Source organism: Triturus cristatus, chromosome 4_2, assembly GCF_964204655.1.
Source record: "Triturus cristatus chromosome 4_2, aTriCri1.1, whole genome shotgun sequence".
In the NCBI taxonomy this organism is placed as follows: Eukaryota; Metazoa; Chordata; class Amphibia; order Caudata; family Salamandridae; genus Triturus; species Triturus cristatus.
This window is the reverse complement of record NC_140586.1, coordinates 496050588-496338945: the sequence shown is the minus strand read 5'-3', so window position 1 is coordinate 496338945 and position 288358 is coordinate 496050588. Positions and strand designations below refer to the sequence as shown.

The 288358-nt window shown below is 45.2% G+C and overlaps 1 protein-coding gene across 2 annotated transcripts; it reads right to left on the bottom strand.

The window, feature by feature from the left end:
- Positions 1 to 54399: 54399 nt before the first annotated feature.
- ZNHIT6 (zinc finger HIT-type containing 6) lies at positions 54400 to 279784 on the bottom strand. 2 transcript variants are annotated; one of them, XM_085602069.1, is made up of 10 exons: positions 279540 to 279784; positions 263708 to 263773; positions 237903 to 238009; positions 237735 to 237820; positions 187520 to 187623; positions 152640 to 152708; positions 150877 to 150957; positions 138259 to 138336; positions 84858 to 84982; positions 54400 to 55551 (listed from the first exon to the last, which is right to left on the bottom strand). In XM_085602069.1, the coding sequence occupies exons 1-10, from the start codon at positions 279635 to 279637 to the stop codon at positions 55463 to 55465; spliced, it is 903 nt and encodes a 300-aa protein (XP_085458195.1). In that variant the 5' UTR covers positions 279638 to 279784; the 3' UTR covers positions 54400 to 55462. The 2 variants fall into 2 exon arrangements, with proteins under 2 accessions (XP_085458195.1, XP_085458196.1); XM_085602070.1 differs by lacking the exon at positions 138259 to 138336 and having other exon boundaries at positions 279540 to 279747.
- Between the last annotated feature and the right edge of the window lie 8574 nt (positions 279785 to 288358).

Here is a 288358-nt window from a genome sequence, read left to right as displayed (position 1 = left end):
ACCAGCTTAGTGACAGAGGGCTCTGGTTCCGGGCTCCGGCTCAGAACCAGCAGGCATGAGAGGAACAAGGCGGAGAAACCCACCCCCCAGTGCAAGCTGCCACTGCCACACGCCAGGCGGGCAGCCCACTAGCGTCAGGCGTACCAGGCTGTAGCCAATCCAGACGCCAATCCAGACGCTGCTCCTGCTGTTACAGCAGAGCCTGGATTGGCTGGGGTAGTGGGCCGCAATGCTCATTACTGAGCCTGGGGGCTGTGGCTACAAGTAACCCCGGGCTCCAGTATACACAGGGGGAAAATTATGAGTCAGCCTTTTGTGCGCATGTCGGGCTGGCCAGAGAGAGAGTCCGCTGTCCAACCCGACATGGGCACTTCTCAATGGTCCTGCCTCCTCATGCTTGAGACTGCAACCGGACTATGGCAAAAATGCCTAAAAAGTCCTAAAATGTTTAGGACTTTACTTGCATTTAATTGGGGGTGCAGGGGGTCAATGCCCCAATGCCCTTAGGGACCCTGCACCCAGAGTAGATTGTGGGCCTGTTCCATAATCTGTCCACCCCAGTGGGCAAAACTCCCACTACTAAGCCCACTAGACCTCAAGGCTGTGTTTGTTATTAATAAAATGGGTAGAGGGAGAGCCTGTTATGGAGTCAGGGCATACCCCCAACTCCTAAATGGCAAACAGCCTTTCATATCCCTGGGTCCAGATTGGAAGATTTTCCCCGAATCTATCCCTACTGTGATGGGGCAGAAAGCACATACCTTCAGGGATGTATATTTTTTTCATAAAAAAGAATGGAGTGAGGAAAGAACTGTCATGGTTATTGGGCCCCACTTTCCTACTCCTAAAGCCCCAAACTAGGAATTTAACTCCAAACTGTATTGGAGTTAAGTTAAGTTAAATTGTATTTATATTGTCCACTATTAGACCTGGCATCCTTGATGTGGTTTCCCCTGTCTTTTTTTGTCTTCTGCCACCTGTATTTTTGACTGTATACTGGACTTCGTTTTTGCTGGTTTTTTAACTCTGGGCACTTTACCACTGATGATCAGTGCTAAAGTGCAAGTGCTCCCTGTGCAAATTGTGCAAATTGTGATTATGATTGGTTATCCATGATCGGAATATCCGATTTACTGTAAAGTGCACTGTGTGTGCCAATGGCCAGTAAATCGAATGCTACTAGCGGGCCTGCAGCACTAATTGTGCCACCCCCATGAGTAGCCCTGCAAACATGTCTCAGGACAGCCACGGCAGTGTCTGCAAGTGCAGTTTTTATTAAACTTCCATGTAGACCTGGCAAGTGCACCCAATTGCCAGGCCCAAAATGTCCCTTTTATTACATGTAAGTAAGGCTCCCTGTTTTACGTTATTACTGATTTTTATAGATAAATACGGACAGAAAACGTTAATTTTCTTGTCTGTGTTTATTTTTAAATGTTGATAAAAACGGAAATAGGGTTGCTTTTTGAGTAATTCTAAATACTGTCTGCTATGACTGCCAAGCCAATAGATGTGTGGATTGATAGATAAGGGTGTTAAAAAAGAAAGGAATTTTAGTAAAGAGGCTTTAAAAGCAGTAGATATGCACAAGGTGGATCCTGAAATTTGCATATTTTTATATAAGGACACTGATTTATCTTCTGCGGGTGTTCACAGCACTGAAACCCGGCAGACATTCAAGCATGAGTGCATATTTATAGGTTAAATAAATGTGGAAATATACTAATTTCAGCTCAATTTTTTCACAAAACCCAAAATAAATATGGATAAATACAGATAAAATTAGCAAAAAATAAATATGGATAAATATAGATGGAAAAGGCGAAAATATAAATACTATACAATCAGGAGCCCTACATGTAAGGCACCCCTAAGGTAGGCCCAAGGTAGCCCCATGGACTGTGTGCAGTGTATGTGAAAGGTAGGACATGTACTGGTGTGTTTTACATGTCCTGATATTGAAATTCTGCTAATTTAATTGTTCACTGTTGCAAGGGCTGTCTTTTACATAGGTTATCATTGGAGCTGCTTGTTAACACTTTACAAGTGTAACTTCCAGTTCGGAAGAGCTAGAGATTTGGAGTTTGGGTTCCCTGACGAACAAGTTACTGACCTTCGGTAACGACATATCTGTAAGAGACATATATTAGTTATGGATTCCTCACCTTGGAATTACCTCCAGGCATCAGACTGGATCCAGAGAATTTTTTCCTAAGCAGTACCCCTGAACGTCAGTAAGAGGCGTCGGTCGACTCCGCGTTTGTCGTTGACGTCGTGGGTGCCAGAATGACGTTGCGGTATATACTTAGATGCTGCCCCTGCACACTGAAGTCAGTTCTTTACACGACATTCCAGGCCAGAAGCGCAGAGCCATGCACAACACTGACCACTGGTGCACAAAACTAGGGCCCTGAAAGGGAGTCCCTTACGCTAGAAGTCAGTTTGCAGAATGGGGAGTATGGGTCGGGTAGTGAGGAATCCATTAATAACTAATATATGTCTCTTACAGATATATCGTTACCAAAGGTAAGTAACTTGTTCATCTGAAAAAGACTATTAGTTATGGATTCCTCACCTTAGAATAGATACCCCAGCAATACCAACCCCGGAGGTGGGTCTTCGAACTAAGTACACACTAGAAAGTCCTAGAGAACTGAACGGCTAAAGAACCCGTCTCTCCGGACTTGGCTGTCCAGGCAGTAGTGTTTAGTAAACATGTGCAATGAAGCCCACATAGCTGCCTGGCATATGTCATGAAGCGGGACTCAAAGTCTCAAAGCAGTAGTGGCTGCCATCGCCCTGGTGGAATGGGCACGCAACCCCACTGGAGGTTCCTTTTTTGTGAAAGAATAGCAGATTTTGATGCAAAGGACGACCTATGGAGAGATGGGCCGTTTTTGCACGCCCAACCTTTCTTGGCGCCCATATAGCCAACAAAGAGCTGGTCATCCATTGCTTTGTGTGATCCAGATAGAATGAAAGTGCACGTTTTGGATCAGATGATGGAGCCTCTCTTCCTCTTTAGAAGGATGCAGAGACGGGAAGAAGGTGGGCAAAGTGATGGTCTGTCCTATGTGGAAAGAGGTAACCACTTTGGGAAGGAAAGAAGGCCTAGTGCTAAGGACATCTTTGTCGGGATGAACAGCCAGGAAAGGAGGTTTGGAAAAAAGAGCCTGAAGCTCAAAAAGGCAGTTTTAAGAGTCAGAAGTCTGAGAGGACAGTTATGTAGCGGCTCAAAAGGAGCGCACATAAGATACATCAGAACCAGCTTGAAGTCCCACTGGGGCATTACGAAAGGCATTGGAGGATACAAGTGAGTAATGCCCTTAAGGAAACGATTTACAATAGGGGACTTGAAAAGAGAAGGCTGGTCAGGAAGCCAAAGAAAGGCCTAAATGGCAAAAAGATAACCTTTTAAAGTGCCCAGAGCAGAGCCCTGCTGGGCCAAAGAAAGATTGAAGAGGAGAACCTCTGAAAGGGGAGCAGAAAGGGGATCCACAGCCTTTGCTGTGCACAATGCCACAAACTTGTTCCATCTACAGGCCCATACCATTTTGGTGGAGGGATGCCTGGCTGCCAAGATTACATTACAGACTTCGGGAGGAAGATCGAAAGCTGTCAACTGTCGCAACTCAATCTCCATGCAAGGAGGTGGAGACTGGACAGGTTCGGGTGGAGAACCATCCGCTGCTGCTGTGACAGAAGATCCTCCAGACGAGGCAGTCTGATTGGAGGATCGATGGCCATGTTCAAGAGCTCGGGATAAAAGACTCTTCGTGCCCAGTCCGGGGCCACAAGAATGACTGAGGCCCGGTCGCGCTTGATCTTCCTCAGCACTCTGGGTAGAAGTGGTATAGGCGGAAAGGCGTATAGAAGACCGCAACTCCACTTGCGACGGAAAGCATCGCCTAGCGAGTGCCGCCTTGGAAATTCCAACTCACAGAACTAGTGACATTGCGCGTTCTCTTCGGTGACAAATAGACCTAACCAAGGCTCTCCCCACTGCTGAAAGAGCCCATGCACCACCTCCAAGTGAAGACGCCATTTATGATCCATCATGCACCAGCTGCTGAGTTTCTCCGCCCTGGCGTTCAGAGAACCAGCCAGGTGTTGAACCACCAATGACATGCACGGATGTTCCAGCCACTTCCAGAGACTAAGTGCCGCCTGACATAGGGTCCACAACCCCACCCCGCCCTGTTTGTCGCAGTACCACATGGCGCTGGTGTTGTCTGTAAACACCTGCACTACTCTCCCTTTGACAGAAGGAAGGAATGCCTTCAGTGCAAGACTGATCGCCCGAAGCTCCAGAAGGTTGATGTGGAGCCCGGCTCTGCCGGAGACCAGAGGCCTCTGATCTCCACCTCTCCCATGTGGCCGTCCCACCTCAGAAGTGATGCATCTGTCACCACTGTGAACTCTTGCTGGGGAAGGGAGAGGGACCTGCCGTTGACCAAATCCTGGTTCGTTAGCCACCTCTGCAACTGATGTGCAGTGCCCTCCGAGATCTGGACGCAATCGGAAAGATTCCCCTGATGCTGTGCCCACTGGAACTTCAGGTCCCACTGCAGAGCCCGCATATGCCACCTGGCATAGTCCACAAGCACGATGCAGGAGGCCATGAGGCCCAGTAGCATCAGGGTCATTCTGACCGAAACCCAGGATAGAGGCTGTAAGATCGGAATCATAGCCCGAATATCCCGGACTCGCTGCACAGGAGGATAAGCCCGAAACTGCGCTGTGTCCAGAACTGCTCCGATGAAAAGGAGTTTCTGAGAGGGAATCAGGTATAACTTTGGCACGTTGATGGTGAACCCCGGTGAATTCAGGAGGTTGGCTGTAGTCTGGAGGTGGGAGACAACAGCCTGGGGCGGGCCCGCCTTTAACAGCCAGTCGTTCGAGATAGGGGAAGACTGGAGCCCCTGATCTGCGCAGATAAGCTGCGACCACCGCCATCACTTTCGTGAACACCTGAGGGGTGCGGTTAAGGCCAAATGGGATCATGGTTAAGTGAAAGTGCTTATGGCCTACCGTGAACCGTAGGTAATGCCTGTGAGCCGTCAGGACGGGGATGTGAAAAAAAGTGTCCTGCAAGTCCAACGCTACCATCCAGTCTCCAGGGTCGAGGACAGACAGGACCTGAGCCAGTGTCAACATTTTTAACTTCTCCTTCCAGAGGAAGCGGTTGACGTTCCTGAGATCCAAGATAAGACACAGGCCCTTGTCCTTCTTGGGCACCAGAAAGTAGAGGGAATAACAACCATGACCTACTTCTGGGGCAGGAACTCGCTCGATGGCTCCCTTGACTAAGAGAGCCGTAATTTCCTGTTGGAGAAGGGCCATGTGATCCTCCGACACGTGGTGGAATTGAGGTGGCATGGATGGAGACGTCATCTCGAAGGGGAGGGAGTAGCCCCTTCACACCCTCTGCAAAACCCACCTGTCCGACGTGATGTTGAGCCAGTGGGGTATGTGATTGCAGATCCTGCTGCCCACTGGTGAATGGTGGCCCTGAAGGGTCAGGCTTGAAGGACTTGGAGGCTGCTGCAGAAGGGGCGCTGGTGCACTGGCCCGCCCGCTGGCCTTCAGACCCACGACGGTGGGTCCCACGTCTCCGGCCGTGCAGAAGCTGGACAGCTTGCGCAGGCCTGTGGCTCTGTGCAGAACGTACCGGGGCCCCCCTTCCGTAGCCATGAAAGGAAGGAAAAGCAGACTGCACGGGGCGAGAGGTAGAAGCGAGGCCCAAGGACCTAGCCGTAGCCCTGTTGTCCTAAAAGCGCTCGAGGGCGTTGTCTGCTTTGTCCCCAAACAAGCCATGGCCATCAAAGAGCATGTCAAATGCGTAGCTTGGACATCACCCGAAAAGCCAGTGGACCTCAGCCAGGCGTAGCGTCTCAGGGCTACTGACGTTGAAATCATCCTGCCCAGCACGTCGGTGGTGTGCAGCCCACAACGGATGGCGAACTTTGCTGCATCTCTCGCTTCGGCAACTGCATGAGAGAGCACGGCCCAGGCCTCCTCCAGGCACTGTGGCAGCACCTGCACGACTGTGTCCCACACAGAATGTGAGTAAAGGCCCAAGAGACATGCGGTGTTCACCGGCCGCAGTCCTAAGCTGGAGGAAGAAAACATTTTCTTCCCAAAGGTGGTCCAGCTTCTTGGATTCCCTATTAGGTGGCGCGGTAGGGAATGCGCCCTTGGAAGTCAAGGCTTGGACCACCAAGCTCTTAGGGGTGGGGTGTTAGGAGAGGAAAATGGGGTCACCCGGGGACGGATGGTGGCATTGGGCAATCATCCTATCCACAGGAGCCCCTGTGTTGGGCTTGGACCAAGTGCCCAAAAGGATGTCTGTGAGGACCTCATTGAACGGCAGCAGGGGCTCCGAAGAGGCAGCTGCCGGTTAAAGCACCTCGGTCAGGAGGTTAGTCCTGACCGCCACTGTATAAAGCTCAAGATCTAAGACCTCAGCTGCCCTACGCAACACCACTACGTATGATGCACCATCCTCCGTAGCCATGGTATGAGGAGATAAAATGACAAGGTCTGGGGTGGTGTCCAGACCACTGGCCCCACCCAACTCCTCTCTCCAGTCAGGTTCTTCTAACTGGTCTACCAGAGGGTCCACAGACCCCTCCCAGTCCTCCTCACCCTCCTCTGGTAGCCACTCAGGGTGATAGGGAACACCAGGGGAGAACAGTGGTACAAAAGTACTAGTGGGTGCTGGTCCCGATGTCAGTTGACGCCGGGCCAGCTCCCTGTCCACATTGAGGGGGAGGCTGGGGTTAAAGTCGGCTGGGGACACAACCGGCGTCGGAGGGGGCAGAGGTGGCAGCACTGGATTTTGCGCCGGAAGAGGTGTCACAAGGTCGACCGGCGCCTATCCGGATCAAGGCCTGGAGGAAAGCTAACCCCAGAATTGGTTTTGAGTGACCACAGTGTACGGGGCTACCCATTTTCCTGGTCAAACATAGGGGTGGGTACACAGACTCTGCACAAGGGCCACAAGGTTTCCCCATTTCGGGTGTAAGATGCCCTGAGGGATTGTTTACAGTAGGGTAAGCAGGAACTGCTGCAAAAGTAGTTGCCCCAGGGAACTCTTACCCAATTGCTAAGAGAGGAGGAAAGAGTCACCCCAACCCACTGGCTAGGGCCAACCATAAATGTGGCACACAGGGCATCCTTCTCAGAACACCTTCTGGACCTGTGAAAGAACAGAAGGATTGTACCTGCTGTTTGAAACCTGTAAGGAGACCTGAAGTGCTGAATCTGCTCCCATGTGAACCCAGGATAAAGAAGTGGACTCCAAGGGTCATTTTTCTGACCTTCTGTGTGGCTAGAGTGGCACAACAAGTTTTAAGATGCTCTTTTCCTGAACTGCCAGGGTGACCAGTAGTAACTTGACCTGGACTGGACCCTGCTGGTGGCCTCTGGTGTAGTGAGTCCAGAACTCCCAGGTGCAGTTCCTGAGGTTTTGGGAGACTTGGCTATGTAGAACTGGACTTATCCTAACAACTCTGAAAAGTTAGGGCTTAAAACATTTTTGGACTTCCAGACCTGCGGAGGACCGGGGCCATCCACCTAAGCTGATCAACCCAAGGCACAACTTTGCTGGACTGAAGACACAGGTTTCTTACTCTTGGAGCTCCTCCGCCACAGCTAATCCATTTTAGCTGGCCCTCGGCGATAAGGTATCCAGCCTTGTGAAACTCGTTGCCAGATATAGCCTTGATAAATCTTGACTGGCTGAAGACAGCAAAAGTAGGTGGCCAATGCAAAGACTTTTCTGGCCCAAAACTTACATTTTCCACTCTGAGCTGTTTCTTACAAAACCAATGTCTTCAGTTGGACCTCGTCTAATGGCTATCTGACTTTGAGAGGACTTCCTCGGCTACACCCTGCAACCTTACACTGCTGGAGGATTTTACATTTCAGAAACTTAGTCCCAAGTAAAATCTCTGACCTACACAAAACTGTCTAATGTACCTGACTCGCACTCCACCTTGGTTGGCCTGAAATCATGCCTAGGTACCAGTCTACTGCAACTATCATTTACCCTTAGGACTTTTTGACACAATTTCTCCTGAAATCTTCTTAAATTTAGATTTCAAGTTACCTCTTAATTACATTTTTTGTTGTTTTCTGTCATTTTGTTTACTAAATTTTACTCCATTTTCTTAATTGGAATAGGATTTCTATTGTGTTGTGTTTTTGATTTTTTAACAGTTTTTGTACCTCTAAATGCTTTACACTTTTTAATTAAGTTAAGCCTGTCTGCTTTGTGGTACCAGGTGTTGAGCTCAGGTTTGTATTGCTGCAACCTTTGACTAGAAGTAACAGGTTAGTAACTTTATTACTTGCGGTGGACTTTCTTTCACCCCAGTTAATAATTCGCGTTCCTACATATTTAATGTATGGTCCGGATGTAGAAAACAACAATTATTATGAAGAACTGGCTTTATAGCTATCCACCTGGGAGGGGTCCATAATAATATATGGGGACTTCAATTGCAATCAGGATATTAAGTGGAAACACCCAATAGAAGACACAAGGTATTGATCTATTTCTTGTATCTCAAATTTGCGCCAAGAAGCGTGAATTGAATATGGCAACAAAATGCAATTGTACCACTCTATCCCGACACTCTCTCTCTGTTAGTGTATGCCACTTACAGATCCTTTCCAGCTGATGTACATTAGAATGCCCTTACAGGGTGATAATTGCTAATTGGCATGTTCAGTGGCCCATGCTTATCTGTTTATGCTGTGCAGGGTTGAAGATGTGCTTAAGTCTTCCACAGCAGAAGAGTGGAGCGGTGCGTGTAGAGTGTGGTACTGCTTGGTGTGAGGCTTTGTGTCTGCAATGTTGACAATATGTGTAACATAGAAGTTGTGTCAAGACATACCACAGGTCCCACAACACCACATGACTCTTACAATATCTGCAGTGGTGGTGGGCATCAGCGATTTATGCATAAGTAGTTCCTCATGTCTATGTGCATTACTTGCTACACAATCTAGAGAGTAGTAGGGGCAGACTTACTAACAATTTGCATGATGTTTGTGTCACAAACGTGACACAATCCGGAGTAGACTGCTATTCAGGGAATTACTTTCCAGCACAAAACTTAATTTGTGCTGAAAAGTAGCCCTACAGTAGCAAAGTAGAACAACTCTGCTTTCAGCTGCTGCCCCTAAAGAGGGCGTACAATGGGTGGTGCATATTCATTCCCACGCAACCACCCATGGGCCTTGACGTAAAGCCCTATCTACTTAGAAATGATAAGCAGGGCTTTCCGCAAAATAATGACTCTTCAAGGCAGGCATTAAAATGGCGAAATGTTCTAATCTCTTCCACCTTTTCCAACATAGAATGTCTGTTGTACTGTATAGCACACAATTAATGTGAGAAAAGGTGTAAATGATGGCTAAGCATAGCATTTTGTACCAGATGTTTTCCCTTCCAGTACAAACCTATGCTAGGCATCATGCACACATGTGCATAGTGGAAAGCAGGCTCAAAGAAAGCCCAGTACAGGGGCAGAGAATAACAGACGCACATCTTAGTAGATATGGCACTGTCCTGCTCTCTCTCTTTAATACAACACAACAACTTTGGTTGCTGCGCTGTTTTGTGTGAAATGTTAGTAAATGTACACCTTAGTTGCCGCAGCCAAACCTTTGTTTGCCAGAGTCTGGAACTTTACATGTTATCAACCGGAGTTAACAAAAACCGTCTGGACACAAAGAAGCATTCTAGGGCGAAACTTGAGATTAAGGATTCAGACTTTGATATTTGCACACTGTTTCTGGTATTATCTTTCTAAAGATTATGAACTCTAAACTCACACTTGCTATTCCACAAGTGGAATGAAAAGTATCCTGTTCAAGCACAGGGGTTGTTTCCCTCTCCTTTGAATCGTGTATGCTCTTAGGATATTGATGGATGTGGGAAAGAGTTTGCTTATTGCCAGGGGCAAACTCATAAATCCTAAAGTGTATTTATTATGTTGCAGCGTATGAACTTGTTACATCGAGAATGATTCAGCGCACACACTATTTACAGAATACTGAAGGTAGTTATATAAAGTGAAATGTGTATTACGGTTCAGGTTATTTCTTGTACATATTTAAGAAGTACGCATCATACTGCAGCTCTAGGACGTCACTGTGTTTCATAGAACTATAAAGATTCAGAAATATAGAGGTTGACCCAGGGTATATCATATGTCGAATTAGAAATAGTAAACTCAAAATGATGAAACTCTTTATTGTCGGTGCAGACTGAGCCCCGCTGTAAGAACAGACAGTGAGGCTGCTCAGTGTTTCTATTTCTCTCTCATTCCATCCCCCTTTCCCCAGCTCTACAGATAACCAACATATTATGCTTTGTATGGTACATGTCAAGGCTGGTTGCATTCACCCTTATGATATGCTATACATCTGGAGCTCTCATTGCAGTGGCTATTAACTACATCCCAAATACCACCATTAACTATTGAGGTAGCACAGTTTAAAGTAACCGCACGCTGTTTTGTTTGCAATTGGTTTTTATAAATATATATATCCCTCATGAAGCATTGAAGCACTACTTTGGAATCCAAATTTAGTGGATAATGCAGTGGGTATTGTTGGTTACTGGGATTAATCTTTTTCTGTCAAGGAATTCATTCCTGATATTTACTTTTGTTTCTTTACAGTAGGTTAAATTAGTAGGAGTTAGGTGGGTTCATTAGTGGGAGTTGCCTGAGTTCATACAAATGGATGTTGGGATGAATACATAGGCTAAATGAGCTTAGGTACTGTTAGGTTGCAGCGGTATGGATTAAAAGAAGGTGAGGCTGTGATCTATGTAATGAGTTCTGGGCAATTTGCAGAAATACAATAAAAGGGAATAAGGCAGGCTGGTGTGCAACTTAGAGTAGGCTATAATCACACAGAGGAGGCATAAAGAGAAAAGAATGTAAGGAGAGTGTCATTTTAAAGAAAGAAATGAGAGGGAGCAATCAAAAGTTTATAATCTAAGTCAAATGTTCATGCAGGGTATAAGAAATATAGAGCAAGAGGGCTTTTCGAGATAGATGGCAATTTTGAGGATGCAAAATTATAGAAACCAGCAACATTGTTTGCATATTTTGCCTGTGCTTGAATCAGGAGAATTGTCTATCCACCTTTAAGATTGATTGCATACTTTCATAGATCTTCATAGCTAGAGGGAGCTTCTTTCAAGTGTGCAAAGCAGCTGGACTTCTTGTTGCAGATCCCATCTTTATGATGATGGCACAACACGGTAAAGTTGAGAATAACTAGTTCATAACAATTCCTCTGACTTCCAGATGGTTTTCAGTGACTCTTATTTTTGCTGAGAGGGAGTTCTATAATTTGGGAGCCTTTACAGAGAAAGTAGTGACACCTACTGATTTCTTAGTGTAAGGTGATTTGATTAGTCGCAAAATTAGCCAGGAAAGCAAATTCTGAGGTTTGAAATATTGGTTGAGTTTCATCTGGAGATTTCAACCTTTATGTTTTATTGTATTGTGGGTGATAAACAGTAGATCTTAGAGTTAAATTCTTTAGAAGCAGCAAGAAGCTATACCCCTACACATCAGCTGTAATGTATGTCAATGCACCAGATTATGGACAACTGAAAGCCACTGAACAAGTAACAGTGAGGGATCCCTTAACCTAGCTACAATCTTTAACACAGTGTAATGACAATTTACCCTTAAAACCTTATTGACTTTTAACATATTCTCTTCACAGTACAGGTCACAATACTACTGCCTTTCATACATTTTCATAATAAAGGGAGCAGGTCTATTGCCTTGCTCAATGGCATGTCACCATAACCAACTCAGTGCTGTTATGTTTTACACAAGCTTTCTCACAAGGTGAAAAGTGTTATACATGCACTCTTTTTTAGAGGGAGCACACACCTTCTGCCCAATCAGATGTGTATGCAAACAATCAACATATCTGGGCTTTGGTCCAGAGAACAAGGACGTTGCCTCTGGCCTATACTTAGCCCACCCTCACTCTCTCAACATGTGTTGGAGTCTTGGTCTATGCTGGTCTGCGGTGTCCGGATTTGAGGATAATAGTGTTACTCCCCCAAAAAAACATAGCCAAGAATGCTAGTCATCTGCCTGCTCCTGCTAATGTCCTGAAAAATAAGATGTCAGTTAGGAACCTGGGGGAAAATGGAAGAAAGGAAAAGACACCGGAGACACTGGTTCACAATGGCGACAAAAGAAACCTAGGATTGTCTCAGAACCACTACTCTGATATCTTTGGTAGAGGGCGAGTGACAAAGAAGCAGTATGTGACTTCATAAAATCAACACCCAATTAATGTATCATACTAAGGATCTTATAGCTAATCTTGCCCATTGAGGACATACTGATACTGGCCGCTGACATACTGGCGATGAATGACTATGGAGAAGATCCGGGGACTACTAGAAAAGACGGAGGCAGCACCCGAGTTCAGCAGAATGATTGCAGAGAATATCTCAGGCGCAGACACAAACAACACAGAGGTGCAGGAGAGCTGGAGAGCAGCAGCTCCCCATGGGATACGGAGCATAGAGTGTTAAGGGAGAAAAATACCATAATAGGCACACAGAGTAAAGAGAAAACACAGGATAATGACCAAGAGATTCAGAGGACAAGAAGAGGTGCTGAAGCAAGAAAAAAAAATATTACACATTGAGGTACTGTGAAAGCCAAGTGATGAACTGACAGAAGGAAAGTAAGCCAAAACAACTGGGAGATGTTGTCAGGCATCAGATGGGTGCCTTGTAGCCACTGACCCATAACACATCGTACGTCCTGCCAATAACATAGAAGTGAGAACTAGCCTAGTTTCTATGTTTCCATCCTTGATTCTTGCAAGCATGACATCTTCTAAATATAAAGGAGGGTATAAAACCTGCAAGTGAAAGCTTACTAAACAAGGAACACAAAAGGGTTCAATCCCACATTTCTTCACCAAGCAATAGTTATCAGTAGCATGGTCCAAAACAATGGAAAAGGATAGTTCTCCAGCCCCACCATTGGACCACTAGATGACTGTCACAAAGGCACATCTTCTGTAGAGCCGCCAAAGCCCCAAACAAGAATTTAGAGATGCTCTCAAGAAAGAAATTGACAAGTGCATTTAGGATCTGAAAATTACTTTTGCATCCAAACTGGATGGTCTCTGCAAGGATGTCAATGTGGCAAGAACTAGGATAACTGAAGTGAGGGGAAGAACAGAGCCAGGCTCTCAAAGTACTTAAAACAGGACTAAGCAAAGACTGGAATCGGCAGCCAGTCCCCTTGACATGACTCTTCTAAAAGCAGAGTAGGCTAAAAACAGACACAGAAGAGAAAATCTCCACATTGGGGGCATGAAGGAAAGGGATGTGAGAACGAACAAACGGACCTCTATGACAGGCTTATTCAACAGAATGCTGGCGCATGAACACCCGGAAATATGCCTGAACAGGTCACACCAGGTGGACTCAAAGTAAACAGAACAAAACATGCAATACAAGAATATCTTGTCTTTTCCAAGAAGCTTAACCCTGCATGGAATGACATAGGCCTGTGAAATGTTTGGTAGGAGCAATCCAAATGATAATGATTACACTTACTTTTCTCATGTTTACCGCATTTACTCTTGTATTGAACCCATGCTGGTCAATCGAGGATGCTGACATTGGTCCGACCTCAGTCTTGGGCCATGGGCTCTTCAGGGACCCAAATCTTAGACCTGAAGTAGCTAAACAGATTGTGGAATATTTCTCTCTAAATGACAATGCAGAAGTCACCCCTCCTGGAGTCTGGGATGATTGACAGTGACATGAGGGAACCGCATTTACCTTATGACACACCTCCGTTAGCTCTAGGCCTCATAAATCCAGAAACTTGAACAAGAATTTAAAAAACAGGAAGAAGGTGTAAAGAGACAAACCTTTTGTCACCAACGTGCATAAACTGTTGAATGTTAAGAGACAGCTAAGAACCATTCAAACTAACAAGGCAGAACTGGCCCTTTTATTCTTGAAAAAAAAAACACATGGTTGAGAATAAAGTGGGCATCCATCTGGTGAGGTAATACCAAGGGAAAACAGAGAGTGAACACATTAAAGAAATCAACGCCCCATCAGGGAACATTCCCGCAAAGCATAACTAAAATTGAGGAGTATCGAAAATGTGAGTGACTCTTGCCCCTATGACATGGAAAAACGCTACAACAAAAAAATGCCTCTGTCAACACTACCAAAAGAATAGAAAGAAATTCTCTAAGCTCCGATAACTGGCAACAAAATACAGTGGTTAATATCCTTAAAAAAGGAACAAAGCTTCAGGGTCAGAAGGATTCCCAAGCAACTTCAATAGGACCTATCAGGCCTTAGTGGTGCCAAAGCTTGACAACATCTTTAATTATATAGCAAAGCACGGTAGGCATACCCTCTCTGTTGGAGAGACAGCCATATCAGTTATTCGACTAAGATCTTCAGCTTTGCTCCCTGCACAGTCAAATAGCCCTCTATAACAGACACCAGAAGATACTTCAAGATCCTGGCCAATAGACTCCACAAGATGCTGCTTAGCAAATTGATTTCACTGCCTTTAGGCAAACTCATGATATCGATAGGCATACACACCACCTGTTTGAAAACGTGCATAAAAAAGTTTCTTTCTGCAAGATTGGTGTCGCTAGATGCTGAGAAAGCTTTCTAATCTGTGGATTGGACCGTCTGGGTTTTGGAACACGTTTCATAACTATGCTTATGGCAATCGACCACCGGTCAATGGCTAAAATGTCACTAAATGGAAAGATGTCCAGATCATTCTCATTGACAAGAGGAACTGGCCAGGGACGTCCTCTGTCTCCAATACGGTTTGATCTTGACACAGATACAGAGCTTTGAAGGCATTCGAGAAATACACTCGAGGTTGGTAGAAAATAAAATTGTTTTCTATGCAGATGACGTGCTTCTGACCCCCCCCCCCCCAAGTCATCCCTGCCAGAACTACTAGAGCACCCGCAAATTAAGAAAGCATTAGCCAGATACACCAAAAACAGCTACTTAACCGTACGCTTATGCATCAAGTTGCACACGTTTTAAAAGCTAAATTTCCCTTCCAATGAGCACCTACATTTATTAAATGTATTTCGAAATTAAGGCATTGTATGATGTTCCAAATGAAAGGTGCAAACATTCACCCCATACAAGAACATATCAAAATAGACCGCCAGCCCAGGTCAATGATATGCCTATCCTGGACAGGCTGCACTAAAATTAATATTCTGCCAGGGGTCCTTCATCTATTCATGATTCTTGTAGATGCTGACTCATCAACCAAATATAGAAAACAAAAGGGGTAGGGAGCACACTAAATGACATACCAGGCCCCAGTTCGCTCAGATTCACCTGGAAATTGCGGTGCATGATAATACAATATAATTAAAAGTCTTTTGTTTTCACCATGGTTGGTGCAGTGTATCTCTAGACACGTTTTTCAGGATAACTGTCCTTCTTCAGCAAGGAGTTGCACTTCATTTTAAGGGTGCTGGCCATGCTGCGCACAGTCTTCGCAGGTCTCTGTACCACTCACTGAGCACAGGTGCATCAACCAGAACTCGTCAGCTCGCCAGCTCAACAGAGCCCAATCAACCAAAGGGGGTAGGGAGCACACTGCCTGACATCCCAGTGGTGCATGATAACACTTACTTCAATTAAAAGTCTCTCTACTGAAGAATGACAGCAATCTTGAAACATGTGTCTAGAGACACACAGCACTTACTGCACCAACAATGGTGAATTCGAAAGACTTGTAACTAAAGTGAGTGTTATCATGCACTGCATTTAACACAATTCATCTGGGCTAACTAGTGCTGGTATGCCAGGCAGTGTGCTCCCTATCCCATTCTCATAAAAACCCCTCCCAGACTTTCAAAAGTACTAAGTATTGGTGGAGATGAGAATTATAGGTGAATGCTAAAAACTAGAGACCATACAACTATAAGCATCCTTGTACTATGCAATAGTGGAGCCATATTTATGGGATATTATCCAGCTTCAACAATATTAGAGGATCCAGAATAAATAATTCAGCACACCCGTCAGCATAATCTTAACCAAATGGAAGACGGTTTCAGAGAAATTCAGCCTTCCCATACAAAGCTATTCACTTCAATAGCAGCTTCACCCCAGTGCTCCTGCCAGACCGGGTGGGTCTGGCAGGAGCTAATCTCTTTCAAGGCACTACTGTAAAATCCATTCAAAAAAGCAAAAAGGAATTCCACCTTGAAGAATCAGGAAGGCTTCACTATCACCCAAAGTCGCCACTGGGTCGTACACCACTGTATGAATCACACGGCTACGAGGAACAAAACAACTTTTGAGAAACAAATTGGTAAATTGAGAGAAACAAAGGGGGGAATATCCAAACTTGGGCTGCTACTTGTAGAGGCTCTCTTTGACAATGACCGGTCTTATTAGAAAAAAATATATTCATATTTGTTCATACAGTTGAAAAATCAAGAAATTCAATTCAAAGCGATCTATGATGGGTAGTACATCCCAGTCAAAATCCATTGTAATTTTCGCTGCTGCTTCCCATGCTTGCTGGAGCGGTTGTGAAGTGAATGGAGACATCCTGGATATCATTTTGAGCAGAAGTGGCTAAACGCTCCAGGAGGGGCTGGGTTTCTCTCTGCCCTTTGACCTGTGGGTGTTGACTGTAGGTCATGGGCCAAATATATGCAAACTCATCATGAAGACTTACAACGTATGGGGTCAGCGAAGCTCGTTATCACAATTCAGTGGAAGGAAGTAAAGCCAGCCCCAGCTTCCACATGGTTCCACAGGTTGTGAGGCAGTGGAAACCGTTGCTGGAGTATCGCTCGAAGGGTGTACCCACACTAACTCCAAAACCAAGCTGAAGGATCTTGGTCATATTCTCCTGGGAAGTGGGGAGATGGAGAACTGTGATGGTACACTGTTAAGTACAATTGAAAAGCTATGGACGCTTGTCAGATGAAACCTGCAAACTAGGGTGTTGGAACTGGCCCTTTTCATCTCCAAACTTTTTGTCTTCCTCCTGTATTTATTCTGACCATTTTTTGGGGGTTTTATGACTATGGGCACTTTACCACTGCTGATCAGTGCTAAAGTGCATCTGCTCTCTCTTGTAAACTTGATACGATTGGTCTACACCTGTTTGGCATATTTAATTTACCTATAAGTCCCTTGTACAGTGGTGTACCATATATCCAGGGCCTGTAAATTAAAGGCTACTAGTGGGCCTGCAGCGCTGCTTGCGCCACCCACAGAAGTTGCCTTTCAAACCTGTCACAGGACTCTGAAGGGCCTGCGTGCACAGTTTACTGCCACAGTGACGTGACATTTTTACTGCCACAGTGACGTGACATTTAAAGTGTTTGTCAAGTCTGAAACTCCCCTTTTACTACATATAGGTCACCCTTAAGGTAGGCCCTAGGTAGCCCTATGGGCAGGGTGCTGTGTAAGTTAAAGGTAGGACATGTGCCTTTGTTGTGTGGCATGTCCTAGTAGTGACAAACAGCCTGTTTGGTTTCAAACTCCTGTGGGACTGATCCTCTCATAGGATTGCATTGGGTATTTCCCTGATATGTGTTTCAGTGGTAATTTCTGATATGAAAGGAGTAGCGTGGCCATGTTTGGTTTGTTTGGAAAATTGGTGATAAAACCTGCTTATTGGGGAAAGCGGATTTATTATTACTATTTCAGAAACGCCACTTTTAGAAGTGTGCATTTCTGTGTGCTTATGAGTCTTTTTGCCCTATCTGGTTGTGTATTCACTGTCTGGTTTTAGACTGACAGGAGCAGGGGATGTGCATTCACTGTAGACAGTCACAAGGGGGGGGGGGGAATTGAGGTGTGTCCTGCCTTTCCTGGGTGACGCATAGTTGGGATGAATAAGCCTGGTCTGCATTTAGAGTAGTGGGAGGAGTTGTCACCTGCACCTGAATAGGGCTGTGTATGCCGTTCACAATGCTGTCACTGCCCCCCGCCCCCCACAATGTAGTGGGTCTGGAGCCAGGGCTGGAGATTGAATGGGGGTGTTGTCCACTTCTAAAGGTTGTTTGAAGCGCACCCATAAGAAAGACTTTATGGGTATAAGTACAGGGGCTGTGACCCCATGATTTTAGACACTGCGTAGACCTGTAACCAGACGCTGCTGGATCTACAAACTGCACATTTCCAGGAGAAGCTGTTGTGCTGTCAGGAGAAACCCCCAGGGGGTTTATTTGTTGTGCTGACCTGGCCACTAGAACCCTGTGTGCTGGACTACTGTCTGCACTCCTGCTTTGGTTCCCACAGTGCTCTTCAATGAGTGCTGTTATGCAGTGGATGGTGAAATGCTTCATCTTTGGTTGCTAAAAAGCCTCCCTGTGTTCTACTATTGGAAAGCTCCCTTGCACTGTCTGGAGCGAGTATTGCTGGGCGCTTTTCATCTTTGAATGAGAGTCTCCCTGTGTGTCGGCCCCTGAGATCCAAGGGAGCGTTCATTCTGCTTGAAGTTCTGGGCTGAGCCACACCCCTTTGTGTGCAGAGCCCGAGGAAGATCGGCCCCTTGCAGCACGGCCGCTCATCAGCTAGACCAGCATGACAGGAGTGAGCATTTCTAGGTTCCTGGTGCCACCCAGCAACACTCCCAGAGGCCAAAGAGGATGCGGGCCATCCACTGACCCCCAGTCCGCCAGCACTGCCGAAGATGAGTCTCTGGGCAAGGCAGAACAGGACACCTGCCTGCCAGAGACCCGAGGATGAGCCCCACCCATCACCAAATGGAGCCTCCCAGGCTACGGGGGGTCCAGGAAGGGAAGAGCCCAGGAATCGTCCTACCAACGTGGGCCCCTTCTTCGAGAAATCCAGGCCAGTTAGCCGAGCGGTGAAGGGTACACTCGACAGATGTCCCGCTCAGCCCCCTTTGCCCAGCGCAGTTGTGCCAACCACAGTATGCAGGCCAGTGGCCCAAAAGCCTCCCACCACAGCTGGGCACAGGAGCTCTGTGCTCAGAGCCCTCTCATGGTGCAGGGCCCCCATCAAGCAGAATCCAGCCTGAGCGGTCTCAGCATGGGCGTGTTGTGCTCCTCGCTGCCTGAGGCATATCTTTCACAGCTGCTGCACCGTGCGATCGCGGGCAGCTGCCTTTTTTACATATCTTGGGGCATTTTGCCTGATTGCTGCAAGACAGGGTAGACCTCGAGGAGGGCCCCAAATGGAGTAGGAATTTCCCTGGAATTAACATAGTCACCAAAGCAGGCATGTAGCTGCTTCTTTTCCCTGTGTGGCAACCAGACAGTACAGCCTCAGAATTGATAGGGGTGCATATGGACTGCGTCCCATACTCTTGGGAGGTGATGGCATGACCCCGGTGGGTATTACTACCTGTGGATTTCTTTTCAGTACAGGCTGTCTGTCATGTGCTACCGTGATTGGTTATTGCTATGTTTTGGGTGCTTTACCCAATTGCTTCCTTTTTATGCCCTGATGCTGTGATGCATGGTGTGTTCCCTCACATTTCCAGGACTGGCATAGTATGCTCAGCAGCCACGATTGATGTATAACCTAACTCCTGCATTTTAGGCCCTGATGTGTTCTAATGTAGTTCTTTTTTTATTTTTTACCTTGCATTTGTCAGGATAATGAGCATTATTCTAGGATCCGCCTTATATGTGCAGTGATGGTGGTTTTATAACGTGTGTTATCTATGAGTATTTACCCTATTTCACTACGTAGGCAGTTATGACCATTGCCTAGTGGCAAAGTGATTTATGTGATTGTGATCTAAAGTGTTTTCTGTGCAATACAAAGGATATTTTTATATAACCTTGTGTGGAGTCTCTTTTTGTGGTGTACCTACTCGGTCACTGGTGTGTGTGTGCGTCTGTTGCCCAAACGCTTTACACATTGCCTCTGGGATAAGCCGGACTGCTCTGCCAAGCTACCAAGGGGGTGAGCAGGGGTTATCTTGGGTGTGTAACTCCCTTACCAGGACTAGAGTGGTGGGCTCTGCCTGGCTTAGGTCCATGCCCTAGCCAGCCAGAAACCCCATTTCTAACATGGGGGCATTAGTAACTGGTGTAAGGGATGAGGAGGGGATGAAATCAAGAGAGTGGATGTGGCACTAATTATCAACAGCTGTGACTGCTATTGGATTACCTATATGTTAAAGTGCTCTTGCTTCTGTTTGGGTTGAAATTCAATAAAATGTGTTTGAAATAAAAAAAAAGATATGCAGTGGGTGAATTCGTTCATTCTAACAAACGCTATGTAAAAACTTTTGTTTTCGAGGCACACCTGATAAGATGCCTAAAATACACTTAAAATCAATAGCCATTTTTCTATTCAGACCCCAGTTTTGAGTTCCATTTGATATGATGTGGCTCAATAGCTGTTTAAAAATACATCATTGTACAGATATTAAACATCAAAATATGAATGGAACAGATCAGACCTTAAGTTTGCCCTTATCCCAATGCAAACAATATCAGATTTTCTAGAAAGTAAAGATCTGGGATCATATTTAACTCAATTGTTGAACATCTGTGTAATATTAGGGTTGAATAATGGGATTGCGAAAAAGATTTATTTTATGGATATAAAATCACAAAGTGCTTTTATTTTCCTCAGTCACTGTGAAATGTTTAATGACACGGGCGTAGCAACCATTGGTGCAGCAGGTGAAGTGCAGGGCCCAGGAGGGGCCCATTGAACCCTGATAATTGCTCTATTTTTCTACCCCAACAGAAGCCAGAGGGACCATTTTCCTTTCTTTCACAAGGGCCTATTGTATCCGTGCAATGCTACTGCTTAATGGTGGTATCAGCTGAGGCCAACATGGCAAGCTCAAAGCAGTAGTCATCAGTGACTTCATCCTCATGGTGAGATTGAATTTTATGGGACAAGAGTCCATGCAAGTGGAGAATTCTATATAATCAATTGTTTACTATGATTGTTCAAAATAATTTCCAACAGCCGATTCAAGATGGCCAAATAATCTGAGATAGAGCAAAATAAGCCCAGATCCACAGTAAATGCAATAGTATCAACAGGAATTAACTAGGATTACCAAAATGTAAAATAAAGTGATGCAACGTGATGAGGTCAATTCCACATATTTTCACCAAAACATATTGCAAGGGACACTCTGCACCAGATCCTGGTTTAGCAACAGCCCTCAAATATCCATCACAAGTGAAGCTTGGGCAGTGTAGACAGAAGCTGGCAGAATATTATGATGTGTACCCTGTTGGATTATTTTCTTTATATTTATAAATCAACTGGTAAATACTTTAATATTTGAGTAATTAAAATATTTACAATAGTAAACATTGAAACATTGAAACATTAAAAATGAGTAAACAAACTCATTAATTCCTGAATCTCTGCTGCGTGTTTTTGTCACATTCTGTGGAAATCCTAAGTAAAGCCTGTAATCCATTAATAACATCAGTTTTAAATAGCAAATGATTCACAAAAAATGTTTTTTTAGGTATTTGACAATAAATGATTACATAAAACCAAAATGGCACTTGTTAAAAATTCTTAATTTTCTAATGATAGTGATAAATCACTTGATGCGAAGGGAAAGGGTCACTGACTGGATTTACACCGTAGTGCCCCACCCCTCCAGTGTGAAGAAACATCTTGCAACATAATTGAATTAGGTAAGCATCACACACACCATCTGTCTGTTCCATATTTGTTTCTTTATTAGAACATTAGCATGCTGAGCACTCAATTCTAGTCAATGGAGGGCCAATAATGGTCAGTATTGGCTGCTACAGACCTTTGTGTACACACGCGTGTTCATATGAAAGTGTTTTAATCCTCACAATCCAATATTTTGTTATTTGTCTACATTTTTAATTTAGAATATTCTACCCAGGGGTAAGGGAAGAATGTTCTAATAGCATAATAGCCCTTCTACCTCAGACTATTCTGATTGTTAAAGGCCCTCAACAGTGGTGAGGGCAAATATCTCAAGTTAAGGGCCTTTACTAACCCTCAGAGCAATAACCAGCAGTCTACATTAAAAAGGCCTATAGACCTGTAATGCCGGTCAGCACTTGTGAGCTTCAGCAGGATTGAAGATTGATTTGGACATTAATCCAATATATGACTATCTAGGTATTCTATATGTACTACTCACCATGACTCATACCCCTTTTTGCTACGTGGAAATTTGGAAGAGTATGTTTTTTTTCCGGTGACATAACTCTGCAAAAAAAGTAGTTTTTTTTTCTTTTCTGCAATTTTCTCTAATGCCCAGACCTCTTTGATTTCATTATAATAGATATTATTCTAAAAGCATTATTCTTCCTGACTCCTATTGTTTCACATGTGCACTATGTGCTTTTCCACAAAATAATAGCATTTTTATATTAGTTGTTCAGTTTGCGTAAAATAAGCACAGATCTTTCCATTCTGCGCCCCATATTTTCCAAATATTATTATTATGGTCAATAGTTCATTTTCTCGATCAGCATTGTAATTTCTTTTGTGCTATCTCTATTTGATTGTATATTAGCTCCTGCTTACCTAGGCGCAGAGTTTGGTGTTGCAATGCCATTGAAAGTGCATTACTTTGCTTTTGGTGGTGTCTCCCATTTGAGGCAGCGCGGCTTTGCATGATGTATGTCCAGGGTGAGTCAGCGTCCTGGCGGCAGCGTTTCAGTAGAATCACAGCCATGAGGTCGTTTTTGCCTGCAACATCTCTGTAACACTGCAGGCATGGACGCTTAGGGCTTAATACTTTAGTAGTCCATACAAGGTTTTCTTCCTCTGTTAAGGTCGCCTCTTAAAATTATTTAGTCTTTGAATTGCCGATAGTAAGATGGCAGCTTATTTCCAATTTCTTTCCACAGGTTTACTTCCTGTTTTGGGCTAAAAAAAGGAGACTAGACCAGTGTCAACTTGCGTTGCAATCATGCTTGTTTGCCATTTGCTCGCTTGTTGGATTTACTGGTTTTCCTCCGTATCCTGCCTCTTTCCTTAAGCTTTGTTATGCTAATTGGCCTGGTTTAGTGGCAGAATGTTTTTACTACGTTCAACTTTTCCCTTCCATCGTGCTTCACATTCAGTGACAATCCTGGAGTCTGAGGTGGTTTCTGGAATCTAAAGTCTGAGAATGTTTCAGAAAGTGGTCGGCTATTTCTTCAGCTCGAGAAGAGGTTTTTAGCCGTCGCCTAAGAGACCTGCATGTAACATTATTTTGGATATGAAACAGATGCAATATTCCTTTAATAGATTCTAACCGCCATATTGCATGAACACCAACTTTTTCCAGAAATGACCACTAGATTCTAGAGAGGCCCATCAAATGCATCATGGAAGGACCATCGGATACAAGAGTTCACCATCAAATGCAGGTCATACGCCAGCGATGCCCACCATATTCCAGGGTTTGCCATCATATGCCATGGATTTCTTTCTGATCACAGGGATGGCCATTACATTCAAGGAATGACTATCAGGTGCTAATCCTAGCTAATGAGGATGTGGCTCAGTAAAGGACAGGGCTTACCAACATTTGACAGTAAGGGCCACCATAAACCATAGACGCTCACCAAATTCTTCGCATGGTCTCCAAATGCCAGGGATGACAATTAAATAGGGATAACACGTATCACATGACAGGGGTTGCCCTCGCACACTGGACAGCATATTCATAGGGACCTTCTTCATCTCAAGAGCATTGCTGGTCCTTGTCGCATTTGAGCTGGAGTCAGGCTGGGTACTCAGTCACATGGCACAGAGAAGCATGTGGTGCTTCTGTGCTGGGGACAAAGAGGCATATGTTGCGACCCTCAGGTGGTTTACAATGGAGTGTAGAGCAACACCTAGACCTGGTCAGGAACAGTATGGTGAGAAACAGGCCCAAAAAAATGGACAAGGACGACAGCAGTAATCAACAGGCAGAGCTGAAATGGATGCCGCATGTTCTTCACAAACCAATCATGTCCAAGATTCTTCCACTGATTAGGTAAGCTTTTGAAATGCTAAGTCATTGGTGATGAGCAAGCGGACTGGAAGCTGTGTATGGGCTTTGCCAAGGTTCAAGATGAGAGACAGCATTGTCTAGAGCACTGACGAAACGGCCAGCTCTAGCAGTGGTTTCTGTCTTGAAAGAGACACCGCACACAAGCCTTTAGGATTAGGACCAGTGTGAGCATTAAAACACTTTCATATGAACACACGTGTGTACACAAAGTTCATTTCATAGCTTAGTTTCGCGTACCAAGGTGCAGGAATTCCGTGGATCACAATCATCGATTCTGGACCGTATCCCTGCACTAAAATAGTAAGATTATGAGTTATTGTTCCCGGAATGGGGATTCACATGCAGACTCATTCCTTGTTTCCGTCCCAATTCTGGAAAATTTATTTTGGCCTCAAATTTGCATGCATCCATTTACCACCTGCTCGTAACAGATGGTCATTACATACGTGACCTCTTTAATGGTCCATGGGCTGAGTAGTAGGGGGCGCGGAGGCCTAGGAGTAGAGAAGAAAGCTATGGAGAGTTTGCTGCCCCCTACATGCTGCTGCAGGAGATCAGGCTCCGCAGCTGCCCGCTGCCTCAGTAGCGCCTCTGTCAGGCCCGGCCCGGAGATACCACAAAACCTGTATCTGTGCTCAAAATGCTAAAACATTATCTAAACAGTGACTCTGTATGTAATTCAGTGGTGGCTCGCATAGGTAACGCTGTTGGGAAGTGGGGCGGGGGCTGGGTGGAGGGGGGTAGTGGAGACTGACATACAACAGCAAAGGTGAACGTAAATAAATAAATATCTGCCGTCGTATGTCGGATTCCACTACCCCCCCACTCAGCCCCGCCCCACAGCATTACCTCTGCAAGCTGCCACTGATGTAATTTAAGATGTTTTCAAAGACGTGGCCTTCCTGACGGAGACCTGGCTGAACCTCTACTCGGCACCGGACATCGCCATAGCCATCCCAGAAGGCTACAAATCACCCGCAAGGACCGCACCAACGGAGTAGGAAGAGGAATCACCATTGTCCACAGGAACACGCTCAAAATCTCGACATACACCGATGACACCCTCAGCACCGCCGAATACCTGCACTTCCAGATCCACACCGACCCCAATACCACCCTCAGAGGAACCCTCGTCTACAGACCTCCCGGACCCCAAACACAGTTCAGCAACTCCATCGCTGACTTTGTCAGCAAACACGCCCTCGCCTCCACGGACTACATCCTCCTCGGAGACCTGAACTTCAAACTCGAGAACAACAACGACTCCAACTCTTTCGCCCTGATCGACGACCTCGCCAACCTTGGACTCAGACAACTCGTCACAACACCCACCCACTCCGCCGGCTACACGCTGGACCCCATCTTCTAAGCAAGCTCCCACGTCTCCTTCAACCACACCACCAAACTCCACTGGACCGACCACCGTTGCATCCACTTCACCTTCCGGAAACCGACCACACACCACCGCACCCAGCAGATGCCTCACCGCTGCTGGAGCAAAGTCACCGAAGAACAGCTAACCACCACCCTCGCCCGAAGCCCTCCCACAGACCCTACCGACCCCGACGCCGCAGCCTGCAACCTCAGACAGTGGATGGATGACTGCCCCAACACCCTTGCCCCGCTCAAGAAGCCCTACAACAGCCACACCAGAAAGAAAGCTAGCTGTATCTCCGAAAACCTCCAGGCCTCCAAGCAAACCTGTCGAAAGCTAGAGAAGAACTGGATCCGTGAACGAACACCGGAAAACTACGCAGCCCACAAGAACGCCACCCGCAGACACCACCACCTCATCAGATCTGCCAAAAGGACCTCCTTCAAAGACCGCCTAGACAACAACGCACACAACAGCAAAGAGCTCTTTAACATCGTGAAGGAACTCTCCAACCCCAGCTCCAACACCAATGACATCCCACCCTCACAAGACCTGTGCGATTCGCTGGCCACTTTCTTCCACCGCAAGATCGCAGACATCCACGACAGCTAGAACGCCACGACCGGCCCGGCAACCACCGAGACCTCCACCCCCACGACCACCACCTGCACCAACCGCCTGATCTCCTGGACCCACATCAACGACGAGGACACCATCAGGATTATGAACTCCGTCCACTCGGACCCCCATCAGACCCTTGCCCACACCACATCTTCAACAAAGCCAGCACCACCATCGCACCCCATCTCCGGAAAGCCATCAACATCTCCTTCGAGACAGCTACCTTCTCGGAAAGCTGGAAGCACGCGGAGATCAACGCCTTAATCAAGAAACCCAAGGCAGACCCCAAGGACCTCAAGAACTTCCGACCCATCTCCCTGCTTCCGTTCCCGGCAAAGGTCATCGAGAAGGCCGTCAACAAACAACTGACCGGATTCCTCGAAGAGAACAGCATCCTGGACCCATCCTAGTCCGGGTTCCGCAGCAACCACAGCACCGAAACTGCCCTCATCGCCGCCACCGACGACATCAGGACCCAGCTAGACAACGGAGAAACCGCGGCCCTCATCCTGCTGGACCTGTCAGCCGCCTTCGACATGGTCTGCCACTGCACACTACGAACACGCCTCCACGACGCCGGGATCCAAGAGAAGGCCTTGGACTAGACCACCTTCTTCCTCTCCGGCAAAACACAGGGCGTCCGCCTCCCGCTTTCCACTCCGAAGCCACCGAGATCAGCTGCGGCGTACACCAGGGCACATCCCTCAGCCCAACGCTGTTCAACATCTACATAGCACGGCTTGCCCACATCGCCCGACTGCACAACCTCAACATCATCTCTTACGTCGATGACACCCAGCTGATCCCCTCCCTCACCAAAGACCCCCACACCACCAAATCCAACCTCCATGAGGCAATGAGGGCTGTCGCCGACTGGATGAGGTACAGCCGACTGAAGCTGAACTCTGACAAGACGGAGGCCCTCATCCTCGGATCCAACCCCTCGGCCTGGGACGACTCCTGGTGGCCGACAGCACTAGGGACAGCTCCAATGCCCACCGACCACGCACGCAACCTAGGGGTCATCCTCGACTCCACCCTCTCCATGACAAAGCAGGTCAACGCCGTCTCCTCCTCCTGCTTCAACACCCTCTGCATGCTCCGCAGGATCTACAAGTGGATCCCCACCGAAACAAGGACGGTCACCCAGGCCCTCGTCAGCAGCAGACTGGACTACGGAAACGCCCTCTACGCAGGAGCCTCGTCCAAACTCCTGAAATGGCTCCAACGCATCCAGAACGCCTCAGCACGCCTCATCCTCGACATCCCTTGCCGCAGCCACATCACACCCCACCTGAGAGACCTGCACTGGCTCCCCGGCAACAAGAGGATAACCTTCAAGCTCCTCACCCACGCACACAAAGCACTCCACAACACCGGACCAGCATACCTCAACAGCCGACTCAGCTTCGACACCCTGCCCGCCACCTCCACTTTGCCGACCACGCCATCGCCGCTGTCCCCCACATCCGAAGAGTGACTGCCGGCGGCAGATCATTCTCCCACCTCGCCGCCAAGAGATGGAACACCCTCCCCATCCGCCTACGGCAGACCCAAGACCTACTGACCTTCTGAAGACTCCTCAAGACCTGGCTCTTCAAACAGTAGCAGCATTTCCCCCACCCCTTAGCACCTTGAGACCCTCACGGGTAAGTAGTGCGCTTTACAAATGCTTGCTTGATTGATTGAAAGAGGACATGCACAACAAATAGTTGTGGAGTTCTCTTTCCTCCTACTTAATCATGTTTCAGAACTTTTGCACAGCCAGGCACTGCTAGGTGTGTAACGTGAACAAGCCTTACAATAGACGATAACCTAGCCACTGACATATCTCGGGGCTCAGTGAGTGAATGAACAAGCATGTGAGAGAGCTGGTGTCAATCAGTGAATTTGTGAGTCTTAGAACGTTATTCAGTGAGACATTTTGACACCAAAACTCTTGCTTGTTTTTGTGTTTCTATATTTGTTTTATACATGGTTCCATCACTTTCTTCAAAAAATAGGAAAACGTGTAAGATATATTACAATAAATTTATATTTTATAAAGGCTGGTTAAAATCCAAATTCAATTTAAAAGTGCAATGTGCCTCTCAGCTAACATCTTTAACACCCACTACAACATTTAGGTCCAGATGTACCAATATTTAACGAACAGGAGTGAAGAAACGAAAGTTGTTGTATTGTGTTAAAGGGAAAGAGAAAAAAAAGCATCATATCTATTATGAGGAGGTAATTTCTTTAATCTTTCCCGGCACTGGCACACTTTTGGCTGCCATGTGCCACCGTGCATACCCCTGCACCATAGTGCAATGGAATGTGCATTCTCCAGAGCATTGGTTTTGTACTGTAGGGGACCTTTCAGGTGCAAAAACCATCCTTTACTATTTTCCCACTTTTGAATGCGTGCTGTACAATGCAGCACACATGGAAATATGGAGAAATTAAATTATCTACTCATTACGCCTTCCTTGAAGAGGCATAATGTTTTGAGGAAAATCCTAGTCTTCGACTTTAATAGATAGGATCTTTGCCAATACTCATGGGTGGTTGCATGGGAGCACCCATTTACCACTGATGGAACGCGCCCTTGACGCTAAGCAATGCATAGCACAGCTTTCAGTTACTTTGATATAGTAATTTCCAATGCAAACTCTGGTTTGCGTTAGATAGTAAATCCCGTAATGTCTTATTAGGCAAATATGTTTTAAAGGTGTGTCTATTTTATTTTTATACCTAAACTTCTCACAAACTCCTTGATGGTAAAGATACCTACTTTCAGTTGCATAACTCTTTGCATGTTGGATACAAAGGCTGATTCACCACAGTGATTGGTCGTGGGTACAGTCAGGGCTTCTATGATATTTTTTTGATGTACTACTTAAGGCAAAGGGAGGGTGTTTGAAGAAAAGGTACCCTTTGTGCTCTTCTGAAAGGAACCCAAATGACCCTTTCTGAGGTCATAATTCGGTAGAGAAAGCTCCAATGAATGTGAATACATGGAAACAGTTTAGAAAATTGCAGAGGACCAAAATTGGCCAATTTATTTTATCTTATGATTTTCGAATATGTTTCGTATGTTGCCAATAAAAAGCATTACATATCCGAGTTATATTTAGGAAAAACTCTCAACAATCTCCGGTTTTATAGCAAATAACCTTTTTATGGCAGAATTACCATGGAGCTTCTCAATTGCAGCCCTTGTTCTCTTTCTTTTGCGGCCCATTATGTGCTGACCAAGGGGAAGGATTGTTAAGCAACACAAAAGATGAAAGGCGCGCGCTATGAAAAGGCACCACAGAGGGTTCCTAACACATGGTTTCAGAATTCACACTGAAGCTTCAAAGAACGACTAAGTAAAGGTCGGAAGAAGAGCAACTACAGGTTTTTTGGGAAATAGAAAGATAACCTGTGAAGAGAACATTTGTTTGAACAGTAACCGAGAAGTTAGCATTTAATGTTTGAACGAGTTTATGGGGATTTTCAAATAAAACAACCAGGCAAAGGAGATGAGAATTCTATAGTTCTGTATTTACAGGATAAAGTTTTGTATTACATGAGGCTGAACTGGGGAGGCTCGGAAAATTCATCCTGACAGAAGGCAGCTCAATGCCCCTAATACCATCAGTGAAGGAGAGCTTGAGATGAAATTGTATATATATATTTTTTTTTTAAATAATCCTTTATTGATTTTTCCAAACTGTATATTAGCAAAGCCACAACAGTACAATCATAAAATATTTTCTTCATTTTCAAACAAGTGAAGAAATGAGGAAACACAAAGACACTAGATCAACTATGACTTCAGCAATTTGTCCTATCGACAGAAAGCAAAATGTAGACAGAAGCACTGAGGAATGGAGTCAGACGAGGACAACTGTCAAGTAAATCATTTCATACCACAAGAGGCTCAAACATTTGGTCACTGGGTTTGGATATGTTGTGTTGATGCCCTGCAGTCTCCACCATTGCCTGAACCACTCTGAGTGATGCAGTGTATGTATCCACCGCCTCAGAGTGTTTTGCTACTACTAGGCCTGTAGCGTCCACCCACAAAGTCAGTCATATTGTGTAGGATTACGAATGAAGCGCTAACTGGAGATTGTGACCCATTCAATCTTCCCATTGTGGTCCAAATCTGCCACGAGTAATGTAACAAAGTAGGACATGACCAAATGACACAGTCCATCTGTCGACACCACCAACAACAAAAGTGCAGTCTGAGCATAGCTAACTTATGTCCACTGCCGCTCATGTAAGTAGATGTACTTTAGCCATGCCAACCAGAGTCACATATCATAAAACGCCAGAACATCAGACCAGTCATTGTCGGTCAACAGTACAGCTTTCCCTGCCAGCGTGAGAAGACAATTTAAGTCACCAAGTCAATCCAAGAAGTAGTTTTAATAGTAGAAAAAAGGGCCCACGTCCAGCAGGCCGCCTCCTGTGACTTCCAGCTGCAACGTACTCTCAAGCAGCTGGATGGAATCCACAGTGAGCAGCCCTGGAACATGGAACACATAGTAAAAGAAAACAAGTTTACAGCAGGTGAGTATAATGAACTATGTATGGAAAGCAACAAAGGAAAAAACTATAACAACTACAATACACTACAGAGGGCGACTGCTGTAATGGATTAAAAGAGGGCATCAGTAAGTATTCAATACAATCTAGAAACCATACCACGGAATTGGCCCCACACACTGACATAGGTGCGGATCGGAGATGGGTGGAAAGAAATTGGTGTGGGCCCGGCCTTGGGTCTACACATTGCAAGATCTAGCCATATTTCCACCACATAGTGTAAACCATACTCAAGCGAGGGTTTACAGAACAACTTCTACCTGTTGTCCGATAGCAGGTCCCCTACAGTAACAATTTTTACCCTTCACTATTCACTAAAAAAAACTGTATTGCCCCAATTCATCTTAATTTAAATGACTAATAATCTTAGCTCTGTGGGTCACTTGCACTTCCCATAAAATTTGTTCCAGTCTTCATTAACAAACAACTGTTGTTCCTCTGTGCCCACCCAGGTCGGTTTATAGATGCAAGCTAGATAAATTGCAGTAGGAAAGCCACTTACTAGGCTAAATTGACTGCACTCAGTAGAGAACCCTCCCCCCCCCCCAAAACCAAAGAGACAGGGCACCAAACACGACTTGTAAAGTCAAAAAGATCTCCCTTTGGGGCTCAATTCAAATTACGCCCATTCAAACAGGCATATACTACACTCCTCGACAATCTACACTCAGGTGTCACCCAAATGTAATAAAAAATCAGAGACACATATAGTAACGTTTACCAAACGTTTAATATTGCATATATCAGTTGCACATCATGACTGAGTATCAAACGTCAGTAAGAAATTATCACAACACAATGCCTATCTCTTATAAAGCCTCACAGTTTAAAATCCATGTCAGATACAGTTAAAAAGATCACAAAATAAAACAAAAATCACATTAATGTCAATACACTTATTAAAAAAAGATAAAATAGAAATACGGGAGAACAGACCGAAACACATCAGCATTAGCCTTTACACAATACTAATCCATTAAAACCAATATGCTGGATGCCTGATACTTGATATGATTACCACTTGCTGCATCCAGATGTTTATTGGAATTAGTATCAAATTGTACGTCGACGCGTTTCGGTGTTAAGTGTAAAATTGGACCACATTCCTCAAGACCCAACAATATCTCCGACAGTGATACATATACACATGCAACACCTATATATAAACACAATAGACCGTCTGCAATCTACTCATACTATGTTTGAAGTAACTATTCTATATTTTGATAGCTGAAACATTATACAATTGTGGGTCTATTGTGCTTTTGACATCGGGGATTTTAAACTGTGAGGCTTTATGTCAGATAGGCATTGTGTTGTGACATTTTCTTACTGTCATTTGATCTTCAATCATGATGGCACTATCTGGCACTGATTTCCGGTTAAATTTGAGGGACAATTGTGATGTTTTTAACTGTATCTGACATCGTGAATTTTAAATCGTGAGGCTTTATATGAGATAGGCATTGTGTTGTGATAATTTCTTACTGTTGTTTGATCTTCATTCATGATGGCAATATGTGGCAATGATTTCTGGTTAAATTTGCGGGACAATTGAGCGTGGATTGCTGAGGATTGTAATGTATGCCTGTTTGAATGGGCACAGTTAGAATTGAGCCCCAAATGGAGATCTATTTGACTTTCTACATAGTAAGACCCCGTGTGGAGCAATGAAAACCCCCCAGGTGCTATCACAGCATGCAGCTTTGAGAGTTTGATCCTGGGATTTGATGGACCTCATATGATTTTTTTTATCATCATTTTAATTTCAATTAGGAAGGCCCCGTAGATTACTGAAAGGGACACTGAAAACATAATTAAATCTTGGCACTATATTCATTTTCGCTATTTATACTCTGCCTTAAATTTATTTGTGGGCAGGACCACCTAAGGAAATAAGTAGACGTCTTTTGTATTCAAGTTAACGGACAACATATGCGACAGCCGTGAATAAGTAAAATGCCAAATTATTTCATAAGTTAGGCACCCACTTAAAAAAAAAAACTTTCATAGCTGAGCTCTTTTCAATTTCGTCATAGGCAGCACCTCCCACTCTGACCAATTTATATGGTACCCAGTACACCGACAATTCTTATACTAAAGACAAAAAGATTAGATACGAGGTTTTAGGCTGGGCAAGGTTACATAGGATCTTATCTGCATACACAAATAACTTTTGTACACATTTGGGGATATCAATTCCCATCACAACCATTGACTGTTGGATTTTGGTCACCAATGCTTCCTAGGCCAGGAGAGAGACAGCCCTGTCTGTCTCCCCTCTTATTTTCTAAGGGTTTTGAAAAAGCCCAACAGCCATTCATTTGTGCCATTAAATTCATGCATAGCCTCGGACTCAGGTCCCAACCCAGGCAGTCTATGGTCCTTAAAAGATAGCTCGATGCAACTTAATCAAAAGCTTGCTCCGCATCTGTAGCAGACAAGAGTTTGTCATTGTGATCATTTCTAACCTGCTGTATCAGGTGCAAGAAGGTCTGACTTTTGTCCCCCAAAGATCTCCCAGATACAAAACCAACCCTGTTCATTCAGACTCCCTGAACAACTTACATAGCATCTGGTCAAACTGGGGTTTGTTAATCTTGTAGAACTCAACAGGATACCCATCATCTCTAGGGCCCTATGTGCAGTCATGTCATCAATAGCTTAGGCAAATTCCCCCTTAGAAAACCACGCAATTGTACTTTATTTATTGGTTTCTGAAAAGCATTCCTTGTTCTTTTTCAGCTGTTCTAAGGTACATAATGGCAGGTCAAGAGAAAGGTTCAGGCCAGGAAACTGTTTTGGATTAATGACATGATAGTTGAGTGTAGAAAGAGCAACCAGACTTGCAGGGAGTCCTATTTGTGTGTATAGGAAGTTTGTGATGAAAACTGCCTTGGAGAAAAGCAAGGAACCCTCAGCCTGCCAATACATAAACTAGAATGAGAATTTGCCACATTGAGACCAAGCAGATATGGGCGGTTTTAGGCACAGGGCAGGCCTGTGCCTAGTAGGCCAAACACCAAGTTTGTCAGAAGATGAACATAGGCTATAAGTAAACTGTGGGCAATGCTGAAAAGGTGAATCGTTATTGAAATCTATTGTGAGTCATGGCTGTTGTCTTAAGTTTATTTGTAGATGTGCGTAGAAACAGAAGTTTGCTTGCAGGGGAAAGGCAAGTTGGAAGAATTAGAATACCTCGAAGAGGTAGAAAATGGAGTTGCTACGCAGAGCTTGGTAAAAACATTTACCGAAATTTAACTTTGATATTTCATTGATCAGCAGCAATTGAAGATTCTTCCGTGAGGCTCTTATGGATCACGAAGAGAAAGAGAAAATGCGAACCCTGCTGTATGGTTCTGCGCACTGTGGAGACCCATCGGGACATTACCACAGAAAGGATCATGGCAATTTTGTGAGGCAGCGATAGAACAAGGAGGCAGGCAAAGATGGTGAGTGAGTGTGTTTACTATTGGTGAAAAGAGGTCCTATTAAAAAATATGTATATATTTCGTTAACACAGGACGTCATACCACAGTTTTTAAGTTGTGTTCTAAATGCACAAGTTACTTACTTGTGTAACGATATATCTGTAAGAGACATTAGTTAGTGATAGATTCCTTACCTTAGAATATCCCCAGGCGTCAGACTGGATCCGGAAAGTTTTCGTCAGCAGTACCCTTGCGCGTCAGTAGGCGTCGTCATGCGGCTCCGCATACGTCGCTGGTGTCGTAGTCACCGAGATGATATCATGGGAGCTACTTAGATGCGCCCACACGCGCTGACGTCAGTACTGTACACGACTTTTCCGCGCCAGGAACGCAGAGCCATGCCAGAGACTGACTACTGGTGCAATAGAACTAGGGCCCTGAAAGGGATGACCTAAACCCTAGAGAACAGTTCGCAGAATGGGGAGGATGGGCGGGCGGTAAGGAATCTATCACTAACTAATGTCTCTTACAGATATATCGTTACACAAGTAAGTAACTTGTGCATCTGAAAGAGACACGTTAGTGATAGATTCCTTACCTTAGAATACATACCCAAGCAATACCAACCCCGGTGGTGGGTCTGCAAAGTGAAATCACACCAGAAAGTCACGGAGAACCGACCGGCCAAGGAAGCCGTCTCTCCGGACCTGACTGTCAAGGCAATAGTGCTTAGTGAAAGTATGCAGCGAGGCCCACGTAGCTGCCTGACAGATATCCTGCAGGGGGACACCGCGTCCTAATGCTGTAGTAGCTGCTGTCGCCCTGGTAGACTGGGCGCGCAACCCCAACTGCAGGTTCCTTTGTAGCCAGAGAGTAACGGGCTGTAATGCACAAGACAACCCATCGGGAGATAGTCCGCTTGTGCATAGCCTGGCCTTTCTTGGCCCCCACGTAGCCAACAAAGAGCTGGTCATCCACCCGGAACGGTTGTGTGCGGTTGAGGTAGAATGAATGCGCACGTTTTGGGTCCAGACGGTGGAGCCTCTCTTCCTCCCTGGAAGGGTGCGGAGGCAGAAAGAAAGTGGCATAGTGACAGTTTGCCCCAGATGAAAGGCAGTGACTAATTTTGGTAGAAAGGAGGGACGTGGTCGAAGCACAACTTTGTCCGGATGAACCGCCAGGAAAGGAGGTGTGCATGAAAGAGCCTGGAGTTCACTCACACGCCTAGCGGAGGTGATAGCCACCAGGAAGACAGTTTTCAAAGTTAAGAACCGTAAAGTTATGACGAGGCTCACAGGGAGCGCACATTAAGTATGTGAGAACCAGATTCAAGTCCCACTGAGGCATCACAAAAGGAATAGGAGGGAAAAGGTGAGTAATGCGCCTTTGAGAAATCTTTTGACAACCGGGTACTTGAAAAGAGAGGGCTGATGAGGCAGCCTGAGAAAGTCTGAAAGAGCAGAAAGGTAGCTCTCAATAGTGCCCAGAGCAGATCCCTGCAGGGCTAAGAGAGAAGGAACAAGAGGGCCTCAGAAAGAGGGGCAGAAAGGGGATCTACAGCTTTAGCCATGCCCCATGCCACAAATTTGTTCCACCGGCAGGCGTATGCAATCTTAGTTGAGGGGCACCTGGCTGCCGGTATCATAATACAGACTTCAGGAGGCAAGTGAAATGGAATCAACTGTCGCCGCTCAATATCCACGCAAGGAGGTGGAGGCCGGACAGGCTTGGGTGGAGGACCGTCCCCTGTTGCTGCGACAGAAGATCCTCCCAAAGAGGCAGTCGGATCGGGGGATCCACGCTCATACTGAGTAGCTCGGGATACCAAACACTTCGAGCCCAGTCCGGGGCCACAAAAGTAACTTGGCCCCGGTCGCGCCTGATCTTCTTCAGCACTCTGGGCAGAAGTGGTATAGGCGGAAAGGCGTACAATAGATCGCAACTCCACTCGTGACGAAAAGCGTCGCCGAGCGTGTGCCGCCTTGGAAATTCCAACGCGCAAAACTGCCGACATTGCGCATTCTCTTTGGTGGTGAATAGATCTAACCAAGGCTCTCCCCACTGTTGAAAGAGACCTTGCGCCACCTCCGAGTGAAGACGCCATTCGTGATCTATCATGCACCTGAGGCTCAGTTTGTCCGCCCTGGCGTTCAAAGAACCTGCCAAATGTTAAACCACCAAGGAAATGCCTTGACGTTCCAGCCATGTCCAGAGATGCAGAGCCTCCTGACATAGGGTCTACGACCCCACCCCGCCTTGCTTGTTGTTGTCTGTGAACACCTGCACTACTACTTGAGAGAGGGAAGGAATGCTCTCAGTGCAAGTAGGATTGTCCTGAGCTCCAAAAGGTTGATATGGAGCTGGGACTCCGCTGGAGACCAGATGCCTCTGATCTCCGCCTCGCCCATGTGGCCGCCCCAACCCAGGAGAGACGCATCCGTAACCACTGTGTGCTCCGGCTGGGGAAGGGAGAGATCTGCCGGTGACGCAACGCCGGTCCATGAGCCACCACCGCTTTGTGCAGTGCCCTCCGCGATCCGGACGTAGTCGGACAGGTTACCCTGATGCTGCGTCCATTGGAACTGCAGGTCCCACTGCAGAGCCCGCATATGCCATCCAGCATGAGTGAGCAGCAGAATGCAGGAGACCACGAGGCCCAGCAGCCTCAGTGTCGTCCTGACCGGAACCTAGGACAAGGGCAGAAAGATCAGAATCAAAGCCTGCATGTACTGGACTCACTGTTCGGGAGTATGAAAACCCTAAATTGCGCCGTGTCCAGTTTTAGAGGGAATCACATGTGACTTTGGCACATTGATGGAGATCCCCAGCAAGTGCAGGAGGTCGGCCGTCGTCTGGAGGTGGGAGACGACTGGCTGGGGTGAGCCCGTCTTCTACAGCCAGTCGTCGAGATAGGGGAAGACTGAAACCGCCGATCTACGCAGATGAGCTGCGACCACCGCCATCTCTTTCGTGAACACCCAAGGGGCACTGGTAAGGTCGAAAGGGAGCACGGTGAACCAGAAGTGCTCGTGGCCTACCGTGAACCGCAGGTAACGCTGGTGGGCTGGCAGGATGGGGATATGAAAATAAGCATCCTGCAAGTTTAACGCCACCAACCAGTCTTGCGGGTCTAGGGCAGACAAGACCTGAGCAAGCGAGAGCAGCTCGAACTTTTCCTTACGGAGGAAGCGAGTGACATTCCGGAGTCCTAAGATAGGACGCATACCCGTGTCCTTCTTTGGAATCAAGAAGTAGTGGGAATAACAACCACGACCTACTGCTGGCCAAGAGGGCCGCAACTTCCTGCAGGAGAAGTTTTAAGTGATAGCCCGACATGCGGTGGGCCTGAGGTGGCATGGTTGGAGGGGTAGGTGCGAAGGGGAGGGAGTAGCCCCTGCAGAGTAACTGCAAAACCCACCTGTCCGGAGCGATGGTGTGCCAGTGGGGGAGGTGAATCCTGTTGCCCACTGGCATATGGTGGCCTGAAACACCGGACTAGGAAGGTTTGAAGGCCGTGGCGACAGGGGCGGTGGCGGACTGACCCGCCTGCTGGCACCGTAACCCTCCTCTGTGGGTCCCCCAACCACGGCTGTGCTGAGTGCCCACGGAAGGAGCGAAAGGCAGACCCCCAAGGAAGTGCGCGTGGCGGAAAGGCCCAAGGACTGGGCTGTCACCCGGGAGTTTTCAAAGCGATCCAGCGTGCTATCCACTTTGTCACCAAAGAGGCGCGTGCCATCAAAGGGTATGTCCAACCTGAGAAGTTAATTGGTCTGAGCCGGGCGTAACGGCGGAGCGCCACTGTGTGGAAATTGCCCTGCCGAGGGAGTTGGCGGTGTAAAGACCACAACGTATAGTGAAGTGTGCTTCATCTCTCCCCTCGGTAATGGCTTGGGAGAGCGCCGTCCGAGCCACCGCCGGACACTGAGGCAGCATCTACGCCACCTTGTCCCACCCAGAGTGGGAATAGGGGCCCAAAAGGCGCGCAGCAGTCACCGACCGCAGTCCCAAACTGGCAGAGGTGTAGATCTTTTACCCCAACTACTCACGTTTCTTGGGCACATGAAAGTACGCATCGGAGGTGCGGAAGGGAATGCGCTTGGAGAGGCAGGCCTGTACAACCAGGCTCTCCGGCGTGGGGTGGTGAGGAAACAGGGGCCACTCGGGCCAGGCGCTGGCGTTGTGCCACACCACCATCCACAGGAGCCCCTGAGTAAGGTTTGGCATCTGTAAGTGCGACATGAAAGGGCAGTAGCGGCTCCGCTAAGGAGGCCGCTGGCTGCAGCACTTTATTCAGCAGATCGGTCCTGAAAGGCACCGTAGGGAGCTCGAGGTGAAGAGCCTCAGCAGCCCCACGTGACACTCCTTGAAAATGTACCAGCTCCTTCCGAAGTCATGGAAGAAGGGGATAGTGTACCAGGGTGTGGCGAGAAATCCATATCGTCTGGATCCTCCACATTGTTAACCCAGGCTTGATGTAGTCCAGCCCTGGAGGCAACTGCGCCTCGCCCGGCACCAGGGGCGGTCCCGAGGCTGGCCACTAGGTCGAATGCGAAGCCTAGGCCGGCGTCAGCACCGGAGGTGGAGCCGGCGCCGTAGCCAAAGGCTGCGGCACGGGGGCAGAACCACCCAACGGGTCTGCAGGGCCCAAAGGCGCTCCGGAGGGACCCGATGGGGCAAATAAACGGCCCATGGCCGACAGGAATACCTGTATCTCTTTCGGAGTCGCGTACTGGACCGGAAAGGGTGGGCAGTCCGCAGGCAACAACAGAGGCCCCACAGGAGCGGCGGGGGTCCCCGCACCCCCTCCACCGTGTCCCACGACCGGTGAGGGGTAGACGAAGAGCGACGCCGCTTCTTCGACTTTGTATGGCACTTTGACTTACCTGTCCCCGATGCCGACGAACGATGGCGTCGGCTCCGCGTCTGGTTCCACGACCTACCACGGGAGCGGAATCGATTGCCGGGCCTCCAACGAGAAAGAACTGACGTCAGTACGCGTGGGCGCATCCAAGTAGCTTCGAAGAAGTCATCTCGGCGACTACGACGCCAGCGACGTACGCGGAGCCGCACGACGACACCTACCGACGTGCAAGGGTACTGCTGACGAAAACTTTCCGGATCCAGTCTGACGCCTGGGGATATTCTAAGGTAAGGAATCTATCACTAACGTGTCTCTTTCAGATAATACATGTTACTACTGCTCACTTAATGTATCCAACTTTTGAAGTACAAAAATATGCAGGTCATACTTGATGTCAAAAAAGGACAATTTAACTCACTGAATTATCTTGTGGTCTAGAATGCACACAGGGGCAAGGGAGGATGAGCCAGAATACCCAGCAAGTTGAATGAAAAAAAGGTGCTGGCCTGTGAGTAAGACTTTTGCATCTTTTTAAGCAGAACCAATTTTACTTCATCCGTTGCAGTGTGTGCTGCATGTGTTTCACAAACTACCACTTGGTGAAGGTCTTTAGAAATCACATGAAAGTTGACGTAGAATAGGCTGCCTACCTGTACATGCGATATCTGATGGTGTAACCATTAATGACACAGGCCAATCTTGTAATCTGGCTGTTGAAAAGTATTGTCAACAAAGCCAATTTCTGTAGAAATCCTGATAGCATGAGAGTACCACTGGTTTCAAATGTGCCTGTTTTGACGTGAATATGGCTGTCAGGTCCGCTGTCTGGAGCCTGAGGAACTAAAGGGCATCCAGGCAGTAGTTGTCGCAAATATTGCGATTTTCTGTGAACCACAGAAACTAGATACTGCTGATAGCTCGCAAAATTGCTAACTATCCACTTCCAGGCTTTGACCTTCAAGGAGTAGTGAGGTCGAACAGTCAAGGCGCACTTTTGAAGGTGGTATAGGCTGGAAAATCTAGTTTCAGTTAGCACTCGAACATGCCTTTCTCACCTAGGGAACTAAACTCGAGGCTTCTCTGGATGCTGCGACCACCTCATTTCTCTTTCCCCGATACTGGCTCGGATGCCTGACTGAACTCTCAGTGTGCTCATGTGAACGATGTCTGGACACTCTGGTTTTTGGTTACTGTTTATTCCGTTTCTGATTACTAATATTTTCCTTTAGTTGTTACTAAAGGACAATTTTCATTTTCTAAACACAAAAGGATAAGCTGCTTAAGTGGCCCTGGCTTTGGCTGTTTACACTGGAGGCCAATACTGTAATATACCTATTTCCTGAAACATTTTGAAACACGTAAATTTGCTCCCCCTTTCTTGGGATCACAGTTGCATGCTGAATTATATGGCGTGTGCCCTTTGTAAAATATACCGACCTGCAGCTGTGATGAGCGCCTATAGTATTGTTCACACTTTAAATATAAAATGATCAATACAAATATATTTATTTTAATGAAAATGCATTCTTCACTTTAAATATGTGGTTTAAACAGTGATTCTATTTTTTTTTAAAGATAAGACATTATTACCATTGAATTAACTTGCTAATATTGACTTCAATAGTATATGACAATTTATGTGGAGTCCTTCAGATTCTTTGTGAATATGTATGTATACACTGTGGAACCCTACACACACGTAATGAGAAGTAATACACCTTTGTAACATAATACAGCTAAGCATGGCTATGTCCTCCTCCTCCACCTCCGCCTCCAGCTACTCCTCCGCCTCCTTCGCTTCCACCAGCAATTCCTCCATCACCACCGCCTCCTCCTCCACCTCAGCCTCAACCTGGGCCCATGGCTCCACAGCCCACACGCCCTGTGGAACCTTGACGGCCAAGAACGCGGTCTCGTTAAAGACATCGGTCACAGATGCCACCGGTCTTCCACATGATCACGTCATCGCCATTATGAGAGGTATCGGTCCCGGCATACAAGGGATACATCTTCCACGAGTACAGGGAGGTACTCTCCTACTCTCACAGACTCTCCCCCGCAAAGGGTGTCACCGGTTGATGACATTTCTACCTTCCAGGAGGTTCTGGTCAGAGGGGCTACGAAACTCAGCATTCCCCTGTCTACCCCTGTGCAGCCGACCTCTGTGATATTTGAGACCCTGCAGAAGAGACAGACATTGCGTCCGCTGCTGCCGGGTCTGGAGGAACCGGCTATGGAACTGTTCCTAAAGCCGTCTTCTATAAAGTCTGCACCCTCGAGGTTGCAAAAGAAGTATCGTCCGCCTGATTCGGATCCTGCCTTCCTCCGGCTGGACCCCAATCTGGACTCTGTGATAGTGGTGGCTGCACGGAAACAGCGTACTACAGCTCTGACTTCCACGGTGCCACCGGATAAAGAGAGCCGTAAGCTGGATTCAGTGGGCAGAAAGGCTTGTAACACCGCAGCGACTTCCATCAAGGCGGCGAGCTCTACGGCCTTGCTGGGCCGTTACGATAGATCATTGTGGGAGTCCCTTCAGCAATTTGTGAATCTCATACCCAGGGACAAGAGGGAAGACTTCCAGGAGATTGTGAATGAGGGCCTGATGGTCTCTAACCAAGTCATCAGCGCTGCAGCAGATACTTCACTTCTGGCAGCCCACGGGTTTTGCCATGGTATAGCTCTACGACGTCATGCTTGGCTTCATCTCACATCACTGAAGCCTGAGGCGCAGCAACGAATCTCCAATCTTCCGTTCTCTGGCACAACGCTCTTTGGTTCCCACGCGGACGACGAGATGGCCCGCATGAACACCGAAATGGAGACGTTGAAGGTTGTAGGTTTGGAGAAACCTAAAGAACGACGTAAGACCTTCCGTCCTTTCCAGAGGCATTATTCCTCTCAGAGGTTCCAACGGTCTCAGGATCGTCAGTCCAACCAACAGCAGCAGTTCTAGCACTCCTTTCAGCCGTTTCAAAAACGACAACAGCGAGGAAGCTCTAACCAGCAGTCTGGACAGGGGAACAAGGCTCCTGCTGGTCCGAAGTCCTGAAGGGTTTCTTCCCCCTCGTCCGTTGTCCACTCCGGTGGGGGGGGGAAGTATTCAAGATCATCTGGCAGAGTGGCACAAAATAACTCGGGGCAATTGGGTGCTGAATTTTGTTCGCAGTGGATACTCGATACGTTTTATAAGCCCTCCTCCATCAATCCCTCCAACTCGATCAAGATACATGCTGCGCGAATTGCAGGAGGAGGCAAACACCCTCCTAGAGAAAAGGGCGGTAGAACCTGTCCCTCTAAATCAGAAAGGAACAGGGCTGTATTCACAGTTCTTTCTAGTCCGCAAGAAAGACAAGAACGAGTTCAGACCCATTCTCGACTTACGACAAGCCAACAAATGGGTTCGAAGAGAAAAATTTTGGATGTTGTCCTTGCATCAGATCTACCCTCAACTTCATCAGGGAGACTGGCTATGCGCAATAGATCTGCAGGATGCGTACTTTCATGTGCCCATAGCGAGGAAACATCGCAAGTTCCTGCGTTTCACAGTGGGCAACAACCATTATCAATACTCCGTGCTGCCCTTCGGCCTGAAGTCAGCAGCCCCACTTTTTCCAAATGCATGGCAGTGGTGGCTGCACATCTGAGGGGGAACAAAATATTTATCTATCCATATCTGGACGATTGGTTGATCAAGGCAGCTATGTTTTAGGAAGTGCGACAGCATTTCAATATGACTTTCAATCTCTTACTTCGTTTGGGACTTCACATCAACCTCACGAAGTCTGTCTCAACTCCTGTTCAGTGTCTTCAGTACCTCGGAGCTACTATAGACACACGCACAGCAAGCGTGTGTCCTTCGGAGGAGAGACGATTATCGATCCTTCGGAAGGCTCAAGCTCTTATGATCATGCCCGGACCAACGGTGAGAAAAGTATCGTCTCTCCTGGTTTCGATGGAGTCATGCATCTTTCTCACTCCGAATGCACACCTCCATATGAGACCCCTGCAGGAATGTCTGGAGGATCAGTGGGACCAGACACGGGGGGACAGGGAAGACAGGATTCAACTGTCGCAACAGGCTCGTCAGTCCATCCGATGGTGGTATTCTCCACGCAAACTCCTCCGGGAGATTCCCTTCCACAAGGAGATCCACTCAGAAACAATAGTAACAGATGCTTCTCTCCACGGACGGGGTGTGCATTTCGACCACCTACAGATACAGGGTGCATGGACTCTGAAAGAAACCAAGTACCATATCAACTTCCTGGAACTTCGAGCAGTCCATTTGGCACTGAAAGCATTCTAGCCGTCTTTTCACTCCAGCTCCCTGCTTGTTCAGACGGACAATACGACAACAATGTTCTATCTCAACAAGCAGGGGGGCTCCAGATCTCGAGTGCTGTCTCGGGAAGCCCAGGCCATCTGGCAATCTGGCACTGGCTGTTAGCCAGGAACCTGACCATCACGGCAACTCACCTTCCAGGTGTTCAGAATGTTCAGGCAGATGCGCTCAGCAGACTCATTCATGAAAACCACGAATGGGTCGTAAACGACAAAGTGGTGCAAGACATTTCGATGGGGTACTCAGAAGTCGATCTGTTCGCTACCGCAGAAAACAGCAAATGCAGCGACTTCGCCTCCAGGTTTTACCAACCATGGACTCTGGGGAATGCCCTATGGATCAATTGGTTAGGCGGCTTTCTCTACGCTTTTCCGCCAATTCCCCCGATTCCGACAGTGCTAATCAAGCTCTCCCAATCACGGGCCAAGATGATCCTCATTGCTCCGGAGTGGCCCCGGCAGTGGTGGTTCACAGACCTACTCCACCGGTCTCTCCTGCTACATCTCCGGCTGCCGTGCAGGCATGACCTTCTGACGAAGTTCAGCGGACAGATGGTCCACTCCAACCTCTCGTCGTTGAATTTGGTGGCATGGCTCCTGAGCTACTACAGTACGGACATTTGAATCTCCGTCAGGACTGTATGGAGATACTGAAAGAGGCCAAGAGACCATCTACACGCACGTCCTATGCGTATAAATAGAAGAGATTTTGCAGCTGGTGTGCTTTTAAGGACTTCGATCCTACCTCCTGTAAGGAAGATGTCATCCTTCCTTACTTGTTACACATGGCGCAATCTGGCCTTCAGTTCCATTCGATCAAAGTTCATCTGGCAGCTTTGACTGCGTATAGGAAATGTCCTTCACAAACTTCCTTTTTTAAAATCCCAGTCATCAGAGATTTTCTTGAAGGATTGAAGAAAGTGTTTCCTCCCATCAGGCGTCCTTCGCCTCCCTGGGAGTTGAATGTAGTCCTTTCACGACTGATGAAGGAACCATTTGAACCCGTTCATAAGGCTTCTCTTCAGCATCTGTCCTGGCAGACGGCTTTTCGTGTGGCCATTACGTCTGCCCACAGGGTTAGCGAACTTCAAGCTTTATGTTGTAAAGAACCTGATACAGTCTTTCATTCCTCTAAGGTAGTTATGAGGACGCAACCTAAGTTCCTTCCTAAAGTTGTGTCTGAGTTTCATGTAAACCATACTATTACATTACCTACATATTTTCAACATCTATCTTCTCCTGCAGAGAGGTCACTGCATTCTCTTGACGTTAGGAGAGTCTTGAAATTCTATTTAGGCAAGACTAAGGATCTCCGTAGAACAGACTAGCTATTTGTAAACTATGGCTCAGTTCAAAACTGGTCTAGCTACCTCTAAACAATCCATTTCTAGGTGGATTGTTTCATGTATTCAGCTGTGTTATCAAAACGCAAACAAACCTTTGATTGCTAAGCCTAGGGCTCACTCTACTAGAGGTAAAGCAGCTGCTGCGCCTTTACTTCGTAATGTACCTATTTCAGAAATCTATAAGGCTGCCACTTGGAAGTCAGTCCACACATTTACAAAGCACTACTGCCTTGATACTGATGCTAGGGCAGATGCTCAGGTTGGACAGGCTTCACTTCGAAATCTATTTGCACAATACTGCGGTTGTCCTCTGTTCTGCCACCGCTGGCGAGTTGTTTTGGGGATGGGCTTGCTAGTCTATACACATGATTATGACTATACACAGAAATCCCCTACAAGAGAAGGAGTAGTTTCTTACCTGTAACTCCAGTTCTCTTGTAGGGGCATTTCCGTGATAGTCATAAGCAACCCGAGTTTTGTGAAGGAGAGATTTCTATGTGTAAAACTCAATAAATTACTAAACTTAAAGTTAAACTGGCTATCTTTTTCACTTCAAGATGAAGTAATGGCCAGTGTAGCCTAGTTTCTTGGGCTGCATTATTGTATTTTTATCTCTTAAGTGTCCATACAGGCCTTCCTGAAGAAGGTCAGAAGATGACAACTTAAGAAGATATATCTTATCAAGTGCTCCGGGGTCCACGCACATGGGCGGGACTATTCACATGATTATGACTATCACGGTAATCCCCTACAAGAGAATTGTTGATTACTAGAAAGCTGAATGGATCACAGCTCCTTCTACCTCCCCTCTCTTTGATTTCAATACATAGATGGCATACACCATTGCGGGGATTCTGATTGAAATCGAACTGGGATGTGTCCAAGTGGCTGAAATTCTTCTGTTTATACACCCACCCTGAAGAAGTCCAGTTTATGGATGAAACGTGTTGGCTGTCTTCACTGCACATATGTGAAACTTTATTTAAAAAAAAGAAAATAAAGACAAAAATCACAACCTCCTTTTCCTTTGGTCATTGTTATGAGGCATATCTCTGCTTTACATTGTCATTGGTATCCAATGCATTGAAGAGGTCTACTGAGGGGCTGGTGCCTTGAAAGATTAGATCAAATAATGATATATTATATTGTGTTTAAAATCAGTTTGTAGCAGGTTGTGTGTAGTGCAAGTAACAGATGTACGTACGTTTTGGTGTAAACCTAGATACAAATAAAAAGATGCGTTTTACAAGAGGAGGGATTTCCAACAAATAGGTGCACAATAACGGGGCTAAAGGGGAGAAGAGACAACAGAAGACATATGGGGCAAGATGGACAATAGAAAATTGTCTGGAAAAGAGACAGGGGTCCCATATTATTATATGATCCATGCATCATGATCTTTAGGAAGAAGGTGGGCCACTAATATTTCTAGCTTTAATAGTAGCTGATCTGTATAGTAGATGGTGGTGTGTGACTACTTGAGTTTTGCAAGGTTTTCAGTTTCATTTGGCTTGTAGGTGTTCCCTTACCATTTGGTTAAATGTAACTTCTGCAGTAACATTTCACTAGCAGGAAGTAGCGATATGACGGCCATCTCATTTAAAAGAAGCACTGCATCTCATGTGGTTTCTCTATTGTGCCATATCGACCACATGCTTTGCTGGCACTACATTTGCACAACCAACTCTTTGGAATGTATCACAGTGTATTGCCTTCAACTTTGTACGGGCTGATCCGGAGTTATAGGATTTTCACGTCAACATATTTGGCACATTTTCCCTGGGTCCCGATTAGTGGAATTACAGGCTGTGGACCCTAGACTGAAGGCTCTAATGGTCACTTTGCTCACATCACTATAGATTAAATGTGCCTGATGCCTTGCAATGAAAAATGTCCTGTGTTTCAATGAGAACTAATCCACACTGAAGCATTAATTCTACATTGCGTTAACAAACGTCATATCCTGTATTTGTGCCGAGGCCTCTACTGGTACTCGTTGGACTCCTTGCAAGTATTACGTAATCTGTTGGGTGTGGTTAATAAAGTTAGTGACACAATGCGTTCAGTTAACGGCTGCATGCTAAGGAATACGTTCAAACCAGAGCTCCATGTGTGGCGTAGTCCGTTACAAACTCCTGGGCTGGGGAGTACACTACAACTGGCAGTGAGATAAGGGATACGTGATCCCCAAGACTGCTCTCCCCGAGAGTTTGACGTGGTCCAGCAATCTGCTCATGGGTGCCACATGTGCCCGAGAAGCGATCTACAGTTGGTGTATGTGGAGTCAATGCCCAACTCCAACTTTTTAGAGGCCCTCGAAGAAGGTGGATGCGATACAGGGGAGCACAGCCAGTAAGTCTGTTAATACATTTACTGGTAAGGTCGAAAGAAGAGATACTGAGTCACAGCATAACACAGAGCCAGCGTTGACACAAAGCCGAAGTGCTAAAGGCAGCAACAGCCAGGTGCAAGAAAACGTTAAAGGCAGTGACACCCAGGTACAGAAAGTACAACTGCACTCACCTAAATGAACAGGAAAGGCGCCACTCAACCTCCAATCAAGACTTGGCTGGGGGCCAGGGTGCTGAAAGTAGCACATGGCATCTACAATATCCCAATCACAAGAGCGGGGGTTGTGCTTATGAAGCCCTTGGTTCCAGAAGAAGCAACCAGAGAGGCGGCTGGTGGCGACCAGCACAACTCAAAAGGTTTTCAATCTTTGAGCTCTCTAACGGCTGCTGAAAAGAACGTCAAATATGGTGGCTCTGCCGCTTTCCTGAAACCTCAACCTCCATTCTATACCGCCAGAAAGCAGAATATTGGCGCTAGATGGACTGCCTGGATTGAAGCATTCAATGACTTCATAGATGCTAAAGAAGAAGTAGATGACAAAAAGATCATCAAATACTTAAATAACCTTGCAAAAAGTGATAAAGATATCCCAAGCTGATGAAGTATCAAACGGTCAAATCAAGAAGAAGCTGGAAACCAAGTTCAATCCTATGTTGGATGTCGACTATGAAAGGTACACCTTTAACCAAGAAAGACACCAACCTGGTGAGACGATGGATGATTTTGTTGAGAGACTTGATGCGCTCATAAAACACAGCAAGTTCAGTGAATTCAATGATGAAGAAGCCATGAGTCTTAGATTTATCAATGGTTTCCACTCAGATTCATTCCAATGACGCGTGCTGCGAGAAATGCTCAGTTTGGAGAAAGTGCTCATAGCTGTAAGAGCGGAGGAACGGGCTGATCGACAGGGGGCTGATATGACACAAAATGAATCAGTACTGAGTATGAAAAGAAAGCAGAAACACAAGACAAGAGCCCCACAGAGTGAAGTCTCAGAAGAAAATGAAATTGTTTTTTCGCTGTGGATTCTCCTTTCCACATAAAAGTGAATGTCCCACCATCAGGCAGATATACAAAGGCTGTGGGAAAGAAAACACTTTCATTACGGTTTATAAGCGAAAGAAAAACCAAGTGTGTCAGGGTTAGACGAGAAGATGAATGCCAGGAAGATCCAGAAGCACTCGAGCCACTCAAACAAGGCCAAACAACAACATTGACTAAAGCAAGTGGAAACGAAATGAAGTAGATTGTTATCAAATTAATCTTTCAAAGGTTCATTAACGTCATCATTGGTGACAGTGAGGAAGATGGATGTGCGATGACGGCTAAAGTGGGAAACGACAATCTGACAGTTTAAAAAAAAAAGTTTTTTTTTTTTTTAAAGAAATCAAGAATTGACTAGACATCATTCAAGGTTTGCCAAGTGAGATCTGCTTAGCTTGTCCACCCTGGCTAGGGCAAACGCTGACAGGTGTGCCATCTTTAAAGGTACAATGCACAAGATCCCACACTACCCTGCTTGTTGCAGTACCACATGGCAGTCGTACTGTGTAAGTCAGGACCAGCACCGACCTTCCCCTGATGGACAGGAGAAAGGTTTTGAGAGCCATATGGATGCCATGAAGCTCTAGAAGACCAATGTGAAGATTTTGTTTCATTGGGGCCATAGGGCCCTGATCTCCACTCAACCCAGAGACAATGCATATGTTACTATTTAGCTCTGATTGGGGTATGGTGAACAGCCTGTCACATGACAAGCTGAAGCCCACCTGTAACCACTGATGCTCCTGGGCTGTCTCCTTCAAAATGCTGTCCAACAGACAGCAGTAGTGCTTCACCCATTGCAAGGCCCACGTTTTTGACAGGGTGATGACTTCAAAATTCAAAGAGGCCTCAGGACCGTCCTGAATAAGACTCAAGATTGTGCGCAAAACATCATCTCTTGAACGCACTGGACTTGTTGCAGGGGTGGAAAAGGTTCACATGGCCCACTGAAGAGAATACTCTTCACATGAGTCAGAAGGGACTTTGGTTCACCGATGGAAAACCCCAGGGACGAAAGAGGAATGATCATCCTCCGGAGCCGGTCTACGACTGACAGTGACAAGCCAGTTGTGAACCGCCATTCAAGCTATAAGAAAACATCTCTGACCTGCAAACGTTGGCTATGACCACCGTCATGACGTTTGTAAATACCGTAATGGATGAGGTGAGGCTGAAGTGTATAACAGCAAATTAGAAATGTTCCAACATTACTATGAATCTAAGGTAACGCCTGTGGAACTGCAATGGGCACACAAACATATGCGTCCTGCCAGGCCAAGGAGATCACTGAATCCCCAAAGAAAGAACCCGGGAAAAAGAAAGCATTCTGGATTTGTTCCTCCATAGGAAGGCATTCGGGGAAGGGGGTGGTGCATTGAAATCTGGTGCAGCAGGTGAGGAGGAAGTTGAAGACTGCTGTCCCTGGTGGCATCTGTGATCTCAACTACCACTACACACTCTGTAGCTGCAAAAAGTCTGAGATGGCTGCTGCCTGGGCTGTGAGTAAGTACAAAACAATATTCACAAGGAACTCATTTGTAAATAATAATTAATAATTTGTGACTTAATTATGTCACTCTGAATCAATCACAACCTAATTTATGAAATATGACTTTTCTTCACAAAAAACCATACCAAATCAATTGTACATCAACATTCATGATAAGCCCACACAAGAACCTGTTTCCTTTTAATTATACCTAACCTCAGCCGAGGTAGGTATTGTTTAATCTAAGGTTCGTTTATATCACAGACTTTTTATCAAAAATACAAATATACACAATTTAATATTTACAGTGATGTGTGACCCCAAGTGAAAAACCATAACCTATTACAATGCTTGTGTGTAACAAAAGTGAAAACAAGGAATTAAAAGGTTATTGGAAAATTATATAAGGACAGACTTGTTGCAATTATGAATGATTTAGTCAAAACTGTCTCTTTCATATGTTGTCGACGACGTTTCGACCCACTCTAGGTACCGGGTCTCTTCAGGACTGTATTTCTGGGGACAATAAAAGGCACACTTATGTCCATGTAGGATCCAGTATGTGGTGGTAAGTGGAAGAGATGAATATCTCTCAACTCCAATTCACTGTCTCAGATAGTGTTTGCCGAGTAATAAATCGTGAAATTCCAGTATTGGTTCACTGAGAATAGTTAATCTCTTAACGCGGTGATTTTCAGTATCGTTCGCCTGTCCTCTCAAGAATGGGAGGAGATATTTTATGTATATTCGGTTACTCCCGTGATAAGTAACTCGAGACGTCACTCATTTAATGAAGACGCCCGTCTTGCAGTCGAGATATCCCTGTGAGGGCAGTCATTGGTGATACAGTAATCCGCAGGAGTGCCCTCCCAATTTCCTACGTTGTTGGTGCAACTGAAAGGCTACGACAAGTAAGGCTTAAGAGACAGCTAGGAGGTGGTGGTTTATAAAATGCTGAGGCAAAGTAAGCTTTTTCTCCAAAGATTATGGAGCTATCAAAGGACCTGTTCATGCGTGATGCCTGTAAATCACTGGAAAAACCGTCAGGCATACAGCCCGATTCCAACACTGGTGCCCGTGGACTGGCCACAGTCTGTCATGTCAAAGCCAGCCCTTAAAACATACTTTGCAGCATCTTGTCCGTCGTGAATTGTTTGGGCAAGGGCATTCCTAAATATGTCAGGATGGAAGGCAGGATCTCACTGGTTATGTCCCAAAGGGCATGTGTACAACAGTCCAGGAGAGAGACATCGTTTAGGGACCAAAGGGCCAACCTGCGAAAGAAAATACTCTTTTACCAAATGGGTCAATGTGCTATAACTCCATATCTGATGGCACTGAAAAGAACACATTTGGGTGGATCTTGTTCGCAGACGTTGAATCACTAGAATTCCAGGTGTTGGATATTGAGTAAGAAAGGCAGGGTCTCCCAGTTGCTGACTTATGCCGTCTTGCTACTGGGCGACTAACTGAAGAAGCTAAACATGGCTTCATCCATGATGCTATCAAATTGACTATTAGGGCTTCATTAAATGTCGGCAAGGTCTCTGACGTTGCAGGCCGTAGCAACAAGATTTCTGCTAACAAGTTGTCTTTTTTTCTCAATAGTTGGAAGGAAGTTGCATGTCTAATTCTTCTGCCGATCTGCAGACAGTAACTGTAAACTAGGCAGTTTCCTCCATGGATATTTCAGGTGGAGAACTTAATCAGTATCAGGAGACGAGTCTAGACCACTCATTTTTTTTGCAAGTCCTTGCACAATCGACCATCAGTATAGTGAGAGGAGAGTAAGTTGACCACCTCCTTGTTGTCATCATCATTATCATGAGACACATTTTGAAGGCCATGGACGGATTGTGAATCTGAGTAGAACAGGGCCTCCAGACTACTCTAGTGTTGGCCTTGAGGAAGATACTGGGGATCATCCTATAATGGTTTCATAGTGTGACATGGGCCCCGTATGGGCCCAAGGACCAGAGCAAGAATGGGCACTGCTGCAGTCAGGCTTAGCGCCGGTGTGATTGGAACTGGTATGTCCTCTGGGACCAAAGGGGAAGCATGGATCAGTGCCAGCAAGGAGCTTGGAGTATACGCAACTGAGCTGAGTTAATTGGTACCGAGGAAAACCCAGAGGAATCCAGCATCACCTTGAAAATATGCAGCAGCCCTCTACTGCGGGGTCAACGTGGGCCTGGGAAACTCAAGCGGTCCAGGAACACCTTTAGAATGATCTTGAACTTGGATGAAGCCTTCAGTGAGAAGGTGTCAATCGTGCTGCTTCTCACGTGCCGGAGTGGCAGGAGGGAGATTAATCGAGCTTGACCTTTTTTGTGCGTATGGTGCAACTTGGATTTCATATTACCCGACAACTGGAGAGTAGAGGATGTAGCCTTACGGCTAGAGCGGTCGACCTCGAAGCTGGGGAACCGGGTTCGAGTCTCGACAAGGGCGCTCAACATCCTGCGATCCTGGACAAATCACGTAATCTTCCTGTGCCTAACAAAAATGAATGTGTTCATCTGTAAGGAAACTGGTGGCATGTAAAGCGCTCTGATACCCGATTTCTCAGGTCTAGTTCCTGCTATATAAAATTCAAAAAAAAAAAAAACTTGGAGCAACACTCGTAACTGGCACAAGAGCAGCCACACGACTTGGAGTGGGATCATGCTTTCACATACAACTGTTTCTTTTGTTCTGCTATGGAGAGTTTTGCTTCCTCAGACCTGCCAACTCACAATGCGCCACAGTGTGTCACACAATATCCGCTACCTTCACACTGTACCCTGGTAAGTAGCTGATATCACATGGTGGCAGAGAAGATGCTCTGGAAACCACTGCACACTGACTTTCCAGCGTACTCTTTGGAGGCTGCAAATAACAGATGTCCATTAAGTGGTGTGAATACATCCCAGAAAATCAGCCACCTTGTTTCTCCCCCTCTTTTGGAGAAGGTGTGGGTGGATTGGTGGGGATCAGAGTGTCTCTTAAGTATTTCTTGGAACGATGTCCGGCCCCCTCCAAGGCCCCATCCCTCTACACATGGTGAAATACATTTTTAAATTGGCAGATCTGATTCCTGATCACCTCCTCTGAATTAGGTGAGTATTTGTCATGCAACATTGAGTCATGATTGGAACCTAGGCATTACAGGTAAAAGTTGTGCAGATCCATGACTGAAATCTGATTTTTGCAGTTGTGGCACAGTTTAGAGCCTGCGGTCTTTGGTGGAGACATTTTCCCTGGCAGTAACTGAGTAAGTCTGAAATTTGGAGTCAGCACAACTAACAAAAGTTGGGATCAGAGCTCCAGAGCCTCATTGAAGGGCACCAAAAGAACAGAGAGACGCACATATATAGAACCACAATGTCCCATTTGGGGTGGTACAAGGCCGTTACAGAGTCAGACGGTGCCACCTATGGGCATGCAGGAGCAATTGCTGTTAAAAATCTAGAAGCAGCATGGTCCATGGGGATATTCAAAAAGTGAGGTCTTTGTGGCTAGAATTATTCATTAGAAGGCAGGAAAACCACCCATACACTCTCCAAGACAAAAAGGAGACCTACTTTAATGATGTATCTTAGAGGCTTGTTGTGCGTAATCTAGAGACCAGCGTGAAATGGTTGACTTCGAGAAAGCTACATGTCGCCTTAAAATAGTACATTTGACATCCACCACACCACTCTCCCACTGCCACTGAGGTCGGAGACCTGAAGGGATACAGGGCCTGAGGCCTAGCAGAAACCCACCTGGACAAAGATACACATACACTTATGTTAAACATAAGAAATCTGTTTTGCAAAAAAGTTTTCCCAAAGAACTTGAAAGGTAACTAGATTGATAGTTAAAAGTGAATAAATCAAAATAAGGCTTATTTAGCAGAGGAGAACCTAAGACCCACTTAAAGAACAACGTCACTCTCAAGATAGCACTTCAGATGACATAAAATGTGCAAAGCAAAATACTTTTTATATTGCTTTCCCTTCAGGAGCCAATAGCCAAGCCAGGTAAGGTGAAGGTGGTATATGCCATATAAGCTCCAGAAAGAGGAACAATGTTCCATATAAACTCCAGAAAGAGGAACAATGTTAGAAACACGATTCTAAGTACTTTCATTTTGTGTGTGATAAACCCTGGCCACCAAATTAGACAAATTTGGATTACTCATCGAAGAGAAGTGGCAGAGGAAATTATTATTACACTTTTGTAGCATTATGTAGGGGGTTTATCAGTAGATGGTAATGTCCCCTTCAAGTGCACTCTACTCTCAGTCAGAAGGATTTGTCTATCACCAACTCATGAAACAGCAAAAGGATTAAATGCCAGGAGAATTTGGGCAGTTGTAATGTAGGATAGTGGACAAGTGATGTTTAGATGTGCTATTAAAGTAAAATGAATGGTAGAGCTTGGGGGAAACAGAGTTATGATAAAAATATCACTAATCGGATATAAACCACTCAAGTTAAGTTGGAACCTTTTAGAACATTGGTCTGAATTTGCTTGTCAGGCCACGGGAGCAAACACATTTTAATAAGACAAAATGGTATTGCATGATGGGACTCAATGATTCTATGACACATTATATGATGTTAAATGATAGTGTGGCACTCTGGCTTCAGGAAATAAGATGAAGGTTTCTGAAATGAATTCTTATTTCAATGATGGGTAACTGATTGAGCAACTTCAGATGCTTTACTCAAGATTGTTGCATGGGCAATATCAGTGTTAGAAGAAATAACTGCTAGATTTACTAAAACTTAGCACCAACATTTAGCAATATATTTTAGATCATCAGGCTCATCATCGGTTCACGTTCATTGACCTAGAAATAAAAGGAAACCAGCTTGTCAGAGCAGTTGGAGTGTCCAAAGCTTTAAGTTCTTCGAGAGACAAATGAAACACTGTCATCACTTATTTTTTAATTTGGTTTTAATTGTAAATTACTCAACATTGCTTTCAGTTAAAATATGGACTATTAACTAATAATGCATGAAGCCACACACTGCATATTAATATAAGTGATTAATAACAATAGATGTATATTTTGTACACAAAATTGTAAACTCTTTACAAATGGATAAAAGATTGTCTGAAAGTCATGTTTAACAGTGAAACTATATATTAATTTGTCGTTTAATAAGAATCCGAAGATGTGATGCTACCTAGATCTCGCGATGGAAAATGTTGCATGCTTGTGGTAGGTTATTAATCTCTTTGCCTGACCTAACACATTATGATCAACCTATATCTCAGGTTGATTTCACATCAAAAACGTTTTGAAATCCATTTATATCAAAGATGTCCAACTCAAGACATTTCTAGCCAGTGCAAAACTCGACACATTCATGTTAAAAAAATGTTTTACAATTATTCAAAATCCATGTAGGTAATATGAATGGCGTAAAAAAAGCTTTCCAGCCGCTGTGGCTGAAACGAAGATGCCAGAAAATAGTACCTTTAGCGTCCCTTCCACAGTTGGAGTCACACACGATACTCACGACCTTATGCATTTCTCATGCAAGAGGGTAGTATGGGTTGGAATAGTATACATTACAAGCTGGTTTTGGTAGAACAACTAATGCATTTTCGTAGCAAATTACTCACTAGAAATATTCTGCATATGTAATAAAGTGCATTGGTGCACAAGTCCTGAAGGACATGTACATTACTCTGCTCACACAGACGTGTAACATGAACTTAAACGTGGGGCCTACTGTAAGAGCTGCATTACAGTCAACAACTACACTGCCTGAGAAAATATAACATTTTAAAACTCGCACATACAATGATATGATTCCTAGCCTCTGAAGTGGGAAACAACGTTTACAGTGTACACGTTAATAGAACCTTGTTACACAGACTTAATGTGCATCTAGTGAACGATATAAAAAAGTTAACTGAATATTTCAAATCATATACAAAACAAATTCGCTTTGACAGTTCTTTGCTTCTCTGCTTTTTCGTGTTGTAGTTTTCAGGAGCTGTCTCGGATCTCTCCCTCTTCCTCTTCACTTCGAGAAGCAACAGTTGAGGGCAAACTCTGCTCATTTGGGGCGATTGTCTCTACAATCACAATATTCTGTGTTATTAGGATTTAATGTGTTTTCCTTTTATTGACTAGAAAAGCAAACCTTTACACATGGCACAGCACAGATTCTCAACGATAACGAAATGTGAAAAGAGTAAAACAAATGTCCTAATTCTGTAAACTATTAAACTCCTTCAGTACAACACAAAGGATAAAGAATAAAAGGTTACTTACCAGCTAAGTTGGTTCTCAGCTTCATATACTTTTAAAATCCTTCCCAGCAGATTACTTGCTCATTTTAGACCAGCACTCCATGAGTTTTCCAGCTCTCTCCAGTGTTCGCTTCTCTTTCTTTCCGTGTTGCAATCTTCCTTGTATGCTGCTTTCCACCCTCATGCACACTCCCTGTTGCCCCCCCACCCGCTCTTACGTGGAGCATAAATTAGAAAAGAAAATATATATATATATATATATATATATATATATATATATTTAGTTTAGGAGGACTTCACATCTGCCATTATGCTTCCGCACCACTTCACAGTTGTAAAAGTATTTTAAGAACACTTAAATCACTTTTTTTTTTACATTTACTGATCTAAGAGGTATTACTCTTCAATTGGTAAATAAAAAAATGCATGATGATGTGGCTGTGTCATTCCCTGGATACGCATGTATGATCGTGCATGTGAGCCCCAAGCGAATGACGCAGCCCTGGTGGACACATTATTATGCATTTCTTTTTTTGCTGATGCTACATAGCATTGGCAAAAAGCATTTTGCTTTTTAGCGATGCTGCATAGTATCGGTGAAAAGCACTAGCAAACCCAAGTACGTCAAGTAAGGCGCAACCTGCGGGGTTTGCTAATGCTTGTTGAATAATGAAACATTAAATTAAGAATCCTAACTAATAGCTGCACCATCGAGATGGACAAGATGAGACCCCCAAAACAAGTCTGAAATGACAATGGCACTAGGAGAGTCTTGTAGCTAGGGCTCTTCTAGATCTAATGTACCCACATTGTCACCCTTTAAAACAAAGAGTATGCACTGGACTCAGTACCGATTCAGGTGTAGGTAGCTTTGAACACCTAAAGATCAACATTGTCCAGCGCTTCTCCGCTGAAATTGGATTTGTGGGAAGGCCTATCTGAGACAGGATTCTCTTTTACAAACCGTAGGAGTAATCTTTCAGAGCTTTGGTTTGTGAAGAAGAACTGGGATCCTTCCGGAAGCAGGCGGGGATGAAGAGGATACACTGTAAGACCTTCTGACAGAATTGTCTACAGCCTAAACTACGCCCACACAGGTCCAAGCGGTATGGACTGAACTGAAGTGTTAGAAACCTACTGCAGCAAAACAGTAGTATAGTCTTAAGCAGAGCGCGTTCTTCTATTGATGTCTGGATCACAGGTTAGCTCAGGATGGGCACACCATGAACAGTCCTGTTGAGCACCGTGAGGAAGGGGTTAGTAATATGCACATTAGTACCTAAAGCCAGAAGTCATAGTTACACAGGGCTTGGGACCATCCTCTTTGTCCTTGTAGCTGAGCCACATGTGTAGAGAAGGAAGTTAACTGTGGCCTGAGGTAAGTATCCTTTGCCCTTTGATTGTATACAATTAAAACTACTGCTGAGAGAGTCGTCAATTCAGTTATTTAACAGAAAGAACAGATAACAAGAGTGAGAATTCTAAGACAGACGAAGCAGGGTCTTTGAGGGTGGGCTTCATACAACCAATGGGTATGAAATGCACACACTGAATTCTTTAACAATAGCAAGTGCTCACTTTTGACAGAGGTACGACGGAAATAAATACAATGTGACAAAAAAGGTTATCACCTCTATGAAAAAACATGAAAATGCATTTCAAATTACAGCATGAAAGAAGCCGCTCGCATTAAATAGCATTTTTTTAAATGTGGGTGAGGTTTTTTTTCATAAGGAAGAATGAAAAACAGTACAGAAAGACATTAAAGCAGAGGAAGTGCAAATGCAAAAACTTTCTCAATGACTAGGTGGAAAAGCGGGGCAGGCCCTGTGTTCTAGTAGCACCACTATTCAAAGGCTAAACAGGAGAACCTTTTTTAAAAAAAAAAAAGTTTAGTGACCTGCCCTGCTAATGAAAGCATGGATGGCAACAAGTTATCTTAGCCTAGAAAAAGTTTTGTTTATCAATCCTATACCTGGGTTAGAAACCCATCAATGTAAGCGGGACTCTTGTTCGCAGGCAAAACGCAGCATATTCGTCCACAGAAATGTTACTTTGCATTTTGGATAATGTAAGTTTGTGTGTCAACGGTGCCTAAAAGTTAGGTGCTGTAAATGAAAAGATGAAGGTGTTCAAACGTCTACATATTGGGGAGGCGAACTTTACTACACCTGCCTCTCCAAGGGGAAATTTGTCTTGAGAGGTCCTTAAGATCACTCTTGTGGTTAGCTGTAACAGCAGTCATCGCATCTTCACATCTTTTTAAGTTTGTAGTACTGGACCAGATAGCGTTTGTATCTGCATCAGAATGATGGCTGTTTAGTCTTCAAACTAATTCTGGCTAGGGCGAGGTTTTCGATGGAGATCCTGCACAACTTCACTAAATTGCACAGGTGATGGTAGGTCTAATTCACAGGTTAGTTCAGCACTAAACTCTAACTGGAGGAAGGGAAACTCTGTTATCCTATCTTACTTATTTGGAGACGAATAGGTGGGCACGGCACTAAAGCATCTGTCTGCCAACTTGACTCTTAAAAAAAACAAAAACAAATGATGCTGCTGTTAATGGTGGTTTGGGAGATTCCGAAGGGAGAGGGGCACAGTAGTATAGTAGCTGTGTCTGGTTGTGTAGGAATATGTTCACCTGGACCCAATGAACAAGGACAAGGAGGAGTAGATAATCATCTTATCCACCACTATCAAACTGGTCATAATAAGAAACCAGTTGCTTGTCTGAAACAATAGTTTTGTGCTTCAAACACTTTTGTTTCACATGCTTTGCAATATTCTACTAACTAGTGCTTGGGTCTATAATCATTCTCTATTTTTCAATTTATTTTTCTCTTCTTGGATGTTAGGCAGAGGAGGAGTCAGGACCCGCACAGAGGCACATCAGCTGGGATCGTGGCTGGGCTCTGCAGGTTTTTCCACGCCCATATTGCTGCGCTGCTCAAGGAGGTTGGGCAGGGGCCTATTAATTGACTGCAAACAGCCCGCAGCACTTGACGTGCACAATGGCACATCGGCTGGGATTGTGGCTGGGCTCTACAGGACTTCCAAGCCCATACTGCTGTGCTGGTCAGGGAGGAGGGGCCGGGGCCCATTAACTGACTGCAAACAGCCCGCAGCGTAGCATGCACACAGAGCCACATCTGCTGGAATCTTGTCTGGGTTCTGCAGGACTTCCAAGTCCATACTGTCACGCTGCTCAAGGAAGTGGGGCTGGGGCCTACTAATTGTTTACAAACAGCCCGCTGCAGGGGTCTCGCACGGGTGAAGAGTGGGCCCGTCTGCGCCCGTCCAAGGCCAAACAGGGCTGGACTGGGCCACTTCTCTTGGATTTTGGCTCTAAGGTTTCAAGAACTCTAACCTTATAGGTGAGCAACATTTTATTTACCACCTACCATTGTCTAGGAATCGGATGGAACTGCATCTGTGCAACTGTTTTAGTCACCATCTCCTTGACTGAATGTGCACAAAACCTAGCAGTGGGGCCCCAAACTATTAACCACTTATTAACCATCTATCCCCTGACTGTCATGGGGGAAAAATGGGGACAGATACAATTATAAACCAAGAAGTGTGCTTCAAAGTACCACATTTGAGTCTTTCTTGGCTGGAGCAATTGGGGTCATCTCAAAGGAAATTGACCTAGCTGAAAGAACAAGTTACTTACCTTCGGTAATGATATATTTGTAAGAGACATTAGTTAGTGACAGATTCCTTACCTTAGAATTACCCCCAGGCATCAGACTGGATCCGGAAAGTTTTTGTCAGCAGTACACCTGCGCCTCGGTAGGCGTCGTCGTGCAGCTCCACGTATGTCGGTGGCATTGTAGTCACCGAGATGACGTCGCTGGAGCTACTTAGACGTGCTCACACGCGCTGACGTCAGTTCTGTACACGACTTTCCGTGCCAGGAACGCAGAGCCATGCACGATACTGACCACTGGTGCACTGAAACTAGGGCCCTGAAAGGGATCACTTTAACCCTAGAAATCAGTTCGCAGAACGGGGAGGATGGGTGGGGCGGTAAGGACTCTATCACTAATGTCTCTTACAGATATATCGTTCCCGAAGGGAAGTAACTTGTTCATCTGAAAGAGACACATTAGTGATAGATTCCTTACCTTAGAATAGATACCCCAGCAATACCAACCCCGGTGGAGGGTCTGCGAAACAAGATCACACCAGAAAGTCACGGAGAACAGAACGGCCAAAGAAGCCGTCTCTCCGGACTTGGTTGTCCAGGCAGTAATGCTTTGTAAAAGTGTGTAGCGAGGCCCACGTGGCTGCCTGACAGATGTCTTGCAGGGGGACACCACGTCCCAAAGCAGTAGTAGCTGCTGTCGCCCTGGTAGAATGGGCGCGCAACCCCACCGGAGGTTCCTTTTACGCCAGAGAATAACAGCCTTTGATACACAAGATCACCCAGCGGGAGATAGTACTCTTGTGTACTGCCCGGCCTTTCTTGGCGCCTACGTAGCAAACAAAGAGCTGGTCATCCACCCGGAACTGTTGTGTGCGATTCAGGTAAAAGGAGAGTGCACGTTTTGAGTCCAGACGGTGGAGCCTCTCTTCCTCTCTAGAAGGGTGCGGAGGCAGAAAGGAAGTAGGCAAGTTGATAGTTTGCCCTATGTGGAAGGCAGTAACGACCTTTGGCAAGAAGGAAGGACGATAGCGGAGCACAACCTTATCCGGATGAACAGACAGAAAAGGAGGTTTACAGGAAAGAGCCTGGAGCTCACTCACGCGCCTAGCGGAGGTGATGGCAACCAGGAAAGCAGTCTTCAAAGTTAGTAAACGAAGAGGACAGTTGTGAAGTGGCTCAAAAGGAGCACGCATCAAACAAGTAAGAACCAGAGTCAAGTCCCACTGCCGGCATCACAACCGGAATAGGAGGGAAAAGGTGAGTAACGCCTTTGAGAAATCCATTTACGACAGGGGTCTTGAAAAGAGAGGGCTGATCAGGAAGCCTGAGAAAGGCCGAAATTGCATAAACATAGCCATTAATTGTGCCGGGAGCAGAGCCCTGCCTGGCCAAAGAAAGAAGGAACAAAAGGACATCTGAAAGAGGGGCAGAAAGGGGGTCCACAACCTTTGCTGTGCACCATGCCACAAATTTGTTCCACCTGCAGGCGTATACCGATTTAGTGGAGGGACGCCTGGCTGCCAGAATTATGTATTTATTTAAGAAGTTTTATATAGCGCTGGCCTGACCCGAGGGTATCGGAGCGCTTTACAACAGATACATTGCAGAGATTCACAACAAACAGAACAAAAAAGAAAAACACATTAACAGAACAGGACGATGGTTGGGAGATCTGCTTCGCAGTCTTGGGGACAAGGAGTCGCAGCAGTGCGAGGTGTCTGCTTCCCCGCTCCTATTGATCCTATTGGTTCCCTAGGGAGTGGTCGAGGAACAGGATTTTGAGTTGGCTTTTGAATTTTACAAAAGAGGGAATGGTTCTGATGTGAGGGGGAATAGCGTTCCAGATTTTAGGCGCGCTTCCGGCGAAGGATCGAGGTGCAGTTTTTTGTTTTTGAGTTTTTAGCAGGATGAGTAGGAGGGAGTTTGAGCTTCTGAGGTTACTGGACTGGCCGGCTTTTTTGAGTTTGGCTGCCAAATATTCAGGTTTGCCGGTGTGTAGGGCTTTATGTGTGAGGCAGGCTGTTCTGAAGCTAACCCGCATTTCGACTGGGAGCCACTTAAGTCCACTGAGTGCAGGAGAAATATGGTTGAATTTCTGGATTCCGGTGACCATTCTGGCTGCCGCATTCAGAGTTGTTTTGATGGGACCAAGATGTGATTTTGCTATTCCTGAGAGGACTGCGTTCCCTTAGTCCAGTCTTGACAGAACCAGTGCTTGAGTGGCCTGTTTAAGATCACTGGGCAGAATGAAAAGTTTTATTTTGTTCAATACTTTTAGGTTAAGGAAAGCGCTCTTGGCCGAATTCTTGATGTGTCTGGTCATGTCCAGTTTCGGGTCTAGCGTGATGCCTAGTGATTTGACAGAGTCGGCTGGGGTGATATTCCCGCTGAGTGCATCGACGGCTTTTAGCCATCCAGCAATTTGGGGGTTCTCCTCTTTGTTCGAGATGAGGAGTATCTCTGTTTCATCGGGGTTTAGTTTAAGGTGATTACTTGACAGCCAGTGTTCATCTCTCAGTACGTCATTGAGTCTTTGAATGTCTCTGATGGAGGCGGTTTCCAAGTATATCTGAGTATCGTCAGTGTAAAGATGGAAGCGGATGTTGGGTTTTTTGAGTAGTTTGGTGAGAGGTTCCATGTAGATGTTAAAGAGTTGCGGAGAGAGCACTGAGCCTTGAGGGACTCCCTTGTTGACTGGGTGAAGGTTGGATGCAAAGTTTTTTTATTTTATTTTGTGAGTGTGATTTGAGGACCACCTTGTCAAGCCCGACTCTTTCTTGGAAAGCCCTAATGAGGAGTTTGTGGTCTACCGTATCGAATGCTGCCGATTTGGAAGAGGGACAAGGAGCGATATCATATGCCCCGGACGTGCTGCTCTTTTTGGGGCGAGTATTGTTAGTGTCCAGTGAGAGTTCGATTTTAGTAATCTTGTCATTAAAGAAGTTGGAGAAGTTGTTGCAGAGTTCTTTGGACGCCTGTATTGAGGAAGTAGCGGGCTTGGAGGTTTGTTGCCTGATGATGTTATAGAACTCTTTGGGTCTATTTTTGTGCTGTCCAGCACTGAGCGGAAAAAGTGGATTTCTTGTTCTTGATGTGATTGTTGTACTTCCTACGAGCTGTTTTAAGTTGTTCGTGGAGGGTGGCAGTGGGGTTATTCCTCCAGCTTTTTTCTTTGGCTCTAAATTGTCTCCTTTCGGAATTGATGTCTGTGTTGAACCATGACCTGGACTGAATGGCTCGGCTTTTTTTTTAGCTTTAGAGGAGCTAGTTGGTCAAGCATAGCCACCAAATTTGAGTTGTAAAGCGAGGTGAGTTCGGTTGTGGAGAGGTGGTCGTTGGCGCAGGGAAGGAGCGAGCTTATCCTTTCTTCTAGGGCTACCATGGGAATCTGGGTGAGGTTTCTGCCCATTTGGGGGGGGGTCTTGCATAGGTGGTTGGGAGAGTATTTTTTAGTTGATATGAAATAGGATCATGTGATGGTCCGACCAGTCCACGGGGAGTATGTAATCGATCGTAATTGCGTCTCGATAATCGATAATGGCATCCAAGGTAGCTCCTTTGTAGTGCGTTTCCTTTGAGCAGTGTTGGGCTAAATTGTTGTCATAGAGAAGATTGGATAACGTTTGAATTAGCGGGTTGTTTGTTTCATTCCACCGAAGATTTAGATCAACAAGAATTAGGTTGTCGGTGTCTCCGAGTGCACAGTGAGCAATCAGGTCGGATAATGATATCACAGACTTCAGGAGGCAAGTCAAATGGAATCAACTGTCGACGCTCAATCTCCACGCATGGAGGTGGAGGCAGGGCCGGACTGGCCGTAGCGGGCACCGGGCATTCCCCTGGTGCGCCGCACGGGTGGGGGCCGGTTTTGGGCCCCTGGGGGCCCTTTTTGTTACAGGGCCGTCACCCCTGTAACAAAATTGGCCGAAAACCGGCCCTGGCAAAGTGCTCGGCCGGCTCCGTGGGGGCCGGCCGAGCACTTTGTCAGGGCCGTTTTGGTTCCCAGTCTGGCCCTGGGTGGAGACTTGACAGGTTCGGGACGAGGACCATCCCCTGCTGCTGCGACAGAGGTTCCCCCCGAAGGGGCAGTCGGATCGGGGGACCCACGCTCATACTGATTAGCTCGGGATACCAAACTCTTCGAGCCCAGGCCCGGTCGCGCCTGATCTTCTTCAGCACTCTGGGCAGAAGTGGTAAAGGCGGAAAGGCATACGTAGACCGCAACTCCATTCATGACGAAAAGCGTCGCCAAGCGAGTGCCGCCTTGGAAATTCCAACGCGCAGAACCACTGACACTCCGCGTTCTCTTTGGTGGCGAATAGATCTAACCAAGGCTCTACCCATTGTTGAAAGAGACCTTGAGCCACCTCAGAGTGAAGACGCCATTCGTGATCCATCATGCACCTGCGGCTGAGTTTGTCTGCCCTGGCGTTCAAAGAATCTGCCAAGTGTTGAACCACCAAGGAAATGCCTTGGCATTCCAGCCATGTCCAGAGACACAGAGCCTCCTGACATAGGGTCCACGACCCCACCCCGCCTTCCTTGTTGCAGTACCATATGGTGGTGGTGTTGTCTGTGAACACCTGCACTACTCTCCCCTTGACAGAGGGAAAGGAATGCCTTCAGTGCAAGTAGGATCGGCCGGAGCTCCAGAAGGTTGATTTGGAGCCTGGACTCCGCCGGAGACCAGAGGCCTCTGATCTCCGCCTTTCCCATGTGGTCTCCCCACCCCAGGAGGGAGGCATCTGTCACCACTATGTGCACCGGTTGGGGAAGGGAGAGTGATCTGCCGCTGACCCAATGCTGGTTCGTCAGCTACCACTGCAACTGCTGTGCAGTGCCCTCCGAGATCTGGACGTACTCAGACGGGTTTCCCTGATGCTGCGCCCACTGGAACATCAGGTCCCACTGCAGAGCCCGCATATGCCACCTGGCATGATTGGTCAGCAGGATGCAGGAGGCCATGAGGCCCAGCAGCCTCAAGGTCATCCTGACCGAAACCCAGGACAATGGCTGAAAGATTCTGAATCATAGACCGAATGTCCCGGACTCGCTGTTTGGGAGGAGAAACCCGAAACTGTGCTGTGTCCAGATCTGCTCCGATAAAGAGGAGCTTCTGAGAGGGAATCGGGTGTGACTTCGGCACAGTGATGGAGAACCCCAGCAAGTGCAGGAGGTCGGCCGTCGTCTGGAGGTGGGAGACGACTGCCTGGGGCGAGCCAGCCTTCAACAGCCAGTCGTTGAGATAGGGGAAGACTAAAACCACTGATCTGCACAGATGAGCTGCGACCACCGCCATCACTTTCGTGAACACCCGAGGGGCGCTGGTACGGCCTAAAGGGAGCACGGTGAACCTGGTGGGCCGGCAGGATGGGGATATGAAAATAAGCAAGTCCAACGCTATCATCCAGTCTTGCGGGTCTAGGACAGACAAGACCTGAGCAAGCGTGAGCATCTTGAACTTCTCCTTCCGGAGTAAGCGATTGACGTTCCGAAGGTCTAAGATAGGACGCAGGTCCTTGTCCTTCTTTGGAACCAAGAAGTAGTGGGAGTAACAACCACGACCTACTTCTGGCGTCGGGAACGTGCTCGAGGGCTGCAACTTCCTACTGGAGAAGTACCAAGTGATCCCCCGACATGCGGTGGTACTGCGGTGGCATGGCTGGAGGGGTAGTCTCGAAAGGGAGGGAGTAGCCTTTTCGGACTATCTGTAAAACCCACCTGTCCGAAGTGATGGTGCGCCAGTGGGGGAGGTGATGGCGAATCCTGCCACCCACTGGCGTTTGGTGGGCCTGAAACACTGGACTAGGAAAGTTTGGAGGCAGTGGCGGCAGGAGTGGTGGTGGACTGACCCGCCGGCTGGCCCCGTGACCACGTCCACGCTGAGACGGTTGCTGAGCAGGCCTGTGTCTCGTAAACGAACGTGCTGGTGTGCCCCTTCCTTGGTCACGAAAGGAGCGAAAAGCAGAAGTCGAAGGAGTGCGCGTAGCTGAAAGTCCCAAGGACTTGGCCGTAGCCCGCGAGTCCTTAAAACGCTCCAACGCGCTATCTGATTTATTGCCAAAAAGGTGAGTGCCATCAAAGGGCATGTCCATCAGAGTGTTCTGGACATCCCCTGAAAAGCCAGTCATCCTCAGCCAGGCGTGACGGCGTAGCACCACTGTCGTGGAAATCCCTCTGCCCAGCCAGTCGGCGGTGTCAAGGCCACAACGAATCGTGAACTTGGCTGCGTCTCTACCTTCTGCAATAGCTTGAGTGAGCACCGTCCGGGCCTCCTCCGGACACTGAGGGAGCACCTGTGCCACCGTATCCCATACAGAGAGGGAATAACGGCCCAAGAGGCATGCGGTGTTCACAGACCGCAACCCTGAACTGGCGGAAGAGAATATCTTCTTCCCAAAGTTCTCCAGTTTCTTGGGTTCCCTGTCTGGAGGTACGGAAGGGAATGCGCTGGGGGACGCAGAGGCTTGGACAACCAAGCTCTCAGGGGTAGGGTGTTGGGAGAGGAAAATGGGGTCACCTGGGGACGGACAGTGGCGTCGGGCCATGTTCCTATGCACAGGAGCCCCTGTGTTGGGCCTGGACCAGGGGCCAAAAGAACGTCCGAAAGTGCGTCATTGAAGGGCAGCAGCGGCTCTGCAGAGGAAGACACTGGCCGAAGCACTTCTGTCAGGAGGTTAGTCCTGATGGTCACTGTAGGGAGCTCGAGGTGGAGAGCCTCGGGCGCCCTACGCAACACCTCCGAATAAGTTCGACCCTCCTCCATAGCCACGGTAGAAGGAGACAGTGCGCCAGGTTCTGGAGAAAAATCCAGTCCACCTGTGTCCTCCAAATCCTCTTCCAAGTCCGGCTCTAACTCGCATTGAGCTGCGAGAGGGTCCTCAGACCCCTCCCAGTCCTCGCCATCCTCCGCAACCTGCAGAGCAGGTGGGAAAGGAGGTGGGTGGAAAAAGGGATAGAAATTCTCCATCGGCATTGGAATCGGCATCGGTCGACACCCTTCCGGCACCGCGTCGGGAAGGAAGCCGGGTACGGCGTCGGCCGGCGCCGCCGATGCCAGTGGAGGTCTTATGAGGCCAACCAGCATCGGCTGTGATCCAGGCATGGATCCACGGGGGTCTTGCGGCGCCGAGGCCAGCGCCATCGATGATGTCGGGGCCGGAGCCAGCGACAAAGGAAGGCCGGGGCCCCTGGTCTGGCTGGCGGGGCCCGAAATGCCAAATAGGCGGGCCATAGCAGACAGGAATTCCTGCAGCTGGGCCGGAGTCGCCAACGCACCCAGGAAAGGCGGGTAGGCCGTCGGCAACTGTCTAGGCTCCTCCGGAGCCGCGGGGGTGGCACCACCCGCACCCTCAGTCGTGTTGCCCGACAGGCTAGGGGAAGGCGAAGAGCAACGCCGCTTCTTCAACTTCTTGTGATTCGTCTTACCTGACCCCAAGTGCGAAGACTTCGTCGAACGATGGTGGCGGCTCCGCAACCGGTCCCTCGACCTCCCACGGGACCGGGACCTTGAACGGCGCGGAGCAGACTCCCGTGCCTCAAGCAACTTTCGGGACCGCTCCCGCAAAGTTTTCGGAGCCATGGCCCGGCCGTCGGGGCACGACGAGGGGCCGTGGTCGCGCCCCAGGCAATAGACACTCACTGTGCAGGTCCATCACCGACATCATGCGGGAACAAGCCTCGCAGGACTTAAAACTTAAAACCCGGCATCCCTATACACCAGGAGTCGGAGACTCAAAAGAACAGAGACAAGAGTCTCAAAAAGCTCAGTCAAAAATTGACTGGGGGTACCGCTTTCTCCGAATCTGCGCTTGCTGGCACGGAAAAAGATAGAACTGACATCAGAGCGCATGGGTACGTCTAAGTATCTCCAGCAACGTCATCTCAGTGACTACGATGCCACCGGCGTACGCGGAGCCGCACGACGACGCCTACCGACGCGCAGGGCTACCGCTGACGAAAACATTCCGGATCCAGTCGAACGCCTGGGGGTAATTCTAAGGTAAGAAATCTATCACTAACGTGTCTCTTTCAGATAGCGCCTTTCTTTGGATTTATGTGAGCATTTTAGTATTTCCCCTTCAGCTAATTTGCTACCACTTGATGTGGACTGAGGATGCTGTGGCACAAGGCTATCTGCTGTTTGGAGTGGATTTAAACGATTCAATTACTTTGCATATTAGCGAAGAAAAACCCTTATTAAAAAAGGAAAAGACAGTTTAAGCGTGCTTGCAATGCAAAACAAATTTGTAACCAGGTAATAATCACCCTGCCACTGAGCTACATGAACTTCCTGAGAGATCCTCTGATGGAAATATCAGTTCCAATTGGGTCAGCTACTTGAGCAAATTAATGGTCATTGTTGAGGTCTGTGTTACTCCTTGATTGAGAAGGTGAAGAACCTACAAACTGCTGTCCAAGAACTTAACAGTACACTAAATGAGGGGAAAACGACTAACACTAGTTACCTTGGACGGCTCTACATTGATACCATCTGCAAGGTCCATCTTTGATAAATCTCCTGTACGCCGTAATGACAGGTCTTCTAAACTTTCGAAGATCCTGAATTCGGGAGGGGGGGGCGGCCTCTGTGGAGAACCTAGGATAAGCGTGCTCTCCTTGAACATGGACTAACAGCTGGCGGATCAGCCGCGCACAAATCTCCCACCTCATTACTGTCCATATGTGGCTGTTCTGACTAATGTATCACCCTTGTCTCCAACCGCTGTGGAATCGACCCTCCAACTTAAAAACAAGGTCTGCCATTTCTTATCCCAAAACTCACATTTCCATATTGCAGAATTTAATGATATTTTGATTGTTAGGAGGGTAGGGTGGATTGGCTCCTCAACCAAGGAACTGGAGGGGGACTGTTTGGCTACCAACTGCAGGCATGAGAGTGTAGCTGATCGACTGATTTTTTGTTATAATCGAGAAAGCCATATGCCCAGTTATATTAACAATGTACAGTTGGTGTTTTTTATTTTCTGCTATTTTTTTTTTTACAAATCCAGATTGGAGTTTGAGTCGCAGCAGAACCTGCCATTCACTGGGACAACTGGCGTCCGACAACCTCTTTGCCAACAGATTTTCCCCCTTATCGGATTATGAGGCCACTGACTGACAGTTAATTGTCACTACTCTGCCTAGGGGTGAAATAAAAACTTCTAAGGCTTATATGGATCCTTCAGAATTATCATCACTGGGTCTGGCCTGCCGTAGAGACCCTTTGATTCATCTAGTCTGCTGGAATATTGCTGGCTACCATACTAAGCTGCAGGACCAGATTTGGATTAATTACATATCCAATTTTCATATAATAATAATGCAAGAAACCTGGTCCTTGGAGGATATTGCATGGGGTGGTTTTAAAACAAAATTCTGTTTAGCTATTGCATCGCCTGCTGCGGGAGGGGGATAGCTGGGAGCAGGGGTGCTGCTGGTAGCTAGGATTTGTATTGCAAAGTTTAAGCCTGTTCTAATTGTGTGTACCCATAAAAGGATTCAATTTTATGGGTTATTGTTGCAAGTAACTTTAATTTCTTTCTTATTAATTTTTACAACCCAGTCTATGACCTAGGATGCCAGATTGATACTTTATTTTTATTGTATTAGTGTTAAAATCCAGATCAGTTAGTTTGTCTAATGAATTTCATGTCATCACAGGGTATGATTTTCATGCCAAGCTGTGTACTAGCATAACTTTGCATGATCGCTTTGTTATCAGGGATAATGTATTGCATTCCCAGGTTACCGACCATAGGGGCTTGAAATTACTACATGCCCTATCTAACTTGGTGTTACACAAAACAGCTGAAATTGTGGGGATCTGTCTAAACAGACCCCTATCTTTAGTGGACGAGGCCAAGACACAACTATTGATTATGTTGTCATCTCTAAGGACCTGAACCAGTACGTTCACTCGGGGGGTGGCGACTAACTCTTTTGAGTTGGTGCTTAGCCTACCGATTAGTACCCGACCATCTAAGCCATTGGGAGTGACAGACCTTGGACTAAAGGAGAACGTGCTTAGGATAATTTGGAGGGTAGCCCATATTGCCACAATGTTGTCTACACTGGTTGTATCAAATCTTGGTATAATTGTTGAACGCCCACTAGTAGTTAACCCATTGTCATCCGATATTCTACTAGCTTTTGAGGAACTGAACAATTCTGTTGGTAATTGTATTACAGGCCGCTATAGGTCTGCAAGAAGTTCCCATTCAGGGTGGTTTGATAATTTGAGTAGAGCTGCAAATGGAAGATTGTGTATTGCTCTTAATAGTAGCCTAGGAATCAGCAGCTGATTGCAGAGGCAACGCTAGATTATAGACAAGCTATTAAAAACAAGAAACCGCCAATTAAGGAAGAAATGTGGGGGAGTTCAATTAAAACATGCAAAGATAAGGATACAGGGTTTCTAGAGCATTGTGAAGGGAAGGAACACCACCCCCATTGTGACAGAGAGACTAGGGTCTAATATTAGTCCAGATAGATGGCTTGACCACTTCGGGCGGATTTACTTTTGTGGGGAAAACCGTCTGGAAATTGATATGGATGATGCCTGCAATTTCCCTTGGAAATTAAGTCTGATCTTGAAGATGTCATTGCTGCTATCAATGCCATCTAAAAAGGCGTCGGGTCTCGGTGGGGTTCCCATGGACTTCCACAAGGTGTGCATCCTGTTATGGCCCCCTAGAATTACTCACACTTTAAATGCAGCATTGTTCCATAAAATCCCTGCCTCGTAGCAAACTGCCAACATTGTTCCCCATTTTAAACAAGCATTTGCAATGCAATAGGTCTCGCGTTTACACGAGTTTGAGCTTTTGGGATTGTAAATGACAATGCCGGTGATTTATGTTTTGGTCTTTAAAACATAAATAAAAGGCAATGTCATTTACAATGCCAACAGCTTGAACTCACGTAAATGCGAGACCTATTGCATTGCAAAGGCTTGTTCTAGCTTTGGAGGCCTGGAATTGCCACACGTTCAACGGAGTGATGATCAGTCGTGTATTGATGCCGTCATTGTCAGCTCTGGCAGAGGCAACCAGTGGTGCATGCTGCAGGGGTCTCCTGATGAGGGGCGTGTCACTTCTATTTTTTTTTTTCTCAAATTAAGCGCTGGTTGGGACTGCAATTAAATCCATCAAACCTCAAATGAATGGTTCCTGCCTCAGTCCTCTCTAGAATGGGCTACTACATATCCAAAATTCAAGTTGTCCCTTTAAACACAGCCCTCAACACTTACTCTCGTCTGATATCTCATGCTAGGAGATCAGACAACACCACTCCAATTTTGGTCTTTTGGCTTTCTGTCGAGTTGATTAAAAAAGGCTGCATTGCTCATAAGTCTGTATGCGAGAACCCTCCCATCTATCTGGCTGATAAAATGGACACCTTAGGTGGATCACACACACTCTGGTACAAGGAATGGATTGTAAATTGTAATACGATTACAGCACCAAGAAGCACTGCTGCAACACAAAGATGTGTCATCATGGCTGGAATTCATGCAACATGTAGAAGAAAGATCACAACACAAAGACAAAAGATCGTGACACCCACTGGGGGAATCAGGACACCTTCCTAGAAGAACGCTCCTGTCAGTGGCTTCCCTTCCGTCTCTCGTGTGGAAACACTTACTTTGAAAGAACACAGCATGAGAGCAGGCCATCATTTGCAGTTATAAAGCATCGTTTGGGTTCTACAGGTGTGGTGTTAAATGCCGCTGGAATCACTGTACAGCAAGCCTGCCGTGGATTTCTCTTGTGCAAGTGCCTAAGAGTCAGCGACTCGTCTCTGCTGCTGAAAAACAGTCTCGAGTCAACCCCTGTTCTGCTTTCCTCTTCTTTCTCTTGATTTGTTTTTACTAGCAATTTAATGCTTGATCATTCGAGGCAATGAGGTTGATGGTAATTTACGTTATCTGCAAAGTATGAGGGGTGCTCGGAGCCCAAGCGCGAGGCACATTCCACTGCTAAAGCGCCATAGTAATGTAATGAGACTCCAGTCAAGTGCGACTACTAATGGAGAGGAACATTTTACATTCATCTACCTACCTGAGCCTGCATGGACTCCGGCAATAACTTTTAGAAGGGGTGGCGGAAGGGGGAGGAGCAGAGCGGAAACTAGAAGGATCCACAGCTTGGAACATGCTATGTCCCCACCCCCGACCTGCTGACACCACATTCTTCCGGCTGTGAGGGGCGAAAAAAATTAAACACAAGAATGCAAGGAAAACAAGTTATTCAAAGCACGTACCCCTTTGTAATGCCATGACAGCAGCGCGTCCTCCCTCGCTCTCTTTAACCACAGACAAACATGCACGCACGCGACCGGGATTTAATGAATTGAAGTCGAGGAAGCCCCCTTTCATCTGTCTCTGGCACCACTAGGAATGTCAACAAGCAAAAGAGAAAGCAGCTTCACATCCGGGCCGGGGAGAAGACCTGCGAGGGCTGCCCGCGCATGCGCGGTACATGTAATTTTTGCGTGTTCTGCAGCTCGTGCCCAGTAGCGGCGTGTGAGGACTTCAACACCGCCGGACTTTTAATGAGTGCTGCGCGGCCCAGGGAGGGGGCCGCAAAACAATACAGGAAGTCCGGCGGGAGCCCACCCCGCCTTCGTGAATGGTGCATGGTGTGGACAAAGCACGATTTCAGGCGGGGCTCCTGTGAGCAAAACGGAGCCCCGCGTGTTGCTGCAGTGACCGGCAGGAAAAGCAGAGGAGCAGCGCAGAGTCCCAACAAGAGCCGGTAAGTGCTTGGAGCGCGCGTGCGCATTTTAAAAAAAATATTAAATAGCATGAGGCTGCCTAGGACGTGCGTGTTGACGAAAGTGAAACTGCATGCTGGCTTGCGAGGGAAGCGGGACAGGAGATGTGCACGCCGCGTGGCTGTAGGCGCGTACACCAACTCAAATCCGCCAAAAGCCTGCGCGTCCACATCTCCTGTCCCACTTCCGAGGCAAGTCAGCAACAATAGATCTCGCTTGTGAGCAGCGCTTTGCGCTGCGTTCGCAGGCGAGACCTAAAAACGGCAATAGACAGGACCCCCAATGCTAGAAACCCATCACATTACTGGATTCTTTGGTCAAGATCGTGGGGTGTATCATTCAGCATAAGACTGAGGATTGGATACAGCGAAATGATATACCTAGCCCTGTGCAACTGGGGTTTAGAGAGGGTCTAAGGACCCAGGAACAGTAATTCAATCTACATCTTATAGAGGGAAGTAAACATTTGCTAAAAAAAGGTTCACTTTATTAATCCTTTAAGGACCTCAATAGTGCCTTTGAACGTGTTAATCGCTCCAAACTTTGAAGCATTTTAATTGAGATGGGCTTGCCCAATTCATTGGCAGAATATCTTCCTGCCTTGCATCAGGGGGTTAATTCTTCAGTCTGATAAGGATTAGAGGGCGAGACTGAAATGTTTTACCTGCCCTGAGGTGTAGGTGAGGGTTGTGTTCTTGTCCCTATTTTATTGATCTTATTTATAAATGATCTGCATTCCTTTTTAGTCACACTGGGGAAGGATTTACTAAAAGTGAAATCTAGCTATTTCCTGCCCTGCTTTATGACGATGATGCGATCTTGCTTTCTCTTTGTGACCATTTGTAATGTTCATGGATAATTTAGATCTTAATGTCAACACCACAAAGACCATTATATGGTACGTGGGAAGAAGCATTGTAGAACCATACCTATCTCAATTAAGGGCCAAAATATTATATGGGTCAGTGAGTTTTCCTATCTAGGGATAACCTCCGAATCTTATGGCAGTTGGCTACCCAGTACCTCTAACCGATGTTTCAGTTTCAAATCACTCGGTTGGGGCCCTGTTTGGGTTAGCACCAAAAGTTGGCAGGAAGCTGGATTTGCCTCTGCTAAATGTTTAAAAACTTAAACGTTTACCAGTCTTGACTTATGGGGCTGCAATATGGGGATATTGGGACTATACGAGACTAGAACAAGAACCGTTTTTGCAGGAGACTGTTAGGCAAATGACCAGTTTTTCCCCTGTGATGACACCTCTCCTCAGAAGTTGATGCACTTTACTCTCCTGTGTAAAAAAATATGCACCCTTTAGACAAAGATATCTATCAAACGTTTTTTAAAAAGTCAGGGATTTTGACAATATAGACCCACACTTTATTTTCTGCCTTTGTTGCTTGACCCTCTAGTAAGTTATTCTGTGGTGGGCTTTTTTAAAGAATGCACTGCAATGGCGTAAAAGAATGAACTTTTAGCTTATTTAACAATTTTATATTTACTGTAATGTATTTTTTTCTTTTTAATGTTCTTTTATGATCATTTTTAAATAATCGAATAAAGATTGAGGAGTCATCCTGAATCCTTCTGATGTTGAACGTAAACCGGGGTACATCATTTCCATCTTCAGATTCTTTTTTTCATCTTCTGATTTTTTACAATCTTTTTTCTATCTTATCTTGAGACCCCCTTCTTTACCGAGGAGGTGGGAGGATCACATCTGAATCTATAAGAGTTTCAAGTTGCAAAACTATATTTGTAAATACGGAACTAGTATTACTTGCAGAGGGATCCTATTCTAGATTCCCATGATGTGCTTGGGTAGCAGCATTAGCCACCTCTTGAGGCATGAGTGAAGTGGGAGTGGTTGCAAATATATTTTTTGGCATCTTGATTTGATATTAATTTATAAAGCGCAACATATGCCCAAGGGTGTCTTGGTGCTGTACATCTGCTACCAATCCTCTGAATCGGGCCTAGTCAGAATTTAAAGTGAGAGACTAAAAAGCCAAGTTTTCAGCTGTTTCCGAAACGTCTGCAAATTGGATTGTCCTCTCAGCATCTCTGGCATAGAATATCAAGGCTTCGGGGTATGATACACAAAACCGCTGCCACTCAAAGAGGCTCTATAAGTCCTTGGTACTACTACTTACTTTGAGGCTGCAGAACGCAGGTCCTTCTTTGGTAAATACCAAGAAAGTCTTTTCTTAAGAAATTCAGGAACTGTCAAATAAACAGCTCTGTGAACTGTACAAATAGTCTTAAAGGCAACCCTTTTCTTAACAGGGACCCAGTGAAGTTCAGCCAAAGTGGTCGAGATGGAATCAAACTTCTTAATATTCTGAAGAAGCCAAGCTGCTGCATTCAGAATCATCTGCAACTTTTGCAGCAGCCCTTGCTGCATGCCCAGATAGAGAGCATTACAATAATCCAGTTGGTAAAAACTAAAGCGTGGATTACAGTCTTCCTGAGATCGTATGTTATAAAGGGATGAACCTTCTTTAAGATTTTTAACACAAAGAAGCATGATGACATAAGTTGGTTGGTTTGATCCACAAAAGAAAATTTGGAATCAAATATAATACCCAGATTTCTTACTGATGAAAAAGGAGTAGGCACAACGCCCAGGTCTAGAGGTCACCATTTGTTGCCCTAAAAGGAGATATCCTTTTCAAAGATCTTCTGCTCCAACTGTGCTTCCCTATTTGAGTGCCCATCCAAGCAAAAATGTTTAGTCAATGTGTGTACTGATGACAATATAGCTGCCATACGTATATCACTGATGAAGACATTTACCAAATATTTTAATGTTCTCCCTTTTTTCTTTGCAGTGTGTGCCCATGGATTTTTATTTAAGATCTTTCTGCCCAGTGTATTACGCATCAGAATAGTTTGCACTATTTTGCTAGAGTCCTTTTGACACTGGAAGGCTTTGAGTTGTGCAACTTGTGTAACAAACAATGGTTTGGTCTTTCTCAATGATTTAGACTCCTATATGTAGTACATAATGGCCCTTCTTGTGTCTAGTATATGTAGGGCACTTTCAGCTTGTGTTTTGGATGTTGGAAAGGTGGGTATCTGAACAGATTAATTAACATAGAAGTGCGATACTATCATCCGGATGGAACGGTGGGTCTGTTCTCTTAAACAACCTGTCCGTGTGTAGCTGTAAGTAGAGTACCTGGATTATCAAGGCCTGTCTTTAGCATTAGAACTTTCAGACCTGCTGTTAGTCCTTCAATGAACCATTATATCACTGGTGTTGCAAATACATTTTTACTCCAAGGCCCTCTTCTATATCCTATTATTGCAAACATGAGTACCTTTACAGAACGTATAACATTCTGCAATCCATTAGGTGCATGATGCATCTGATGATTGCTTTGTCATTTGATAATTTGAATTTTTAAGTGTGCACCAGTATACAAATGTTCCTTTTTTGCTACATACCATCTGCACATGGTTGGCCTCATTTCCTTCCTTATCACTTCCATACAGATCCTGAGTAAGCGCAGATGATAAAACTTTACCTCTTCAGGAGTCTTGCTGCCAGGCTGAAATTGGCTGATCTAAATGTCATGATTGCTTGGATTTGTTGATCGGTACTGGACTCAGTGGAAATTGTGGGAAAAGTAGTGAAATGCTCAGAAACAATTCATGAACTGGGGGAGAAGGTGAATCTTTTAGTGTTTGCCACTGTCATGAAGAGATTTATGTCCAGTTTCCGCCTAGTTTGAAAAATCATATCTACTACCCCTTGATCTAGGTTCAACTCATGGAATATACCTTTTATTCTATCTGCTTCTACATTTTGTTCCCTTGGTGGGTAAATTGCCACTATTAGTGTTCCTCTCTTTCGGAATGGCCCCCCTCCAAAAGTCCTGTGCTAGTTTCGAGCAACACATAAGCTCTTGAGCTTCCAAGTTTGCTTAGGAAGAACATTGATGTTGTGTTGTTGGTCTGCTCCGGTACTACCTTGCATACCACTGACATGTGAAATACCTTTGATGCTAGAAATACCGTCCTCTGCTCTAGTGCATTTAGGTGCTTGGCTGCTTCCTTCTGTGTTCACTTATCTTGACTAGTCAACCTCCCCATAATAGCAATCCAAACTGTGTTTGCTACCTCTGTGGTAATGGGCACTGATGTGTTTGGTATGTCTGCCATTCCTCTCATTTTCTATTGTATGTGATTTCTGTTATTTCTGCAGTTTGTAACAACTATTAGGTTATCCCAATACGCTGAGGAGCTACATAATGCCACCATTATGAACACCTTCATAGTGATATTTGGTAGAGGTGGCATTTGTTCAAAGCTAGAACTCTCCCTTATGTGAGGACATTTGTGGCTTTCGTAGAGTTTAATTCCATCCCCAGGAACCATTTAGGTTGTGATGATTTTTCGATGTTCACAGTGATACACAATCTGAACATTGTCGGCATCACCTCTTCTACACTGGCAGAACGGGTTTGCATTAACTATCAAGTCATCTAGGTAATGATAGACATATATTATTTGTCAGCTCAAAGGCTCTCCACCCACTGTTAAGCAATTGGTAAACTTTATTGATGATGATGTTATTCCAAAATAGCAGAACTCTGAATTGAATATAAATGCCCCTGTCACAAGGCTACTGATTCCATGTAGCCATTGGGAGCACTTATTGTAGTGTCGTTATTTTAACTTTTACAAACTTGTTCAAGAATGTTAAGTCCATAATGAGGCAGATGGGCTTTGGAGTTAGAAAACACATAGAGTAGGCCCATTGGTTTCAATCCTTTCAAACTCTCTCTATAGCTCCTTAGAAGTTCCCTTACTTCTTGTAGCAGAACCAGAATGGGATTTGGTTTTGTAAGATAATATTTTGGTGGCATATTGGGAGGGGTCTATTCTACTTGTATATGGTATCTGTGTTTTATGAGATTTAGTTTCCATTTATCAGAGGGTCTTTTTGTTAATTTTTCCAGGAAACCTCTTTGTCTGCCCCCAAAAGTTGTGGGGCATTGTCCTGGTGCAGGTCACATATGTTATAATATTAGTAAAGTGCATGGCTGCCCCAGCAACGGGGCAAACCAGCGATGACTTGTCAAATATAGTGGAGGGTCAAAGAGACTTTTAATTATTGGAGAAAAGCCAGGTCTTCACCATCCTTCTAAATGTCCAGTGATCAGGGGTGCTGCGGATAGAAAGAGGTAAGGAGTTCCACAGGGGGGTGCCAGTGCCTTGAACAAGCGGCCACACGCACTAGCCCTCCGTATCCGCAGTACTTTGGATTTAGGCCCTGCAGCAGTCCAAAACATGAGCTTGCCACAGATTTGGCATGAGCCTCAAAGGAGAGATCATTATCCACCTGTACTCCCAAGTTCTTAATCACAGGTGTGGGCAGGGGGGTACACCAAGAGCAGGAGGCCACCACTAGTTACCCCAAAGATGAACTCTGTCTACCAGGAGGATTTCGGATTTAGTAGAGTTCAGCTGCAGATAGTTGACAGCTATCCACTCAGAGATGGCAGTTAGATCTTCTTTAAATTTTGCAGAATCCTGGCAGGGGTTATTAGAAAAGGTGATCACCAGCTGAATGTCATCTGCGTACGACACCAGAGAAATGCCCTTGGCTTTAGCCATCAGAGCCAATGGTCTGATGTAGATGTTGAATAAATTAGGGCTCAATTCTGAACCCTGGGGCACACCGCAACCGAATGGGTGTGCAGGAGAAAAAAGGAGGGGAAATAACTTGGAAAGTCCAATCGGCCAGAAAGATCGAGAACCAGGGGAGGGCCTCGTCATCGACACCGATCTCCATCAGGCGCTGGAGCAAGATCTTGTGGGAGACCGTATTGAAGGCCGCGCTCAGGTCATGCAAAATTAGTGCTGTGGTTCTGCCCTCATCTAAAGAGGTCCATAGCTGTTTTGTAACTGCCAGCAAAGCAGACTCGGTGCTGTGCCATGGCCGAAACCCATTTTGAGATGTGTCCAGTATCAAGTTCACATCCAGATATTGGATCGTGTTAACATACGATTTCATGATTTTGGGTAGGAACAGGAGCAAAGAAATCGGTCGAACATTTTCAGGTTTGGATACGTCCAATCTTGGCTTTTTCAACAGAGGGACAACTTTAGCGTATTTCCATGACTGAGGGACCGACGCCACAGATAGAGACAGATTAATCAGCTCCAAGCACTCAGGTAGCAGACACTGTTGGAATTTTATGAAAGAACCAGGTTTCAGGGGGTCATCTGGAGACCCTGACTTTATCTTAACAAACAGAGCTTCCATAACTTTAGGGGGAATAGGAGGAAACTAGGAAAGAGAATGGGTCTCGAAACCCAAGGGCACGTTCCGTCCCATGCCGGGAGAGGTGTCCCCAGGGCAAAACTTATCAATAAACAATTTAGCCAGTACTTCGCATTGTAGACTGAAGGATATGGTGCTGTCAGAAGCAGAGTGGGATTTTACCATTTCCTTCAAAAGTGTAAATATAGTTTTGGTCGGATTGCTACTATTGCTTGGCCTCCTTTGCTGCATGATCTTTTCCTATGGATCAAGCCCAAAAGGACAGTCTCCTATTTTCTGGATGCTGCCACTGGCATGACTTCTGCTCCTGACTTTTGGTCCGTCTCAAATTGCTCTTGCTGGTACAGCGGTCTTTCATGATGTCTTCTAATGTTTAGTGAACTGCTTCTGAAGAATCCCCTTGCTTGAAGGACTCCAACTGCCTCTGAAACGTCATTGAACACCTTAATTGTTTTCATTGACTGATTCACTGCTGCACCAAACTGGTTGTCGCCTGTATTAGGGTTCAGGCTGTTAACCACATTTGCCTGTACCTTCAGCTTATAACTAAAAATCGTGAGCTAAGAGTGCCTTCTTATTATTGTCCCAGTACACTATTGTGTAGTGGATGTGCCTGTTGAATCAAAGGATAAGTTAAGGCATATGTTTGATATAGTCTTTCTCTCTTGGATGACATTATAGGCCCTCTTTTTATATTTGTCAGTAAGATGCCGCATACGTTCTTCAATATCTTTCCACTTTTGATGGGCATTTCTACTGAGTAGCTCAGTTCAGTTCAAAAGCTTTATTTTGGCAATACATGCCTCAAAACCAATATAAATACATAAAAACATAAAAAGTCACACAAACAGTATACCTAAAACCATAAGCAACACAATTTGCATAAAATATTTACCCTAAAATGTAATTGTCGTCATAGCAATATTAAACTACTTTCTACTGAGCAGTTAACTGGAGTTGGCTAGCCTTCCTTGTGTTGCCGAAGCTCACTCAATTTTTTTCACCAACACATCTAGCCTTCTGCTGTCCTTATGCGGTTGTGGACTTATGGAGTGTTGGCCCTCCTGCCAGTAGTTGTCACTATTAAGGAATATGCAGGTACATTCCATTTAGGGCATGCTGGATCCTGGGCATATGCTTCTCTTTTCTCTTCAGTGACTGCTTTTAAAAAGGTGGGTTCTCTTAATGCCATCATGCACCAATGGACTATGCTGGTTGGCATGGGAAGAAATTGGTTAATCGTATGTATTGTATGCAGCATTTAGAAGGTAGCTGCTCTTATTACAGTTGAACTCCATTAGTGTCAGCGTCTCTTTTCCTTAGAGACTGGTAAAGGAAGTGTCGAATGGTGTAGAGGGTATTGAGGAAGAAGAATCTACCTTCCTCAGAGGAGCCTTCACTTCCATATCCTGCCCTTTGTCTTTCTCATCGCTTTTGTTTTCATCTATACAAATGTGTGTTTAATTCTTAAAGTTGTCAAACTCACTGTAAGGTTCATAATCCTTTGCCTCCTCTGGTGGTCCACTGGTTCCTGGTAAGAGTTCCCCATCTCCTCTTTCTGGTTCTTCTCTACGCCTTTTATTATGATCTGCTTCTTGCTCTAGATCGCGCCTTTACCTTTTTTTTTAAAATATATATTTCACTATTAAGAGTTTTGCCATCAGAATTCTTTTGTCGTCAAGTCTATTTGTTATGGCTCTGAATAACTGTGACTTAATTATTTCAGGTTCACTTTTTTGGGCATCAAATTGACCTTTACAGGAAACTCTTAGGTTAAGTGGATGCCCACTGATTCCAACTCCTTGGCATCAGTTCCTTGATCTTCCTCCTGTGCCTCTTTCGTTTCCTCACCAACATCCCAGATAAAAAAGGAAACTTACTATGCCTGCACACTGGCATATAGTGCCAGCCCTGCTTGTCCTATACTTGTAAAGTCCTCATATTCTTCAGAATTAACCTCTTTTGGTTTTCAATATTTATTTCAAGGCATCACTGTTCGGCATCTTTACTTTGCTCTTGACTCATGTTCGAATACCATGCTTGAAATAGTCTTGCTCTTCTCCTCAATAGAATCTTTAAACAATGTGGAATGTGTAAATTCTTGAAAGTATGAATTTTCATAATGTACACACAATGTAGATCAAACATAATTACAATAGGCTGTTTAATTTTAAGTAATACCGTTAACTTCATTTTTATTATTTCTGTAGATTTTACCTGATGATTTTGTTGTAAACAAACACCTGAAGAAGTTTGTGCTTCGAAAGAAATAGAGTAAAATAATGTTTCCAGAATAAAATAATTGTTGAATCATGGATATGTGTACGTTACCTTCCTTGCGGAAAACATTCTCTTAGGAAATTTTTGGGAAAATGCTATGTTCCATAAACTTTAGAAAGAAATATCCAAACATCACATAGAGTAACCATAATCAAATACATATGAACAATTCTTTAGGGTATATACTCAAGTGCACTGTCCGGTGGAATAAACTTAATTCCACCTACTACATGGGCTTACAGGAAAATATCAATTTCCCAGCCTGTTTCCCTGAGAGCTATGAAGGGAATTTATAACGGATGCAGGGCTTACTGTACATGGATGGCACATAAGGCTTTGGCCGTAGAAGTCTTAGCATTTGCACATTTATATTATGAAGCAATGTTCAAAAGTGGATCTTTACCTTTTGACTGATTGTTTGATATAAAACTGCCAAGTAGATTATTGTAATGCAGCATTAGCAGTATTGAAAAGGCAAACTGTGAACTGCTTCTGGGATTTGTGAGGTATTGAAGGAAGAATGGACAATTGTATCCCATAAGATTATAACTCTATACTGAATATATTTGTGTGATAGCAGAATATATTAATTAAACTTAATATAGTAGAAAACTTCGGTATTTAGATCTGCAAATTAAGAATTTCTATGATAAAATATTGATGGTCAAACAAATGACATGGATTTTAGGCTGCCATTTGCACAAAAGGTAGTTGCAAAAGTTAAATTTAAGGCAGCCGTTTGAAGAGGAAGTGAAGTTAAAAATTAGCTAGCCGGGAGGTTATATTTGGTACAAAGTATAAAAGCTGACAGACACTACTGCCATGACTGCACCGTGACTCAAATTGGGTTTCAAGCTCTGGAATTAACTGCTGAGTCAATTTCTTTTATGTTTTTATTGTGCTGATGCATCCATGCTGGTATTTCATTGAGCTCATTAATTCATTCATGCAGGTATTTCATAGTGCTCACTGATGGTGCGCTTGTCAATGTGCAGGGATGCAAGGAAAATACGATTACAGAGTTCTAGGAGACAGATATTAGACATCTGATCTAGTGGTATGGGAGTAGCATTTTGGAAAAGTGATCAGGAGCAATGCCTTGCAAGGCCTTATGTGCAAGGCAGAGAGATTTGAAATAGATCCTTCTGCATGAACGTAAGCCAGTGGAGGAACATCAGAGCAGGTGCGATGTGAGAAGCTCATTTTTATGCAGAAAATCAATTGGGGAGCACATTTTTACACTCTCCGGATCTTATTAGTTGATTTGGCAAGAACATCGTAATGGATTCCACAGAAACAATAGGTGTGAGAAGATGCCAATTCAAGGACTAGAAGACTACGGTCTGTTGACAGCAGCAGAAGGATACCACAGACACAAAGAAGATGGTGAAACATGCTTTTTCAAATTTTTTGTGAGATGAATGGCTGTTCAGATGCAAACAAAAACACTGGGTAAAGAACTGAATTATTCACTGTGGAAAATGAATCAAACAGGATTGGGGTAGGAATCTGTGGCCTACTAGTAAGATTGTATTTTGTTTCATAGAGGCCACTGACAATTGTTTATCCATTCATCTTTGCACTGGTAAGAGGGAGTCAAAGATAGCTTGTCTGTTTTCCCAATCCTTCAGTATCTTGGCTTGGGTATAGGGTTTGTTTGGGTACAGGTGGTAGCCAATGTTGCAAATACAGAGGAGAATTGTGAGATTGCCACGTAGACGCTGGAGAGATTGAAAATCGAGAAGAATCCTGAGACACCTTTTGTGATATTGTAGAAGAGAACTATTTTCACTTAGAATAACTATTACTGCAGAGTGTCGATATCATGGTCTACTGCAATAAATGCGACAGAATAGTCAATCCAATTAATTCACACTCCTGGTTCTGGTCTAGTGTAGTTACTATCTCATCTCCAAAGTTCTTTAAGAAGGATGTGGTTCCTCTGCAAACCCTGAAATCTGACTGGGAAGCACTAAGGAGGTTGATGGGTTTTAAGCAGGTAGGAACCTGAGAATTGACCACTGTTGCAAGGATCTTCTCAAGGGAAGGTAGGCTAGTGACTTGCGTGTAGTATGCCAGTCATTTTGCCTTAACTCATCCCTAGCTTAATCATCTGGGATTAATGTATCGCCATAAATGCTTCACACAGTTTTCTCCCTCCCCTCCCCAAAGTAAACGCTCTCAAACATTTTGCCTCACCACCAGGAAGTACTGAGAACTACTCTTGCCAACCACACTAATTTCCTATGCCTTCCCCCTACATACATTTTGTGGAATGTTTTATGTACCTGCCCTGTGTATTTGAATACAAGAAACTCTAGTTGCTCATTGTCCCACTGTACTATAAAATAATTTAAATAAGATAATAATTAAATAGTCTGAACATTTCAGCATTGCAAATATACGATATTGTGAGGCCTAAGACTAGTGAATATCCTGGTACCTTCCTCCTCAGTGACTGGAAACAAACTTGCTTGATGATTCAGATGAAACATTAATCACTAGAGATCTGTTACAGAGTGATGGCAAGAGTGAGGTTAAACTGTAGTGTGGTAATTGTGATAGTGGAGAAAGAGGTCAATCTAGTTGTCACAACGGTGCGGAAACTATCACTTGAGGTGCTGCAGAGGAATCTAAATCATTTCTAGGATTAGAAAAATAACCAAATAGTACTGAAGGATTGGCTATTCCAGTCACTGGCAATTTTTTTATTTAAATGGATAGGGCGTTGCTGCTCAATGTCTTTCAGAGAAGAAGAATCTTTGCACACTCAAACTGGAAATGTAACTTTACTTAATTCCAGAAAGAGGTATCTTGAACAAAGGTGACCTGATAAGAATCTTTATACTTTTTTTTATTTATTTTTTTAGTTTTATTAAACCATAACACAGTACAATACTCTTTATACACAGGCTTTCAGGATTAACACATTAGCAAAGAAAGTGAACCAAACCTTTAAAAAAAAGCACCATTATTTTTATTCTGTGAACAATTAAAATCCAACCTATGATGTGAACATGAATAGACTAGGCAAAGACATCTGCTGGCAAGTTTTCAAATTTTTATATAGGCAAGTGCCACAGGGGCATCATAGAACTGCCACTTTAAGTGCCTTAAGCATACAATACATATGTTAGTTTGTCAACTAGGGCAAACTAAAAGGATTAAGTGACTTTAGAAAATCTGCATTAGACACAACAGAGCAGGTCTGGCCTACAAATGTTTAATGGATCGATCGAGAACTACCTGGAATTACTGGCTCATCATTGCGGTTAATAATGAAGTCGAAAGGGAAATAATCACTTCTCATTCTCACGGGTTAGACCATCAAACTCCATGTAAAAACAATAATGGAGATTAAGGGGAAGTATGTGGACTAAGTACAAATATTAGTATTTACTACCAAATGCGATGGGCTCCAAATGGAAGGGTCACTTCACTGTGTAATCATCACAGCTTCAGACAATAATTTGCAAACTATGGATTTAAAGATGAAACAGCTGTTTCTTGATAAATAGATTTGTCAAAGGAATAACGAATCCAACTTAATTCTGGATGTTTGTTACTGCTGTACCATTTAAAATGAGAACCAAACAAACCTTTTAAAGTCAAAGTTAAATGATTAAGTTTGTCCTGTACAGTGCCCCTTTCAACAGGTACTGTTGTGGGAGTATATAAACGAGGAAACCAGCATGTGTGTGGAGTTTTTCTAATTAGGGACCAGAGAATTCAATGAAATTACTTAAAATGTTTTATGGTGCAAGCTAAATATCAGATTACATCATCCTTAAGAATACCAATTTCCCTTAAGCGTTTTCACGGTTGAGAACAGCTGAAACCCTGGGATACATTATCCTTTACGTTACCAGAAGCTTTATGTTTATAAGGCAAAATCAGATTAGTAAACAGTTTTCGCATAAACCGCAAGGCTCGACAAAAGTATGAATAAACAGGCTAATCCTATTTAGAAATGTAACCTACAAAGAGGAAGAACTGGCTCGATATTTTACAAAATGTAGAGGAAAATGCACAAACAAAGCAGATTCTCATCAACAATACTCACTGTGTACCTAGATTATGTTTATGTATCAAAAGACAACATTCTGTTAAACTAAATATGCTTACCTTGGCCAAGGACCACAAAATCTTTCTTGAATTCCGTTAATGTCACATGCAAAGTTGGATACTCAATTATGGTCTTATTTTTCAGGTTTTCAAGTAGGCTTTTTCCGGAATCCAGTTCATAATATCTTCATTATATTTGTGGGAAAAACACATGTTTAGGTCACAAATAATTGCATTTCAGTTTTTTTTTTTTAAAGTAAACAGGGTATTTTTGAAAATGGTAAGAAATTGCAGGAAAAAATAGGGCATCGTCCAGACGTACTTTTGCTAACCATTTCCTGACACTCATGTGTAACCACATCCATCTGCTGCACGTTTCAGAACTCGCATACACATTTCTTGTATAGAAATGTTTGAAAAATGTGATGAATGTCCGAGAGTACAAGATTAGAATAAAACAGTTTCATCTATTACTGAAAACAGAAACAATGAAGTCAATGAATTAGAAATGATTTTATGTTAGTTAATCCAGGTTTTTCCTGGTGTCACAGGTCAGAGGCATTTTGTTTGTACTACAAACAGGATAACAGACATCAAGGACTATGTGCAAGGCTCGAGTAATAAAACGGGCCTGACCCTTCATTAGGCACCTGGAGTTCTCATTTCTTATATGAGTAGATTTTATTTCGGCCTGGGAGAAGTTTTAATTACTCCAGAAAAATCAAAGTAACATTAGTAATTTAGCATTTTTGTTATGCCACAAAATTACCGAAAATTACACAACTATGCCCATTCACAAAATTATGAGTAATTTGGAACAAACATTCTACAGCAGGCACACAGGAACAGAAAACTTAGCGACCGCAAGGGGCTATTGCTGTTCGTGTTCTGTTGCATATAGCGCTATTTCCATAGCACAAGCTGCAACTTCGGGTCCATTCTGGACTTGAGGGTGCATTTTAGGCTAAAGAAATAGCACCAAATACTGGGATCTGCTGCTCGCATAATCTTGCTACAGATTTGCGTAATTACGGTACAGAAAATTACGCGAGTAACCCCCACTCAGCCACAGGAGAAATAGAAACAAGACACCTAAAAGTCTAAGCGGGGAAGCAGCACCCCGATGATAACAGAAAATGTTAACCAACACTAACAGTGTGTAAATGGCGTTTCTTTCCTTCATTTGTCCGCTCAGAGGAGCTGAGAGGTTTATGAATGCTGCAAGAGTATTTTACTATTCTAACTCCAGTTCTAGGATATTTGGATAAAGGGCAAATTTCACCAAAATAATCCAGGAGGTGTCCTTTTTAGGTCTCGCCTAGCTATTGCGTTTACGCAATCGCAATGCGAGACTCTAGTAAGAGGGGCATTTCAAAGTGCTCCCAAAAGTGGATTGCATGGCGAGCACGCGCACAATCACGTGCATCGTGCCGCCATGCAATCCGTTTGGGGAAGCACTTCAGCCCACTGGCACCCTCTGCATCATACTTCAAAGGGTCCGCTCCCCCGCCTGGAATGCGCTCACCCGCCAAGCGCGCGCGCCATGCTCCGCCGCGTCTCGCCGTGACAAATTTGCTTTCACTTTGGCGCGGCGGGCGCTCGCTCGCGTCCGGAGCACTTTAGAAGCCTGGCTTGTTCTAAACAGCATCAGATTGTGGTAAGGTTTGCTTTAAATGTGGTTTATTTTCCTCACGGTGAGAACTTGGACAACCATCCTGAATTACTTGGGAACATACGAACATAGCAGCAATAACCCTGGTGATCGTTAGCATCATGATGAACCGTCACTGCTGGTCTGCAATGCTCATTTCCCACGGTCCAGTCCATGCTTTCATGACATTGCCATGGAGAGTTTCTGGAGCGTACACTGCAGGGACACGGATCAATCACGATGATAAAGATCACTTCTGCTCTGGTGCTATAAGGCTTAAATAACCCAGCCTTACAACTTGGTTTGTGTGCTGCAAAGTAATGTGCCTCAGGCATCAGGCGACCTGGACAGCGGTTGGTCGGATTTAAATGGCACAATCTTTGTCAAAATTGTAAACTAGTGGTAGGTTTCCGATACACAGAAGGAGCTTAGCTAAGGGCTCACTCTTGTTTTTTTTCACTAATACTCCTATCCACATAGTTGCAGCTATGCGCTGCACTTACTGCTGAATTTTATAGCTGTAGTTAGGCAATTTATTAAAAACGATGTGCCTTGGTATGATCAGCACATCGTTTATGTGAATATTCTGTTGGAAACAGGAGCACTGTGATACTGGCTGGCTTCTCTTATTGTACGGCCCATGTACATGGAAGGTGTAGCTTAACGTCTATTGCGACCGACTCGGACGCTGGGGAAACAGGCTTGAGTCTGGCGGGAGGCCAGGCATCCTGGCATGAAGGACATGTGTGAGATCACTTTTACTTATAAAACTATATTTGCAGAAGGTATATTCTGGCATTGTTTTACTATTCGGAAACACTTCCGGAGTGATAAAAGTAAAAAGGAAAACTTGCAAGTGACTATGCTACGTTTCCGGTGCCAATGTGAAAATATTCCGACCCTTCCTGGAGTCACAGTGTAAGAAATTGACTTCCGGTCGGACAGGGGGCGAAAGAAGACAGAAAGTGAAGTGCTCCTTATTCTAGGAGGGTTTTATTAAGCTATGTTTTAAGTTATTGTTTTTATTTACTTTAACTTTTAAAATATGAAGTGTCCCATTCACCCAACAGCCATGACAATGCACGCTTTCTTCCCGTTGTAGTATGTTACTTGTTGTTTAATGTAAAGTGATCTGAAAAACCTCAGGTATAGAGTTCGCTATATAAAACTATATAAATAAGTAAACATTAAAAGAATACAAGATTACAATAGAAATTTTACATCGAAATTGTCAGATAACTTTTTTTTTTGTCGCATAGCAGCTTATCTGCTGTACATCCGATTGACAATAGCTATATTCAGATCTGCACTGGTGCCCGGTGCAATGCCAGTAGCAGGGCTGTGTTTTCTGTTTTTTTGCTCGGGAAATTGGATAATAACTGGGTTATAGTTTACTATACTACCTCTAGACGAACCACAGGAGGCCATCATTGCAACCTGTAGCATTAGATATTAGCGCCTGTATCAAAGCCACTGCAAAATGAGGCGTCAATGAGAGATTTAACCCAGAGGTCTCTCTGCGATGTGTCAATTTGGGTGCCCTGAATTTAAACAGGCATTTTGCAATAGGTCTCGCATTTACGTGAGTTTTAGCTATTGGCATTGTAAATGACAATTACTTTCATTTATGTTTAGTTATTAAAATGGAAATAAAAGGCATTGTCATTTACAATGCCAATACCTTAAACTCGGGTAAATGCGAGACCTATTGCATTGCAAATGCTTGTGCTTATAGCCTCATTGAACTGTCCTGATTTATTCGCAGTCACCCTGTGGCATGGACGTGGAGCCACCACGGTGGCTACCATGCTCCACATTGCCCCGAGATGGGATCCTGATGGCGCGTTAGACTGGGCTTTAAGTGGGATGAAAAAACTGGGGGGTCTCTAAAAGGGGCGTGGCTAGTGTATTTAAGGGTGTGGCTTTAAAACACATAAGCTAAAAAAGTGTGTTTAGCATAGTGTGCCACGCGACTTGAATTTTGCTGTTTCTGTCATTGCATCCATATGTACAATACAACAAGTAACATCATACCTACAACAAGTCAGGACTATTGGCTTTGTCAATAGTTGTTTGTTGCATAAGATATATAAGCAGCAACAATGGCGTGCATACTCATGGGTGATGGCCCTTCCTACCACCAACATGCTGTGGCCTGGCTTTATACTGTCTGATGAGTGAGGATCAGTCCTCCAAAACACCTTGCTATGTGATTGCCTTCATTCTATCTCCTAGGTGATGTTTCTTTCTCCTAACACCATGCTGTAGCATAGACTCGATGCTGTTTGGGGATGGGGGATTTTCCTAGCACCATGCAGTTGCATTGGTTGATGCTGCTTGATGGGGGCGGAGGTGCTCCCAACACCATGCTGTGTGATTGCCTTAGTGCTATCCCATGGGTGATGTTCCTTCCTCCTAACACTAGGTTGCAGCATAGACTTTATGCTGTGTGGTGGTGGGTGATGGTCGATTCTGCTAGCACCATGCAGTAGCATTGGTTGATGCTGTTTGAAGGTGGTGTCGGACTCCTAAAACCATGCTGTGTGATTGCCTTAATGCTATCCCATGGGTGATGTTTCTTTCTCCTAACACCGTGCTGTAGCATAGACTCGATGCTGTCTGGTGGGTGATGATCGATTCTCCTAGCACTGTGCAATGGCATTGGTTCATGCTGTTTGAAGGTGGTGTGGGACTCCTAAAACCATGCTGTGTGATTGCCTTAGTGCGTTCCCACGGGTGATGTTCCTTCCTCCTAACACCATGCTGTACCATAGACTTGAAGCTGTCTGGTGGTCGATTCTCCTGGCACCATTGGCTTGATGAAGTCTGATGGGTGGTGTGGGGCTCCAAACACCATGCTTTTGATTATGTTTGCTGGTAGATGATGGTTGGTGGGATATAAATACTCAGCAGTCTTCGTAATCTTAGACAGCAAAGGGTTGATTAAGAGTTTGGTGGACAAGAAACTCTGCCATAAACGTGGTTGAGTACCCATCCATCAAGTCCTTGGCTCGCGCTCTATTATGAGCCTGACAAAGCATAATATTTCTAATTGCAGTCCCCTCAGTGGCTCGGCCGTTAGAAAGCTTACTCCGACAGAGTAGGGCCCTATTTAAGGAGATGGTCTGATGTGTTTTTTCTGTCAGTCACTATCAGGAAAAGCCTGTCTGAACCAGACTGAACCAAAAAGAACACCCCCTCCTCCACACCTTGAGAGAACAAGCATTGGCATAGCCAATAGGTCTCGCATTTGGGACCTTATAAGTATTTAGTTATGCAGCACAATATCCTCGGTGGAACAGCATTAACTGTTGCATGGCTAAACAGTTATAAGGTCCCAAAGGCGAGACCTATTGGCTATGCCAATGCTTGTTAATCATGCTTACGGTAAAATTGAAAATTCCCAGTATAAAGAAAAAATTGGGAAGTTGAAAAGTGGCAACTTTACATTGCTAAAGTGTTCCCCTGAGGTTGCCAGTGAAAGCAAAAAAATAGAAAATGCCACCGAATATAAACAATATGGATGCATAAGGGTGCAGGCACAGCACTATGCACGAGATATGAATCGCCGCCACGGTTTCCTCTTTTGAGAAGGCAGGTCTCTCGCCAATGCCGCATCCCTAACCCTCGCCATCTGCTAGACCACACAGGAGGCTTGATTCACATAACTCACATCCAGAGATGCCTGACCTCTCCCCGAATAAGCAGCATCACATACATAGAGACTGACCTCCTTCCAAGGTGCAACAGCAGTCTGGCATATCACCCACCAGGTGGGGAATAATGCTCTATGAACAACTGCAACAATCGGCCTGGTGCCGGGGAGTGTTTGACTTTCAAAGGGCCCAAAATGTTCCTGTGACACAAGGTCACACTTATTCTCCAGGAACACCAAGGAGATGCTGGGAGCCCTTGTCCTGGTGATAGTTCACAGAGTGCAAGCATACACAGACTTGTTACTACCCAAACAAAAGAAGCAGTAGTTATGCTGGGCAGCTTCTATGAACAGCTGGTGACAGACAACAGGTGGATTAAAACAGAAAAACACTGCTGCATAAGCAACCTGGATTGTAAAGAGAGCAACACAGAAAGAAGAACAGCAAAAATCCTTACGTGCAAATAGAGCTGGTGTAATCAACTGCTCACCAGGAGAAAGATTCTGTTTCACATGCTGGGAGGAAAAATGGAAAATAGTGACCATGGAATTTAATACCTCAGGATCTGGCACAGTCGAGGGGGAGCATTAGTTACCTGCATAAGCAAATGCTATAGGTTTCCATGAAGAAAATAGGCTACGAGTCCAGAGCTCATTTAGCACTGAAAGGAGCTACGTGCCCCCAGCCCATGAGGACTGTCCCTACACATATGGCCAGTAAAGCCCATAACTCAAGATTTTTTACTCCTGCGAGGTCTGCAAAACCAGTAGGCACTTATTTTGATTAAGCAAAATGAGGTAGGATCATGCAATCCTCATTTCCCTTGCCCTAAATGTACCCAGTTGTTTTTCTGAGCAGAACAATAATGCAATTACATTCTATGTTTGAGGACATTACTGTTCGACATAAGCAGGCCCTGGATGGATATTTTAGGACGAGAAAAAAACCTGCACAAAGACTGTAGAGATATGCCGGCACTCCATTATCAGTACAAACTATTCTCAAGTATCCATGGGGTAACCTACGCCTCTAACAAAGAACAATGAAATGCATCTGGACACGCACAATAACTGAACAAAAGATGGAGGGATAAAGACTGGAAGATCTCTGCCCCATCATCAGCCTTACCTTTGAAGCTATACATAAAAGTCCAAATCAAAAAGGTTTTCTTTCCACCACCACAACAAGCCGACAAGAGCCTTGCATGGGTGGAGCTAAAGGACTGCGATCTATTACATTAACCCCTTCAGTGCCCGCCCCTTTCCCCGCCCTGTGCCGGCGCTTTCATTAGCGGGCGGGGTTTATGACGAGCTGGTCTCGTCATGGGCACAGCGCAACCGCGGCCCATGACGAGACCAGCTCGTCATAGGCATTGAAGAGGTTAAATGGGAGCTAGGCCAACCAAATCTGCATTTAAGAATCCAAATTCCTCAGGTGATTAAAAATATAAAAGTGTACATAAGCACTGAGTAACGGTTAGAAAAACAGACTTTTAAGAAGACTCGTAGCCTTTACACACAAAAACAAAACAAGAATATACATCTATAACACATAGGAGTCATCAATCCTTGTGTAAAGCCAGCCTCAAATTTCTATATTACAGTCGGATTGCAATGTCTCTGGATCACCCGTAAGAATGAAATGTTGCAATTTATCAACGGAAATAAGGTATAAACAGTGGAGTCATGACGTCATAAGGCCTGCTGCCAGCAGCCAAGGCAAAAGGCAGGTCACACAGCATAATGACTTGCAATTAAAACAAGTAAAAAAGGTACAGGTATTTATAGCAACATGTTTATTTGCACACTATATCCAATTCTAGGAAAAATATGCTGTTACTACGTATTCTGAGCAGCAGCATTTTAGTCTGACATTAAACTGATAGAAATATATTTTTGCAATAAATTACTTGCTGCTTTTTGTTGCGTTTGATTTTGCGCTATACATTGTGCTTTTATTCATGTTTGCAACCATGCTATCTCTTTCATATGGTAAAGCATGACACCTAAGATTAAAGCAGCCGGTGGAAGGGTAATAATGCGATCATGTATTATAAGGAATAAATAACATCTGCTGTACGTCAAAAGGATATTACACGCCATCTCGGAGTTCCAGGATCTCATATAGTAACTCGTCCTTCGGCTTCGTGGTCACAAAACACCTTGTGACTTGCAATTTCCTTATAATGTGCCCGGGGGCTACCTTATTCCATACATTATGTTCTTAAATGTTCACTTGAAGGACACTTTTTTTTTTTATATATTCGGTTTATTGCAAGTTTATATCATCTTCAATTGTCTGCACCAGATTTCTATGGCTTTTTAAGATAATGCGCTTAACCAAGGTGATGGGGGAGGGGGACAAGACTGCATAGTTTAAAAATACTTTGGGCGGGCTGGGACAGCTGGTTCGTGAGAGCAAAACCACAACACCAGTGGATACCCTGAGGAGCTAAGCTAATCAATAGCTGAAACTACATTGCTATGCTGCACTGCATTGTTTCAATTACAGTACTTAAGTGATTAGAAAACATTTTTTGCTCCAATTGGTATTAATAATTATCCTGTCTACAATACCTATTTTTTTAAGTAGAAATTACATTTCTAAGCTTGTATTGAAATAATAGATGTTTTAATATTAAATGTTCTCGATAATGACTTCAACCTGACACTGTTAACACGTTTTTACCAGGGAGGCTAAACAAATCAAAAGCAAGCATCTTTTCTGTAGATTATCAACATCAAAAATTGAGTTGGCTGCGCACAGGGGCGACTTTTGAGAGTAAAACACGATTATCTCCATTAAAGGTCAAAAGCTTTGTGCAAACATTCAAAAACACATGCAAGTACAAGAATCAAAGTATTCACATTTATTTTCCATGCTTAAAAAGATTTAATGTACCAACTGAAGTAGAATTTTGAAAAGCAGAAATGGGGATAGTACTGTTGAGTGAAGTGCAAAAGGCAATAAGTTCTGGTTTAAAGTATGAACTCCATAGTGTTTTCTACAATAGAGGAACACATTTCACATTCATTAGCTATTAAATAACTGAATTACTGAGTGGCCCAGCCTTCTCTGCATCCGATATTATCAAGGCCATTCTTAGATTGGGGTATGGGCGATAAAACATGAATACCACCGAGAAAATAATAAAAACAGCAGGGGTTAAAAAAAACAAAAGACATAAGTACATGAGGGAGAATGGTTGAAAACGCAATAAAAAACAATATGGGTCGCAGTCCGCCTCTATTTACAAGGCCATGCTGCTCATTACACCGCTCTAGCCCAAAAGAAAGAAAAGCAGAGCCGCCAAAGAAAATAAAATACACACATATCAACATTAGGCAGGGAAATCACAACACTACAAACACTGGCACAAACCATGCAATGGTGATTGCTGTGTAGTGAAATATCCGAGACGCTGTTTTTAGTGTGATAACTAAAGCCTACAGCACATCTGAGAGACAAACAATAGGAGGGGCGAGCAGAAAGGATGGAGAGGGCTATATTTGTAAAGTAGTTCTTAGTGCAGTTCAAAGCAAGGACTGTAGTACAGAAGGATACATCCAAACAGCCAATAGCTGAAAGAGACAGCCAAGGGTTAAAAGTGGATCCAAAGCCTGTCTATTTGACAACTGTGCTGTCAAGACCAATAAAGATCTAGGGAAACAAGCATTGGCATAGCCAACAGGTCTTGCTTTTGGGACCTTATTAAGTATTTAATTATGCAGCACAATATCCTTGGTGCAACAACATCAACTGTTGCGTGGCTAAACACTTATAAGGTCCCAAAGGCGAGGCCTATTGGCTATGCCAATGCTTATTGTGATTGCAATCACAACAGTCCTGGGCCTCTAGTTGAAGATTCGTTTTATGTAGGCCCACTGATATATCTAGCATGATGTAGATGATACCTCGGATAATCACCAAAAGCTTTATCTTAACGTTTTCAATGCTGCTGTTTATTATTTCTTCTTCACAATTACTTTTGTCCCCCATTCAACCCCAATTCAGTCTATGTCTGATGGTGGCTGAAGCAACTAAAGGCCCACTGGCTCCACCAACAGATGAAAGTCCAAAACTTAGCACCTTGGGTAAGTTATGTCTTTTTGGTCGAGTACTATTGTTTTTAAATGAAAAGCTATTGGTTTGAAATAAAACCTTAGTTTGGGCATTGTGATTTTAATGCATATTGTACTGTAACCAAATGACTGTCTCTTACTGCACTCCAACCACCTTCTGTAATCTTGGTCTTGTCCTTCAACAACCACTATCAAACGTTGAACCAGGAGGCTCAGGGTGTGTACAACCTCGGGCCCCAGGAGGCGCCAGTGAAGTCCAGAGCCATGGCAGGAACTCTTATGATTTCATGGCTAGGATCTTGCAGGGTCTCAGGGGGAAGTACTTTAAAGGCACCGTAGTAAGAAGTGGAGGGTTGTCGGCATGGCAGAGATCGCTTGGGTGCTATGGTTGGGACCTTCCCGGGTGTCACAGGAGGTTTCTTGTAGGGTGTCATGGCTAGATTCATGGCTATGACCATGCAAATTGTAATGGTAGGGACCTCCTACAGTGTTGCTGCTGTTAACAGATAGCAGCGCCCTTGCAAGGTGTCATTGCTATGATTGTTTAGGACTGCGGGCGACCACTGTGTTACAGCAAGACCTTTGTGAGGCACCATGGTAGAGACCTCGAGTCGCTATGGGTCACTGCAGGGACCACATGATAACTATGGCTGGGACCTCACAATCTGTCATGGATGGTAGCGCGCAGGCCCACGACTAGCTTCCGCACTGGGTGTCACAGCAGATCTCGCAGTGTGGCGCGTCTCTGTTAGCACCTCGCCGGGTGTCTTGGCAGGGAGATCATGAGCGCTCAGGCTGTGACGCTGTAGAGCATTGTTGCTGCAAGCAACCGCCACACAGTGTAACAGTGGGGACCGCGTAGGAGATCATGGTAGAGATTTCACGGAGGGTCACAGCAGAGCCCTCGTCTTCGCTAGGACCTTGCAAGCTGCCATGACAAGGACCCTGCAGGCCCAGCTCCCGCACAGGCTCGCAGTGTGGTGTTTCTGGTAGCACCACGCGGGGCATCAGAGCTGTGATGCAGCAGTGTGTTGTGAATGCCAGCGACCACGTGTGGAAGGGGGGGCTCACAGCAGAGGTCGTTAAGGTTGTTAATGGCAGAGACACGCAACGATGCCACAATAGCGACTTGCAGGTGTCACGGATGCCAGGGACCCCTAGCGGGCAGCACTGCCCTGTTTCCCCAATGCAGGCGCCGAGCTCAATGAAGCAATTACTGCTCAATGACAACAATCTGTCCTCGTTAGCTGCATCCTCTGCGGGCCCCGCAGGCGGTGGTAATACCTCACTGCCAGGAGGGGAGGGCAAGAGCGAGCGGGGGCGGCGGAGGAGAGAGCGTGGAGGAGGTGAGGGAAGGGGAAAAGGAGGGGAGGGAGAAAGCAAAGGGGAGGCGGGGAATAGGGAAGAGGGTGAAGGTTCGCGAGCTGTGGCACGGCGAGGAGGGATGCTGAGAGGGCAATGAGAGAAGTGAAAGAATGGGGGCAGAGAGAGAGATAATGAGGACAGCGCGAAAACAGGGAGGAAATATAAGGACAAAAAGAGAGTGAGGGAGGAGAGTAACGGGGTGTGAGGGGAGAGTGAGGACTGGAAGGGGGGGAGAGAAGAGAATGAGGACAAGGAGAGATTGGGTGCTGAAAACAATAAAGAAGCCTGAAAGCAAGATGAAGAGAGTGGGAGTAAGGTGCTAGATAATGCATGGAGAATCAGATATTGGTGGGAGGGGGGAGACGGGGTGAGGATTATTATGCAAAGCAATGGGGAGAGTGAAAAAAAAATAAGCATTGGCGGCGCGGCCGTGAAAGTGACGCGGCCGCGAATGTGAAAGTGATCGCGAGCGATGCACTTAATGACCATGACGGAGGAAAGCCAGATGGCGGCTGGGCGTGTAACCGCAAGCTTGAGGCCAGCAAAAGCGTGTGGTAACACTTTGAAAACCCACTTACTAAATGTCTCGCAGTCAGCGCATGCGCAGGCTCAGGCGAGACCTAAAAAGGGCAGCTCTTGCGGTGCAATTTTCATTGAAAGAGGGAAAGTGCCATTTGACCAAGTATTAGTGCGTGACTTGTCAACCTGCTGATCTTTGATGAAGACGCTAATAATCTTATTAGTGCTTTTTCTCCAAACCAACATCCTTATTTGTTTGACATCATTAAGCAGCTCTTCAACACCCCTCTGCCTGATTCTCACTTTTTCCCTTTCATGGTCACCTTTTTCACTCCTAAAAGAAACCTCTCACAATCTGCTGAGGCGTCTGGCAATCCCACTTCATCAACTGCAGTCACTATTTCCAATCTTTCTCCCAGTTCAACAACTGTATCTGGATACCATTCTTAAAGTTACCGTCCTTAGTAGAGAAAAATTGGTTGTCTTTACCAGTCCTGTGTCACTAACAATCACCAACAACAGGCAATCTAGAAAGTTTTTATGTTTCATGTTGTCTGCTTAGGAAGAGGTAACATATTGCTACTGTGCATCATTCAACAGATGCTCCCTTAAGACTTGCAAGTCCTGGTTTCTTCTTTTCCCCCCAAATGTCTTCCCTACTCGATCAGAAGGTCTATGTGTTTTTCATCAGTCTGTATCTCGCGGCATTGAGCCATCTTTCTCTATCTCCCTATGAAATCATTCCTGAAAGAAAACGGCTGTTAACAGTGCATGCTCTAACTCCATAAAATGTCCAGCTTATGCATACATGCTAACATTTCAGATTAGGAAAGTGGAAGGTTTTAAAAAAGTATTGAGGGAATGTCTTTTCCCCCATTGACTTCTATTGAAGCAGAGGCAATTTCAGGCAGGAGACCGCTAAAATAGAGCCATTTTTGGCTTAAAAAATAGGGAGCCTCCCACATCAATCGGGTCTGGTTGGCATGTATGGTCACTTTCTAGCTCGCAATGTTCCCAAGTCCGAACAGAGGATTTCTTTGAAAACAAGCATTGGCAAAACCAATGTTTCAGCTATGTGAGAGATATTGGCTGTGCCAATGTCTTTTAGCCATGTTGTACAGCCAAGTAGAGTAGAGAAGAGTGGCATGGCATAGAGTGGTGTGGTGTGAATTGTTGGGGAGTGAAGCAAAGTGGAGTGGACTAGAGTTGCGTAGAGTGCAGTAATATAGAGCGGAGTAGAGTGACATACAGTGGAGTGGCATAGATTAGAGTGGAATGGCCCAGAGTGGAGTACAGGGGACTGGCATAGAGTGGAGTGGCATGGCGTACAGTGGAGTAGATTGGCAAAGAGCGTAGTAGTATAGAGTAGCTTGGAGTGGTGAACAGTGGAGGGGCATAGAGTAGAGTGACACGGTGTGCAGTGGGTTAAAACTGTTTGGAGTGGAGTAGAGAAGGGTGTCACGGAGTGGCGTACAGTGGAGTGCAGTTGCGTAGAGTTAAGTGGTGTAGAGTAGGGTGGCACTGAGTGTAGTTTCATAGAATGAAGTGGTGTAGAGTAGAGTGGCGTGGAGTGACATGGATTGGGGTACAGTGACACAGAGTAGAGTGGAAGAGTGTAGTGGCATAGAGTACAGCAGCACAGAGTAGAGTGACAGAGTCCAGTGGAATGCAGTGGTACAGAGTAGAGTGCAGTTGTGTACAGTGGTGCTGAGCAGAGTGGTGCAGAATAGAGTGGAGTAGAGTGCAGTGGTGCAGAGTAAAGAAAAGTGGCGTAGAGTGCAGTTCCGCATAGTAGAGTGGCATTGAGTGCACTTGCATAGAGTGCCCTGGCGTAGAGTGGTGAAGAGCAGAGTGGTGTAGAATGCAATGGAGCAGAATGCAGTAGTGTAAAGTGAAGTGGTACAGAGTAGAGTGGCATAGAGAGGCACAGAGTAGAGTGGCATAGAGAGGCACACAGTAGAGTGGGGTAGAATGCAGTGGCAGAGTTGAGTGGTGCAGATTAGAGTGGCGTATAGAAGAGTGGTCTAGTGTAGTGTGGTGTAGAGGAGAGAAGAGTTCAGTAGCACAGAGCAGAGTGCCATAGGGAGCAGCTGTGCAGAGTGCAGTGGAGTAGAGTGGCGTGGCATAGAGTGGCGTGGCGTAGAGTGGAGTGGCGTAGAGTGGAGTGGCGTAGAGTGGAGTGGCGTAGAGTGGAGTGGCGTAGAGTGGAGTGGCGTAGAGTGGAGTGGAGTAGGGTGCAGTGGCCTAGAGTAGAGGGGTGCAGAGTAGAGTGCAGTGGTGTACAGTGCAGTAGTGGGGTGGAATGAAACAAAGCAAAGTATTTTGGTGCAGAGTGCAGTGGTGTAGAGTGGCGTGGAGAGGAGGGGAATAGACTGCAGTGGTGCCGAGTGGAGTGGCACAAAGTATAAGAGAGTGCCGTGGGACGGTGCAGAGTAGAGTGGTGCAGAGTACAGTGGTGTACAGTAGAGTGGGGTAAAGTAAGCAAGGTATGGGGAGAGGATGCAGGTTGATATGAGTTGATAACCGCCCATGCATGCTTGCATTTGGCTAGGTGTGCTCTGTCTGAATGATAGGACCAGAGACAAACCCGTAAATACTCAGTTTAAATGCAGATTGACTCGGATTTAAGTCCCAAAGTTCGTCTGCAGTTAAACCCTGCTTACAGTCCTTTAAGAATTGGCAGTGCAATCCACTAGGCGCGCTGGTGCTGATGTTGGTCCATAAAAGGGCCTCTAAAGAACCAGCTCTGCCCCACCGACAACTTGTGGCACAGATTAAGAATGGCTCCCGACGCCCACACCTTGTTGGTCAAGAAGGCAAAGTTCCAGCCTGATCTAAGCAGCAGATAAAAACTTCAGCAACAGCAAAACACATTTATAAATCCTAATGATGAGCTTGTTCAGTAAACTTCTGTTCTTGCCCAAAAGGATTTCGGTACTGTAAGTTAATGTAGAAGAGACCTTTGCTCACATGACATCCAGCAGGGGGAAAGGCTTGGCCCTAAAAAATGATTTTGAAGTGGAAGGGCCACGGCCTTAACTGTGGGTTCTTTCCGGTGCCTTGTGAAGGGACCCTTGACGTCGTTGTGTAACCCTAGATACTTATGATTGATCCGCCACAATCTTTTTTCTATTGTATGTCCAGCCGTCCCCCTCGCACCTTTTGATACCAAATGTGACTACCTTTGTCTTCTACAGATTAACCTCCAAGTTATTGTGTAGGCGTGCAACTGATTAAGCAGGCAGTGCAAACCTACGCTTGTGAGGCTGAACAGAGGAAGGTCGTAAGCATACAGGAGGATGGCAATTGACTGAATCAAGAGATTGTGGAAGATCCACAATAAACAGATTAAAAAGTAAGGGGGCTAGCACACATCCCTGTTTGACGACCTGTGATGTTGGGATTTTCCTGGACAAAGCAGAGCCATTCCCTAGCTTGCTTCGGATCAAGGTGTTGGTGTGCAACTGAATTATAGGGCCCAAGATATTTGAGGGGATTCCTTACTGTTTAAGTTTGGCCCAGAGCGCCCCTCTTGGTACACATACAAATGCTGCCTTGAAGTCCACAAAACAGCAAAGTAGCAGTGAGCATGAGGAATTTGCATTGTCCCTCAGAATTGATAAAGCTGACTGAATATTTAGTGCACCAAACTTAGCTGTGATACTGATATGCGCTACTTAAGTACAAGGCACTTGCGCATTGCTACCCGATACCCCATATTCAGCTACATTGACTTTAAGCTTAATGTCCATAAACACTACGGTTTGAACACAATACTTTGACTAATGGCACTATGACAGGGCTGCCATGTATGCCAGTGAGAGACTTTGGGGATGTATGAACATGTGTGTGTATGAATTAGATATATGTGCATGGGTGAATGAGATCCTGTTTCGTATGTACATGTGGCACAGGACATACCTTTCATCACATGTGGCATCGTTACACGTGTAGCACAAACATACAACAATTTTGCTTAAACAGGGAGAAGTTCAAAGAACAGAAAAATGTTCAACAAAAATGTTCATAATATGGAACATTTTCTGCACTTTAAATTTCTCCCACTTATAAAACTGGCTGTATTTTTTCAGTTATGACTATGGCACCATGTCTCCCTACCACTGAAAGCAAGATTCTTGCTGGTGTAAACGTGACACTTTGAAATGGGAGAAAATTAAACTAAAGAGTTATCCTTATGTTTACTTCCATAAAGCTCATCATTTACATATTCTCTCATTTCAAAGTGTTGCATGTACAAATAGCAGGCATCTTGCACTCAGTGGCCTGTAGACAAGTTGCCATATTTATAACATAAAAACACAACCATTCCTTTAAATGGGTGGAATTTAAAGTGAAGAAACATGCTTCATAAAATATGAAGACATAATTGGCTTAATTGAAGGTTGAGTGAAACATTGACTCAATGTTTCATAGAATTATCTCTTCACTTTAAATTTCTCTCATTTAAAATATATACTGTATTTGTCAGTTTTAAATAAGGCACAGGGTCTACTGGCCACTGGGTGCAAGAGGCCTGCTGTTTCTAAACATGACTCTTTAAGTGAAAGAAAATGAAAATGAAGTGTTAACTTAATAATCATGGTAACTCTTCATTTTATTATTATGCCATTTAAAAGCATCCAGAAGCATCATTTTGTTCACACCCAATATTGAGTTAACAAGGACATCTATTTTAAACTTAAATAACCCAGTGCTTCAGTTCTTTCACCTCTGTGCCCTGGGTCATAAACCTGACTCCACTACTGCTCATTATCAGGCCCTGCTATCTGCAGCTGGAAGATAATAATCTAAAATAAACCGTCTTCCCTTAACTTTAAAATCAAAATGTGACTGTGCTCATTTATAATTGTGAGATATATATATAATATATATATATATATATATATTCACTGAAAAAAACATAGGTTTCAGGGGCGTTATAGTTAGCTGGACATTTCGGTCGGACAAAACCGTAGAAATTCCCCCGTTATAGTCAGTTCAGCTAACTATAACTCGCGTCCCCGCAATGCACTGCTGATGACGTCACATATTACATCACTCATGACATGGTCAGTGACATCACTGATGACATCACTGATGACATCTGAAATGACATCACTGATGACATCACTGATGACGTCATCCATGTGATAAATTAGTGCATCTTCTCACACCCTTTGATATACTCAATCAAAATTTCAGACGTCCATTCTCAAAACCAAAGATACTCTAATACCAATAACTACACACACATCCACTCACTCACCTGTACAGTCACCCATACTTACAGTCACTCAGTACAGGACTATCATATGCATTTAAACACCTACATAGACACACACACACCACCAATCATCCATAGAGGTACTCTCACACCTAGTCAGTCATGCAAATACTTAATCACACTCCCATTTACTCACCCATGCAGTTATACACACACAAGTTCACTTACTCATAAAAATAGTACCACATTCATACGCTCTTATACAATCACTGATACAAGCACACACTCATCCACACAGCCACTCTCACAATCACACTCACATATACCCACTTATATACTCTTACACACATATATACTGCCTTTCACATATGTAGTTACTCACACATGTACCACTGAGATATACATTCAATCACTAACACACCCATACATACACTCAACCAACCATACAGTCCATGACAGATGCACTCTTAAAACCATGCACCCATAGAATCACCCACTTACACATGTATGCACAGTCACACACACCCCACCCACACAAACACTCAGGCACCCATACAGATACACAGAAAACCAATCAACCTATAGACACTCATATAGCTATTCACAAAATCATGCAGCCGCTTATACACCAACAGACACAGACAGACAGATACAGACATTCACACAGTTTAGTCACTAGTCTGCAGTAAGATACATTTAATGACTCACTATTAGAGTCAGTCACGCACCTACTAAATCATCCATTCACACACTTATACACCCACTCATTATTCCATAGGTTTTTCCCTATACATATATATTAAACATATTTAAAATTTACAGAAACACACACTCACGGGGTGACGTCATCAGTGATGTCATCAGTGATGTCATATCAGTGATGTCACTGAACATGTAATGAGTGATGTAATATGTGACGTCATCAGCAGTGCATTGCGGGGGCGCGAGTTATAGTTAGCTGAACTAATTATAACGGGGGAATTTCTAGGGTTTTGTACGAGGGAAATGTCCAGCTAACTATAACGCCCCTGAAACCTATGTTTTTTTCAGTGAATTTCTAAGGTTTTTAAATGCCAATTCCTAACTATAACGCCCCTGAAACCTTTGGTTTTTTCAGTGAATTTCAAAGTTTTTTTAAATGCTAATTCCTAACTATATCAGGCCTGAAACCTATGTTTTTTTCAGTGAATTTCAAAGGTTTTGTAAATGACAATTTTTAATGTATTAATTGTTATACTGATTTTTTTGATACTGATTTACTACATTTTTAAAACTATTTTTGGATATTTTTTTTATTACATTATAATTACATTATACATTACAATACAAAATATACTTTCTCAGAATGAATTACTTTAGTTTAAATACTTGGCAAATAGGCAACAGACTTTTAAGTACAGTAGTTACAGTTGTTGCAATGGCCAACCCAATTTCAAACACAAAGCAACATTGAGCTCAATGTGAATTTCTAGTTAAATGCAATTAGTTACTTTATGGATTACTTTTCTAACCACAGGACTGTATCCTAGATTCAGTCCCTGGACATCTCCTGTAAACAGTTGAGTAAAAGCGTTTTGGTTACGGTAGTTATTTTTAAGGAATATCATTGTATTTTAAAAGTTGACACAGAAATGTTTTCCTATAGAATCACCAATGTTATTCTATGGCAGAAAATTCACTTAGCAGGTAAGTAGTGTTATTGTTACTTTTTCTTACTCAGTGGTGGACCCTGGATCCAGCACTGGCCAACCTCCTGTAAACAGTTGAAAGAATGTGGTTAAGTCATACAGACGATTTTTTAGGAATATTTTTTTTTGTGAAAATAGACACTTGGAAACTTTTCTGCTGAAAACCACACAATGGATTCCTATGGAAGGAAATACAAGTTACTGGTAAGTACGCTTAGAATTACTTTTCAGAGTCAGTGCTGGGCTAAAAGATGCAGCCCAGGGTTCTCTCCTGATAACAGGTGAGTAAATCGGAATTTGTAGTTCGGCTGATTTTAGAGGAATATTTTTAGTTTGTGAAAATAGACACTTAGAAACTTTTCTGCTGAAAACCACACAATGGATTCCTATGGACGGAAATACAAGTTACTGGTAAATACGCTTAGATTTACTTTTCAGGGTCAGTGCTGGGCTAAAAGATGCAGCACTCGGTTCTCTCCTGATAACAGGTGAGTAAATTGGAATTCGTGGTTCGGCTGATTTTAGAGGTATATTTGTACATTTCAAAAATGGACACTTCGAAAATTTTCTGGGGAAAACCACACAATGGATTCCTATGGAAGGAAATACCAGTTACTGGTAAGTACACTTAGAATAACTTTTCAGGGTCAGTGCTGGGCTAAAAGATGCAGACCAGGGTTCTCTCCTGATTACAGGTGAGTAAATCGGAATTCGTAGTTCGGCTGATTTTAGAGGAATATTTGTACAATGGTGAAGGAAGGGGGCGGTGCCTGAGGTGATATGTGAGCAAACACGCCCTGTGGCGCATTTTAAGAAGGGGACTTAATTCCTCTTCAATCCTGAGGTCCCCTGGGGGCCAACTAGCCCACCAGGTACCTCCAGTATGCGCCAGGGAGCTGCGTTGCAGAGAGGTGTTCAGGGGCCACACCCCTTTTTACAACACTCTGCAACGCAGCTCCGTGGCGCTTAGTGGAGGTACCTGGTGGGCTAGTTGTCCCCTAGGGGACCTCTGGATTGAAGAGGAATGAATTCCCCGACTTAAAACGTGCCACAGGGCGTGTTTGCACAGTATCACCTCAGGCCCCGCCCCCTACCTTCACCACTGTGCAAACATTCCCCGTGGCGCATTTTAAGTTGGGAGATTAAGTCCCCTTAAATCCTGAGGTCCCCTGGCGGCCAACTAGCCCACCAGGTACCTCCAGTAAGTGCCACGGAGCTGCGTTGCAGAGAGGTGTAAAAAGGGGCATGGCCTCATTACACCTCTCTGCAACGCAGCCCCCTGGTGCAAACTGGAGGTTCCTGGTGGGCTAGTTGGCCCCCAGGGACCCCCAGTATTGAAGGGGAATTCGATCCCCCTCTGCAAACGGGGACTGTGTAGCTCTCCTTTTTCTTATTTTTTGGCCCTGGGGACCCCATCCCCCAGGGCCTGCCCCCAATTTTGTTTGTTGTTTAAACTGTGGAGGGGGCCGCGTGGCCCCCCTCCCGAGGCCTTAATTAGCCCTTTTTTGTATTTTTTTTTTTTAATTTGGAAGGGGGCTGCCTTGTCGCCCTCCTGTGGCCTCTTTTGGCCCCGGGGACCCCATCCCTCAGGGCCGTTTCTTTTTGGGGTTTTTTTGGAGAGGGGGGCCGTGTGGCCCCGGGAACCCCATCCCCGGGGCCTGGCCTCCGTTGGGGACCGTGGGGGGGGTCTCAATCCCCTCAAGGTCCCAGCTGGCTCCACGCTTCCTGCGGGCGCCGGCATTGCTTTTCCACATGGGGAGCAGCTAACATGCTGAACATGCTGCTCCCCATGTGGAAAAGCAATCTGCTTTGCAATTTGGAAGAGAGAGCAGGTTTCCCTGCTCTCTCTTCCAAATAGCAAAGCAGTTTGCAATCGCAGGGTGGGAGCCGCGAGGCTCAGGCCCTGCCATTACAAACAGCAGTGTCCCGGGGGTGAGCACCCCGGGACACTGCAGGAGCCGGCCCTGGGGGGTGGCGGTCCCCAGGGCCATGACAAGGCTCCAGGAGGGGGACCGCGCGACCCCCCTCCCACATGTTCAAGTTGCCCCGGGGCTGGTGGTCCCCGGGGCTGGGGGGGCCTGAGAGCCCCCCACATCAAATTGTTTTAAGCCCCGGGGTGGTGGTCCCCGGGGCTTTGGGGGCCTGTATCGGACCCCCTACTTTAAATATGTAGTGCCCTGGGGAGGTGGTGGTCCCCGGGTCGTGTGGGGGGGCTCGAGCCCCCCCACACAGGTTTTGTTTAAAAAGTTTTTAAAAAAACAAGTACCGGGGGGTGGCGGTCCCCGGGGCTGGGGGGCCCCTCTGGGCCCCCCATGACTATGAAAAATTGCCCTCTGGACTTGGCCCGCCCCGGGAGCTAATTGTAAACGAAGCGCAGGAGCCCGCGCTTCGTGTTTTTTTTCCTCAGCGGGATGCGCATCCCGTGATTTTTTTATTTTTTTGGGGCCTTGGGGGTCCTTGTGGGACCCCCTGAGCAGGCCTAGGGGGTCAGGGTGTTTCTTGTGCCTTGGTTCTACCGAGGCACAAGATGGCTGCCAACACTTCCTGATCTGGAGTGTTGACAGCCAATTAGCATTCAGCTTGTGCACGGCAGGGTGCGCGCTGGGTGCGGGAGGGTGCGTGGATCCTACTCGGCCATAGATATCACTAACTTTCAACTCTAATTTTCTCAGGAACTACTGAACGGATTTACACCATTTAAGCAAAAGGCACGAGTCTGAACTGAGGACTACCTCTTTGCCAAATTTGGTGTAATTCCGTTCAGCAATTCGGGCTGTAGCTGCGACAACAGGTCCTATGGGAAATTGCATGGGGAAAACGTGTTTTGGGACCCCCCCTCTTTTCTCAGCCCCCGCTTGACGAATCACCGCGAAACTTTCAGGGTCGGAGCGGAGCTGGCCAAAAGTTTGGAAAATTTCGCGAAGATTCGTCAATCAGCGCCAGACTTATTGGGAATAGAATGTTGCGGATTTCCTATGGAAAATAGGTCCTAACTATAACTATCTACTGGCGACCGCCAGTAGAATATATATATATATATATATTCACTTAAAAAACCATAGGTTTCACACAAGTTATAGTTAGCTGTACATTTCACTCGTAAAAAACCAATGAAATTCCACGTTATAGTTAGATCAGGTAACTATAACTTGCGCGCCCACAATAAACTGCTGATGACGTCACATATTACATCACTTATGACATGGTCAGTGACATCACTCATGACATCAATGATGACATCTGAAATGACACATTGTGCATTGCGGTCGCGCAAGTCATTGGTTTTTTACGAGTGAAATGTACAGCTAGCTAGAACTTGAGTGAAACCTATGGTTTTTTAAGTGAATTTGCAAGGTTTTTTAAATGCTAATTCCTAACTATAACGTGTGTGAAACCTATGGTTTTTTCAGTGAATTTGTACGGTTTTTTAAATGCTAAGTTATGTATTTATTTTTACTTTGCGCTGTGGGCACTCGGTGCGCTTCGCGCACCGAGCACCCACCTGGCGCATTTCGTACCGTGCACGCCTCGCCATTTTTTACAAAATATCAATTGTTTTTTTCTCCCTTGGGGGTCCATAGATTTATATATTAAATGTGATTGTTAATTCTTTTTTTTTTTTTTTATTTTTTTTACCGTACGCGTACAGTAAGCTTACCGTACGCGCACTACGCGATTTTTTTGTAAAATTATTAAATTTATTTTTCATACTTTTTGGTCCTTCGTGAACCCCCTGACGAACGCTAGGGGGTCTGCAACTCTCTTCGTTGCCCCCTTTTCATGTTATCAACCTTTGTTTTTCAGTGCGAGAGACAGAAAACGGCGGCCGATACTTTCTGATTTCGACCGATTCGAATGTTTACAGTCATGTAACCACCAATCAGAATTGAGCTCGCGCACGGCACCGTACCCGTACGGTAAGCTTACCGTAAGCGCACGGAGCGCGCTTACAGATAATATATATTGATTTAAATGCTATTTTCTCAGGACCTACTGAACAGATTTACACCAGCCCTGCAAAAGGCACATCCCTGACCTGAGGACTACCTCTCTGCCCAATTTCAAGTAATTCTGTTCAGCCGTTCGGGCTGTAGCTCGGACTAAAGGTCCTATGGGAAAATGCATGGGGAAAACGCGTTTTAAGACCCCCCTTTTTTCTCAGCCCCCGCTTGACGAATCCCCCCCGAGACTTTCAGGGTAGGAGCGGAGCGTAGCGCCCCATTAGTTTTGAAAATTTCGCGAGGATTCGTCAACCGGCGCCAAAGTTATTCCAAATAGAATGTTGCGGATTTCCTATGGAAACACGGTCCTAACTATAACTATCTACTGGCGACCGCCAGTAGATTATATATATATATATATTTTTTTTTCACATATTCACTGCCCTCGTACCAAACCCTAGAAATTCCCCTGTTATAGTTAGTTCAGCTAACTATAACTCGCGCCCCCCGCAATGCACTGCTGATGACGTCACATATTACATCACTCATGATATGGTCAGTGACATCACTGATGACATCACGGACATCTCAAATGACATCACTGATGACATCACTGATGACGTCATCCATTGAGTGTGTGTTTCTGAACAGTTTTAATATGTTTAATATATATATAGGGAAAGGCCTGTTGAAAAATAAGTGGGTGTACAAGTGTGTGAATGGATGATTTTCTAGGTGCGTAACTGACTCTATAAGTGAGTCATTAAATGTATCTTACTGAAGACTAGTGACTAAACTGTGTGAATGTCTGTATGTGTCTGTGTGTTGGTGTATAAGTGGCTGCATGGTTTTGTGAATAGCTATATGAGTGTCTATATGGGTTATTGATTGGTTGTCTGAGTATCTGTATGGGTGCCTAAGTGTTTGTGTGGGTAGGGTGTGTGTGACTCTGTGACTAGATGTGTGAGTGGGTGATTCAGTGGGTGCATGGTTTTAAGAGTGCATCTGTGATGCACTGTATGGTTGGGTGAGTGTATGTATGGGTGTGTTAGTGATTGAATTTATCTCTCAATTGTACATGTGTCAGTAACTACATATGTGAAACGCAGTGTATATGTGTGTAAGAGTATATAACTATCTATATGTGGGAGTGTGTGATTTTGGGAGTGGCTGTATGCGCCATAGTGCAAGGATGTCTGTGTCATGTGCTGTTTGCTTTTTCTGCAGGAAGACACAGAATTTGTTAGTATTTTTATGAGTAAGTGAACTTGAGTGTTTTAACTGTATAGGTGAGTAAATTTTACTGTGATTAATTATTTGCATGACTGACTAGATGTGTCAGTACCTCAATGGATGATTGGCGGTGTGTGAGTGTCTATATAGGTGTATAAATGCACAGAGTGACTGTAAGTATGAGTGACTGTAGAGGTGAGTGAGTGGACATGTATGTAGACCTAAAAGTCAATGAGTGGGTGAGTAGTTATTGGTATTGGAGTATCTATGGTTGTCAAAATGGCCGTCTGAAATTTTGAGTCGGTGTGTCAAAGGTTATATTAGGGTGTGAGAAGATGCACTAATTTATCACATGGATGACGTCATCAGTGATGTCATTTGAGATGTCATCAGTGATGTCACTGACCATGTCATGAGTGATGTAATATGTGACGTCATCAGCAGTGCATTGCGGGGGCGCGAGTTATAGTTAGCTGAACTAACTATAACAGGGGAATTTCTAGGGTTTTGTACTAGGGAAATGTCCAGCTAACTATAATGCGCCTGAAACCTATGGTTTTTTCAGTGAATTTTTAAGGTTTTTTAAATGCCAATTCCTAACTATAACGTGCATGAAACCTATGTTTTTTTTCAGTGAATTTCAAAGGTTTTTTAAATGCTAATTCCTATCTTTAACTTATCTCTGAAGATGTCATGTTTAATGATTTTTATTGGATTTGTATATTTTTCAAATTCAGTGTGTCAAATTCATTAATTTTGTTTTTTTATAGACTTTTTAATCCCCGTTTTTTAAACTTATTTTTTCAATTAATTCTTTTAAAAATTAAAAAATATTATTTGAAGTTAATTGCTTTTTCAAACATATTTTTTTATATTTTTCAAAATATTATTTGAACTATATGTGCAAAACTTTATTTTATATATATTTTTTTAATGTTTTTGGATCTGCGCACCGTTCACGATTCCTACGCGATAGCGTACGCGCATGGTATGCGTCGGGTACGTGGTTAGTGCGCAATCGCTATGCGACCGGTACACGGCTCCCAGCCTATATGCGACACGTTCGATGTACGTAACGCGACGTTTACGCGCTTCCGCGATGCGTCATCTGCCTCTATGACGCGGTAGGTACGCGGATCCCGCGAAGTATTTAACATTTAAAAAAGCATATATATGTATTTCATGTGAATATTAATTGAAGACAAACTCTAAACTAGTCTTAAAACTAATATATTTTTACATCTAATCCTATAATTTTTTTTTATTCAATTTCGCGGATGCGCGCTGGGTGCGTGCTGCTTTCATATGCAAGAGATGTATAGGAGAGATGGAGTACACTTTACTGATGAAGGAAACAGAGTCTTCCTCAACAACTTTAGACTCTGTATAGGTACTTACTTATAAGTACCAAAAACTCTGAATGAACACAACGGCTCTTTTTAGAGCCACTCAAGAAAAAAACACTTAAGGTTAATCTTTATCTCCCAACAATTTCATTTTTTTTCCCTTGGATCCGCTAACCCACAGCGAGAGGATACGTGCATCCAACTCGATAGGATGCGCGCACCGTGCGCGCATTTCGCCGTATTTTTTTTTTTTAAAAGGGGCCCCAGGGAGTCCTTCTGGGACCCCCTAAGCACCTCTAGAGGGTTAGAGTACTTCCACTCTGCCCCCTTTGTATGTTTTACACACTTTTTCCCCTTGCTTCTTCAGCCTCGCTTCTACCGAGACCGCCAACAGTTCCTGATTTCGAATGTAGAGAAACACTCGACAGCCAATTAGCATTCAGCACGCGATCGGGAGGGTGCGCGCTTGGTTCGGGGAGGCTGCGCTTACGGTGCGGGTAGGGTGCGCGGATCCTCCGAGGCCATAGATATATATGTACTTTTAACTCTAATTTTCTCAGGAACTACTGAACGGATTCACACCATATATGCAAAAAGCACGAGTCCGAACTGGTGACTACCTCTTTGCCAAATTTGGTGTCATTCCGTTCAGCGGTTCTGGCTGTAGCTGCGACAACAGATCCTATGGGAAATTGCATGGGGAAAACGCGTTTTGGGACCCCCCTTTTTTCTCGGCCCCCGCTTGACGGATCACCGCAAAACTTTCAGGGTCGGAGCGGAGCTGGCCAAAAGTTTGGAAAATTTCGCGAGGATTCGTCAACCGTCGCAAGACTTATTGGGAATAGAATGTTGCGGATTTCCTATGGAAAATAGGTCCTTACTATAACTATCTACTGCCGACCGCCAGTAGGTAATATTATATATATATATATCACAAGACACGCACCCAAACGTTGAAAATGCAAAACACCCACAGATGCAACGGACTCCGGTATCTTGCTGGTGCTTAGATATATAGTTTATATAATGCTCGTGCTGCCCATGATGCGTTTCGGACATGTCCTGTGGCCTTGATCACATGATCACGCTACGTCGTTGGAAACCTTTTAAAGGAAACCAGTTCATCCCACATGTTTGCTGACATCATCATGAAAAGAAAGGACATACTATAAAATCAACAAGTTCTGGGAAACAACATCTTTCTTCTGTATCAGTTAGTTAAGATTAACCTACAAGATTAATGAAGTTATATTAATAACGTGTTAATCTCTGTGTGACATTTCTTGGCTCGATTAAAAAGATGTTTGAAGCAGAAGGATAATCTTAACAAAGTGCACGTGCATGAATAATGCAATGCTAAATGGAACCAAATAGCACAGAACCCAGTAGTCATAAATCAACCTTAACTTTCTAATCTGCTGATGCATACAGTACTAAGGGTATTTCTTATGTGCAAATACGCTCAAACGACCGTCTTGCCTGTGCAAGAAGTGCTGTAATAAATATTACTGTGCAAATACGCAGTTATTACAATACTGATACGTTGTACAATCCTTTGCCATGTCTGTACAATGAATAAATGTTGCTGTGCAAATATGCAAATATGACAAGTTTAATACTTTACATAGTACAAATACAGAGATTGAAAATCAGATACTGTGCAAACTACTCTGATAGGCTAATAGCGGTACAATGGTACTAAATTGAGTGCTGTAATTGATATTACTGTGCAAATACACAGTTATTACGGTACAAATACGTTGTACTAACTTGTGCCATGTCTGTACAATAAATAAATATTGCGCAGCAAATATGCAAATATTACAAGTCTGATTCTTTACATAATGCAAATACAAAGATTGAAAATTAGATACTGTGCAAACAACTCTGATAGGCCAATAGCGGTACAATAGTACTAAATGTGCAAACTGCAATAAATTCAAATGCTGAAGTTAGACCATAAGGCTAATCTAAAATCTGCATCCCAGGAAATAATACATCTATTTGTGGGTCCATTTAATAAGTTTAAATCAGTTAACATGTGCAAATACGCTAGCCAATGCCACATCATAAAATGATACTTTGTGGGGAGTCATAAATTGACACCTGCCCAAATATCTGAAAGACAAGTACGCTGTAAGGAAACATTTAAAGAACGGAACCCAGTACATACGTCCAATTTGAACAAATCCTAAATTCATGATATTAAAACTTACGCCCTATAAATTAGTGTGTGATACGTAAAAGTGAAAAAATCCGATAACCCATACCCGAATGTGATAAAAGTTCAAAAAGATTGGCTAGTAGGCTCGAGGAAAGGTTAAAAAGCTCTGTCTGTACCTAGATGGAAAAAATATCAGCTAAAGTTTCACAGTGTTGCTTAGAACAGAAGCATGGCGACTACAGATAGTGAGTAAAAAAGGGTAGCCTAGGCCACAAGAAGAAGTCAGTTGCCGGTAATGAGTATTTGGAAAAAAGTTCTACAACATAAGTCCCTCCTGACGCGTTTCGTGCTTGAACAGCACTTCTTCAAAGGATTACGGACTGGCGAGAAATGAAACCGGCAATTTTTTCAACACCACTTTTGAACGATTGTTCTCCCGCCTCAGTGGGCCTGGCCACCCCTGTGGCCGATGGTAGCTGTAGTGTTAGAGTCCTACTGCAGTGAGTCGCCAGGTTTCAACCTCAGTGCTGATATAAATCCCAAGTGGGTGTGCAGACCGGCATGTAGGTTTCTGGATTACCGCTCACTTCGCACAATAGCACTTCCTGGCCACAAAGCCGAAATTAAGGTTGGCACTTCAGCAGGACTGCGCAAAGCACAGCTAGATCACTCTTGCGACTCAGGCAGGGCCGCTAAACATCCAACCAACGAGTTGCCTGTTGAAAGAGGACCACACACAGGTAAGTATTTCTTCTGCCATTATTTTATTGTGCGAAGGCAGTCACAGACATCGTTGCACAACATAAGTCCCTCCTGACGCGTTTCGTGCTTGAACAGCACGAAACGCGTCAGGAGAGACTTATGTTGTGCAACGATGTCTGTGACTGCATTCGCGCAATAAAATGATGGCAGAAGAAATACTTACCTGTGTGTGGTCCTCTCTTAACAGGCAACTCGTTATATATATAAATATCCGCTGCCAGGGACCCGGCAACCAGAAGGATGCAGACTATGCAAGTCTGAGACACCTGACCATATGAGGGATCTTGCAGCTGGCGAGGGAGACGTACACAGGCATGGAAATAAACAGAATCCGTGGACAAGCGGCATAACAGAACATGAATAAACAAGGATTCAAATTTTACCTTGATTTAATTGAGTACCCTGAGGAATTGTGGGACTTTGAGGTTTTCATGTCTGCCTTGTATTTTCCAGAAGACGGAGATGCCACTTAGGAATTGGTCCACAGTCCCGCCAATGAATACAAATAAAAGAAATCATGCAAACCTGTGCACATTTGTTCAGTTAGGTACACTGAGGAAGGCCAATGCCGAAAATGCATTTTGCACTTACAAATTGAGAATTACCCTGAGAGTGCTCCCGTATCTGAAGTTGTTGTGTAACAAGTGGGAACATCCCCCCCACTTTGGAGGCACCCACCGAGTGTTCCGCTGCCAGGGGTGAACTGTGGAAGCAATTTGTGTTGGCGAGTGTGAACCGCTGCTGCCAGGGACCCGGCAACCAGAAGGATGCAGACTATGCAAGTCTGAGACGCCCGACCATATGAGGGACATCTACGGGATTCCTGGAAAAGGCATCTTGCAGCTGGCAAGTGAGACGTGCACAGGCATGGATATAAATGGTATCCGTGAACAAGCGGCATAACAGAAAGTAACAGAACATGAATAAACAAGGATTCAAATTTTACCTTGAATTAATTGAGTACCCTGAGGAATTGTGGGACTTTGAGGTTTTCATGTCTGCCTTGTATTTCCTGGAAGACGGAGATGCCGCTTAGGGATTGGTCCACGGTCCCGCCAAGGAATACAAATAAAAGAAATCACGCAAACCTGTGCACGTTTGTTCAATTTGGTGCACTGAGGAAGGCCGATGCCGAAAATGCATTTTGCACTTACAAATTGAGAATTACCCCGTGAGTGCTCCCGTATCTGAAGTTGTTGTGTAACAAGTGGGAACACCCCCCACTTTAGAGGCACCCGCCGAGTGTTCCGCTGCCAGGGGTGAATCGTGGAATATAGATATATATATTGTCTACTGGCAGTCGCCAGTAGATAGTTATAGTTAGGACCGTGTTTCCATAGGAAATCTCAAAATTCTATTTTGAATAACTTTGGCGCCGGTTGACGAATCCTCGCGAAATTTTCAAAACTAATGGGGCGCTCCGTTCAGCTCCTACCCTGAAAGTCTCGGGGTGATTCGTCAAGCGGGGGCTGAGAAAAAAGGGGGGTCCCAAAACGCGTTTTCCCCATGCATTTTTCCATAGGACCTTTAGACACAGCTACAGCCCGAACGGCTGAACAGAATTACTTGAAATTTGGCAGAGAGGTAGCCATAAGGTCAAGGAAGTGCCTTTTGCAGGTCTGGTGTAAATCTGTTCAGTATTTCCTGAGAAAATAGCATTGAAAAGCATATCAATATCTATACGCGCGCAGGGTGCGCGCACCGTGCGAGCACCCTAACGTGCGCGAGCGTAATTCTGATTGGTGGTTACATGTTAGTCAACGTTCGAATCGGTCGAAATCAGGAAGTGTCAGCCGCCATTTTGTTTGTTTTCAGTGCGAGAGTGAAAAAGGAAGGTGGCGAACGTGAAAAGGGGGCAGGGTAGAGAGTTCCTGACCCCCTAGCCTTTGTCAGGGGGTCCCTGAAGGACCCCGAAGGCAGAATATTTTTATTTTTTTTTAAATTGCGGGGGTGCGCGCACCGTGCGCGCACGGTGATAAACCAAAAAAATTTTTCTTTTTAAAAAATGTTTTTAACAGGGCGTGGCCAAGATGGCGGGGTGAGCGGACGCTTCCTCCCGTAGCTCCTCCGGCCCGGCCAAGCTAAAGCCTTTTTGTTATGCTTTTCTCCCCCCGCTGAGGCTCGGCGCGGGAGAGGAGCGTGGCGGAACATCAGGGGCACACATCGGTGCTGTTTTGGTCCGGATCGCCCCGGGGGAACCCCCCCAAAAGTTCGTCTGAGATCAGGGGACGACGGCGGTGAGCCCGAGGGGCGGAGCGTATTGGAGAGCTGTCCGGGCGCCTCGGTTGGGCCTGGTGCTGAAAGCTGCGGTCTGGAGGGGATCTGGCCCGCCGCTCGACGGTGACTGAAGGAGCCTGGCGGGAAGGGGCCCGACGGTGTGGAGGGCTTGGGACGGGTGCCCCGGCGCTCGGACTGGTGACGGCGACACCTGGCACTGCGGAGGCCCTGACCCCTAGCCGAGGTACGGCGGACTCCTTGTTGGGGCCGGATCATCTGGCCCCCTGTGCGTGACTAACGGGGGCCGGTGGTGGAACTTATTTCACGGCGGGGCACCTCGGAGGCCCCGGGGGTGTCGCCGGGCCTAGTCGGTGTGGCTTGCTCCGCCCGGCCGCCATTTTGTCCCCGAAGGAGCAGTGGTGGCGACCTCCGCTGAGCCCTGGATGCTGGCTGCACACGACCTCCCGATATTGCTGTCTTGACTACCGGAGGGATGAGCTGTTGGGACCCCCTCGCTGCGGCCCCCTTGGTTGTCTCACGCTAGCTCTTGCGGCTGACGGTGACCGGGCTCGGCCGCCATTTTGTCACCTGTGACGCAGCGACCTCACTTGTGGGGGATCCCCCGGCCCGAGTGCTTGCCGGCGGCTGAGCATCTCTGGGGCGCCTGGATCGGGGCCCGACTGCGGAGCTGACGATGGCTGGGAAAGGAGGCCCGAAGAAAGGGGACCGTACTCTGCCGGACATGCTTGGCAGGGCCCAGCACTTGCGGGACAGGACACAGCCCTCGCCGGGGCCCTCCCGGGCTCCGGCGGATGTGACTGGAGGGGAGCCACCCGTCACGAGGGCCTTCATGGAGGAACTGTTTAGCTCCCTCAGGGAGGACTTCCAGACACTGAAGCGGGAGGTGGCCAGCGAGGTCCGAGAAGTGCGCAGAGAGGTGGAGGGCCTAGGTGAGCGTGTGGAGGCGGTGGAGACGGAGGGCCAACAGCGAGCGGAGGAGATAGTCCACCTCCAGCAGGACGTTCTTCGCCTCCGGGAACAGTGTGTGGAGCTCCAGGCCCACTCTGAGGACCTCGAGAACAGATCTCGGAGGAACAACATCCGAGTGCGTGGCGTGCCGACTGCGGATGAGGGGTCCGATCTGGGGGGCTATCTGCGGGCCCTGTTCCGAGAAATCCTGGGGGAGGCCGCGGACTTTCCCATCAGCATCGACAGGGCGCATAGGGTTGGCCGCCAGCGCCAGCCATCGGCACCCCCACCGGACATTCTGGCCTTCCTGCCCGACTTTCCACTAAAGGAGCGTATCATGGCTGAAGCCCGCAGGAAACAGCCCCTGACCTTTCGGGATCGGCCGGTGGCGCTGTACCAGGACCTCTCTGCCATCACTCTACAGAAACGCAGGTCCTTTAGGATTGCCACTGACTTTTTGCGCGAGCATGAGACGCCGTACTCTTGGGGTCGCCCCTTCCGCTTGATTTTTCGGTGGAACGGGGTATTGCATCAGCTACGCTCCTTGCAAGACATTTGTGGTGTCCTGGGGCTCACGGCAGCGGAGGAAGAGGGAGCTACGCCGTCGTGGAGGTCCTCGGAGGGACGGAATCGGCGGAGGTCATCGAGGCGGCGCTCAGCGACCAGTGCAGGGCGCCCGGACTCCCCTACCATTAGGGCGGACATGGCAGACGCCCTGAGGGCGGCGGCCGGGGACTCGATCGGCTCCTCTAGCGTGGCCTTGACGGCCTAACATACACTCCGGGGGGAGATGTCTTTAGCTTCTTAACATGCTTGGCACGGGGCGGGGGGGTTGGGGGGGAGCGGGCGGAGGTGAGTGGCTGGACGTCCACTTTGCTATTTTCTACGGACTTGCCCGTTTTGGGGCTTGACTGAGACTATGGGGTGTTTGAGTTTGGGGATGGCTAGTTGCCAAGGTTGTGTTTTGGGTGGGGGAGGGGGTTGTTTTGGGGTTGGGAAGGTCCCGTCCGATGTTGTCTTTGCCCGCTTTGTCTTGGCTTGTCCCGCGCTGCGGCCCCGCGCGCCCCACCCGCTGATTCCCTACCCATTGCATGGCGCTCCCGATCCCTGCGAGGAATGCCGGGCCTAAAGGTAGTGACCCTTAATGTTCAGGGTCTGAATAACCCGGTGAAGCGCAGGGCGATCCTGTCGTTGCTGGAGGGGACGCAGGCGGACATTTGCCTTTTGCAGGAGACACACTTATTGCCCCGAGACTGCCACAGGATGCGCTCTGCTAAGTTCCCCACCCAGTTCTTTTCCTCGGCAGCGAACAAGACGGCAGGGGTAGCCATTCTCCTAGCGAGCTCCTTTCGGGGGGAGGTGTTGCATAAGTGTGCTGAACAGAAGGGGAGGCTCCTTGCGTATCGCATGAGCCTGGGAGGCATAGCATTTACGGTTGGCTCCGTTTATAGCCCAAACGAGCACCAGGAGCGCTTCCTAGACTCCGCGCTGGTGGATGTCACTGCTTCCCCGGACCGACACGTTATCTTGGGCGGAGACCTCAACATTGTCTTTGACTCTGGGATGGACAGATCGGCGCAGCGCTTCCCGCAGACGGGGGAACTGTCCCAGGCTGGGAAGGCCCGAATTGCGGACATGGACTTGCATGATCTCTGGCGCTCCCTGCACCCCACGGATAGGGACTACTCTTTCTTCTCGCACGCACACCGCACTTACTCACGGCTGGACTACCTCCTGGTGAGTGGACCGATGCGTGCCGCTGCCACGGCGGCGGACATCGGGGTCCTGACCCTGTCTGACCACTCTCCAGTTATCGGCGTTTTCCAGTGGCCGGCGGCCTCCCCCTCTCGGGGGGTGTGGCGCCTCCGGGACACACTTCTACACAAAAAATCGGTGGTGCAACGCATCGGGGAGGTCATACAGGACTATCTCACTCACAATAGCAACACTGACACCTCGCAGGCGACACAGTGGGCGGCATTGAAGGCCGTCCTACGGGGGGAATTCATCTCTATCTCTGCAGCCGAGAATAAGGAGCGACAACTGAAGAGGGATGAGTTGACGGCTCAAGTTCGGGAGCTTGAGCAGGTCCACCGCCGTACGGGAGCGCCGAGGGTCTGGAGGCAGTTGAAGGCAGCGAGGAAGCTCCTCTCGGCTCTGGATCTTGATAGGGCGGAGTACGCCGCCTTACGTTTGAAACATGCCTACTACACTGGGGGGGACAGATGTGGCAAGCTCCTAGCACACCGGCTCCGGGTCGCGCAACAGCGCAGCGTCGTGAAAGAATTGGTGGGCGCGGACGGGGGGGTTGTCTCCGGGGACGCGGAAGTAGCGGAGTCTTTCCGCGGCTTCTACGAGGCGCTGTATGCTGAGGAGCCCTCCCCGCCACGGGAGACCGATAGCTATTTGGAGTCGGTGACCCTCCCGGTACTGGACCCGGCTCAGGCTGACCACCTGGAGCGGGACATCCATGTGGAGGAAGTGATTTCAGCTATTGCGCGGCTGAAACATGGCAAGGCCCCGGGCCCGGACGGGTTCACGTCGCTATTCTACAAGACTTTTTGCACGGCCGTGGCCCCTGTCCTTACGCGGCTGTTTAACTCTTTCTCCGCACCGGGAGCCATCCCTCCGGATCTCCTGAGGGCGACGGTCGCGGTAATCCCGAAGCCTGGGAAGGACCGGGCCCTTTGCGGCTCATACCGGCCCATCTCTCTCCTAAATGTCGACCTCAAGTTGTACACGGGGATTCTCGCAGCCAGGCTGGGTCCACACCTCCCCGACCTGGTGGAGGCGGACCAGGCTGGTTTTGTGCCCGGTAGACAGACGGTTGACAACACCAAGAGGGTGACACATGTTCTGGAGAAGGCCTCAAGGATCTCGGGGGAGCGGATGTTGTTGTCCGTTGATGCAGAGAAGGCCTTCGACAGAGTTCACTGGCCGTATCTTGAGCGGGTCCTTAAGAAACTGGGAATCGGCGATAAGTTCCGCACCATGGTATTTAATTGCTATAAGCATCCTTCAGCGTCGGTGCGGGTAAACGGGTGTAGCTCTGGTAGCTTTGCCATCGAGCGCGGCACGCGGCAGGGCTGCCCTCTCTCGCCGCTCCTGTTTGCCCTCTACATGGAGCCGTTTGCTCAGAGGATTCGTGACAATCCGGATGCTGTCGGGGTCCGGATGGGCCAGTACGTCCACACCGTCAGTCTCTATGCGGACGATGTCCTGCTGACTTTGGACGACCCTAGGAGGTCGCTGCCTACTTGCCTCCGAGAGTTGGACGCCTTCGCGGGGGTGGCCGGCTTCAAAATGAATATGAGCAAGTCGATGGCACTGGACGTGTCCCTGGCTGCGGAAACCAGGAGGGATCTTCAACGGCTCTTCCCCATGCAGTGGTCCTCGTCCACGGTGCCGTATCTGGGGATTCTGCTGGCGCCTACACTGTCGGAGATGGTTACGGCCAATTATGCCTCCCTCAGCAGGAAGATCAAGGACGAGCTTGGCCGCTGGAACAAGGGCCTGCTGTCCTGGCTGGGGCGAATCGCGGCGGTCAAAATGACGGTGCTGCCCCAGATACTATATCTTTTCCGGGCCCTTCCACTCCAACCCCCGGTGGGCTGGATACGACAAATGCAGGCTGACATCTCCCGCTTTGTCTGGCAGGGCCGCAGGCCACGCATGAAGAGGGTCCTCTCCACGCTTGCTCCGGAAGCGGGGGGTCTCGGCATTCCGGACCTCCGTAAGTACTTTCAGGCGGCACAGCTCCGCTATCTGGTGGAGTGGAGCAGGTGGGAGTCCGACAAACATTGGCTCTTCCAAGACCAGGCAGTGGCGGGCCGCACCTTACAAGAGGTTCCATTCCTGCGCCGCACGCACCGCCCCGCTAATCTTTACGCTTCCTTTGTTACGCGGGTCCCCCTGCGTGTGTGGGACGCGGTCTGTGAGGCCCGGGGCCTTACCACCTTCCCTTCGCCGCTCACGCCCATTGCGGGCAACCCGGACTTCTCCCCTGGGATGGAGCCGGGGGTTTTCTCCCACTGGGTGCAGGCGGGCTGCAGGGCACTCTTCCAGATCTATGGCCCGGAAGGAGTGGTTCCTTTTCAGCAACTCCGCCAGGAGTTCGGCCTGACGGAGCTGGACAGATTGCGCTACATGCAAGTTCGGCATTGGGCCCTCCAGCCTCAGGTGCGTGCCGCCGCTGCCCGTCCAATTACACCGTATGAGCGGTGGTTGGCTACTCGGACCTCCGACGCTAAACTGATCACTGATCTGTACAAACACCTACAACCCCCGCCGTTTCACTACTACAATCCGGGGAGGGAGCGTTGGCACAGGGAATTGGGTAGGACACTCAGCCACAAGGAATGGGACAAAATTGCGTATCGGGCGCGGCACTCTGCATACCACACGGGCCTTACGGAAACCTTCACTAAAGTGTCCACATACTGGTACTACACCCCGGAGAGACTGTATGAAATGCATAGACACACTGACAAGGGGTGCTGGCGGAGCTGCGGGCAGGAAGGTACCCTTACACACATCCTATGGGATTGCCCAGTGCTGACCGCCTACTGGAAGGAAGTTCTGGACGAGGTGGATGAGCACTTTGGCATAGAGCTGCCGCGCCTCCCGGCGTATGTCCTGCTGGGCCTCCCCAATGACCTAATGTACCCACTGAAGTCCCGCAGGGGTAGGCAGATTGCGATAGCGCTGGGGTCTGCGGTTCAGAACATTCTGATCCACTGGCGCACATCCACCGCCCCCTCCATCACCGGTTGGTTGCACAGACTCTGGCATGTGCTGGGGATGGAGAAGCTGTCGCTTACGGTTGCGGGGGAGATAGACCAATTTGAGGAGCTATGGCAACCCTTTCTAGCGCTGCTGTCCACTGAATTCCGGGAGCTCACCTGCCCGAGGTATCTTAGGCTTCTCAGGCTGCGGCCGCCGGTGACCCCGGCGGACTAGCTTACATGTGAGATGGGGACCCCCGGCGGGGGGGGGGGGGGCTGTGCGGGGCTTCCTGGTTAGGGCTACTTTGCTGCGGGACCATAGGACGGGGGGAGGGGGGAGTGTTGTTGTTTTTGTACTGGGAGGATGGGGGATGGGAGGGGGGGGACTGTGTTCTGTTGAGGGGTTGATTGGGGGGGTTTTATTGCTCTGCTTTTGGGTGTCGGATACGCGCGTGGGATTCCACAGCTTGTAATTCTAGCGTTCATTTACTGTGTTCTTCCCTCTGAGCCAACGCTTCACCTATTGCCAACCCTCTGGAGATGCATCCCTTCTTCTTTGACTGTATTCCACGTATCCTGCCTCCTGTCCCCCTCCCCCATGGTTTGTTTTGTCTCAATAAAAACGTTTTAAACATAAAAAAATGTTTTTAAAAAAAATCGCGGGGGTGCGCGCACGGTGGAAAAAAAAAAATTTAATACATAGTTGATTGTAAAATAAATATATAAAAAAATTAATAATACATAAATAAATTAGCATTTAAAAAACCGTACAAATTCACTGAAAAAACCATAGGTTTCACACACGTTATAGTTAGGAATTAGCATTTAAAAAACCCTGCAAATTCACTTAAAAAACCATAGGTTTCACACATGTTATAGTTAGATGGATATTTCACTCGTGAAAAACCAATGAAATTCCCCCGTTATAGTTAGTTCAGATAACTATAACTTGCGCGACCGCCACTCTATCACAAGGATGATGTCATCAGTGATGTCATGAGTGATGCCACTGACCATGTCATGAGTGATGTAATATGTGACGTCATCAGCAGTGGATTGCGGGCGCGCGAGTTATAGTTATCTGAACTAACTATAACGGGGGAATTTCATTGGTTTTTTACGAGTGAAATATCCACCTAACTATAACATGTGTGAAACCTATGGTTTTTTAAGTGAATTTGCAGGGTTTTTTAAATGCTAATTCCTAACTATAACGTGTGTGAAACCTATGGTTTTTTCAGTGAATATATATATGAATATATATATATATATATATATATATATATATATATATATATTACCTACTGGCGGTCGCCAGTAGGTAGTTATAGTTAGGACCCCTTTTCCATAGGAAATCCGCAACATTCTATTTTGAATAACTTTGGCGCCGGTCGATGAATCCTCGTGAATTTCTCAAAATAGGTGGGGCGCTACGCTCCGCTCCTACCCTGAAAGTCTCGGGGGGATACATCAAGCGGGGGCTGAGATAAAAGGGGGGTCCCAAAACGCGTTTTTCCCATGCATTTTTCCATAGGACCTTTAGAACGAGCTACAGCCCGAACGGCTGAACAGAATTACTAGAAATTTGGCAGAGAGGTAGTCCCTATGTCAAGGAAGTGCCTTTTGTAGGTTTGGTGTAAATCTGTTCAGTAGATTCCGAGAAAATAGCCTTTAAATCAATATATATATCTGAGCCCGCTTACGGTACGCTTACCGTACGCTTACGGTAAGCTTACGGTACGCGTACGGTGGCGTGCGCGAGCGCGATTCTGATTGGCTGTTAGATCTTAGTAAACATTCGAATCGGCCGAAACCAGGAAGCGGCGGCCGCCATTTTGTGTGTTTCACTCAGAAAAAAAAGAGTGAAAACAAGAAAAGGGGGCAATGAGGAGAGTTACAGACCCCCTTACATTTGTGAGGGGGTCAAAGAAGGACTGTAAAGTACAAAGAAAACATTTATTGATTTTTAAAAAAATCACGGGGTACGCGTACGGTAAGCTTACGGTAAGCGTACGGTAGAAAAAAAAATAAAAAAATAAATGAAATTCAGATTTAAGTGTTTACATATTAGGGGGCTCTAAAAAGAGCCGTTGTGTTTATGAAATGATTTTTTAGTGGTACCTACAAGTAAGTACCGATGCAGAGTCTAATGTTCAAGAGGAAGACTCTGTTCCCTTTATCATTGAAGTGCACACCATCTCCTCTATAAATGTCTTGCATGTCAAAACGCAAGTTGTTGTGGTAAATGGCACCCATACCATAGTCACGGAGGAAAGCAGAAACAGATTTGTTGACGTGCTTTCTTGCTTTGTCAATCTGCGGACAGAAATGATTGGACCAGTTCCATTTTTGCCTTTGGCATATGTTGGAAAACACAAAGGCAGTTTTAGGGAAAAGTGAAAACAGTTGTGCAAAGGTGTCCTTCATAAGCATTTCCAGACCTACCCCAGTCAAAGTGCCTAGGTCATTGCCACCACAGTGCACTATTATGAGGTCAGGGTGTTGGATTTGCATGAAGGATTTCACCAATGGCATCAATTGGTGCCACTTTAACCCTCTCTGACCAATCCATTTAATGTCTACATTTGGCAAAGCAAGGTCTCTCACCATATCTGTTTTCTCTGCAAACTTTTCACTCCAGAAGACATAGCTGTGCCCTACAATCCACACTGTGAACATCTTCAAAGGAGAACTGGATGCACTCAGGAGGTGTCTTTCAGTAGAATGGCAATATGAAAAGAAAGACAGTTTGGAAATGGAGGCATACATATTTTTTTCAAAACAAAAAGAACTGATTGGCTGTTTCATACCATTCTAGAATAAAAACTAGGCTGTATGTGTAAACTAATAGAAGCATGTTTTGTATTGGTACAAAAAAATGTGTTACCAAAGAACAGTACTATGGATTTGCTGTTAGGTTTGAAAAGTCAAGCACTCTTGCTCTGTGGAATTGAAACATTGTGTGGCGAACTTCTGACCTAACTCCACACAGCAGTGTTCCATGAGCTGTTGCTATGGTAGCAGGCAGAAGTCAAGTTGGGGGAAGGGTACTAGGCAGAAGTCAAGTTGGGGGCAGGGTACTTTTGGAAAAGGGTTGGTTTTCAACCAATAGAAATGTGTGATTACATTTGAAAAAAGGGGGAAGCACTGAGATTTGAAACTTACATGTATATGTGTGGAAAAATAGAGGGAAAGTTTGCCATTATCTGGTTCTGCTGAGAGGAGAGAGGTGAACACAACAGAGATCCTGGCTCTGATAATCTGCTGTTTGAGTGTCACATTTCTTTCACAACTAACTAATTTTAAAGGTGAGTTTAGAGTTTGAGAGGGGATGTATGTGGTAACTTAAGAAATGAATAATAGAAATGGAAATTCTTTTTGTTGTAGTTGCGTTTATCATTTTCTGTTTTGGGAGAAATTTAAATGTGAGGAACATGTAAAATAATATGGAGTATGTTTTCACAATAAATTAAGGTGTACTGGAAAAAAAAAGAATAGTTTAAGGGTTTGAGGTTGGACTCAGTAATGCAAATACATTCAGCATCACTAAGGCTGGTTGCCCTTGCTGGAGTGTAGGCAGCCACCCAGGTTACACATGGAGGTGGTCTGAAAAAGAAGTTTGGACATGTGCATTTAAGAAAATCGAAAAAAGTGGTTTCATAATGTGTCAGTCTGTAAAAGTGATTTTCACTTGCCCAAAAAAAAAAAGAGCAGTAAGTGTGCTTTCAAATTGGCAAAGAAATTTCGTTTTGGGACTAATGTGAAAACATGACTCTGTGTGCAGAGAGGAATTATAGGCAGAGATTTATTGCGTATTGCTCTGGTGAGTTCACAGTTGCATTAGATGGAAAGGGGGAGCGATTTTTTGGGGGAAGAAGCAGACTCTTAGCACACACCCATGTGCTTGCCATGTATAATCATGCACAGTATTTACAAGCGAGTGGGGTTTTCAGGTTTCAGTCTGTAATGCAAATACATTCAGCATCACTAAGGCTGGTTGCCCGTGCTGGAGTGTAGGCAGCCACCCAGGTTACACATGGAGGTGGTCTGAAAAAGAAGTTTGGACATGTGCATTTAAGAAAATCGAAAAAAGTGGTTTCATAATGTGACAGTCTGTAAAAGTGATTTTCACTTGCCCAAAAAAAAAAGAGCAGTAAGTGTGCTTTCAAATTGGCAAAGAAATTTCGTTTTGGGACTAATGTGAAAACATGACTCTGTGTGCAGAGAGGAATTATAGGCAGAGATTTATTGCGTATTGCTCTGGTGATTTCACAGTTGCATTAGATGGAAAGGGGGAGCGATTTTTTGGGGGAAGAAGCAGACTCTTAGCACACACCCATGTGCTTGCCATGTATAATCATGCACAGTATTTACAAGCGAGTGGGGTTTTCAGGTTTCAGTCTGTAATGCAAATACATTCAGCATCACTAAGGCTGGTTGCCCTTGCTGGAGTGTAGGCAGCCACCCAGGTTACACATGGAGGTGGTCTGAAAAAGCAGTTTGGACATGTGCTTTTTTAAGAATCTGTAATGTGATAATTGATTTTTAGTGTTTTAAAAAAAAAGTACGCGCACCGTACGCGTACGGTAAAAAAAAAAAAAAAAGTTTTTAAAAACACATGTAAAAAAAAGATGAGAGATAAGGTTGGCTCTTAAAAGAACCGTTGTGTTCATGCAGGGACAGAGGAAAGAAAGCATGGAAAAATTAGTCTCTGTGACAAGTGTGCTGATCTATTTTGTTGTTCACTAGGGAAACACTGGTCTCCCTATGACAAATTAGATCATGACAAGAGGCACATCGAATATCAACCCTCAGAAAACGAGGGTTAATTTCCAGAGGGCCAGCAGAAGGAGATGCTCCCCCCACAGATGAAGGGCTCACCTGACCTGCAGAAGAAGGAGTCAGCCCTGCAGATGATGGTCCAGGCTGAGCTGCTGTGGATGTACTTGCTTGTCTTTCTGAAGAGTTACCTCCAAAAAGATGACCATGTGTCCTTCTGTGTACATCCTGGAGGTGTCTCTTCATGGTGTGATTCCCAAAGGAATACTTCCTGTCAGGATTACCTCTAGAAAGTACACGCTGACACAGCCTGCAAGTTACTAAGGGTGCATTCACCTTTTGCTGGCCTTCAGGAAAAGTAAAATAATCCCATACATAAGAGGGCTTTTGTTTCCTCGATCTCTGCCTCAAGACAGTGCTGCTAGTGCTAGCCTCACTCTCAGAAGAGCTCTGCTGTTCTGCCATCGTATCCCAAAGACAAACCAGCTCCTTCTCCCAAGGGATCACAAGCAGAAATGAGGGGAATGGGTGTGGTGTAGGAGAGTTCTAGAACTGAAAGTAGTTTCAACCAATCAAAAGCTGTGTTTCATGATCACATGACCTACGGTACGCTTACGGTACGCTTACGGCAAAAGTGCGCATGCGCGTAAAAAAGACACGCGCTTGCGCGCATGCGCATAACAGTCACTACCCGACACTTCCGCGTAACGTGCGCGTGTAGCGTACACGCGTACGCGTCCCACGCGGAGGACGCGCGGCTACGCAAATTGCGTAACTATACGCAAACAGCGTAGATAAATTACGGACGCTGCGTAAACCGTACGCTTACCGTAAGCTTACGGTACGCGTACTAAAAAAAAATTAAAAAAAAGGAAAAAATGTATTGCTAATAAATTTTACATGTTTATTTTATAAAATATATTAAAAAAAACATATTATAGAATTTTAAAAATTTAACCATAGTCTTTAAAAAAGGATAGAAAATTAAAATAAAAATATGTTTAAAAAAATAGAAGAAAAAAAACAAAATTAGCATTTAAAAAACCTTGCAAATTCACTGAAAAAACCATGGGTTTCACATACGTTATAGTTAGGACTTAGCATTTAAAAAACCTTAGAAATTCAGTGAAAAAAACCATAGGTTTCACACATGTTATAGTTAACTGGACATTTTACTCGTAAAAAACCATTGAAATTGCCCCGTTATAGTTAGTTCAGCTAACTATAACTCGCGCGCCCGCAATGCACTGCTGATGACGTCACATATTACATCACTCATGACATGGTCAGTGACATCACTCATGACATCACTGATGACATCTCAAATGACATCACTGATGACATCACTGATGACATCATCCTTGTGATAGAGTGGCAGACCTCCTCTTCCCCTAATATAACCTTAGATACACACAATCAAAAATAGAAATTAAAATTTTAAAAACAATGGACATACCAATACCAGTTACAACAACCTATACAGTAATTCTAAGATCCAAATACACATCCACTCATTCACCAACAGTCCTATACAGTCACTCATACATGTACTCACTCATCATATGTACTCATACACGTATACATCCTGTTACACAATGCCACTCATCCATAGAGGTACTCACACACATAGTTAGTCATGCTAATAAAGAATCAAACATACATTTACTTGCATATACAGTTATACACACACCACCACACTTACTTCTACGGAAACTTACACATACTTAGTCTTTTAAACAATCACTTATAGAAACACATACTTATTCATACAGGAACTCTTTCAATCTCTCACTCTCACATATACTCACATATATACACCAATAGTCACATATACTAGTTTAAAACATATGTAGTTACACATAAAGACACTATTGAGACAGTCATTCACTCACTAACACACCCATACATACACTCATCCACCCATACAGTCCTGCACACATGCTGTCTTCAACACATACAAACAATGAGTCACTCATTCATGCACCCATGCACTACGTAATACCCCTCACCGAACCAGACACTCACACTCATACTGATACTCAAAAAACCAACTAATAACCTATTTAGACACTCATGTAGCTACACACCAACCCATGCAGCCACTTATACACAAAGTGAGAGACTGATACAGATATTTACATATTTAAACATTACTCACTAAGCCATGTATTCACTAAGATACACTTAATCAGTCAGTAATACAATCAATTTTTCAAAAACAATTCATCCATTTAGACACTTATATACCCATTTATTCTTCCATCGACCTTGAGATATACATATATAAAACATATTTAATTTTCAGAAAAACACACATTCACTGGATGATGTCATCAGTGATGTCATCAGTGATGTCATTTGAGATGTCATCAGTGATGTCATGAGTGATGTCACTGACCATGTCATGAGTGATGTAATATGTGGCGTCATCAGCAGTGCATTGCGGGCGCGCGAGTTATAGTTAGCTGAACTTACTATAACGGGGCAATTTCAATGGTTTTTTACGAGTAAAATGTCCAGTTAACTAGAACATGTGTGAAACCTATGGTTTTTTTCACTGAATTTCTAAGGTTTTTTAAATGCTAATTCCTAACTATAACGTGTGTGAAACCTATACCTATACCTTCAACACATACAAACAATGAGTCACTCATTCATGCACCCATGCACTACGTAATACCCCTCACCGAACCAGACACTCACACTCATACTGATACTCAAAAAACCAACTAATAACCTATTTAGACACTCATGTAGCTACACACCAACCCATGCAGCCACTTATACACAAAGTGAGAGACTGATACAGATATTTACATATTTAAACATTACTCACTAAGCCATGTATTCACTAAGATACACTTAATCAGTCAGTAATACAATCAATTTTTCAAAAACAATTCATCCATTTAGACACTTATATACCCATTTATTCTTCCATCGACCTTGAGATATACATATATAAAACATATTTAATTTTCAGAAAAACACACATTCACTGGATGATGTCATCAGTGATGTCATCAGTGATGTCATTTGAGATGTCATCAGTGATGTCATGAGTGATGTCACTGACCATGTCATGAGTGATGTAATATGTGGCGTCATCAGCAGTGCATTGCGGGCGCGCGAGTTATAGTTAGCTGAACTAACTATAACGGGGCAATTTCAATGGTTTTTTACGAGTAAAATGTCCAGTTAACTAGAACATGTGTGAAACCTATGGTTTTTTTCACTGAATTTCTAAGGTTTTTTAAATGCTAATTCCTAACTATAACGTGTGTGAAACCTATAGTTTTTTCACTGAATTTCTAAGGTTTTTTAAATGCTAAGTCCTAACTATAACGTGTGTGAAACCCATGGTTTTTTCAGTGAATATATATATATATATACACACACACACACACACACACACACACGGGTGATGCACCCCCCTTCTCCTGTTAAATAGCAATAAGTTTAATGTGTAGATATGTTGCGACTGTCGTCAGTAGTGGTGACTCACATTTTAGTGAATGACTGGTAATGACTTGCTTTGTCTGCGTGGTAGTGATCAACAATTAAAGGGGGAAAAAATAATCCTATGATCCAGGAAATCCGACAAAACGTCGCCAGGTTGTCACAGTTTGCAGCTAGAGTCAGGACAGATGTACTGTGTAAGGATCACATTCCAAGGTTTCTTTAATACTTTCTCACATAATTGATCTTTATATGAGATCACTTGAGTGTATATAACCTATAATAGTATCTGTTAAACAGCCGCATCAGAGTTATGCAAAGAAACCCTGCATGCCCAAGACAAGGTCGCTCTTGGCATAGGGTGACCAGATCTTGAGAACCAAAAACCAGGACATTTTAGGAAAATAGGAAGACTACAATATTTCATCAAAAGAATTGTGCAGAATGACAGTTCTCATCAACATAAGATCACAGAAAAGGCATTAAGAAAATAAATAAAATGTAATTTCTACAACTAACATCATACATATTAATTAAACTGCTTACTTATAACAGCTGCTCACTAGCACAGCTTTATAACACCCAAAAAAGTGCCACTCAATGTTTTCAGTCGATCCCCTCTAAAAACCGGGACATGAGCCAAAATTACCGAAATCTGTCGGGACAGCAGGTTAAAAAACTGGACTGTCCAGGCAAATCCGGGACTTCAGGTCACCCAAACTTGGCATGATCGTCAGGTGCAGGTGTGGCTTGAAGAGTTTATGACTTCTGGAACATGGGACCCAGGCCCGGCCAAGGAATTTTTATTTGGGTGGGCCAAGGGTACATCCGGGTGGGCCACTGCTGGCCCGATTTATCGCTTATATATCTAGCCAGGCCTGCTTCAGGGCCCTCCTTTATCTCTTCTTAGTCTTACAAGGCCCAGTAAAACGCACTCTTTTCCAAGTCTCTTTCTCAATGTTATCACTCTCAAAAAGTGTTTTTCTTCCATGTAATGTCCCTTTGATGGGAAGAGGAGATTTCTAAGGTGGGAGTATCAAGCAAGTGACACTACTTGGGCTCCCTCTGTGCGAGCCTTCAGGACAAACCCTTTTCATTGCTACCTCCACCTGACCCCTGACTCTGCAGCGCACTACGTTACAGGCTTGATTATCCACTTTTCGACCGCCCCTCTCCATAACACCTTATCTCACAGCTGACATTGGGCCCCAGGGCCATATCAGCCACCGTCCAGTTCCACTTTCATTATTCCCAGTAAAAAAACAATAGTAAAATCACCTTCAAACTTGAAACATTTAATATAGCAGTAAATGTAATTAGCATGCATGTTAAAGTATGCTCCACAGTTATCCTAATCACCTGACTGTTAATTAAATAAACGGAAACAGAAAGGCCATGACAGGGCCGGCTTTAGTGCTGGTGCAAAAGTCTTTTTGACCTCTTTTACGACCTCTTTCTCTGTAGATAACTTAACTACCACCCTCCAACAGTGCACTGCATCTCTCCATAGCCACTCCCCCTCATGGCCTCCTCCTCAGACTCCCTAACTAACACCCTTCACCAGTGCCCCTTATCTCTCCGTAGTTCCCTCCACCCCATGACCTCCTCCTCGGATTCCCTAACTGCCACCCTCCACCAGTGCCCCTAATTTCTCCATAGCCCCCCCACCCCACGACATCTTCCTTGGATTTCCTCACTGCCGTCCTCCACCAGTGCCCCTCATCTTTCTGTAGTTCCCCCCCACCCCATGACCTCCTCCTCAGATTCCCTCACTGCCACCCTCCACCAGCGCCCCTCATCTCTCCGTAGTTCCCCCACCCTGTGACCTACTCCTCAGAGTCCCTCACTGCCACACTCCACTAGTGCCCCTCATCTCTCTGTAGTTCCTCCCACCCCATAACCTCCTCCTTGGCTTCCCTCACTGCCACCCTCCACTAGTGCCCCTCATTTCTCTATAGCTCCCACACCCATGACATCCTCCTCGGATTTCCTCACTGCCACCCTCCACCAGTGCCCCTCATCTCTCTGTAGTTTCCCTCCACGCCGTGACCTCCTCCTCGGAATCCCTCACTGCCACCCTCCACTAGTGCCCCTCATCTCTCCGTAGCTCCCCCCTACCCCATGACCTCTTCCTCGGATTCCCTCACTGACACCCTCCACTAGTGCCCCTCATCTCTCCGTTGCCCCTCTCTCATATCCATTACATTCGTTGTATAGCGCTACTCATATGAGTGTAGGGTGCAGTAGCGGCCCGTGGAGGGAGTGCGATGAGGCGGGGCAGGATGGGGGGTAGTAAACTCCGGCTCATGGCTGACCAGAGTAATGTAAACAAATGAATAAATAAAACGAATTCAGTTGCGTGCGCTGAAACACCAAATGCGTTTCAGCGTGCGCAATGAAATTTGTTTTATTTGTTTACATTACTCCGGTTGGCCGTGAGCCGGAGTTTACTACCCGCCACAATGCCCCTCCACCGCCCCCGCCCCGCCCCACGGAACTCCCTTCACTGGCCACTTGTAGTAGGGTGTCACAGTACTTTACATAACAGCACACATTATACAGAGACAATAAATCAGTCTACGGGGAATGTCACCTAAGCCAATGAGGATTATAAGGTGTAGAAATCACACCATTCATACTGGTGGGCAATATATTTTACGGGGCTTTGGTCTGGAGAAGCACAAACTCATGATTTAAAGAGTACTCAAGTGGTTGGGGGTTGGCTTTACTGATAAAAATGTATAACTGCCCAAACAAACTCTTTTTAGTAACATTAGAATAGTGGAAGAATGGAGAAGTTCTAACTGTATCACAACACAAAAAGCGAAGTTTGTATGCAGCTCTTTGATGGCAGTTCATAGGTCACTGTCCTATGTTAGATAGTAACTTCTGAACTGCAGGTAACAAACACAAGGATATCTGTGACAGAGGCAGTAACCCACTGAGCTATTCCCATAAAATTCAGTTTATCTGCATTTAAAAACTACCAACAGACAAATGGTTGCTCTGCAACAGGATCGTAAATCATCAGTTATCTGAACAGTTTTTGTTGTTGTACATCGGTGGCAGGTTTATTGCGAGGGCCAAGGCTCATGTTTGGGTGGGCCTGGCCCACCGATCCACCCTCTAGAACCGGGCCTGATGGGGCCTATGCACTTGTGGAGTTTTATGACGTATTAAAGAAGCACCACAGCACGCGAAGGGCCGGGGATCTCTCACAGAGTCCCCACTGTGACTACACCTTCCTCACACGCGCACGCGCTCACGCTGCTCGTGTAAAAGGTGTTCAGTTTGGGTCATCCTTTGACCCTTTCAAAATCGGCAATGTACTGCAAAAAAGGGTGCTCTTATTGGTAAAGTTTCACAACCGTTGTATTTATTATTTTTACATTGACCTATTAGAAATGTCAAGGGAGCGAATTTCGTGAAGTGTTTTAATAGACTCCTGGCAGAAATAAGGGAACATGTCTCTATTTTGAGGCCGGATGAGCAATGCATTGGCCGGTTCCTTCCGTCCTTGGGCCTGCTCTCCTTGCAGGGTGGCCATCTCATGATGCGTGAGAAGGTATGACCGACCCTCATGTCCGGGGGCTGCCATGTGTGTGTTAACAGCCGCTTACAGACGCTGCCAGATCCCTTCCTTCCGAGGTGTAATTGCGCCAAAACTGAAACTTTACCTTATACGCTGTATGTTCGAGCCGCACAGCAGATGATTAATAAAATGCTTTCAGGAAGAGCGATGCCGAAGGGGCTGTCGGCATTCCTACAGCCGTATCCCCTTGCACTTTCTTTCAGATCACCACAACACAAGCAGAGACAGAACATGCATGTCCCGAGGCACTGCTGGCTGGAAGCAAGACGCATGCGCACTTCAGAACTAGAGATGGTGTAAACAAAGCAATGTCTCGCTGGTGAAAATCCCGTTTCGTGCCGATGCACGGAAGAGGAAAAAAATATCCTTGCAGGGCTGACTGAGCTAATTGCACCTATATCCTATGTTCCAAGAACACAAGATGGACGGGGGATGGAAAAGATGAGACAATATCAACCCAAGAATAGAGGATTCTAAACAAGTATCGCTCAGTGAGCTAAACGTCTGACGTAGAGATCTGTGTCTAACAGCAGCTCACAAGATTCTGTGGGGGGGGGGGGGTGACCACCCGGGCTTATTCTGGGCAATGATAGTAATAATTCAGGACGAAGGGCCAACGTTCTGTAGCAAATTTCAGAACAAAAGGGAAACGCAAAGAACACACCTGACTGAGAAGGTCATGCATAAATATAAAGGTGAATAAAAAGACGGCAGGCACGACAACAAATCGAAATTGGTTTAGTTCTCCGGTTTATGCAATAGATGGCAGGGCTGTGCCACTCTGGCATTTCCGCGGGCTCAGTAGACAACGGGACGGCTTTTGGCGTTGGGGTGCCATAAACCAGCTATGCCACAATGGCCCCATTCCAGTCACGGCCTCCCGCCCGGGCTGACTCTGGTGTACAATCCAGCAAGTACGAGTGTCACTACTGCTTGAGAAACATACTGGCCACGCTTGATGCCACCAAGCTGTTCCACATTCTAACAATACTTACAAAAATCATAAGGCAACCAACGCCTTCCCGAATACGTTTAGCGTGAAACACTTGTGGTTTTCTTGCACTCTTACATTCGCGTCCTTTCTCTTTAATGTCTGAGGCAGGGTAGCAGATGAGCAGACCATCCTTTCCATGCTCACTCGCCTGATCTCGGTTCATTATAGCGCCTTTGTGATAGGCGCATTAATGCGTGCATTCTACTTTTATAACATGGTGATGCAATATGTTATCGATAGGGTTCGAGGACAAAAAAGAAAGGTGAACTGTGCAACGTCTCACGAAAATACCTTTAATCTGTGAACAGAGCACAATCCATTCCATTAATCAAACTATAGAAATTGCACGCCTCCTTCATGACGTGCAATGCACATGCAGATCCAGAAGAAACGGTGGATTCGTGGCAGCGATTCACACCCGCGCACTGCACTGCTGCACACAAAATGAATCTTGGCTCAGTTTGCCAGCACCACTGCCCCGTGCTCCGCATCTACTTGATGGAGGCTCTCTGTGCAAGGAAATGCAGGCTGCTATTATGCGCCTCACCTGGCTACGTTTGTGAGGAGCTGTACACAACCTGCAGCCGCGTGCCATCTGTACTGATGCTCAGTGACAACAGCCGACCGTGTAGGTGTGTCTGCAAGGTAACCAGCCAGACCCAATAAGGGGCTCCCGGCTCAAAACACCAGTGCCAAACGGGGATGGGCATCTAGGCCTTCAATATGGACCTTCACAGGTCTGTGCACATGCACTCGTGTGTCTCTGTTCCGCTTGGTGCCAGTGCGAATACTTACACTGAAGGGCATCGTTTAGAGGTCGAAATTAGTGCAAACACAGGAGCAAGGACTTTTGCATCTTTTTTTTCACCAGGGCAAAATAGAAGTTGATATGTAATGGTGCCAACTCAGTTGATATAAATACTGTGCTAAGTCCCACAATTACTGAGAAATTGTGTAACAACTAGCGCCATTTGCACAATGAAACAGGTTGCCCTTGCTAAGGGCCGCTCTGTCTGAAAAAAGGTAAAAGTAGTATAAAAACATGGTAATCGCCCAATAAAATTTTAGTTGCGCCACAGAATTATTGTGCCTGAATAAACCAACACGTTATAAATGACTTCGCGCATGGGTTTTGTGTTTGGGTCCCAACATCTACGAGCTGTGCCCATGCGTCGCCTTCTCTGCATCTGCTCCGGTTCAGGAACCTTTGCCACGTCATCCTTTTCGCTGGATCTTTCTCAGAGTAACTTTGCACTCGCCCCTTGCATTTAATTGTTCAGGGTCTCTGCCCAGCGACCACGTACCAGTTTACTTAGACATGAAAACTAGAGTGAGTGTGAGTGAGTCTGTGTGTGTGAGTGTGTCTGTGTGTGTAGCCTCTCAGCAGGCAGGCGTCACTGGCATTCTAGGTGAATTCAAAATGCAAATTACAAGCACTTTTAAGTATATATACTAACTGAAACTTTCCTTCCTGGACCTTAAATGTAAAGGAAAGAAGGGTTTCGATGGATATCCATCTTTCCAATTCAGGCAGCCGCTTGGAAAACAGATGACATCAGTTGTTTCTCCAAATAAAATGGCACAAGGGCTCCAGTGAACACATGCAAGGGCCGACACACGGCACATGATGACATACGGGACACTTAGGAGCATTTATGGTTAAACAGGGGAACAACTGTGACTGCAAAGGCCGAAGCTAAAGGGAAACACGGATGTTCGTCTGCTGGACCAAGTTTCCAAATAAGCTGAAAAGGTCATCTCTAGAACTGACGCATTTAGGCGCCAACAGACACTCCTGTGTGATGAACTGATGAATAAACAATAAGTTACAGGGGCGTTTTGGCATCACATTTGTACTAACAAAAAATGCATCAGGGTGAGGAAAATGCCTGCAGTTCATATTGACAGAACTGGACTGGTTTTAATGGGATCGGCGAGCAGCCCGAGACTGGGCCAGGAGAGGAGGGGGTAGAGTCCAGAGTTTGAGTGTTTCTTAAACAAGGTTATGCTCCCCAGGGCTCATCGAATCCTTTTCTTTGCTCCTTTCTTGACTTAGCTACACTTACGACAGACGAACTGAAACAGATTCGCATTCGAGACTTCAATATCAGAATACATTACACCTTTCAGTCCCTAACGCACAGGAGGACATAGTGGGACTGGTCCTAGCGCCTCGTGCATTTCACAGAAGCATCACAGTACGCCCAGACACCAGAGGAGGTGTCTCCCTCATCTTTGTTCAGCTAATGCTTATTTGTTGATAGTTGCTAATATTGGAAAGCCTCAACAGGGCGGTCAAGACTTTTGCTTTTGAACTTGTAAAACGTGGAATGCTTTGTACAGACACATTCGCCCTGTCACTGAAAAGCTTCAATTCCGAAAGGCTCTCAAAACCTGGCAGTTTCCTGTGTCACTGGCTAGGACTGAGATTTCATCTCCCTCAGTACCAGGACTATTGATAATCTCATGCTTTAGAAAATCGAATCAAATCTGCATTGTGCAAACCTAATAGAATAAATGCCCATCACATGTGCAAAGTGTGTTCCACACAACATCTAATGGTGTGCATTGGCACACCTGCTCCTTCTTAGCACTCTCACTGTCCGAAACATGGAGCGAAAGATGCGATGCATATGGTGGGTCCAAAATGATGTACTGTCAGGATTCTCATCTCGGAGTCGAACGAAACTACCTTTAATTCACAAAACTAGTAAAACAGATTTTTAAAAGAAATTCTTATCTTAAGACTTGTTCCAGGGCTGCGACTGAAACATGTGTGAGGTGAGCCCCAAACTACCGACTGGACTAACAGGCTGACTTATTTTTATTAAATGTAGTATTAGTTCTCAGCATGAAGATCTCCAAAGTAATTGTGAGTGACAAAAGGGGCTTTATAAAAACATACTATATCATACATGAACACTAACACAATCATGGAGCTCCTTCCCTGGGCTCATGTACTGTTGAGTCCATCTGCAGAAAACACAGTACTGTGGTCCAGTTTCCAGTCATGCGAGGGTTATGGTCAATGCTCAATTTCAAACTAGTGAACTGTGGGTCCTGAGCAATCCTTTTGAGACCGTTCAGAGAGGCAAACGAGGGCCCGGTATCATGGTCATGCATTCTAACATTTGCTTTTCAATCCCTCTTGGCAGAATAAAGATAAAATAATACAGCACAAACATTTTCTTTGAGTGTAGGCCAGGAGATCAATGGTTTTCCCATTGAGAATAGTTTCTTAGCAAGACAGTAAATAAAGCATGCAAAAGTTGCTGAAAAAGTAGTGTACCAGTACAGCATGCCGATACATGTACCATTAGCCTGTCTTGCAGTAGTAACTTAATAAGTAAACTGTTGGGACATATTTTCAGAAAGGTTATTTTACCTTGGCTACAGGGATTCGGAAAACCAAGCAGAAGCATATTGGGTGCCTTCTAGTACCTAGACTTAAACTTAAATGGGGCGGTGGGTGCATTAGATTCCAATTAGCCTTTCTTGGATTATGTAAACCCTGTTAAAATCTTAAAATAGAATTCTTTACAGAGAAAGGTACTTTTTAATTTCTTCACGACTCTGCACAGAGTGGTATTTGTGAGTGCCTAAAAGTGCATCATAACATTTGGATATTTACAGGCAATTAGGTCCATAGTAAATCTATCAGCATTCTTATAGCGCAGCACTGTCACCCCTAGGGGTATCTGGGATCTGAGGGTGCCAGGTCTCCATAGAAAAGCCAGGTCTTGAGTTTCTTTCTGAAGCCCGCCAGGAAGGTGTCTGTTTGGAGGTGGAGGGGCAGGCCGTTCCAGGTCTTGGCGACAAAGTAGGAGAAGGAGCAGCCCCAGCAGCGGCTGTGACAGATGCGGTGGGCGGAGGCGAGCGCGGAGGAGAGCAGGTGTCTTGCGGGCAGATGGAAGTTGAGTAGATGGTTGATGAGGGCGGTCCTTGATCATGTACAGCTTTGTAGGCGTGCATGAGGTTCTTGAACTGCCATCTCTTCTGGACGTGGAGCCAGTAGAGGTTTCTGAAGTGGGGGGTGATGTGGGTCCGTTTGGGGAGGTCCAGCATGAGTCTGGCAACAGTGTTATGTATGGCTTGCAGTCGTCGAAGCAGCTGGAAGGAAACTGTGGCGTCAAGAGCGTTGCCGTAATAGAGGTTAGTGGTGACGAAGGCCTGCGTGACGGTCTTTCTGGTGTTGATCGGGATCCACCTGAAGATTCTGCGGATCTAATCTATAGCCAATTTTGAATAGATGACGGACGAAGACAAACACGAGGCCGTCAACTTACACCAGATATTTAAAAGGTGGAACTGTGCAGACAATTTTTGTACTACAGTTTCACTAACCACGTGCAAAAGCAGCAGGAACTTGTGCAGAGAAATACACAGGCATTTACAGATATTTAAGTAAAGAGTTCGATGTAAGATGGGAATTTGATTACATAGTTACACTCTTGCAACCCCAGAGTTTACCATCGGAGTCCATTAAAGAATAGACAAATCGTTATTCAATTGTATAGGAGAGCAGATAGGTTACGTTTCAGAATATTTATTTCCTAATAAAATGCTGCCAACTTGATACCAATTTTTAGATTTAGCTGTCGCAGCACTGTTACTTTCCAGTTAACTCTGAGACGGATTCGAATTGTGGAAGTATGGCTCTAGCTGGGATTGGAGGCACTCCGTTTGACCTTGGGCTAACAGTACCTCCAGCCGTCTGCCCGTGGCTCGTCGATGGGTACAGAGGAGGGTTGTTCAGTAGACACACACACGCAGGCAGACTTCAGAGAGGGCAACCCAAGCCATTGAAAACAGCAGCTTACTCAAAAGGTGATAACTAAGCTCTCATGAAAGTGTGCAGAGATTCATTAAAAGTGTAAGGAAGAAATTATTTCATCCAGTAATGGAGCTAAATTTAGCAACATTTTAGGAGAGTGAAGGGTAGAGAAGTGTGGGATGTCTAGGAGCTCATACGGTCTGGCAGCACTACTAAGGGGATTTCCAGCAGACAGGCATGAAATAAAACGACAAACAGTCACTGACGGAAACATGATTTAGGCCCTCAGGACGTTCACATAAGTGAGGCAGACGCCTGTTACCTGGCTGAATCGCGCTTTCTTTTCTCGACCCTCATGAGCACGGCCACAGCAGACGGATCCCGGACATAAACCTTCAGCCTGAAAAGAATGATGGGCATCGCTTTAAGCGTAAATAGAACACATGGGAGGCACCGCTGCTGCGAAAAGGGCATGTTTACAAAACGTTCATAAACTGTCATCAACGAGCCAAGCGCGCCCGCGAGGGCGTCTCACTGCAGCGCCATTCTGATCACACACACCCTCCGACCCGTAACACAAGCTCTCTTTTGGAGCAATTAGAAGGTTTACTGTAATCAAGGAAGGAGAGTCTGCCCGGAGGCGGCCTTTAGATCACCAATCACAGCAACCCCATTTACTAAAGTACTGTCACTTACATCGACCCCACGGGTCCCCACCACAAATCCTACTTCGGCTGGGGCTTCGAGGTTAAAATGCAAACACGTACTGATCACATTACTGACATTGTATTACCGTGTCAAGCGAATATAACACCACCACACCTGACACACCATCAGATCTGCCAACTCTCATTGTGCCACCGAGTGTCACGTATCGGCTCCCTTCACAGGGTCACTGATATATACAATGGTGGATGGGAAGGCGAGCTGGAAACCCCTGCACAGAGGGGGGTTACAGATCGTTTTCTGGTGGTTCTAAGCAGTCGTTGTCCCATTAGTGGGTGTAAAAACACGCAAGGAAATCGGCGGCAACTTCGGCAAGCCTTTTATTTGGGACGTTGGGACTGTTGGCATGGGGAGGGGCAGAAGTGCCACTCAGGCAGTCATTGGCATGAAAACCCACCCCTCTTCCACAGTGAATTTTATTTTAAAGTTGACAAGTCGGCAACATTTGTAACAAGTTCGCTCAAAATTTGAAAGCCTGGTCTTTGAAACGTGAATGTTGAATATTAACACAACTAACTGGCAGGGATGCAAGCCTCATGTCTCTGAGAAATCTGTATTTTTCTTGAAGGAGGAAAGACCTCTGGCCTTGCAATGCAAAGGGTCACGGGGTAGCATGCAGGTTTTGCTACACCCAGGCCTCGCCAGTCCTTTTTGCTTTTCGTGTATCTACATATCCAGTGCCTCAGGCAACTTAAAGTTAACAGGTTTGTGCTATATAACATACCTAACTAAATGCAGTGTAAACATACTTCCATAGTTAACTAGAACACATTTCTGTGGAAAACAGCCCTCTCACTAAAATCTTTGTCACTCTCCGACATTGCCTCAGACATCATAAACATCTGTAATGCACTTGTATAATCTGTTGCTGTCACTGGTGTGCTTTTGAGGCAGTGTGCTCTCCTGGCCCCATTACCTGGCAGTCATGGGGTGAGTGCATGGTTTGAAGAGTGTATGGCTGTTGTGGGAAACCTATGTGGGAAGAGTTTGAGGTTGTCCCTGAGGTCCAGAGTGAGGCTCCAGTCTTGTTGCAGGGTGCGGGTGTACTTCTATAACACAGAGGAGTGCATGGTCGTTACAGCTTTACTTTATTAATACGCACTTCGAGACAGTCCACGGTGATTAGAACTTTCTCATACATAGACTTTGTGCTCATCATGTTGGTGTTTCACGAGGCTGTGATTATTCTTAAAACCTTCTGCTGAAAAGGGAGTGAATGTGGTTCACATGGAAGAGGGAGCACGTTCAGACTTAGAGTGAGAGGGGTGCTTGCGGAAGGGAATTTATGCAGGAGCTCGTGTGTGACTTACGAACCAATGTCCGGGATCGGAGAATGATCACAACATTTTATTCTGGGTAGTATACAATAACAGCAGGAGCTCCCGCTCAGGTGTGGCTCATCCTAAAATAAGCCAATATGAACTGGGTCTACAGGTTCTTTGGAAAGGTGTTGGTTTAAAGACGGGAAAATTGAGGTTTCTCACTCCAGTTAAGCAGAGATACCTAAATGTGATTAGGTCGGTGTTATCTATTTCAAGTGTTAGGGCACAAGTTTATCATGGAAATTACTTGTCTAGCCCAACAGCACTTCCACATCCAAACTACTGGAAAGTCCTCTCCTCACTGAAGGGAGCAGGCAAATTATTGCACATCAAAAAGTAAAAGTTTAAATTTCCAAGTCCCGGTTAATAAATATGTGGTCTAGCTTCTGTTCACAAGACACTTACTGATTCCACCAGACCGGTTCTTTGTTCTATATGAAGCAGTTGCATATGTAATAACATCTGTGTACCCATTCCTACAGACCTGAGAAGTCCAGTTTAGGCCAAACCGGACCATACCCAGGCCAGAAGTTTTCAATATTCACACCAGGTACAGATAAATGCCATTCATCTAAATGGATCTTATTTACATTGTCAATATTTAGCATTAAAATCTGGAAATAACAGTCTCGCCTGGCTCTTCGATAGGCACGGGTGCTCCAGAACAATGAGAAGACTGTTAACTATTCCAAAAAGAACAAGGGAGGAGGCGCTTACAGACGAGCCTTAAGCTCCTTCGTTAATCGAGACAGGAGCACACAGAATACTATGCCAGAGTCTCACGGTTGTTGTCCTAGAAACCCTTGTCAAACCCTACTTGCCTCCAACAGTACATACCATCTCCACTGGGACGATTATTGTTGGTGGCATCATCATTGGGTTCCGCACCTGGGTACTCGCTTCCCCAGGTGAGTGATGCTTACAACTGGTCAGACAGTATCTGGTAAGTAATACTTGTGGGATCTGTGCAATTAATAAAATCACCTCCAATGCCTAAATCAGAGTTTAATAAGGGCACCAGGGAATGGGGGCAAGGTTGAAAACAGTGTGTGACACTGTGAGACAAATTACTTATCCTTGGTGTCAAGCAGGGTGGTAAAACTGGCTGTATACTAGTTCCTCATGAACTAGTTAGCCATATTCAGGGACTGAGTGCAAGAACTGAGTACAAAGGACCCCTCGGTGAGAAAGAAGATTCTCTCTTACCTTCCCAAATACCTCATTAATGTAGAAGGGGGATCATTTTGCTGATTCCTAGAGGTTTAACAACCAAAAACCTGTTGGAACACCCAGAAGTCACCATAATTATCAGGAACATGGGTGGAGATGCCATTGATTCTCTAAAGGACCGATGGAAGAATCCAAGCAGGTGAGATCAAGGTCTAAGGTGGGTGTGAAACTCCCCATCCCTTTTGCCAAGCTGGGGTGCAACTAGATGGCATTATTCTCCGAGACAGATTCGAATGCTTCTTCAGAAATCAGAGTTTGACCGGACTTGCAACTTTCTGGATGGCATCCACCTACAATCAAGAAACTCTTTGGTGGTGAAAGTGTATGAATGACAAAACACACATCATCTTTTCATACATTATACACCACACAAGGCGTTTTGTTGTTCCACGGACACAAGAGAACGCGTGTAGGATTCCATTACTCGGCAGCAAGCCTTAAGTCAAATAGCCGCCTGAGGCAAGAAACAAAGGAGGCAAGCAGTGCACAGCCCCGTGTTACTCAGTGGGACGGCATTCTGGGGATTATTAATAAACTGTTACCACGGCCAAATCATTAAGGCACACCAGAGTTAACAAGTATAAAAGTGGGAGGACTGCCTAATACATTTCAAATCAAGAATCTCCGTATAAACCAGTCTACATTTGGGATTGTCCCAAAAGGTTGCTTTTAGCAGAAATAACATTAATGTCAATACTAACAAGAATTAAAAGCTACAAATAACAAACAATACGCAGGACATCTGTAGTGGCTAATCAAGGGTGAACGACAGAGAGACTTGAATTGCTAGTCTTGAAAAAGATGGAACAACAAGAAATAACCATCGAAACGCGTCAATGCCTTTTTTTGTGGTAGAATCTATGGAAAACACTTTATCCTGTATATGGCAAAATAGAGTACATCCAGGCCCAGTTTAGAAATTGTTCCTTGTTATCTGCCGAATTAATGACAAATTGTAGAGTCTAATCATACATTTTTTCTCTCTTTGTTAATATTGTTTTGTATAATAATTTTGCATTGTATAATGTTTTTATGTATTTTTTTATTGGAAACTTTTTATAAAAGATTGTGTTACATATTGGATGTGACTTTTTATATATGAGAAAGTGTAATAAAATGAATATGACCTAATTGTGGGCTGTGTAAGAAAGAACTTCTTCCAATAATTAAGTAGGGTGTATACATAAATTGTTATGTGTTGACAAGATTGATTTATATACTGTTTTTTAATTAATAGCTAAGGGATAACTTGCTTCAAACTACTGAATAGTACTCCAGTCCCTTCGTTTGTCTAGAAGGGGTCTCTCTCTAAATTTTTTATTTGTTCCTCAAAAAGATCCAGTATTACTCCTGAAAGAACACACGAGTAAACAACTACAGATGAGAAAGGTCCACAAACATTTATCTCCATAAAAGGTTAAAAAAACAAAGCAGATTCTAAAAGGTGTCTAACAAAGCCAAAAACGGCCTCAAGATCTTTATTTCAGACGGAAAAACCGCACAAGGCAAAGCCCAGTGTTTAGGAAGTGATGTAGTTCATTTTGGGCCTCTAGAGCACTCCGACTACTTTTGAGCAATTTATCTTAAACCATAAGCTCACTGGTTGACAGGGAGTGCTCTAAAGAGACTGTAACATGCTCCTGTTACACACGTTGGTGCCCATATTACTTTGGCCACAACAGAAAGGTCCAGAACACTTCGGTCCTTGATGTGAAAATGACAATTTGGGCTGTATTGCATAGGAAGCTTTTGCAGAAAAATTCACAAGCCCACCAGTCAACGAAAGTGGCGGTGATAGTTGGAATAAACCAGATAGTTTGTCCCACAGCTCCAAAATCTCGGTGGCCATCTTGTGTATAAAACAAATCACACCCACAGCCCTGTCCCAGCTGTTGAGCAGTGCTGCTGAGGTAAGAACGGATCAAGGAGTCTCTCAAGCGAAATGGCAGCTCGGCGGGGAGCCTATAAGTAACCAGCAAATTCGAAGGCAAAGAATGTTCACCTTCTTGGTTGTTTTAAAGATGAAGTAAAGGGCGAATATTATGAAAAGAACTTTAAGAGGTCCAGAAAGAAAACAATGAGAGTGTAAGAGAAGGTGATAAAGTATTTTTTTTAATTTAAACTGGCATAAACCTGGGCAGGGAATAAATGCGATTTTCCTTGTCAGTACGTATAGTTTGGAGAATATTTTTGATGGGTGTTTTGTGGATAAAAGAATTGCTTGACACTTGAAAACTTTCAAAGCACCTCAAAATCACCTGAAGATAATTGTTATTATGGAATAATCTGAGGCCCTTGCGTATCCTGGAGGTAATTTCTCAACCGCTCGTTATTTATTTACTAAAGCAAGATGCTGCTATAAGGCTTTGGTCTTTTTGCAAAGAAATTGAATAAAAGGACTAACAAGTCTGCAACGTCTGTTGGTTCGATTAAAGGATTCCATCAGGCAATTCTGATTTTAATTTTAGGTAAACCAACGTTGAAAATCTAATAAGCCAATGCATAAATGAAAGTGATCGTTTGTTGCTCACCCCTTTATGGCAGTACCCTCCCTAATTCCCTTATCCTCACCTGTCCACTCGGATGCTCAGCTGAAAAAAGTCCGAGTCGGTGCTGCCGGAAGGTAGGATTTAGGAGGTACTGTTCCAGAGGATTCTCATATCCTGGAAGTCTTGGCAGCTCCTAGCAAAGGAGGTTTGGGAGTTCAACTTTCCAGTGCACTTCCTGGGCCGGGTTCACAAAGGTAAACTTACACTTCTGAGTAAGATAACATTTTTTGGGAATTCACAAAGCAATTTTATGAGTAGTATCTTTAAAACTGGCTATCTTTTTATGCGTGGAGACTCAGCAGTCGAATAGATAGTACTTGTAAAATTGTTTTTGAATCGCAAAAAATCGTAAACTTAGACAAAAGTTTATTTACCTTTATGAATTAGGCCCTTGGTGCCCTGGTTATCCCCTTGCATGCTGAGGACGGAACCGTTCCGTCATCAACCAAGGTGGTTGTATGCTGAGGATGGAACCGTTATGTCCTCTGCACACAACCCAGAAATCCTTCTGCTGTTTACAGCAGAGAGGTTTCCTAATTTATTTTTCGGCCTCAGGAGCTAGGGAAGAGCCTTTGCTCCCCCCATTTTTTGCAGCCATAGTCAGTCTTTCTGCTCCCCCTGGGAAGAGGGGGCAACAGCCACCTATCTGCAACCGAAAGGGGGGGGGGGTGAGGGGGAAGGAGAGAGAGAGAACAATGGGCACCAGGGATTATTTATTTTTGAAAACATGGCGTGGGGGCTGCCCACAACAGCATGGCTATGTCCCCACGCCACTGAAATGACGGACCAAAGTCTTTCTGCCTCCCAAAGGGGGCAGGTGTGGCACTATCGTTGCTGACTCGGCTTTGGGCCCCCACACCAGTGGGGTGGTATATTATTCGGGAGACCGAGGGGAACGCTGGGTGGTAGGAAAGTTGTGTTCTGATCCCACACAGAAATGTGAGAAAATTAATGTTTTAGCAAAAATTTGAGGTTTGCAGGGGATTCTGGGTAAAAAAAAAAAAACCCTGGGGATCCACGCAAGCCACACATCCCTGCACCCCTGCCCCCAGTGTGTCTAGTTTTCAGAAATGCCTCGGTTTGGTTGTATTCCCTAGATGACCGCCGAGCCTGGGACCAAAAACGCAGGTGCCCCCCTTGCAAAACCAGGTCATTTTGTGACTTTTTGGGCCCTTCCCTGTCGCAGGTACCTGGCCCACCCACAAGCGAGGTACCATTTTTATCAGGAGACCGGGGGGGAACACTGGGTGGTAGGAAATTTGTGTCGGCCCAGATATTCCACAACACTTCTACACAGAAATATGAAGACCATGTGAATTCTTTAGCTACATTTTAGGTTTTCAGGGGATTCTTGGTAGGAAAACGCTGGGGGTTCCACGCAAGCCACACCTCCCTGGACTTCCCCATTTGTCTAGTTTTCAGAACTGTCTGGGCTTGGTAGGTTTCCCTAGATGGCCGCTGAGGCTGGGAACCAAAATGCAGGACTCCCTTGGGAAACCAGGTCATTTTGTGATAGATAACTCTGATGTCTCCACAATACGTTTTCAGCCCTTCCCTGTCACAGGCACTTGGCTCACCCACTAGTGGCACCTCGCAGAGGTAACGCTATGGGGTGGTGAGGCGGGGCAGTGGTAGGGCTGGGTGTGGGGGTAGTGGAGTCCGACATAGGACGGCAGGTATTTATTTTCTATCACTTTTGATGTCGGACACCACTACCACCACACCCAGCCCCGTGTCCGCCCCACAGCGTTACCTCTGCGAGCCGCCACTGCCACCCACACAAGTGAGGTACCATTGGGGGAACGCTGGGTGGTAGGAAATTAGTGTCAGCCCGGTGATTCCACAACATTGCCACACAGAATTGTGAGAAGAATGTGATTTGTTTTATAGCTAAATGTGCAGTTTACAGGGGATTCTGGGTAAGAAAATGTTAGGGATACATGCAAGCCACATGTCCCTGGACTCCCCGAATGTCTAGTGTTCAGAAACTTCTGGGGTTGGTAGGTTTCCGTAGATGGATGCCGAGCCCGGTATCAAAAACGTAGGTTAATGACTGTTATGTATGACGAAATATGCCAACTATCTCTTGATCATATATGTGATTTGTTATTGTTAAAAAGCAGGTCATTTTGTGATCAATAATTTGATGTCGCCATAGTGTGTTTTGGGCCATTTCCTGTCATGGGCACTAGGTTTACCCACACAAGTGAGGTACCATTTTTATCAGGAGACTTGGGGGGGATGATGGGTGGAAGGAAGCTTGTGGCCCCACTCAGATTCCAGAGTTTTCCATCACAGAAAAATGAGAAAAAATTGTTTTTTTAAACAACTTTTGAGGTTTGAAAGGGATTCTGGGTAACAGAACCTGGTGTGAGCCACACAGGTCACCCCATCCTGGATTTCTCTGGTTGTCTAGTTTAAAAAAATGTACAGGTTATCTAGGTTTCCATAGGTGCTGGAAAAGCTACAACCTAAAATCCACATCTAGGAGCATTGCAAAAGAAGGGTCAGTTACCACCTCCCCAAAAACTATTTTTGAGTATTTTGGTTAATTTCTCGGTACCCTCCAGGGGAATCCACAAACCCTGGGTACCTTCAGAATCCTCAGGATGTTGGAAAAATGGACACCAATTTGGTGTGGATTTCTTATGTGGATTAACAGTTTTGGGAGCCTAAGTGCGAACTACCCCGAATAGCCAAAAAAATGCTTAGCACAGGGGGGTGGGAGGCCTAGCAGCTAAGGGGTCGAAGGGGTTAATAGGGAACACCAACACTCTGATATTTGATATTGCAAGACTGTCCCTGATACTGAAGGATTTTGGAAAAAGGTTGGCATGGTATGTTTATCATATGCCAATAAGTTCCAGCTGGAAGCCTGCCTGAAGAGTATAGCAAGGCTGTGTCACAAAACCACTGAGGCATTGCCATATTCTGGACTTTATGGTCAGGGCACCTTACTGCAGTGGGTGTACAATAACTAACTAAGCCAGTCTGTTAAGACTGGAGCGGATGAGTGGACGTGTCAGGCCAACATGATATTGCTTTTTAGGTTTCCTGCTTGTAATAAGAACATAACTCAAATTATAACTAAAATGATATTCTAGGAAAGCTGACAGCTCTTTGGTATACACCTCCAATCAAGTGAATATTGCAACTGTTCCCAAAACATCACTACCCATAAGACTTAATAATGCCAGCAGTGAAGGCTTGCTGGCAGCCTCCACAAAAAATGACACACAGTAAGTCGAAAAGTCTCAACAGGAGCTTGCCTACAGGCACAGGTAGCCCCTCAGCTTCATACAAGTAGGAGGTAGAACCCAAGAGACAAGCAAGTTTGATGCAGGTATCCTTTGTTCAGTGTGAGTAAACCCCTCTTTTTGCGTGATCATCCCCATCTTTTGCTGAAAGTATTGCTGGCTTGTTGAACTCTGCACACTATGCCACTGCTGTCCAATCCCCAGCGTATATGCTCCGACCGCTAAAACATGGTAACACTGATTAATCCTCAATTGGAATAGTTAACATTCTAGTAATGTCAACGTATAGGGTGCATAAAAACACACAAATGGCATAGGAAATTTAAATATTAAATGAGGACTGCAGCACATGCTGTACCACCCACTAGGCTGAAAAGAAAACATAGTTTCAGGTATATTTGTGTAGCAAGGCTGCTGCAGCTTTTAAACTTGTACGGGAACCTACCAAAATAATCATATTTTACGGAAAACCCCCTGCTTTTAAACATGAGATGAGTTAGACCTAAGTAGGCAGTGTAACTCACAAGGTAAGGTGCCTAGAATTTAACAAGGGGTACATGTAAGAATTCAGTGTTGGCATGTACTTACAGGGACTAGCCTCGAAAAGTTATTTTCATTGTAAAGGGCTGTAGCTGTTCGTATGACAAAAACTAAAGCTCAGATACAATACTACTTCAGCTAACTCAGATATGGAATAAGCTACAGAAAGGATTCAAAGTTTTAAATATTTATTAAAATCCAATTCACTGGTAAAGTTTGATTTTTGGTAACTTTAAAAATGTAGACTGCTTGAAACTTTATTCTGCAAATTGTCATTAGCCGGCCAGCAGTTGCCCCATCACTTCTTCCCCTTCATGAGGTGTGAAACCTGCTCCCAGGACAGAAAGAAGGGCTCAGGCATTTTGGCAGGAAGACCTAGATATAAGATCTGTGACTTCTTTTTGCTCAGAAAGGGCAGCTGGGGAGGGTTTAGGACCGTTATTAGCTTAAAAGGACCTGAATGAGGCCTGACCATTCACAGGTAAGTGTAAAGGGAGACTTGGAGAAGAGGAGCTTTTGTTCCCTGGGCCAACCGCAGCCTGCTTGGCACCAGACTAGTAGGAGTGCTGGTCCCAGAATCAGTTTGGCGTGGCTATAGAAATGAGCAGTCCTCTCCTTCTCAAACACACACCTGGCTGACACACCAGTAACCTCCAAGGGCAGTATGGTACATTCATGTTGACTTTTAGTCAGAATATTGTTTGCAGAAAGACTAAGAGGATGTGCTGCAGAAAGTAGAAAGGGTTGCCCATGGAAATGTTTTCTCATTGGTTAGGGATTGTCCAGGTGTCGCTACCACCCACTAGCTAATGAATTCTACAAACGTGGCACCTCATCCGCAGCTTATCAGAACGCATCTGGACCTGAGGAAATACAGAGGGGGCTGTGTGAAGACCTGAGGGGCTGGATCTGGTCCCACTTATTTCCAAGACTGAGAAGTAGACTCCAAGGGACTATTTGTTGACCCTCTGTGTGGGTACTGGGATACAAGTTGCTAGAAGGCTTTTCCTGGAGTGCCCAGCTGACCAGAAGAAACTGTATCTGGTCCTGGACTAGTGGTTTAAGCCATAGTGAGTTCTGACCCCTAAGTACTGTCCCTGAAGTCCTTGGAGCTTTAGAAGAGACAAAGAGCAACTGCTCTAGAAATTATGAGAAGTGGGGACTTGGAAGAAAATTATTGGATTTCCAGGACCATCCAGTCAGTGGGACTTTGTGGCAAAGGTGTCCAATTTTGAGAGGACTTTGCCAGATACACCTTTAGGCTTGCCCCTCAGCAGGAGGATTTTGAGCTCCATTAAAAAGACCAAGACTGAAGGCAGAAATATTGACCAAGCAAATGTGCGAAAAGTATTAGACCAATGAAAGCACTTCAGCTGATACCTAATTAGAATTTTCACACACTGATTTTTCCAGCCCAAACCAACTGCTTTAGTGGGACCTCATCCAACAGTTATCGGACTGTGAGAGAACTTCCCTGAATACATCCTGCAGCCTTGCCCCTGCAATGGATATTTTATCTTCACTTCAGAGACAAAGTCGAAAATAAAATCTTTGATTGTGAAGGCCCGCTTGTGGTATCAGACCTCCACTTCATTCCGTTGAGCCCAGTCTGATTTATTGAACTAGTGTGTTGGAACAGACAAGGTTTTGGACGTATTACATGGGACGGACTCCCATCCTTCTTAACAAATAACCCATTTTCTTACACTTAGCCTAGGTTTGTTGAGTTAGTTGCAATGGCACCCTAAAAGGAGATAGCTAAGAAATTGCATATGACCTTGATGTGGCTTTGACCAGTTCACTCTGCAGAGGTAAGAACACGAACGCCAAATGCCCATAGGGACCAACATTCTCCCAAATACTTTTCACATTGAAATGCTCTGTTCCTCAAAGGGAAGAAAACCCCAAGAATAACCGACCATTTGGCATTTGGCATGTGTCCACATAATTTACTCATGGCATGGAAGTCATCAAATTAGAGGGGGCCGAAAAGGCCGACTGACATGCCTATAAGCAGGGTACAGACGAAGTACCAAAACTGGTCAAGTCACACCTTGCCAACGCCCAGTACGCTTAGTAACATGGGAGGGCAGAAAGATTCAAGACACAAGGTACTCATCATTATAAAGCTCATAAGAGAGTGATACTCGGACAGAGTCATCCCCGTTCTTTGAAGACCTTCCAGAGCTGTCAGTATCTCTTTCACAAACAGTGGCTTGCCCATGTTTTTTTAAGGCCTAATCGGAACCGCTAAAATCCAAAGAAGACATAACTGGGACTGTGGAATTCCCTTGAAAGCATTTAATTAATTTATAAAGACAGTCTTGTATTTTGGTAATAAACAGTGTCCAAGTGAGGATCTGTGTTTATGTTGTTGATCACTACTAAAACAAATAACAAAAAACTGGTGTTGAGCTCAGACTTGGAAAATACAATATGTAAGTGCTCAGTCAGGCCAGTGTTTAGTAGTGTGGGCTCTTCAAGTGACCACCCAAGGTTAAGTCTGATCTGTACCCGAGGAATTCTTTTAGTGATTGTCGAGCCTTCTGATGACAAGAAACCACTCATGAAAAAGCAGAGATTACAGGGATTAGTGTCTTATCCGAATAAAAAAGGCTAACAGCCTACAACGCAGGAGTGGATGAGGTGGCCACACGGTCTCAGTATAATCAGTCGCGGTCACATTTTGAGAGCTGGAATCTGAAAGACACATATTTCTGACGAGTGGCATACACAAAATCCCAAAATCAAATCAAGGACTAAGGCAGGCAGCTGTGAGAGAAAAGATATTTAACTCCAAGTCATAAGACGTTCTCATCTGAAAGAAATGCAATACAAGAGGAATTTGTAAATTGACCGAAATTGTGTCCAATCTCAAGTGGAGAGAAAGCAGGACCAGAGAGCGTATGTTGACTTGGGAAGTGCAGAGCCATGAACATGCACATTTTTTGAAATCGGAAAGTTTACTTTCTGCTGTGAAAAACTACTGTCCAATCCTTTAATGGGAGAATGCACCCCATGTCAATGAAATAGAGGCAGTGGGCATAGATGCAGCAAACAAATATAAATCAGAGTAACAGATTTAGCATGCTAAATGAAAGCAGAAATTATAGCTACGTTTCCTGGGCATTTTCCATGTATCGGTGAATATGCCGTTTTAAGTCAGTGTTCCATGACGGTAAGCTCTCTGAAAAGACATATGGACTAACACCACTGCGAACACTAATTTTATCAATAGGTACATTACGGCGTTTAATGTCCCTTTCTTTAAACCGGAATGATCAATTTCTGATAGATTAAACATTTTGAAAAGTACCTCTGACGAATTACTGGATCAGATTCTTGAGGGTCGATGTAAGTTTTCAATAGTTGGTGCAGCGTTTGATCATCTGGCACTCTTTTCACAAAAAAGAAGCAACAAAATGAGACACGTTACAATAAACGACACAAAGTTTCATGCATTAAACTACCATTCCAAATACAAAGGTTAGGGCCCTTGTCTCAAAGGATGCCTATTACTTTAGTATATGTAATATGTTATTTGCAATCATTAATGCTTTCAAACAGGATTAAGTATCCCGCTCAGCTATCAAGGCTCTTAATGCATAGACAACTAGTAAAGTCCAGGTGTACAAAAAAAATATAATAAGCTGCTCTATTACAGTATTTTGGGTGCAGTAAGAGGGATGTTCAACAACAAAAAGCCAGCTAACCATAGAAATTGGAGGTTTGGGGTTTTGTATGCATTTTTCCTTTGTTAAGGTCTTAATCCGTAAATAAATGAGAGACTAGCTGCTCCTTTGAAAACTTCTGAACATCCAATTTCAAACAAGAGTCGCGTGAACGACACACATGTAGATGTATAGCTGACCATAAACTGGTTTTAATATGATCAGGGCAAAACCAACATTGAGAGGTAGGCGGTGGGGGCAGCACCTTTTTTAAGTCCATGGTGGCAATCTTTTTCTTAATGGAGTCTTTCAACCATGATTAACTGCAGCAATACCAAGGTTATGGATGGAATACATGACTTAATTACCAGCAACCCAAAGTAAATATCAGTGGCTGTGATTAATTCAAGCATTCCGCCCATCAATTATTTTGATAACTTTAGTTACTTGGTGCTACAAATTTGCCTAGACAGGAGTCCCATGCTCCTGATGCCACTGAAGCAAAGCTGCACCCGACTTAAGAGCCCCAACTAGGGCGAAACCAGTCTTGGGTTGCAGTTCAGAGAGGGGGTGGCTTGGCAGTTCGGGCTGGACTGTTTGCACTACAGTAGGATCAAGACTGATTTGCTTATGGCTGGGTCTAATCTGAGGCACGGTGGACAAAACAAAAAAAGATGGATTTGGATGCAGCCCAGAGTTACTTCTAGTGACTGAGACTAATTTAAGCATCCCACCCATCACTTTTTTGTTTACTTCTAAGGTTGATTAGAGCAAGGCAAAGAATGTCTAAGCCCAGCGCAAGACAAACAGCCGACTGTGCCTTTTGTGTAGGTAGAGCAAGAGCCAAGCCAGGCTTTTCGTGAAGGAGTGATTTGAGTGGCCCATCGCACCCCCTATAATCTATTAAGAGATTACACAGTTTGCGTCTATTTAACATTACTCTAGTACGTTACACTGTGAAATAATCACTGGACCAGGTCATGCTTTGGCACTTGATGTCAAGTCACACCTCTGGGATGACATTGGCTCAAACATTTTCAAAAATGCCTACCTTTAAGTTGAAGGCTATTCTTTTCATGCCGCTTTCTTTTTACCTGGATTTCAGAGAGGTAATGCTGAGCTACTTTTCAACTAGCACACAAGTTTTCATTTCAGCATGAGAAGCACCAAATATAAATGGATCTTCATCACACCTCCTCATTACTTAAAACAATCAAGTACTCTATAAGCATTTGAAACAAAAACACATTCTATAGTCATGGGTCTAAACACCGCAAGCACACCAAGGTTTCATTGAGCTACCGATATTTTTTAGGAAATTTACAGAACAATCATTTTAATCTAACATAGTTTTTTATAACTATATACATATTTACTCTAATTTCTACAAGAATTAAACAATGGATACCTTTTCTCAAAATATTCAGCATGACTCTGGGGAAAAACGAGCTTCAAACACCAGTAGAACTTCTGCTGCCTAGAAAATTGATTGGAATAAGTTAATTAAGATTTGTAATCAGTTTCTCTTTACAGTAAATCCCTTTTAGGGGATTGACTCAGGGCAATGCTATTAAACTGTGAACACAGTTGTTTGCTTACTCATCTCCTATTTCAGCAGAAAAATAACCTGGGTATTTATACTCAGACTACTACGCTCCCCTTAATTGCATTTCACAAAATAAAAACATTAGACAAAGATTTAGTATGGTACAGTTGAATATTGAGACTATACATCTGATATCAGCTTTAACTTATTACTTTGAAGATTCTTTACAAACTTCATTATACATACTTAAACTGTATAAATGTACATATTGCATAAAAGGAATGGTGGTTATATTTTTTGTGCCACAAAAAATGAACAAGAACATACACGCTAAATTAACCAAATCAAGCAGTATTCGGATGAGGGTCTTCTTTCATGTACAGCTTTGCTACTTTTTATTTTTGCATTTATTGATGCAAAGTTAACCAATGTGGTTGTGTACAAAGCAGAATATCTAAAATCACTACTAATGCATATCTCATTAAATTTACCAGAGTAGACAGGGTGCCTAAGGAAAATTACTTATATGTTAATACTTCATGAGCCAGTATTATTCTTAATAACCTTGCCTCCCAGTAGAAAATATATTTTTTGTGACTGTGGTATTTTCATTAAATTTGTTTCTACGTAGAAATGAACTCTTGTGCTCTGGAATGCGAAGGTATTCCTTTTCTAAATTAAGAGGAAAGACACAATCTAGACAATTTATTTGTCCTTAGTTTAATTCACAAAGTAATACATTTTGTTTTAATTTCTAGCACAACTAAATTTAAATTGTTCAATGAGGGATGTCTACAAATATTTTAAATTGCATATTATTTGATAATTATGTTAACCACCTTAAGATTTACATCCTCAAACAAGTTTTATGCTATTGGAGTGCTTCTGTTGTGGTACAGATTTCCTTCAATCCTGACATTTTGAAGAATAATCTCTGCAAACATGAACAAATTATCTTAAAATTCTAGGGAATGCATCAAAATGTATAATACATTGTCGGGTTCCTGGTGTCAGTGTCATACCTTTCACCACTGTGTTTTAAGGTGATGCTGAATCTACCAGGGTAATAAAGAGGGTAGGTGTGCAAACCAGTCCTGCTCCATATTCTAATGCAAATTCCCCAAACATGATAGGATTAGATAACACCGATGTCCTCACAGGGTACATAGCTTAATGCAGATTAAGTTAATACCATGTTATTAATACAAGAAATGTCTTTCAGCACACCTTGAAGAGATCTATGTGTAGCTTTAAGATCCTGATGCAAAATGCATGCCAAACTGCTTATATATTTACCAGTTAGTGGGGAAACATATTCCTAAAACTGCCGACAACTTTTTGTGCTGAATTAAATAAAAAAAAGTGACAGAAGGGAGAGGGAACAGTTACTTATTTCTAATCCCAATATTCTATCAGCATATATATTAAATATATATAACTGACTATGTCCACAAAATGCAAGATTTGGAAACACTACTTTAAAAGAGATACACTTCTAGAAATTTTTTTTTTTAAAGGGGCTATTATGAATACTAAATTGAATATTTAGTTTAAAACTGCAATTGGATTTAACAATACTTCAGGCAGGGCAAAGGTAACTTTCTAAAAGTTACTTTTCCGTAATGTCTAGGAAAAAAAATAACTATAAAAATAGTTGCTTAATTATTTTATAGCTTGTCACATTCATGAGAAAATAGCTTTGAGGGGCTAGTCACTATAGGGACATATAGAATATTTTTTTTTTTTGCATGTCCTACTATTAAATACCATGCACCTTGTCTTTCTAGGTACTAAGGCCTACCTTAAGGGTAACTGCTAAGTATTTAAAAGGAATGTGTTAGGCCTGTCAACAGAGTGTATTTTGACAGAGGGAACTGGCACTTTAAAAACTACTCTGCCATCCTACAATAGACCCTGGGTCGGGTCTGTTGTGCCCTTCACTTGCACAACATGTGTTGCAGCTCACTGGTGGCATTCAACTTAAAAGCCCTAGGTATACTTTTATTATGTACCATACACTAGCGATTCTAGGTAGGTTAAATGCACCAATCAGTTTTATACCAATTTCATTATGTTTAAGAGTGGGAGCACAAGCACTTTAACACTGGTTAGCAGCGTAAAGTGTACAGACTTCTAAGGTCAAGAAAAATTTAAGGCAAAAATATGGGGGAACACCACGCAAAAGATGGTCATTTCCAACATTTACGTTTATTCAAATGTGTCACACTGGGGATCACCTAACACAAGAATGAGGCCAACTTTTACCATTTATTATTCCTTGTACCATATAACAGTTAAGACGTTAGGTAGCATAATGAACCTATAGTAAAGTCAAACAATAAATATAATTAAGTGCAAGCACCACTGGAGAAAGACTTGCGTTCAGAAGAGTACAAGTAAAGGAACACACCTACAGGACTCTCTAGTCAAACAATCATTGGCAAAGCCAACGGTCTCATCATTATGACCTACTAGCTGTCTTAATGTTACAATGGTTCAGCAAGATGCTGTACAGTGTGGCCAAAACAAATACAATGCAAGAAAAAGAAAAGGCGCAAACCCACAGCTGCTCTGTCATTTTGTAGGTGCATGCATGTGTGATGAGTGTGTGCATGTGCCATTACAGATTCGAAAAAAATTAAGGTAGTAGTGCAAAAGTGCTTTTTTAAGGCAGAGGATTTGGCCCCAATGTATTGCCTGGTCCATCCCCACCCCTCAAATATTAAATAAATCAAAATAAAACGAAGAAGAAAAAAAAGGCAGGATGTGGGGGCAACGGAGGATCGGGTGGGGGAGTGAGTGAGGGAGGGGGGAGTGTGGCACATGAGGGACAGCAACAAAGGGGAAGGGAGAAGCACACGAGGAAGAAAGCAGCACGGGAGCATGGTGGAGGGAGTTTTGCAAGAGAGAAGCACATATGAGAGAGCTTGCAACACTAGGGAGACAGAACATGGAATGCGGGGCAGGCATTTGGTGAGGGGTGAAGCACATAAGGGAGCGAGCTTAAAGTGAGCAGTGGGAAAACAGAAACCAGCCAATCACAAAGATGGTAATGAGGCTGTGCTCCAGGTGAGGTATAAACACAAGATGGAGAAACTGGGGTGAGGAAAGCCATTGAATAAGAAGAAAGTAAATGAGAGTAACAAAGTCAATCAATGGCAACCAATGGGAGGGCTGTAAGTCCCAGAATGTTCTTTGTAAGCCCACAATATGTCTTTTGCAATTAGACAGCCTGCACGGTCTGGCAGGCTCATCCTACAACATAGCATGTTAAAAGGAATTTCCAGCGTTTGATGAAGAACTAGGGAGCTGGATTGGACAGGCCAAATTATGTAGCAGAGTAGCATTTCTAAATTCATAAGTGCAATACATTTTCTGAAAGAAAACCTAGGCTTTCACAACTCTACATCAGACGTTCTGTCAAAACATCAAGAAGTCAACTATTAAAAATGAATCAAAAATATATGCATACAACCTTGAGTAATCCATGAAACAAATTCAATGGCAAATCTTTTTAAGCATTTCCCTCGATGAAGGGCTACCAAATTAGGCTAATCTGGCTTTTAATGAGACATGCATTTAACAGATAGAAAACCATACCAGATAAATTAAAAATGGTATAGACTCCACGCCCTTTCGGCACCGTGTGGATGAATTTCCACAAGATTACAAGATTTTCATTGCAGGTAATGTCTTCTTCAGTGGGATCTGGAGAGGGAAATGTGAGTGGGCCACCTCGCTGTGACGACTGTTGTTCAGAACTGTGATCTCAACCTATATGGCATATTTGGGCTGTTTTGGACGTTTGAAGGCGCCCTGTCCATTGTGTTCAGTTGAATGTCTGTGTGTGGTATTTATGGTGTGGTCTGTTGGAATCTGTGTGATAGCAGAGTACAATGTGCTCTACTGGATGTTGGTGTACCCTATTTCAGTACTTACCTTTCAGAGTACAAACTCTAAAAAGCACAACTGTCACGAAACACTAAGGAAATCAGCAGTATCACGCTTTAAAATATGTGCTGCTGTCTTAACATATTTGATTTGCTCACCAGGCAAAATAAATCTTGTTTGGAGGACTCCAGCTGGCGAAAAGCTTCCCAAAAATGCGTATGTGCACCTAGCAGCTAAACAAAACACAACTTGGTTGCTAAGTAAAACCGATTTCATGGGTGAGTTATGGGTTTTTCTTGAGTTTGACATATGCAGTATATTTTCTGCAATCTTGTGGTCGTTTCAAGGTATTTAAGAACACGTGCTAGAGCTTAAGTCCCATGCCAGAGTTACACAGGCGATTACTTTATTAATTGAACAGATACACGCACTACATTATTTACGAACACGAAACTGTGAATTTATGTTTGTTTTGACATTCGGTCTCCTTTTTGAACGGGCACACCTGCACCAGCATTCACTAGTGTGCCTTTCACACTTAGAGGAAACGGGCTTACAGAATCCTGCAATTTGTTTTAAAACATTACCACTTTTCACTCCCAGTTTGCAACTTTAAATTTACTTCCAGTTATAACAGGCCCTGAGTCAGTCAATGTCAATGATCAATTATTTTCAGAGAGATCTGTGGCCGGTGTTGCACTCTTGAATTGGTTTCATTTTTATCGTGTTTAACCAAACACAACTCTGCTGGCCGAAGTCCGGATCTTATTTACCTCATACAGAATCCTTTCGGGGATGACCACAAATAGCACACTGAAAGTATTGATCCAGCCAGCAAAGTGCTAACATTTTCATTTACTTGTGTTTGTAGCTTAAAAAGCACTTTCAAGCAGTAATTGCAATCACAAGAAACTGTATTTACGTATCTGTTGCACCATAGTTAGAGTGAATAGAGCGGTGTGCTCTTCAATCTGAAATGGTTTGTATTCCTGAAAATGGCTATTTTGTCTTAACCTAATCACTATCAATTATGTTCTAATAGCATTTAAAGTCAACCAATTTTCGCACACAGGCTCTTCATTTAGGATTTGTGTGTCCTATCTATAGTTTCCAGATAATTCAAAATAAAGCTCTAGAATAAATTAAAAACAGTAAGAAACCTTGTGGTACACCTCAGTGCATAAGGGTTTTAAATTAATAGATGCACCTTTTAGTAGCACCCACATCTATTATTAGATCAAAAAGGAGAAGCAGTCAAGTGCTCTTTTTGAAATTATACTTATTAATTCCATCTCTACAATAGAATATAGTGATTTATTGTTGGACATGATTGAATCTGTAGAGCTTTTTCATTTTCTGGTGCCCGCAGCGAAGGTTTGAGGGAATCTATCTAATGGCGTCCTTATGTAACCCCTTGTCTATTTTTGACAACTATTGCTTGAAAAGGTCCTGAATTTTTATGAGGCTTCCGTTGATCCTGGGAATTAAGTTACTAAGTTTTACCTAGCCCTCAAATACAAAATGGAATTCTAGAAGAGGAGTCACTGTTGCTTACCATTTATAAACCCAATTCTTAAGGGTTTTGCTCATTTCTGCTAATGACCTTTTTTTGGCAAAAGGCCTTTCTCGTCCTGCCATTATTTAGCCAGAGAGCTGACCTCCTTCTTTACATGAGTGGAATTCTGGGGGTAAAGCTCTTTTGGGAACGCCTCATCACTTTTGTTTTCCTTTTTCGAAGCTATCGAAATACACATTGGAGTATTTTTAAAGAAGAAAACTGACTAGCTATGTCAGGTGGCTGTTAAATTATTCTAAAATTTGTTTTTACATTTTCTGCAGTAGGATAAATTTGTCACAAAATGCATGTTTCAGCACCCTAAATGTTTTGGGAGATTAGGGGCAGGGGAAAGTGTGGTGGCCACCTTATTCACAGGACCTTTTTAGGCATAGGCTCACACCACTCCAATTTGCCTTGTCAATACCAGTGTCAGCACAGTTTTCCAGCTCGATGTATCATTCCATTTTTGCATTTCTCATCACATAACATGTCGTCGGTGCTTTTCCATAGCTCTGACATCAATTCACTTCTTGCTAATGCAGTCACTGGTAATATTCCTGCCAATTACATGGACGGCAAAAACCTCACAGCGTCTACATTTATAGACGGCAACCGCTACGTCATTTAGTTTTCTTTGGAAGTTAGGTTTCTAAATCAAAGTTTCTCTGGCGTCACAATTCCAAAGTGAGCCAACTGAGCGGAGGTCGGGGTGAGGGGTAAGTACAGGGTGGTCAACGTAAGCTCTCAGTCCAAAGTTGCCGATTTTTATCTTACGTAAAACCTAGCAGCCATCTTGCCACAGTATACTTGACTAGTCTTAATCATATTTTTTTCAGGAGTATTGGTGCAAAGCAAACACAGGCGTAATCTCCAGACTATGGTTTTACCATCAAATCAAAAAGACTGGACTACTTTCTAACAAGGCAGAACAATAAATAACCTCTTTCACATCATATTTCAGATTTTGAGAATGACATGCTAACTGAAGGTGGTAATATAACACGACATACTATTGACCTTATTAGTAAAGGTAAACTTAACTTTCAGTCCTTCTGAACAATCTAACAAAGTAACCCATTCCTTCTTTCTACATAAGTATATTTAAAAAACTAAAATCAATGTGAAATTATTGAGCCCAGAGAATGTTTATAAATTAATCAAATCTGGAGAGTACGCAGTCATGTTGCACACAGTTTTCGCCATGAAATACTTGCACCAATATTTCTAATCTGTGAAGCCAATATGTATAATTGTTAGCTTTCTAGATCACATACTCAAATTTAAATTCAATCACTGTAGATGCTGAAATGGTAACTCTGCCTCATACTTTGCTACAATGCATCTCCTATATATATTTCACTCTGGAGTTCTTTAGGAGCGTGTGCACCGAACGCCAGTCTGAAAGGAGGTGCTCACAAGGTAAGTGGAAGTATAGTTTCATTCCCAGTCAGGAAGGAGAACGACCGCCAGCTTCATCACACCACTGCCCAACCGCTTAAAAAAACACAAAAACTCACCATGCGTCTCATGAAATCCAGAGTCTGGGATTCCATGGAACAAGGTGACACAAAGTATTCCATCCCTTTATACTGAACAACATTTAAACAAGTCCTGCAGAATAGTAACAGCATAAATGGTTAACAGACTACAGAAAATTAAAAAATCACTAACCTAGTAGTATGTGATAAACAAAATAGAGAGAAATGTAGAAACCTTAAAATAACATGCGCATATATCATAGACATAGGTCACTTCATATACAGTCTGATCACTAACTAGTGACAAAGTCATCGATTCAATCGGGCAAGTGTGGGAGCTGAACCCCAATACTCTTCCGAACCCCAATTTTGTTGAACCCAAAATTGTACCCTAGGCAGTTCAGCTCCGTGAGTATTCTCATTTATCTAGTGGTAACACAAACTTAGCAGAGTAAAATCATAATTAGAAACTGGGACAACTCAAGAACTAGATCCAAATTAAGTAGGTTTAATACAAAATGGTTAATAAAAACATTACAGAGAAAATGCATAATTTGCCAAGAAGGCTCAAATACAGAAAACAGAATCATAACAGAAACCCTGGTTAATCAATAAAATCTCTCTAAATTCTAAGTGTCAAGCTCATAAAGAGTACTGACAGGATTGTAAGTGAGAAAGAAAATCTCAAAGCAGTTGGACCGAGTTTCGGGAGTAAAATGGAAAGTCACCCCCAACCTATCAAAATCAAGAGTTCTTATACACATTTTATGCATAATAATATAAAAAAAACGGCAAACTCAGCATAGCACAATCATAGTTAAGTCGCATTGGGAAATAAAAAACAGTTTTGTAAACTGAAAGGTTCTTAAGACTAACCCATTTCTTGAAGTAGGAGAAATCTTCTGCTTACTTCCTTAGCAACTGCACTCCGTATGTACAACACAATATGAAACATTTTCTTAACAATAGAATTAGGTTCTTCTGCATGCCTGCATCAGAACTAGCAGCGGAAATCCTTCAAAATTATACATCAGGTACATAATGGAAATGTACATTCACAATATATGCTTTCTAACACTACAGTGTATTTACGTCATAGAGTTCAGTTTCCATGGAAACTATAGGGAGATCAGACTCTCAGCGGGTAGATAATTGGGAAGGGGAATGGGAAGGATGAACACAACACCAGAAAATGTATCTATTTTAAAATAATGGTGTCTCATACGAAAATGTGGCATAACTATATTGCATTATTAATCACAATTCTAAATGAGCTAATTTTATCGTTTTAAGTGCAAAATCATTACTGTATCGGTTACGGTCATATGCATTATTAAAATTACGAATTTGCACAAATAATCTGCCAACCAGAATTGCACATCAGAGAAAGCTTTAACAATCTTCTCCTCTGATTATTTTTTACCCCCATTAATAAACTTTACTAATCAGCCATTAGTTAGTTGAAACCTTTATCTTCTTAGATAATAGTACATTCTCCTCCAATTGCTCCAATTGTTGATACATGCAGTCCTTGTAGTCTTCCATTTCCACATCCATTGCTCTTTTTCTCTTTTGTGCAATGGCCCGGCCCTATGGAATGCCGCCTCTCTTGTTGCTCGGAGCACACAAGATCATTGGGCATTTAGGAAATTGGTTAAAACATGGCTTTTCTCTTCCACTAAGCTCATCCTCCCTGGTCCGCTTGTCTGCTAGCGCTGGGAAACCCCGATGTTGGGGCTGCCATTCGCTTCATAAATCTGCCTAACATAACATTTAAATTCTTTAACATTCTCATTAATTAATAAAACCTCCAAGGGCCCATTGAAAGCAGTTAGGTAAAGAGAAAGAAATTCCTTCTGTTTAAATATAGACAGAAAAATGTTACAGGACAGTGAATATGACATCGATAAAAATGTACTTATGTTGAGCCTTTTCCAGCTGATGTGGGAAGGTAAGTGTTGCACGTAGCACTTGCTAATCTTCCTTATGTTAAAGTATTCTCTAATCATTTTATAAAACACATTATCTTTAACACCACTAGCTAAATGCTCGTCACGTACTGTATTATTTGTTTAAATTCTTCAAGATTAATATCAGCTTCAACAATACTATTCATATAACTTGAAACATTTCCCACAGGAATCAGTACCAAGCACACCAGCAGGCCAAATAGTAAGGTTTTAATAAGCAGTATCATCCCTACAATTTTACAGTATCAGCTGTTTTCCATCTTCTCGTTTGAGACCAAAAACCCTTTAATGACAAAAAAATTAACACTGAACCAAAATTTTCTTTAAAAAAATATTTTCTTCTTATTTCTTTAAAACAATAATAAACAAGAAAAATGGAAAAACATTTAATCATCTTTTCAGTCTTTGTAAAAATTTGCATTTCAAAAATTCAAAACAAAATCTGTCAAAGTCTCTAGCCCAGTTCTTTAGACAGAAATGTGTTTAGATTCTTTCATGGATCTTCCTCATTAGTACTGGATGATTACAGTCTCTACTTCTCCTTTTCAGGGTGGCTCTTCTTTAGTTTCTGTTTCAAAATTACATTGACTTTTGTTCATTCGGTAATAATCCTCCTAAATTTCATCTGCTGCTTCTTCTTCCGATACTGGGGTCAAATACACCCACTCAGATGAGATGTACTTTTGGTTCGGAACTCTCCTTCTGGGTGCTCTTTTAGCAACTGGTGATTCACTCTGACTAGATTCTGGAATCTACTTTCTCTCAAAGTCTCTTTAGTCTCTTTCTGGCTCAAACTGCTTTTGTTTATTGGTTCTCTTTCTTGAAATGTCTTCAACCCTCTCTTTAGGTTGAGCCTGTGCAGCACAGGCACTGCTCTACGAGGCATGCTGTTTATTTACTTTTGTCACAATCGCTACACCGGCGCTTTACACATCTTAAAATATAGCGCGGTCTTCGCAATTGTGACATAAGTAAAGAACACCTTAGCTGTTATATTGCAGCAAGGCGCCTGCTCCACTGTGATCATGGTTGTGTCTGATTGCAGGACCCCAGGCAGTCATCATCATCATCAACAAACTTTATTCGGTTTTATGAGTAAAACCATAAAAGTCAAACAAACAGGATTAAAAACGTGTTCCACAATACAGGTTAACAACTGTTAATACATCAAATTACACTGGGTTTATAACTAAAATACATAGATTACAGTGCAGAAATTAATCACAACTTGACCTGAATCTTAGGGCTGCCCTTAAGAAGTTAAGAATGTGCAAAACAGTATCTGCAGAACGAAGTTGTAAAAAGATAAAAGCTGGTTTAACCCTCCTGAAACCAGCCTTTTTAAGGATAGGGATGATAAATAATTTTCTGGGAAGATCATAAAAACTGCAGAACATTAAAAAGTGCATCATGTCCTGAGGAGACTCTCCGTCGCAGCCAAAGGACATGAGACACTCACCTCTGTGGGAGCCACGCGGTTGAACCAGGAGATAGTGGAAAAGATCGAGCCGAAACCTCGTCAATAAAAAACAATCATAAATGCTTTTGAGCCCTAAAAGATATGGTTCTGTGGTTGGCACCGTTTTTAACATAATGTGCCTACGCACACTGGACTTGCAAAGCTCTATTTCTTCTCATTCGCAATGGCTCCTTCTTAAAAAACATTCTTTGGCCCATGCATAGTCCTTCTTACATATACTCTCTGGATTAGTGAATAGTTCTGCTCTGCCTAGCCTTAAAAAGCCTACTCTTATGTACTGAAGCCATCGAATACGCGAAAGATGGTCAAGCCAAAGACAGTCATTTAAGATGTGTTCGCTAAGTGTATTTTCCTGCTTGGCCCAAATCCTGAGCCATAATGCCAGGCGACGAAAAGCCAATTCATCTGAGAGGAAAGGCATCTCAAGTTCTTCATGCACAACGTACGAAGAAATACTTTGCGGCACAGAAAGTGCCCGTCGCAGGAAAGAGTTTTCGGCGATTTGCAGGGTCCCGACCCAAATACGGCCCCAGATCTCGCTCCCGTAACTGGCCTTTGAAATACATTTTGCTTGGTAAATTTTCAAGAGTGCCCCTTATTGGTTTCCCTCACACTCTGGTAGCAAAGTTAAAAACAGCTGCAGAAGATTTCACTAGTTCCCCTTTCTTCCGAGGAAGCAAGGGGGACCAGTTCAAGGAGTCATCGAATAAAAGTACAAGTTACTTACCTTCGGTAACGATGTATCTGGTAGAGACGATTCTAGCCGCAGATTCCTTAACGTAGAATTATCCCCCAGGTGTGAGGATGGACCCGGAAAACTTTCTTTGCCCCAGCATCTCTGCGTGCCGGGGGGCGGTACCACGCGAATCCGCCCTGACGTCGTCCGCGGGCGTGACGTCAGCAAGGTCACATAAGCCTCACCTCATCAGTTTTTTTTCGGAGAACTTTTCCGCGCCACAATGTGGAGCCATCACAAACAAAACTGTGGAGAGTATGGGAACAGTGTGCGATAATTCAGTGAAACAGAAAAGAGAGAAACGAAAGGTGAGGAACAGCACCAGTTGGAAAAGTGCCAAGCATTAAGGTACAAAAAGCCATAGCGGCGAAATCCATAGCAGTGAGAGAGTAGAGCACCGCTCTGAGGAACACCCTTGCAAGCTAAGGCTTCTTTCATGGAGGCAGAAGAATGAGAAAGAGAGAGAGAGAGAGAGAACAAGAGAAAGAGAGAGAGAGAGAGACACTGCAATCACAATCCACAACAATGAAGGGCAACAAGCACAGAACAGAGGAGTAACAGCAATTCACCCCCAGACGACACCATCAAGGGGGGCCGTATCCCCTGAAAGGAGCGAAAAGGCCGACGTACAGGCAAAAAAAAACAACGCAGAAGACTGCAAGGGAATCAGAAACACCAAGCAAGTAAAAGGGAGAAGGGTAAAAGCAGGCCCCTACACTGGAGAAAAAACCAAGGGTGGAGGGATGCAGAAGCACACATGAACCAACCGACCATGTATCATAAGGGAAGGGGTGTAAAAATCAAGCAGAACTAAGCATCCCGTCCGGGTGAAGCGAAGCAGACAACCACAGAAGACAAGCCACCCGAAGGGAGGAAAGTGTAGAAAACCAAACTGAAGGTCCTCGCAGAACGGGGAGGAAGGGCGGGCCGTGAAGGAATCTGCGGCTAGAATCGTCTCTACCAGATACATCGTTACCGAAGGTAAGTAACTACTAGCCGCAGATTCCTTAACGTAAAATAGATACCCTAGCCATACCCAGAGGGGAGGAGGGCCTGCTAGAGAACCTCCCCAGTAGGAAGAAACACAGGGCCCCAGCAGGGCACGTGTTACGGGGACAAGAAGGGCGGACCAGCCCCTGCTAAGCAGAAGTAAACAAGAACAAGGCGTAGGGAAGACTAGGAGACCCCAAGCCCATCCAAGGTACAACTGCCACCACCCTCGTAGGGAAAGACAGCCACAGAGGAGCACCCAGGAGGAAAAGAACCACCCCAACTCCAGGGAGAAGAGGAAGAACCGGAGGCTGAGCCCACCGTGGGAAAACACACAGCGATAGAGGATAGCCGAACAGGCATCGGCCACAAAGCAGCAGTCAAGGCAGGAACGGCTCCACAGCCAAGAAGCGCAGGCGCAAGAAGAAAGGCACAGGTGAGCAAAACCTCAGCAGAACAAGAGACAGGGGCACAAGGGAACACACTAAGGGCCACGGCGGTGGACCAGAACGAGCAGGCATGTGCAGCCGGCAATACCATGGAGCAGTGCACCCAGAACAAGCCAGGCGTGAGCCGAGGGCAGAGGCTAGGGAAATTCAGAACAAGCCCCAAAGGAGGATCGTTCGATAGACACATACCGACCCACGAAGAGAAGTGGGACCAGCTAGAAGAGAAGAAACATGGAGGACGGACCCAAGCCGTCAACCAGAACACAGGAAAGCCAGGAGAAACCGAGCCCCCCTGGTACACCAGACAGAGGACCAGGCCGAAATGCCAGACAGGAAAGCGGAAACGCCGCAACATGATACCGTAGACAGCATACCAGACTGGTCGAGCGATGTAGCGAACACAGAGAATGACAGAACCTGGAGCAGCGCAAGCTGCGCCCGGACAAGACAAAAGAGACAGCACCAACGGTATACAGCGATACCTTCCGAGCACAAGACAGTGCTATGCAATAGCTACAAGTACCCCACATAGGGTATGATACGTCCCAAGAAAACATGGGAACACCTCTTAGGGAAAAATCCTGCAGCAGAGGACAAGAACATAAAGGTAAGGTATGAAACGTCCCAAGGAAACATGGGAACACCTCTTAGGGAAAAAATCCCGCAGCAGAGGACAAGAACATAAAGGACCTGCAGATAGAACCACAGACGGCTTGCCAACCAGCCAAACAAAAAACACACAGAAGGCTCAATCCGTGGACACATACGGGCACCAAAGAACCACAAAAGCCAAAGGGGCTGTACCAGCAGCCAACAGCACACAAAGGGGTCAACCTAAGGACCCCGAAGGTACGCCAACCCACACAGAAGACACAGACGTTCCAACCGAACCACTAGACCCCGGAAAAAAGGGTGGGATAACGTCGCCCATAAAGCAGCAGAGGACCGACAAGCTAGACTACGGAGGGGGAGGAGGACGGAGCCACGCAAGGAGCCATTAAATGGCGGCATCCGCATGAGTGTTAAACAAACGCACCCCATCAAAGGGCAGATCAACTAGACGCTCCCTAACGTTCTCAGGGAAAAAGCTATCCCTCAGCCAAGCATGGCGATGGAGAGCTACTGAACTTGCTATAGTGTGGCTGAGAGCATCAGAAACGTCCAGGGCCGAACCAAGAATAAACGCGGCCAACCATCACATGGCGCCGCAGATCAGCGCAGACACCTTCCTGAGAGGCAGAAGACAGAAGGGACTCCACAGAATCCCACAAGCTGGAAGTAGCCCAGGCCAACACACAAAGCGTGTTGAGCGCTCGCAAAGCAGCACAAGAGGAAGCGAAGAGGTTACGCCCCCATGAATCCAACCACCGGGCCTCCCGTGACCGAGGAAACAACACCAAAGGTAAGAAAGGGAAAACAGTCTGCAGAAGAGGGCCCTGGGTAGAAGGGTGGAAAGAAAGGCAGACTGGATCATGCGGAGCAGGGCGGTGGAGGAGCGACTGGGGCACCGGATGCCCCGTGGCAGGACGCCCCCAGAAGAGAATTATGGAGCGAAGCTTCGAAGAGAAGAAGCAGCTCCCATCCACCAGAGCCCTGATGGAGAACCTCAAGCAAATGGTCCGTAGGGTATGGGGTGTGCAAAATGCCAGCGGCCGTGGAAATGGCTCGGGCAAAGTCTGCACTCCCCTCCGTAGGGCGTTGTGGGGGGGATAGCAATTCCTCCGCGGGGGATGGCTGTAAACTAAGCCGGCCATCACAGAGTCCAGCTGGAGGAAGAAACGTCCAGCCCCGAAACAGTGGAAGATTCACGGACGAGTGGGGGACCTGAGGTGCTTCAGGGAAAGGCTGTGGCCGCGGGGACGTCGAAGAGCCCTCCTTGAAAGACGGAGGGGAAAAAGCCACGACCCGGCGACCCGTCTCTGAAGAAGAAGAGATAGAAAGTTGACAAACTTACAGAAAGGAGGGGGCCTCTGGAGATGAGTCGACGACCCGGCGCCGTGGAGTCCGCCACAGGCGCCGGCGTGACGTCATCCGGCACCGGAGGGGACACCGAGACGACCTCCTTCACCAATTGCACCCCAGGAGAATGGAGCGGGCCGGCTCTATGTCGGCGAAAGCATGGCGCCGAAAAGGCGCCAACTCGACCTCCGACGAAGCAGCTGCCTGCGTGGAGAGACGAGAGGGACCCGGGGACGCGCCCTGGACCTTAGCCAGCACCTGCAGTGCCGCCAGGGCCAACAGCCGTCGGCGCCTGAGCGGCGTCAGCTCAGCTTCAGGCAAGGCCGCCACCTGCCCAGGACGAGCCCAGAGTCCCAGCGACCTCCTGAGACACCACCGGGACCCCCTCAGGGGTTTGCGGCAAGGCAGAGGCACCGTGAGCCAAAGAGGGGAACCCCATAAGGCCGCACCCCGACGACACCACACCTCCAACACCTGAAGCCAAACCCGTCGGCGCCGGAGCCGCCGGTGATGCCGTGGAAGTCCCCGCACGTGGCAAGGAATCTGTGGACGTCCCAGGAAGATGAGGAGGAGGAGGGGCCAAGGAAGCCTGCAGACCCGCAGCATAGGCCTCCATTTGGGCCCTGGTCGCCCCGACGCCAGGAAACGGCGGGTAGGGTGGCGACGAATGAGGCCGCATGTCCCACGGAGAACCCGCGCCCTCTGCAGAGCGGGGTCCAGGCCTCAGGGACAAGCTGTAAGACTTACCGACTGGCGAGCAACGCGTGACGGGCGATGTCGGAATCAAAAGTGGCGATTCTTGGACCCTTCCGCGGGGGACGGACGCGGAGATGACACCGATCTGGACAACCGGGCTGAAAGGAGCTTCATCCGGCGCTCCCGCCGGGACTTAGGCTTCAGATGCTGGCAAGCGTTGCAGTCCGTGGAATAGGTGCGCAGAGATGCTGGGGCAAAGAAAGTTTTCCGGGTCCAGTCTCACGCCTGGGGATAATTCTATGTTAAGGAATCTGCGGCTAGTAGTCTCTATCAGATCCTCCAAATAGGAGTATTGGTGCGGATCCTAACTTAAAGGTAAACTGCTTTGCTGTTCGAGGTCCCACCTGCATAATAAATGATTTTGAGTGATTGACCTTCAGGTCCAGGTCCTCCATAAAATGAGTAAAAGAACTCAATAAAAGTTGTAGGTCCCTCGCTGTCCTCGTCTGCATATAGTAGGACTGGCAGACTGAGCTTGCCTACCTGAGGACAATCTGCTTTTGTGGCTAAAAGGGCCTTCTCTAGAGAGTTAACATACAAGTTAAAAAAGAAGCGTGCTAGTATGCACCCCTGATGCACCCCTCTCTTAATGTTTACTTGCCGGGTCACTTTCATGTCCAGGCAGTCAATGAGACGGCAGCTTTTTTTCCCCTTAGTGCCGCCTGGTGCACTAGCTCACGCTCTCGTGTACAGTGGCACCACGAGGATGACTCATCTTTTAACCCTCGCCTAAGCAGCCCCATCTCCCAACATAGGTACATTTTGCTGCCGTCCGGGGGCTGGGCCCATGGGATGGAGGAAGTAAACATCACTGAACTTTTCTCCTGCCCTTTGTGTGTGTGTGTTTTGAGAGGGCCAGAGGGTGGGGCTGCAGTGTCAGTTGACTGTCCCAGACAAACAGAGCAGCCTTTAAAATTGTTTTACTTTATTCTTACCAATCGTGAGACTGCAAGAAGATGCAATAGCCTATTCTAAAGCGGTGTTTGTCATCTTGTTTTGCTGCACCTCTGTTTAGTTTACTTATATACATTCATCTTTATACACGAGTGGCATGCAAGCTCCGTGCTTCTCTATTACGGTTCGTTGAGCTGATGCTTTTTTGTGCTTTTTAGAACAATGAAGCTGCTAAAATGTTTTTCAAGCAGCATCTGCCATTTTTGAACACTACTTATCCTGTATTTGCACTTTCAACCCACCCTGCCAGTGTGACTTAAAGAATGCTCCTCACTGTATGAAAATGCATAAGCAGTGTATTTTATAAAAGGCCATACAATCTCATTTGATCTATTGCCTGCTACTTTCAGCATCCATTTTTTCCACATCAGCATCCCTCCTAACAAATTTCCCTCTTTCTCAGAGGAAAATTCAAAATCTTTGCAAGCCACAATTTATAATTTTTAGCATGTTCCTTAACTACAGGCCAAATTTCCCAAAAGCAGTTTTCCCCTTTCAGTAGCTTCTCTTTAATAAAGAAATTATCATGTGATGCAACACATACGTTTTGCTTATGACGTTTACAAAACTTACTAATAGCTGATAGTTTCCTAATGAGGGATAGAATATTCTTTAACACTGTGCACTTGAGAGTCCTGTCAGAAGAAAAACTCCTGAACAGCTGATTTAAGTTAGCCTTTTGTAAAATGGGTGGGACTGTAAGGAAAGCATTGAATGTGCAGCTTGGCACAGTGACAGAAAATGTCAGCCGCAGCAGCGGAATAATGAGGACGTACATAGCTTAATTAAAGTTTCATGACTTTACATACTGTTAGCACACATCATAAGAGTATAAAGTAAAAAAATAAAATGAAGTGTTAATGTTTAAAAAATACATATTGCTTGATAATATTTTTTTGTAGGTGTACCAGGAGCAAACCATAAGCACACTCAATGATAGCACTTGTAAAAGAGGAAGTAATGAGGATAAATAAAGATATTTCTCCTTGTTAAGCCTTCTCTGAGAAGACGTATCTTTTGGGCGCATTCAAAGTCTACCACTTTTGGTAAATCTGTGAATGAGGCAAAATCCATGGGAGTTGTCTGGGAACACTGCCAAAACACCCATGGAACCCCTTCTCAGGACAGAGTAATGCAACGCAGCGATTTGCACTGTGTTGCCTTACTCCAAATTTAAGAAAGCCACTCAGGGCCACGCAAGGTGGCCTTGCTGGCTTAATAAATTGCATTTTGTGCTTGTGTCGCAATTGCATCATATTGCGTGGTGCAAGTGCAATGCAAATCCTCTAATAAATATGCCCCTAAATGAGTTTCTGTACCTGTTCTTTTTGTTAAAATTTTTAAATGCAAGCATATTCCTACATTTAGGCTGCATGTTTTCTTTTTTCATGCATTTTTGTGGCACGTCTTTACAATAAATATTTTAAAAAACTACACAATGCATTAGCTGGCAAAGGCAAGACCCATTTCCTTTGCCAATGCTGGTTTACTGTGGCTTTCAGGAGAGCCGATTTCACCTGCTAGGTCCCGGATTTTTTTGAAACATGCAAATGACCATCTGTTGAACTGCATACCCATGTTCTATATAGATGAAATAATGTTGTTTCTGCATCCCAGTTAAATATGAGGTCAATGCATGCTTAAACTCTGACACACACATTGCACAATGCACAATGTTATGTTTTATGTTGCTGTAGATGTTTAAGTGAGAACCAGTAGTCAACTCTGGTATCAAGTCGGATATCTGTGTTATTTTGGTTTCGCCTGCAGAAACAGCTTATTAACTCCTTCAGTGCCCATGACGAGATGGTCTCGTCATGGAGCGCGGTTGCGCTGTGCCCATGACGAGACTATCTCGTCATGAACCCCGCCCGCTAATGAAAGGGCCGGCACAGGGCGGGGAAAGGGCGGGGCACTGAAGGGGTTAATAATCACATAGGCGAAACCTAATGCCTTTACCAATGCTTGTTTTCTACTGTAGTTTTTTCGATCCTGAGCTCTGACTTGAACCAGAGTTTGCACTTTGATCAAATTTGTCTCTGCCTTTTGTTTCACACAGCGAATCCTTTTCTTTTGAAAGAGGTCGTTTTCACTTTTATTTTCAACTGCAGCTGGTCACTGCTTTAATAAGAGACTACTACTTATTTCTGCCACTCATGCTTTACTATTTTTGCACGGCAGTAGCTCTTAGCTCTGATCAATCTGTTAGCTGACTTCAGGAATTTCAGGTTTTTAATCTGAACTTTCGCTCGCCTGAAATATTTGCTCATATCTTTTCACTTTATCTTCACCAGTTCCACAAAATCTTCAAACCAGCCCCCCCCCCCCCCCCCCCCCCCCGGGTGGATTCAAACTGCAAACCTGGATTTAGCTTTTAGCTTGATCAGCAGACTGCGCACTTTGTTCATTCATCTCATCCACTGCTTCAGCTACTTTACCTCTCTTCGAATAAGGAGTGTGGATCAATTGAAGCATGCCTGCACATTCGACAGCTCTATTTGTTGTCAATATGATCTGGAAAGAGCCTTTCCATCTTTTGTCAAGACAGCATTTACGAATGTGCTTTCGGATAACCACCCAATCCCCCGCATTTAGATCATGTCAGGGCATATCCTTGCAGTCTTCAGTTGACACGTTAACCTGATGAGAGACAGATTTCAATAGATCATCCAGCACTTTGCAGTAATCCAGAACAATGTCATCAGTTAGAGTCTAGCACTGCAGAAGATACAACTGAAAGTCTCATTGCCCTGTCCGTCAGGATATCATGGGGAGTTAAGTCTGTTTTCGTGTCTAAAGTACTTCTCATATTCATCAAAGAGAGAGTAAAAGCATCCGGCCAGTTCAGACAGGTTGAGGCACAGAGCTTTGCCCAATTATTCTTGATTGAGCCACTGGTACATTTCACTAAACCTGAGGATTGTGGTTGATAACTACAATGAGAGTTAAGCCTCTCTTCCTGTCTGAAGTACTTCTCATATTCATCAAAACAAGAGGAAAAGCATCAAACCACTTCAGACCAATTGAGGTATAGACCTTTGCCTGTTTATTATTGAGTGAGCCATTGGTACGTTTCACTAAACTGGAGGATTATGGTTGATAACTACAATGAAATCTCTGCTTGATCTCAAAAGCTGTGCAGATTAATTGAAAACACTTCATTCTTAAACTGTGCACCCCAGTCAGCCTCAATTGAAGTTGGAAGTCCGAATCTTGGAATCAACTCCCTCAACAACAATTCGGCAACTGTAAGGTTATCTGCTCTTCTTGTGTAAAATGCTTTCACCCATTTCGAGAACAGGAACACTATTATCAAGACACACGTCACGCCATGACATTATGGCATCTCAATAAAGCCTACCTGCAATCTAGTAAATGGGCATTCTGATTTGCCAATGTGATTTATTACTGTAAGTTTTACTTGCCCTGATTATTTCAGTGACAAGTTAAACAACGACTACACACATCTTCAGCAATATGTCGAAATTCTGCAATGTCCCAATATTCCAGAAAAATGTTAACCAGACTATCTGTTCCCGCCCGAGTCTGATTTGAAAATGTTTACACATGGGCTGTAACACGGAGTCTGGCAGGACATATTCTGTTCTGAATTTACACACAAATCATGGTAATTCGTTTTATAGCCTAACGTTTCTCATTTTCTGTTCTCATTTCCAGGAGCATCCTCCTGCAAGTCTCTTAGTTCACTCAGACATCTGTAGAAAATCCATAAAGAAACATTTTCCTTATTTGAACTCTGTAGAGCATGGGTACTCACAAACTTTCTCTAAGGACAAATTTACAGTCTGGTTTGTGGGTGAGGGCTGCACCGGTGGGGGCGGGGTCAGTGGGGGGTGGGGCTTTATTAAACTAAATAACTGTGACCATGAGGTCGAACACAGGCGCCTGCAGCGGAAGCATTAGTCGACTGAGGCACCAGACCCGGCATACACACATCTATCTATCTATCTATCTATCTATCTATCTATCTATCTATCTATCTATCTATCTATCTATCTATCTCTCTCTGTCTCTCTCGGTATCTCAAGGTCTCTATCGCTGTCTCTGTCTCTATCTCTATCTATTTCTGTCTCTATCTATTTCTGTCTCTCTCTCTATTTGTCTCGGTCTGTCTTTCTCTCTCGGTCTGTCTGTGTCTGTCTGTGTCTGTCTGTCTGTCTGTGTCTGTCTGTGTCTGTCTGTGTCTGTCTGTGTCTGTCTGTCTCTGTCTGTCTGTGTCTGTCTGTCTCTGTCTGTCTGTGTCTGTCTGTCTCTGTCTGTGTCTGTCTGTCTGTGTCTGTCTGTCTCTGTCTGTGTCTGTCTGTCTGTGTCTGTCTGTCTCTGTCTGTGTCTGTCTGTCTCTGTCTGTCTGTCTGTCTGTGTCTGTCTGTCTCTGTCTCTGTCTGTGTCTGTCTGTCTGTCTCTGTCTCTGTCTGTGTCTGTCTGTCTCTGTCTCTGTCTCTGTCTGTGTCTGTCTGTGTCTGTCTCTGTCTGTCTCTGTCTGTCTCTGTCTGTCTCTGTCTGTCTCTGTCTGTCTCTGTCTGTCTCTGTCTCTCTCTCTGTCTCTCTCTGTCTCTCTCTGTCTCTCTCTCTCTGTTGGTCTGTCTCTCTCTGTTGGTCTGTCTCTCTCTGTTGGTCTGTCTCTCTCTGTTGGTCTGTCTCTCACGGTCTGTCTCTCTCTCTCTTTCTGTCCGTCTGTCCCTCTCTGTCTCTGTGTCTGTCTCCCTCTCCAGGTGCAATTGTACAAATTCTGAATCTGCTTACATCTACTTCAGGGATAGTAATTCAAAGATGAAGCTGCTGCGGGAGAAGAGGACACAAAACAGGAAGCTTCCCAAAAGGCCCTTTGAAAGTCAGCTGTGAAAGCGCTTACAGCTGACTTTTAAAGGACCTTTTGGGAAGCTTTCCGAAGGTGCCGTGTTGACGTCACAGAGGCCGGCAGTAAACACAGAAGATGGCTGCAGGAGCATATGTAGTGAATACGTATCCTCCTGCGGTCATCTTCTGTGTTTACTGCCGGCCTCACTTGAAACGTAGAAACTGCAAGCCAGGGTTCAAAGGCCGCCAATGAAGGGCTGCCGGGCTGCCGGGCCGCTGGTGGCCCGCGGGTCGTACTAGGAGTACCACGGCTGTAGAGTATAATTTGCTAAATCACCATTTTTATTTATTTGAACAACAGACTTTTCTTGCAGGGCCCAATATCTGGCCATCTGGTCTGCTTATTGATTTCCAAAGGTGGCCATGTCCTTCCCAACCTTATGGACTTTGCACTTGACCACGGCCATTTCTTTTGGCTTCTGAATCTCATCCCAAAAAAATCAAAAATATACATACTATTTTTTATTGGAGCTCCTTTCAATGCCATAAATCTCCTTTGTGACCACATCTGACCATGATCATGAACAACATCAAACCATACTGGCCATCTGTATAAATTGTCACACTCAAATGTTCTGACAAACAGAATGCTCTCATTAGGGCAATCAATTCTGGCACTTACACTTTTCTCATAATTGGTAAGGAGGAAGCTTCAAGTAAGTGTCTCTGTGATAGAGCATACTGCATAAGCAGCTTTCAAACCTCCATATTGGTCTCTTAAACAATAACCAACAAGAAATAATGTCATAATGCCATATTTACCCATAATGTCATACACTCTGCCAGTTCCAATGAAACTTCCTTTATGTCTTGTCTTGGTTTTGTTCATAATTCGGTCACCTCTATGCGGTTGTTCTACAATTCAATATCTTTCCTGTCTTCACAAACCTTGTCTGAAACTGGTAGCAGTGTTGCTGGATTTAGGCTATTACATCTTTGAATGGGTATGTTCTCTGCTACAAAAATAGTTTGATCATAATGCATCAATCTACTATTCATTTTGTGCTGTGTTCTTGTCCTTGTCAAAAAGATCTCGACTAAACAAGGGACATAGACAATTAAAAAAGTATGACCCATCACAATTCCTTCACTTTACTCAATTGCCAAAGTGCTGCAACTGATTTCAAAAACCTGGAAAACGTATAGCTACTGGACTCAAAACAGCTGAAAGATATGCCATTGGGCTCTTAAGTACTCCATGTTTCTGGGTGAGAATTGGAAGTCCACATCCATCTTTCCATGTCAAAATAGCACAAAACATCATATTGTAATCAGGCATCCCGAGTGTAGGTGCACAACACATATTTTCTTTCAATTCCTTAAATGTATCAGGACACTCATCATCAAATGGTACTGGATCCTGCATATCAATACATGTCAACCATTCTAAAGGTTTTGCAATCAAGGAAAAGTTTGGAAACCACTCACAACAGTATACAACAATTCCAAGACATAGCTGAGCCTCCCTCTAGATGGTTGGCGGGCTCAATTTCAGAATTGCAGAAACAAGTTCTTTAGAGACTTTCCTCACACCCTTTTCAATATCGAGCCTGAGATAAATGACTTCTTTTTCACAATACTGTATTTTAGTCGGAGACACTTTATGCCCATTCTCAGCTGGGTTTTTTAACAGGGCAATGGTATCCAGTTTACAGTGCTCTTTCAGCTGATATGCTATTTAACAAGGCACCTATATATTGAACTAGAACAGAGTTACATGGCAATTTTAGACTTTCTTGGTCTATCTTTAGTATTTGGGAGAGAAGTGAAAAACTCTCAGGATACCTCTTGTAGGATTCTACAAAGCATGAGAGCTTTATTCAAAACTTTAAATGCACAGAGAACCATGAATTCTAATGTAATGGAATTGAGAAGAACGCTTAGCATAGGTCAATGACTGCATACCATTCTCCTTCTGATGGAATTTGAAATAATATTGCCACTGGATTCGGCACCACCAGACAAGGTTCAACAATTATTATTTGATCTTACACAACCCTCAATTTGCCATTCGGATTTTTAATTTCCATCACTGGAAAACTGCAATAACTAACAACCACTTCTGAGAGAATTCCCTGTTCAATCATTTTTCTGATTACTGCTTTCATTCTTTCCTCAGGCTCTTTTGGAATTCTGTACTGTCTAGTTCTAGGAAATATTGCATCTGGCTTAACCTTTATATTCTACTGGTTCTGCTTTTTTTAATCAGTTTAATACCTTTGCCAGTATAATCTCATACCTCTTAATTGACAGCATGTATTAAATCCAGAGGCAGGTCATCTTTTGGCAAAACTAGGTACAACTCAACTTTTGTGTCTTCTAAGTTAATTTTATAAACAAAATCCTCATATTGCATTTCAATTGCTGCTCCATCCAGTGTGCAATATATCATGCAATTCATTTTAAAAAGAAGGTCCCTTTTGAGTAAATTCACAGGACTTGAATCACATTTATAAACTGAAGCTTATTCTTTCAATGCCCTATTTTAACTAGATCATCTGCTATAACTTGATTCACAATTTGTTTATTGCTGATCCCTACAACTTGAACTTCTCTCCCCAAGAGGGGTAGGTTTGCAACTTTCACAAATGGGTAGCCCCTGTATCAAACAGAAATGAAATGGGGTGGCAACGCAATAACTGGGTCACTCTGGTCTACCTCCAGGACTGTACAAAGCAAGCAATCCTCCTCCCTCCTCAGGCGCCCTCACAGATCAGGGTAACACTCCTGATCTGGTCCACCTAGGTAGGTGTAATGCTGATGGTAGGTATAGGCCACAGCAGGGCACATCTTGTGCGAGGAATTTAGGTTCTCCACTCTGTTTATTTTTCTGCCTCCGGACAAAAAAATGACCTTTGGTGGTCAGGGAGAAATTCAAGTCTCTGATGTTAGCAGATACTAGGGGTAATCCCCTCCACCCCACTTTGCACCGCCTTCCTGTGATACTACTTACGAAAGGATTCATGTTCAGGGGCAGTAGGAGGATAACAATTCCGAGAAAACATCTTTTCGGGATGGGCACCAATGATGCTAGGATTTCTGCATAGGATTCACATTTCTGCTGCAGTCCCACGGCTTGTTTATTTTTTGGGCATTGTTATAAAGGGAAAGCAGACAGGGATATTATCCACCCACCGCAAACTTAGGGGACTCTACATGACCCTGGATACCACTGACCCTTTTTGGCCATGCAATAAAACTGTGTGGACAGCAGAGGTTCCTGCCATAATGCATGCTTCTCTCAGGTCTCCACCCACTCCCCTTGGGGAGCAAGTAGGGGGTGCAACCACCCAACTAGGGCAAGTGAGCCCCACTAAGCACAAGAGACATACGTTGTCCATAAGTGAAGGATTCACAGGACTTGTGTACTGTGGTTTAGTGTCTGCTCCATTTGTGACAACCAGTATAGCTATCCCACATAACTGAAAATAAGACCACATGAGAGGGTGATCAGACCACAGTGGCGAAGAATACTGAAGACTGAATCCATGCACAGAGGGGTTTGAATTCCCAGCTTGTCAGCGAGATTTGAAAAGAGGCATATCTACAGTGTTGGTCTTCTGGTTGGCACAGCACACGGGCACATCTAGCAACCCTACACATTTATGAGGAGCAGAGGCCTGGGTCAATACAAGAAGGTGTTACTTACATAGATACCTTTACCCAGAATGCTATATTTGCCCATGAGGTCAAACTCAACATTTATTGATAAAAGCAGGTCACATTTACGCAGTCATGAACACTGGATTTCACTGCCAGTAGCACAACTCTACCATCCAGCACTGTCACACTGATAGAAATACTATCTCATGTGTGGGCAGGCCTATCATACAATACAGTAAAAAGCTAAAAAAAAGGGCACTATATAAAGTCAATTTGGACTGCACATGGGTTGATTGCTACATTATATGAGCAAGGGTTATTCTGTAAACAGAGGTCCCCAACAAACCCATCACTTATGAAAATGAAACCCATGGGATTCCAGGGTAGTGTGCATATTTTCCAACTGGGAATGCCCTGCAAACCTCAAAACTAAGCGTAAAATTAAATACTTCTCAGTTTCCATGGGTGGATGTCAAAACCAAGTGGATGAACCCTGTCCCAAATACCACAGATACCCACATTCAAAATGTTATTCAGATTCCAAACAGCTTTGATGACATTTACAAAGTTGAGTTTTTCATCTTTTCCTGTCACAGCTGATAAGGCCCATACACACAAAAAGAGGGGCACTGGTGCTATTTGAAAAACTGTGGTAATGCTAAGTTGTCGGACTTTTCTGCATATTTTGGAGCGCTCCCTTATAGGAAATGATGTCATTTTTCTGAAACCTTTCAAATGCATGGCATGCTGGGTAAGCAAAAGCAAAGGGACCCACCATGAATGCTTCCCCAACTTGGACATTCCCTGGCGTCTAGATTTCAGAAATGTCTGGGGTTGGTAGTTTCCCCTGGGTGATAGCACACTACGGGGCCATAGCACCCCAGTTACCCACATCATACATTTAAAGCTGCTTTTAAGAGCGTTCTACTGAGCTTTCCCTCTCAGAGAAACTGAGAAAATGCAGTTTTGTGAAGCAGCGTAAAATATGTATTGGGATTCAAGGTAAGACACATCAGTCTGGACTCCCCCGTGTCTGTTTTATAGAAATACTTGGGGTCTGTAGGTGTCGCTGACTGCTGGTTGACCTTAAGCCACATGCACCAGTTAACCACATTGCAAATTATGCCTTTTGCAAAGTACTATTGAAGCAATTTTTGGGCCTTTCCTGTCTCAAGCGATAGTCCCACCCACACTTGTATGGGGTACTGTTTGTAAGGGGAGAAGTGTGGGAACAGAAGGTGCTAGTTCAGTTGCCATACCCTCAATTATAGGAACTTTCTTGAACAGAAATTTGCGGTAATGTTTTTTGGAATATAGCTTAATATGTTTGCAGGGCATTCTGGGTGAGATTTATGCAAACAACATACTACCCTGGACTCCACCCGTTCTCTACTTTTCAAAAGTGTCTGACAGATGGTAGGTATCTTTGGCGGATGGCCAACCCAGGGCCAAATAAGACAGGCAAAAGCCACTCGAAAGGTCTCCCTTTCCTTTAAGTTTAAAATAAACTTTATTGGAATATAAACGAAATAAGTTAAATATTGAAAACATTTTACAATAGGATGAAGTAACCATAGGCTGGAATACATTGAGTTCAGTACAGTATTGTATAATAAAATACTAAACGTATGTCGCAAAGAAAAGAATAAATAATAAAGAGAAACAGAAGGGGAGGGGATAGAGATAGGTCTCCCTTTTCTAAGCATAATTTCATCTATTCACGTGGTTGCATTTTAAGCCTTTGTTGTCCTATACAACAGGGCCAGCCATACATGTGAGGTACTGTTTTTAATGCAATAATTGTGCATAAGGAGGATAGTAGGACTGTAGAATGCTGGCTTTTTATGTAGTGTACCAAAATGAGGTACACTATGTACGAAGCTCAGACGATCCTTACTGGCTTAAAGGGCATAAGTTATTAATCCCAAATGCTCTCTTTTGTGGCAGTGTGTGTCAGCCGTTTATTATTATTATTATCATTATTATTAAGGCGCACAGCTACCCAAGGGTTTCCTGGCGCTGCCTGAAGGTACCAAAGGAGAGGTAATAAGACCTATTGATTGAATAGCCAGGTTTTCTAAGTTCTGCGAAAATGAACAAGGCTGGTCTCATTCCTTAATAACAGAGGAAGGGAATTCCACAGAGTGGGGCCCAAGTAGGAGAAAGATCGGCCGCACATCCTGGCCAGTCGGTGCCTCGGGACCGAGAATTTTGCATGGTTGGCTGAACGGAGAGGACGAGAGGGGACATAAGGTGTAACAATGGAATTCAAGTATTGGGGGGCCTTGCCTGTTTTGATCTTAAACATATAAGTCAGAGTTTTGAATTTGATGCGGTTTTCCACTTTCAGCCAATTGAGTTCGCACAAAGAGCTCGAAGCGGAGGTTGTTTTAGGGATCTGGCAGAACAGGCGAGCAGCAGCGTTTTGCACAACTTGTAATTTGCGAATAACATCCTTGTTTGCTCCTAAAAAGAGGATGTTGCCGTAGTCCAGGCGAGAGGTGACCAAGGCCTGGACTACGGTTCTTTTTGTGGAGTCCGGCAGCATCCACACGATTTCCCTAAGCCTTTTAAGGATGACAAAGCAGGTCGCAGCCACCTTTGTTGCTTGAGGTCTCATCGAGAGGTGGCCATCGATAATAAAACCCAGATTGTGGACTTGTTTGGTAGGCAGGGGGAGAGCACGCAATTCAGGGGGCCAGTGTTGGGGACCCCAAAGCTCTTTGTTCTTCCCTAAGATTAACACCTCAGTCTTCTCCCCATTGAGCTTCAGTGAATTGGCTTGCATCCAGTGATTTTACAAAGCCCCACTTCAAGAGACGAAGGCTTAGAAGCTTCTTTGGCAGAGAGGGAGAAGACTATTTGGGTGTCATCAGCGTAGGAAAAAAATCCGACAGTCCTACCTCCTCGGCGATGTCGGCCAAGGGTTTAACATAAATGTTAAATAATAAGGGGCTAAGAATCGAGCCCTGTAGTACTCCACAAGGAGAGGCATGGATCTTAGAAGCTGCCTCTGAGGAGAAGATCTGAAACTTACGGTCTAACAAAAAGTTCGCCAACCATTTCAGGGCAGGTCCAGTCCCACCAGCAGATTTGTAAAGTCTGCAAGAGCACGGAATGGGATACCGTGTCAAATGCGGCGCTCAGATCTAACAATATGAGCGCTACAGTGTCACCAGCATCCAAACGGCAATGCATCATTTCACTAGCTCCCAGAAGTGTAGTTTCTGTGGAATTTCCTTCCCTGAAACCTGATTGTGACAGACGAAGAAGCTTGTGAGTTTCCACGTGGTGAGTCAATTGCGAATTTACATGTTTTTCCAGAATTTTGGACAAAACAGGGAGCAGGGAAATAGGGCGGAAGTTGGACATCTGGTCTGGATTGGCATTAGCCTTCTTTAATAGTGGGCGGACCACCGCATGCTTCCACTCAGGTGGAATCACAGCTTCTCGAAGGGAGGCATTAATTAGCTCCCTGATCAGCTGCAAATTAGGCGGCTCCATTTTTTTCAGTGTGGTAATGGGAAGCGGGTCCCGGGGGAACCTGATTTAATGCCTTTTAAAATGTGACTAAAGGAGGTAGTATCGAGTGGTATCCATTGTACGAGTTCATGCAAGCCGTACTTTGCTACAGAGTGGAGGTCTTAGAGGCATTTAGTGTTAAATAAATCTGCTCCACTTTGTTAATAAAGATCACAACATCTTCGCATTGTGGTTCAGAAAGAGTTGGTGGTGGAGCTTGATTGGCTGCGCCGGAAAGTTCCTTAATCACTTTGAATAGAACTTTAGGGCATTTTTGGGCATTGACAACAGTAGAGCTTACATAATCAGCCCGAGCGGCGGGACAAAAAAAAGTGATATATTCTGATCGATGGTTTATAAAAAAATTTAGATTCAGGAGCATAATCCTTCCTCCAGCATCTCTCCAACGCTTTACACTTGCTCTTCTCTTTTTTTAAGCTGGATGAGAACCAGGGAGCAGGGGGGCGGTGATCTTTTACTTTCTGCGTGGAGGGAGGGAGGCAGTTTAGGCTTATCAGATAGTAGTGTTAAGCATTTGTTGCAGACACAGTCAATAAATGAGACACACAAGAAAAAAACTTGACCAATTTACAAAAATAAAAATGTTATGTCATTTTAGCCACTGTCGGAATCAGATTTGAGGCATGCGTCCCGAAAGCGGTAACGTTATCCTATGGGGGAAACATTCACTCCATAGGTAGACTTACAGACGACTTACAGGGCAGTTCTTCTGAACTTAAGGTAAGTAGGGGCCAAGGTTCAAGAAAGCACCAACAGTTCAAGTGTACCTGCTCTGGGGTGTCCGGGTGCAGAGGTGCTTTAAGCGGTAGTAGCCTCGAACGAAACATGCAAAAGTAAATAGAGAAAAGTATCTGTAAGAAAAGGGAGCTGGTGGACCAGTCCGGCAGAACCCAAAGGGGAAATCGACTCTTGAAGATCTCAGGACCACAGAAACACCATAGGTTTACTTGAGCCCTGTGAGAAGCTATCCTGGTATATGATGTCCACTAATGTAAGTGGGCACCCTGCCCCAGTCCAGACAACCCTTATGGTGATTTAAGAGGTCTTAGACAACCATAGAATGCTCTCTGCGTGGTAGCTGTGGAGAGCAGCCTCGAGGCTTAGTCCAGAAGTGTAAAGCAGTTTGGTTTACCAGAATGCAATCTTATAGTATAGAATCAGATTAAGTGAAAAAGAACCACAAGGTATTTATAAAAACATGTATTTATTATATAATACTCTCTAACACATTTAGATATCTCCTACATGGAGATAAAATACAATGCACACAATGCATAGAAATACAGTAAATAGCACAGAATACACAGTGGGTCCCAGGGGAGGTCCAAATCATATACTAAGAAAGTGGTATAAGAACCACGACTCGGGTCAAGACAACATCAAGAGGACGTAGAAGTGCTGGGGACCCAAGGAACCACCAAAGGCGAGTAACTAGGATCCCCACAGAGAGCGTGTGCAGTGTGGGAGCATGACCGCCTGCTCAGTACAAATCAACGGGTAAGTCGCGGTTAGAATTTTATGGATTAAGGACCCTTCCCTGTGGACCCTGAAGAAACCCCGTAGACGACAGAAGGTTGGAGAGCCACCCCATCCGTGGATACCATAGTACCCAAGTTACCTACACCAGGGAAGCCAGGTGCATAGGTGTGAAGTGGTGTCGGAAACCGCTGTCGAACCCAATGGAGGACTTCAGGAAAATGCTGCTTCTGAAGAAGGAGAAAGTGTCCGGTAGAATCCAAAGGTGGATTCTAGTTGAGAGGTACGTGCAAACAGAGGGGCCGGAGTCTATGTCACTCAGGAGTGACCAGAAGATCTGGAAGACGAATGCCCACCAATGTCGGGAGTTGCAGGAGAGTTGACGAGGACCTTGACTCTGCAGCTGTGAGGACCAGGCGACGCTGAAGAAGATCAGGAGCCGTCAACGAGCTGTCCCACGTCGGATATCGAGTGCTGAGGAGTCAGTGTCCGGCGGGAGCACCAACAAGCCTCGGCAAAGGCAACCAATGCATAAGTCGAAGAAGGTGCAATGTCAGGACCAACAAGGTCCAGGGAACTCACCACAAGCAGGGAAGTCAGGGCAGGCCTGAGCAACCAGGGGATCCCAAAAGAAACAAAGGTGACCCTCAAATGGACCCACGGGCCAGAGACCCTGGTTTTGCGAGAGGACCTCAAGCAGCTCACCAAAAGATGCAGGCCACGGTGCAAAACGATGCAGTGTGGCTGAAGATTCTGGTCACTGGAGATGCTCGAGGTTGGGGCTACTTGGAGCCCGAAGATCTTCTTGGAAGGAAGCCAACAAGCATTTTCAACTGCAAGTTGACGCGGTGCATTGCAGGCCCCACGAGGGATACTGGTCTCAAACTTGGTGAGAGGGCAGGGCAGACTTCGAGAGCTGTGGAGAACCACCACCTGTGCTGCAGAACCTTTCGGAGTCCGGAGGAGCTTAGCATCAGCAGACCGGTTGACTTAGTTGCAGTGCCTGCGAATGCAGGGAATTGACTCCTTCACTTCAAGGGAGATTTCTTCAGGTGTCTTTGATGCCCACAGGCCTCGGAAGGTTCCTGTAGGGTGCACAGACAATGCAGCAGACTGGAAGGGAGATGAAGTCGAGCCCAAACGAAGTCCAGCGAAGTCCAGAGTGCCCAGACGGTAGAGGAAGAAGTGGGGTCTGATCTGAATCTTATCCCACGACGAATATAGGGACCTACACCCAGGTAAGCCCTTAAGTATCCTGAGGAAAGGGTTGGGACGATTCAGGGGACCCTCTCAGGGGAGGGTCTGGACAGGGGGTGGTTACTCCAATGTTCTTTGACCAGTTTCACGTCAGAGCATGAGCCAAAGGCTCCCAGAGCTGGTTTGAACTGGACTATGCATGGCAACACCAAATGTGTCCCTCATGCAGACTGAGTGGCGCTGGCAAGCGCACCCACCTGGCTCCAATACACTAAATCCTGTCTGGAAAGTGGCCACACCTCCCTGTGACAGGATGCCTATTCTTCTGGCTTCACCTGTTCGAGCTTCAGCAGCAGGAGGGCAGAATCGTGTCGCTGGTCGGCAGCAACCATTATGTGCTGTCCGGGTCTAGAAGACTGGTACCGGGAGCACTGAGAGCGGAGGGCTCTTCCAGTGCTTGGAATCATACCTTCCACAACGTTTACGGTGGAAGGTATGATTCCAACATGCTTGATACCAAACATGATAGGATTCATTGCAGCCAGTTTCGAGATGGTCATCGCGTAACTATGCGGACCCCCTCTATATAGTATATGGCTACTTCACTTACAACCTGGGAGAATGGACTCTCTAGACTGTAGGGGTGTCCTGCTTATGCAGGGGCACCCTCACACTTAGAACCAACCACCCTTCCTTCAGGATTAATAAGGCATGCTATAAGTGTGACTTATAGGCTTTAAGTACGGTGACCCAAGGTATAGGAAACCTATATCTTTAGAAGTGGTGCTAGCACCAGCTTACACAGGCTGCAATGGCAAGTCAGTAGTTCCATTTTGTATGGTCTCCAATGGGTGGCATAAAGCATGCTTCAGCCCATGGGGGACCTCTGGGGAACCTATGCCCTGGGTACCTTAGTACCATATACTAGGGACTGATCAGGCTACTCCAGTATCCAATCTAGGATGTACCCAAGTACCGAACATAACAATTTAAGTGAGAAAGCAGATAGACAGGGGTCCTGATTATCAGGGTCTCAGTCAGCCAAGTCAATAACAGCTTAGTACTAGGCAAAAAGTGGGGGCAAGCATAAAGGCAGATCCTACTTTCCTACACGCCCGGGCTGAGGAGCTCTGGTGCAGAGGCGTTTTGTATGATAGTTCAGTGATTTAGAGGTCCTCACGGTCTCAATGTACCTGTAGGAGATGGAAAAGAAACACAACAGTGCCACTCTCTGAGTGGGGTTGGCCTCTCGATGTCCCTCGACATGGAGGTAAGTTTTGGCGGTAGTGGTGTTCCGACTGAACACAAACAAGCCTTGATGTTTGCAACTAGCTATGGTACTAGGGTACTGGTGTAGGGCAGCTCCTCAGTGTCCTGGAATCTCCAATCGTGGCAGCGAGTCGGATTTGACCTCCTGGAGCACAAACACCATTTGCTAGGGTGCTACTCCGTCAGTTGGCCCGAGGATTGACAGAATGCTGCACCTGGCAGTTGCAGGCGGTGCCTGCTGGTGCAGGGAAGTGTCTTCTCCACTCCAAGGGGGATGCTGCTGGGTCGAGGAAGTGATGAGCACACCACCAAGGGTCTGGGGAGGCTGTTCTGCTTCTGGAGGAATCGGTGTCAGTGGTTGTCAGGAGAGCAGCAGTCAGGCAGGATTTTCTGCCAAAGTAGATGCAGGTCCACAGTTCTCATGTCTTCGGGCTCGTCTTTGTTTTTCTTCTTTAGGCAGACATAACAGAGTTCCTGGTGTCAGGCGGCCACCGAAATTGTGAATTTAGGGGTGAGAAGGTTAGGAGCCCACAGGCTTCTTACCCCTGGGGTCACTACACCCTCTATATGACCCCTTCCTGTAGGGAGTGCGCATAACTCTGTCCCAGAGTTCCCAATTCCACCAAAAACAAGATGGTGGAACCCTTCTCACATGGAACACATTCGGTAGCCCACCTTAAAGTGGTAGCCTTGTGGTGCAACACGCCTACTGCATAGCTAATTTCTTACCTGTTCTGGTGCCAAATGGGCCTCAGAGCACGGGGTTGCACCTCCCAGGTCTGGGGGAAGCCAGGGTCGCAAATCAAAGGTGGCAGGATCTTTGAAGCCCCTGGCCTTGATATGCTAAATCACTAGCCTCCTGCTGGAGGAGGTGTGAACACCTTCCTCCGGAACAGGCATTGCTCCTGACCTTTGAGACCTGCAGGGGGTCAGAAACTCATCTGTGGTGGCAGGCTGGAAGATACCAGTCAGCCAGCACACTAGATAGTGGTAGGCTTTTCCATGGGCACCTCTAGGGTGCCCTCTGGGTGCATGTCATAATAAATCTAGCACTGGCAACAGTACAGATTTATTAGGACAAGGTGTTTGATACCAAACTCTATAAGTTTCAGTAACACCACTAAGTATCTTGGGAACTCTTAATTACCCGTGCCCAGTACTTATATTTAAGATAGCTTCCCTGTTCACTTGTACCATCAAGTAACTGAACTAGGCCGCACAGGGGGATATCTGCTCATGCAGTTATATCCTCTCTTGTAATGTAAGGCATCCTGACTTAGGGCTATAAGGCATGCTGTAGGAGTGACTTACATATATTATATTCAGTGACTTTGGCATGGCACACAGTGAGTATGCCATGGCGTGCTGTCACACATGATTTGCACCATGTCATGCAGCCTGCAATGGAAGTCAGCATGCAATTTGTATGGGGGTTCCTTAGGCTGGCATAATACATGCAGCAGTCCTTAGGGGTCAGCTTCAGCACCCATGGCTTAGGTACCAGGGGTACCATTTAATAGGGACTTACAGTGGCGCTAAAGTGAGTACCAATTATAACACGATTAGATCATTTTGCCTTGTTTTTAGGGAAAGAGCACTAGCACTAGGGCCTGGTTAGCAGGGACCGAGCGCACATCAGTCGAAAAACATCAGTATCAGTGACAAAAAGTGGGGGCGACCACGACAAAAAAGGGGCACTTTCCTACAAGGACATGTTATTGTTTATTGAATTGTCTATAATGTTAGCTTTCGATTGTACATCACTATGCATTAAAATCAAATTTTGATTAAAAAAAAGTCCTCAGAATCCTCCACATTGTGGGTAATTCTAAGTGGTACAAAAAAAACCCTATAGCGAAACAGATTTTTGGGCACATTTGAAAAATCTACAGCTTTCCTTCAGACCCATTTTTATTCATTTGATTTTTCATTATGAAGTGTTGATGATAAGTGTACAAACAAAATCACTGTAAGGCGCAGCTCAGTTGCTGGCTCTGTAGATTGCTGTTTTTGGGCAACCTACATACAATATATATCTCAGCAACCTATATAATCTGACAAAAGTATTGGTATATAACTTTCATACATCAGCCATCACTTGAAAACCCACAAATGGAAATCCCGGGTGCCCATTTCTTTTTTTCCCTACTTCCCCTATTTTTTTGGTTTAATCAATTAGCCTCTCTGAGAAATCCTTGAGCAATCTCTTTGAGAATGACCTCTCACGGAATTCTGCACAGGATTCAGAAATGTGTAGATTTCTGGGTGCACCAATCTGTTCCACCCCCAAGTAAAGTTGTAAATAGGAAGAAAATGCAAAAATAGAAAATATGTGCAACAAGCACTACACAACTCATTTATTTCAAGAAAATACTGAGAACAGCAGCACTGATTATATAACTGAAATACAAATATTGATAACGAGCATCCTTCAAATAAAATATTGCCAAACAAGATTCATCCACTTGTTTGTACAACAAATTCTATACCACAGCAATTTTGAAAATGCACATGTATACTTTTACAGGTGAGAAATAAACAAACAGAAAACAAACCTTTTATGGAAGAATGTAGAATTCTCTTTTCTCTTTCGGAATCCGTTGGGTAAGGTGTGTAGGTCTATATTGCGCTTTCTGGCTTGTTTTTTCAGAAAAAAAAGCTTGGGAAAAAAAATTGTACACTTAAAATTGCTGTTTCACAAGTAGGTAGTAGATTCTTCAATATTAGTAGTAAAAGGACAAAATGATAACCAGAACCAAAATTAATGGAAACCACATTTGTAAATAGACCACTAACTTTATTAGTATGATTGACAAACACGATATTAACATCAGTAATGCCCTTTCTAGTGGATAATCTTTTTAACCTGAAATTTCTCACCAAACTGGATCCAGAAACTTGCATTAGCTGCCGCACACTAACAGTTGATACCATTGAACTCTGCCTCAACTCTGCGCTGCCTCCAGTTGTGACAACATGGTGCCACTCCTGTGCATTGATGCCAGTTTAACACCTTTGTTTCCTGCGCTCACGAGTGCCCCTTGGACTGAGCTGAAGGTGGCAGCTCAGCAGCAACAGGTACGGGGTGAAAGCAGTGGACAAAATTAGCAATCTGTCAGTGGTGTATGAATGCTCCCAGCTGCACACTCGCCATCCCCTCCCCCATGACCATACCCGTACTGGCAGCGAGGCACGAGCCCCCCAATGGAGAGGCTAGCAGAGGGAGGTGCGCTGGGACCCACCCAGGCCTGCGTATGGGAGTTGAGTGGGGGTTCTCCATCATATCGCTATAGGTCGAGATAAACCCCAAGCAAGTCCCAGACTTGAGAAATAGGACTTCGGACATACGCCACAAGAGGAAACTGGGCAATCTCTAGAGGCCGGACCAGATCAACATCATGATCAGGATCCCACTCAGAGAGCTACTTGCGGAAGTCAAGGAATTGCGGGCTACTCTCAAAACTGAAACCGACACGGTTGCCTTGGACATTAATCTACTGAGAGACGATGGTCACACAATGACAGCTAAGGAGAGTGCTGCTGGGACCGCAGAAGAGGTGTGGTAGCGGTTGGAGGGATGGCAGACCATTGAGCAGAAGAAACACGTGGACGTGCACTCAAGGGAACGTGATGAAACCTGGAGATCCATCTCTCCAATGGCAGTAGGAAGCAACAAAACAGAAGCAGGTTGGGGTTCCAATGACCATCACATGCTGGACCAGTAAGCCAACAGACCTTGTGGACTAAGTGACTAAAGGTCAAAGGAGCAGCAGGACGGCTCGAGCCGTGACCACTAACACACCCCCAAATCCCCAGTTGGGAAGGAACAGAAACCATTTTTTGTTATTTTACATTTTAATTAATGTTTTGATGCTGTTTAAGGGGCGACAAAACCTCAATCATTGTGGATGTGGTCAGTTCTCAATCCACAGCATTGGGCCGTTCTCAACCCACAACATTAGGTAGTAGGGTGGGGGGATTGTTACAGTTGGAAGGGGGTTGGGGTGTTGGCAGCTTGAGATACAGCAACTAGGTTTCAAAGGTGGTGGCAGGTGGTGCATGCCCAGAGACAAGAAGTGTGGTTGTGGCAATGCAAAGGTCTACAGAATTACAGGTTCTGGTAGACTGGACCTCAGAGTCCTAACCTGGAATGTCAATAGATTGGAGAGAAAAGTAAATTTGGAGGGGGTCACGAAGTTTTGTGCTCGACAAGTGCATGATCGGATATTACTTTGGAAAATGCACCTCATGGGTAATAAATGTGGGTTACAGGGCAAGAGACTATATAGGGTCCTAGCTCATTAACATCAGGCTCATAAGGGATGGGGATATTAGCTTTAAATGCCTCCCCTTACAATTAAAAAAACTTGGCTTGACCCTGAGCGCTGCTAGGCTGCCATACTAGGAGAATAGAACGGGTAAAAGAAATTCTGGCTGTGTCAATTTATTTTCTTCCGGCCCTCCAGTCACTGATGCTGGAGAAAATGGGTCGGTGGATCTGTTAGACCTGTCAGCCCTAGGGTGGTCTTACCCCGTTTTTTTTGCCCTTGTCACCTCATTTTTGCCACCGTCTTTTGTTGGACCTAGGTCTCTGGGCGCCTTACCACTGCCAAACAGTGCTGAGGTGCAGGTGCTCTCTCCTAATAACATGGCTGCCACAGGCCCCTGCTTCTGCGGACTGGCCATTGAATACACGCACTAGTAGTTAGGAGCAGACTGGGACATATTGATACTGTATCTTTGCCGTCCCGCCTTTTTGTCCCACAGACCAACATGTGGAAGCTCCTGGAACCTTCCAGCCCTGGGAAGGGTTATGCTTTGCCGCCTTTACTAGAGGGTCACCTGACCTAGGGGTATAAGAAGAAAGAAGGGACACCTGACTAGTTAGTTGGGGCACCACTGGACCTGGGGGAACCTCTGCCGGAGCGTAGGCGGTTGGGCCTAGGGGATAAACCTACACTCCTGGGACTGACTGAGCTTAGGCCCTGCTGTACCCAAGTTAGATGAGGGACTCTGCCAGCCTGCTGATCTTGCACAGTGAGGGGGAGCCCAAGGGACCAACTCCAGTGAGCTGCAGGGAACCATCCTGCCCTCTGATGCCTACCAACTCATCCCCTTCCTTCCGCCCCAAGAACCTGCACTGAGACCTGCTGGGTAACCTTCCCCCTGGGACAAGCGCTGAGCTGGAGTAGAGGACTGCCTGCAGTGAGCACTACTGGGGGGGGATCAACCAGGTAATCAGCGTTGTGTCACCCTGAAGCGCTATTTTGCCTAGGACTGTTAGTGACTGCTGCTGCACGAACTGCGCCCTCCGTGCTGAACTAATGAAGCGCTGTGTTTGTAAAGCGCTACCTGCCCATCTCTGCCGCCACCTGGTACCTGTAGGATCGCGCTGATCCCGTGAGGCGCTTCTCGGCCAACACCGCTGATGCCCGGTGCCGCAGGACCCGAGGCACTGCCTGCGCCCCCCCACGTGGGTGCGGGAGTCGGGCACTGCTGGGAAGTGCGCCGTGAGGCCCAGAAGTCACCGCCGCGGGCCTGGCGCCCACTGCCAACAAGGATCACCCGCTGCGGAAGACAACGCCGCGGCCCCCAAAGCCTGGAGAGGGCCGCCGCGTTGAGGCCTACACTGAGCCGGAGAAGCCAGCGTGTCCGTCGTCACGTGACGGGGGCACTGACCGATTCATCAGCCGCGCCCCCGTTAGCGCCGCGCAGCCATTGGTGGAGACTGCCGCACCCCAAGCGAGCCGCGCTGGGGTTGGTTGTTGCTGGCGCGCTTTGCGAGGACCGTGCCCGGATTGGTCCTAGGGCGAGAAAGAAGCCGGCGAGCCGAGGCCGGTTCTGACACCCCCGTGGGGGCTCCGAGAGGTGCGGGAGCCCCCCTGCCTCGCCCCGACCGAGCGTGAGGAGAGCACGAGGAGGGGCTGCCGGGAGCCCGCTTTGCCTATGCGGGTTCCCGCTCGAGCTGGAACTCCTGAATGAGAGCGGAGGCCCATAACATCAGGTAATCCCCCTGGGGGAGGGCGGAGAGACTGCGGGGATAGCGGGGGCTGCCCAGGAGCCTCCCACGATTAGAGAGGCAGCCCCGTGACCACCCCTCCCCTCAGGAGACTGCTACTGGGCCCCAAAGGCCCCAATTAACCTCCCCTCGCCTCCTGGAACTGCTATGAGCTGGGGCCTGAGTTAGATAGGGGACTGCCTTTCCAATGCTGAGTGCTGGGATGCACCATAAGCCCCCAGAGATAGGTGGTTGACTTACATGCATGCCCTGGGAGCGTCACCTTGAGGACCATGCCTACCAGAAGTCCTACCCTTGTGAGTCGAGAACCATCTGAATGTGCTGCATGTTACCTTGATGTCCCCCTATCCAGGAGCCGTTTTGATGTTATCCCTAAATGAATTTGCGTCTGTTTTGGAGCTAGACTGAATTAATTGTTGCCCTGAGATTACCTGCGATATTCACTCGAAGGAATTTACGCTTGTTTTGTGCTGAAATGAATTACCTGTTGTCTTGAGATTCACTGATCCATTGACTTGAATGAATTGACTGTTGTCCTGAGATTATCTACTCCATTGACTTGAATGAATTTATTGTTGCCCTGAAATTATTTGCGTTATTACTGAAATTAATTTATTCGCCATGACTTGAATTAGATAAAGGATCTTGTTTTTACCAATCAACTTGGCGTGGCGTCCTTCATTGTGTACGCATTACTGAGTCCGGGTGAGTGAGTGCTGCACAACTACTTTACACATTGCCTTCGGGTGCCTTCCTACCTCGCGCCAAGCTACCATGTCGGAATTGGTGACCCCAGTTCTAACAGGATCATACAAGCCCCATATGCTATAATGGTCCTGGGGGTGATCTGACGCTCACTATGCAAGCGGAACTCAATAGGACTTTGATGACTGCACAGTCAATTAGAGTAGACAATTGACTATACAACTTCACAAAGGAGCTGGGACTTGTAGACCCCTGGCAGGCAGTCCACCCAAGGGAACAGCAGCCCTTTAGAGTCTCAGGATGCGGGTGGAGCTGTGCAGTTCTGTTCTAGACTATTTGATGGTGCCCGCAATGCATGAAACGAGATGCACAGACACCCAGTTTTTGCCGAGTGGTATCTCGGACCATTCTTTCCCTATCCACTTGGTTATAAACAATTATACAATGACATAGGATAGATTGGAGGCTAGTCCTCTGGGAACTCTACACCTGGGAGGCCAAAACGCAATTGATTATCACCACAGAATGCTATTTTAAGGAAAATAAATGACATAAGGACCAAATGAAGGACTAAAAAGCAATTGTAAATCCATTTACATAGCGCTTACGACCCCGACAAAGCGCTTTTTGCAGTGAGTAGCATGCTACTCTAGAACCCCACATAAGTAATTAGTAGGTTAGTATAATTTTTGTTTTGGTTTCTCTTGTGTGTTAATTGTGTTAGGATTCTGCTATTGATTTCTTGAGTGGTTAGTATGGTTTGGGGGTAGGGATAGAATGGTAGGAGTGGATGTAAAAAGGGGGAAGTAGTGAGTTGGTTTGCAAATTCTGGTTGTGTGTGCTTGTTAGTTGGGTGGTATGAATTAAAAAGGAGGGGTGCAAGATTGAGAAGGATGTTTGGGAGGTCACAGTAGTCAGAATGGGATGAGTCAGAGGGAGAAGGGATGGGAAGATATGAGGGAGAAGGTTTTCCGTAATAGAAAAACACACACAATGCTGGGTATTGGTATGTTTGCTTGATTAACACCCTCTATACAAATACCCGTATGTACATTGCAGAAGCAATATTTACATGGGCTGCTGTGCACATTTGTCATGTGGTATATTTTTATGGTTTCAGAGAACTGTAATTAAGTTATATATGCTTAAATATGGCACTTATTGCAGATATTAGTGATAGGCGTAACCCTCTATATATGCACCTATATTTACACAAAAGCGGACATTTTGACATGGTCTGATATGCACATGTATCCTGTGGTGCAAAATATATGTTCCCTAATTTAAAAGTATCCGGGAACACTCCTTCTCATCTCGCTTTCTCCTCCACGCGAAAGAAAGAGCACGGACCACAATAGTTCGTTCTGCTGCTATTTTATTGTTGCTCCCAACAGACGCGTTTCGTCCCTCACAGGGGACTTGATCACATGACGCGCTTTCAGAAGGATGAGTTATTTAAATACCGTTTTCTTGAACTTTTGCCTCGTGATTTTCTTAAAGTGACAGGTGCATTATGAAAACAGGGTTGACCATAGACATAGAAATAGTAATGTCGAGGTGGTTTCTTGTTAAATGGTTTCATTTTAAGCAATGGATTATAAAGGTTTCAAATATGCCGTGCGTATCAATGTATAAATAAATAAATACATAAATAACTTGGTTGTGAAATACATAAATATATATAAATAAATACGATATTCACACATTGATCAGATTGTTGTAAAATAACAGTACAAATACCTAAAGTCACCCTTTAAAAAATCTATTTTTTTTATTTAAAACCATGAAACACCAAAAAAAGCATTACTGCATACCGTTATTCATTGGGTTTACTAGATATTTTGGTTTGGAAACCTTGACACCCAACTTGAAGATACTAATAGATACTTACAGGTTGGGAATCCTACTTGTTATACTCTGTCTAGGTGCAAATACCTTTTGCGTTGCTCTAGAAAGTTCTATGGAGTATAATAGTATATGATGGACCTCCCTGTTAGTAATAAAGTGCTCTTATGTGCAAATAACGTGAAAAAAGTGTCTTGTGCAGATTTATTTAAAACTACATGTGAAAACCTATCTTGCTCGGTGTGTTAAAATAGGGGTGGGGTTGGCGGTTGTCTTGAAACTGTATGTTTTTTAATAAAATTGTTCAAGGATGAATGAGTCATTGTTTCAACTCTCACAAAGTGCCCTAATTAATTTTTGATTGATCATTATTTTTTCATTATTTATTCAGTTGAGCAAGCTCGCATGTAATTCCTCTGTGGCATTTAGACCTCTCGGATGCTTGGTATCGAGATTTAGAATATATAGCATTTCAAGTTTACAAAGTGCTTTTTCTCGATCACCGCCCCTTTTGTTCGGTGGGACTGAATCTATGAGGAAGTATTTTAAATCCTTGGAACTACCCCCATGAGTTTCATTGAAATGTCGTGCCACTGGGTATGACTGATCGTTGTTCTTGATAGCCCTTATGTGCTGGAGCACCCTTTTATGTCCCTGCAAGATGGTACTTCCTACATATTTTAGGTTGCAAGGGCACTCCAGCACATAGACTACATGATCAGGTTTGCAATTCAGCGCTTTCTAAATATTTTTCTCTTTCCCACCAAATGGAGTCTTGTAAGCTGTTGTAGTTACTCTATGTTGGCAGGCTTTGCAAGTTTTGCACTTGAGGAACCCTAATCTCTGCCTCAGCCACGTGACTTTTACTTGTGGGCCACTGGGATAATTTTTTACTAGAACATCTTTCATCGATGGACCCCTACTGTATGTTATAGTGGGTTTCTTGGGTACTGAACCTCTAATTACAGGGTCTCTCCAGATCAGATGCCAATTTCTTTTAAATATGTTTTTAACTGCTCTTTCCCGTTTGTTTTATTTTAAAATAAATCAAAAATTTCCAGGGTCATTTACTGTCTCACTCACTGCAGGTTTCTTAGATTTTAATTTAATTTAAAAGTATCTGCTTTTAACAGGAGGCATAGTTCAGAATACAATGGCATGTATCTGTATGACGACAGCTGTTTTCCATATCGTGAGAAGTATCGTTTGTCATGTTTGAGTATAATGTTGTGGTACATTCTTGAGCTGCGAGTACAGGCGTCATGTGGGGAAGAGACAGCTTTTGACTAATTTTCTGAAATGGATATTAGTTTAAGGAGGGAGATCTTGGAAAACACTATGAAGCAAAGTCAATTTTTTAAAATAGACAACTGAGTAATGGAGGCACTGGACTGTATAGAGAGAACAATATACTCAATGTGTATGAATGCCAGAGTCAAAATGGAATGCCCCCCAAGGCAACCTCTCTGCACCAAGTGCCTGAAAAGAGAGCGCAGGAGGAAAAGCTTATCTTACGAGTCACAAACCTATGAGATGAACACTGGATATTCATGGCATCTAGAACTAAAGGGGGATTCTAGTAAGAATGGCACAGGATAATTTTCAAGGAAATAGCTTCAAAGAAAAAGAAGAGAAGATAGGAGCACTTATTCAAACGATAATATGTTTTAGTTCAGGGCATTAAAGCAGAACATTTGGAACCAGCAAAACATTACATCCCTCACTGCAGAAAACATTAATTCTGAGAACCCAAGAGGATAGAGGTTCCCTGCAAATCTATAAGGCTGACAAGTTGGGGAAAGGTGACAGTAAATGTAGCATAAAATTGTTTTCCCAAACACCCCAGAATCTTTTTAACTGTGCTCTTATAAAAGGTCCATACAATTTAAATACTTGATAGCCTTTACGGAGTTGGCTGGGGCAATATTATGTCGTTTTTACAGGGTTGGGATAGACTTGATCTTGGTGAAATTCTTGGTCTGCATAATTAAAATATTAAATGTATTACACTAAAAACAATATTTCTCGAGGGGAGGGGAAAAATACAATAACCCTTTCAGATTAAACCTCATCTCTGAACAAGTTGAAGTTTACCTAGATGATAAGATCTAAACTCACTAACTCACAAACTAAAAGTCTGTGCATGATGCAAGTGACAACAAACTAAGGGCCAGATGTACTACTGTTTTGTGCAGTCGCAAATGGGAAATTGGCCCGTTTGCGACCGCAAAATTGGTCTGCCCCATGTACAAAGCCTATTTTGCGAATCCTGAACCTATTACCGACTCGCAAAATAGGGTTTGCAACTCGTTATTAGTAAGGGGCGTGCCAAGGGAGTCCCTTCCTAATAACGACTCGCACTTTAATGTACAATTGTTTTGGGACCTCAATTGTGGTCGCAAAACACTCGCAGTTTACCACCTACTTCAAGTAGGTGGTAAGACACTCGGAAATGTGAAGGCGTCACCAGTGGACCCTTTCCTCTTTGTGAATGGATGCAAAAATATTTTTCAAGAGCAGGTAGTAGTCGACCACTGCCTACTCTTAAAAAATGAAGCGGAAAGATTACATTTTTCATTTTTAAATGCATTCCCTTTTCTTTTAAGGAAAACGGGCTGCATTAAAAAAAACCTGCTTTATTTAAAAAGCAGTCACAGACATGGTGGTCTGCTGACCCCAGTAGGCCACCATCCCTGAGAGCGCTAGCCATTACCAGTGGGGTCGCAAATTGCACCTGCCTCATGAATATTAATGATGCCTGCAATTTACGACCCCATTAGGAACCGCAAACAGTGTCTTAGACACGGTTGTGAATTACAATTTGCGAGTAGCAAAAAGACGCAATTTGCGACTCGCAAATTGTAAGGGTCAGATCCTGATGAGGCATGTCCTTTCTAATGGATGGTTGAGTCATCTCACTCAGAACATAAACAAACAATTGACCTTCTGTTTTAAACATCTTTATAAAAATGTTTGAGACTGGAGAGTTATCACGAATTTACACATAAAAACGAGTATTGTTATGTTATGTATATTTGTACAGCACTATCATCTTCAAAGGTGTTCAGGCAGTGTTCGGGTGACCTCAGCTAGAGGGGTGGGATGGTTATTGGGTAATTGACTCATTGTAGGAACTGCAGGGGAGAAAGACGCATCACTGCCCTCCTCCCACCCGACCAGCTGACATCTGCGGCCGCCTCCGACAGGGCATACCTGCCTAATCGGGTCTGAATGAGATGACGACTGCCCATGCAAATTTTTCGTATCTACGACTAAGGTGGAATTTCCCTGTATGGAGAGTATTTGACATAGTGGAGAGTAATCTACCCCATACTATGATTAGAGGAACATTCACTAACTATCGAACAGGACTGTCACTCCCCCCTCACTGTTACCACTTACCACTTATCCACACTCCCTCCCCTTTGTAAGGTTCTATTTCACCTGGGACACCACACACTTATTATTTTTTGTGAAAATATAATCACTTAGCAACAGTGTTCGTTCTGATAACCTCATCCAGTATATGACTCTGATTCTCCTTCTGACATTCACTGCCCACACAAATATTTGCCATTGGGCGTCCGACATATCAAGTACCCAAATACATGAACCATTCATTGTTCTTTATTACAATACTGATGCCCTGGTTTCTTGTGAGAAGGGTAACCCTTGTTTCAGATACATGCTTTCTATTTGATGGCTTTCCTTGTTTCAGCCTGTCCATTTTGTATTTGTATCACCAATGCGGCATAGCCTAACAGTTCTTTGATTGGTTGGCCTCTATCATTCCATATGTTGCTTTAAGGGAACTACTACTTTTCTTTTTGCATAAGCACTTGATGGTTTATATGTATTTTCCAGCTGTGTCCTTTATGTGCTTTTCGCCCCCTCTCGTCAATATGCTTTCTCTAAGCCTACACTACACTTTTGTTGCTCTCTTGCACCCACTTGCTTGTCTCCTGCTACACTTTGTTCTTTATCATCCGTTTGTTTCTTAATTTGCCCCTTGATCTCTTCCTCTTCCCCATGTTCTCTCACTTGTGTGTTTCTCCCACTGACCGGCATGTTGTTTCACCTGCCACCCCCTACCCAACTTGCTCATCGTTATTGCTTTTTATTTTTAAAAAACAGAAGCGCTTTCGCACTACGCTTTTTTATTTTTATTTACGGATCTATCTCGGATCAGTGAATAAAAAGGCAAAGATCCTGTGTCCTTTTGCAGGCATAAGCCTGATGTCACAATGTAATTTTCCAAGCGTTTTCCCTAATGTTACACAGGCAGCAACTTTCTACAATATGGCATCATCTGAAATTCTCCTTCCCAGTGTTGAATCAAACTACCAAGTGGATCCTGAATTCAGTTAGATTGTATAAGAGTTGTCCCAGCCCCAAGATGATAGTCTAGACTTTGGAGAACCCTGACTAACTCGAATCTTTCATTTGACGCACAAATAACCTAACTTTGACACCACCTTCCTATATTAGCAATCCCCCACTTAAAAAAAAAAAAAGGTAGCATTCAGCAATGGTCAAAACACACTTAAAACTGAATCACGTAATCGCAGCCGATAAAAGACCAAGATGGTGCTCCATATGAAGCTCTGTCGATAAGACCGGGTAATCAGAGGCAATCGCCAACATAATTGGAAAATTCGTGATTTTGATTGCAACACTGTCTTAGACCCCCGGACACGAAGGAATCTGAGTAACTCCATGGCAAAACCTGTACATGACACAATGAGCAACAGGAACAGGCAGAGGATCCTGCAACATTGCAGCACTCAAACCTTCTTCCAGCTTGTGGAGCGTCTACAGCGACAGAATATGGTGAAAGGGAGCAAATAAATCACCAAGACCTGGAGGACTGAGCCAGGCCACTCAGAAGAAGACACTGAATCCGATTGTGATGAAGCAGCAGCGGACAGGAGGGTGAAGGTGGAAACCCAACTCTGAATGGAGGTATCAGGAGCACGCAAACATAAGCCAATGGGTCTCTCGGAGTTGGAGGGCCCAGATCAATAGGAAGAGGTGACGTTTTGTCTTTAATGTTCTCAGTGGTTCTCATCAACATTATCAATCATCTTTAAACCTAATGAGTCCAAGATTTTGAATTTTTGAGTGCACTATTTCGACTCAGAAGACAAGGCTCAGCACTACTGCTGTGGTAGAACAGGACTGGTAGTCGGACTAGATACTGGCCTACAGATTGTAGAGTGCCAGTGGGCTGATTTTCTTGTTATCACACAGTCTCATTCAGCACTACTACAGGCCCGGGCTCACTACAGACGCCATCAAAGGGCCTTCATAAAAATGGACAAACTATGTCCCCTGAGAAGCAAACTACAGGCCTGCTGATCCCAGGGAGACAGAGGTACAGATCTACATGACAGACACATGGGGAGTGTAACTGTTTAACTGTCCAGTGGAAGGTCTCTAAATCTGAACTTTGTGCACACATTTTGGTGCATACCTAAATTTTGGGAAACTACATACCCCTGCTCCTCTCGGGTGAACAGATTTGATCATTTGAATCCGAACACTTTTAACACTTCATAATTTAGTGATGGCCTATACACACATGACCTTCTCTAAACGTGCTCAATAGTTGCCTTACTCAGAAGCATTAGCCAGGGCTGAATCCACAACCCAACAACAATCTGCAACAAGCATTTGCAATTTAATAGGTCTCGCATTTACGAGAGTACGAGCTATTGGCATTTACAATGGCAATAGCTAAAACTCTCGCAAATGCAAGACCTATTGCATTTGTGCTGGTGGAATACATTTGTTTACTTTAGGGGGTGTACCTAGGAATTAGTAAGTGCTACACTAAGTAGAGACGAGTTAGTGTTTCTTTGAACTTCTGCAATGTTTTCCATATGATAGAGGGAGAAATAGGTAATACTCTGCATGGCAGGAGAACAGCTCGAGATAATATAGCTGTTGCCTGGGAAGCCATTGCCCTCAATTTCAGAAAGAGGTTTGAGGCTAAAATGTGAGCAAAGCAGGAGTTGCATTTCCGTGGAGTGGATAGTAAACTGTGATGGACTGACTGACTGTATCATGGTTATAAAGCACACACTTCTCTATATGCAGACCCCAAAAAATGTAATAAACACTGAACAGAGTGCAAGCAAAAAGCAACTTGGGGTATAACTATTAACAAGCATTGGCATAGCCAATAGGTCTCGCCTTTGGGACCTTATAAGTCTTTAGTTATGTTATGGTGGGGCTTGTGCAAGTAAGAACCAGGGACCAATGGCAATGCGCACAGACACTGATGTGAAATCTGGAGCTGGGACTGAGGTGGCAATGGTAAGAATGCACAAGTAAAGTTGTGGAGTAAAGTCCTGAGACCAGGCGGCCTAGGGGGTCTCCTCCGGTGCAGTAACCATCACCAGGCTGACAGAACAGCGACAAGAGGCTGTGGCAATGATATCGTATGCGCTACTTAAAAGATTGCACACAAAATCAGAGCTCTTTAATGGTCAGAGTCACCAGTAAAACATGCAATATCACACTGGGTTTAGTGGCTAGCCAGTGTGTTATGAATCCCACCGCATGGAAGGAAAGAGACCCACGGCCGCTGTTCGAAAAGTGAAATATAGTAATAATCAGAGTGCAGAGAGGCCCTGGGCCCGGTGCAACTGCACCTGCGGCATCCACGGAAGCTACGCTCCTGACTGGTTTATCTGCTGGGAGGGGGGGGTCTGCTATCAAATGTGCAGTTCTTACATGTGATCTCGTCATGTGCATTGCTGAGGGGGGAGGGGCGCGCTGCCCTGCTGACCTCGGGTTGGCAGCGCCCCAAGCCCTGCAGCGTGCCACGCCATAGAATGCATACATCCAAGCCACCAGGGCGTGGCTGCTCTCTGAGAACCCCAGGGCGTGTGGATAGGGGGCGGGGGTGCACGCTGGAGGAGGGTTGGAGGGGGGGCATCCTCAAGATGGGAGCGGTCATGCATGCAGGAGAGGGGGGCGATGGCCGCCCTTCATCCCCTTTTGAAAGCAAGAGAAATTTGATAAATATGTGATCGGTTTGTTTCAAACACAAATAATGAAGGGAGTCATTGATGTATGTACTGCGGCCGAACAAAGCACTCTACTCTCTGCCTCGGGAGCATAAACAGAATATTCTAGAACATATAAATAACACAAGTGGCCGTGAAAGTGAAAGCGATTGCAAAAGCGAGCGCGAATTAAAAAAAAACAAGCAGTAAGTGGGATAAGGGAGGGGGTAGGGCACGTCGCGCCCTCTAAGGGGAGAGAGGCACGCAGGCTGGCAAATGGTGGCAAATGGTGTACACTTTCGCGGCCGATTTGATGTTCTCAGTGGCCGCACGGCTCACTGAGAACATCAAAGCGGCCGCAAAATGATCACACAGGATGCCAAATGGTGCACGCGCCCGGCGCACATGCACTGTATTTGGAGGCCTGAAAAGCACTAGTTTGCACTTCCAAATCCCCCGTTTACTAAAGCTCTCGCCAGAGCAGCGCTAAAGCGCTGGCTCAGGCGAGACCTAAAAAAGGATGTAGGTAAAAAAAAAACTTTACATCTAATAGGAGAAACCTGCGTCAAAGAGTACCTATACGCACAGACCAAAATAATGCTAACATCCAAACACAGATACAAGCCTTTAGTATTTTCCGAACTAAGCATCATGACGACACAGATAATAAATATGTGAAGAAAGGCTAAAACAAATGCAGCATATGTGAGATGAGCAGCCATAATCACTAGGGCGTTCAGTAATGGCTACTGAAGCTGCTAGGCAAAATGTTCATTCTAGGGCTCACAATGTAAAAGAAGCTAGAGGGGAGAAGCAGTGATAAACGGCGCACCCCTAACATATGATAGAATCTGGGATTAGATGCTTTCAACACCCTATAGACACTTTAGGGTCAGAGGTCTTTAAACTGTGGGGTGCACCCCCCTGGGGGCCGTGGATGTGTTCCCAGGGGCACGAATAGGCATGCAATTACATGTATATGAAGCTAGCTTGGAAGCACTAAGGACGTGTTTCTTGGCTGACTTCATTTACATGCAGCAATTAAAGCCCATAAAAAAGTCTGGACAGTACTACTGAGTAGCATGGGGCAAGGTCAGTGAGTGTGAATTTGGGCCAAAGATATGGCTATAAAGATGACGAAATGTGGCATTTTATTGCTTTTTGCTCACCTTCCGGCAACTACATCTACAAGATAGCCGAGTAGACTTTCCTCTAGGTGCTTCCGCAATCCTGCTCATATCCCGCACAATCCTGTCGGGAATTTTTCCCAGACAGCTTCACGTTGCACCGGCACTTTGCTGTGATGTGCCTGGGGTTCCCTCCCAGGGTTTGGGGCCGTTTAGAGGTGGAAGTGCGGGTGCGGCACTGGTAACGCGGGACAGCGCCATTTTCCTGCTGGGGTTGACTGGGCCCAGGAACTGCCTGAGTGAAACAGCCGCTGCCCCAGCGACTGACGAGAGGGTGACTGGGGGCCCCCGGCCAGCTTGAGTCCTGGGGATGGGTTTCCTGGAGGGCCAGACAGGCTCCCATGGATGCCCAGAGTGGTGACAGTGAGGAGGCCTGCTGGCAGGGAGGCAGCCCCATAGGAGAGGTGCGCTTATTATGCGGGGGGAAAACTGCACTGGCTGCCCCTTGGTGAGGAATAAAAAATTAGCTAGCATTCGCGCCAAGAATTTTCAATTCTATTAAGGACACGGAGGCGAGGATTATGCTTCTCTTTCTATTTATTGCTACTCACAGCAGCCAATGAAAACTTTTCTTATGCAAAACAAACTACATTTCCCATGATGCATGCACCACATCACTTCCTGCAGAGCCCCATAAGAGCCAGTAATACCGGAACCAGTCCTCTTTCTTTGCTCCGAACAATAAGTCCAATAAGTATAACAAAGTTCAACAACATCTTCCAACGTGGAAGAAACCAGACCAGCTGGGAAGAACGTCAACTTCAAGCAGGATTACGACTAATCCATCTTCTTTTCGGATCCTGAAAAAACAGAGATAGAACAGCCCGTAACTTCTGTATAATCAGAGTATATAAGCAAAACGGGTGGGCAAATAATTACAATACTGTAATTTAACCGGGTGGGATAATCCTCGCCTCCGTGTCCTTAATAGAATTGAAAATTCTTGGCGCGAATGCTAGCTAATTTTTTATTCTATTACAGGACCGGAGGCTTCGTATTATGCTAGTTTAACGCTGATTAAAAACAACAGAGGATATGTCACCCACCGGTTTATAATAAAACTTTTTAAATGTTGACTCAGATGACCAATCTGCAGAATGCATAATATCTTGTACAGTAGAACCCAACATGAAGGTCTTAGAGGCCATAGCGCCTCGAACAGAATGTGCACCAAAGACCTGAGTATCTACACCCGCCTCCTGCATAACATTTTTTAACCATCTGGCTATAGTAGCCGCAGTAACAGGTTTGTACGGTTTCTGCAGAGCAATCAACAATTGTACGACATCATCAGGCCTGGTAGACCTGGTACAGTCTTCATAAGCCTTGAGGCATTGGACCACACAAAGTTTAGCATTGTCGGGGAAAGCATGATAATCCACACTGCGTGACATAGTTTTAGTTCTAGACGCAATATTAAACGAAACTCCCTCTGGAGTAAATACTCTACCTGTAATATCAAGAACTTTAACATCCGAGGAACGTCTACAAGCCGCTAAGCATAACAACATGGCCAGTTTAGCCGATAATTGTTTCCCGGATAACATATTGTTGTCGGGCCATCTGCTAAATAATGAGAGAACCAGCGAGACATCCCACAAGGAAGAATACTTTGGTTTGGGTGGATTAGCTACTCAGATACCATTTAGTAGTTTACATATTAAAGGATGCATTCCGACAGGTTTGCCCTCTATCTGAGGGTGGCCCGCCGATATGGCAGAACGAAAGTTATACGCTTAACCTTCCGACGCTTTTTCTGACAGGAAGTTTACAATAAAGGGTAATTCTGCCCCCACGGTATCCACATGCTGTCCCATGCACCAACGAACCCAGCATCCCCAGGCTGAAGAATATCGCTTCCTGGTAGAGGGGGCCCACGCTTGGTTGATGAAGCCTGAAGCTTGTTCCAAAAACCCTGGCATTTGCCAACGCTGTCTGAAAGTCTCCAGGCCATCAGAGACAGATGCCCGATAGAACCATCGGGTGCTTCTCTCTGTGAGGGCCCTGGAGCATTGTCGAGGACCATGGGATCCTCCGGGGAAGTCGCAACTCGCCTCCAGCAACAACGGGAACCAAGGCTGCGACTTCCACAAGGGAGTCACTAATATCACTTCCGCTTTCTGGCGCATCACCTGAGTGACAACACGCGCGGAATGAGAATGAAGGGTAGAAACGCATAATTAAACTTTTGAGTCCACTCCTGTGCAAAGGCATCCGTCGCCGGAGCCAATGGGTCCGGCCTCCAGCTGAAAAACTTCGTAATTTGACGGTTCAGCCTGGAAGCAAACAGGTCGATCTCACAAAACCCCCATATCTCCTGCAACCACTGGACCACCCGTGGGAGGAGTTGCCAGTCGCTGTAGTCCTTGAGGTGGCGTGAATTCCAATCCGCCACCACATTGGACTGACCCGGAATGTATTCTGCTATGACTGAAATCTGATGACTCAGGCAATAATGCCAGAAGGCCTTCGCTATCTCTATCAGCATTGAGGACCTCGTGCCCCCCAGTTTGTTGATGTACCGTACCGCCGATATGTTGTCCATCCGAAGAAGGATGCAACATGAGACCTGCCTGGGGGATAGTGTCCGGATCGCAAATGATCCTGCGAGGAGCTCTAGACAATTTATGTGAATTTTTAACTCTTCTAGGGACCAACGTCCCCCTGTGGAAATATTTCCGCAGCGCGCTCCCCGACCCAAACGACTGGAGTCGGATTCTATGACTACCTCCGTTAGAGAGCTGAAAATCGCTCTGCCGTTCCACGCCTCTACATGGGCCAACCACCACTGCATCTCCTCCCTCACTTCCTGGGAAAGAGGGACTAAGTCCGTGTATGAAAGACCCTTCTGCAGGTGTTGAATTTTGAGTCGTTGAAGGACCCTGTAGTGTAGGGGTCCCGAAAATATTGCTTGAATGGATGACGCAAGAAGTCCCACTATCCGGGCAATCCCCTGAGGGAAACCATTTGTTTGGTCAGGAAGGAGCGAAGCTCCTTCTTGATATCCCGAAGTTTGGAATTTGGAAGACTGAGCTGAGCCGTCTGAGAGTTTATGACGAACCCCAGAAAATCTATCGTCTGCGTGGGACACAGAACCGATTTTGGTTCGTTGATCACAAACCCCAGGTTCTGCAAGATACGAATGGTCATGCACAAGTGCTGAACCGCCAACGCCTGATACTGCGCCATGATGAGCATGTCGTCTAAGTAGACAATCATGCGAACCCCTTGTTCCCTGAGGTAGGCTACGACAGGTTTCAGAACCTTGGTGAAGCACCACGGTGCTGAGGAAAGTCCGAAAGGAAGGACCAAATATTCGTACCAACGGTTCCGCCATTGAAATTGAAGGAATCTGCGATGGGGACGATATATGGGAACGGACACATAGGCGTCCTTCAGGTCCAGACGGACCAACCAGTCCCCCTGCTTCAATAGGTCTGCCAGCAGATGGATGCCCTCCATCTTGAAGTGCTTGTAAGTCATGTAGTGGTTGAAATCCTTCAAATTGAGTACCAACCTTTAACCACCGCCTTTCTTATGCACCAGAAAAATATTGCTGCAGAAACCACGAGGGCCCTCGTCGCAAGGTGCTATTGCGTGTTTCTGCAGCAATCCTTCTATTTCTGAATCTATGAAATCGCACTCTAGTTGGGAAAAAGAAAGCTGTCTGGGCCGATGAACCTGACAAGGAGTCTGAAAGAACTCTAGATGAAATCCCTGAACTGTTTGCAAAACCCAGGCATCCTGCGATAGTTGAACCCAATTGTGATACAACCGCTGAATACGTCCCTCCAGTGGAAGAAGAAATAAGTCTGGAGCGCTCACCTGAAGACTCGGTGTTCTGGAATCCTCCCAGATAGGATCCCTTGTTAAAGCGTCGCTTCTTGAAGCGTTGCCTGGTGTGTAGAAGGTGCCACCGCGGATAGAGTCCCACTCTCCCCTGCCACGTCCGAAGTCTCCTCTCTGAGGACCTTGGGAAAATTGACTGCCAAACGAGCGTCCCCGGCCTCGTCCGGCCCCGTTGAAAAACCCAGCCTGGAATACACTCTTGATTCCTGCCTGAGCTTTGTCCAGGGTCGTGAAAGTGCCCACGTATTTTGCCACATCTTTGACGAAGCGGTCGCCGAAGAGGTTTCCGTCCGCCAAGGGGCCAGGCTCCGCCGCCGCCAACTCCGTAAGGTTAGTATCCATGCGCATCAGAATGGACTTCCTGCGCTCCGTGGAGATTGCGCAGTTGGCATTACCTAATAGGCAGAGTGCCCGCTGGGTCCAGCCCGCCAATACATGGGAATCGACAGCAGTGCCCGATTCCTGCGCCTCTAAAGCCATCTCCATTATCTTGGCCAAGGGACCGACCACGTCAAGAAGCTTGTCTTGGCACCCTCGCCAGGCGCAGTCTATACCCTTCTTGGGGTCTTTGGCAAACTTTTTAAGGAAAGTTAGCAGACTGGGGTCAATTTCTGGGGTCTCAGCTACCTTGACCGAAAGATCCGGTCGGGGACATTCAGACCGCAGTCTATTGCGCACCTCCTTGTCAAAACTCTTGCGCAAGTTCTCATGCAGGTACGCTGCCACCTCCGGGGCAGGCAACCAATCGGAGGACCTAGGATGAACAATATCCGAGGGGTTGAAGGTGAAAGGCGTAGGAGCCGTCTGTGGAGTCTCCACGTTCTTAGCCTTCCTAGATTTCTTCTTGGGAGGGGAATGATCTGGGGTGTCCGATGAGGTGGAACCAGGTTCCGAGTCGGTATCCTGACCACTCTCTCTCTCCGTCTCAGGGCGCGGAAGTGACGAGTATGAGGCAGAATGAGGCCAGGACTTAGGCTGTGGCCCCTCTGCTGGTACTCCAGCTGGGGTAGTGAAGACATGATGCTTCGCGAATCTCTCCAACTGCCTAGTAATAGGCTTCAATGCAGTCTGCACAGTTCCCGGAACTGCCTTCTCCAGGGCCTTGTTGACTGACTCCTGCACAGAAGCGTCCAGGGCCTCAACAATATTACCCTCGATGGAAGGTGTACCTACTTCCTCTTCGTATAAGGTGTCATCTTCCTCGTAGGGCACCCAATTTTCCATGCTGGAGCCAAATTTATAGATGTACTTGCTCATAAGGCAACAGTAAGGAGGAGTAAAAGGGGGGGGGAGCCAACCCACAGCACAGGTACCTAGCTCCTCAGCCAAAGCTGTATCTCAATTATTACAGCCCCCAGGGCGTAGTGGAGCAAAAGGAGCAAGAAAAAATCCAAGGAGGTGTGCTCCCTCCAGGCCCAGGTCGTTTTTGCAGCCAGCCAGGCGTAAAGCAATGCTCTCTTAGTGAAACTCAGCCTGAATGGCAAAAACGAAAGAAAAAAACAACAGAAAACGGGCAGTTACGACGTGCGTAGCCCAAATCCTACCAAAATAGCCCAATTGGGCTACGCACGTGGAAACGTGAACAAAAGCGAAAGTAACAGGCTCCCAGCGTCACCGGCATATGAGGGGAGCCTTAGCGCTATTATAATATGTAATTTTCACCCGCCGAAGGCGGGGCGGTACCGTGTGCACTAACACTACACAGGCGCTAACGCGCTGAAAGGGGAACTGACAAGGCGGCCGAGCGCCGCGTCTGACACTCGTTTGTCAATCATGAGCAACTGCGCGATGCACCGCCGCATCGATCGCCCTTAATTATGCACAATACTCATCCCGCTCCCAGCGGGAGCCTCGTAGCGCCAAATGCGCGAGATCCGACTCGCCACAGCGGTCAATACAACGCTCGTGTATTTGAATGTAAGAGCGGCGTTAAGAGCTGATCTTTGAATATAATAACTATGCGCCGCTTGCAACAATCAAAGCATCAATCATTAAATCACAAATCAAGAATGCCAATAACGGAGCTCTCAACTTAACTGTCTGAGTGAGCAGCAAAGAAAGAGGACTGGTTCCGGTATTACTGGCTCTTATGGGGCTCTGCAGGAAGTGATGTGGTGCATGCATCATGGGAAATGTAGTTTGTTTTGCATAAGAAAAGTTTTCATTGGCTGCTGTGAGTAGCAATAAATAGAAAGAGAAGCATAATACGAAGCCTCCGGTCCTGTAATAGAATCCAAGTACCTCCACCTGCTGGGCCCTTGGAAGAAGCAGCTGGAGCGGGGTAGCGGAGCAAAGGTGACATCCGGCATCGGGCGGCATAACGGAGGTGAGGAGGCCGACGGGCGTTATGGAGAGCGGCACGAGAGGGGAACGCTTTTTCCTGACTGCAACAAGGAGGCCTGATTGAAAGGCCCAGTGCGGACTCTGTGGGCCCCTGTGGGCCCCTGCTGAGGCAGACCTCCGGGGTCGCATTGGAGCAGCTGGTGGTGTCGCACTGTGGGCGGCGCGGTGTGTCAGGGGAACTTAACGAATCACACAGGAGCAGAATGACACTAACTCCCAATGCCCTTGTCAGGACCTCCCCCTGCTAGGTTTGTTTTAATCCATCGCAGGTAAGTTCTGAGGGGGGAAATGGGATTGGACAGAGAAGAGACAGCTCCAAAACACTGCTGGACCTGCTTAATCTTCTTCTTCAGGTTGTTAGGCAGTAAGTAGTTTTGGGCTTGCCACTCTTCTTACTTCTCTTGAGCGTTGTGTGTGTTTACCCAGAGAAGCCTTCGCTCTAATCACTTGTTCTTTTCCTTGCAGGCCGTTCTATTCTAAGGTTCTCTGTTGGACAAGTGATTGAGATGTTTATAATTTGTTGCCTGAAGTATGAGAACTTCAATTAAATAGAGACATGAGGACTATTGCACCTATCTAAGATTTTTTCTAAATGGAAGATTTGCTGATTTATGCTTCCCAGCCAATTAGAGAAGGTGCTTATAATCAGTTTGGTATGACTATTTATCACAGCTCTTATGGCGGCTGCCAAGACGTGTGCAATTTAATATTTTCCTTCTCAGGGAAAAAATGTAATGAAGCGCGAACGGAAATCTCTCAGTGTTCGCACTTGTTCGTTTTTTGAATTACGCAGCTCAAAAGAGAGACGTGTTTAAAAATTGCAGAGGAATTTCTGTAACCTTGCCGGTAGTGCGCACAAACTGAAACGTGCGCACGAGTTTAATTCCTGCAGCCTTTAGGTACCGCTAGGCACAAAAGGAACAGTGCCCGCGAGTAAACTTCAAATCCAGAATGAGAAATTCGATCTAGAATAACGCAGCTCAGAGAAACAATGCTCGCGTTTTTCCCTAGTGCAATTTTACAGGACGTTAAGAGTTAACTGAACTTGTCAACATTCTCTTCCTTGTCATTCTCTCAGGAAATACAATACTAAATATATTTAATTGGTTAAAGTTGAAATAATCTTCTTCACAGATTTATTTCAATCGTTAGCGCAAGCAAGGCTTCAGTCAGAATTATGTTTCAACAGCTTATTGCCTGAAAACTTGGATGGGAACAGAAATAATACTTTGAAGTTGACACTAACCTTTAATCTTGAATATTGGTAGTAACCGGCGAAGCTAACCCCGCATATTCCGCCACTACCCTGACTAACTTTCGCGACGCATGAACAACATGTGCTGCTCCAGAAGAATCTTCAGTGAAGTGCACAGTAGAATGTTGGAGCACACCTCACCAACTGTCATTTGCAGAAAGACTAGACTGCTAAACAGCATTATGCTGTTGCAATGTCAGGATGTTGGCAGCCATGTTGGAGTTTCTACGGTGCCAACTAATGCTCCAACTAAAAGGATTAGCTACTCTTTGAGTTTGTGAAGAGAGAATAGTAGCTACGGAGGAAATAGGAGGAGGAAACCTCCTGTGATTCCTGACAGTACCCCCTCACAACGGGGTTTCCTCCAATCTGGGTTTGGTAGGAAATTTAGCATGGAAGGCTTTAATTAATCGAGGGGCATGGACATCAGTACTTCTTTCCCAGGAACGTTCATCAGGTCCATAACCCTTCCAATCAAGGAGGTAAGAGAGTTCATCACGGATGAATTTTGAATCTAAAATCCGTTTAACTTCATACTCAACCTCACCATGCAGGATTAGAGGATCAGGAGGGGAAGACCTACGCAACCCGGGGTGATTTGGTTTCAAAAGAGAAACATGAAAGACCGGGTGAATTTTGGTGGAACCAGGAAGAGATAATCGATAAGTAACTGGATTAATGACCTTCTCAATTGGATAAGGACCCATAAAACGAGGCTGGAATTTACGGGAACCTTTGAGTCTATCATTTTTTGTACACAACCAGACTAAATCTCCCACATGAAGCTCAGGTGCCTTTTTACGTTTTCGATCAGCGAAGTGTTTGTAACGAGCCTTTGCTGTGGACAAATTCTGGGTTACAGTGTGGTGGATCCTAGCTAACTGGTGGGTAATATCCTGAACAGCAGGAAGGTTAGTATTGTCAAAATTAACATTGGAATTAGGATGCCTGCCTGAATTTATAAAGAAAGGTGAGCAACCTGTGGAGACATTAAGAGCGTTATTGTAGGCATACTCAGCAGTCCATAAATGGTCAGGCCAGTCACCCTCCTCATCTAACAAGTATAACCTAAGGTGTTGTTCAAGTTCTTGATTAATGCGTTCGGTTTGACCATCAGTTTCAGGATGAAAGCTGGTAGAATAACGGTGGTCAATGTTAAGGCCCTTAATGTAAGCTTTCCAAAAGTGTGATAGGAACTGAGAGCCCCTGTCTGAAATGAGTACCTTAGGAATCCCATGAAGGCGAATAATGTGTTGATTGTAAAGTTGAGATAGCTGCTTGGAAGTAGGTGCACCCTTAAAGGGTACAAAGTGTGCCATTTTACTAAATGTGTCAACCACAACCAGAATAGTGTCATAACCATGAGAGGAAGGTAAATCAACAATCAAGTCTAGGGAGACCGTGTGCCAAGGATATGGGGGGGTTGGCATGGGTTGTAAGAGGCCCTTTGGAGCTTGCCTGTCCGATTTCCCCCGTGCACATAGTTCGCAACTCAAAACATATTGACGAATATCACGGCACATGTATGGCCACCAAAAGTTTCGTTTAAGTAAATCTTCAGTTTTTAGGATGCCCTTATGACCAGCCAGTGGATTGTCATGACTTTCCTGCATGGCTTTTTCCTTAGTGGGTAGATACAAGGCAGAGTTGTGGTAAGGAAGACCGTTGTGAATGGAATGTAGCGGGTCTTCTGAGAGCCAAGTCTGCATATCCAGATCTGACATCAAATTGCGAACATGATGTTCAAAGGGTTCCAAGGAAAGCACTGCAATGAATTTGTCATCAGGTATGATTGGTTGATTTTCAATGACTGGAGTTTGATTTTCTGTATCTAACCGTGAGAGGACATCAGCCTTTCCATTTTTGGATCCGGGACGAAAGGTAATAACAAAATCAAAGTCTGCAAAGTAGAGAGACCACCGCAATTGACGTGGTGCGAGTGTACGCACAGAGCGCAAACATTTTAGATTGCGGTGATCTGTGAACACAGTTACAGTGTGTTTAGCCCCCATTAAGTAATGCCTCCAATCCTTGAAGGCATCCTTAAATGGCCAGAAGTTCTTTTTCCGTGATAGTGCAGTTACATTCCGCAGGATTGAGTTTGCGTGAACGATACGCTACAGGATGCAGCTGCCCAGTGTCTTTGTGTCTCTGTGAAAGAATTCCTCCGATGGCTAGGTCTGAAGCGTCCGTCTCCAGATAGAAGGGTTCGGAGGGATCTGCGTGAAGTAAAACTGGGGCTGTGGTGAAACTGGTTTTCATTAATCGGAAGGCCTCTTCAGCTTCATCAGACCAGTGGAAAGAGACGCCTTTCTTCAGAAGACGAGTTAAAGGAAGAATTTTAGAAGAGAATCCATGAATGAATCGTCTGTAAAAATTGGAGAATCCAATAAAGCTTTGAAGTTCTTTGATACTAGTAGGGGATTTCCAGTCTGTTATTGCTTTCACCTTCTGTTCATCCATTTGAACTCCACTAGGCGAGAGTACAAAGCCAAGGAATTCCACTGTGTCAGTGTTAAAGAGGCATTTCTCCAGTTTTACATATAGAGAGTTTTCCCGTAGGCATTGTAGAACCGCTCTGACCTGATCATAATGTTCTTCAGTCGTATTTGAATAAATTAAGATGTCATCAATGTAGACTATTGCACATCGGTCAATAAAATTACTTAAAACATAGTTGATAAAGTATTGGAAGGCCGCAGGTGCGTTACACAGACCATACGGCATTACAAGGTACTCATAGAGCCCGAATTTAGTTCTGAACGCGGTCTTTCATTCATCGCCTTCTCGGAGTCTGATTAGATGATATGCTCCACGTAAGTCTAGGCGAGTGTAAATCTTAGCTTCTTTCACCTGATCAATCAATACCGAGAGGAGGGGTAACGGGTACCGGTTTTTGATAGTGATTCTGTTGATTGCTCTAAAGTCTATGCAAGTCCTGAGATCCCCCCCCCCCCTTCTTTGGCACGAAAAAAAGGGGGGGAAGAGACAGGGGACTGGGATGGCAGAATAAAGCCATTTGCCAAGTTCTTGGTCAAATAGTCTTTTAAGTGGAGATTTTCCTTTTCCGTTTGGGCATAAAATCTACTGCAAGGTAGGTTGGCTCCGGGTTCCAGGTCGATCTTGCAGTCATAAGACCTGTGTGGAGGTAATGTTTCGGCTTTAATTTCATCAAAGACATCTGCAAATTCTCGGTAAAGCTCTGGTATTTCAGGTGTTTGAATGACACATAGAATTTCCATTAGTGCATAACTGAGTGACCGCACTGGTTACGGTAGGGTGAGCCATATCTTCAAAACAATGTCTTGCACAATATTCCGAATTTAATTGAATAGTCCGGGCTCCCCAATCTATCAACGGATTGTGTTCAGTCAACCAAGGTAGGCCCAAGATTAGTTGAAATTGGGGGGCGTCAATTAAATTAAACTGCAGGGTCTCTTGGTGTCCCTCAATGGTGGTCATGTGTACCGATTCTGTATGTCTGATTATTGGTCCTGAAGTTAATTCAGTACCATCAACTGCTCGGACCTTCTCGCTTTTCTCCTTTTTAATGGCTTGTAATCCAATTTGATCTGCAAATTTATGGTTGCAGAAATTACCTGTTGCTCCAGAATCAACCATGACAATAACTCCGGTCAAATTTATACTTCTAAATCGTAATGTTACTGTCATAACCAAATGGGGTGAAGAGACTTGTAACGTGTTCGCTACCTGATGGTCTGTTGGGAGTTGTTGCTCCTTTCGCAACCACGGGTCCAACTCCGCTCACCCGTGGTGCCTCTAGTTTTCCTTCTCCTTTGCTGGTAATTTTGGTCTTTTTAAACAGTTCCTGACAAAATGTCCACTTCCTCCACAATACAAACACAACTTGTTTAATCTTCGTTTCTCTTTTTCCTCCTTGGAGAGTGGACCTCTGATTACTCCAATTTGCATGGGTTCTGCTCCAGTGGAACTTTCCGCTGTTCGTGACGGTTCAGTTTTAACTCGATCAAAACGTGGAACACTAGGTCGAAACTCCCGTCTACGTTCTCCTTTTCGCTCGGTTTGCCGATAATCAATCTCTAGAGTCAAATCCACTAGGGCAGAGATGTCAATAGGTCGATTCGGGATTTGGGAAAGGGCATCTTTCAATTCTTCTCGCAATCCCCTGTAAAATACTGCTGCTCTTTTATTTTCTAGCCAATTCGTCTCTACTATTAATTTATTAAATTGAGCTAGATAGGCCACGAGTTCTCGCTTACCCTGTTTTAATTCTAACAGTTTGTTGTCAGACGCCTGTGATGCAGTTCTACGATCAAAGATGCGAAGGAATTCTTTCTTGAAGTCTTCAAGGTTATATAAAATTGGATCATCTTGAGACAATAGTGGCATGGACCAGGAAGCGGCGTCCCCACTAAGGTAGGACAGGATGAACGCCACACGGGATTGGGCATCAGGGAAAATGGTTGGACGGCACATGAAGTGCAATGAACACTGGGTCAAAAAAATTTGTGCCTTTTGCGGATCTCCATTGAACCTCTCTGGTGGAGCAAGAGGAATTACGGGGGATAATGAGTGAATGACTTGGGTGGTGGCAAAAGACGGAGTGCTAGCGTTTGGATTCTGTGTAGTAAAAGATGTGGAGACTTGACTGGCTACCTGAACTGGTGTTCCCATTTTAAAGGTTATAATCTCCTGTCTTAATATCTTATTCTCCTCCCTCACTGCCTCTAAGTACCTTTGTATATTACTTAAAATCTCACCTAAATTTTTTAGATCCAGACCTTCCGTCATTCTGCTCAGCTGTTAGTACCAACGTGGGCACTTCACTCTGTCAGGGGAACTTAACGAATCACACAGGAGCAGAATGACGCTAACTCACAATTCCCTTCTCAGGACCCCCCTGCTAGGTTTGTTTTAATCCATCGCAGGTAAGTTCTGAGGGGGGAAAGGGGATTGGACAGAGAAGAAACAGCTCCAAAACACTGCTGGTCCTGCTTAATCTTCTTCTTCAGGTTGTTGGGCAGTAAGTAGTTTTGGGCTTGCCACTCTTCTTACTACTCGAGCGTTGTGTGTGTTTATCCAGAGAAGCCTTCTCTCTAATGACTTGTTCTTTTCCTTGCAGGCCGTTCTATTCTAAGGTTCTCTGTTGGACAAGTGATTGAGATGTTTATAATTTGTTGCCTGAAGTATGAGAACTTCAATTAAATAGAGACATGAGGACTATTGCACCTATCTAAGATTTTTTCTAAATGGAAGATTTGCTGATTTAGGCTTCCCAGCCAATTAGAGAAGGTGCTTATAATCAGTTTGGTATGACTATTTATCACAGCTCTTATGGCGGCTGCCAAGACGTGTGCAATTTAATATTTTCCTTCTCAGGGAAAAAATGTAATGGAGCGCGAACGGAAATCTCTCAGTGTTCGCACTTGTTCGTTTTTTGAATTACGCAGCTCAAAAGAGTTTAAATATTGCAGAGGAATTTCTGTAACCTTGCCGATAGTGCGCACAAACTGAAACGTGCGCACGAGTTTAATTCCTGCAGCCTTTAGGTACCGCGAGGCACAAAAGGAACAGTGCCCGCGAGTAAACTTCAAATCCAGAATGAGAAATTCGATCTAGAATAACGCAGCTCAGAGAAACAATGCTCGCGTTTTTCCCTAGTGCAATTTTACAGGACGTTAAGAGTTAACTGAACTTGTCAACATTCTCTTCCTTGTCATTCTCTCAGGAAATACAATACTAAATATATTTAATTGCTTAAAGTTGAAATAATCTTCTTCACAGATTTATTTCAATCATTAGCGCAATCTTGAATATTGGTAGTAACCGACAAAGCTAACCCCGCATATTCCGCCACTACCCTGACTAACTTTCGTGACGCATGAACAACAGGTGCTGCTCCAGAAGAATCTTCAGTGAAGTGCACAGTAGAATGTTGGAGCACACCTCACCAACTGTCATTTGCAGAAAGACTAGACTGCTAAACAGCGTTATGCTGTTGCAATGTCAGGATGTTGGCAGCCATGTTGGAGTTTCTACGGTGCCAACTAGCGCTCCAACTAAAAGGATTAGCTACTCTTTGAGTTTGTGAAGAGAGAATAGTAGCTACGGAGGAAATAGGAGGAGGAAACCTCCTGTGATTCCTGACATGGTGGAGGCCCGTGACCAGGGAGACATACTGATTTGGACCCGCAGGAAGCAGGGTCGGTCCTAGGATTTGTGGGGCCCGGGCAAGATAGAAACATGCGAGACCCCTCTAATTTGCATAAAATGTAATATCACAGGAAGTGACATCATAGAAAGTGCCAACTGACCAATCATTTTCTGGCACTGTTGAAGTAGCTTTGCAAGAAGCTACTTCTCTAATGTGGATATCACGGAGCAGGCTACAAATACAAATAATAGCCCTAATAAAATAAATATTATTTTAAAGCTCTAATATGTGAAAATGCAACACATCAAACTTTGTTGAAAAGCTACGCCTATATCTCTCCAAAACCGATGTTTTCAGAATAGGGCATGATTAAAATCGTCCCATAGCTATACAGTGGGTCTTCAGCTGACTCCCTGATTGATACTCCTGTTGCATCAGTGAAGTTCAAGGTTAAGGCATTTGGTTTTAGCAGGCATGGGCATCAACACGAAGGGATCCATGCTGGTTCGAGTGAGTGACCTGCAAACGAGTAAACAACAGAAAGGACTGATTGCAGAAAATAAGATGTTGTGATGGCACAGATGACATACACTGGGGGAGTGGCTAACATATTGGCAAGCTGGAGTCCCAAAAGCTAGACCATTCCCACAAACTGAATGCCTAAACCCACTATCTACTCTCAAACTTCACTTTTAAGAGATGAAAAGAGCTGAACTAACTCAAAGATATAAAGATGAGATGGCTAAATAGAGACAAGAATGTGTATCCAGGGGAAACACTGCCAAAAGCTACAATGGGAGCCAGACACTAAACAGACAAGTAGTACATTAAAGCAACAAAACAAAAGGGATTTATTATAGCAGAATCAGTGCAGTTTTCCCTTACAAGGAAATTAAATCTAGCAATGTGTAATAGGTTGGGGATGTGGTGTTTGACTTTCAAGATAAATCTCCCATAATCCTTGAGATTTGCAGTTTAAGATTTTTGGTCCCATTTTAAGTCACATGTTGTTAATATCTGAGAAGACACTTGCCAAATTGTTAAGGGTCCAGACACATGTCAACTCAAATTTAGCCTAAGAAGTAACAACCAAATTGCACCTACCCTCAGGTAAATCCACTGGATCTTTGTAAAAGAGATAACTGAATGCAAGGCCCTTGAACGATCATGTCCATCATCCATAAATTTCTTCAGTCATGGCCCAGTCTTCCTAATCATACTCTTTTGGTCCTTTAGATTTGCTTTCCTAAAACTACTGGCCACCGACTTACGTAAGCTCAGTGACTGGCTAATCACTACATGTGTGATTATGTACTCCCCTCTTCAGCCCCCTTTTCCTGTACACTGCCCCTTCTTCTCACCTCCAAAGCAAGGCTAATTCAAACTGTACTGCTGAAAAGCAGCAATTTTCCCAGGCCTCACTGTCGCTATTTTTGGGATAATTTATAGTGGGAAGAGACGCACATCATCTTGTGCTTGCCCAGGCCTTCTCATTGTCATTCTGCACTTGACAGTGATCAGGCTATCTTTGGGAGCATGACCAGACAGACCCTGTGCAGCAGCTTGCTACATGTATTTTAATACTCTTTTAGACAGGATAACTAGTGTGTAGCATGTATGGCTCTAGTTTCTTGGACAGTTAGTGACAAATGATGAACTTTAAAACACGCTGGAGCAGATACCGAATAGGCCTTCAAACTACTTTTACAAGATATTTGGGCTTCTTCACCTTACCCTTTCCTCAGGGTGTTATGTTAAATTACACCAAATTGTTCAGGGAATGCAAATGTCTTTAGTTATTGTTCCATTGAAAGAGATGAATGAAAATACAATACCAAGAGGGAATCCTGGCGCTAAGGAATTTCGAAGGAAAAGGTACAGGCTATACTAATGTATGGAAAGGCCAGTTTTACGTTTTCCCCCAGAAGATTTAAGATGCACCATAGTTTAGGACTGAGACATATACAGTCTTTTGCAGCTAGAAAGGAGAAGGATCTACCTCCAATATGTTCTCTCTTAATTTTAGGATGGGACAGGAGCATGGCTGTTACTGATTGTTGGATTCTGGAATAAATGGAAGTAATAATACAGTGCTGAAGAATGAGTGGGCCCTTTCATGCTCTGCACAATGGCAAATGGATAGATCGTTTGGTAGCGGAAATCAGCAGTAAGAGCATCTAGGGTAGCCTCAGATGAGAATCCAATCACTGTTCTTAATGATCTGAACGGTACCAAATTCAAAAGGTGGGAAGTTTAAGGCAGAGAACACTTGCGTAATCTGATTGTGAGAAGATAATTGACTGTACAACTGTCTTGCGGCAGTGACAGGGGTGAAAATGCAGGATTTTGTGTTGCATATGGATGTAGTAGATGTAGATAACACACTGTTTGTCCAGACGAGGCGAGAAGACATTGGAAAATAAATCCAAGATTTTGTTAACGCAACCATGGTGGTTGATTGGCCCAGCTCCACAGGACACCAAAGAGCAATGTGTATGGTACTTAAAGATGCAGAGGTCTGATGTTTCGCTATAGTTTTAATGAATTTGTCTTTATCTAAAAAGCTACTGATTGCATGCAAGTCCAAAACATTTTCTTGGTTAGAGACCAGACCTCTCCGAAAGGATAGAGATAAGCGACACCAGGGGAATACCTTTAATTCCAGGTTGTTCCAGTTGATTCCATAGAACCGGATGGCAACTGACAAATGTGACACTATAATTTAGTAATATCAAGGCTGCTCTGCCTTCCTCGTCAAGATTCAGGCTCAAACTGTTAGACACAGCAAGAAATGCTACTTTCAACACATGGAGAGGTCAGAATCCAACTGGCAAGTGATCAATAAGTAAATTAGTTCCTATGAAAGAGATTTATCAGTTGACTTCTTTTTCAAGGATTTTCCAGAAAAAGGCAGAAAAGAGTTGTTAGAAGATGTTGAGAAGCTTCGAACTTGCTGAAGGATTTTTGAGCAGAGAAACAAACGTAGCTTTTTAGGTTTCTTTTCCTACATGGTAGGGACAGATGACAAGGCAAGGGCAATATTGCAAACGGAGGTCAGAGCAGGGGCTGTGATCTGTAAATATCCATTCATGAAATGGGCAGGAAAGGGTCCCAACAGGGAACAAGATTTAATACAAAAGTCAAATTTGAAAAAGAGTACACAGAGAGCAGGCTGTAGTTCCACAGACATGTTGAGGATAGTTCAAGATCACAAACCTTTGTGAAGAATGAAACTCATCGCAAATCTAAGCCAAATGTTCTACTTGGAAAATAAAGAGACAGGTAATTGCAAACTTTGGCAGGAGTCTCAATGAACTTAGAAGCACATGCTAGTTCAAAGACACTTTTACCTCTCCTCCAACCACGTAAGTTTTTTTGCTGATTCTGCCCACTTACATCCACCTCTCCACTGTGCTTTACTTTTTACCTTCCCTCTTGCTCAGCCTATTATCTTCTCTTGTTGGTTCAGCCCCTCTTACATCCACCTCGATATGCATGCTCTCCTCTTAACGTCTCTTCTTTTCTCAATTCCCAAGCCTCTTACCATTTCTCTCTGGTTCTGCCACTCTTACATTGATCTTGGCCCTCATACCTCCATGCTCTACTCTTTACCTATCATCTTTCCACCTTTCCTCTCATATTCACTTGCTGATTCTGCCCCTCTTACATTCCCATCTCTCTTCCCTGCCCTAGTCTTCACCTCTCAACTCTCCACCCACTCTTTATCTTCTGTGCTTGTTATGCCATCCTAAATACATCTGTGCCTTTTTTCTTCTCCCCTTTCCTATCATCTTCTCTTGCTGCTTCCGCCCCGTTGCATACACCTCTCCCTTTTCTCCTTCCCGCTCTCCTCTTGCGGAGTCTACCCTTTTTACATCAAACTTTATCTCCCTGATCTAATCTGCAGCTCGAATCTCTCACCAAGCCTTTAACTTTCTCTTGCTGGTTCTGCACATCTAACATCTACCTTCCCCTCCTCTCTGACTCTTGTTCTCACCTCTATCTCTTGGTGGATTTTCTCTCTTTCATCCACTTCCCTCTCTTGCCACTCTGCCTATGTACTCTTGTTGGTTCCGTCTCTCTTATAGCCATGACTTATCCATACACTACCTTCACTGCTCATCTCTTCCCCAGCCTTATAACCTTTTTCACTGGCTCTGCCCCATTTACATCTCTACATTTTCATCCTCCTGAACACTCTAATCGTTTCCCATTGATTTTGCCACTTACACCACCTATTTCCGTTCATGCTCTACTCTTATTCTCGTCTCTTCCTCAAACCTTATTTTGTGGATTCTGCCACTTTTATATCAATCTCTCCGCCATCCCCATCTTTGTTTCTGCTCTTTCTCGTTATGTCCCTCTTATATCCACTTTTCTCCTCCATGCTGTATGCCTCATCTCTCCCTCTCCCACTGCCTCTAACTTTTCTCGATGATTCTGGCCTTCTACATCCACCTCTCACCATTCCCTTTCTCTTCTCTGTGTAAGGTTTCTCGATTGTTCTGCCTCTCTTACATCTGCATGCCCCATCCATGTATTCACCTCTAATTTCTTCCTCTGTCCTCCTAACGTTTTTTTAGGTCTCGCCTACGCAGCGGTCATGCGCTGCATAGGAGACCTTTAGCCGTCGTACAGCTCTTTTTCCAAGCACATACTCGTGCTTGTGGAGGCATACAGCTTGCGGAAGTGCACAGCGGCGCGCCACAAGCACAAGTGTGTGCTTTGAAAAAGAGCAAACAGCTGCTGCTTAGCGCGCTCACGTGCACTCTCCCCACCCCCCCTACTTTTTGTGGTTGTTTACGCTTTCCTGTTGGTGCTTTATGGGATGTTGACATTTACATGTCATTTACAGCTTTTGATCTGCGTTCAAGTATCCTAAGCACCACAATAATTAATGTGCTTGTGCACAAGATCTGAACTCGCTCAGATTATGGCTTTCCCGACGGGTTCAAGTATTTAGTGGGTTATGTCACAGACGATGCATCACCCTCTTTCGAGCGGCGCTGAAGCAAAACATGCAGTTCTCGCTCTGTGGGGCGTGAGGGGAGTCTTGTTTTTTAGGTCTCACTGAGTCAGCGCGCATGCGCTGCTCGGAGAGACTTTAATAAGGGCTTTAAAAAATGCTACCGCCGGCTACAGCTTGCAGTGCATGTGCGCGGGCTTCAGCAGAGGCGCCATTTGGCGTGATTACTGCTGCGCGCGCACCACTCACGCACATGCACTGCAAGCTGTGGCCGGTGGTAGCATTTTTAGCTTTCTAATCGCGGCACCGGTGCTTTACTTTTAACATTAAAGGTAAAGCGCCGGTGCCGCGATTATAGCAAAAGTAAAGAAATAGAAACAAACATCTATTTCTTTACTTTTGCTATAATCGCGGCACCCGCGCTTCACTCACTCCGGGGCACCCCGCTTGTTCCGAACACACACTTTTCTTGGTTCAATGCCACATGCTTTTACAGGCGGCGCTACCATCTTTATTCACACCTACCATCCCAACCTCTCTCCAACTGCATCTTCGCGAGCCCCCGCTCCACCCTGTAACGTCCAGTTCTCTCACCATAAACTTCAATGCCTTCTCCTGCATCACCGAGTCCGGGTCCATGGCAGCCCTCTGCCTCCCAACGGAGATTACTGCCCCCGCGATGTCACGGATATCAGGTCCCCTAGTAGCTCAAAAGTATAGATAAACCGGAATTCTCCTGTGCGCTTCTCAGCCTACCCAGCAAACCGAAAGTGAACAACGCCACAACACAAAGCGAGGGCGCCTGCGCCAGGTGCGCAGCTGAGCAGGGCTGATGGGAGATGTAGTTTTCACACCTGAGACACGTCCATAAGGAGAGAGAAAAGCTGATTGCTGCTAAGGTTGAGGGCGTCATCATCATGCTATAGAATCAACTTACAGTTTTCGAAAGCTACTTCAAAGAAGATGACAGAAATGCAAAGCTCACAGTTTCGCCCGACAGCGTCTCCAGTCTAGTGCTAACTGAATTATATCAGCTCTTTATCTACCCGAGGCCGAAAACATCAACAATGTCTAGTTCTGCATATAAGAAGTGAAGAGCCATTCTTTCAATATCAATAATGCAATGTTTAAATGTAAATATTAAAGCCTTAAGTTTTTTTTTAGATTTTGTTGCCCATTCAGAATATTTAACAGATACATACGTAATCTTCATGTACAACCAGAGACGTACAAGTGTATAAAATTAAAAGAGACAACAGGATTGTGTTGGCATCTACCTCTTGAAAGTATGATTCTCTCAAAATGCTCTTTCCTAAAATATGCTCAACCGCCTAACACTAAAAGCTGCAAAGACATCACGACCAGTAAGTGCGCTCATGAAATATTAAATAAAACTTCTGACCACTACATTTGTAAAACAAAACATTTCTTGGCGTTCATTTTATCAAGCAAGGCTTTGAGAAAAAAGCAATGCATTTAGTTCAGCATTTCTGACGATTTTAGCCTTCTAGTGTTCTGATTTACCTTTTAGCATTAAAAGTAAAGCGCGGGTGCCGCGATTATAGCAAAAGTAAAGAAATAGCACTTTTGCTATAATCGCTGCACCCGCGCTTCACTTTTAATGTTAAAAGTGAAGCGCTGGTGCCGCGATAATAGCAAAAGTAAAGACATAGATGTTTTTTTTCTATTTCTTTACTTTTGATATAATCACGGCACCCGCGCTTTACGTGCCGCGATTATAGCAAAAGTAAACATACTTATAAGGTCCTAAAAGCGAGACCTATTGGCTATGCCAATGTTTGTTATTGTTTCCCTCCTTGTCAGTCCCTTCTCATCATTGCTTTCCCATGTGTGCCTTACTTGTGTGCCTTACTGCTTGCACTGCCTTCCCCCATTGCTCGTTTTTAGATCGAGCCTGCAGGCAGTGTATGTGCACTGTTGCTTCCCGGTGACCTGTTGCGTCTTAAAAAAACACTCAAAAACGTCCTTTCTTCTTTGTGTTGTCCCTTTGATAGAGAACCTAGACCAAGTACTGAATCCATACATTTATTTATGTGTCCTTTGGCTGGTTGCAATTGGTTTGAGGTACTTGTTTTTTCTCCATCCCACCGCCCCATTGCTTGTTGCCCCCCGTCCTTCCTCCTCCCGCGGTGTTGCTTATTTTTTTCGTCTGCTCGTGCCCCTTTAATTTCAGAGGGGCGATGACTTCAATTACTTCCAGTCAGAGAGGCCTATTTCGTCTGAAAATCTTAATAAACTGTTATTTCTGTCAACTCCAATATCAACTCTAATAAAAAAAGAAACAAGCATTGGCATAGCCAATAGGTCCCACCTTTGGGACCTTATAAGTGTTTAGCCATGCAACGGTTGATATTGTTGCACCAAGGATATTGTGCTGCATAACTAAATACTTATAAGGTCCCAAAAGCGAGACCTATTGGCTAAGCCAATGCTTGTTGCTGGTCTGTCCCCTTTACATCCGCCTCTCCTCTATGAGCCCCCTACCTCTCACCTCGTCTCACTGTTTCTGCCTCTTACATCCACGACTCCCTTCCATGCTCTACACTTCACTTTATCTCTACTACTGTTGCTTACCTTTCTCACTAATTTAGCCTTTATTACACCCAACTTTTAGCTACCTGCTGAACTCTTTACCTCTCATCTCTCTGCAGCCTCTAACCTTCTCCCACTAGTTCTACCTCTCTGAAATCTACCTCCCCCTGCCTCCCTGCCTCTTAAATGCCCCCTTACATCCAACACTCACCATACTCTCTCCATGACACTTAAGTTCTCCTGATGGTTCTGCTTTTTTAAATACTTACCTCTCCAATCCAAGCACTGCCTTTCACCTTTTATCTTACTCTCCAGCCTTAACTTTGTTCATTGGTCATCCCCCCCCTTTATGTCCAACTCTCCCCTCCATGCTCAACTCTTCATGTTTTATCTCTCTCTCTCACCTCTACCCTCAATTCGCTGTATCTGCCCCTCAAGCTTCCACCTCTCCCCTACATGCGCTGCTATTTATCACTCTTCTCCCTGGCCTTTTACCTTGCTTCACGTCTTGTGCCAGGGCACAATACAGGCCCCTGCAGCACAGATGGGCCCACAACACTTTGTGGGTGCCCCCATTCAGCCCAGGGCCAATGAATATCTGTGAAATGTGGGAAACTCAGGGGCCCATTATCACATTCTGCAGCGAAGTACTCATCATTTTGTGTTACACCACTGCTCTTGTTACTTTACAACATTCTCTCCCCTTCCATCCTCCCACTCTCCCCAAGCCAATTACATTTCTCCTTTGCATGCTATTCCTTTTACCTAACCAAGATTCTTCCCTTCTCTCATTGATTCTGCCATTACATTCACATCACTCCTTCCCCATCTCCCTTTCCTTAAGCGTCTTGTTCTATATATCTGTTTTCCCCTTATGTGCAGCTCACTCCTCTCTGCTGTACTCTGTCATCTCCCCCAACTCTTCCTGTCTTTTGTTTGCCTAACCCCTTTTAGATGTGCCTCTCCCTCAATACTACTATTAAGCAAAAGAGAGCACCAGACCTCCTTAGATGTACCCAGGACACTGGAATTCGGGATGAACAAACATGATGCCGGGGAGTTGTGCTACGCTACCTTTTCAGATGTGTACAACAAGGTGTGGTTTGACAGGTTAAATAGTTTGGGTGTATCTTGGAGGGGTCGTTGAAGTCTCCTCGGGTGGTGAGGATGGATGTGGGGTCACCCCTCCTTCCCTCCTACCAACTCAAGGTCACATTCACTATTCTTTTACCGACCCAATTTTTAATTATTCCTTTTTTCATGTAAATTACATTAAAATAAAAAAACACCAAGCGCTTATATTCAACTGGAGTCACTATTTATATTTAACTCTATTTGAGTTTATTATGGATGAACATGCTTGTTTGAAAAAAAAAAAACAATAAAACAGAGTTGCAAAAAAAAGAAAAGAATAATAACCTCTCACTCCGTTTTCTGCTCTTCTCCCTTACCCTTCATTGGACTGGAGCAGTGCCCATCGTGACGTGAAGTCACTCTGTTTTTTAGGTCTCGGCTAGAGAAGGCTGCGCTTGCAAAGTCTCGCTCGCGAGATTTAATGTTTTGTAGTAGTGGGGCTTGAACACACCCCTCTTCTCCATTGGCTGGCCTCTTAAATGCTGGTCAGCCATTGGAGAAGAGCTTTGTCTCTCGAAACAAGCCCCGTCTTTTTCGGATTCGGGGGCGTGTTTTTTCGCGTCTTTCTCTTTTTGTAAGCCCCGCCCCTTTTATACGTGGTGGGCGTGTTTATTTATTTTTTTTAAGATAGGAAGGGTCGGCCATTTTGTGCGTGGTCGGAACGGAGCGGGACGTGGGGTCGCCTCTTCCTTGCTGCAAGGCTAATCTATGGAGGATGGAACCTCGCTCTCCGCTGCTGCAGGTCCGGTGCCCCTGCTGTAGCTGTTCCGTTCAGCGATACTCTTCCTGTGCCCACCTGTTCACTGCAGCTCCCAACCACGCCTGCTCTGCTGCTTTCCCTCCAAAGACTGATCTCTGCCCGTCTCCTCTGCTGACACGCAGACTAAACACCCCCCTTGGTCGCCCGCTCCAGACTAAACTCGCCACAACTTAAAGCTCGGCGTTTCCTGGCGCTCGAGGACGGGCGGCAGAGAAGTAACAGGACTCTGTCTTTTCCTTCTAACTTAGAGAAGAAAAATACAGTGTCTGCTTCTGCTCTGCCGCTTCAGCTTCCCCCCCACTCTTTCCCCTCCTCCTCACCACTCTCCAGCAGTGACTTCTACTTCACGCCCTGACTTGGCAACAGGTATTAATACCACCCCCTCGCGTTGTAGCCCCGCACATTCTCCAGCGCTAACTCTGCATCAGATTAACTGGCGCCTTGAGAAGCGGGCCAGGGAATGAGCGCACTGCAGTGGGCGAAGGGCGCGTGCACTTGTGTTATATCTACTGCTGCATGGCTCTGCAGTGGTTCAAGGGGTGGTGCACTTGTGTTTTATTCTACTGGTGCAGGAGAACATTGCAGTGGGCGAAGTGGCGCCTGTACTTTTGTTATATCTACTGGTGCACGGGGCATTGCAGCGAACGAAGGGGCGCACTCCCCCTTGTTATATTCTACTGGTACACTGAACATTGCAGTGGGCGGAAGGGCTCGTCACGGGGCATTGCAGTGGGTGAAGGAGAGCGTGCATTTGAATAGTTGTACTCGATTTTACTGGTGCACAGGGCATTGCAGTAGGAGAAGAGGCGCGTGCACTTCAGCCATGTTCTACTGGTTCATGGGGTAGGGCTTCCCTCCTTCATTCCGCACTTGTTAAGGGGATCTGACGGTTTGTACAGCGCCTTCGACGCACACAGGGCCGGCTTTAGTGCTGGTGGCGCCATGTGCGACAATGCTTCAGCTGCCCCCCCCCACTCTTTCATTCTTCCCTCTTTTTCTGTCTAGCAGTTCTTCTCTTACTGAAAACCTTGACTTCAAGATGGGGTTCTCACTCTCTTTCCTCTACTTTCTTTTATTTGCTCCCCTGTGAAATGGATCCAAAAAAGAATATCATTTTTGCTGGAAATGTCGTATTTTAATTCTAAGGTGCAGCATCTGGAATAAAACGTAAAAAATATGAAAAAATAACTAAATAAAGTAATACAGTGGTAGCAAATTGGCCAGATTGATTTTATTCACACCCAAACACATTAGCGCCACTTTTACAGAGTTTGCCAGTGTAGCGCTATTTTTGTTTTCTTGTCTTTGATTTCCCTGGGCTTGCAACTAGTGCACCAATCCTGGAGGTACTGCAAAGTGTGGATTGGAAAACAAAATGTGTACTGCGGCTCTGCGTCCAGGGATGTGGTCTTTTTACCATACTGCTAACGTTTTGTAAGGATATCAGTAATGGACATTGAAATGGGACAATTCAAGGCCCCTTTCAGGCAAAAGCACTCACTGATTTCTGAATAGTGAGTGTAAAAGTGTCAAGGTAACAATGTTGTTCCTGCTTGCATTTCACATGGTTTGCTAAATTTTGCATTCCCCTATGAGTGTTTGCTTTTTCCAGGATGATGTTATTTTTTTTTGTAGGCCGCATATTGCTCTTGTCTATTGCGTCATGGTGGCTCAGTGGAATAATGCATCCACTGCAGGGGCCTGAGTTCGACCTCATGGTCACAGGTTCAAATCCCAGTGGGTCCACTCAGCCTTTCATCCATCTGAGGTCGATAAAATGAGTACCACTGAATTAGGTAACAATGAACATCTGTTATTCAGCATTAAGGTGCCTATGGGTAAACGTGCGCTTTACAAATTCACATGTTATGTTATCATGAAGAAAAGGGGGAATAGGGCAGCCCAGACAAATAAAATAATTAATTAAGCAAAGCCAGTTCTTCTGGAGGGCAGAGCCCAGGAGGTGACCCAAGCTAGAGAAGGGGAGACACTAGTACAGACGGCATAGGTTGCTCCCTCCCTTGCAGATTTGTTGTCGGGGAGCCAGAATTCAAAGGACGAGATAGTCCATAAGATTGACTTTGTCGCTATAGACGTTAATCTGTTTCGGACTGATTTGTATCAGAGCGAGTGACAACCACAGAACAAAATGTGAGCGCCCTACAGGGGGAGGTCAGTACTCTCCACGACACTGTCACCTGTCTCCAGAAAAAAAAGTGGTCCACTTAAATGATCGTATGGAAGACTCTGAAGGGAGATTCCGCAGAACTAATCTGCGCTTTGCAGAGTTCTGGGAAAGGGTGAAAGATCAATCCACCGGACTTTTCTTGGAAGACTGGATTACTACCATTCTGGTGCCTCGGAGACTCTTTAAATTTTTCACAATTGAACGACCAGTAAGGGCGCTTGCCCCGCCATCCAAACCTGGCGCATCACCTTGAGCAATTATAGCCAGGTTGTTAAATTTCCAGAGATTGGAATGCAATGCTGCAAACAACCCGAATCCAGGGACTTTGGTTGCTCGAGGGACTCCCCATATCCATTTATCCTAACTATGCTCAGAGGGTACAGGACCAGAGGAAAATGTTTCTGTCAGTAAAGAAGCGACTCCTAGATTTTAACTTTAAATATAGCACCCTGTTCCCAGCAAAATTGTGAGTTGAGCGCCAAGGGAAAGTGCTGTTCTTTTTCTCGGCAGTGGAGGCCAGTGACTGGTTGGATTCCATAGGACACTCCTGCGACCAGCTGGTGTCCTCAATGAGGTCATGCCAGCCATCGGCGGCGGGCCAGTCTGGGCATGTCCAGCGGTGACAGAGACGCTGGAGGAACCGAGAGGCTAGCAGAGGGCCAGAGAAGATTATGGTCTGCCCTGATGGTACTTTGAAGTCCACTGAGGAGGTCCCCAATTCGGATGTCGCCTCCCAGGAGCAGCGAGAGGACCAGGACCAAACTGGGAATGCCTTGCCTGCCCCGGAGATCTAGTTGAGGTTAATGGGCCAGGAATGCTAAGCCTAGGCCCGACGTTGTCCTTGGGTACCTGCTTCTGGTGCTAGGGGCATGGATGTGGACTCAGGGCTGTCTTGAGTGGATGCAAACTGAGATTGCGTATATAACATACAGTGAGATACTCTCTCCTTGGATGCAAGTATGATAAGAAGCAGTTATACATTGATGTTTTTCCCTTTATAGGTATGTGACTTGTGTCTACAGGAGTGATTACTCCCTAGGGGCAGACAGCCATGGGAAAGGAGCCTCACATCCTTCCCGATGACCTAGCCTCTAGCAAAGCACAAGTTTGTGAAGGGAAGGGAGAGGTGAGAGTATTGTATCAGTCTGCTTCTATTTATTTCCTACTTTACAACATTTGGAAATGGGGCGGCATTCGCAGATTCCCAGGTTGTCTAGGCATGCACAGGGTGGGATGGTGGTACTACCCATGGGAAGAGGGGAGTTGAGGGAGGGGTATGACTCTCAAAGTGAGGTTTTGTTAGGGATGTTGATTTTGCGCTTGCATCAAGGTCCATGCCCGTTGAGCTGACTAGGCCCATTTGTTGGTGGCGTGAATAGAATGCGTGTTGGACCTGTGGGGAGAGATTGGCAAGTGGTTTGCGAAGTATGGCTGCCTCGATGAAAAAATTGATTATCTTGAATGTACGGGGATTAGCACACTTTAAGAAGCTCAGGTGGGTATTTGCTTATTTGAAGCGCTATTGGGTGAATGTGTCGTTCCTACTGGAAACACATGTTTGGGGCGATTGCATCCCCTGCTTGAGAAACCGATGATGGGGGCAGATTTATGCTATTTCGTACTCTGGCTGTGCACGGGGAGCACTTATTTGGTTGCCACCCGGAGTCCCCTTTAGCAATACGAATCATGTTGTGGATCAGGAAGGGCGATATGTTATTATGCAGGGGACGCTTGAGGGTCGGGAGATTTGTTTTATCTATGTTTATGCCCCCAACACTGATTGTCCGGACTTCTTTTAGGGGCGGCGTCTCCCCATTTGGACATGGCTGTGGTACTAGGAGGAGTTTTTAATTGTGTTCTAGACATGACATTGGATCAGGAATCTTCCCGGGCCCATTCTAAACCCCGGCTCACCTAGGCACTCCAGGATGTGTTGGATAGTTTGCACCTATGCAATATCTGTCTAGAGCACCGGCCCGTGCTGTGCCTGTTTTCTTGTCATACCCCTGTGACGGGCACACTTAGTCGATTACTACTGCTTTATTTCCACAGAACTAGCATCGATGGTTGCAAACGTCACCTATTTAACCAGGTATCTTTCGGACCATTCGCCGGTCTTGTACCTCAGAGGTGCGCCTGGCCAGCCGTTACCCCAGTCACGCCTCCAAGCAGAGGCTTTGGCAGACTCCCTATTTGCAGCGACAGTCACCGATACGCTAGTACACTACTTTGACGAAAACTGGGGCTCTGCGTCTTATAGGGCGCTCGACTGGGGGGATGAAGGTTGTTCTCCAGCGGTGTGTGTGTGTGTATAAAAACTTCTTATGGAGTCTGCCGTCATTCGGAATGGGACATCTGTGCCCAGGAACACAAACTGGGCAAGTTGTAGGCTGCGCACCGTTCTTTCCCTCATATCCAGCAGTTGTACACAGACACTGGGGAACTGATACATGTAAAACGAGCAATCAATAAACCAATAACGTGTTCTGCCCCCATCTAATCAAGGTATATACAGAACGAGTGCATTCCTTGCCAGGGGATCTACAGGTTTTTCTGGCAGACGCTAAACTCCCAAGCCTTGACACACACACATCACGGAAGCTCTGGATGCTCAGCTTACTAGAGAAAAGATTATCTCGGCAATTCAACACCTAAAGCCTGCTAAAACCCCGGGTAGCGCTGGATTGCGTGCAGAATTTTATCATACGTTTGCGGCAATGATTGCCAACTAGCTTCTGGAGGTCTACGAAGCCCTAGAGACCGGTTCTCTGTGGTCTAGTGGTCATAATACTGAACCCTGGCAGGGACCCTTCATCCGCTTCAGCATACAAACCGATATTGCGCCTAAATAAAGATGTGAAAATTCTCAGCAGAGTGCTGGCGGTACACCTACTCCCCCAGTTGCCTCTCCTCATGCACTCAGACCAGTCAGGATTCATACCCAAGCACATTATCATCCATGACTTGTGGTGACTAGCCCATGTTTAGCATGCACCATGGCTCTTGATGGATGATTCTGACTTAGTGCTCCTAATAAAGCAAGCATTCAACTCCTTAAATTGGTCTTACCTATGGCAAGTGCTCCAAAATATGGTTGGGCCCTGGGTTTTTCCTGTGGGTTCTCTTTTTTTTTTGCAGTTTTTTATAGTGCGAACTCGACCCAAAGGTATCAGAGCACATTACATGAGCCCCAATTTCAACACAAACTGACACATTCATTTTTTAGGCACAGGGAGATTAAGTGATTTGCCCGGAATCACAGGATGCTTGAGCCTCCCACTAGACTTGAACCTGGCTCCCCAGCTTTAAAGTCAGTCGCTCTCTGCTCCATGGGCAAGGGTGCAATTGGGGGAGGGGGCGATTCTGAGCCCTTTAGGCTGCATAGGGGCACTCAACAGAGGTGCCCTCTCTCATCACTCCTGTTTGCCATCGCCATGGACCTGCTGGCGGAGACCCTGTGGCGCAGGATGGGACAGTGGGATATATCCTTAAGAGAGATCAACCATGTGATCTCCCTCTATGCCGATGATACTTTAGTATATCTTCGGCAGCCAAACTATTTTGGAACCTATTCTGCTTAGAGTTATGCATGTATTTGTATCAACCCAGACAAATCTAAGTTGTTCCCACTAGGGATACCGATTGACGACCTGCCTGCGGTGAGGTTTCACTTGGTGGTATGAGATGTCCGCTATCTGGGGGTTTATCTGGCTCACACAGACCGACATACCTGGACCTTAATATTGGGAGAGTGGTGGAGGGAGTAAAGGCCTCGATCAGGTATTGGAAAGAACTGCCTCTGTCCCTTACAGGCAGGATACTTATTGTGAAAATGATAGAACTACTGTGCTGCCTCTATGCCATACAAAGTACTTCCTACACGATCCCCAGAAATGATTTTTGAACACTGGACAGCTTAATAGTGGACTTCCTCTAAGGTTCCAAATGCAGAAGGACTGAACTTGCAGACCATACAGAGAACTTGGAGTTGGAGAGGACTTAAAGTTCCCCGTCTGGAACTTTACGATATGGCAGCTCAGCTGCAGCATGCGGTCCAATGGCTGGCAATTGGGATAAACGGCCAGTCCTTCTGATGTTTGGCTCCCGAGTCCCCTCCTCATTTCCTTCTATTATCCAAAAAGTGGCAGCAGTTTGGGAGGGACCCATGTACATCGGATATGCCCTATGGGCAGTACGACTCTTCTTGTGCATCCCATTGTCTATCTCGGCGCAGCGCTGGAGAGTCAGTCTGTGTGACCTTACGGGAGACCTTTATGTTGAGCAGCGTTTTATTAGGCGGGAGGAAGCCGTGGCTTACTTTTCTCTGGGCACGGGGCAATATCTTAATATATGAAAATCTCAAGCACAGATCATTTGGTGCGGCAGTCCTTTCTTGAGGAGCCGATCAAATCTAGTACTCTAACATTCATGCTTGACATGGCCCAGGGCCAGCAGCTGATATCCCATCTCTATTGAGCTCTACGCGATGACCTGCTAAGGGCAGCACTTTCTATGTAGGCCAAGTGGGACGCCTTGTTGGGGGAACCCATGTCAGCTGCAGACTGGGTGAAGGTCTATGAGGGAGTACTGACGGCCAGCTCTAATGCACGATTTAGGCGACGCCAATACAATTTCCTGCATCAGACTTACCTCTCCCCGCAGACTCTGCATGCTATTTACGACACCTGCCTGGACGGTTGCGATTGTTGAAGGGCCCCATCGGCAGAGGTGAGGATGCATCATGTTTGTAGGGACGATAGACTGGAGGATGATTTGACAGCCTGGTTGTCTATGAAGTCTGCGTTACGGGAACCAGTGGAGTTGCCTGCATCTGGAAGGGATACTGCATGTTCAACATCAAATCTAAGAGGTGCGAGTTTGGGGAGAAAACAGATGTGGGTGATCGCTGAGAGTTCCAAAGGTAACTAGGGACCTGTTGCAGCCTCTCGCTATTTTATTTGTACAAACCTAACACAAATGCAGATGGGGGTTAAATTGTTATATATTGGCTTGGGAATTACATAGACTGTTTAATGTCCTTTTCCCCTTGTATTGCTGTATTTTCGGTCGAGTTTTATTATCTATTGAGATACCAATTAATGCTTTAGACCATTTATACATGGGGAATTTGTATTGCCTTTGCATTTTCCTTTATTGGATCCGTTGGAATCCCTGAACATGCAGTAACAGTTGTGCTGCCTATATGGGTGTTGATGGGGACTACGGGATGCCGTAATGCTGTAGACAGTCACCATATGTTATGTACTATCTTCATGATATCCATTTATACCAATAATGTTTATTGAAGAAGAAAAAACATTGCACACACTTCCATTTCTGTCAGTTAGCCGGTACTTTGGTGAGAAGGCATGTTTCTTCTTTAGTTCTCCATTAACAGTTTCACAACACAGAAGCCCACCCCCAGCATCTTGAGTGGGCACTGGACCACAGTTGTGGCAGTCTTACTATGAAAAAGAATATGAGATGCATTTTCCTTGCGAGCAACAGGGCCCAGGTCACCACTGTTGAGCACAGAACCGGGCCCAAGCAACTTGGGGCTAAATGTGCATTTTATTTTGTTTATTTTTTACACAAGGCAGCAGAAAGCCTGCTTTAGACATCTGGCCTAGAAGTAATGGCCCTGTTGAGTGGGCAGGGAACACAGCCTGCTTTGCAGAGCTGTAGGTATCATTGGTGCTGCAGCTGCATTAGACACCCAGGGCTTACTTGCTGTGCCAGTGTTTCTTTGAGCCTTGGACCTTGTTTCCAGTCCAGGGAGGGCCTGGCCTAGCAGTTCGGGCTGGACTGTTCCCATCGGGCGCAGGGTGAAGACTGATTTGCATATGGCTGGGTCCAAACTGGAATGGCATGGTGAGCAAAAAACACAATGGCTTTAGGCCCAGATCTCTGTACTGGGGTGAGTGTATGACATTGTTCTGTCCATCAACTGTACTTTTTGCATTTGTCAACCCAAATGGGATGGGTATTCCCAGACGTGGGTCCCATGCTCTCCATGCCACTGGAGTCAAGCTATCCTGGCTGATGAGGGCTGAAAGCCCGAAGCCGGTTCTAGGATGCTTGTTTCCTGTCCAGGGAGGACCCGGCCTGGGAGTTCGGGCTGGACTGTTTCCTTTCGACGCAGGGTCAAGACTGATTTGCATATGGCTGGGTCCAAACTGGAATGGCATGGTGAGCAAAAAAACGATGGATTTAGGCCCAGATCTCTGTACGGGGGTGAGTGTATGACATTGTTCTGCATTCTGTCCATCAATTGTTTTTTTTGAGGGAGGAGAACCATGGCAACCATTATGGACATGGATGCCCTGTTTAACAAGAAAATTAGGTCATCATAAGAAATTATGGGTACGATTCACGTCATTTCTGGGAATGTTGTGTTGCAGGGATTCTGCTCAGAAACAGAACTATGCTTGGGACCACAGACCATCAGTATGTAGGAACTGAGCCACCATGCCACAATAGTACCTATGGGCTCAAATCCAGAATAGCTCATAGTGCCTTACTTGCTCTCCTAACCTTACCAGAGAAACAAGTATATTGGCACCCCAGAACACAACACTCTACACACTATATACAGATCATGCGATTCAATTTCGGAATTTCACAGTGCAGTTTGTCATAAACTAAGAAGCCATACCAAGTTGAGAAGGCGTGGGCTTAGAAGGGAGAAAAACTGGGTAATCAGTAGACATAAAGAGAGGGGAGACCCAGTTACTTTGGAAAGTGCATTTATTATCCGTTTCCGATACAAGTGAGCAAATGCTCTCAGGTAAATCGGTGCTTGTTTCACAATTTCTCAGATGAAAATCCTTCTCTATAATGGTGTGAGATATATATATATATCCTATATATCCCTCACCCAGACACTGAATGTGAGTAGGTGGGCTTGACACATTTGTAAGTTCTCTTTGAGTTATAGATGTGAAGGCAGGGTTGAGAGAGTGAGTTGAAATAGCCTTTAAATCCTATGCAATAGATGTAATATTTTAGGACTAGGTTAAAAAGAAGAACTGTGTGATGATTTTAGGAATTAATATTCCCAGGCATCTGATAGGTTGACATGTTTCAGCCTTTGTATACCTCGTAAAGGGTCAATCGGCTTTCTTCAGAACCTTATTGTTACACTGCTTTTGGCGATTGTTTTTGCCAAGTTGCTATGCAATTAAATTATAAAAAACATGCATTTACCCATACAGACCATATTTGTAGGACCTTTTCCTTGTATGGTCATAAATGACTTGTTTTTCCAACAGAGATCATAGGGGTGCCAGGGGAGGACGGACTCTGTAGTCAAATATTCATCAAGAGTACGCATCAGCTTGCGCTCAAAGCCTCTCCCTCTGTCCCTGCATGTGGGTAAAGCACATTATATTGCTGATAGGTTGTTAGGCAAAATACTTAGAAAACAAATGAGCACTATCTTATAAAATACCATGAAAGTTAAATGGGTGCATTGACACCTAATGCAGGGAAATCATGTAGGCTAGAACTAACCTGCAATCTGGACAGGTGCTGGGATGCCAATGCCAGTTTGCCCTACTAGACTGTGATCCTAGCATCAGAACACAGAGAAGGAGAAAAGACATGTCAATGAGGTTGACAAAGCCTCTCAATAACATGCTTTTTAAACCACTCAGGGGTGATAGAATAGAATGAAATATAGTATGGTTTATCCGTAGAACTTTTAAAATAACATCTCTGCAGAAATGGTCTGTAGATTTGAACTTACTCTTATAACACATCAAAAACCGCTTCATCTGTGCAAATGATCGAATGTCTCCCTTGCCAGATTAAGGTTATTGTGCTGTGGAAACAGACTATCAAAGCGATATACATTTGCAGCTACAACTAGGACAATAAACCAAAGTTACATTTCAGGTGTATCTTCAGCAATCATAGGTTTCCCTTTCAGGTAGGCTGGTGCCAATAAAACAAAAGGACAGTTGTAGCAGTGGGTTTCAGTGCATTTTCTATCCTCAATAGTCCAAGAAATGTGTAAGGCATCAGCAAATGCACATATCTCACAGACAACATAAAATGCCTTGAATTTACTGTGAAAAAGAGCTCAAGTGGCCCAATGCTCTACCTTTAGCACTCTGGCAAATTTGAGCCACTCCTACCCCAACGACTAAGCTGAGCCCATATGAAAAAAGAGTTAACCTATGACAACTTCTGCTTTTCCCCCAGTCCCTCGAGGTTTGCTTAACTTGCGCATACTAAAAGGCAGGACTCCAGAATACTACAAAGAACTGATTCGCCATCTCGACAGCTTCTGTTCTAAGGTCCTAGCGACCCTGCCTGGCAACTCGACTGAAGCCTATCACGACCTGTAGCCCGGAGATTGGGTCCATGTGAAAGTCAGTGTTCCAGCGAAGGCTACAGTAAAGCACCATGCATTACTGATAGAGGCCCATGTATCACATTGTAAGCAGAAAAGCAAAATCAGAGAAGTCACATGTGCCCCTGAAGCTACCTGCATCTGCAACCCGAAGCGCTCCTGAACTTGAAACCCGAAGAGCTCCCGCCATCAACCCATCACAACATCTTGCTGCTTCCCCTCCTGCAGCTTATAGCTATTGCATATTTGTCTCACAAAGTATAGCAATCCATAAAAATTAGCCTGCTACCCACCTCCAGGACAAACATTCCCTCTACTCAGAAAACACTTTTCTGCATTCCACGAAGCAGTACCAACAGAATATAAACCTATCTTCACAATCAATTTGTTTTTCCTTGCCGTAGGATTACAATTGGGAGCGGTGTAAATTGCCCTCAACCACTTTCAGAATACGAAACTTATCATATACAGTTTTCAAGCCAAAATCTGTACTAACCCGATCAATAAATTCTACTCACTGCACTCCACCTTGCGAATACTGCCTATTGTCTGACTTGAAAATTGAAAGACGTAAGATGACAGTCGGACAGAGCCACCGATACGTCTCTTCCCCATTTAACTGGGCTAACTTCTGTTCCCTCACATTTTGAACTTCCTTCTGGAGTACTGTTTAATCAGGAACCGATGATTGAACTGAACCTGCTTTCATCTGCAGCAACAGAGATACTTCAGGGACTGCACAATTATTTGCCACTCTACTCAATGGGACGGTCAACCTATGAGATACACCCAGCTGCCAAAGTACCGGAAGAGGTAGCAAGCTCCAATGCAATTGCCTTAGATTTGATCTTTGACTAATTACAAGCCAAACAAACTCTGATTCTGCAAGTAGAATGGCTCTTGATTTTGTTCTGGCTGTCAAAGGTGGACTTTGTGCTATTGTAGAAGCACAATGTTTTCTTGGGGCACACATGAACAGATTGATCGTCTACGTGAAAGTTTAAATTAATTACATACTCACACGTAATGATACCCTATCTTTTGAAAGCGTTTGGTCATCATGACTTAAAGGCATTTTTAGAGGTTGAGGAATGGATTATCGAATGGATATTAGACTTTTTAATTCAGGCTTTAGCTGATTTACAGTCTTGTCTGAATCTTTACAGCCTCACCTAGAGTCAAGGGGGCACCCCCATATTACCATTTAAGAATGTGAGATGACAAAGATGAATATGGTGTTGGGTGGTCAAATGGTTCTTTGGAATGTTATGATGAAAATAGGGAGACGTGAATTGATAAATGAGTACTGAAATATCCTGATTGCACAAATAAATAGCAAAACAGGAAGGGATGATGAAATAGAAATCTCTGCACTAGCATAACAATAGCCTGCTCCAGCAGGGTTTTTTTGCTCAAGCTAATGCGGTCAAGAAGAAGTGCCAGTCTCAGATGTTGGAAAACCCTAGGACGCTCACCTCCTGCAGGAGATAACGAAGACTAGCTTGCTCAGCCGAAATATTTACATATTATTGTTACTACCCGTTTCGATTGATCTCATGAGCTTAGCATCTGCTTGCAATTTTTTTTAAATCTATCATATTACCTTATTTGAAACTTGTGAGTACTAGCGTATAAACGCTTGCTTTGCGATCGTTTAACAAGCTTGCTGAATTTAGCTGTTCTGAGAAACATTCTGGTCAGCTGATTAAGTGATTCAGAGTATTCATTTTTCTTTTGTAACTAAACCCTTTCAGGATTCAAATGGAGTACAAGATTATTTTCTTTGACATATGCTTAGTGTTCTGCTACTAGAAACTTGGGAGATAATTCTTGCTAACTGGTTACAGAACTGGATACCCTATCAAAGATGTCAAAGAAAAAAAGTAAACTTAATAAACAGAATCTGCCGAGAACAAAGCTTAGTTCAGAAAAAACTGACTTACTTCAGAGAATTGTCAAATAAACAGAGAATCTCTTCGAGTAAAAATGCTAAGAGTGACATGAAGTATCACAAAACTGGAGGACACCAGAGCCTAACATGGTTCTGAAATCAGTCAAGACATTGTTGGAAAGGGATCAAATAGGCATCTCAATACCTTATTCCTTTTGAAGAAAGGCCTCACAATCTCCTATTATTTTGACCAACGCCAGCATTGCAAAAGATACGAGGCTAAAGCACACATCTCATGAGGAGTTTCCGGCAAGCACATAACAATAGTTGAAGGGTGGAGCAGGAGTAGCACAGCTGTGGAAATTTGAACACAAAGAAATTACAGGCATCTGTATATGTTACCTCTTTGAGGACTATAATCCAGGAAATTCCAGCACAAAAATAAATTGTTAGAAACTGCTCCCTTTGAAATCTACATGAAGTCATTTTTTATGTCACCTTCTCTCATTAGCTTTCCAAGCAAACAAAAACGAATTAGCAAATAACTTCTTTAGTAAAATAGTAACTCACATATTTGTTGGTTATCGGCCTCTGAATGCAAATATCTCTTGCAGCACAGTCCGCTGACCTTGCCACATCCTCCAAAAATCGATAATCTAAAATATTGAACAAAGATAGGATGGCATCACAAGAGTACATTACTAGCAATCTCTAAATTAGGTTAAGGAGTACACATACCGCTTAGAAGGTTGATGTCATTAAATTCGGTTTTATCAACAAATGCTGCTTTGTCTCGGATCCCAGTACACTTCAGATCAGTTTTGTGCTTCTTTACGCAGGACAAGCTTAAAAGGTAAAAAAAAAATATATATCACGATTGTATATGCATGTATGTAGAATATAAAAGGAGGAGAGAGACTGTTAATTGCTAGTCCGCAGGAAATGTATGTTTTGGATCCCTAATATTCCTGAAATTCAACAGAGACTTACCCATTTACTTCAAATTACTTAAAATTAAGTATAGAAGGAATTTGTACTCTTTGCTACAGCAAAACGTACTGGACAAATTCACACCAAGCTTAATATAAAGATAAAAATATCAAAATAGGTTTGGTCCATATTTCAGTCATTCACAAAATTCATAGAAAGAAAAGGGCCTTACCCAGAGGTTTGAGTGTTTATTTTAGTGCTATCAGCACTATTAGGTTTGTAAAATGCTTTGTTTCTGCAGTTCTTCAACCCAGAAGTGGATCATATTTGGCTGAGGTAAACCGTCATCTTTGGTTCACAAACCACTTGAATCAGAGTGGCTGAACGCAGGGCAATCTTATGCTTTGGTGGCCATTTCGTATATTGCCAACTATGATCCTAGATTTAAAATCTTGCTTTGGCAAAAATCCTAGTGGTATGTGGGAAACGAATTGAGCACACACTAACCTTATGAAGGCAAAGGACACACCATAGAGGTTTGGAAATGAACCATCCCAAAAAGGTCCATGACATTGGAGAACTAAGAGATTTGGCTCAAAGTGCAAAATTCTCTTGGATCATGAAAGGCAGATGCTTATCAAACCAGTTTAAGAAGCATAATTAGCCGTGGGGACATTTTTGGGGGAAAGAAGCATAATTAGGTTTTTAAAATTACATGCTTAATAACAATAATTCTGTACAATAAAGCAGGGTTAAGGGGTTATTGTTAATTCACAAAAGCTACAAACCTCTGAAAAGGACCAAATACTATGGTTACTTACTGCTACACTTAAACAGAAAGCAGAAACGTTTTGGGGAGTGTAAGGGTAGAAATAGTACAATGGGAGAGTTTCATTGCGGAACTATTTAGTGAGGTATGCTAAACAATGAATATTAATAAACCACAGCCATCCAGCTCTGATTTAAATTGTTACTACTCTCTCCACAGTTGTTCTGATCGATCCATTTCTCTTATCTACTTACCTGTTGATCCCTTTCTTCTTACTCTACCTTTTTTTACTCTTTGCGATATCAGATAACCTTACTCATTACCCATCTCTTTACAGTTCTCCTCTTCACCTTAGCGATCCTTCCGTTATTACCTTTCTTCCCTACCCATATATGTACTTTCCACTCCTCATGCATTCTCGGCTTTCGATATTATTCAAAGTTCTTCCCTGCACCTTACCCCATGTATCCATCCTCAATACTAACCTCTTGTGATCTCATTTGTAATCTTCAAACCCATTATGTCTTCTTCTCTTTCCCTGCTAACAATCATTATCATTCCTTCTACATCCTCATAGTGTCTTCCTCTTCATCTTTCCCTAATATGCTTAATTTTCTTTGCTGTTGTCATTTCCTTCGACTTTAATTGAAACCCCTTCTCACCACCTCTCATTACTTTACTTGAGCACCTTTGCCCAAGCCTCTTTCCTCTCCAGTCTTCGCCCACCATCAGCACTTTAAAGTAGGAAATGAAAGAGTGCTGAGCAAGATAGACTATCTGACACTTTAAGGATGAAAACCAAGGATTGATGAAAGAAGTTAAAAGGTCCTGAACATTTAAAAATGTTTCTCTACCCCGCTCTCTCCCAAAATGCAGGAACGAATGATGGACAACGTGGGAGCAAAGTGGATACAGAGAAAGGATATGGACACTGGATTTAAACCATGAACTTTTGGATCACTTTTTAATATTATCTTACATTTCAGAAAAGAAACCGAAAACCATTACATACCTATGGTACTGATAACCTGCACAGATATATTATTCCCTTCCATACCTCTTAGCAGCTACACCTTTAAATATTTACGTAAGTAAATAAACATGAGATGTCTGCGAACTCGGATACCGCAAGGACCCGAGTAAAGACAGCCTAGCAGTCCCTTTGGAAAGTTGGGAGGTGACTCAGCAGCTGTGATAGCAGTGGAGGATAATTCACATAGACAGTGGGAATTCTTACTTGAGTAAGCATGAAGTTTTGGCACTCTTTCTATCAAGACATTGACAGTCAGTCAATTACTTCTACTAAAAGGAATCTAGCCCTCACAATAAAGGCTTGTCAAATTAAGATAGCCAATATAGCCTTTAAGTGGTTCAGAACCAACGTTGATCTCTAAAAGGAGAGCAAATGATTATGTTATTCACCCTGTAAGCATCTGCTTCTGGAATGTAGTCCTGTAGATTTGCATGATCTATATACTCATGCCATTTAGTATTGTGCAAGTTGTTTTTCTCCGAAGAAGTGTTTCAAGTCACAGAGTAGAGGGACTCCTCCTCTTGGCGATATTACGCATGGGCATCAACTCCTTTGTTAGATTTTTTTCTCCGCAGGCGGGTAAGTAAGAAGTGTAAGGAAAGTTTCAGAATGAAGATGTCCATGCTAATGAAAGTATGTAAAACATAACTGCACCAGCCACAAGTGTCCGGGGAGGAGTAAGGCGCATGTAAATCTACAGCACTACAAGCCATGAACAGATGCTTACAGGGTAACATATTCTGTTTGATGGCAGGTGTGGCTGTAGATACACATGCTCTGCATAGACTGTAAAGCAGTAACTCCTTAGAAGCGGTGGCTAGCGTGTGGGAGCTGCAGTAGTTTCAAAAAGGGTACTTAGCACTGCCTGACCTACACTGGCTTGCTAACACATCTACGCAGTAGTGTTTAGTGAATATATGTGGTGTAGACCATGTAGCTGCTTTATGAATTTCAGCGTGAGAAGTTGGCCTGGCATATGCTGGTCACTAGTTAAAGTGGCCACCTTGCACCAGTATAATTCGACTCCTATGGTAGATAGGTTTAAGACAACCTTTTTAAGAAAGCTATCCTAGTGGTAGCTGTGGAGAGCAGCCTTCAGGCTAAGTCTTTAGAGGAATGTAAAGCAGCTTGTTTTACCATATAATCTCTTGAATCACTAAATAAAAGGACACCACACAGGTATATATAAAATATATATGTATTTATTTCCAACACACTCTACTAATCTCTTTATGAGATTAGAAGTCAAGGACATATGCACAAATCAACATTTCACAACAAGTTAAGCACAAATATGGCTGGGGCCCTAGGGGCGTACCAGACCATATACTAAAAAAAGAGGTTTAAGAACATCGACTTGAGAAGAGACAAGGCCTAGGGCCTTCAAAAGCGCTGGGGCCTCACTAATCCACCCAAGGCAGGTAAGTAAAGGACCCACGGGAGACGCATGCAGTGTGGGAACACAGCCGCGGATCCCATTAGACTTCAATGGAGCAAGTCGCGGTTGAAATTTTAAAGTTTTAGGATACTTCGGGAGAGTCTACAAGCAAGTCACTTACAGGGTAAGTAGTTCTAGAGTCAAAACACACACAGGAGCACCGTAGTGCTGGAGTTACCTGACCCAGGGAAGCTGGGTGCATAGGTGTCTTTTGGTGTCGTGTCGCAGCATCGTTTTCAATGGGAGCCAAAGAAGACTTGCTGCTTGTGAAGACAGAAGAAGTGTCCGGTGGAATCCAAGGCTGGATTCAGAAGAAGGAAGACCTGAAAGCAGAAGGGACAGTGTTCAAAGTCACTTGGCAGTGACCCGGGGCAAGGAAGATGGATGCCAACAGTCGTAGGGTGATTTCAGGTGATCACGGGTGTCTTGACTCTTCAGCCACGAGGTCCAGGAGGCGTTGACGACAACAAGGAGCTGGATTCGGCGTGTCCCACGAAGTCTGCAGCTTACTGAGGTGTCGGCAACCGGATTGGAGCCAACAAGCCTTGGCAACAGCAAGTCTCGTGGAAAGTGGAAAAAGTCCGCGGTGCAGACCAGCAAGGTCTGAGGGACTCACCCAGCGAGGGTAAGTCAGGGCAGGTCTGGAGCAACCAGTGGAGCCCTTTGGTTCTGTAGGAAAGTCTTCTGGGGACCCACAAGCCAACCGGCAAGGGATCGCGAAGACGCCTCGGGAGGATTCACTCACCAGGAGCCCACGGTCACTCGGGACGAGGTAGGCCTCTAATTGTCGGAGGAAATCCTGCTGGAGGCTTGGACCACACGTGGTCCAATGCACAAGTTCGTAGAATGTCGTGAAGGGGTTGCACTCGACAATAGTGCACGGTACCCTGGTATTGCTGTTCCTCGTCACTCGTGGGGTCCACTTGCCTCAGCGTCGCTGGGGACTCACGATGGCCTTGGAGAAGTCAGAAAATCCACTTCCGGGGCTGCAGGGACTTCGGACTCCAGCGGGAGCTGGAAAGTTTGCGACCGTTGATGCAAAGTTTTGGTGCCTGCCAAGCAGGGGAGTCACTCCTTGACTCCATGGGAGATTCTTCAGTCTTCCAAAGGTAGTGGAATAGTTGAAGGTCCAGGATTCTTCTTCAAAGCGTCGTCCAGGGATATCTAGTTTGCAATGGCAAGGGTTCCCTAACTTATACTACAAGGAAGGGAGGGACTAGCTCTATGACCACTCCTATGGGAAGGTCAGGGGAGTGGGTGGCTACACCCACTTCCCTTTGTCCAGTTTCGCGCCAGAGCCGGGGCTGGTAGCCCCTGAACCGGTTTGAGCTGGCATATGCACAGAGGAGCCTACAGCTCCCCCAGTGCAGGACTTCAAAGCATTCTAGGAGTGCACCCACCCAGACCCAATACACAAAATCCACTGCGAGTTTCGGTCCGCAGCAGGAGGGCAGCCCAGTGTCTGACTGGTGGCATCCAATTTGTGATGCCAGGGCTCTTCAGGATTAGGTTATAATGCACTTAAGAGTATATGGTTTAACCACATCCACAAACAGCTACAGAGAATAGACTCTGAGAGCTGCAGAGGGGCCCTGCTCAGGCAGAGGCACCCCCTCACATGGAAACCAAGCACCCTGCCCTCAGGATTGTTAGGGCCTGCTTTAGGGGTGACTTATAGGTTTATATGTGTGTGTAAGGTGAGATATAGGGAACCTATACCTTAGTGAGGAGTGCTAACACTACCTCACCCAGGCTGCAGTAGCAGGCCTGTGTTGTCAGATTTAGTCTGCTTCCCAGGGGTGGCATAATACATGCTTCAGCCCCTGGTAGGCCTGTGAAGTACCTATGCCCTTGGTACCCAAGGTACCATATACTAGGGGCTCATAAGGTACCACAGTATCCAATCACTAGTGCATCTAATATGCACTCCAAGTTGTTTAGAGAGAGCAGAGAGGCTGGGGCCCTGATTAGCAGGGACCCAGCCAGAAACCAGTGTAAACATCAGAAAAAAAGTGGGGGCAACATAAGTGCAGATCCTACTCTCCTACACAACCCCCCCCCCCAAACGCAGGGACACTAAACTAACCTTGATCAGTTGAGTCTTCGTGTTCTAAATGGAAATACCTTGCGAGTCCATCTGCATTGGCATGTTGGGTCCCAGGTCTATGTCCCACTGTATAGCCCATCCCCTGCAGGGAAATGGACCACCTTAAAAGTTTTGGGTTTTCACCTTTCATCTGTTTAAGCCATAGGAGGGGCTTGTGGTCAGTCTGAACTATGAAGTGAGTGCCAAACAAGTATGGCCTCAGCTTCTTCAGGGCCCACACCACAGCAAAGGCCTCCCTCTCTATAGCTGACCAAAGTTTCTCTCTAGGGTGCAGCCTTCTGCTTTTAAAAGCTACTGGCTGGTCTTGACCTTCATCATTCAGTTGAGACAGTACAGCTCCCACACCCAGCTCAGAAGCATCTGTTTGGACAATGAACTTTTTGGTGTAGTCTGGACTCTGTAAGATGGGGGCAGTGCACATGGCCTGCTTTAGGTCTTCAAATGCCTTCTGACAGCTAGCTGTCCACTGAACCTTTTTGGCATTTTCTTTGAGGTAAGATCATTTAAGGGGATCACTATAGATCCATATCCCTTAACAAACCTCCTATAGTACCCAGTCAGGCCTAAAAAGGCTCTCATCTGTGTCTGGGTGGTTGGAGCAACCCATTCCATGATAGTTTGGATTTTACTCTGTAAAGGCTGAACCTGGCCTCCACCTACAAGGTGGCCCAGGTACACAACCTGACTCTGCCCTATCTGGCACTTAGTGGCCTGGATAGTGAGGCCTGCTTTCTGCAGGGCCTCCAAAACATTTCTGAGGTGGACCAGGTGATCCTGCCAGGAGGAACTAAAGACAGCAATATCATTAAGATAAGCTGAGCAATAGGTTTCCATCCCTGTCAGAACTTTATTCACCAACCTCTGAAAAGTGTCAGGTGCATTCTTCAAACCAAAGGGCATCACCACAAAGTGGTAGTGCCCACCAGGGGTTGAAAATGCTGTTTTGGCTTTGGCATCCTCAGCTAACCTGATCTGCCAGTAGCCAGCTGTGAGGTCAAATGTACTCCAATACATGGCTGAGGCCAAAGTATCAATCAGTTCATCTGCCCTGGGAATTGGATAGGCATCAGTCCCGGTGACTGCATTGAGGCCTCTGTAGTCTACACAAAACCTAATTTCTTTCTTACCACCCTGGGTATGAGGTTTGGGTACTACGACTACTGGACTAGCCCAAGGGCTATCTGAAGGCTCAATCACACCTAGTTCCAACATTCTCTGGACTTCAGTCCTGATACAGTCCCTGACATGGCCAGGTTGCCTGTAGATTTTACTCTTGACAGGCAGACGGTCTCCAGTGTCCACCTCATGGGTGCACCAGGAAGTCTGACTAGGGGTCAGGCTAAACATATGTCTATACTGCTGCAGAACTTGTATGCATTCAGTTTGCTGATGGTCAGTGAGGCTGCTTGCCAAAGCAACACCATCTACTGACCCATCATCAGGGTTGTGTGAGAGCAGGTCAGGGAGAGGGTCACTCTCCTCCTCCAGTTCCCCGTCAATTGCCATGAGCAACCCCATGTCAGCCCTGTCAACATATGGTTTCAATCTGTTGACATGGAGCACCCTAAGGGGGCTCCTGGGAGTTCCAAGATTCACCAGATAGGTGACTTCTCCCGTTTGCTCAACAATTGTATGGGGGCCACTCCACTTGTCTTGGTGAGCTGCTGGGGCCACAGGCTCAAACACCCACACTTTCTGTCCTGGCTGGTACACAGTCAGCACAGCCTTTTGGTCATGCCAAGTTTTTTGTAGTTCTTGGCTGGCCTCCAGGTTTTTAGCTGCCTTCTTCATGTATTCGGCCATCCTGGAGCGGAGACCAAGTACATAGTCCATCACATCCTGTTTGGGAGGTTTGAGAGGTAACTCCCAGTCCTCCTTCACCAAACATAATGGACCTCTTACAGGATGCCCAAACAGAAGTTCAAATGGGCTGTAACCAACCCCCTTCTGTGGAACCTCTCTGTATGCAAACAGAAGGCAGGGAAGTAAAAGGTCCCATTTTCGCCTAAGCTTTTCTGGGAGGCCTGTAATCATTCCCTTTAGGGTTTTGTTGAAAAGTTCAACTAACCCATTGCATTGTGGGTGATAGGGAGTAGTGAATTTATAAGTTACACCACACTCCTTCCACATTGCTTTTAGATGTCCTGACATGAAGTTGGTACCTCTGTCAGAAAAGACCTCCTTTGGGAAACCCACTCTGGAGAAAACTCCAATGAGGGCTCTTGCCACCATAGAGGCTGTGATGGTCCTCAGGGGAATTGCCTTTGGGTACCTGGTGGCATGATCCACTACCACCAGGATAAACCTGTGCCCAGATGCTGTTGGAGGGTCAAGGGGACCAACAATGTCAAGCCCTACCCTTCCAAAGGGTACCCCCACAACTGGTAGTGGTATCAGGGGGGCCTTTGTTGTGCCACCTGACCTGCCACTGGCTTGGCAAGTGACACAGGAGCGACAAAACTCCTTGGTGTCCTCTGACATATGTGGCCAATGAAAATGTTGAACAAGCCTGTCCCAGGTCTTGTTTTGGCCCAAGTGACCTGCTAAAGGGATGTCATGTGCTAGGGTCAAGAGGAACCCCCTAAACTTCTGAGGTATTACCAACCTCCTGGTGGCTCCAGGGGTTGGATCTCTAGCCTCAGAATATAGGAGTCCCTCATCCCAATAAACTTTATGGGACCCATTAGCACTCCCAGCAGCCTCAGCAGCAGCCTGCTGTCTGAGGGGTTCAAGAGAGGGGCAGCACTGTTGCTCCTTACTCAGATCTTCCCTAGAAGGCCCCCCTGCCCCCAAGAACTCAACCTGATCAGGCTCAAGTCCATCTGGGGCAGTTCCTTCTTCAGGATCTGCTTCTCCTCCCTCAGGAGGGGAATCTGTGATCTGAGACAGAGGGGAAGGCACTGCCTTAACCCGACTGCTCCTCCTCTTGGGTAGCACCTGGTCCATACTTTCAGGATCCAGAGCTGGTTCAGTTTGATGCATTTTGGCCTGTGACCTGGTCACAGCAAATACCTCTGCAGGTATGCCCAACATCTCAGCACGAGTCCATAACTCTACTTCAGACCAGGCTGAAGTCTCTAGATTATTGCCCAATAGACACTGGACAGGGAGGTCTGCACTGACTACTACTTTCTTGAGGCCAGTTACCCCTCCCCAGGAGAAATTCACAACTGCCAGACTATGGTTGGTCCTGACATTGCTTGCATTGGTAACCTGGTACATTTCACCCAGGATGATCTGCCCAGGGTCCACAGGATCCTCTGCCGCCATGGTGACACTAGCACCTGTGTCCCTTAATGCCAAAGCCTGTTTGCCATTTATTACAGGCTGCTGTTTGTATTTGCCCAGATTACTGGGGCTCACTAGGAAGGACATATCAATGTCTCCATCACAAATCAGCAATGCCTGAGTGGGTACTCTGACTAGGCCAGAGTCCACTTCAGAACCCAGGGTCAACCCTACTACACCCTTATTCTGACCACCTCCACCAGTAGCTGTACTAGGGGGAACAGTTGCCTTAGTGGCAGGGGTGGTGGTGGTTTGCTCTTTAGACGTGTTACAGTCAGAGGTCCAATTCCCTTTCTGTTTACAGAATTTGCACCGGGGGTTCTTTTGGCCTTTGCCTTTGTTAGACTGTGAATCCCCACCAGATGCAGATTTTTGGGGCCCTTGTGAAGACTTCTGGTATTTTGACTTAGGATCCTGCTTCTTAGTGTCACCCCCTTAGTTATGGGTTTTCTGCCACACCCTGGTTCTGACCCATTTGTCTGCCTTCTTTCCCAATTCTTGGGGAGAGGTCAGATCAGAGTCCACCAGGTACTGGTGCAACAACTGGTTCTGGCAATTATTAAGGATCTGTTCTCTCATCATAAGATTATACAATCCAGTAACTCTACTACCAACCAGCCAACCCTCCAGAGCCTTGGTTGCACAATCTACAAAGTCAGTCCAGTCCTGATTCTGTGCTTTCTGGGTGTCTCTCAACCTGTACTGTTAAGTGGTTAAGCCAAACACATCTATCAATGCACTCTTCAGGACTTCATAGTCATCAGCATCCTCTTCTCTAACAGTAAGGAGCTTGTCTCTACCTTTATCTGAAAAGGGGAGCCACAAGATTGCTGCCCACTGCTTCTGGGGGACCTGTTGTACTCTACAGGCCATTTTCATAGCAGTTATCCATTTGTGGATATCATCCTCACTCTGGTAGGGAGGAACAACCTTGGACAGGTTCCTATGGTCTGGAATGTATTATCTGACTCTAGGGACACTGTTGCTGCCACCAGGGGTTTCTAACCCCGCTCTTTTAGAAGCTCTCTGAAGCTCAAAGGCTTCTTTGTCTAATGCCAACTGCTTGGCCTTGAGGGCAAATCTTGCTTCCTCATACTACAGCAGTTTGTACATTCTTTCAGAGGAGGTCTCTCTTCCAAATAAAGTATGAGTTCCTCTACTGGACAGATTCTCTGCCAGAGTGATAGGAGTGGTCAGATTCCCTTGAAGGGGACCTAGGCCTCTCCTCCACCCTGTCAGCTCTCTTACGGAGAATTCCTCAGTCCTTTTCAGATCCCTGTGGATCTGGCCCTTCAACCACAGAGTCCAGGTCATCTTGATTTTCATCATCTGACCCAGACACTGTAATTGACTCACCCACTGATCCAGACCTATTAGCTCCTAGAGCTAATCTAAGACCATCTGCTGTCAGCAGATCTATCAGGTGTAGTGTGGAGGGACTCTGTCCTATCCTCAGGTGCCTTGCAGCACACATGGCTTTCAAGTCAAAGAAAGTCATGTCCTTATACTGAGGCTGGGTGGACCCACTGGTTCCAACCCTTAAGGACATTCTAGTGTTGTGCAGTGTTGTACTACCTACACTAGTTTGTGGCCTAAAGATCCTAGCTTGAGCTGTAGAAAGGGTGTGCTATCCCTAGGCACACAGCTCTAAGTTCAGTAGAACTTATTGATACTAAGCTTGACTTTATATGTACCTTTAGTGGTTTTCACTTAGTAATTCAAATAGAGATTTTCTGGTAAAACAATGGCAAGCTGTAATCCCACACGCTGCCCACCAAGGTGAGAAGTTGGCCTGGTATATGTTGGTCACTAGTTAAAGTGGCCACCTTGCACCAGTACAATTCGACTCTTATGGTAGATAAGTTTAAGACAACCTTTTTAAGAAAGCTATCCTAGTGGTAGCTGTGGAGAGCAGCCTTCAGGCTAAGTCTTTAGAGGAATGTAAAGCAGCTTGGTTTACCTTATAATCTCTTGAATCACTAAATGAAAGGACACCACACAGGTATATATATAATATATATATGTATTTATTTCTAACACACTCTACTAATCTCTTTATGAGATTAGAAGTTAAGGACATATGCACAAATCAACATTTCACAACAAGTTAAGCACAAATATGGCTGGGGCCCTAGGGGCGTACCAGACCATATACTAAAAAAGAGGTTTAAGAACATCGACTTGAGAAGAGACATGGCCTAGGGCCTTCAGAAGCGCTGGGGCCTCACTAATCCACCCAAGGCAGGTAAGTAAAGGACCCACGGGAGACGCATGCACTGTGGGAACACAGCCGCGGATCCCAATAGACTTCAATGGAGCAAGTCGCGGTTGGAATTTTAAAGTTTTAGGATACTTCGGGAGAGTCTACAAGCAAGTCACTTACAGGGCAAGTAGTTCTAGAGCCAACACACACAGGAGCACCGTAGTGCTGGAGTTACCTCACCCAGGGAAGCCAGGTGCATAGGTGTATTTTGGTGTCGGGTCGCGGCGTCGTTTTCAATGGGAGCCAAAGAAGACTTGCTGCTTGTGAAGACAGAAGAAGTGTCCGGTGGAATCCAAGGCTGGATTCAGAAGAAGGAAGACCTGAAAGCAGAAGGGACAGTGTTCAAAGTCACTTGGCAGTGACCCGGGGCAAGGAAGATGAATGCCCACAGTCGTCGGGTGATTTAAGGTGATCACGGGTGTCTTGACTCTTCAGCCACGAGGCGTCGACGACAACCAGGAGCTGGGTTCGGCGTGTCCCACGAAGTCTGCAGCTTACTGAGGTGTCAGCGACCAGATTGGAGCCAACAAGCCTGGGCAACAGCAAGTCTTGTGGAAAGTGGAAGAAGTCAGCGGTGCAGACCAGCAAGGTCTGAGGGACTCACCCAGCGAGGGTAAGTCAGGGCAGGCCTGGAGCAACCAGGGGAGCCCTTTGGTTCTGTAGAAAAGTCTTCTGGGGACCCACAAGCCAACCGGCAAGGGATCGCGAAGACGCCTCAGGAGGATTCATTCACCAGGAGCCCACGGTCTCTCGGGACGAGGTAGGCCTCTGATTTTCAGAGGAAATCCTGCTGGAGGCTTGGACCACGCGTGGTCCAATGTACAAGTTCGTAGATTGTCGTGAAGGGGTTGCACTCGACAATAGTGCACGGTACCCTGGTACTGCTGTTCCTCGTCACTCGTGGGGTCCACTTGCCTCAGCGTCGTAGGGGACTCCCGATGGCCTTGGAGAAGTCAGGAAATCCAGTTTCGGCGCTGCAGGGACTTCGGACTCCGGCGGGAGCAGGAAAGTTTGCGACCGTTGATGCAAAGTTTTGGTGCCTGCCAAGCAGGGGAGTCACTCCTTGACTCCAAAGGAGATTCTTCGGTCTTCCAAAGGTAGAGGAACGTTGACGGTCCAGGATTCTTCTTCAGAGCATTGTCCAGGTATATCTAGTTTGCAATGGCAAGGGTTCCCTAACTTATACTACAAGGAAGGGAGGGACTAGCTCTATGACCACTTCTATGGGAGGGTCAGGGGAGTGGGTGGCTACACCCACTTCCCTTTGTCCAGTTCCTAGCCAGAGCAGGGGCTGGTAGCCCCATAACCGGTTTGAGCTGGCATATGCACAGAGGAGCCTACTGCTCCCCCAGTGCAGGACTTCAAAGCACTATAGGAGTGCACCCACCCAGCCCCAATACACTAAATCCTGTCTGGAAGGTGGTTACACCTCCCTGTGACAGGATGCCTATTGCTGGGCCTCTTCCACTGCGAGTTTCGGTCAGCAGCAGGAGGGCAGCCCAGTGTCTGTGACTGGTGGCATCCATTTTGTGATGCCAGGGCTCTTCAGGATTCTACTGTGTTTCCACAGTGGGTACATGTCTATCCCTCTAGAAGGGTGGGATCATACTCCCACACCAGTTACTGGTGTGGGGGTATGATACCAAAGCATTTGACACCAAACACATGTTTTGATGCAGCCATCCCAAAGTTAGCACTTACCGCTAGGTTACAATGCACTTAAGAGTATATGGTTTAACTGCATCCACAAACAGCTACAGAGAATAGACTCTGAGAGCTGCAGAGGGGCCCTGCTCAGGCAGAGGCACCCCCTCACATGGGAACCAAGCACCCAGCCCTCAGGATTGTTAGGGCCTGCCTTAGGGGTGACGGATAGGTTTATGTGTGTGTGTGTAAGGTGAAATATAGGGAACCTATACCTTAGTGAGGAGTGCTAACGCAACCTCACCCAGGCTTCAGTAGCAGGCCTGTGGTGTCAGATTTAGTCTGCTTCCCAGGGGTGGCATAATACATGCTTCAGCCCCTGGTAGGCCTGTGAAGTACCTGTGCCCTTGGTACCGAAGGTACCATATACTAGGAGCTCATAAGGTACCACAGTATCCAATCACTAGTGAATCTAATATGCACTCCAAGTTGTTTAGAGAGAACAGAGAGGCTGGGGCCCTGATTAGCAGGGACCCAGCCAGACTATAGCCAGAAACCAGTGTAAACATCCGAAAAAAAGTGGCGGGCAACATAAGTGCAGATCCTACTCTCCTACATTCAGCTATGGGGATAGTTCCTAAAAAGGCCATAGTTCCTCCCTTGTTACGAGTAGAGCATGCTCCGGGAGTTAGGTAAAGGTCTTTGGCCTTTAATGTAGCAAGTTTGAATGCATTTTACTATCCATCTAGCTATACTTGACTAGGATATAGGGTTGTGTTACAGATGGGAGCCTCTAGTTGGCAGAGGTAGGGGCCCTTGCTTCTAGTCAGGGTAAGGGGGATACACTTCTAAAATAACCCCAGCTCACACCCTTGGAAGCTTGGCACGAGCAGACAGGCTTATCTCAGAGGCAGCGTGTAAAGCATTTGTGAACACATACAGTAATGCAGTGAAAACACTACAAATGGACACACCAGTTCAGAAAAAATAAGTAATCTTTATCTAAATCCAAAACACGACCAACCAACAAAAATCCACAATACAGGTATCAAGATATCCTAAAAAATAGGTTATTCACTTAAATAAAGCTTGTAGCAACAAATAACTCCACTTGGAGTTACGACGACGTCGTCAATGGTGAAAATCCCAAAGTACGGTGCCGACCGCGCGGTGTCGGGCCCACACAGAAACAAAGACAGTTCACAGCGTCAGGGAGGAGATGCTTCGTTGGCGTCGGTTCTTTATGACCCCAGATGAGGTGAAGCCTCTGTTACTCACTGCAGTGCAGGGGAGGCGAGACGACTGTTTCTTACTGCGTCAGGGAGATGATGAAGTCAGCTTCGGAGTCGATGCGGCGCGGCTGCCGGCGTCAGGCCTACGTCACAAGTCAGAGCAGCACTCACGGCTTCGGTGCAGGGTACGGCGTCGCTCGCCGGCATCGGTGTTGCAATTTCCTCCTTTAGCATCTGAAACAGCAGCTCCAGATGCAGGGAGACAGAAAGGGGGGGGGAGGGTTGTGTTCCTGAGACATCAGAACAGGAGACAAGCTCAGTTTCAAGCCCTTGGAGATCTTTTCTTCAAGCAGGTGACAAAGCAAAACAGCAAAGTCCTTTTTCTCCTTTCCTTGGCAGCAAGCAGCCACTGCATGCCAACCCCAGACAGAAAACAGCACAGGGACAGTATTCCTCCTCGGCTTCTTCGGCTCTTATCCTTGGCAAAGGTTTCCTCTTGATTTCCCAGAAGTGATCTAAAGTTCTGGGGTCTGGGCCCCGATATTTATACTACAAAATCCTTTGTTCTCCGAAGACAGAGAGTGTCTGTACCCAGTCAAAACCAGTTCTGTCTTCACTGGTGCAGCTTCCTGGCACGAGGTGGAGACAGCATTGTTGAAGGCAGACCAGGCCCATTCAGGTGAAAAGGAAATCTCCTCCCCCTACTCTAAATGCAGCCCAGGTCTATTCAGTCCAGCCTTGACTCATCAGACTTCTGGAGCCACTGCCCTCCTCCAGCCCCTGTCATCCAAAAGCCAGACATGCAATACACAAACCTAGCAGAGGCACACTGGATGGACAGGCAAGAAAATACCCACTTTCTAAAAGTGGTATTTTCAAACACAATGTAAAAATCACCCTCCACTGGGGCCCAATGGCATTCCGGTGGAATTCTATAAGAAAGCAGCTACTCACATCGTTCCGCATCTATTGGATATGTACACGGATAGTTTAAAGAAAGGGATTCTACCCCGGGATCAGAGACTGGCTACCAGAGTGGCCATCCCCAAGCCTAACAAACCACCGCATGAATGCACCTCCTACCGCCCAATCTCACTGCTGAATGCCGAGGCGAAGATTCTTGCAAAGGTCTTGGCGACGAGGCTGCAGCCGCACCTTGCTGCCGTGATACACCCGGATCAATCTGGGTTTATGCCTAATCGTAATACCGCCCTGAACATACGACGGCTGCACGGGGTCCTCGCGCATCGCTCCTCGATAGAAGAGGACGCAGTCATCCTCTCACTAGACGCACGGATGGCATTCGATTTGGTGGAATGGCCATTTCTTTTTGCTGTTCTTCGCCACCTGGGATTTGGCCCCAAGATATGCGCATGGATCCAGCTCCTATATACCAAGTCGCTGGCGCAGGTTGTCGTAAATGGGCATATCTCGAACGCTTTTCCGTTGGGGCGGGGGACACGAGAGGGATGCCCCCTTTCCCCACTCCTATTTGCGCTGGCACTGGAGCCGCTCGCGGCCTGTGTGCGACAGGACCCGGTTATCCGTGGCCTAAAGTGGACTATGGGATGGGAGGACCGCATCTCTCTGTATGCGGATGATGTCCTACTGTATTTGGCCTCGCCGGAGCGCTCGATACGCTGTCTTCTAGACATCTGTGCGTCGTACGGGAGGGTGTCCGGATACATGATAAACTGGGAAAAATCCTACCTGTATGTACTTCAGGGCTCCCCGCCGCGGCTCCCTAGGGGGTGTGACATTCGGGTGGTAGAGGACGGTTTCAAATACTTAGGAATATATGTGACAGCAGATAGAGCGAAATTTGTTGCCGAAAACCTGACGAAGCCCCTGGTTCGGTTTCGTAGTGACGTTAAACACTGGCGTTCCCTGCCCCTGACGCTGCTGGGCAGGGACGCCCTCTTTAAAATGATGGCGCTCCCTAGATTTCTCTACCTGCTTCAGAATACACCCTTCCCGGTCGCCTCTGCGTACTTTACCGCCATAAACGCAGAGGTGAATAGTCTATTGTGGGAAGATAAGACGCCACGGATAGCGCTCCATAAGCTGACCAGAGGCTGGTACGACGGGGGTATCGCCCTTCCGAATATCAGGATATACTACTGGGCATCTCAGCTTATGGTAATAAACCAGTGGCTTCATGTGCCAGGGGATGACCCGGCCTACCGTATGGACCGTTAACTGTTGGGGACTGGGGGGGTTATGGGAGCGCTCTATAATCACACTAAGAAACGCTGCTTAACGGGCCCAACGGCACATACTCTGCGGATATGGTTTGATGCGCAACGTGCTCTTGGTTGGGAGGGGAAGATAACTCAAGCCACACCACTATGGGATGCGAAACAGTTGGGAGGGCTGCGCACCACCAAGGGGTTTCTACAATGGGATTTGATTGGGATATCGAGGGTCGGCGATCTCTGGAAAAAAGGTGACATAGTCACGTTTGCCCATCTACAAGCAGAATATGACCTGGCAGACAATGAACGATTTCGCTACCTACAAATCAGACACGCACTCCGGGCGGCAGTCCCGCCCGGGACTCGGTTGGCGGAGTCCTCGCCATTGGAGGACAGACTCCTCATGGAGCATCTAACTAAGAGAGCTACGTCCCTGATATACCGGAAAGTGATAAACAACCAGCCAGACCCATTCTCAGCCCTTATGGCCAAATGGGAGACAGAACTGGGAGAATTTGATGAGACGGACTGGCAGGCGGCGCTTTCCTCCCCTAAGGAGGTGGGGATATCGTCCAAACGGAAGCTGGTACAATTACAAATTCTACACCGCACGTACTACACCCGCACACTTTTATATAAACTTAAACGGACCGACTCACCGCTCTGTCTCAGGCAGTGTGGTATGGACGGCAGTCTTTTCCATACCCTCTGGGATTGCCCCGTAATTGCCCAGTACTGGACGGCGATCATGCGCACACTCTCCCAGGTGACAAAAGTTCTGACGCTTCCAGAACCAAGGAGGTGTCTCCTCAATGTGTGGGAGCCTACAGATCTTAGCCGCGTGGCGCAACTCTGGGTGACACTGGGACTCCTGTTGGCAAAGCGCAACATAGCCCAAAGATGGGGTTCTAGGCAGGCCCCTACCCTCGCCCAATGGTGCAGAGACATGGACACCACAATGATTGTTGAAAAAACAGTGTACATCCATAGAGGCTGCCCCAAAAAGTGGACCCAGGTATGGGGAGGGTGGAATGCATACAGAGGGAATATATGTGACCCCACGCGTGAGACCTCAGAATCGGAACTGAGTGACTGAGATCATATGGTCTATCCCTAAATAGATTATGAGCTGTTATGCCACTGCCTGATACAGCGGGAGTCAAATGCTATACATTGTACCACTAATATGCTAATTTCTTGTAAAGGTGCTCTTTGAATCTATGTGCACAATCAAATGGTCGTCATGCTGATGTATTCAATGCCAATGTACGTTGTTTTATGTTTCAAATGATCAATAAAAATATTTTCAAAAATAAAATAAAAATCACCCTCACTAAAAGATGCACTTTAACATTCTGAGTTCAGGCATACTAAACTTTATTTTCCGATCTAGTTCCCAGCGTCAGTTATGTTTATAAGATGTTATAAACAAACTCCCCATTCTGGTCTATGGGAACAGATAGCCTTGCTATAGTGAAAAACAAAATTGGCAGTATTTCACTATCAGGACATGCCACGCACATCGGGGCATATCCTACCTTTCACATACCATGCACCCTGCCCACAGGGGTACCTTGGGCCTACATTATGGGTGACTAACATGCAGAAAAGGGAAGGCTTGGGGACTGGCAAGTGTGTGCACTTGCCAAGTCGACATGGCAGTCCCAGACTGCACACAGGCTCTGCAATGGCAGGCCAGAGTCATATTTCACAGGCTGCTTCTGTGGGTGGCACACTCAGTGCTCTAAGCCCACCAACAGCATTTGATTTACAGGCCCTGGGCACACATGGTGCACTGTACAAGGGTCTGACAAGTAAATCAAATAAGCCAATCATGGAATCACTAACCCACAACAATACTTTACAAAGGGAGCACTGGCATTTTGGCACTTACGGCAGGGGCAAAGTGCACAAAGCATCTAGACCAGCAAAAATGGAGTCCAACACACTGCAAAACACAGGACGTAGAGGCAACAAATGGAAGGGATAAGAGAGATGTTGTTGTAGTGGGCGCATGTGTAGTCTTGCGCTGGAAACCATGGCAAAGCAAGATGCCATCATACCCAGTAGACGAATGATAGTTAGAACTGTGAGAGTTTGTTTGGCTGATATTTAGGTAGAAGTATCTGAAAGTTCTGTATCCGAGTGGGATTGGGTTAAGCTAGCCCCAACTGTGTGTTGAGGTTTGCTCCTAAGTATGGTTGAAGTTGAAGAGGTTGAAGATGAGATGTGGGGGCATTGATGGTGAACCCCAACTTCTGGAGCAGGTCTACTGTAGCTGTATGTGTTGCTGACACTGCTGATGGGTGCTGGCTTTGATTAGCCAATCGTCCAAGTATGGGAATACATGAACGTTTTGCCATCGTAAATGTTCTGCTACTACTGCAAGGCACTTTGTGAAGACTTTTGGTGCGGTACGGACCCCGAACTGGAGAACTTTGAATTGGTAGTGTTTTCCTGCTATGACAAACCTGAGGTATTTGCATTGAGGAAGATGAATTGGTGTATGGAAGTAAGCCTCCTTTAGGTCCAGAGTGGCCATAAAGTCACCCATCTGTAGAAATGGAAGGACATCCTGTAGAGTGATCATATGAAAGTGTTCTGATAGGATGTAGTAGTTGAGAGGTCAGAGGTCGAGCATTGGTCTTAGTGACACATCTTTCTTTGAAATTAGAAAGTTGCTGTTGAAGGGGGACTGGTTCTATAGCCCCTTTGAGAAGAAGGGCTTGGACCTCTTCTTTTAGCAGTGTTAGGTGTGATAATCTGTTATTGCAAGGTGGGATGTTGGGTGGTGTGGTAATGAGCTCCAGACAGTAGCCATGTTGCATATTGGCTAGTACCCACTGGTCTGTTGTGATGAATTTGCAGACCGGGTGAAAAAACTTTAGTCTTCCCCCGACAGATGTTATGTGGTCGGGGGATGGAAGGAGCAGTCACTGTTTGGGAGTGGAGGCTGTACCATGAGGTTAAACACTCCTGCCTCTTCCTTTGTTGTTATTACTCCTGAAGGAGCCTCTATAAAACCCTTTAGTGTAGGTGGATTGGCCCTCTTCCTACTCAGAAGTCAAGGCATCTGTGGCAATGGATTTGTAGCTGCTCTTTGTAGCCGGAGAGACGAAAGGAGCCACAAAGTGTAGGAGTTGGTAAGGCTCCGATAGCCTTCACCATACCTGTAAATTTTTTTCATTTTATCTGCTGTGGAGTCTACTTGAGGACCAAATAGATGTTCTTTGTCAAAACGTATGTTTAAAACTGCCTCTTGAACTTCATGTTTAAAGCATGAGCATCTGAGCCAGGCATGTCTTCTGACAAGTATGCTAGTATGAATGCCCCTAGCGGCTGGGTCTGCTGCATGCAAGGCACACTGAGTGACGTTATTAGTGATGGCCTGACCCTCAAACAATTTTTGACCCCTTTTCTTGTGTTTGTCTGGGCGATACTGCAGCTGCTCTACCATTTCATCCCAGTGAGCCCTATCGTAAAGTGGTAGTAGGGCATGGGAATTGCCAATACACCAATGACTGGGTGCTTGAGCTGCAACTAGTTTTCCAGCAACATCAATAAGTTTGCTCTCCTTTTCAGGAGGTGGCGTATCCCCAGTTGCCAGACTATTGACTTGTTTATGAGCTGTGGTAGCAACAATGGAGTCTGGTGGCACCCGACTACGTATGCAAAGGGGGTCTAAGGGAGCCGCTTTATATTTTGTATCGACCCATGGGGTTATCATATGGGCATGTACTGGCTCATTAAAATAGGTCATCAGCATGACGCACCCTGCCAGGGAGCACGGGCAGAAACTGTGTCTATATGAGTGGATGACAGTGTATCAAAGAGGAAGTCCTGTTCTAATGGTCCTCAATGAGGTGTGACTCCATGATAAGTAGCTGCCCTAGCGATCAATTGCTGGTAAGCAGTGGCATTTTCAGGAGGGGAGGGGCAAACTGGGTAAAGATCTGAGTCATTGGGAGTTATGGGGTCTGTATCATAAGCGTTACACGGATCAGGGGCCCTGAATGGTTCTCCTATACCTGCTGTGGGTGACCCTGGAGGCGTATTGTCCAGAGGTCCTGATGTGGAGAAGGAGGGATGGTGGAGGTGGTGAAACTGGAAAAGGTGGAGGAGGGGGGTGGCGGTAGTGGTGGAGGATGATGTGTAGAGCTAGTAGCCTTGTCGTCAAAAGTGCCTGGTCAGTGGAGTAGAGGTGATAATTTGCCCTGTGCCTTCTTGAATATGGATTTCCTCTGTCGAATATCAATTTAACAAAATAATAATTAAGTATAGGAACAACCAGGGACATGGAAACCGCAGATGGTTCCGAGGGTTTCGGTTCAGCTGGGCCCAAAGCCAGGGCTTCCGAAGAATCTTTTCTGTTCAGACCATGGCCAGATGGCAGTGGCGGTCCGGCAATCTCTAAAAGTGGAGGTGGGGGCATGTCCAAGATGGTGACCGAGTAAGACGCACAACTCTGAGCTCCGCCGGATTTCCAAGCCCCACATGGCAGCCCCAGCTGACAAGGATCCCTTCAGCTGTAACCGACCTAGAACTGCTGCGGAACACTCGTGTTGCGCCCCGTAGTGTGGTGGCTACCTGTGGAAAATGGAAGTTCCAGGACGCAGAGGAGGTGGGATCTCGAAGGAATCGGCGATGGAGCGCCGGTGCCCAGGGCGTGGCCTGGACTTGCTCGGCCTCGCGACGGCTGGTAGGTGCCCTCCGTGCCCACAGCGGGTGAGTGAATGGACTGCCGATTGGTGGAGGGGCACGGCAGAGTGGGATTGTGGCCTGGGCCCCGGGCCAAGGGTTTTGTAGCCCTTGAATTTGTGGCCTGTTGCCCACCTGTGTTGCCTTGTGGTATCTGCAGTGTGGTGTATCCCCCCGGGCAGCCATTGGACATTGGAATGTGGCCCTGCCCTGTTGTTGCGCACCCAGGCTGGTCTGCACCGCCTTCGAGGAGCAGTCATCCAGAGCTGCAGCTGGAGCGGGGTGCGCCCTTAACCCCCCCCCCCCTTTCCCGGCATCACCTGAACATGCAGCGTGACCCATTTGGAGGCACCAAACTGACACAAATAGGCCTGTTTGGGGGCTGCGGTGAAGCAGTGGGACTGGTGACAGAGCAGAGTTGCACGAGAAGATTGCCCCAGCTCCATGGGGGGCATAAGACAAGGGTTGCGTCCGGTAACCTTCTGTGGCCCACTGGCAGTGGGCCGGCCTGTCTCTGAAACGAGAGACAGGCCGATGGGCCCTGATGACTAGGAGCTGGTACATGGAGCCCCCTTGTGAGTCCACCCCACGAGTGCCTGTTGCAGGGGCCCCTTCTGCCAGCGACATGAGTGGGTGACCAGTTGCTCCCGCCTGCCGTGGGCGAGTGTATGACCAGCTCTTCCTAGACATAGTAAACCACTCCTGATTGTGTGCAGGGTGATTCGGGCACCCCTGCTTACCCGTGAAAGTTTTTCCATACGTAGCCCTCGGCTGGAATTGGCCATCTACCGTAGTGGGAGTGCTTTGTGACTCCACTGACGCTTAACCATGTCCTCCCTCAGCACAAGGAAAAAAAGAACCCTCGGTCAAGGACATATTCGCCAAAAAACCTGCTGGGAAGGGAGAGGGGATGCTTGGGCCTACAACACCAGATCCCCCTGCTGAAGACGTCCGAGTGGGTAGCCTGGCCAGAGATGACTCCCCCATCACTAAGGCGTTCCTGGAACACCTGTTTGGGACCCTGCGGGTTGACTTCACATGACTCAAACGTGATATTGCTACGTAGATTAAGATAAACCATGCAGTGGAGACAGTGGGCCTATGAGTGGAGTCATTAGAAGATGGCCGAGATGCACTGGAAGAGGAGTTAGAGGGCCACCGCTAGGAGGTGCTGGCGCTACATGATCAGAATTTAGACCTCCGCTATCGCCTTGAATACCTTGAGAATCGGTCCTGCCGCACCGACTTACGAATCAAGAGCACCCCCCTGCAGGCGGTTTCGGGAAGTCTCGAGGACTTCGTCACTCGCTCTAAACATATAGCCCTTTCCTGGCAGGATGAGGAGATCGTTTTCGACCGCACTCACCACGATGGGTGGCCGACTGCCGCACCGGGCCAACCCCAGGACATACTTACCTGCCTCCATTCTTACCGACAGAAGGAAGCAATCATGGAAGCCGCCCGGAAACTACCAACCATCGACTTTGAGGGCCACCGGTTGTTGCTCTACCAAGATCTTTCCCCACTAACGCTGCAGCACCGGAAAGCCCTCAGGCCTCTCACGGATCTCTTCCAAGCCCAGAGCATTAGATATAAATGGTGGTATCCCTTTCGTCTCCAATTTGAGTGGCAGGAGGAGGTTTGAGTGGTACGCACTCCTGAAGATGCCAGAGCACTCCCTGACATGTCGGACCTGTACTCTGCCTCACGGGCAGCGTCCCCGCTGCCGGACCCTCCGTCCATAGCCCCTAACTCGTTGCGCTCCAAACAACGGAAGACGAAGTCCTGAGAAAACCATCTGAAGCCAACAACCGAGAGGCCCACACTAAGCTGCTTCAGCAACTCCAAAGGGTAGGTGACCATGAAAACGCAGATGGTGATCAGTGATCGACTACAAGCGTCTTGAACTTTCAGCGAAGCCCCATGACTCCCGCCCTTGTTGACAGCCAAGGCCACAGTCTAAATGACTGTGGCCTTGACTTCAGTATCGTAATGGATACTAATAGGGATTGCACTATTCTTAGGGTAGGGCAGGTCGGAACACTGGTTGGAGGAGGCAGGTTTAACAGATATATGGCGGTACAAACCTCCCAGGACTCTGGACTACACTTTTTTCTCAGCGGCCCACCAAACATATACCCGTATTGACTATTTTCTTGACACGGTCTCGGTAGGCATTGGTGCGGCATTCTCTCTGACCAGTACCCCATATTCTTATGCCTCAAGCTCAGAGGACGTCTGCCAGCCCCACCGGCCTGGCGTCTTAACGTGAAACTCCTCACCTACAATCACATACGAATAGAGACCCTGACAGCTATCACCGCCTTTTTGAAAATTAATGACACTCCTGAAGTTGCTGTTGCTACGTTGTGGGAGACATTCAAGGTTGTGATTAGGGGCCATTTTATTGCCCTGGCCATGGTCTGTAACAGGGAAAGGCAGACTAAGTGCTGTTCTTCCTATCGCCCGATCTCCCTTTTGAATGTTGATGCTAATTTTTTTTAACCAGAGTTCTAGCCCACAGACTGTCTCCCTACGTTCAGGGTCTGCTAGACCCCGACCAAGCTGGTTTCATCCCGAAGCGATGGTGTAGCGACAACACAAAACGACTGTCACCTTCTGCACAAGGCACTTTCTACAAAAAGTGGGTATCGGTCCCTAGTTTCATACTTGGGTACATTCATGCTAGCGGACAGGGGGGGGGGGGGGGGGGCTGGGGGATATTGTTCCATCCCGTTCCCTATCATGCGTGGAACGCGGCAGGGCTACCCCTTATCTCTCCAGCTTTTTGCACTCCATACGGAGCCCTTTGCGGAACGCATACAGAATAACCCTAGCATAACGGGCATTCCCATGGGTGGGAGAGTACATAAGAGTATGCTGTACGCAGATGATGTCCTTTTAACCCTCACCAACTCCAAACTTACTTTAGCAATTTTGATGACGGAGCTGGCTGTATTCCGTGCTGTATCCGGGTTCAAGACCAATCGGCAGAAGTCCTCAAACCTTTGCATACCCGTCTCTTGAGATGGACAGCCCGGCTGGCGGCCCTTTGCCCTATCCAGTTGGTGGAGAATGGGATCCCATATCTGGGGATACAGATACATACAACACTCACAGCTACGGTGGCCCAGAACTATGTACCCCTCCTCACCAGCACATGGTCTATTCTCACTAAATGGAGAACCCACGGCCCAAGACATTCTGCACCGCGCTCGAGCATCCACCCTTACCACAACAAGTAAAGAACTGCTCCTGAAACTTGCACACTACTGGTATCTCAAGCCAGAATAGCCACCTGGGCCCCGACAGGGGATGGCCGCTGCTCGCTTCACTGTGGCCAACAGAGTACACTTACTCACCTTTTATGGCAATGCCCTAAATTACAGTCTTTCTGGGAAGGGGTCTTAGAGGCGGTAAACACTATGTATATGACTGATATCTCTAGGTTCCGGAGCTATACTTTTGGTCCTCCCAAACCTCCTCCCATACCCCCTACGCCAGAGATAATACGCTTGCACTGGGAGCAGCCAAGCAACTCCTCCTCACCAAATGGGGTACAGAAGCTGTACCGACACAACAGGATTGGCTACATAAATTATGGGATATAATAAAGATGTATAAACTGACGGCTGTGGCTATGCATCACCTTCCTCTTTTTGACAAGATGTGGCACCACTGCCTTACATATTTGACTGACGAATTCCGTGAATTGTTCTGCCCCCGCTATCTACGATTACTGTGTTTAACCTCTGAAACTGTGCCTAACGTCCACCAACTTGCCTCAGTACACCCCTCAGGTCTTAACATCAGCGCATGCCTGAACACAGCCTCCCTTCTGTCCTGAACTTCTTGTATCTTTCCCTTTCCTTCCATACTTCTCTACTTGATCTTTCTGCGATACATGCTCACAGTGCTTAAAACACTAGTCACCTCCGGCCAATGGATGTAGGTGGGCGGTATTTTATCGGTTCTTTTTAAAAGATATTAATATAATTGATCCAAATCCTAAAGGTGGAAAGGGTGACAGTACACACGTGCTGCCCGAGTGGCAGGGAGTTCCAGTTCCTCCTTCACACTGAAGCCCGAGATCGCTTCTACAGAAAATTCCCCTTCTACCTCTTTGGCAGCAGGCTTTTCCTGGGCGTACTCCTCACCCAAGATGTCAGGAGTATCATCTTCGCTGCAGTGAGACATCACCAGTTGATGCACCCTTTGGTTGTGAAGTGTCTTTTACGATCTGAAAGACTTGCAGACGTCACAGTCAGCCTCTCGGTGATCGAGCGAGCGGCAAAGGATACACACCTGTTGATATTTAACATGACACTGCGGGCAAAATCGAAACGGTGTTCATTCTATCAGGATCACATCTCCCATATCGACGGTGCTAGTGGAAGGGTAGGCCAGAGATGGGCAGTGCCCCAAAGGCGGGGGGGGGGGGGGTCAGTCAAAAGCTAAACTGACAATGGTATTTGAGTGGCACAGGAATGAAAAAAGCGTGATCAAGATACACTACACCGTCGAAGACAGGATAGGACCCAAGACTCATACCGAACAGAGTTGAACACAGAGGACAGGCACTCGTCTGAACATGACGATGGAGAGAAAACAATCTAACAAAGGAGTCAATGCCGATGTGCAATAAGAGGAGTCACTCCACCACTTGACTCAAAAGAATTCTTAGAAGAAAAACAAGTTGCACAATGCCAAACCAACACCAGATAGCAGGAGTATGCAGAGCATGCATATCTACAGCTTCACATGCCATCAAACATATTATTCTCTAGAAACAAAATACACCAAAGAAACAAAAAAATTAAATCCTATTGCAAAGAGAAAGAAAAATTACAACAGTTTCTATTAGGAACACAAGTAAGTCCCCAGTCATAAGTAAAGGAAAAGAAAATTGAAAAATTAAATTAACAAAAAGGAATTAAAATGCTTACCTGCATGAATATTTCATACAACCAGGACATCTGTATTTGGCTTCTTCAGAACCACAAGTCCCACAGCTAAAAAAAAAAAAAACACACACAAAAAAAACCATCAGTATTATATGGCTAAAGTTTCCTACTTAAGAAGAAAGTTGTCTGCACCTAAGGTTCTCCAAAGAACGAATTGTAATAAACAATGTCTAATGACGAGGAGAGTCAAGTACCATATTTAAACCCTAAAGCAAGGGGTGATATAGTAATTAGCCCATAACCAGACAATCTGGAAAGAGGGGTTGCGAGGAATAAATCTTAGGTCTCATAATTCCACAGAACTTAGCAACTATGCTTTAAAGTGTCTGTGCCCCACTAATCCATCTGGTATGGGCTTTCAGAGATAAAGGCTTGGTGACCCAGACTTGTAAGTGGTCTCATGTTGCACATTATGTTTTCGTGCGACTAAATATGATGAAGGAGCAAAGTCATGCAATAGATGCACACAAACACACACACACACACAAACAATCGTATTGATGAATTATTTTCTCCTGGTACTGCTACTTGAAATCAGTTGAACAGTCTTCTAACTCAGCTGTACGCTTTTAACTCTGGCACAGGAAAAGGGAAGGAGTAGTGAGTATGGACAATCAGCACAAAAAAAAGCGGACACAGTTGTGGGTTACTAAAGAAAATCATTTTCTTCCTGCTAAGAACAACTCTGCCTAACATTTACAAGTAAAGTGGATTGAGTCTCACATATATTAACACTCTAGAAGCATTACAGTATGAACTACCCAACAATCAATGTCCACAAATAAACAACGGTTGTTTGTTTACCAGATCAAAGTGATTAATTGTTAATCAATTATATTGTAAGTGTTAATAAAGCAATAGGTTGCAGCAATGTAGAGGTGGAGCCAAGTCACATGCAATATGGCTGCGCTCTAATTATGTCCTCCGACCGAAGCCTATTTACAGCCTGTGTGGGATGCAGAGGCATACCTGCTGGGTGGTGAGGGGATGAGGGAGATAAGAATGATGAGGTATCACCTGTTTGGGCCTGCTGGGCCAGAACCTCAATTCCACTAAAAGTTACAAGGCAAGATTACACTGTGTGCCTCACCCAGTATCCCATACTGCCAAGCTCCACAATCACACCTAGAATTAGGCAACCCAGACATGGCAGACATATCACAAGCTTGATACCCTTTTCATCACAGAAACATGGTTCACCTGCATATCCTAGAGATGCTCTTCTTACCACGGGTAACAGAATCCATCATGTGGCTCTCGCAATTAAGAATGGGAGGAAGTTTTGCTGTCATCCATTTGTTCTCCTAGTCCTTTACCGTACACAAGAACACAACTTTATGGAGTAGCTGACATGCCATTTTTCACTCTCTGCAACTCAAACAGTCGCCTTCCATCTCATATACAGACCTTCCATTTAGAACAACAATGAATTGATAAATTCTCAGACCTCCCCATCGCCTCATCCCTCCGACATGCCCACACCATCTTGGGTGACTTTAATCTCCCAAAAGACACAAGTAAAACAAAAAATAAATAAAATTGACTCCCTTTTTAGGTCTTGCCTAGTCAGCGCGCATGCGCTCTCTCTCCCAGACATCCAGTAATCTGTATAGCGAAAGTTATGCCGCCTGCTGCTTGCCTGCAGCTTGTTATTTGGCTCGGTTACTGTCCTTCACGAAAACTTGTTTGCCAATGGGTAATCCTCCCCTTATGTCCCTCCTTTTAGTTTCCGTTTTGACCGGATGCAGCACCGCCTAAGTACTATACTATTACACCTTAGGTGTTTATGTCTTCGTTTGGGGACTTCTTTTGTTTATGTAGGCAGCGCGCACGCCTGGGCAAGAATAATGGTGGTTAGTTAATTAGTAACTATCGATAACTTCCATTTAAAATAATTTGTTATAATCACGGCATTGGGATCTCCATAGTTGCCACTCTTGCTTTTAATTGGGTTACCTGCATCTTTCAAAATTCACGAGCAGATTAAAACTGCTGCAAAGGTGTTTCTTCGACTGTAAATGAGCTTCAGGGTGCAATTTATATAGACAGGATACTGCGATCAGCATCATATTACGGAAAAATAACTTTTCTCGCCAGCACATGTTGAGATGATCAGTCCAAAAACTACTCGTTTTGAATCCTTCTGAATAGCGTACAAGTTCTAACGTTTACAATCTGTTGGACAGAATCTATACAAAGTATCCCGATTTAACTGATATTTTTCTATTTTTTGTGTATACCAGTGTAGTTAATGGATGCCGACAATGGAATTCTTGAAAGGGGGGTGTGGCTTAACGGCCAGAGCGGCCGACTCTGACGCATGGAACCAGGTTCCAGCCTGGCGGCAGGCTCAAGCATCTGGGCAAATCACTTAATCTCCTCGTGCCTAAAAAAAAGAATATGTCTGTCTCTAATGCATTTGGTGCACACGTAAAGCGATCTGATGCCCTCGGGTCGAGTTGGTGCTATAAAAAACTGCTAAACAAAACAAAAAATGATGAGGCCTCAACAGAGACAATTCAAGTAATTGCAGGAATATCTTGATGTATAATTTACGTGCTTTGTAAGGATTCTACACATTTGTTTCGTTTAAATACATAGTACAGTAAGTGATAGTTAATTTAGGTTTTGCCCGCTACTGAGGCCCTGATTAATCAGAGTTTAAGGTCCCATTCATAAAAATGTATTGCATTGTTGCATTGATTGTTCCACGTAATGAAACACAGTATTTACTAATGGCCAGTGGCCACAGAACAGGTCACTTTCACCAATGCTGGCAACACCGCCAAGAAAACATCCTGTGTGCACTTTAACAATGGCGGCCACGCGTCAGACATCTGCAAACTGTTCTGACGTGATCTCCTCTGTCAGCGTGCCGCTCATTAGGCTGATTTTCACTTAAAAGTTTCTAGTATCAGCCGTCTCTAAGGGCAATTAGGAATGCGTGGATCCGTGCACCTAACAATTGTTTTTAAAATCAGCGCGACGCGATTCCGGTTTAACAATGGCAGCAGCGTCGGCTCCTTCTTAAGTGACAAAGTGAGCAAGGCTCCCTCCCCTCATCTGGCATCTGTATAAATTCTGTCTTCTAAAGACACTCTCTACCCGCTTTACCGCCACGCTACAAGCTGTGATTTTTTTTTCTGTTTACAGTCTGCACTTTGCAGCAAACGTAATTTCTTCCTCGTGTTTTAGTCCCTTTTAAATGGCTCACGCAGAAAAAGAGCATGTATAGCATTAAATCTGATGATGTTTCCTGAGCGTGCAAATCTTTTCAGCATTCCAGGTATTTAAAGATGTAGACTCGCATAAACATAGGTTTTACTCGCACGGACCCACATGTTAATGCACTGCACATATAGTATACAGCCTAGTGCTCACGCTGAAAAAGGTAACTGTCGCCAATCGCCAATAGCTCTGCATTTAACTAATGCGAGACCTATTGCATTGCAAATGCTTGTTAACCTTGTTGACACACAACATGATAAAACATGTCATACAACCAATACACTTCAAAGGCCACATCCTCTATCTTGTCATCCCAACATCACCAACTATCTAATGCAAACCACCGAGACCCCTGGACTGAAACAATAATTTTACCATCCCCATGTATCTGCTCATCGTCCTATCAACAAACCAGGGACAACATAAAAGAGAAGACCAAACTTTCAGATCCTTCAAAGACTTTCCATAGACCGTCAAATGCTAGAACTCATCGCTCAACCTATCAGCTCCATATTCAAAGCCAGTACCCTTCCTAACAACTTAAATTCTCGTTTGGAAAATTATGTGAACATCCTCAACACAACTAAAACACGCAAGTGCAAGTCAAAGCCTTCAGCACCCCAATACTCAAAAGACCTTGCTGGCAATAAATGGCCCATCTGCAGGCAGGAAAGAAAATGGAAGAAAAACAGAAAGCCAGATGACACCAACATACCGAAGTCCCTGCATGTAACATGCAGGCAGCTCATCAGATTAGCCAAGACAAAGTGCTGTACCAACACCATCAATGAATACACCAACAGAAGCAGACCATTTTTCAAGACAATCAAACAATACATCAACCCCTCTGCTCGACTCTCCTATTCCTCACTGTGCATAAAGTGCAACCCGATCAACCTTTTCTTCAGTGAAAAAAATACAAAAGATCCGACAGCATATCAACACCAACTCTGCTTCATTTTCTACTACCGTCGTTTCACATACAATCCCACCATGGTCAGCCTTCTAAGGCCTCTCTCTTAATCTACAATTACTTTGCTTTCTCGGACTTGCAAAGTTCGAGGATTTTGTAAAGCAAACTGTCTGAAAAACGTGCTGCACAAAAAGACAAATGAAAGCTGTAGGATTACATGTTTTATTATAACACATATTTAAATAGCTAAAAAGTGAACTGTACAGACACTTCAAAATAAGTTTGAGTATTTATGAAAGACTTTGTTTTGTAATTCTGTGTGATGAAAAAAACATTCAATAGGATGAAAACAAATCAGAACACTTTACTTGGTGATGCACAAATGATAAATATGTTTGCCGAGTCCCAACTTCCATAGATTATTGCTTATACACTATGGGCCATATGTAGGTAACATAACATTTACCGATTCATAAATACCGAATTTTACCGATTCGGTATTTATGAATCGGTAAATAGTATGTAGGTAATTAATCGGTAATCATTACCGATTCGGTAAATATCGGTATTTATGAATCGGTATTTACCGAAATCGGTAATAATGCATCCCTTCCCATTGATTCCTATGGGCCTGGAGGCCCATAGGAATGAATGGGAAGCCAGTTACTGTTACCGATTCGGTAAATACCGAATCGGTAATAGGGGAGGCATTATCATGGGTGGCAGGGTGTCACATTGACACCCTGTTGCACCCCTGATTCGTGCATGTGTGCACATGTGGCGCACATACATGCCCTAAGGGCATGTATGTCTGCCACATGGCACTTCACAAATTGCACAAAAATGCTTTTTTAAAGGTATTTGTCATTTACCATCAACTTGTAGTTGGTGGTAAATAACGAATCCAGACACCAATAATGCACTCACTTGAGTGCTCCCTACATAGCATTTCTGGATTCGGTATTTACCGAATCAGTATTTTACCGATTTCTTAAAATTCCGATTCAGTAAATACCGAATCCAGAAATCAGCCACCTACATCTCAAGTGCCTCAATACCGGTCGGTAACGGGATATTTACCGAATTTCGGCCGTTACCGACCGGTATTTGGCTTCCTAAATATGGCCCTATGTACTTTTATAGGTAAAACTGCATGTTAATGGGAAGGTTTTTGGCCATTTCAATGGGAAATGTGCTGTCGATAATTGGCTGAGCACTACCACCTCATGCTTTAGTAATATATATATATTAAAAGTGAGTTTTTAAAGATGACATGAGAAATATTCATCCCCTCTGCCCTGATGGCAATCCTATTAGTGAACTAAAAGGCAAGTCAGGGGTCATGTGTACACGATATGTGGGCTGGTTCCTTATTGTGCATGGAGCAAACATTTAGTCTATTAAATCAAAACAAAAAGATTTTTTTGTACAGCAAGAATGCTGAACCCACAATTTGTAACGTGCTCTCATACGTGATAACGAAGAAAAAGGTGGCTCTGCAAAACACAATATTTGCATAGGATAACATAACGAGATTAGTTAATGGGTCAAGAAAATTACCGTTAGGTTGAGTAGATAATTTAAGTTACTAGACCTGCAGGTCTACAGGCCTCGAGAAATCTACTTGCAATGACGAGTCAGATGTTATCAGGGAGGTCTATTTTTGGGAACTACTGGCACTGTCTGAGGAGAGACTCCAGCTGACTAACAATAGGTGCTCTTATAATTAAAAAAGTGAAATAACAATAAAAAGTCTTTGAATCTTGTTACATTGGCTGTGCGTTCAAAGACAGAGGCCTATGTCATCTTACAGATTGTCTCTTATTTTATCCTAGAGATCGTGTTAAAAAGTCCTCTAACTTTGCAGTCAGAGAAAGAAAAGTAAACTGTACAACAATCATTCTGTCTGCAATTAAAGGACATATAGGATGTCAGTTTTATTTATAAAAAATATTTACATACCTTGTATATGAGCTGCAAAAATATTTCAAAATATATTTCAGTAGTTGGGAAACCACTTTTGTAATTCTGATGTGATGAAAACAAATATTTTAATAGTATCACAGCAAATCAGAACAGTTTACCAATATTCAATTTTTATAAGTGCATAATTAAACACTCTACTTAGTGATGTGCAAATGATAAATATTTGCTGAAACCCAAATTCCCCACCATCGTTTGTATGCTATATAGTTTTAATCAGTAAAACTACATGTCAGTGAGAAAGTTTCCGACCATTTCAATGGAAATGTGCTGTCTGTAAATGAGAGCGAACTAGCACATTATGCTTTAATAATAGATATATTAAAAGTGAGTTTTTAGACATGAAGTTAGAAACATTCCTGCTCCCTGCCATGCTGTCAATGCTACTGATGAACAAAGCGGCAAGTAAGGGGTCATGAATACCTTTGTGGGCTAGATTTTTTTTTTTTTTTTAAACATGCGACAAACGTGTAGTTTAAACATAGGAGTGTTGTACAGCAGACATCCTGAACTCACATATTTGAATGAGCTCTTATTTACTAATGAAGAAAAAAGGTGACATGATGAAATAAAATATTTGCCCTGGACAACATTTGGAACAGTCAACGGATCAAGCGCATTGCACTTAGGTCAAGCAGAGTATTCAAGTCACTAGACCTGCAGGCCTGGATCTATTAAAATGTTTATGATATTTAGAGGCATGGCACTGCAAGCTATCAATAATTCTTGCAACAGGAAGCACAAGAGCTGTCTAGCAGACGAACCCTAAGAATGTTTACCAGTAAAACACACTAACTAAATGTAGTTGTTAATGTAATACTAACAACATTTAATTTGCTCCTATTGGTCATTGGGTTGCATATCTATGGATAGCTGGGTATAGATGTACAGCCCTTGCACTCTGCATAGAATATCCTAGTCGGTGGGTGGCTAGCTCAAAAGACCTTTTGCATACCATTGCTGAGTAGAACAGACCTACATTTTACAATTTCTTATATGAATCTTTTTGTATTCTATCTTTTGATGTTCATTACTTAATAAAATAAAGCTCAACCCAGAGTGACAGGCAACATGCTTTTTTAATAGTTCCAGAGAAGCCTTCAAAGTTCCAAAAGGCATAAACCGTTATTGCGACACTACCAAGATCCAAAATCCAATTTTAACTGACATCAATTTTTATTGAATATTCCACACTTCCATTTCATTAATGTTCGTCACTCTCAATTCATTAAGTGCTCTTTTTTAATGGACTATATATGCTATGTTACAATTCACATGGTTGTGCACAAACCTATTGGCAATCTATAGGATCCATGCTTTCATGCAAGATTACTAAAAACAATACATCTCTCTACCATATACAAGTAAATCAGGAATCACAAATTCAGTGCTAACCACTCTCTGTGAGGTGCTAATTGCATGCATGGTGACTTTGCACGATATCAGTCCTTTCTAATTACCAAGAATCCGACTACATTTTAATTATTTTACGGCTTTATAAGCCATACAACACATACACTGGAAATGATGCCAGTAGTTCCACAATACTTATTGCAACCAAAGGTAAATGTGACTGCTAACCCTCGCATAAACTTCATTAAGTACCACATGTTCGTCTATACTCATATTAATCAGCATTAGCCTTAAACTTAAACTTAAACTGCTTGTGCTCATCTTAGGTTAGTACTTAGTGAAGCTCCAAAAGTATGCTTATGCACAACTCCCTCAGTAACATTTCATATGACAAGTTCAATCACATACGCCCTTTGAGGCACATTAGTGGTTACACTGTTATTTGCAAAGTGACAGGGAAGTACACATTATAAGAAACTGGATTATTATTTGAGGTGAGTGACTACCCACTACAATGGATAATCACAGCCCTTGTCAGGGTCAATAAATTAACATGAGTTCAACCAACTGGTAGCTATTGCATTTAGCAGGAAAGATATGCTGTCTTGTTCTTTTTTTTCTTTTTTTTTTACATTTCTAAGACTGCAGTCTGATGCTGTCCTGAATGCGGGTGTGTCAAGGTCTACCAGAGATGGTCAGCCTGTCTGCAAGGTAAGAAGGGGTGCGGACCATTATAGCTTTGAACATGATGCAGCTGGTTTTTAAGATGGTGTGGGCCGGCAAGTGAAGCCAATGGAGTTCCTTAAGGATAAGGGTGAGGGGATCAAATTTTATATACTGGATGAGATGTGCTGCATCGTGTAGGATGCCCTAAAAAGTGCCAGTGTGGCGTCTGGGAGGCCATGGAGTAACACACTGCCACCATCCAGATGCAAGAGTACTAGGGCTAGAATAGCAATCCTGAAGTCGCTTTCTGAAAGAAACCGATCCACTTTCTTGAGACGAAAGATCTGGTACCGGTCTAATTTATTTTTTTGTGGCAATGTGTTCCTTAAAGGGGAGGTTGGTGTCCATGGTAAATCCAAGAGACCTAGCATTAGATGAAAGTTGGGGTTTGAAGCAGTCAAGGTTCCTGTCATACAGCTATGTTTTTATGTTATCTTATTTATTGTTTTTGGAAAATAACAGGAATCCTGCCTTAGTTGGATTGAGATTTGTCGCGTCGCGTCTCTGCAATCACCACCACGTAGCCAGGTCAGTTTCTATTATTTATTGCATGCATATGTATCTGCAGCCAGCATGCTGCACGTCCTGCCTCGTCCCCCGCTTCCTGTGTATGCCGCCCCTCACCCCTTGACCGGAACTGGTGTCCGGTGACCTCTCCTGCCCTCTGCCCTCCTCGGGGTCCTAGTGCCTCATTTCTCAGGACACTACATCTCCCCCCTTTGTCACAAAGGCATTACGACAGTAGCATTCGTTGGTAGTAAAATGGGACAGTCCCTTTTGTAGTCAGTTGCAGGATGTGAACTGTCGACTGATGTGACCCGTGAGATGCTGCCTAGAGCGGCATTTCACATTTCCTCTATTAGTCTCTTCGGTCTCACAATGTCTCTTCTTGGCCTCTCCACCTGTCCTTGGCCCTCCTTTGGCCTTGTTGCTTCTGCGACACCTGCTCCATTGCATTCCTTCGTTGTTGTTATCCCTTCGGTGCCTGTCACGTGTTCTTCCTCTTTTTCTTCTTTCAAGCCTTTGAAGTGTGAGCTGTTCCTTGTGATTCGCCTGCTGTCTGACTCTGCTGTTATCATTGTTCCTTTCACTTGTGTTATCGTCAATGGGTCGTGGGCGAATGCACTGTCTGACTTCCGTTGTTGTCTCTGTCGTACAATGACAGTGTCTCCTTCATGGAGGTGTGATTCGGTGGCATGTCGTCTTCCATCAGCATATTCCTTCATTCTCTTCTTGGCTGCCTCATCTTTTGCTGCCACGCCTTCGTGCCCCGGCGCGGCCAGTCCTTCTATCTGCGGCAGCCTTGTTCTGCTTGTCCTCCCTAGTACTAGCTCCGCCGGGCATTTCCCTGTAGATCCATGAGGCGTGTTTCTGTAATCCCTCAGCATTTGGCATAGTGCTTGTCCTAGGGAAATCTGCGACAGTTTCGCCCTCTGAACTGCCTTCTTGATGTTTCCCATAAATCTTTCGACCATGCCGTTTGCTTGCGGCCATAGTGGTGTTACCTTTCTGTGCTGTATTCCGAGGTAAGCCATGAACCTTCGGAACTCCTCTCCTGAGAACGGAGGGCCATTATCCGTTTTCAACGTCTCCGGGGAGCCCCATGCTGCGAATATGTCGTCCAGAACAGGTAGCGTTGCGGCTGCTGACGTTGAGGAGACTGATCGCACAATCGGGAATCTGGAGTATTCATCTATTATGACCAGTAGGTAAGTTCCCGCGTCTAGAGGTCCAAAGAAATCAGCGGCCATTGTTGTCCATACTGCTCTTGGTAGTTCCGACATTTGCAGTGGTTCTTGTCTTGCAGGCGGACCCGTCGTTTGACAGAGGTGACAGGCCGCTATCGTATCTTCGACTAGACGATCTAACCCCGGGAACCAAACCTTTTCTCTCAGCAGTTTTTTTGTCGCCACAATGCCCCTGTGTGACTCGTGTGCAATGCGGACCACTTGGCGTCGTAGTGAACGTGGAATGACTATCCTGGTGCCCCTCATTACGATTCCGCTGTTTGTCTCCGAGAGTTCCCCACTTATTTTCTGTAGAGCCAGCATCTCCTCCTTTTGTACTCCTCCCTTCCATGTGCAGTTGTTGTTTATATGTCTCCATCTTTGCTGTCTCGTCGTTTCTCGGGCCGCTCGCAGTGTGTCATCTTTTTCCGTTTCTCTCTCTATCTCTGTTAGAGTTACTGGTGCCGGCGTGCTTTGCTTTAGCACGAAGTTTAAGTATTCTTCGGCCATTGAGGCCTTTTTTTCTGCATGTGGCAGCGGATGCCGTGACATGTAGTCGGCTGGATTATGCTCTTTCCCAGGTTTGTGGACAATTTTGAAGTCGTAGTCCATTAGTCTGATGCCCCAGCGCTCAATGCGGGGCGGCATCTTTGCTGCTGGGTTGCCGTAAATTGTTACTAGTGCTTGGTGGTCCGTGATGATGGTGAACTGCTTTCCGTACACAAACATGTGGTAATGCTCGCATGCCCATACCACCGCCAAGCTTTCTTTCTCTGGCTGGGAGTACGCCTTCTCAATGTCTGTCAAGCTTTTGCTGGCATATGAGACAATCTTCCTTGGTGACTCCTTTCCCGGCAGGTGTTGTGCTAATATTGCACCCAACCCCACTGGGCTGGCGTCAACCGTCAGCTCGGTGCAGAGCCGAGGGTCGAAGTATGCGAGGTGCTCCGCCGTCATCACAGCCTTCCTGATCTCTTCGAACGACTCATTGCACTCTTGAGACCAGACAAATTTCTGGCCCTGTTTTGTTAGCTCTCTCAGCGGCGTGCTCACTGTGGCAAAGTCTTGTATGTATCGGGCACAGTAGCTTGCCAGGCCTAGGAATGACCTTATTTCTGCCACATCTGACGGTGGCTTTGTCTTCTTTAGCGTTTCCACTTTGCTGGGATCAGGCCTCATCCCTTTTTCCGAGAATATGTGTCCGAAGAAAATCAGTTCTGTTCTCCCTAGCTCGCACTTCTCTCCATTTAGTGTTAGTCCAGCCTGCTTTAGATGTTTGCACACTTGCCTTAAGGCGCTGTCATGTTCTCCGTCTGATTTCCCAAACACTAGGATGTCGTCACTGTAATTGAAACTGTTGTGTACTGGTCGTATCACCTGTCTTATTGTCTCCTGAAATATTTCGGCCGCTGACGAGATACCAAAACTGAGCCGTTTGTATCTGAATAGTCCTAGGTGTGTGGAAAATGTTGTTATGTACCTCGACTGTGGGTCCAGCTCTAGTTGGTGATACCCTTTGTATAGATCTAGCTTTGAGAATCGGCACGCCCCTGTCAGCCTGCTGATCATGTCGTTCAGATGAGGTCCTGGATGACGTTCCCTCGATATTGCAGTGTTCGGTAGTCTCATGTCCACACAGATCCTTATTTTGGACGTATTTTTCTTCGGGACTGCCACAATCGGTGATACCCACGGTGTTGGCCCGTCTGCCGGCTCAATTATGTCTTGCTGCAGTAAGTTATTTATTTCTTCCTCCACTTGCGGTTGTAGGTGGATCGGCACTCTCCTGTGATGCTGTGCCACTGGTCTCACCGCTTCATTTATGTGTAGGGTGACCTGTTTGTCTTTTAGCTTCCCCAGTCCCTGCAGTATTTCTTGATATTCTTGCAGTATGTTTTCTTTTTCTGTCATGTGGTACGTCATCGCCAACAGCCCCATGACTTGTGCCGTGACGTTACTCAGCAGGCAGGGCGCTGGGATGTCCCCTTTCAGCACATGTATTTCTTCCTGACGCGTCACGTCCTGATATGTTAGCGTCTCAGTGAACTTGCCCATGTTCTCTACTGGTGTCTTTGATCCCCACGTGAACACATCTACTGTTGATGGCGATAGCGTTGGCCTTGTTCTCATTTTCATGTACTCGGACATGCACATTATGTTGCATGTGGCACCACTGTCTAGCACAAACGTTGTTCTGTGGCGCTCGACGTCGATGTCTACTGTGGCCGTCTTTTTTATTTGCTGTTTCTCCACCAGCTGGATGTGTTCCTGTTGTCTTCCTTCTTTGGGTGTGTCGGACATGAGGTATAGCCGTGCTTCTCTCCCAACCGTCGTCTGTTCATCCGACTCTTCCGACGAGCCTCTCTCTGCTGTCTCCATATGTCTGGCGTGTCTGGTGCCTGTTGTCCCTTGTCTTGCTGTTCGCCCCCTCTCGTTCCTAAATTGCCTGCTCATGCAGGTGCTTGCGAAGTGATTGTCCCTATTGCATTTTCTGCATTTCTGGCCCATTGCTGGGCAGGTGCCAACGTGTGGGAAGTCAAAGCCGCATCTGTAGCATGGGACCGCTTGTTTCCTGTGATGTTGTTGCTCCCTGTTGTCGTTCTTTTTGAAATGTTCCGTCATCCGATGTGCCATCGCTTCTCCCTTTTCTTTTCCAATTTGTATTTGTTTGGCATGCTGCGTGGCCCGTGCTTCTGTGCGGGCCATCGTCAGTATTTTCTCAAGTGTTGTTGGTTCTTTTAGGATGCGTGCTCTGAACTCTACTGATAAACACCCTACGATGAGGCGCGTTCGTATTGCTTCTTCGTTGTCAAATTTATCGAATTCGCAGTATGTCACCAGCTTCCGCAACCTTGTCGCGAAGTCATCCATGCTTTCTTCTGGTTGCTGGCATGCTGTGTGGAACGTGTACCTTTCAAAATCGATGTTGCGTTGGGGGTCGAACTTCTCTGTGAGGCACGCTTTCGCGCCTTTGTAATCCGCCGTCTTTTCACTTGGTAGTGTCATCATTAAGTCTTCTATTTCGTCTCCGGCAAGGTTGACCAGCAGATCTAATTGTTTGCTCTCTGCAACGTCCGTCGCGCGCATGTATCGTTCAAATTGTCGTAGCCATCTCTCCCATCTGATGCCTGCTTGCGGTTCCGACATGTTGAATGGCAGCGGCCTGCGGAACACAGCTTGTGTGCTCCTTTACACTACAAGATTCAGGTAGTCGCTGGACATCTATGTGCTGATGAACCCCATTTGGGACTCCAGGGTATATCTGAAAGTGGGATGATCAACAACTGTGTCATTGCCAGCTGAGAATTCCAGCAATATAAGGAGGCAGCATTCATCTTCATCTGTGGTCAAGAGGGCTTTGTATACGATGTGCAATGTTGTAGACTCCATGCTTCAGTGTGAGCTGAAACCAGACTGGCAGTCGTAGAGAAGGTGGTTAGCACTGATGTGGTCTTGCAGTTAAATATAGTCTCCTATTTCAATGATCTTGCCGATGAACAGTAGTTGAGTGATGAGGAGGTAGCTTGCAAGGTCATATGGGTCTAGTGTAGATTTCTTAAGAGTGGGAGGATCTGGCTTGCTTTTAGAGCTTCTGGAAATGTGCCTTAAGTAACTGAGGTATTGACAATGTTAAGTAGGGATAAGCGAGCATCTCCAGAGGGTGCTACGATGAAGGGCAATGATAAGACATCACCTTCATAAGAGCAGTCAAAGGGTTAAGACAACATAAATAGTTCAAGATGACACTGTTGCAAAAGGACATACTTTTGCCATTAAAAAAGATAAATTCACAAGGAGTGAAAAGGCTAACAACACATATCTCCATATTATGATGCATCATTGGTACAAGAACAGTTTGGTGCCAAGCCCATATAAGGATGCTCTGAAAATGTCCATCCATACAGGCACTCCTTTTAGAGACGAGGCTGTCAATGTGTACTGATAATTAGACAAATAATTAGTATATGTAATTCCCTACTTGAATGTCAGGAGGGCACAAACAAAACCAGAATATTTATAGACAGCCTATGATCTAAAGGCCAACATTACACGTCTATCATCAGTTCTTAGCAGCCAAGAAAGACATCACGAGAGTGATAACTTACACATTACAAAAAATATTTTGTGTTTTCCGTGGTCAATTCCTTATTGCAGAAAGTCAGACTCTGAGCAGCAGTAATGATACTACTATACAGTGGCAGCTGGCCTCTATGGAGCGTGATGGGGAAGGCAAATGGGTGGTGGGAGGCTGCATGCACTGTCACGTATCACAGATAAAAAAAAAAATCACTTACCATACATGCTGCATGCACGACATACCCTCCTCCTCGCTCCAGTCCGGTGTTCAACATGAGCCCCAGCCAACTTCCTTAACCAATCCTGGCGCTACTCTCATGTTGTTAACCAGCATGAGAGAAGTGCCAGGATTGGAGGAAGTGCCCTCTCTCGGCGTTCCTGAGAGCACTGGATGCCTGTGCTTGCTCTCAACCCAGCTGTCTTAAGACAGCTGAGTCAGAGAGCTTGATAGTGCCCATGTCTGGCTGGCCATCGCAACACAGCCGGCCAAAGGGACATGCGCTTTTTAAACTTGGGTGCACTGGCAACCCACCACTCCTCCCTGCTGCCACTTCGCAAGCCTCGCCCCGTCCGGACGTTCGGTTTGGGATGGGTTGATGAAAAAAAAAATGGTAATAAATTAATTTTAATACCATTTTTAAAAAATCTCCGGGCTTTTAGTTGGTGGGGCGATGCTCCTTTGCTCCAATGGAGGAGAAAACCCTGCTACTATCAATAATGGCACAACGAAATTCGGAAGGATAGTATGTAGAATTTGTCAAACTCATTAAATAGAATACTTCTGTTGGGAGTTACTTCCAAATCTAAAAGCTTCAAATTCCATTCAGTCTGGAAAGATAAAAGACTCAGTTGACCATGGAGAAATAAAAACAAAGCGCAATTTAGATACATAGAAAACGGACTGAGGGCCTTTCACATAAAACACCCTAAAAGTGAACGTAACGTGCAAAGCCTTATAACATCTTGCGTAAAGAATAAGATCTTACTGAAAACCTGAAAAAATAGTAAAAGATGCATCAAAAGATTATTTCATAGTTGTATAAACATAATGATCTCCATATGAACACACATGCTATCTACCTGTCTAAACATAATGATCTCCATGTAAACACACAGGCGATCACAAGAAAAGTCTCAAAGAGTAGTACATTCCGGTCAAATCAGTGACACAACATTTCTGTGACATCGAATATGTCACAATGTTGCGTACTGCTCATGAAAATTAAACCACCCACTTATTTTTCTAAGGGCATTGTGCACGCCCTTAACAGAAGTTCCCTGAATGAGTTAATTTGCACATCTGCATAGTATGCAATCACTGCTATTAAAAGTACTGTTTCCTTGTCGATATTCTTTTCTATTTGAAGCAATGCCAGACCCGTGTATTTCATACTGTTTTTTTTCGCACCATTAAAGAACTTGTAGTCAGGTTTTATTTCACTATAAAACCTGGACAACTACCACAAAGTACTGAAATAATTAAAATTGATCATCGCCCCCTCCCCCCCACTTGGAATTATGATTCTGGAGCGTTCCGTCTCTTTGAACTTTTTGATCATTTTACCTATCTTTCTGAAATTACGAGTGATGTGATGTCACTACGAGTTCCCTTTTAATGTTTTATTACTCAATTAGCTCTGCAAGACGGGCGAACAGAGTACTACACTGCTGAGGGGTGATAGAGTTTCTGGGCAACAACCAAAGCGTGGACCACAAGTGTCGACGGTATAGGGACCAGCATGAGCACAAGTGGGTGTCCCAAAAGTAAGGGGGCGACTCCTCCATCAAGCCCCAAGTTCACCCTCACCTTTGCAAAGAGATTTTACGCTTGCGTCCGTTGATTGCCGCAACTCCTGCCTCCCCCAAGCCGGCATTAGGCAACTCGAGCATTGCTAGTTCTTCCATTACATATTATATTTCGCATCAATACAAATCCTGTCACTGGAGCCCATGTGGGATTGGCACATGCTCAGAAGCGCAACATTCTGAAACACCCCCTTTGTGGCTACGACGGTCCTATTGGATAACGAGATCATCAGGCTTAGTGTTCCCATTGGTAGATAATAGCCCATGAACTATGTTACGGGGAAAACGAAAGCAATAGAGAGGAGAGACGATCTAGAGCGCCACCGTCCGGTAAAAGAATCGCTGGCGCAAGAGTGTGACGCAAATACTATACGCCGTCCCAACATTATTGCGAATATTAGTTGCTTTCCAAAGTTGTTATTGAGAACGGGTAGTCAGCGAATTTTTTGGGGAGCCAGAAGATAACCGGGGATAGTCGTGAAACCGTATCTTGTGCCTGAGGGCGTTTCTCCTGAAAATAAAGGCCGCCAGGATGGAAGGTGGACAGTGTTGGACATTATACGTATTTGCGATTAACTAACTTGAGAAACGGGTTCATTATGAGAATGAGAATGGAACATTTCTCTATAACAAGAGAAAGTCTACCGATTGTAATTTTAAAAGAACTTTGAGCTGGTAGTTTCTTTTCTTACAAGTTACCTGCCCAAATGGCTGTTCTAAGTATATGTTTATTCTGTTAATGCCGTATTCTTACGTATGGAACAGAGAACAAAACACTAAATGGGGAGACGTATCTTACACAAGGAAGGCAGCATGGCTCAGTACCACTTTCAGACCCACAATATGCACGAAGATTGGTAACGACTGGAATAAAAGAATATGACAACTTTAATGACATCTCTAGCACCCAAGGTAAACCCTTCAAAATATAAAAAGCTTTGCCAACATATATAACAATGCCAACGTTACTTACCAGTAATATTTATTCATCTTAGTCCAACTCGTCCTTATCACAGTCATTACAAATAAGGTGATGTCACCTAACAACAGGAACAAATCTTTTAATACTAGCCCAAACAATGTGCCATAAAGTGGGCTGGTGCTCCTATATATATCTAAGCCCTCGTCAAGGGACTGAAAGGGATGTGGGGTTGATGGAGCAGGGTTTCGTGAAATGAAACCTGCTCGAATTAACGCCCTAGCAACGTTTAATAATAGTGTGCTGTGATATTAATATGTACCAACATGGACACATTGGGAAAATGCTTTGCGCATGCGTGCACTAAAGCTAAGACTAATGTATAAAAAACAAGGCGTGTTGTCATTTTTTTAAAAAATACACTTTTTAACTAATGCATAAAAAACAAGGCAGTGTTGTCATTTTTTTTTTTTAAATAAACTTTTTATTGGAATCATAACAAGCATGGCAATGCATTTCATTTAAAAATAAAAAGGCACCACATTCAGATCCAAAGTACACACATATTTGCTTGTACACACAACATCCCCCTTATACATGTCAATCTGGTAAATCTTCAACATCACCAAACAAATCAGTTATTCTAGATGCGCCACGGCGAAGTTCCACCGTTGGTGATATACAAGTGTCCCCCCGTGTGTGTTCCATGCAGCCTACTTACGATCCCATTTTTGGGGGCATCCTCTGTGCTTATAAACTTCTTTCTCTGCAACCATTGCTCTGTCCATGTCAGTGGCCCAATTTCTAACACACAGCATCTCCCCCACCTCTGTGCGATATTACGTTTAGCAATTGCGCACCCCAACGAGACCATGACTTCTCGGTCTGAGTGAGGTCAGTGGCCTCTCAAATATTCAGCAGACAGAGCTTCGGGGATTTCGTCAGATTCTTACCCCCGCGGTCTGTAACTGTGCGGTGGTGGCTTTCCAGTACGCTTGGGCCACCTGACATTCCCAAATTATGTGGAAGAAGGTCCCTTCCCGGTGACATTGTCTGAGACAGGACGAATCGGTCCGTCTTCCCATCCTGACCAACACCCCAGCCGACAAATAGGTGCGGTGTAAGATTTTAAGCTGGACCAGTTTCAGCCTCATGGGGATTGCTACCTCTTTAGGCGAAGATAAGGCGTCTGTTGTAAATTAGTTCTTCGGGTAACATGCCTGACAGTGGTCATTAGTCCTTCCTTTGTGTTCTTACCCCTTAGCCTCACAGAATACCTATGTGTGTGTTCTAACTAATACCGGAGTGTTCTACCTTGTCGGTTGATGGTCTGGTCAGCTGGCGAGGTGTGCGCTCAGCTGTGTCTACAATAAATCCTACATGTACCTAACTAGAAATGTCCTGTGATTCATCTACAACAATTTGGCGACGATTTAGCTGACCAGACCAGAGAGGAAACCATCAAACACAGCCTGTGCAGCACCTCGCCAAAAGAACCCACGGCGGTCTACCATCTACTACCAGCAACGTGTCAAAAGAGGCAAGAAACCAATTAAACTCGTCAAAACTCAAAAGAAACGAAACCTAGAAAAGAGGAAGGGAGCACTGGTCTTAACCAAGAGTTTATTGCTGATCTGCGACAGCTCCTCACACCAAGAAACTACGGGGTATCACCCATCTGCTGCCAGTAACATGAACAAAAGAAACTGCTAACTTGAGCAAACAAATTGTACGAGAAGAACATTGAAAAAAAAAGAAAACAATTGCAGGTACCACTCGCTAAAAAACTGCTGCCAGTAAAAAGATACAAACGAGAAACTCAGCAGCTGCCATCCCGTGCTTCCCATTTTGATTTTGGCAGAAACGAAATAAAAAGAAGAAAATGGTCTAAAGCATTTTTGATGCCACTCGTCTGAACCGTGAGTCAGTACTTGTCAACGTTTATTTATCCCTGCATCCGCCATATAAAGTGTTCACCGCTAGATGGTGCATTCACATTTTGGAAGTGTCAAGCGAAGGCTAATATCAGACCTCGATGTTAAGTAAACCGGTTTGGCAGTGTTGATTGGTATCAGTTAAAGAGTTATTGGGGGCGCAAATCAGTCCCCGGGATAGTGCGTCAGTGTTTCTGCTCGTAGGGCTCATGGCAGAGATTGGAAGTTATTTATTTATTTATTTTTCACATCAGTGACTTTCGCATTTTGCTTCCTCCTCCGTCTGTCTGCCGTACATATTTTGTTTAAATTGACAGCTATTTTCAGAGCCGTGACTGTTAGGAATGTATTGGACTTAGAGAAGAATTGAAATCACTTACAAAACACTTCTGACGTCATCTGGAGTCAGTTACTGAGTGCGCGCGCTTCCATGTACATGCGCGAGCTCTGCATGAGTGAATTGTTGCCAGGCAACAGTGTCACGCTCTTCCTTGTCCATTCGCGTTCTCCACATCAGCAAAATTCTGCCACTCAACAGCGTCGCAATATGCCGGCATGATTGAGAGGAGCACAAGAATTCATATGAAATGAAAGGCAGGCTGTTGGTTTGAGGTAAGAGCGCACGCACGTTTTGTGTACAATCGAACAATGTTGGCAGGCTTTGAGGATATTTGTGAACTGTTTGGAAGCAATTCGAAGTCATCTCGGCGTCTTGTAACATAGAAAGACTTTCATTTGTAAACATTTTCCCTTCATGGCCATAAACCGGGATTCAAATATAGATTGGTTTCATTTCAATTTTGTTTTTTTAAAAAGTGAAACGATAGGAAAATTGAGAGTGATTCTTATGATTTCAGCGTATTGACAGAGAGCAACTCTCTCAGTGCTGCACTGTCTCTTTTAGCCGACCAAGTAACTGGAAAGAGAGTGTATCTGGCATGTTTTCTTGTTAACTGGCAGTCCCTGCATGATGTTGTTGTTTACACAAGCAAGCAGTATGAGGAACTGTCTGGTTCAGAAATAAGAAGGGACAGAGCAACGATTGCAGAAAGACATGCATCATGCAGCAACAGATGTGTAGCCTGATAAGTTGATAAAATGGCCGAAAGAGGAGATAAAGCTTAATTCTTACATGGTGACAAAGAGTTGAAGTGGAAAAAGAAAAAAAAAGAAAACTTCCTACAAAACTCGAAGTAAAGTTCCAATGCAAACATCAGTCTGCTAATTGTAAAGAGGATGTTGTGAAGTGACCCCATGGATGATAAACTGTTGCTCTTCGGGCTACAGGCTTTAACGATTGCCTGGAAGAAGCAAGTAAAGGCTGAACAGCTCACATCAGGGACAAATGTTCCAGAAACAGTAAAAAACAAAAAAAAACAAAAAAAAAAGAGGAGGGACTCATATTCTGGAATAATTAGTTTATTCCCACTCCCGCTGCCGTAAATCCACACATCACGCACGACAACATCTGAGAACGACTCCCTGCACCGGATCAACCAGTCCAAAGGAGCCCAATACCAGGGACTGATCATCCTTCACAGAGTCAAGGAGCCCAGTACTGGCACAGATGAGCATAACCATGATAGAGATTTGTGACAGAGAGGTTCTGAGAAGAACCAAAATTAAGGTTCCAGAACCACGACTATGAGTCGTGACAGAGAGGCTCTGAGAATAACCAGGACTAAAGTCGGAAAAGATCGCCCCAAAGTCCAAGATCCAGCAGGGTATAAAGGTCGTTTAGGACCAGCAGGGAACAAACGTCATCTAAGAACCAGGAGGGGACAAAGGTTGTCCCAAAATCAGTTGTGGACAAAGTTCGTCCAGAACCAGGAGAGGACAAAGGTCGCCCCAGAACCAAGACAGTGTATCGTTACTGAGAGGGTTCTACAATCAGCAGGAGAGAAAGATCGTCCCAGAACCAAAAAGGGACAAAAATGTCCCAGAACTAAGAGGAGACAAAGGTCGTCCCAGAACCAGGACTAAGTTCCAGAACCAGAAGGGGACTATGGTCCCAGAGCCATGATAGAGGATCGTGACAGAAAGGTTCCCACATCTGAGAATTGTGACAGAGAGGTTCCCAGAACCAGGAGAGGACTAAGGTCGTCCCAGAACCACGACAGAGAATCATGACTGAGAGGGTTCTACAATCAGCAGGGGACAAAGATCGTTCCAGAACCAAAAAGGGACAAAAGTGTCCCAGAATCAAGAGGAGACAAAGGTCGTCCTAGACCAAGAGGGAAAAAAGGTCGTCAAAGAACAAAGGTTGTCCCAGAATCAGTTGTGGACAAAGGTCGTCCAGAACCAGGAGGGGACAAAGGTCGTCCTAGACCAAGAGGGGACAAAGGTCGTCCCAGAACCAAAAGGGGACAAAGGTCCTAAAACCAGGAGGATACAAAGGCGGTCCAATGACTGAATACTGGTCAGAGAACCTAGAACAAGAATTCCCACAACCAGAAGGGGACAAATGTTCCTCCAGAACCAGGAACGGACAAAAGATAGTCCTACAAGAGCTAAGGTCCCAGAATCACTACACAGAACCCAGAACTACGACAGTGAACTGTGACAGAGAGGTTTAAAATCTGCAAAAGAAAGGTGCTTTGAACATCGTTAAGAACCGGAACAGTAGATTGTTTTGAGGGTGATGTTCAATAGCGCATAGATTGTTTTGAGGGTGATGTTCAATAGCGCATATATTTGGTAAGTCACCGAAGAAGCGCAAAAAGGAGTTCCTGATTGATTCTGTATCGCAAATAAAATCAGTGAAGCAGCCACGATCAACTTCTGGAGAGAGTATTCATTTAATTCAAGCATCGACAGAGAGCAGCTCAAAAGCAAGTGTGGCAGATATAAATAAATACATAAATAAATAAATAATTAGACTTAAAGTCATGTGAAAAGATGCCACCTTTCAAAAGTATTGAAAGACTGTAAATTTCAAGAGGTGAAATGCAAATTGGAAAATTGGAAAGCAGCAATTCAGAAAATTGTAAAGGAGCAATTCCCATTTCAATATTTACTTACGAAAATATTGCAACTCTAACCCCACTTCAGGGAAAACTAAGGACTGAGGAAGTGAGCCTTGGAGCAGGACCGGGAGAGGACAAGGGTAGTCCCAGGACCGGCAGAACCAGAAACCTGGAGAGGACAAAGAATGTCCCAGAACTGGAAGGGGACAAAAACGAGAGAACAATGGTTCCAACCTATCTAGAGGGGGACAACGGATGTCCCAGAATTAGCACCGAGATAGAAAAAAAAAAGTGCCCTTTGACCGGGAGAGTTCACGACCGAGATTCGTGACGACAAGAGTTCCAGTACCACGATAGGAAATCGTGACAAGGGGATTTTCGGAACTGGGACAAACGTTCCATGACTAGAACCGGGCTTTATAGCCCATAGTACGGAGACAGTTTGTCAACAAAGAAATTAGATTTAAAGGTAACTTAGAGGCCCGAACCACATCTAGAGGTCCATAACCCAAGAAAATGGACCAGAACTTCATCTTGGACTGTAAGAGAACTGGCTCAAAATTTTTATTAGGGAGCATTCTTCCAGTACTTTTTGAGCATTGGAGGTACTTGTTGAACTCTTATATCTTCAACTCTGAGCGGTAAGCCGCGGCGGAGTGTAAAGCGATGGTGGATAGAGAAAGTGGACTGTCATTTCCTGTTTTGTCAGTCTAAGGGGGGTAGGTGGTGGTGATATCTATTAGTTGTTTGGGTGATGTGCCTCACCTCACACTTCACTCTTAACACTCTTTGCCCCTAAATTCTCGTTTGCTTTCATGAACTAAAAATAGTTCAAGAAGTCTTAGACCTCCTGCCTGTCTTAATTATTATTGTTGTTTTCTCCCCATATATTAAGCTTCATTTTTGTGATTTGTTTTTTATTTCATTTTTCTGTAAAGGAGGAAGATGTGTTGTAAATTAGTTCTTCGGGTAACATGCCTGACAGTGGTCATTAGTCCTTCCTTTGTGTTCTTACCCCTTAGCCTCACAGAATACCTATGTGTGTGTTCTAACTAATACCGGAGTGTTCTACCTTGTCGGTTGATGGTCTGGTCAGCTGGCGAGGTGTGCGCTCAGCTGTGTCTACAATAAATCCTACATGTACCTAACTAGAAATGTCCTGTGATTCATCTACAACAGCGTCTCACCAATCATCTTCATCTAACTCTCCCAGATCTGTCTCCCACTGTTGCCGCAGATACACCAGGGAGTCCGGACGGTTATTAATAAGATTTTTTATGTGAGGGAGATAGCCTTCTTATCCATAGGGTCGTGTAACAACCTATCTACAAGTGGTGAGGCTTTAGGAGGCGGGTCGCTCCCTGGTATTGCTCTTTTAAGTGCATGACTGATCTGCGAATATCGGAATATTTCGGTTTGTGAAAGGTTGTACTCCTTCTGTAGAGTGGCAATAGTGATCAGCCCCTTTGAGTTCCACAGGTCCCCAACCCTAGAGATACCGATGAGGTCCCATTTGTCAGAACCAGGGCAGGCTCCTACGCGTCCCAATTGTTCAGGGTCCCACAAGGGGGGTGCACGAGTTGTGCCAGCCAAATTTTTTGTTAACCCTATGCCAAGTTTCAATCGTGTGTGCTTTCGGTTCAGTCCGGTGTAGTTTATTGGGATTTGTGTAGAGAGCTTTATTAAAGCCACCCTGTCCCATGAGCCACCAGTCGGTACGGAGACTCGGATTTTCCCTATCCCCATGCGCCCAACAATTGGTCACCACTAATTGAGACACCTGATAATATAGCCGTAGGTCCGTCAACGCAATTCCCCCTGTCATACCACCCCGCCGACAGCTTGTGCAGTGCTATGCGCGGAGCTCGCCCATCCCACAGCAAAGCATGCACTGCGCTGTCTATATTAGAAAAATAGGAGTCCGGAATCCTATCTGGGGGGGGGGGGGTTCTGTAGCACATAGAGGAAACAAGGCAACGCCAACATTTTAAAAAGGCCAGCATGCCCCAGAAGGGTGCGCCAGTGTTTAACATTGGAGCGGAAGCGCGTTAAGGGGCCCTGAAAGTTCACGTCGTAAAAACGAGAGGAATCAGTTGTGATGTAAATGCCAAGGTAACGAAAGCTCTCTCGTGTTATCGTGATCTGATAACCTTCCGGTAATCACAGTGGCAAACCATATAATAGTTGTGATTTGGACCAGTTTATTATATAGCCAAGTGGTTGCCGAAGATGCGGAAGATGTGGAACCTGTCGTCTTTTTTGCTTCCAAAACCTTAATAAAATAACGGTGCTTTCTGCACAACAATGCTTTGCTTGGAAAACATAACACTGGGTTATTGTAACGGTGGGAGGTAAAACATTGAGAAGTATATTTTGGGAAATAATAAATGTTTGTGTTCTCATTCATTCTAGAAGAAAATATGGGCCTGTATTTTTACATGGATGTTAAGGACAGACGAAATATGAAATAAATGCTGTAAATCGAGCTCTGACAGAGAGAGGAGAGACGTGGCAGAGGCTAGTGTTACTCAACTTCGGATACAATTTTACATGCCTGCTAAGGCGCAGAAAGATGGCTATGGGAACGAAAGGAAACTATAACTTCTTCCGTTGAAAGCGGCAGACGCTGAACAATGAGAATGTAAAAAGTTAAAATTTGTTTCCTACTAAAGGAAATGTGCTCAGTGGATGTAGCAATGTCATGGATTGTTTTAATAAACAAAGAACTCTATGAAAATTACGAATGAGACTATGGTGGTGTGATCAAACACCCCCCCCAAATCAACCAATTAGGGACTGAGATTTCACAAATGTTTCAACTATCGTGGGCTGGACATGTAGGTTTTAGGGTATAACTGGGGTGCCTCAGGGGGTGTGGTTAGATAAAGTTAGGCTTGGAGAAGGCTTCGCTTGAGAGTAGATGGGAGATCGTTGCTGTCCGTCGGTTTGCTGATAGAGGCCTACTTGTTCCTGTTACCTTGTATCCTGATCCAAACTTTTT

What these genes read in the sequence shown, in the direction of transcription:
- ZNHIT6 (XM_085602069.1), bottom strand. Translation starts at nt 279,637, where the DNA reads ATGGAAGAACTAGCAATGCTCGAGTTGCCTAATGCCGGCTTGGGGGAG. An exon ending in GATCCAGTAATTCGTCAGAG is followed by an intron (nt 138,337 to 150,876) that starts GTACTTTTCAAA and finishes CATTCTTTTCAG; the next exon opens with GCTGAAGGTTTATGTCCGGG. An exon ending in AGAAAGCGCGATTCAGCCAG is followed by an intron (nt 84,983 to 138,258) that starts GTAACAGGCGTC and finishes AATATAATGAAG; the next exon opens with ATATTATGAACTGGATTCCG.